At 43.3% G+C, this 288,358-nt stretch overlaps 14 protein-coding genes, 1 long non-coding RNA gene and 1 pseudogene across 29 annotated transcripts; 11 read left to right on the top strand and 5 right to left on the bottom strand.

The window, feature by feature from the left end:
* Positions 1–54,295: 54,295 nt before the first annotated feature.
* Positions 54,296–58,968, top strand: LOC311143889 (NADPH oxidase organizer 1-like). The gene is made up of 8 exons (XM_084179759.1): positions 54,296–54,409; positions 54,547–54,627; positions 54,745–54,817; positions 54,946–55,129; positions 55,286–55,473; positions 55,666–55,779; positions 56,044–56,161; positions 57,323–58,968. The coding sequence occupies exons 1-8, from the start codon at positions 54,344–54,346 to the stop codon at positions 58,080–58,082; spliced, it is 1,584 nt and encodes a 527-aa protein (XP_084035885.1). The 5' UTR covers positions 54,296–54,343; the 3' UTR covers positions 58,083–58,968.
* Positions 58,969–60,324: 1,356 nt separating this feature from the next.
* LOC311143878 (transducin beta-like protein 3) lies at positions 60,325–102,912 on the bottom strand. The gene is made up of 23 exons (XM_084179749.1): positions 102,714–102,912; positions 102,500–102,551; positions 102,259–102,354; positions 102,109–102,156; positions 101,350–101,491; positions 93,735–93,819; positions 93,171–93,341; positions 92,055–92,130; positions 91,843–91,939; positions 90,976–91,199; positions 90,600–90,741; positions 89,892–89,950; positions 88,163–88,269; positions 87,794–87,929; positions 84,861–85,103; positions 82,431–82,501; positions 79,369–79,525; positions 74,536–74,594; positions 67,989–68,092; positions 66,224–66,295; positions 65,587–65,745; positions 64,844–64,937; positions 60,325–61,999 (listed from the first exon to the last, which is right to left on the bottom strand). The coding sequence occupies exons 1-23, from the start codon at positions 102,743–102,745 to the stop codon at positions 61,591–61,593; spliced, it is 2,835 nt and encodes a 944-aa protein (XP_084035875.1). The 5' UTR covers positions 102,746–102,912; the 3' UTR covers positions 60,325–61,590.
* Positions 102,913–103,406: 494 nt separating this feature from the next.
* On the top strand, positions 103,407–107,184 carry LOC311139785 (RING finger protein 151-like; the record flags this gene model as incomplete). The annotated part of the gene is made up of 4 exons (XM_084174734.1): positions 103,407–103,450; positions 104,200–104,369; positions 104,677–104,779; positions 106,720–107,184. The coding sequence occupies exons 1-4, from the start codon at positions 103,448–103,450 to the stop codon at positions 107,182–107,184; spliced, it is 741 nt and encodes a 246-aa protein (XP_084030860.1). The 5' UTR covers positions 103,407–103,447.
* A 2,526-nt stretch (positions 107,185–109,710) lies between these two features.
* LOC311147942 (small ribosomal subunit protein uS5) lies at positions 109,711–112,396 on the top strand. Its single transcript, XM_084184790.1, has 5 exons — positions 109,711–110,346; positions 110,820–110,909; positions 111,063–111,504; positions 111,786–111,877; positions 112,273–112,396. Exons 1-5 carry the CDS (start codon positions 110,203–110,205, stop codon positions 112,351–112,353), a joined length of 849 nt encoding a protein of 282 aa, XP_084040916.1. The 5' UTR covers positions 109,711–110,202; the 3' UTR covers positions 112,354–112,396.
* A 1,970-nt stretch (positions 112,397–114,366) lies between these two features.
* On the bottom strand, positions 114,367–117,560 carry LOC311147950 (NADH dehydrogenase [ubiquinone] 1 beta subcomplex subunit 10-like). Its single transcript, XM_084184801.1, has 4 exons — positions 117,056–117,560; positions 116,272–116,410; positions 115,611–115,750; positions 114,367–115,120 (listed from the first exon to the last, which is right to left on the bottom strand). The coding sequence occupies exons 1-4, from the start codon at positions 117,201–117,203 to the stop codon at positions 115,035–115,037; spliced, it is 513 nt and encodes a 170-aa protein (XP_084040927.1). The 5' UTR covers positions 117,204–117,560; the 3' UTR covers positions 114,367–115,034.
* Positions 117,561–117,659: 99 nt separating this feature from the next.
* LOC311147958 (large ribosomal subunit protein uL3-like) lies at positions 117,660–128,979 on the top strand. Its single transcript, XM_084184818.1, has 11 exons — positions 117,660–117,739; positions 118,729–118,965; positions 120,740–120,932; positions 121,359–121,527; positions 121,736–121,871; positions 124,906–125,092; positions 125,580–125,740; positions 126,064–126,165; positions 126,525–126,620; positions 126,858–126,977; positions 128,421–128,979. The coding sequence occupies exons 2-11, from the start codon at positions 118,963–118,965 to the stop codon at positions 128,481–128,483; spliced, it is 1,230 nt and encodes a 409-aa protein (XP_084040944.1). The 5' UTR covers positions 117,660–117,739; positions 118,729–118,962; the 3' UTR covers positions 128,484–128,979.
* A 1,228-nt stretch (positions 128,980–130,207) lies between these two features.
* On the bottom strand, positions 130,208–142,417 carry LOC311142981 (testis-expressed protein 2-like; annotated as a pseudogene). The gene is made up of 12 exons: positions 142,313–142,417; positions 140,721–141,882; positions 135,234–135,434; positions 134,807–135,107; positions 134,313–134,491; positions 133,511–133,672; positions 132,837–132,936; positions 132,081–132,222; positions 131,573–131,722; positions 131,043–131,252; positions 130,700–130,820; positions 130,208–130,351 (listed from the first exon to the last, which is right to left on the bottom strand). The product of its transcript is annotated as a testis-expressed protein 2-like (transcript).
* A 12,899-nt stretch (positions 142,418–155,316) lies between these two features.
* LOC311145435 (mitochondrial thiamine pyrophosphate carrier-like) lies at positions 155,317–161,427 on the top strand. The gene is made up of 7 exons (XM_084181672.1): positions 155,317–155,411; positions 156,617–156,785; positions 157,495–157,650; positions 158,288–158,458; positions 158,871–159,051; positions 159,312–159,442; positions 159,582–161,427. Exons 2-7 carry the CDS (start codon positions 156,654–156,656, stop codon positions 159,759–159,761), a joined length of 951 nt encoding a protein of 316 aa, XP_084037798.1. The 5' UTR covers positions 155,317–155,411; positions 156,617–156,653; the 3' UTR covers positions 159,762–161,427.
* Positions 161,428–161,606: 179 nt separating this feature from the next.
* On the top strand, positions 161,607–164,921 carry LOC311102689 (MIF4G domain-containing protein B). 2 transcript variants are annotated; one of them, XM_084144061.1, is made up of 6 exons: positions 161,607–161,700; positions 162,569–162,662; positions 162,977–163,086; positions 163,517–163,672; positions 163,981–164,073; positions 164,370–164,780. In XM_084144061.1, the coding sequence occupies exons 2-6, from the start codon at positions 162,584–162,586 to the stop codon at positions 164,595–164,597; spliced, it is 666 nt and encodes a 221-aa protein (XP_084000187.1). In that variant the 5' UTR covers positions 161,607–161,700; positions 162,569–162,583; the 3' UTR covers positions 164,598–164,780. The 2 variants fall into 2 exon arrangements, with proteins under 2 accessions (XP_084000187.1, XP_084000186.1); XM_084144060.1 differs by having other exon boundaries at positions 161,627–161,700; positions 162,959–163,086; positions 164,370–164,921.
* A 5-nt stretch (positions 164,922–164,926) lies between these two features.
* On the bottom strand, positions 164,927–169,825 carry LOC311102681 (small ribosomal subunit protein uS7m-like). Its single transcript, XM_084144052.1, has 5 exons — positions 169,545–169,825; positions 168,805–168,996; positions 168,605–168,668; positions 168,339–168,506; positions 164,927–168,040 (listed from the first exon to the last, which is right to left on the bottom strand). Exons 1-5 carry the CDS (start codon positions 169,586–169,588, stop codon positions 167,819–167,821), a joined length of 690 nt encoding a protein of 229 aa, XP_084000178.1. The 5' UTR covers positions 169,589–169,825; the 3' UTR covers positions 164,927–167,818.
* Positions 169,805–179,379, top strand: LOC311102674 (ADP-ribosylation factor-binding protein GGA3-like; the record flags this gene model as incomplete). The annotated part of the gene is made up of 17 exons (XM_084144035.1): positions 169,805–169,871; positions 170,491–170,575; positions 170,697–170,772; positions 171,257–171,355; positions 171,463–171,586; positions 172,796–172,899; positions 173,212–173,292; positions 173,987–174,124; positions 175,257–175,338; positions 175,428–175,544; positions 175,716–175,982; positions 176,628–176,710; positions 176,871–177,028; positions 177,328–177,608; positions 177,778–177,947; positions 178,328–178,438; positions 178,835–179,379. The coding sequence occupies 17 exons, from the start codon at positions 169,805–169,807 to the stop codon at positions 178,943–178,945; spliced, it is 2,154 nt and encodes a 717-aa protein (XP_084000161.1). The 3' UTR covers positions 178,946–179,379.
* Positions 179,380–184,173: 4,794 nt separating this feature from the next.
* On the bottom strand, positions 184,174–199,505 carry LOC311103354 (nuclear pore complex protein Nup85-like). The gene is made up of 19 exons (XM_084144911.1): positions 199,334–199,505; positions 198,955–199,048; positions 198,686–198,842; positions 198,407–198,477; positions 198,270–198,313; positions 197,969–198,038; positions 196,538–196,659; positions 195,231–195,365; positions 194,953–195,075; positions 193,728–193,859; positions 192,629–192,735; positions 192,302–192,385; positions 191,913–191,978; positions 191,469–191,620; positions 191,089–191,206; positions 190,493–190,593; positions 189,286–189,437; positions 184,836–184,931; positions 184,174–184,370 (listed from the first exon to the last, which is right to left on the bottom strand). The coding sequence occupies exons 1-19, from the start codon at positions 199,364–199,366 to the stop codon at positions 184,272–184,274; spliced, it is 1,956 nt and encodes a 651-aa protein (XP_084001037.1). The 5' UTR covers positions 199,367–199,505; the 3' UTR covers positions 184,174–184,271.
* Positions 199,506–200,400: 895 nt separating this feature from the next.
* LOC311147106 (small ubiquitin-related modifier 2) lies at positions 200,401–207,341 on the top strand. Its single transcript, XM_084183730.1, has 4 exons — positions 200,401–200,495; positions 202,828–202,959; positions 206,335–206,406; positions 206,689–207,341. Exons 1-4 carry the CDS (start codon positions 200,475–200,477, stop codon positions 206,749–206,751), a joined length of 288 nt encoding a protein of 95 aa, XP_084039856.1. The 5' UTR covers positions 200,401–200,474; the 3' UTR covers positions 206,752–207,341.
* A 764-nt stretch (positions 207,342–208,105) lies between these two features.
* LOC311144958 (jupiter microtubule associated homolog 1-like) lies at positions 208,106–217,542 on the top strand. 2 transcript variants are annotated; one of them, XM_084181149.1, is made up of 5 exons: positions 208,106–208,293; positions 210,623–210,762; positions 214,215–214,342; positions 214,585–214,612; positions 216,991–217,542. In XM_084181149.1, exons 1-5 carry the CDS (start codon positions 208,238–208,240, stop codon positions 217,131–217,133), a joined length of 495 nt encoding a protein of 164 aa, XP_084037275.1. In that variant the 5' UTR covers positions 208,106–208,237; the 3' UTR covers positions 217,134–217,542. The 2 variants fall into 2 exon arrangements, with proteins under 2 accessions (XP_084037275.1, XP_084037276.1); XM_084181150.1 differs by having other exon boundaries at positions 208,107–208,293; positions 216,994–217,217.
* Positions 217,543–218,923: 1,381 nt separating this feature from the next.
* Positions 218,924–228,294, top strand: LOC311147964. 12 transcript variants are annotated; one of them, XR_014614839.1, is made up of 7 exons: positions 218,924–218,987; positions 219,604–220,767; positions 221,032–221,068; positions 221,266–222,142; positions 225,706–226,110; positions 226,231–226,875; positions 226,976–228,294. It is a non-coding gene; the product is annotated as an uncharacterized lncRNA (long non-coding RNA). The 12 variants fall into 12 exon arrangements; XR_014614832.1 differs by having other exon boundaries at positions 219,604–222,142; positions 226,231–226,583; positions 226,688–226,875; XR_014614833.1 differs by having other exon boundaries at positions 219,604–222,142; positions 226,231–226,583; positions 226,725–226,875.
* A 7,382-nt stretch (positions 228,295–235,676) lies between these two features.
* On the top strand, positions 235,677–242,036 carry LOC311137507 (uncharacterized protein). The gene is made up of 4 exons (XM_084172037.1): positions 235,677–236,063; positions 236,627–236,950; positions 239,120–239,244; positions 240,958–242,036. Exons 1-4 carry the CDS (start codon positions 235,997–235,999, stop codon positions 241,054–241,056), a joined length of 615 nt encoding a protein of 204 aa, XP_084028163.1. The 5' UTR covers positions 235,677–235,996; the 3' UTR covers positions 241,057–242,036.
* The last annotated feature ends 46,322 nt before the right edge of the window (positions 242,037–288,358 follow it).

A 288,358-nucleotide genomic window follows, 5' to 3' on the forward strand; every position in this document is an offset into this window, starting at 1 on the left:
CAGACAGGGGCATTCCTGTGCCGTTTCAGAAAGTTTTATGGAAATACGAATCACCTGATGCATTTTGTTCATGTCTTATGATTCACTTAGGCAAATGAATGCATTTTCTAACAAGTTGAATAGATTTAGTTGATTTCTTACTAAGTTCAATACATTTTTGAATATTGTTGAATTTCGGTTTAATGTCTGGATTCCGTCCGCAACGCCTATTTTAAAGGGCCCTAGTCCATGAAGTTGTCATAAGCCAACATAGGATATGGCCTCTTTCCCAACCCCCCCCCTACCACCCCATACATGACTCATAAACATAGCCTGGAAATGTAAGCACAAGTGGATATTTGTCCGTGTCCCTTTCAGAGTGAGTGACACATTGACTTTATATAGTGTACCAAGAATTGTTTCCTCGCTTACGGCCATACCAGCCTGAATACGCCCGATCTCGTCCGATCTCGGAAGCTAAGCAGGGTCGGGCCTGGTTAGTACTTGGATGGGAGACCGCCTGGGAATACCAGGTGCTGTAAGCATTTTGTTCCAGTAGGGTGTACTCTTGTGTCATGGAGCAATTGCCTTTTATTTATCACCCTAATCATATCATGTATTTCTATTGGACTAAATGCAGTTTGTATGTGCTGCACTGCCTGCCCTGCCCTGATCAAATTAAATAATGGACAGTGCGTTTCCCTCAAAATGTAGGCAGTACATTCAGCCTTTGTTTTTAGTCTAGGAGACTGTCAATGTCTGTAGTCCATTAGGGCACTATAAAATCCCTTGGATGTTTTGCCTCATTCCGTTTTTTCCCAAGATCCCTTTTCTTCTTTTAGATTTCCCTGTTGACCGTTTGTCCCTGTTTTTGCAGGTTTTCGCTCTCAAAAGTACACCTTTTTAATAGAAAAAACAGCACAGTTGGATGTTCTATGTCCACAACAATGTTTCAACTCTATCAGGAGACCATTTTTGAGGTCTTGGAAAAATTGAAGACATTTAGATTTTGGGGTGTAGTTACCTTTAAATGCAAGCGTGCACCAGGAAGAGACCTTTAATATGCGGAGGCAGTGAAGAAAGTAGAGGAAGAGGGGTCAAGGGGGGGAGTGGTGAGAGTAGGAGATATGTACCAGTACAGAGGGATAGGCAAAAAAGTGATATATGTTTCAGTAAGATTGGATTTTTAGCGTTTATAGCAATGGTTATTAATTATACTGCAGGGATGGAACCCAAGTCGAAGAAAAATTGAGGTTGTGGTGGCAGCTGCAGAGAGGTATTTGGGTGTGCGAGACTTGACATCAGAAGAGTTACAGGGAGTGTTAAGTGGCGATGTCCCATCATTTCAGGTTGAGGGCATGAGGTAATAGTAAATATATTTAAATAGTGGAGAAGGGTGGGGTTAATTATTAGTAATATTTCTGAATTCGTGAGTGTAGTGTTAGATGGTAGGTTATTTTATTTTTCAAGAAAAAGATAAGGGAGTTGTGCTCCAGTCTAGTAGGTGGCGGTAATGCAACACATTGGATGCCAACCTTAGTTAAACCTCATTGAAGAAGAAGAAGAAGAAGAAGATATTTTTGTTTGGTTAAGCGGTGTTGCTGTAGCGCTCATGTGATTGTAGAGTTTGTCAAACAAATAGCCACTGGATTGATGCAAATTATCACGGTATAATTCTGCCAGGCAGGCATAGGCTACTTTGAAGTTCACATTTACTTGAGAAGGTTTTGGGGAAAGCCATACCTTCCCTACCAGAAGAAGGTTATCATTAGCATCATCGCTAACGGCTACACAAAGTGTAGACATACGCGCGCACGGCACACAGACAGGGGCATTCCTGTGCCGTTTCAGAAAGTTTTATGGAAATACGAATCACCTGATGCATTTTGTTCATGTCTTATGATTCACTTAGGCAAATGAATGCATTTTCTAACAAGTTGAATAGATTTAGTTGATTTCTTACTAAGTTCAATACATTTTTGAATATTGTTGAATTTCGGTTTAATGTCTGGATTCCGTCCGCAACGCCTATTTTAAAGGGCCCTAGTCCATGAAGTTGTCATAAGTCAACATAGGATATGGCCTCTTTCCAAACCCCCCCCCTACCACCCCATACATGACTCATAAACATAGCCTGGAAATGTAAGCACAAGTGGATATTTGTCCGTGTCCCTTTCAGAGTGAGTGACACATTTACTTTATATAGTGTACCAAGAATTGTTTCCTCGCTTACGGCCATACCAGCCTGAATACGCCCGATCTCGTCCGATCTCGGAAGCTAAGCAGGGTCGGGCCTGGTTAGTACTTGGATGGGAGACCGCCTGGGAATACCAGGTGCTGTAAGCATTTTGTTCCAGTAGGGTGTACTCTTGTGTCATGGAGCAATTGCCTTTTATTTATCACCCTAATCATATCATGTATTTCTATTGGACTAAATGCAGTTTGTATGTGCTGCACTGCCTGCCCTGCCCTGATCAAATTAAATAATGGACAGTGCGTTTCCCTCAAAATGTAGGCAGTACATTCAGCCTTTGTTTTTAGTCTAGGAGACTGTCAATGTCTGTAGTCCATTAGGGCACTATAAAATCCCTTGGATGTTTTGCCTCATTCCGTTTTTTCCCAAGATCCCTTTTCTTCTTTTAGATTTCCCTGTTGACCGTTTGTCCCTGTTTTTGCAGGTTTTCGCTCTCAAAAGTACACCTTTTTAATAGAAAAAACAGCACAGTTGGATGTTCTATGTCCACAACAATGTTTCAACTCTATCAGGAGACCATTTTTGAGGTCTTGGAAAAATTGAAGACATTTAGATTTTGGGGTGTAGTTACCTTTAAATGCAAGCGTGCACCAGGAAGAGACCTTTAATATGCGGAGGCAGTGAAGAAAGTAGAGGAAGAGGGGTCAAGGGGGGGAGTGGTGAGAGTAGGAGATATGTACCAGTACAGAGGGATAGGCAAAAAAGTGATATATGTTTCAGTAAGATTGGATTTTTAGCGTTTATAGCAATGGTTATTAATTATACTGCAGGGATGGAACCCAAGTCGAAGAAAAATTGAGGTTGTGGTGGCAGCTGCAGAGAGGTATTTGGGTGTGCGAGACTTGACATCAGAAGAGTTACAGGGAGTGTTAAGTGGCGATGTCCCATCATTTCAGGTTGAGGGCATGAGGTAATAGTAAATATATTTAAATAGTGGAGAAGGGTGGGGTTAATTATTAGTAATATTTCTGAATTCGTGAGTGTAGTGTTAGATGGTAGGTTATTTTATTTTTCAAGAAAAAGATAAGGGAGTTGTGCTCCAGTCTAGTAGGTGGCGGTAATGCAACACATTGGATGCCAACCTTAGTTAAACCTCATTGAAGAAGAAGAAGAAGAAGAAGATATTTTTGTTTGGTTAAGCGGTGTTGCTGTAGCGCTCATGTGATTGTAGAGTTTGTCAAACAAATAGCCACTGGATTGATGCAAATTATCACGGTATAATTCTGCCAGGCAGGCATAGGCTACTTTGAAGTTCACATTTACTTGAGAAGGTTTTGGGGAAAGCCATACCTTCCCTACCAGAAGAAGGTTATCATTAGCATCATCGCTAACGGCTACACAAAGTGTAGACATACGCGCGCACGGCACACAGACAGGGGCATTCCTGTGCCGTTTCAGAAAGTTTTATGGAAATACGAATCACCTGATGCATTTTGTTCATGTCTTATGATTCACTTAGGCAAATGAATGCATTTTCTAACAAGTTGAATAGATTTAGTTGATTTCTTACTAAGTTCAATACATTTTTGAATATTGTTGAATTTCGGTTTAATGTCTGGATTCCGTCCGCAACGCCTATTTTAAAGGGCCCTAGTCCATGAAGTTGTCATAAGTCAACATAGGATATGGCCTCTTTCCAAACCCCCCCCCTACCACCCCATACATGACTCATAAACATAGCCTGGAAATGTAAGCACAAGTGGATATTTGTCCGTGTCCCTTTCAGAGTGAGTGACACATTTACTTTATATAGTGTACCAAGAATTGTTTCCTCGCTTACGGCCATACCAGCCTGAATACGCCCGATCTCGTCCGATCTCGGAAGCTAAGCAGGGTCGGGCCTGGTTAGTACTTGGATGGGAGACCGCCTGGGAATACCAGGTGCTGTAAGCATTTTGTTCCAGTAGGGTGTACTCTTGTGTCATGGAGCAATTGCCTTTTATTTATCACCCTAATCATATCATGTATTTCTATTGGACTAAATGCAGTTTGTATGTGCTGCACTGCCTGCCCTGCCCTGATCAAATTAAATAATGGACAGTGCGTTTCCCTCAAAATGTAGGCAGTACATTCAGCCTTTGTTTTTAGTCTAGGAGACTGTCAATGTCTGTAGTCCATTAGGGCACTATAAAATCCCTTGGATGTTTTGCCTCATTCCGTTTTTTCCCAAGATCCCTTTTCTTCTTTTAGATTTCCCTGTTGACCGTTTGTCCCTGTTTTTGCAGGTTTTCGCTCTCAAAAGTACACCTTTTTAATAGAAAAAACAGCACAGTTGGATGTTCTATGTCCACAACAATGTTTCAACTCTATCAGGAGACCATTTTTGAGGTCTTGGAAAAATTGAAGACATTTAGATTTTGGGGTGTAGTTACCTTTAAATGCAAGCGTGCACCAGGAAGAGACCTTTAATATGCGGAGGCAGTGAAGAAAGTAGAGGAAGAGGGGTCAAGGGGGGGAGTGGTGAGAGTAGGAGATATGTACCAGTACAGAGGGATAGGCAAAAAAGTGATATATGTTTCAGTAAGATTGGATTTTTAGCGTTTATAGCAATGGTTATTAATTATACTGCAGGGATGGAACCCAAGTCGAAGAAAAATTGAGGTTGTGGTGGCAGCTGCAGAGAGGTATTTGGGTGTGCGAGACTTGACATCAGAAGAGTTACAGGGAGTGTTAAGTGGCGATGTCCCATCATTTCAGGTTGAGGGCATGAGGTAATAGTAAATATATTTAAATAGTGGAGAAGGGTGGGGTTAATTATTAGTAATATTTCTGAATTCGTGAGTGTAGTGTTAGATGGTAGGTTATTTTATTTTTCAAGAAAAAGATAAGGGAGTTGTGCTCCAGTCTAGTAGGTGGCGGTAATGCAACACATTGGATGCCAACCTTAGTTAAACCTCATTGAAGAAGAAGAAGAAGAAGAAGATATTTTTGTTTGGTTAAGCGGTGTTGCTGTAGCGCTCATGTGATTGTAGAGTTTGTCAAACAAATAGCCACTGGATTGATGCAAATTATCACGGTATAATTCTGCCAGGCAGGCATAGGCTACTTTGAAGTTCACATTTACTTGAGAAGGTTTTGGGGAAAGCCATACCTTCCCTACCAGAAGAAGGTTATCATTAGCATCATCGCTAACGGCTACACAAAGTGTAGACATACGCGCGCACGGCACACAGACAGGGGCATTCCTGTGCCGTTTCAGAAAGTTTTATGGAAATACGAATCACCTGATGCATTTTGTTCATGTCTTATGATTCACTTAGGCAAATGAATGCATTTTCTAACAAGTTGAATAGATTTAGTTGATTTCTTACTAAGTTCAATACATTTTTGAATATTGTTGAATTTCGGTTTAATGTCTGGATTCCGTCCGCAACGCCTATTTTAAAGGGCCCTAGTCCATGAAGTTGTCATAAGCCAACATAGGATATGGCCTCTTTCCCAACCCCCCCCTACCACCCCATACATGACTCATAAACATAGCCTGGAAATGTAAGCACAAGTGGATATTTGTCCGTGTCCCTTTCAGAGTGAGTGACACATTGACTTTATATAGTGTACCAAGAATTGTTTCCTCGCTTACGGCCATACCAGCCTGAATACGCCCGATCTCGTCCGATCTCGGAAGCTAAGCAGGGTCGGGCCTGGTTAGTACTTGGATGGGAGACCGCCTGGGAATACCAGGTGCTGTAAGCATTTTGTTCCAGTAGGGTGTACTCTTGTGTCATGGAGCAATTGCCTTTTATTTATCACCCTAATCATATCATGTATTTCTATTGGACTAAATGCAGTTTGTATGTGCTGCACTGCCTGCCCTGCCCTGATCAAATTAAATAATGGACAGTGCGTTTCCCTCAAAATGTAGGCAGTACATTCAGCCTTTGTTTTTAGTCTAGGAGACTGTCAATGTCTGTAGTCCATTAGGGCACTATAAAATCCCTTGGATGTTTTGCCTCATTCCGTTTTTTCCCAAGATCCCTTTTCTTCTTTTAGATTTCCCTGTTGACCGTTTGTCCCTGTTTTTGCAGGTTTTCGCTCTCAAAAGTACACCTTTTTAATAGAAAAAACAGCACAGTTGGATGTTCTATGTCCACAACAATGTTTCAACTCTATCAGGAGACCATTTTTGAGGTCTTGGAAAAATTGAAGACATTTAGATTTTGGGGTGTAGTTACCTTTAAATGCAAGCGTGCACCAGGAAGAGACCTTTAATATGCGGAGGCAGTGAAGAAAGTAGAGGAAGAGGGGTCAAGGGGGGGAGTGGTGAGAGTAGGAGATATGTACCAGTACAGAGGGATAGGCAAAAAAGTGATATATGTTTCAGTAAGATTGGATTTTTAGCGTTTATAGCAATGGTTATTAATTATACTGCAGGGATGGAACCCAAGTCGAAGAAAAATTGAGGTTGTGGTGGCAGCTGCAGAGAGGTATTTGGGTGTGCGAGACTTGACATCAGAAGAGTTACAGGGAGTGTTAAGTGGCGATGTCCCATCATTTCAGGTTGAGGGCATGAGGTAATAGTAAATATATTTAAATAGTGGAGAAGGGTGGGGTTAATTATTAGTAATATTTCTGAATTCGTGAGTGTAGTGTTAGATGGTAGGTTATTTTATTTTTCAAGAAAAAGATAAGGGAGTTGTGCTCCAGTCTAGTAGGTGGCGGTAATGCAACACATTGGATGCCAACCTTAGTTAAACCTCATTGAAGAAGAAGAAGAAGAAGAAGATATTTTTGTTTGGTTAAGCGGTGTTGCTGTAGCGCTCATGTGATTGTAGAGTTTGTCAAACAAATAGCCACTGGATTGATGCAAATTATCACGGTATAATTCTGCCAGGCAGGCATAGGCTACTTTGAAGTTCACATTTACTTGAGAAGGTTTTGGGGAAAGCCATACCTTCCCTACCAGAAGAAGGTTATCATTAGCATCATCGCTAACGGCTACACAAAGTGTAGACATACGCGCGCACGGCACACAGACAGGGGCATTCCTGTGCCGTTTCAGAAAGTTTTATGGAAATACGAATCACCTGATGCATTTTGTTCATGTCTTATGATTCACTTAGGCAAATGAATGCATTTTCTAACAAGTTGAATAGATTTAGTTGATTTCTTACTAAGTTCAATACATTTTTGAATATTGTTGAATTTCGGTTTAATGTCTGGATTCCGTCCGCAACGCCTATTTTAAAGGGCCCTAGTCCATGAAGTTGTCATAAGCCAACATAGGATATGGCCTCTTTCCCAACCCCCCCCCTACCACCCCATACATGACTCATAAACATAGCCTGGAAATGTAAGCACAAGTGGATATTTGTCCGTGTCCCTTTCAGAGTGAGTGACACATTTACTTTATATAGTGTACCAAGAATTGTTTCCTCGCTTACGGCCATACCAGCCTGAATACGCCCGATCTCGTCCGATCTCGGAAGCTAAGCAGGGTCGGGCCTGGTTAGTACTTGGATGGGAGACCGCCTGGGAATACCAGGTGCTGTAAGCATTTTGTTCCAGTAGGGTGTACTCTTGTGTCATGGAGCAATTGCCTTTTATTTATCACCCTAATCATATCATGTATTTCTATTGGACTAAATGCAGTTTGTATGTGCTGCACTGCCTGCCCTGCCCTGATCAAATTAAATAATGGGCAGTGCGTTTCCCTCAAAATGTAGGCAGTACATTCAGCCTTTGTTTTTAGTCTAGGAGACTGTCAATGTCTGTAGTCCATTAGGGCACTATAAAATCCCTTGGATGTTTTGCCTCATTCCGTTTTTTCCCAAGATCCCTTTTCTTCTTTTATATTTCCCTGTTGACCGTTTGTCCCTGTTTTTGCAGGTTTTCGCTCTCAAAAGTACACCTTTTTAATAGAAAAAACAGCACAGTTGGATGTTCTATGTCCACAACAATGTTTCAACTCTATCAGGAGACCATTTTTGAGGTCTTGGAAAAATTGAAGACATTTAGATTTTGGGGTGTAGTTACCTTTAAATGCAAGCGTGCACCAGGAAGAGACCTTTAATATGCGGAGGCAGTGAAGAAAGTAGAGGAAGAGGGGTCAAGGGGGGGAGTGGTGAGAGTAGGAGATATGTACCAGTACAGAGGGATAGGCAAAAAAGTGATATATGTTTCAGTAAGATTGGATTTTTAGCGTTTATAGCAATGGTTATTAATTATACTGCAGGGATGGAACCCAAGTCGAAGAAAAATTGAGGTTGTGGTGGCAGCTGCAGAGAGGTATTTGGGTGTGCGAGACTTGACATCAGAAGAGTTACAGGGAGTGTTAAGTGGCGATGTCCCATCATTTCAGGTTGAGGGCATGAGGTAATAGTAAATATATTTAAATAGTGGAGAAGGGTGGGGTTAATTATTAGTAATATTTCTGAATTCGTGAGTGTAGTGTTAGATGGTAGGTTATTTTATTTTTCAAGAAAAAGATAAGGGAGTTGTGCTCCAGTCTAGTAGGTGGCGGTAATGCAACACATTGGATGCCAACCTTAGTTAAACCTCATTGAAGAAGAAGAAGAAGAAGAAGATATTTTTGTTTGGTTAAGCGGTGTTGCTGTAGCGCTCATGTGATTGTAGAGTTTGTCAAACAAATAGCCACTGGATTGATGCAAATTATCACGGTATAATTCTGCCAGGCAGGCATAGGCTACTTTGAAGTTCACATTTACTTGAGAAGGTTTTGGGGAAAGCCATACCTTCCCTACCAGAAGAAGGTTATCATTAGCATCATCGCTAACGGCTACACAAAGTGTAGACATACGCGCGCACGGCACACAGACAGGGGCATTCCTGTGCCGTTTCAGAAAGTTTTATGGAAATACGAATCACCTGATGCATTTTGTTCATGTCTTATGATTCACTTAGGCAAATGAATGCATTTTCTAACAAGTTGAATAGATTTAGTTGATTTCTTACTAAGTTCAATACATTTTTGAATATTGTTGAATTTCGGTTTAATGTCTGGATTCCGTCCGCAACGCCTATTTTAAAGGGCCCTAGTCCATGAAGTTGTCATAAGCCAACATAGGATATGGCCTCTTTCCCAACCCCCCCCCTACCACCCCATACATGACTCATAAACATAGCCTGGAAATGTAAGCACAAGTGGATATTTGTCCGTGTCCCTTTCAGAGTGAGTGACACATTGACTTTATATAGTGTACCAAGAATTGTTTCCTCGCTTACGGCCATACCAGCCTGAATACGCCCGATCTCGGAAGCTAAGCAGGGTCGGGCCTGGTTAGTACTTGGATGGGAGACCGCCTGGGAATACCAGGTGCTGTAAGCATTTTGTTCCAGTAGGGTGTACTCTTGTGTCATGGAGCAATTGCCTTTTATTTATCACCCTAATCATATCATGTATTTCTATTGGACTAAATGCAGTTTGTATGTGCTGCACTGCCTGCCCTGCCCTGATCAAATTAAATAATGGACAGTGCGTTTCCCTCAAAATGTAGGCAGTACATTCAGCCTTTGTTTTTAGTCTAGGAGACTGTCAATGTCTGTAGTCCATTAGGGCACTATAAAATCCCTTGGATGTTTTGCCTCGTTCCGTTTTTTCCCAAGATCCCTTTTCTTCTTTTAGATTTCCCTGTTGACCGTTTGTCCCTGTTTTTGCAGGTTTTCGCTCTCAAAAGTACACCTTTTTAATAGAAAAAACAGCACAGTTGGATGTTCTATGTCCACAACAATGTTTCAACTCTATCAGGAGACCATTTTTGAGGTCTTGGAAAAATTGAAGACATTTAGATTTTGGGGTGTAGTTACCTTTAAATGCAAGCGTGCACCAGGAAGAGACCTTTAATATGCGGAGGCAGTGAAGAAAGTAGAGGAAGAGGGGTCAAGGGGGGGAGTGGTGAGAGTAGGAGATATGTACCAGTACAGAGGGATAGGCAAAAAAGTGATATATGTTTCAGTAAGATTGGATTTTTAGCGTTTATAGCAATGGTTATTAATTATACTGCAGGGATGGAACCCAAGTCGAAGAAAAATTGAGGTTGTGGTGGCAGCTGCAGAGAGGTATTTGGGTGTGCGAGACTTGACATCAGAAGAGTTACAGGGAGTGTTAAGTGGCGATGTCCCATCATTTCAGGTTGAGGGCATGAGGTAATAGTAAATATATTTAAATAGTGGAGAAGGGTGGGGTTAATTATTAGTAATATTTCTGAATTCGTGAGTGTAGTGTTAGATGGTAGGTTATTTTATTTTTCAAGAAAAAGATAAGGGAGTTGTGCTCCAGTCTAGTAGGTGGCGGTAATGCAACACATTGGATGCCAACCTTAGTTAAACCTCATTGAAGAAGAAGAAGAAGAAGAAGATATTTTTGTTTGGTTAAGCGGTGTTGCTGTAGCGCTCATGTGATTGTAGAGTTTGTCAAACAAATAGCCACTGGATTGATGCAAATTATCACGGTATAATTCTGCCAGGCAGGCATAGGCTACTTTGAAGTTCACATTTACTTGAGAAGGTTTTGGGGAAAGCCATACCTTCCCTACCAGAAGAAGGTTATCATTAGCATCATCGCTAACGGCTACACAAAGTGTAGACATACGCGCGCACGGCACACAGACAGGGGCATTCCTGTGCCGTTTCAGAAAGTTTTATGGAAATACGAATCACCTGATGCATTTTGTTCATGTCTTATGATTCACTTAGGCAAATGAATGCATTTTCTAACAAGTTGAATAGATTTAGTTGATTTCTTACTAAGTTCAATACATTTTTGAATATTGTTGAATTTCGGTTTAATGTCTGGATTCCGTCCGCAACGCCTATTTTAAAGGGCCCTAGTCCATGAAGTTGTCATAAGCCAACATAGGATATGGCCTCTTTCCCAACCCCCCCCCTACCACCCCATACATGACTCATAAACATAGCCTGGAAATGTAAGCACAAGTGGATATTTGTCCGTGTCCCTTTCAGAGTGAGTGACACATTGACTTTATATAGTGTACCAAGAATTGTTTCCTCGCTTACGGCCATACCAGCCTGAATACGCCCGATCTCGTCCGATCTCGGAAGCTAAGCAGGGTCGGGCCTGGTTAGTACTTGGATGGGAGACCGCCTGGGAATACCAGGTGCTGTAAGCATTTTGTTCCAGTAGGGTGTACTCTTGTGTCATGGAGCAATTGCCTTTTATTTATCACCCTAATCATATCATGTATTTCTATTGGACTAAATGCAGTTTGTATGTGCTGCACTGCCTGCCCTGCCCTGATCAAATTAAATAATGGACAGTGCGTTTCCCTCAAAATGTAGGCAGTACATTCAGCCTTTGTTTTTAGTCTAGGAGACTGTCAATGTCTGTAGTCCATTAGGGCACTATAAAATCCCTTGGATGTTTTGCCTCATTCCGTTTTTTCCCAAGATCCCTTTTCTTCTTTTAGATTTCCCTGTTGACCGTTTGTCCCTGTTTTTGCAGGTTTTCGCTCTCAAAAGTACACCTTTTTAATAGAAAAAACAGCACAGTTGGATGTTCTATGTCCACAACAATGTTTCAACTCTATCAGGAGACCATTTTTGAGGTCTTGGAAAAATTGAAGACATTTAGATTTTGGGGTGTAGTTACCTTTAAATGCAAGCGTGCACCAGGAAGAGACCTTTAATATGCGGAGGCAGTGAAGAAAGTAGAGGAAGAGGGGTCAAGGGGGGGAGTGGTGAGAGTAGGAGATATGTACCAGTACAGAGGGATAGGCAAAAAAGTGATATATGTTTCAGTAAGATTGGATTTTTAGCGTTTATAGCAATGGTTATTAATTATACTGCAGGGATGGAACCCAAGTCGAAGAAAAATTGAGGTTGTGGTGGCAGCTGCAGAGAGGTATTTGGGTGTGCGAGACTTGACATCAGAAGAGTTACAGGGAGTGTTAAGTGGCGATGTCCCATCATTTCAGGTTGAGGGCATGAGGTAATAGTAAATATATTTAAATAGTGGAGAAGGGTGGGGTTAATTATTAGTAATATTTCTGAATTCGTGAGTGTAGTGTTAGATGGTAGGTTATTTTATTTTTCAAGAAAAAGATAAGGGAGTTGTGCTCCAGTCTAGTAGGTGGCGGTAATGCAACACATTGGATGCCAACCTTAGTTAAACCTCATTGAAGAAGAAGAAGAAGAAGAAGATATTTTTGTTTGGTTAAGCGGTGTTGCTGTAGCGCTCATGTGATTGTAGAGTTTGTCAAACAAATAGCCACTGGATTGATGCAAATTATCACGGTATAATTCTGCCAGGCAGGCATAGGCTACATTGAAGTTCACATTTACTTGAGAAGGTTTTGGGGAAAGCCATACCTTCCCTACCAGAAGAAGGTTATCATTAGCATCATCGCTAACGGCTACACAAAGTGTAGACATACGCGCGCACGGCACACAGACAGGGGCATTCCTGTGCCGTTTCAGAAAGTTTTATGGAAATACGAATCACCTGATGCATTTTGTTCATGTCTTATGATTCACTTAGGCAAATGAATGCATTTTCTAACAAGTTGAATAGATTTAGTTGATTTCTTACTAAGTTCAATACATTTTTGAATATTGTTGAATTTCGGTTTAATGTCTGGATTCCGTCCGCAACGCCTATTTTAAAGGGCCCTAGTCCATGAAGTTGTCATAAGTCAACATAGGATATGGCCTCTTTCCCAACCCCCCCCCTACCACCCCATACATGACTCATAAACATAGCCTGGAAATGTAAGCACAAGTGGATATTTGTCCGTGTCCCTTTCAGAGTGAGTGACACATTGACTTTATATAGTGTACCAAGAGTTGTTTCCTCGCTTACGGCCATACCAGCCTGAATACGCCCGATCTCGTCCGATCTTGGAAGCTAAGCAGGGTCGGGCCTGGTTAGTACTTGGATGGGAGACCGCCTGGGAATACCAGGTGCTGTAAGCATTTTGTTCCAGTAGGGTGTACTCTTGTGTCATGGAGCAATTGCCTTTTATTTATCACCCTAATCATATCATGTATTTCTATTGGACTAAATGCAGTTTGTATGTGCTGCACTGCCTGCCCTGCCCTGATCAAATTAAATAATGGACAGTGCGTTTCCCTCAAAATGTAGGCAGTACATTCAGCCTTTGTTTTTAGTCTAGGAGACTGTCAATGTCTGTAGTCCATTAGGGCACTATAAAATCCCTTGGATGTTTTGCCTCATTCCGTTTTTTCCCAAGATCCCTTTTCTTCTTTTAGATTTCCCTGTTGACCGTTTGTCCCTGTTTTTGCAGGTTTTCGCTCTCAAAAGTACACCTTTTTAATAGAAAAAACAGCACAGTTGGATGTTCTATGTCCACAACAATGTTTCAACTCTATCAGGAGACCATTTTTGAGGTCTTGGAAAAATTGAAGACATTTAGATTTTGGGGTGTAGTTACCTTTAAATGCAAGCGTGCACCAGGAAGAGACCTTTAATATGCGGAGGCAGTGAAGAAAGTAGAGGAAGAGGGGTCAAGGGGGGGAGTGGTGAGAGTAGGAGATATGTACCAGTACAGAGGGATAGGCAAAAAAGTGATATATGTTTCAGTAAGATTGGATTTTTAGCGTTTATAGCAATGGTTATTAATTATACTGCAGGGATGGAACCCAAGTCGAAGAAAAATTGAGGTTGTGGTGGCAGCTGCAGAGAGGTATTTGGGTGTGCGAGACTTGACATCAGAAGAGTTACAGGGAGTGTTAAGTGGCGATGTCCCATCATTTCAGGTTGAGGGCATGAGGTAATAGTAAATATATTTAAATAGTGGAGAAGGGTGGGGTTAATTATTAGTAATATTTCTGAATTCGTGAGTGTAGTGTTAGATGGTAGGTTATTTTATTTTTCAAGAAAAAGATAAGGGAGTTGTGCTCCAGTCTAGTAGGTGGCGGTAATGCAACACATTGGATGCCAACCTTAGTTAAACCTCATTGAAGAAGAAGAAGAAGAAGAAGATATTTTTGTTTGGTTAAGCGGTGTTGCTGTAGCGCTCATGTGATTGTAGAGTTTGTCAAACAAATAGCCACTGGATTGATGCAAATTATCACGGTATAATTCTGCCAGGCAGGCATAGGCTACTTTGAAGTTCACATTTACTTGAGAAGGTTTTGGGGAAAGCCATACCTTCCCTACCAGAAGAAGGTTATCATTAGCATCATCGCTAACGGCTACACAAAGTGTAGACATACGCGCGCACGGCACACAGACAGGGGCATTCCTGTGCCGTTTCAGAAAGTTTTATGGAAATACGAATCACCTGATGCATTTTGTTCATGTCTTATGATTCACTTAGGCAAATGAATGCATTTTCTAACAAGTTGAATAGATTTAGTTGATTTCTTACTAAGTTCAATACATTTTTGAATATTGTTGAATTTCGGTTTAATGTCTGGATTCCGTCCGCAACGCCTATTTTAAAGGGCCCTAGTCCATGAAGTTGTCATAAGCCAACATAGGATATGGCCTCTTTCCCAACCCCCCCCCTACCACCCCATACATGACTCATAAACATAGCCTGGAAATGTAAGCACAAGTGGATATTTGTCCGTGTCCCTTTCAGAGTGAGTGACACATTGACTTTATATAGTGTACCAAGAATTGTTTCCTCGCTTACGGCCATACCAGCCTGAATACGCCCGATCTCGTCCGATCTCGGAAGCTAAGCAGGGTCGGGCCTGGTTAGTACTTGGATGGGAGACCGCCTGGGAATACCAGGTGCTGTAAGCATTTTGTTCCAGTAGGGTGTACTCTTGTGTCATGGAGCAATTGCCTTTTATTTATCACCCTAATCATATCATGTATTTCTATTGGACTAAATGCAGTTTGTATGTGCTGCACTGCCTGCCCTGCCCTGATCAAATTAAATAATGGACAGTGCGTTTCCCTCAAAATGTAGGCAGTACATTCAGCCTTTGTTTTTAGTCTAGGAGACTGTCAATGTCTGTAGTCCATTAGGGCACTATAAAATCCCTTGGATGTTTTGCCTCATTCCGTTTTTTCCCAAGATCCCTTTTCTTCTTTTAGATTTCCCTGTTGACCGTTTGTCCCTGTTTTTGCAGGTTTTCGCTCTCAAAAGTACACCTTTTTAATAGAAAAAACAGCACAGTTGGATGTTCTATGTCCACAACAATGTTTCAACTCTATCAGGAGACCATTTTTGAGGTCTTGGAAAAATTGAAGACATTTAGATTTTGGGGTGTAGTTACCTTTAAATGCAAGCGTGCACCAGGAAGAGACCTTTAATATGCGGAGGCAGTGAAGAAAGTAGAGGAAGAGGGGTCAAGGGGGGGAGTGGTGAGAGTAGGAGATATGTACCAGTACAGAGGGATAGGCAAAAAAGTGATATATGTTTCAGTAAGATTGGATTTTTAGCGTTTATAGCAATGGTTATTAATTATACTGCAGGGATGGAACCCAAGTCGAAGAAAAATTGAGGTTGTGGTGGCAGCTGCAGAGAGGTATTTGGGTGTGCGAGACTTGACATCAGAAGAGTTACAGGGAGTGTTAAGTGGCGATGTCCCATCATTTCAGGTTGAGGGCATGAGGTAATAGTAAATATATTTAAATAGTGGAGAAGGGTGGGGTTAATTATTAGTAATATTTCTGAATTCGTGAGTGTAGTGTTAGATGGTAGGTTATTTTATTTTTCAAGAAAAAGATAAGGGAGTTGTGCTCCAGTCTAGTAGGTGGCGGTAATGCAACACATTGGATGCCAACCTTAGTTAAACCTCATAGAAGAAGAAGAAGAAGAAGAAGATATTTTTGTTTGGTTAAGCGGTGTTGCTGTAGCGCTCATGTGATTGTAGAGTTTGTCAAACAAATAGCCACTGGATTGATGCAAATTATCACGGTATAATTCTGCCAGGCAGGCATAGGCTACTTTGAAGTTCACATTTACTTGAGAAGGTTTTGGGGAAAGCCATACCTTCCCTACCAGAAGAAGGTTATCATTAGCATCATCGCTAACGGCTACACAAAGTGTAGACATACGCGCGCACGGCACACAGACAGGGGCATTCCTGTGCCGTTTCAGAAAGTTTTATGGAAATACGAATCACCTGATGCATTTTGTTCATGTCTTATGATTCACTTAGGCAAATGAATGCATTTTCTAACAAGTTGAATAGATTTAGTTGATTTCTTACTAAGTTCAATACATTTTTGAATATTGTTGAATTTCGGTTTAATGTCTGGATTCCGTCCGCAACGCCTATTTTAAAGGGCCCTAGTCCATGAAGTTGTCATAAGCCAACATAGGATATGGCCTCTTTCCCAACCCCCCCCCTACCACCCCATACATGACTCATAAACATAGCCTGGAAATGTAAGCACAAGTGGATATTTGTCCGTGTCCCTTTCAGAGTGAGTGACACATTGACTTTATATAGTGTACCAAGAATTGTTTCCTCGCTTACGGCCATACCAGCCTGAATACGCCCGATCTCGTCCGATCTCGGAAGCTAAGCAGGGTCGGGCCTGGTTAGTACTTGGATGGGAGACCGCCTGGGAATACCAGGTGCTGTAAGCATTTTGTTCCAGTAGGGTGTACTCTTGTGTCATGGAGCAATTGCCTTTTATTTATCACCCTAATCATATCATGTATTTCTATTGGACTAAATGCAGTTTGTATGTGCTGCACTGCCTGCCCTGCCCTGATCAAATTAAATAATGGACAGTGCGTTTCCCTCAAAATGTAGGCAGTACATTCAGCCTTTGTTTTTAGTCTAGGAGACTGTCAATGTCTGTAGTCCATTAGGGCACTATAAAATCCCTTGGATGTTTTGCCTCATTCCGTTTTTTCCCAAGATCCCTTTTCTTCTTTTAGATTTCCCTGTTGACCGTTTGTCCCTGTTTTTGCAGGTTTTCGCTCTCAAAAGTACACCTTTTTAATAGAAAAAACAGCACAGTTGGATGTTCTATGTCCACAACAATGTTTCAACTCTATCAGGAGACCATTTTTGAGGTCTTGGAAAAATTGAAGACATTTAGATTTTGGGGTGTAGTTACCTTTAAATGCAAGCGTGCACCAGGAAGAGACCTTTAATATGCGGAGGCAGTGAAGAAAGTAGAGGAAGAGGGGTCAAGGGGGGGAGTGGTGAGAGTAGGAGATATGTACCAGTACAGAGGGATAGGCAAAAAAGTGATATATGTTTCAGTAAGATTGGATTTTTAGCGTTTATAGCAATGGTTATTAATTATACTGCAGGGATGGAACCCAAGTCGAAGAAAAATTGAGGTTGTGGTGGCAGCTGCAGAGAGGTATTTGGGTGTGCGAGACTTGACATCAGAAGAGTTACAGGGAGTGTTAAGTGGCGATGTCCCATCATTTCAGGTTGAGGGCATGAGGTAATAGTAAATATATTTAAATAGTGGAGAAGGGTGGGGTTAATTATTAGTAATATTTCTGAATTCGTGAGTGTAGTGTTAGATGGTAGGTTATTTTATTTTTCAAGAAAAAGATAAGGGAGTTGTGCTCCAGTCTAGTAGGTGGCGGTAATGCAACACATTGGATGCCAACCTTAGTTAAACCTCATTGAAGAAGAAGAAGAAGAAGAAGATATTTTTGTTTGGTTAAGCGGTGTTGCTGTAGCGCTCATGTGATTGTAGAGTTTGTCAAACAAATAGCCACTGGATTGATGCAAATTATCACGGTATAATTCTGCCAGGCAGGCATAGGCTACTTTGAAGTTCACATTTACTTGAGAAGGTTTTGGGGAAAGCCATACCTTCCCTACCAGAAGAAGGTTATCATTAGCATCATCGCTAACGGCTACACAAAGTGTAGACATACGCGCGCACGGCACACAGACAGGGGCATTCCTGTGCCGTTTCAGAAAGTTTTATGGAAATACGAATCACCTGATGCATTTTGTTCATGTCTTATGATTCACTTAGGCAAATGAATGCATTTTCTAACAAGTTGAATAGATTTAGTTGATTTCTTACTAAGTTCAATACATTTTTGAATATTGTTGAATTTCGGTTTAATGTCTGGATTCCGTCCGCAACGCCTATTTTAAAGGGCCCTAGTCCATGAAGTTGTCATAAGTCAACATAGGATATGGCCTCTTTCCCAACCCCCCCCCCTACCACCCCATACATGACTCATAAACATAGCCTGGAAATGTAAGCACAAGTGGATATTTGTCCGTGTCCCTTTCAGAGTGAGTGACACATTGACTTTATATAGTGTACCAAGAATTGTTTCCTCGCTTACGGCCATACCAGCCTGAATACGCCCGATCTCGTCCGATCTCGGAAGCTAAGCAGGGTCGGGCCTGGTTAGTACTTGGATGGGATACCGCCTGGGAATACCAGGTGCTGTAAGCATTTTGTTCCAGTAGGGTGTACTCTTGTGTCATGGAGCAATTGCCTTTTATTTATCACCCTAATCATATCATGTATTTCTATTGGACTAAATGCAGTTTGTATGTGCTGCACTGCCTGCCCTGCCCTGATCAAATTAAATAATGGACAGTGCGTTTCCCTCAAAATGTAGGCAGTACATTCAGCCTTTGTTTTTAGTCTAGGAGACTGTCAATGTCTGTAGTCCATTAGGGCACTATAAAATCCCTTGGATGTTTTGCCTCATTCCGTTTTTTCCCAAGATCCCTTTTCTTCTTTTAGATTTCCCTGTTGACCGTTTGTCCCTGTTTTTGCAGGTTTTCGCTCTCAAAAGTACACCTTTTTAATAGAAAAAACAGCACAGTTGGATGTTCTATGTCCACAACAATGTTTCAACTCTATCAGGAGACCATTTTTGAGGTCTTGGAAAAATTGAAGACATTTAGATTTTGGGGTGTAGTTACCTTTAAATGCAAGCGTGCACCAGGAAGAGACCTTTAATATGCGGAGGCAGTGAAGAAAGTAGAGGAAGAGGGGTCAAGGGGGGGAGTGGTGAGAGTAGGAGATATGTACCAGTACAGAGGGATAGGCAAAAAAGTGATATATGTTTCAGTAAGATTGGATTTTTAGCGTTTATAGCAATGGTTATTAATTATACTGCAGGGATGGAACCCAAGTCGAAGAAAAATTGAGGTTGTGGTGGCAGCTGCAGAGAGGTATTTGGGTGTGCGAGACTTGACATCAGAAGAGTTACAGGGAGTGTTAAGTGGCGATGTCCCATCATTTCAGGTTGAGGGCATGAGGTAATAGTAAATATATTTAAATAGTGGAGAAGGGTGGGGTTAATTATTAGTAATATTTCTGAATTCGTGAGTGTAGTGTTAGATGGTAGGTTATTTTATTTTTCAAGAAAAAGATAAGGGAGTTGTGCTCCAGTCTAGTAGGTGGCGGTAATGCAACACATTGGATGCCAACCTTAGTTAAACCTCATAGAAGAAGAAGAAGAAGAAGAAGAAGATATTTTTGTTTGGTTAAGCGGTGTTGCTGTAGCGCTCATGTGATTGTAGAGTTTGTCAAACAAATAGCCACTGGATTGATGCAAATTATCACGGTATAATTCTGCCAGGCAGGCATAGGCTACTTTGAAGTTCACATTTACTTGAGAAGGTTTTGGGGAAAGCCATACCTTCCCTACCAGAAGAAGGTTATCATTAGCATCATCGCTAACGGCTACACAAAGTGTAGACATACGCGCGCACGGCACACAGACAGGGGCATTCCTGTGCCGTTTCAGAAAGTTTTATGGAAATACGAATCACCTGATGCATTTTGTTCATGTCTTATGATTCACTTAGGCAAATGAATGCATTTTCTAACAAGTTGAATAGATTTAGTTGATTTCTTACTAAGTTCAATACATTTTTGAATATTGTTGAATTTCGGTTTAATGTCTGGATTCCGTCCGCAACGCCTATTTTAAAGGGCCCTAGTCCATGAAGTTGTCATAAGTCAACATAGGATATGGCCTCTTTCCCAACCCCCCCCCTACCACCCCATACATGACTCATAAACATAGCCTGGAAATGTAAGCACAAGTGGATATTTGTCCGTGTCCCTTTCAGAGTGAGTGACACATTGACTTTATATAGTGTACCAAGAATTGTTTCCTCGCTTACGGCCATACCAGCCTGAATACGCCCGATCTCGTCCGATCTCGGAAGCTAAGCAGGGTCGGGCCTGGTTAGTACTTGGATGGGAGACCGCCTGGGAATACCAGGTGCTGTAAGCATTTTGTTCCAGTAGGGTGTACTCTTGTGTCATGGAGCAATTGCCTTTTATTTATCACCCTAATCATATCATGTATTTCTATTGGACTAAATGCAGTTTGTATGTGCTGCACTGCCTGCCCTGCCCTGATCAAATTAAATAATGGACAGTGCGTTTCCCTCAAAATGTAGGCAGTACATTCAGCCTTTGTTTTTAGTCTAGGAGACTGTCAATGTCTGTAGTCCATTAGGGCACTATAAAATCCCTTGGATGTTTTGCCTCATTCCGTTTTTTCCCAAGATCCCTTTTCTTCTTTTAGATTTCCCTGTTGACCGTTTGTCCCTGTTTTTGCAGGTTTTCGCTCTCAAAAGTACACCTTTTTAATAGAAAAAACAGCACAGTTGGATGTTCTATGTCCACAACAATGTTTCAACTCTATCAGGAGACCATTTTTGAGGTCTTGGAAAAATTGAAGACATTTAGATTTTGGGGTGTAGTTACCTTTAAATGCAAGCGTGCACCAGGAAGAGACCTTTAATATGCGGAGGCAGTGAAGAAAGTAGAGGAAGAGGGGTCAAGGGGGGGAGTGGTGAGAGTAGGAGATATGTACCAGTACAGAGGGATAGGCAAAAAAGTGATATATGTTTCAGTAAGATTGGATTTTTAGCGTTTATAGCAATGGTTATTAATTATACTGCAGGGATGGAACCCAAGTCGAAGAAAAATTGAGGTTGTGGTGGCAGCTGCAGAGAGGTATTTGGGTGTGCGAGACTTGACATCAGAAGAGTTACAGGGAGTGTTAAGTGGCGATGTCCCATCATTTCAGGTTGAGGGCATGAGGTAATAGTAAATATATTTAAATAGTGGAGAAGGGTGGGGTTAATTATTAGTAATATTTCTGAATTCGTGAGTGTAGTGTTAGATGGTAGGTTATTTTATTTTTCAAGAAAAAGATAAGGGAGTTGTGCTCCAGTCTAGTAGGTGGCGGTAATGCAACACATTGGATGCCAACCTTAGTTAAACCTCATTGAAGAAGAAGAAGAAGAAGAAGATATTTTTGTTTGGTTAAGCGGTGTTGCTGTAGCGCTCATGTGATTGTAGAGTTTGTCAAACAAATAGCCACTGGATTGATGCAAATTATCACGGTATAATTCTGCCAGGCAGGCATAGGCTACTTTGAAGTTCACATTTACTTGAGAAGGTTTTGGGGAAAGCCATACCTTCCCTACCAGAAGAAGGTTATCATTAGCATCATCGCTAACGGCTACACAAAGTGTAGACATACGCGCGCACGGCACACAGACAGGGGCATTCCTGTGCCGTTTCAGAAAGTTTTATGGAAATACGAATCACCTGATGCATTTTGTTCATGTCTTATGATTCACTTAGGCAAATGAATGCATTTTCTAACAAGTTGAATAGATTTAGTTGATTTCTTACTAAGTTCAATACATTTTTGAATATTGTTGAATTTCGGTTTAATGTCTGGATTCCGTCCGCAACGCCTATTTTAAAGGGCCCTAGTCCATGAAGTTGTCATAAGCCAACATAGGATATGGCCTCTTTCCCAACCCCCCCCCTACCACCCCATACATGACTCATAAACATAGCCTGGAAATGTAAGCACAAGTGGATATTTGTCCGTGTCCCTTTCAGAGTGAGTGACACATTGACTTTATATAGTGTACCAAGAATTGTTTCCTCGCTTACGGCCATACCAGCCTGAATACGCCCGATCTCGTCCGATCTCGGAAGCTAAGCAGGGTCGGGCCTGGTTAGTACTTGGATGGGAGACCGCCTGGGAATACCAGGTGCTGTAAGCATTTTGTTCCAGTAGGGTGTACTCTTGTGTCATGGAGCAATTGCCTTTTATTTATCACCCTAATCATATCATGTATTTCTATTGGACTAAATGCAGTTTGTATGTGCTGCACTGCCTGCCCTGCCCTGATCAAATTAAATAATGGACAGTGCGTTTCCCTCAAAATGTAGGCAGTACATTCAGCCTTTGTTTTTAGTCTAGGAGACTGTCAATGTCTGTAGTCCATTAGGGCACTATAAAATCCCTTGGATGTTTTGCCTCATTCCGTTTTTTCCCAAGATCCCTTTTCTTCTTTTAGATTTCCCTGTTGACCGTTTGTCCCTGTTTTTGCAGGTTTTCGCTCTCAAAAGTACACCTTTTTAATAGAAAAAACAGCACAGTTGGATGTTCTATGTCCACAACAATGTTTCAACTCTATCAGGAGACCATTTTTGAGGTCTTGGAAAAATTGAAGACATTTAGATTTTGGGGTGTAGTTACCTTTAAATGCAAGCGTGCACCAGGAAGAGACCTTTAATATGCGGAGGCAGTGAAGAAAGTAGAGGAAGAGGGGTCAAGGGGGGGAGTGGTGAGAGTAGGAGATATGTACCAGTACAGAGGGATAGGCAAAAAAGTGATATATGTTTCAGTAAGATTGGATTTTTAGCGTTTATAGCAATGGTTATTAATTATACTGCAGGGATGGAACCCAAGTCGAAGAAAAATTGAGGTTGTGGTGGCAGCTGCAGAGAGGTATTTGGGTGTGCGAGACTTGACATCAGAAGAGTTACAGGGAGTGTTAAGTGGCGATGTCCCATCATTTCAGGTTGAGGGCATGAGGTAATAGTAAATATATTTAAATAGTGGAGAAGGGTGGGGTTAATTATTAGTAATATTTCTGAATTCGTGAGTGTAGTGTTAGATGGTAGGTTATTTTATTTTTCAAGAAAAAGATAAGGGAGTTGTGCTCCAGTCTAGTAGGTGGCGGTAATGCAACACATTGGATGCCAACCTTAGTTAAACCTCATTGAAGAAGAAGAAGAAGAAGAAGATATTTTTGTTTGGTTAAGCGGTGTTGCTGTAGCGCTCATGTGATTGTAGAGTTTGTCAAACAAATAGCCACTGGATTGATGCAAATTATCACGGTATAATTCTGCCAGGCAGGCATAGGCTACTTTGAAGTTCACATTTACTTGAGAAGGTTTTGGGGAAAGCCATACCTTCCCTACCAGAAGAAGGTTATCATTAGCATCATCGCTAACGGCTACACAAAGTGTAGACATACGCGCGCACGGCACACAGACAGGGGCATTCCTGTGCCGTTTCAGAAAGTTTTATGGAAATACGAATCACCTGATGCATTTTGTTCATGTCTTATGATTCACTTAGGCAAATGAATGCATTTTCTAACAAGTTGAATAGATTTAGTTGATTTCTTACTAAGTTCAATACATTTTTGAATATTGTTGAATTTCGGTTTAATGTCTGGATTCCGTCCGCAACGCCTATTTTAAAGGGCCCTAGTCCATGAAGTTGTCATAAGCCAACATAGGATATGGCCTCTTTCCCAACCCCCCCCCCTACCACCCCATACATGACTCATAAACATAGCCTGGAAATGTAAGCACAAGTGGATATTTGTCCGTGTCCCTTTCAGAGTGAGTGACACATTGACTTTATATAGTGTACCAAGAATTGTTTCCTCGCTTACGGCCATACCAGCCTGAATACGCCCGATCTCGTCCGATCTCGGAAGCTAAGCAGGGTCGGGCCTGGTTAGTACTTGGATGGGAGACCGCCTGGGAATACCAGGTGCTGTAAGCATTTTGTTCCAGTAGGGTGTACTCTTGTGTCATGGAGCAATTGCCTTTTATTTATCACCCTAATCATATCATGTATTTCTATTGGACTAAATGCAGTTTGTATGTGCTGCACTGCCTGCCCTGCCCTGATCAAATTAAATAATGGACAGTGCGTTTCCCTCAAAATGTAGGCAGTACATTCAGCCTTTGTTTTTAGTCTAGGAGACTGTCAATGTCTGTAGTCCATTAGGGCACTATAAAATCCCTTGGATGTTTTGCCTCATTCCGTTTTTTCCCAAGATCCCTTTTCTTCTTTTAGATTTCCCTGTTGACCGTTTGTCCCTGTTTTTGCAGGTTTTCGCTCTCAAAAGTACACCTTTTTAATAGAAAAAACAGCACAGTTGGATGTTCTATGTCCACAACAATGTTTCAACTCTATCAGGAGACCATTTTTGAGGTCTTGGAAAAATTGAAGACATTTAGATTTTGGGGTGTAGTTACCTTTAAATGCAAGCGTGCACCAGGAAGAGACCTTTAATATGCGGAGGCAGTGAAGAAAGTAGAGGAAGAGGGGTCAAGGGGGGGAGTGGTGAGAGTAGGAGATATGTACCAGTACAGAGGGATAGGCAAAAAAGTGATATATGTTTCAGTAAGATTGGATTTTTAGCGTTTATAGCAATGGTTATTAATTATACTGCAGGGATGGAACCCAAGTCGAAGAAAAATTGAGGTTGTGGTGGCAGCTGCAGAGAGGTATTTGGGTGTGCGAGACTTGACATCAGAAGAGTTACAGGGAGTGTTAAGTGGCGATGTCCCATCATTTCAGGTTGAGGGCATGAGGTAATAGTAAATATATTTAAATAGTGGAGAAGGGTGGGGTTAATTATTAGTAATATTTCTGAATTCGTGAGTGTAGTGTTAGATGGTAGGTTATTTTATTTTTCAAGAAAAAGATAAGGGAGTTGTGCTCCAGTCTAGTAGGTGGCGGTAATGCAACACATTGGATGCCAACCTTAGTTAAACCTCATAGAAGAAGAAGAAGAAGAAGAAGAAGATATTTTTGTTTGGTTAAGCGGTGTTGCTGTAGCGCTCATGTGATTGTAGAGTTTGTCAAACAAATAGCCACTGGATTGATGCAAATTATCACGGTATAATTCTGCCAGGCAGGCATAGGCTACTTTGAAGTTCACATTTACTTGAGAAGGTTTTGGGGAAAGCCATACCTTCCCTACCAGAAGAAGGTTATCATTAGCATCATCGCTAACGGCTACACAAAGTGTAGACATACGCGCGCACGGCACACAGACAGGGGCATTCCTGTGCCGTTTCAGAAAGTTTTATGGAAATACGAATCACCTGATGCATTTTGTTCATGTCTTATGATTCACTTAGGCAAATGAATGCATTTTCTAACAAGTTGAATAGATTTAGTTGATTTCTTACTAAGTTCAATACATTTTTGAATATTGTTGAATTTCGGTTTAATGTCTGGATTCCGTCCGCAACGCCTATTTTAAAGGGCCCTAGTCCATGAAGTTGTCATAAGTCAACATAGGATATGGCCTCTTTCCCAACCCCCCCCCTACCACCCCATACATGACTCATAAACATAGCCTGGAAATGTAAGCACAAGTGGATATTTGTCCGTGTCCCTTTCAGAGTGAGTGACACATTGACTTTATATAGTGTACCAAGAATTGTTTCCTCGCTTACGGCCATACCAGCCTGAATACGCCCGATCTCGTCCGATCTCGGAAGCTAAGCAGGGTCGGGCCTGGTTAGTACTTGGATGGGAGACCGCCTGGGAATACCAGGTGCTGTAAGCATTTTGTTCCAGTAGGGTGTACTCTTGTGTCATGGAGCAATTGCCTTTTATTTATCACCCTAATCATATCATGTATTTCTATTGGACTAAATGCAGTTTGTATGTGCTGCACTGCCTGCCCTGCCCTGATCAAATTAAATAATGGACAGTGCGTTTCCCTCAAAATGTAGGCAGTACATTCAGCCTTTGTTTTTAGTCTAGGAGACTGTCAATGTCTGTAGTCCATTAGGGCACTATAAAATCCCTTGGATGTTTTGCCTCATTCCGTTTTTTCCCAAGATCCCTTTTCTTCTTTTAGATTTCCCTGTTGACCGTTTGTCCCTGTTTTTGCAGGTTTTCGCTCTCAAAAGTACACCTTTTTAATAGAAAAAACAGCACAGTTGGATGTTCTATGTCCACAACAATGTTTCAACTCTATCAGGAGACCATTTTTGAGGTCTTGGAAAAATTGAAGACATTTAGATTTTGGGGTGTAGTTACCTTTAAATGCAAGCGTGCACCAGGAAGAGACCTTTAATATGCGGAGGCAGTGAAGAAAGTAGAGGAAGAGGGGTCAAGGGGGGGAGTGGTGAGAGTAGGAGATATGTACCAGTACAGAGGGATAGGCAAAAAAGTGATATATGTTTCAGTAAGATTGGATTTTTAGCGTTTATAGCAATGGTTATTAATTATACTGCAGGGATGGAACCCAAGTCGAAGAAAAATTGAGGTTGTGGTGGCAGCTGCAGAGAGGTATTTGGGTGTGCGAGACTTGACATCAGAAGAGTTACAGGGAGTGTTAAGTGGCGATGTCCCATCATTTCAGGTTGAGGGCATGAGGTAATAGTAAATATATTTAAATAGTGGAGAAGGGTGGGGTTAATTATTAGTAATATTTCTGAATTCGTGAGTGTAGTGTTAGATGGTAGGTTATTTTATTTTTCAAGAAAAAGATAAGGGAGTTGTGCTCCAGTCTAGTAGGTGGCGGTAATGCAACACATTGGATGCCAACCTTAGTTAAACCTCATTGAAGAAGAAGAAGAAGAAGAAGATATTTTTGTTTGGTTAAGCGGTGTTGCTGTAGCGCTCATGTGATTGTAGAGTTTGTCAAACAAATAGCCACTGGATTGATGCAAATTATCACGGTATAATTCTGCCAGGCAGGCATAGGCTACTTTGAAGTTCACATTTACTTGAGAAGGTTTTGGGGAAAGCCATACCTTCCCTACCAGAAGAAGGTTATCATTAGCATCATCGCTAACGGCTACACAAAGTGTAGACATACGCGCGCACGGCACACAGACAGGGGCATTCCTGTGCCGTTTCAGAAAGTTTTATGGAAATACGAATCACCTGATGCATTTTGTTCATGTCTTATGATTCACTTAGGCAAATGAATGCATTTTCTAACAAGTTGAATAGATTTAGTTGATTTCTTACTAAGTTCAATACATTTTTGAATATTGTTGAATTTCGGTTTAATGTCTGGATTCCGTCCGCAACGCCTATTTTAAAGGGCCCTAGTCCATGAAGTTGTCATAAGCCAACATAGGATATGGCCTCTTTCCCAACCCCCCCCCTACCACCCCATACATGACTCATAAACATAGCCTGGAAATGTAAGCACAAGTGGATATTTGTCCGTGTCCCTTTCAGAGTGAGTGACACATTGACTTTATATAGTGTACCAAGAATTGTTTCCTCGCTTACGGCCATACCAGCCTGAATACGCCCGATCTCGTCCGATCTCGGAAGCTAAGCAGGGTCGGGCCTGGTTAGTACTTGGATGGGAGACCGCCTGGGAATACCAGGTGCTGTAAGCATTTTGTTCCAGTAGGGTGTACTCTTGTGTCATGGAGCAATTGCCTTTTATTTATCACCCTAATCATATCATGTATTTCTATTGGACTAAATGCAGTTTGTATGTGCTGCACTGCCTGCCCTGCCCTGATCAAATTAAATAATGGACAGTGCGTTTCCCTCAAAATGTAGGCAGTACATTCAGCCTTTGTTTTTAGTCTAGGAGACTGTCAATGTCTGTAGTCCATTAGGGCACTATAAAATCCCTTGGATGTTTTGCCTCATTCCGTTTTTTCCCAAGATCCCTTTTCTTCTTTTAGATTTCCCTGTTGACCGTTTGTCCCTGTTTTTGCAGGTTTTCGCTCTCAAAAGTACACCTTTTTAATAGAAAAAACAGCACAGTTGGATGTTCTATGTCCACAACAATGTTTCAACTCTATCAGGAGACCATTTTTGAGGTCTTGGAAAAATTGAAGACATTTAGATTTTGGGGTGTAGTTACCTTTAAATGCAAGCGTGCACCAGGAAGAGACCTTTAATATGCGGAGGCAGTGAAGAAAGTAGAGGAAGAGGGGTCAAGGGGGGGAGTGGTGAGAGTAGGAGATATGTACCAGTACAGAGGGATAGGCAAAAAAGTGATATATGTTTCAGTAAGATTGGATTTTTAGCGTTTATAGCAATGGTTATTAATTATACTGCAGGGATGGAACCCAAGTCGAAGAAAAATTGAGGTTGTGGTGGCAGCTGCAGAGAGGTATTTGGGTGTGCGAGACTTGACATCAGAAGAGTTACAGGGAGTGTTAAGTGGCGATGTCCCATCATTTCAGGTTGAGGGCATGAGGTAATAGTAAATATATTTAAATAGTGGAGAAGGGTGGGGTTAATTATTAGTAATATTTCTGAATTCGTGAGTGTAGTGTTAGATGGTAGGTTATTTTATTTTTCAAGAAAAAGATAAGGGAGTTGTGCTCCAGTCTAGTAGGTGGCGGTAATGCAACACATTGGATGCCAACCTTAGTTAAACCTCATTGAAGAAGAAGAAGAAGAAGAAGATATTTTTGTTTGGTTAAGCGGTGTTGCTGTAGCGCTCATGTGATTGTAGAGTTTGTCAAACAAATAGCCACTGGATTGATGCAAATTATCACGGTATAATTCTGCCAGGCAGGCATAGGCTACTTTGAAGTTCACATTTACTTGAGAAGGTTTTGGGGAAAGCCATACCTTCCCTACCAGAAGAAGGTTATCATTAGCATCATCGCTAACGGCTACACAAAGTGTAGACATACGCGCGCACGGCACACAGACAGGGGCATTCCTGTGCCGTTTCAGAAAGTTTTATGGAAATACGAATCACCTGATGCATTTTGTTCATGTCTTATGATTCACTTAGGCAAATGAATGCATTTTCTAACAAGTTGAATAGATTTAGTTGATTTCTTACTAAGTTCAATACATTTTTGAATATTGTTGAATTTCGGTTTAATGTCTGGATTCCGTCCGCAACGCCTATTTTAAAGGGCCCTAGTCCATGAAGTTGTCATAAGCCAACATAGGATATGGCCTCTTTCCCAACCCCCCCCCCTACCACCCCATACATGACTCATAAACATAGCCTGGAAATGTAAGCACAAGTGGATATTTGTCCGTGTCCCTTTCAGAGTGAGTGACACATTGACTTTATATAGTGTACCAAGAATTGTTTCCTCGCTTACGGCCATACCAGCCTGAATACGCCCGATCTCGTCCGATCTCGGAAGCTAAGCAGGGTCGGGCCTGGTTAGTACTTGGATGGGAGACCGCCTGGGAATACCAGGTGCTGTAAGCATTTTGTTCCAGTAGGGTGTACTCTTGTGTCATGGAGCAATTGCCTTTTATTTATCACCCTAATCATATCATGTATTTCTATTGGACTAAATGCAGTTTGTATGTGCTGCACTGCCTGCCCTGCCCTGATCAAATTAAATAATGGACAGTGCGTTTCCCTCAAAATGTAGGCAGTACATTCAGCCTTTGTTTTTAGTCTAGGAGACTGTCAATGTCTGTAGTCCATTAGGGCACTATAAAATCCCTTGGATGTTTTGCCTCATTCCGTTTTTTCCCAAGATCCCTTTTCTTCTTTTAGATTTCCCTGTTGACCGTTTGTCCCTGTTTTTGCAGGTTTTCGCTCTCAAAAGTACACCTTTTTAATAGAAAAAACAGCACAGTTGGATGTTCTATGTCCACAACAATGTTTCAACTCTATCAGGAGACCATTTTTGAGGTCTTGGAAAAATTGAAGACATTTAGATTTTGGGGTGTAGTTACCTTTAAATGCAAGCGTGCACCAGGAAGAGACCTTTAATATGCGGAGGCAGTGAAGAAAGTAGAGGAAGAGGGGTCAAGGGGGGGAGTGGTGAGAGTAGGAGATATGTACCAGTACAGAGGGATAGGCAAAAAAGTGATATATGTTTCAGTAAGATTGGATTTTTAGCGTTTATAGCAATGGTTATTAATTATACTGCAGGGATGGAACCCAAGTCGAAGAAAAATTGAGGTTGTGGTGGCAGCTGCAGAGAGGTATTTGGGTGTGCGAGACTTGACATCAGAAGAGTTACAGGGAGTGTTAAGTGGCGATGTCCCATCATTTCAGGTTGAGGGCATGAGGTAATAGTAAATATATTTAAATAGTGGAGAAGGGTGGGGTTAATTATTAGTAATATTTCTGAATTCGTGAGTGTAGTGTTAGATGGTAGGTTATTTTATTTTTCAAGAAAAAGATAAGGGAGTTGTGCTCCAGTCTAGTAGGTGGCGGTAATGCAACACATTGGATGCCAACCTTAGTTAAACCTCATTGAAGAAGAAGAAGAAGAAGAAGAAGATATTTTTGTTTGGTTAAGCGGTGTTGCTGTAGCGCTCATGTGATTGTAGAGTTTGTCAAACAAATAGCCACTGGATTGATGCAAATTATCACGGTATAATTCTGCCAGGCAGGCATAGCCTACTTTGAAGTTCACATTTACTTGAGAAGGTTTTGGGGAAAGCCATACCTTCCCTACCAGAAGAAGGTTATCATTAGCATCATCGCTAACGGCTACACAAAGTGTAGACATACGCGCGCACGGCACACAGACAGGGGCATTCCTGTGCCGTTTCAGAAAGTTTTATGGAAATACGAATCACCTGATGCATTTTGTTCATGTCTTATGATTCACTTAGGCAAATGAATGCATTTTCTAACAAGTTGAATAGATTTAGTTGATTTCTTACTAAGTTCAATACATTTTTGAATATTGTTGAATTTCGGTTTAATGTCTGGATTCCGTCCGCAACGCCTATTTTAAAGGGCCCTAGTCCATGAAGTTGTCATAAGTCAACATAGGATATGGCCTCTTTCCCAACCCCCCCCCCCTACCACCCCATACATGACTCATAAACATAGCCTGGAAATGTAAGCACAAGTGGATATTTGTCCGTGTCCCTTTCAGAGTGAGTGACACATTGACTTTATATAGTGTACCAAGAATTGTTTCCTCGCTTACGGCCATACCAGCCTGAATACGCCCGATCTCGTCCGATCTCGGAAGCTAAGCAGGGTCGGGCCTGGTTAGTACTTGGATGGGAGACCGCCTGGGAATACCAGGTGCTGTAAGCATTTTGTTCCAGTAGGGTGTACTCTTGTGTCATGGAGCAATTGCCTTTTATTTATCACCCTAATCATATCATGTATTTCTATTGGACTAAATGCAGTTTGTATGTGCTGCACTGCCTGCCCTGCCCTGATCAAATTAAATAATGGACAGTGCGTTTCCCTCAAAATGTAGGCAGTACATTCAGCCTTTGTTTTTAGTCTAGGAGACTGTCAATGTCTGTAGTCCATTAGGGCACTATAAAATCCCTTGGATGTTTTGCCTCATTCCGTTTTTTCCCAAGATCCCTTTTCTTCTTTTAGATTTCCCTGTTGACCGTTTGTCCCTGTTTTTGCAGGTTTTCGCTCTCAAAAGTACACCTTTTTAATAGAAAAAACAGCACAGTTGGATGTTCTATGTCCACAACAATGTTTCAACTCTATCAGGAGACCATTTTTGAGGTCTTGGAAAAATTGAAGACATTTAGATTTTGGGGTGTAGTTACCTTTAAATGCAAGCGTGCACCAGGAAGAGACCTTTAATATGCGGAGGCAGTGAAGAAAGTAGAGGAAGAGGGGTCAAGGGGGGGAGTGGTGAGAGTAGGAGATATGTACCAGTACAGAGGGATAGGCAAAAAAGTGATATATGTTTCAGTAAGATTGGATTTTTAGCGTTTATAGCAATGGTTATTAATTATACTGCAGGGATGGAACCCAAGTCGAAGAAAAATTGAGGTTGTGGTGGCAGCTGCAGAGAGGTATTTGGGTGTGCGAGACTTGACATCAGAAGAGTTACAGGGAGTGTTAAGTGGCGATGTCCCATCATTTCAGGTTGAGGGCATGAGGTAATAGTAAATATATTTAAATAGTGGAGAAGGGTGGGGTTAATTATTAGTAATATTTCTGAATTCGTGAGTGTAGTGTTAGATGGTAGGTTATTTTATTTTTCAAGAAAAAGATAAGGGAGTTGTGCTCCAGTCTAGTAGGTGGCGGTAATGCAACACATTGGATGCCAACCTTAGTTAAACCTCATTGAAGAAGAAGAAGAAGAAGAAGAAGATATTTTTGTTTGGTTAAGCGGTGTTGCTGTAGCGCTCATGTGATTGTAGAGTTTGTCAAACAAATAGCCACTGGATTGATGCAAATTATCACGGTATAATTCTGCCAGGCAGGCATAGCCTACTTTGAAGTTCACATTTACTTGAGAAGGTTTTGGGGAAAGCCATACCTTCCCTACCAGAAGAAGGTTATCATTAGCATCATCGCTAACGGCTACACAAAGTGTAGACATACGCGCGCACGGCACACAGACAGGGGCATTCCTGTGCCGTTTCAGAAAGTTTTATGGAAATACGAATCACCTGATGCATTTTGTTCATGTCTTATGATTCACTTAGGCAAATGAATGCATTTTCTAACAAGTTGAATAGATTTAGTTGATTTCTTACTAAGTTCAATACATTTTTGAATATTGTTGAATTTCGGTTTAATGTCTGGATTCCGTCCGCAACGCCTATTTTAAAGGGCCCTAGTCCATGAAGTTGTCATAAGTCAACATAGGATATGGCCTCTTTCCCAACCCCCCCCCCCTACCACCCCATACATGACTCATAAACATAGCCTGGAAATGTAAGCACAAGTGGATATTTGTCCGTGTCCCTTTCAGAGTGAGTGACACATTGACTTTATATAGTGTACCAAGAATTGTTTCCTCGCTTACGGCCATACCAGCCTGAATACGCCCGATCTCGTCCGATCTCGGAAGCTAAGCAGGGTCGGGCCTGGTTAGTACTTGGATGGGAGACCGCCTGGGAATACCAGGTGCTGTAAGCATTTTGTTCCAGTAGGGTGTACTCTTGTGTCATGGAGCAATTGCCTTTTATTTATCACCCTAATCATATCATGTATTTCTATTGGACTAAATGCAGTTTGTATGTGCTGCACTGCCTGCCCTGCCCTGATCAAATTAAATAATGGACAGTGCGTTTCCCTCAAAATGTAGGCAGTACATTCAGCCTTTGTTTTTAGTCTAGGAGACTGTCAATGTCTGTAGTCCATTAGGGCACTATAAAATCCCTTGGATGTTTTGCCTCATTCCGTTTTTTCCCAAGATCCCTTTTCTTCTTTTAGATTTCCCTGTTGACCGTTTGTCCCTGTTTTTGCAGGTTTTCGCTCTCAAAAGTACACCTTTTTAATAGAAAAAACAGCACAGTTGGATGTTCTATGTCCACAACAATGTTTCAACTCTATCAGGAGACCATTTTTGAGGTCTTGGAAAAATTGAAGACATTTAGATTTTGGGGTGTAGTTACCTTTAAATGCAAGCGTGCACCAGGAAGAGACCTTTAATATGCGGAGGCAGTGAAGAAAGTAGAGGAAGAGGGGTCAAGGGGGGGAGTGGTGAGAGTAGGAGATATGTACCAGTACAGAGGGATAGGCAAAAAAGTGATATATGTTTCAGTAAGATTGGATTTTTAGCGTTTATAGCAATGGTTATTAATTATACTGCAGGGATGGAACCCAAGTCGAAGAAAAATTGAGGTTGTGGTGGCAGCTGCAGAGAGGTATTTGGGTGTGCGAGACTTGACATCAGAAGAGTTACAGGGAGTGTTAAGTGGCGATGTCCCATCATTTCAGGTTGAGGGCATGAGGTAATAGTAAATATATTTAAATAGTGGAGAAGGGTGGGGTTAATTATTAGTAATATTTCTGAATTCGTGAGTGTAGTGTTAGATGGTAGGTTATTTTATTTTTCAAGAAAAAGATAAGGGAGTTGTGCTCCAGTCTAGTAGGTGGCGGTAATGCAACACATTGGATGCCAACCTTAGTTAAACCTCATTGAAGAAGAAGAAGAAGAAGAAGATATTTTTGTTTGGTTAAGCGGTGTTGCTGTAGCGCTCATGTGATTGTAGAGTTTGTCAAACAAATAGCCACTGGATTGATGCAAATTATCACGGTATAATTCTGCCAGGCAGGCATAGGCTACTTTGAAGTTCACATTTACTTGAGAAGGTTTTGGGGAAAGCCATACCTTCCCTACCAGAAGAAGGTTATCATTAGCATCATCGCTAACGGCTACACAAAGTGTAGACATACGCGCGCACGGCACACAGACAGGGGCATTCCTGTGCCGTTTCAGAAAGTTTTATGGAAATACGAATCACCTGATGCATTTTGTTCATGTCTTATGATTCACTTAGGCAAATGAATGCATTTTCTAACAAGTTGAATAGATTTAGTTGATTTCTTACTAAGTTCAATACATTTTTGAATATTGTTGAATTTCGGTTTAATGTCTGGATTCCGTCCGCAACGCCTATTTTAAAGGGCCCTAGTCCATGAAGTTGTCATAAGTCAACATAGGATATGGCCTCTTTCCCAACCCCCCCCCCTACCACCCCATACATGACTCATAAACATAGCCTGGAAATGTAAGCACAAGTGGATATTTGTCCGTGTCCCTTTCAGAGTGAGTGACACATTGACTTTATATAGTGTACCAAGAATTGTTTCCTCGCTTACGGCCATACCAGCCTGAATACGCCCGATCTCGTCCGATCTCGGAAGCTAAGCAGGGTCGGGCCTGGTTAGTACTTGGATGGGAGACCGCCTGGGAATACCAGGTGCTGTAAGCATTTTGTTCCAGTAGGGTGTACTCTTGTGTCATGGAGCAATTGCCTTTTATTTATCACCCTAATCATATCATGTATTTCTATTGGACTAAATGCAGTTTGTATGTGCTGCACTGCCTGCCCTGCCCTGATCAAATTAAATAATGGACAGTGCGTTTCCCTCAAAATGTAGGCAGTACATTCAGCCTTTGTTTTTAGTCTAGGAGACTGTCAATGTCTGTAGTCCATTAGGGCACTATAAAATCCCTTGGATGTTTTGCCTCATTCCGTTTTTTCCCAAGATCCCTTTTCTTCTTTTAGATTTCCCTGTTGACCGTTTGTCCCTGTTTTTGCAGGTTTTCGCTCTCAAAAGTACACCTTTTTAATAGAAAAAACAGCACAGTTGGATGTTCTATGTCCACAACAATGTTTCAACTCTATCAGGAGACCATTTTTGAGGTCTTGGAAAAATTGAAGACATTTAGATTTTGGGGTGTAGTTACCTTTAAATGCAAGCGTGCACCAGGAAGAGACCTTTAATATGCGGAGGCAGTGAAGAAAGTAGAGGAAGAGGGGTCAAGGGGGGGAGTGGTGAGAGTAGGAGATATGTACCAGTACAGAGGGATAGGCAAAAAAGTGATATATGTTTCAGTAAGATTGGATTTTTAGCGTTTATAGCAATGGTTATTAATTATACTGCAGGGATGGAACCCAAGTCGAAGAAAAATTGAGGTTGTGGTGGCAGCTGCAGAGAGGTATTTGGGTGTGCGAGACTTGACATCAGAAGAGTTACAGGGAGTGTTAAGTGGCGATGTCCCATCATTTCAGGTTGAGGGCATGAGGTAATAGTAAATATATTTAAATAGTGGAGAAGGGTGGGGTTAATTATTAGTAATATTTCTGAATTCGTGAGTGTAGTGTTAGATGGTAGGTTATTTTATTTTTCAAGAAAAAGATAAGGGAGTTGTGCTCCAGTCTAGTAGGTGGCGGTAATGCAACACATTGGATGCCAACCTTAGTTAAACCTCATTGAAGAAGAAGAAGAAGAAGAAGAAGATATTTTTGTTTGGTTAAGCGGTGTTGCTGTAGCGCTCATGTGATTGTAGAGTTTGTCAAACAAATAGCCACTGGATTGATGCAAATTATCACGGTATAATTCTGCCAGGCAGGCATAGGCTACTTTGAAGTTCACATTTACTTGAGAAGGTTTTGGGGAAAGCCATACCTTCCCTACCAGAAGAAGGTTATCATTAGCATCATCGCTAACGGCTACACAAAGTGTAGACATACGCGCGCACGGCACACAGACAGGGGCATTCCTGTGCCGTTTCAGAAAGTTTTATGGAAATACGAATCACCTGATGCATTTTGTTCATGTCTTATGATTCACTTAGGCAAATGAATGCATTTTCTAACAAGTTGAATAGATTTAGTTGATTTCTTACTAAGTTCAATACATTTTTGAATATTGTTGAATTTCGGTTTAATGTCTGGATTCCGTCCGCAACGCCTATTTTAAAGGGCCCTAGTCCATGAAGTTGTCATAAGTCAACATAGGATATGGCCTCTTTCCCAACCCCCCCCCCTACCACCCCATACATGACTCATAAACATAGCCTGGAAATGTAAGCACAAGTGGATATTTGTCCGTGTCCCTTTCAGAGTGAGTGACACATTGACTTTATATAGTGTACCAAGAATTGTTTCCTCGCTTACGGCCATACCAGCCTGAATACGCCCGATCTCGTCCGATCTCGGAAGCTAAGCAGGGTCGGGCCTGGTTAGTACTTGGATGGGAGACCGCCTGGGAATACCAGGTGCTGTAAGCATTTTGTTCCAGTAGGGTGTACTCTTGTGTCATGGAGCAATTGCCTTTTATTTATCACCCTAATCATATCATGTATTTCTATTGGACTAAATGCAGTTTGTATGTGCTGCACTGCCTGCCCTGCCCTGATCAAATTAAATAATGGACAGTGCGTTTCCCTCAAAATGTAGGCAGTACATTCAGCCTTTGTTTTTAGTCTAGGAGACTGTCAATGTCTGTAGTCCATTAGGGCACTATAAAATCCCTTGGATGTTTTGCCTCATTCCGTTTTTTCCCAAGATCCCTTTTCTTCTTTTAGATTTCCCTGTTGACCGTTTGTCCCTGTTTTTGCAGGTTTTCGCTCTCAAAAGTACACCTTTTTAATAGAAAAAACAGCACAGTTGGATGTTCTATGTCCACAACAATGTTTCAACTCTATCAGGAGACCATTTTTGAGGTCTTGGAAAAATTGAAGACATTTAGATTTTGGGGTGTAGTTACCTTTAAATGCAAGCGTGCACCAGGAAGAGACCTTTAATATGCGGAGGCAGTGAAGAAAGTAGAGGAAGAGGGGTCAAGGGGGGGAGTGGTGAGAGTAGGAGATATGTACCAGTACAGAGGGATAGGCAAAAAAGTGATATATGTTTCAGTAAGATTGGATTTTTAGCGTTTATAGCAATGGTTATTAATTATACTGCAGGGATGGAACCCAAGTCGAAGAAAAATTGAGGTTGTGGTGGCAGCTGCAGAGAGGTATTTGGGTGTGCGAGACTTGACATCAGAAGAGTTACAGGGAGTGTTAAGTGGCGATGTCCCATCATTTCAGGTTGAGGGCATGAGGTAATAGTAAATATATTTAAATAGTGGAGAAGGGTGGGGTTAATTATTAGTAATATTTCTGAATTCGTGAGTGTAGTGTTAGATGGTAGGTTATTTTATTTTTCAAGAAAAAGATAAGGGAGTTGTGCTCCAGTCTAGTAGGTGGCGGTAATGCAACACATTGGATGCCAACCTTAGTTAAACCTCATTGAAGAAGAAGAAGAAGAAGAAGAAGATATTTTTGTTTGGTTAAGCGGTGTTGCTGTAGCGCTCATGTGATTGTAGAGTTTGTCAAACAAATAGCCACTGGATTGATGCAAATTATCACGGTATAATTCTGCCAGGCAGGCATAGGCTACTTTGAAGTTCACATTTACTTGAGAAGGTTTTGGGGAAAGCCATACCTTCCCTACCAGAAGAAGGTTATCATTAGCATCATCGCTAACGGCTACACAAAGTGTAGACATACGCGCGCACGGCACACAGACAGGGGCATTCCTGTGCCGTTTCAGAAAGTTTTATGGAAATACGAATCACCTGATGCATTTTGTTCATGTCTTATGATTCACTTAGGCAAATGAATGCATTTTCTAACAAGTTGAATAGATTTAGTTGATTTCTTACTAAGTTCAATACATTTTTGAATATTGTTGAATTTCGGTTTAATGTCTGGATTCCGTCCGCAACGCCTATTTTAAAGGGCCCTAGTCCATGAAGTTGTCATAAGTCAACATAGGATATGGCCTCTTTCCCAACCCCCCCCCCTACCACCCCATACATGACTCATAAACATAGCCTGGAAATGTAAGCACAAGTGGATATTTGTCCGTGTCCCTTTCAGAGTGAGTGACACATTGACTTTATATAGTGTACCAAGAATTGTTTCCTCGCTTACGGCCATACCAGCCTGAATACGCCCGATCTCGTCCGATCTCGGAAGCTAAGCAGGGTCGGGCCTGGTTAGTACTTGGATGGGAGACCGCCTGGGAATACCAGGTGCTGTAAGCATTTTGTTCCAGTAGGGTGTACTCTTGTGTCATGGAGCAATTGCCTTTTATTTATCACCCTAATCATATCATGTATTTCTATTGGACTAAATGCAGTTTGTATGTGCTGCACTGCCTGCCCTGCCCTGATCAAATTAAATAATGGACAGTGCGTTTCCCTCAAAATGTAGGCAGTACATTCAGCCTTTGTTTTTAGTCTAGGAGACTGTCAATGTCTGTAGTCCATTAGGGCACTATAAAATCCCTTGGATGTTTTGCCTCATTCCGTTTTTTCCCAAGATCCCTTTTCTTCTTTTAGATTTCCCTGTTGACCGTTTGTCCCTGTTTTTGCAGGTTTTCGCTCTCAAAAGTACACCTTTTTAATAGAAAAAACAGCACAGTTGGATGTTCTATGTCCACAACAATGTTTCAACTCTATCAGGAGACCATTTTTGAGGTCTTGGAAAAATTGAAGACATTTAGATTTTGGGGTGTAGTTACCTTTAAATGCAAGCGTGCACCAGGAAGAGACCTTTAATATGCGGAGGCAGTGAAGAAAGTAGAGGAAGAGGGGTCAAGGGGGGGAGTGGTGAGAGTAGGAGATATGTACCAGTACAGAGGGATAGGCAAAAAAGTGATATATGTTTCAGTAAGATTGGATTTTTAGCGTTTATAGCAATGGTTATTAATTATACTGCAGGGATGGAACCCAAGTCGAAGAAAAATTGAGGTTGTGGTGGCAGCTGCAGAGAGGTATTTGGGTGTGCGAGACTTGACATCAGAAGAGTTACAGGGAGTGTTAAGTGGCGATGTCCCATCATTTCAGGTTGAGGGCATGAGGTAATAGTAAATATATTTAAATAGTGGAGAAGGGTGGGGTTAATTATTAGTAATATTTCTGAATTCGTGAGTGTAGTGTTAGATGGTAGGTTATTTTATTTTTCAAGAAAAAGATAAGGGAGTTGTGCTCCAGTCTAGTAGGTGGCGGTAATGCAACACATTGGATGCCAACCTTAGTTAAACCTCATTGAAGAAGAAGAAGAAGAAGAAGAAGATATTTTTGTTTGGTTAAGCGGTGTTGCTGTAGCGCTCATGTGATTGTAGAGTTTGTCAAACAAATAGCCACTGGATTGATGCAAATTATCACGGTATAATTCTGCCAGGCAGGCATAGGCTACTTTGAAGTTCACATTTACTTGAGAAGGTTTTGGGGAAAGCCATACCTTCCCTACCAGAAGAAGGTTATCATTAGCATCATCGCTAACGGCTACACAAAGTGTAGACATACGCGCGCACGGCACACAGACAGGGGCATTCCTGTGCCGTTTCAGAAAGTTTTATGGAAATACGAATCACCTGATGCATTTTGTTCATGTCTTATGATTCACTTAGGCAAATGAATGCATTTTCTAACAAGTTGAATAGATTTAGTTGATTTCTTACTAAGTTCAATACATTTTTGAATATTGTTGAATTTCGGTTTAATGTCTGGATTCCGTCCGCAACGCCTATTTTAAAGGGCCCTAGTCCATGAAGTTGTCATAAGTCAACATAGGATATGGCCTCTTTCCCAACCCCCCCCCCTACCACCCCATACATGACTCATAAACATAGCCTGGAAATGTAAGCACAAGTGGATATTTGTCCGTGTCCCTTTCAGAGTGAGTGACACATTGACTTTATATAGTGTACCAAGAATTGTTTCCTCGCTTACGGCCATACCAGCCTGAATACGCCCGATCTCGTCCGATCTCGGAAGCTAAGCAGGGTCGGGCCTGGTTAGTACTTGGATGGGAGACCGCCTGGGAATACCAGGTGCTGTAAGCATTTTGTTCCAGTAGGGTGTACTCTTGTGTCATGGAGCAATTGCCTTTTATTTATCACCCTAATCATATCATGTATTTCTATTGGACTAAATGCAGTTTGTATGTGCTGCACTGCCTGCCCTGCCCTGATCAAATTAAATAATGGACAGTGCGTTTCCCTCAAAATGTAGGCAGTACATTCAGCCTTTGTTTTTAGTCTAGGAGACTGTCAATGTCTGTAGTCCATTAGGGCACTATAAAATCCCTTGGATGTTTTGCCTCATTCCGTTTTTTCCCAAGATCCCTTTTCTTCTTTTAGATTTCCCTGTTGACCGTTTGTCCCTGTTTTTGCAGGTTTTCGCTCTCAAAAGTACACCTTTTTAATAGAAAAAACAGCACAGTTGGATGTTCTATGTCCACAACAATGTTTCAACTCTATCAGGAGACCATTTTTGAGGTCTTGGAAAAATTGAAGACATTTAGATTTTGGGGTGTAGTTACCTTTAAATGCAAGCGTGCACCAGGAAGAGACCTTTAATATGCGGAGGCAGTGAAGAAAGTAGAGGAAGAGGGGTCAAGGGGGGGAGTGGTGAGAGTAGGAGATATGTACCAGTACAGAGGGATAGGCAAAAAAGTGATATATGTTTCAGTAAGATTGGATTTTTAGCGTTTATAGCAATGGTTATTAATTATACTGCAGGGATGGAACCCAAGTCGAAGAAAAATTGAGGTTGTGGTGGCAGCTGCAGAGAGGTATTTGGGTGTGCGAGACTTGACATCAGAAGAGTTACAGGGAGTGTTAAGTGGCGATGTCCCATCATTTCAGGTTGAGGGCATGAGGTAATAGTAAATATATTTAAATAGTGGAGAAGGGTGGGGTTAATTATTAGTAATATTTCTGAATTCGTGAGTGTAGTGTTAGATGGTAGGTTATTTTATTTTTCAAGAAAAAGATAAGGGAGTTGTGCTCCAGTCTAGTAGGTGGCGGTAATGCAACACATTGGATGCCAACCTTAGTTAAACCTCATTGAAGAAGAAGAAGAAGAAGAAGAAGATATTTTTGTTTGGTTAAGCGGTGTTGCTGTAGCGCTCATGTGATTGTAGAGTTTGTCAAACAAATAGCCACTGGATTGATGCAAATTATCACGGTATAATTCTGCCAGGCAGGCATAGGCTACTTTGAAGTTCACATTTACTTGAGAAGGTTTTGGGGAAAGCCATACCTTCCCTACCAGAAGAAGGTTATCATTAGCATCATCGCTAACGGCTACACAAAGTGTAGACATACGCGCGCACGGCACACAGACAGGGGCATTCCTGTGCCGTTTCAGAAAGTTTTATGGAAATACGAATCACCTGATGCATTTTGTTCATGTCTTATGATTCACTTAGGCAAATGAATGCATTTTCTAACAAGTTGAATAGATTTAGTTGATTTCTTACTAAGTTCAATACATTTTTGAATATTGTTGAATTTCGGTTTAATGTCTGGATTCCGTCCGCAACGCCTATTTTAAAGGGCCCTAGTCCATGAAGTTGTCATAAGTCAACATAGGATATGGCCTCTTTCCCAAATCCCCCCCCCCCCCCACCACCCCATACAAGACTCATAAACATAGCCTGGAAATGTAAGCACAAGTGGATATTTGTCCGTGTCCCTTTCAGAGTGAGTGACACATTGACTTTATATAGTGTACCAAGAGTTGTTTCCTCGCTTACGGCCATACCAGCCTGAATACGCCCGATCTCGTCCGATCTCGGAAGCTAAGCAGAGTCGGGCCTGGTTAGTACTTGGATGGGAGACCGCCTGGGAATACCAGGTGCTGTAAGCATTTTGTTCCAGTAGGGTGTACTCTTGTGTCATGGAGCAATTGCCTTTTATTTATCACCCTAATAATATCATGTATTTCTATTGGACTAAATGCAGTTTGTATGTGCTGCACTGCCTGCCCTGCCCTGATCAAATTAAATAATGGACAGTGCGTTTCCCTCAAAATGTAGGCAGTACATTCAGCCTTTGTTTTTAGTCTAGGAGACTGTCAATGTCTGTAGTCCATTAGGGCACTATAAAATCCCTTGGATGTTTTGCCTCATTCCGTTTTTTCCCAAGATCCCTTTTCTTCTTTTAGATTTCCCTGTTGACCGTTTGTCCCTGTTTTTGCAGGTTTTCGCTCTCAAAAGTACACCTTTTTAATAGAAAAAACAGCACAGTTGGATGTTCTATGTCCACAACAATGTTTCAACTCTATCAGGAGACCATTTTTGAGGTCTTGGAAAAATTGAAGACATTTAGATTTTGGGGTGTAGTTACCTTTAAATGCAAGCGTTTACCAGGAAGAGACCTTTAATATGCGGAGGCAGTGAAGAAAGTAGAGGAAGAGGGGTCAAGGGGGGGAGTGGTGAGAGTAGGAGATATGTACCAGTACAGAGGGATAGGCAAAAAAGTGATATATGTTTCAGTAAGATTGGATTTTTAGCGTTTATAGCAATGGTTATTAATTATACTGCAGGGATGGAACCCAAGTCGAAGAAAAATTGAGGTTGTGGTGGCAGCTGCAGAGAGGTATTTGGGTGTGCGAGACTTGACATCAGAAGAGTTACAGGGAGTGTTAAGTGGCGATGTCCCATCATTTCAGGTTGAGGGCATGAGGTAATAGTAAATATATTTAAATAGTGGAGAAGGGTGGGGTTAATTATTAGTAATATTTCTGAATTCGTGAGTGTAGTGTTAGATGGTAGGTTATTTTATTTTTCAAGAAAAAGATAAGGGAGTTGTGCTCCAGTCTAGTAGGTGGCGGTAATGCAACACATTGGATGCCAACCTTAGTTAAACCTCATTGAAGAAGAAGAAGAAGAAGAAGATATTTTTGTTTGGTTAAGCGGTGTTGCTGTAGCGCTCATGTGATTGTAGAGTTTGTCAAACAAATAGCCACTGGATTGATGCAAATTATCACGGTATAATTCTGCCAGGCAGGCATAGGCTACTTTGAAGTTCACATTTACTTGAGAAGGTTTTGGGGAAAGCCATACCTTCCCTACCAGAAGAAGGTTATCATTAGCATCATCGCTAACGGCTACACAAAGTGTAGACATACGCGCGCACGGCACACAGACAGGGGCATTCCTGTGCCGTTTCAGAAAGTTTTATGGAAATACGAATCACCTGAATCATTTTGTTCATGTCTTATGATTCACTTAGGCAAATGAATGCATTTTCTAACAAGTTGAATAGATTTAGTTGATTTCTTACTAAGTTCAATACATTTTTGAATATTGTTGAATTTCGGTTTAATGTCTGGATTCCGTCCGCAACGCCTATTTTAAAGGGCCCTAGTCCATGAAGTTGTCATAAATCAACATAGGATATGGCCTCTTTCCCAACCCCCCCCCCCCCCCCCATACAAGACTCATAAACATAGCCTGGAAATGTAAGCACAAGTGGATATTTGTCCGTGTCCCTTTCAGAGTGAGTGACACATTGACTTTATATAGTGTACCAAGAGTTGTTTCCTCGCTTACGGCCATACCAGCCTGAATACGCCCCTTTTTTGGAATTTCAGGAAGTGGATGAGCGGCAGGTGTCTGAGTGCTTGAGAGAGGATATCGTTTTTTGGAGGTTTATTTGATTTATAAGTTTGAAAGTTTGTGTGTGATTGTAGTTGATTTTCTTTGAAACTTTTTTGTTATTATCCCCCATCGGCGTGAGCTGTTTGGGGGATATTTATTAAAATAACCGGATGGACAACATGGCGTCAACATCAAGAATACAAACGACGACGAGAAAGGACAACAGTGAAATCAGAATTTCAAATGAAGAACTGAAGAAAAGAAAGTATGAGAAGGAACTGACGGTGAACGTGGAAATAATTGGAGAAGGGAAAATAACAACGATGGAATTGCTGAGAGGAATAAGGGAAGTTTGTGGAACAATACTTGGATGTAGAATGAGAGACGGAAATAAGTATGAAATAACAATGTCTCATGTAAAGGGAAAAGAAAGACTAATGGACGGGCTAAAGATAAAGAACTGTCAAATCATGGCTAAAGAGCTAGGGAACGATGAGCTTGTGGTGTCCTTTTTGAACTTGCCTGCATACATTACAGATGGGGAGATAAATGAGAAACTAAGAGGCTGGAAAGTGAAGGCGACCACGCCAATCAAGAGGAGGATGTGGCCAGGAACAGACATTGTAGACGGGACGAGATTTTGCAAGGTGAAGTTCACAGACAATGTGCAATCCTTGCCATATTCTACCAAATTTAACACTGTCGAGGGATTTGAATATTTTCGTGTAATCCATGACAATCAAGTGAAGGTATGTAGACCATGTATTCAGCCGGGGCACATACTTAAGGAATGTCCGGAATTCACTTGCCATAAATGTAGTGAACAAGGGCATTATGCCAGAGAATGTTTGAACATAGGTAATGTGTGCGAAATGTGTGACAGATCGAAAGTTAGATGTAACTGTAAGAAGGGAAAAGATCACTTACTTTTGCAAACAATGGACCTCACTTCTGAGGAAGAGGAGGGGAGTGTGTCTATGGAGGGAGAAAAAGAGAGTGACATGGGGAGTGTGACTGCAGAGACAGTGGCAGATATGCCTTAAGAGCCTGTAATGTCTTCTGGCAAAACACGAGACGCAGTTTTGGTCTCTGCTGCTGACAAGGTGGAACAGCAGCACATGATGGGTGAAATACATACACAGGTAGAGATGGTGCAAGGTGCTTCTCAGGTGCCTGAGCCAGTTTCAAGCGTGTGTAAAAATTACACCAAAGAGCGAGCTGGGTCCACTGAAGTCACTGGCACTGTTAAAGCGCACTTTTCAAAAGGCTTCCCTGCCGCTCCAAATCAGGAGACGGAGGATGAAATAGATAGTGAGGATCATCAGTTGTTTGCAAAAAATAAGAGGTCATTGTCGAAAACTAGGGAGATGATGGGATTTGGAAAAAAGAAAAAGTAGGTTTTGAAAGGACTTGTTTTGCTCTGATTATACCTCTGCACACATTAATAATGATTACAGTCGCATCCCTAAATGGTAACAGTTTGAGAAACATGAGCAAATTTGAGCAGGTTTTAGTGTCTGTTAAGGCAGACATGTTGTGTTTTCAAGAGACCAATTGGACAGATTCCAAAATACAGGAGATTAAGAGTAAATGGTCTGATTTAATTTTTTGTAGTCATGGAAGTGATAAAACATGTGGTGTGGCTATTTTGATAAAAAACGATGTGGTTCAAAATGTAAAACAAATATATGCTGACAATGATGGCAGACTTATTGCAATTGAATTTGAAGTGCAAAATGTAGTTTTTCGTTTAATCAATGTTTATGCTTCAAACATTGAACCTGAAAGGAGAGAAATGTTTCACAACTTAAAAACACTGTGCTCAGAAAACTGTATACTGATAGGAGACTTTAATGTGAGGTGTAGTAGAATGGATGCCTCTAGCTGTGCTAGATTCAGATATGACTCTTCTAGAAATGCATTATGGAAACTTATGAATGAGGAGAATCTAGTAGATATATGGAGGGCTGAAAATCCAAACAGAAGAGTGTTTTCTAGAAGGCAGGTGGTGCTAAAGGAATTAAAACAAAGCAGAATTGATTTATGTCTAGCAAAACAAGAATTGGTGCAGCATGTTAAGAAGATGTCATATAACTTTACAGCATATAGTGATCACGCAGTAATGTCATTTCAAATGGGTTTTGGTGTGGAGAGGAGAGGGGGAGGTGTCTGGTGTTTAAATGCCAGTCTGTTAAAGGAGGAAGGATATAGAAATGAAATTGTTGAATGTATTAATGATGAAATGTCTAATGTACTGTTAAAAGAGAATGTGTGTTTATGGTGGGAGGAAGTGAAAGGAAAAGTAAAAAACAGGAGTATTAGGTATGCTAGAAATCACAACCGGTTAGATAAGCAGAAAGAAACAATGCTTAGAAATAGGATGTTGCATGAACTTGAAAAGGCTGATACTGATCCAGACTATGATGTTGTGAACTATTTGAAAATCCATGCAGAGCTGGGTCGTTATGAAAAAAAGAAATGTTTGGGTGCTATTGTTAGGAGTAGGGCACAGTACGCTTTGGAGGGAGAGAAATGTACATCCTTTTTTTTGGGGCTTGAAAAAAGAAAACAAACTAAGAGTTACATTGTAGAGTTGGAAGATGAAAAAGGTGTAAAGGTAAACGATTTTGTTGAGATCTTAGATACAGTTGAATCATTTTACAGAAATCTTTACAAAAAGAATGAGGTAGATAAAGTGTGTGTTGAAAAAGTGTTGGATACAATTAGTGCCAAAGTATCTCAGGTAGATAGAATGATGTGTGATGAAGAGATTTTGATTATGGAAATCAAGGAAGCAATTGTTAACACTCAAGGCAATAAAAGTCCGGGTTTGGATGGTTTAACAAATGAGTTCTATAAAGTCTTTGTAGATATTTTGGCACCCATTTTAGTGAAGGTGTTTCATTATATGGAAGAGAATAAGGAAATCCCTGAGTCTATGTCAACTGGTATGTTAACGATCTTATTCAAAAATAGGGGCAGTAGATTAAAGTTAGAAAATTATAGGCCTATTAGTTTTCTAAATTCGGATTATAAGATATTGACTAAAGTGTTAGCGAATAGGATGAAAAAGGTGATTGGGAGTATTATTGCATCAACACAAGCCTACGGTATACCTGGAAGAGATGTTGCAGATGTAATTTGTACAATTAGAGATGTTGTTAATCAAATGAAAAATGAAGGCGGTATAGTATTAAGTTTGGATTTTAACAAAGCTTTTGATAGAGTGGAGCATAGCTTCCTATTACAGACTATGGAGAGGTTTGGTTTTGGGCCAAAGTTTGTATCTTGGATCAACCTGTTGTATAGCGGGGCTAAAAGTTGTGTCAAATGTAACGGAGTGTTAACAGATACTTTTCCTGTAGAGAGGTCAGTAAGGCAGGGCTGTCCTTTGTCAGCTCTGTTGTACAGTGTTTCTACAGAACCGTTAGCTACATTAATAAATAGTAATAAAGAGGTAAGGGGTGTCGGAATCCCAGGTGGTGGTATCAGTGTTGTACATCAGTACGCTGATGACACTACTTGCACTGTGAAGGATATAGGAAGCATTGGAAGCATTATGAGAATCATAGATATATATGGTAAGGCATCGGGTGCTAAAGTTAATATAGAGAAGACTGAAATAATGTTTGTTGGGGATATCAATGCAAATAAGTGTGAGATTCCATTCAAGATAGCAAGGGATTTTATTAAAGTGCTGGGAGTAAACATTGGTGTAAAGGAGAAAGAGGCAAAAGATATAACTTGGACTGGGATCCTTAATAAAGTCAAGCTAACGTTGAATTTCTGGAAAAATAGAAAATTAAAGTTAAAAGGTAAAGTAATTGTTGCAAATGCTTTGGTATTATCTAAATTTGTGTATGTTTTGGGAGTCCTGGACATGCCTGAGTGGGTGCTAAATGAATTGAATAATGTGGTGTCTAATTTTATATGGGATGGTAAAGGAGTTAGAATATCTCAGAAAACATTGATAGCTGACTATGTGGATGGAGGTTTAAAACTTGTAGATTTAGATGTCAAAAGAAAAGCTATTAGGATAAAAACAGTAAAGAAATATTTGTATGACAGTGAAGATTATGGCTGGAAACACTTCTTTAAGGTCTACTTAGAGGAGAGTGGTGGATGTGGAGATAATGGTTTATTGATGGGGCTTAAAAGGAAAATGTTTGAAAAGGTACCAGATTTTTATAAAGAGGTGCTAAATGCATGGGCAGAGTTGTTGCCTAATGTATATTATGAATGTGGTCATATTGACCTGATTATGAATCAACCTATATTTCTGAATGAGAAAATCAAGAACAAAGAACAAGTTTTGTATAATAAAGTATTTAGGAGTGCAGGTCTACGACAAATAAAAGATTATACATATGAGGTAATTCCAGGGTTTTTACCTGAAGAAGCTATTTTTGATATTATCAAGGAATGGGATGAAGAGGTGGGAAGGGGAACAGTGAATAATATGTATGACAAGATAAAGAATAGTATACCAAGCGCATGGGTGGATTTAATAAATAGTGAAGTTGAAAGAGAAAATCTGTTTGTATTTCCTAATTTGTTCATTGGTAGCAGTAAGAAGAAAGTACATTTATCTACTATACCAGTGAAAAGATCGTATAGAATAATGGTAGGAAAATGTTATAGAAGGCCGGCTGCTGAAAAATTTTGGAAAACAGTTTTTCCGGAATTGGATGAAAAAAAGATATGGGAAAATTTTTAATGTAAAATATAACAGTAAGGAGTGTGAAAATAATGATTTTAAATTAAGACACAATAGAATATTTACAAAGGTGGTGTTACATCAAATTAATTGTGAAATAAAAAGGGAATGCGATATATGTGGATGTTTCCCAGAAACTCTTATGCATTTGTTTATAGAATGTGAGGAATTAAAATATATTTTTTGTAAAGTTAAGGAAATGTTAAGTAAAAACTGGGGGGGTGATTTCTTGAAAAAGTATGTGTGGGAGGAACTTGTGTTATTTGGAGTGTCTGGTAAATGTGATGGCGGTAATGTGTGCTTGTTGAATATTGTTTTGAGTTTTGTGAGGTATGCTATTTTTTGTAGGAGGAATTATGGTTTTTTTGACAGGAAGAGGGTGAAGGTGTGGGGTATTTTTATATCACTGTTTAGTAAACACATGGATATGTTGTTTAATTATGGGATGGAAGATTTTGATGAACATTTTGTTGAGGGGAGTGGGTTGATTGCAAAGGTGGATGGTGGAGGAATCACTTATAATTTTTGAAAGAATTATTTTGAATATTTTCTTTGTTTATTTTTATTTGATAGGGGGTTGCTTTTAATCTGCCTATTTTGTGGGTGGAATTTGTTATGTCTTAGCCATGTCTGTTTTTTTTTTGTATACTAGTTTTTTTTGTATTTTTATTTCTTTGGGTTCTTTGATTTGATAGGGGGTGAATTGTTCACCTGCCTATGTTAGGCTAGTGTCTTCTGTATTGTTCTTTGTAATATTGTACTGTAAATATTGTAAAAAATTGAATTTTTTGATAATAAAATAAAAAATAAAAAAAAATACGCCCGATCTCGTCCGATCTCGGAAGCTAAGCCTGGTTAGTACTTGGATGGGAGACTGCATTTTGTTCCAGTAGGGTGTACTCTTGTGTCATGGAGCAACTGTCTTTTATTTATCACCCTAATCATATCATGTATTTCTATTGGACTAAATGCAGTTTGTATGTGCTGCACTGCCTGCCCTGATCAAATTAAATAATGGACAGTGCGTTTCCCTCAAAATGTAGGCAGTACATTCAGCCTTTGTTTTTAGTCTAGGAGACTGTCAATGTCTGTAGTCCATTAGGGCACTATAAAATCCCTTGGATGTTTTGCCTCATTCCGTTTTTTCCCAAGATCCCTTTTCTTCTTTTAGATTTCCCTGTTGACCGTTTGTCCCTGTTTTTGCAGGTTTTCGCTCTCAAAAGTACACCTTTTGAATAGAAAAAACAGCACAATTGGATGTTCTATGTCCACAACAATGTTTCAACTCTATCAGAAGACCGTTTTTGAGGTCTTGAATAAATTGAAGACGTTTAGATTTTAGGGTGTAGTTACCTTTAAATGCAAGCGTGCATCAGGAAGAGACCTTTAATATGCGGAGGCAGTGAAGAAAGTAGAGGAAGAGGGGTCAAGGGGGGGAGTGGTGAGAGTAGGAGATATGTACCAGTACAGAGGGATAGGCAAAAAAGTGATATATGTTTCAGTAAGATTGGATTTTTAGCGTTTATAGCAATGGTTATTAATTATACTGCAGGGATGGAACCCAAGTCGAAGAAAAATTGAGGTTGTGGTGGCAGCTGCAGAGAGGTATTTGGGTGTGCGAGACTTGACATCAGAAGAGTTACAGGGAGTGTTAAGTGGCGATGTCCCATCATTTCAGGTTGAGGGCATGAGGTAATAGTAAATATATTTAAATAGTGGAGAAGGGTGGGGTTAATTATTAGTAATATTTCTGAATTCGTGAGTGTAGTGTTAGATGGTAGGTTATTTAATTTTTCAAGAAAAAGATAAGGGAGTTGTGCTCCAGTCTAGTAGGTGGCGGTAATGCAACACATTGGATGCCAACCGCAGTTAAACCTCAATGAAGAAGAAGAAGAAGAAGAAGATGTTTTTGTTTGGTTAAGCAGTGTTGCTGTAGCGTTCATGTGATTGTAGAGTTTGTCAAACAAATAGCCACTGGATTGATGCAAATTATCACGGTATAATTCTGCCAGGCAGGCATAGGCTACTTTGAAGTTCACATTTACTTGAGAAGGTTTTGGGGAAAGCCATACATTCCCTACCAGAAGAAGGTTATCATTAGCATCATCGCTAACGGCTACACAAAGTGTAGACATACGCGCGCACGGCACACAGACAGGGGCATTCCTGTGCCGTTTCAGAAAGTTTTATGGAAATACGAATCACCTGATGCATTTTGTTCATGTCTTATGATTCACTTAGGCAAATGAATGCATGTTCTAACAAGTTGAATAGATTTAGTTGATTTCTTGCTAAGTTCAATACATTTTTGAATATTGTTGAATTTCGGTTTAATGTCTGGATTCTGTCCGCAACGCCTATTTTAAAGGGCCCTAGTCCATGAAGTTGTCATAAGTCAACATAGGATATGGCCTCTCCCCCCCCCCCCCACAAGACTCAAAAACATAGCCTGGAAATGTAAGCACAAGTGGATATTTGTCCGTGTCCCTTTCAGAGTGAGTGACACATTGACTTTATATAGTGTACCAAGAGTTGTTTCCTCGCTTACGGCCATACCAGCCTGAATACGCCCGATCTCGGAAGCTAAGCAGGGTCGGGCCTGGGTAGTACTTGGATGGGAGGCCGCCTGGGAATACCAGGTGCTGTAAGCATTTTCTTCCAGTAGGGTGTACTCTTGTGTCATGGAGCAACTGCCTTTTATTTATCACCCTAATAATATCATGTATTTCTATTGGACTAAATGCAGTTTGTATGTGCTGCACTGCCTGCCCTGCCCTGATCAAATTAAATAATGGACAGTGTGTTTCCCTCAAAATGTAGGCAGTACATTCAGCCTTTGTTTTTAGTCTAGGAGACTGTCAATGTCTGTAGTCCATTAGGGCACTATAAAATCCCTTGTATGTTTTGCCTCATTCCGTTTTTTCCCAAGATCCCTTTTCTTCTTTTAGATTTCCCTGTTGACCGTTTGTCCCTGTTTTTGCAGGTTTTCGCTCTCAAAAGTACAAATTTTTAATAGAAAAAACAGCACAATTGGATGTTCTATGTCCACAACAATGTTTCAACTCTATCAGGAGACCATTTTTGAGGTCTTTGAAAAATTGAAGACATTTAGATTTTGGGGTGTAGTTACCTTTAAATGCAAGCGTGCACCAGGAAGAGACCTTTAATATGCGGAGGCAGTGAAGAAAGTAGAGGAAGAGGGGTCAAGGGGGGGAGTGGTGAGAGTAGGAGATATGTACCAGTACAGAGGGATAGGCAAACAAGTGATATATGTTTCAGTAAGATTGGATTTTTAGCGTTTATAGCAATGGTTATTAATTATACTGCAGGGATGGAACCCAAGTCGAAGAAAAATTGAAGTTGTGGTGGCAGCTGCAGAGAGGTATTTGGGTGTGCGAGACTTGACATCAGAAGAGTTACAGGGAGTGTTAAGTGGCGATGTCCCATCATTTCAGGTTGAGGGCATGAGGTAATAGTAAATATATTTAAATAGTGGAGAAGGGTGGGGTTAATTATTAGTAATATTTCTGAATTCGTGAGTGTAGTGTTAGATGGTAGGTTATTTTATTTTTCAAGAAAAAGATAAGGGAGTTGTGCTCCAGTCTAGTAGGTGGCGGTAATGCAACACATTGGATGCCAACCGCTTTTAAACCTCATTGAAGAAGGAGATGAAGAAGAAGAATACATTTTTGTTTGGTTAAGCGGTGTTACTGTAGCGCTCATGTGATTGTAGAGTTTGTCAAACAAAAAGGCACTGGATTGATGCAAATTATCACGGTATAATAATAAAGAATGTTTTATGGAAATACGAATCACTGATGCATTTTGTTCATGTCTTATGATTCACTTAGGCAAATGAATGCGTTTTATAACAAGTTGAATAGATTTAGTTGATTTCCTACTAAGTTCAATACATTTTTGAATATTTCGGTTTAATGTCTGGATTCCGTGATTCCGTCCGCAACGCCTATTTTATAGGGCCCTAGTCCATGAACTTGTCATAAGCCTACTACTGGTACCTAGTTGGAAGCCTACTACTGGTACCTAGTTGGAAGCCTGCTACTGGTACCCCCACAAGACTCAAATATATAGCCTGGAAATGTAAGCAAGGTTTAAGCTTCCTCAGTCTGTGTCACAAAGTGGATACTTGTCTGTTTCCCTTTCACAGTGAGTGACACATTGACTTAATATAGTGTACCAAGAGACTATGAGTCTGTCCAAAATGGGTGGGATGGGGTGTGGAGGAAGAGGATTAATCAGTCTCGTTAACTCGAATGTTATGATCTGAAAATAAGGAATTTCCAGTTTGATGCTCCTTGAATGCCTGCCAGTTCTCTATCGGGAAGAAGGCATGGGGCGTGGTGGAAGAGGATGAATCAGTCTCGTTTCCTTGAATTGAATGGTCTGAAAATACGTTTCCAGTGTGAAGCTACTTCCTTGAATGCCTACCGTAGCTTATTCAAACCTGTCTCAAAATACAACACTGCCCCTTTAAGACAAAAAAAAAAGCTCATTACCTGACTGGCTTTTCAAAGATGTCTAGAAATGTACATGTTTTGTGCTCTTGTAGGAACCAATCACTCCCCTATTGCTGACTACAAAGTATCTATAACTGGGCTATTAACTCACTAACTAGCAAAGGATATGAACAACATGTGCAGACGTGGCTACATGCAGCTCTTGCTTTGATCTCAAATCAAGCGCATCTACTCAAGACCACAGCTGTAAACACAGTCCTGTTCAAAGTAAATGGCACAGATACATATTTGGCCAGTGGTGGAAAAAGTACCCCAAATGTCATACTTGAGTAAAAGTAAAGATACCTTAATAGAAAATGACTCAAGTAAAAGTGAAAGTCACCCAATAAAAGTATCAAAAGTAAATTAAATTGCTAAAATATACTTAAATATCAAAAGTAAAAGTGTAAATAATTTCAAATTCCTTAAATTAAGTAAACCAGACAGCACCATGTTCTTGTTTTTTTTAATTTACAGATAGCCAGGGGCACGCTCCAACACTTAGACATCATTTACAAATGAAGCATGTGTTTAGTGAGTCGGGCAGTAGGGATGACCAGGAATGTTCTCTTGATAAGTACGTGAATTGGACCATTTTCCTGTTCTGCTAAGCATTCAAAATGTAAGAAGTACTTTTGGGTGTCACAAGAAACTGTATGGAGAAAAAAGTACATAATTTTCTTTAGGAATGTAGTGAAGTAAAAGTAGTCAAAAATATAAATAGTAAAGTACAGATACAAAAAAAAAAAAAACGTTAATAGTACTTTCAAGTATTTTTACTTAAGTACTTTACACCACTGTATATGGCAATGGTCTATTTGCATATAGGCCTACTGCAGCTCTGTGTAGAGTACTCAGTCGTGGGCAATATAATCCTACTTCAAAACACAGCATAATCTCTTGCATAGTTCGTTTTGTTTCAGTATGTTGCATTGAAAGTGGCTAATTGCATTGATTCGATCACAATTGCCACAGTAAAGGGAAACGTTGATAGTTAACTAACAGGGAAAACTCTAGAAAATTGAGTGAAACGCAATCTCCTGCTTCTCTCCGTGGGCTGATATTTCTTCTGCGCGCTGTGCGGCAATCCCAGGGGAGCTGCTTGGCAGTCTAGAGGCTACTGTGCGCCCGCGCACTGACGCAGTTTAGAGGGAAAATTAGTTGCAAACAATGATGATACATTAGTTGCAGTGTACTTCCCCCACTTGCTCCACTACAACCGCTGCTCATGTGACGCAAATATTGTCCTCCTATTTGTTTGCTTACGTGCCTCTACTTCCACACCTTCTTACTCGGAGAGATATATTAACCTGTTGACCATTTGAGCTCCAGTCAGTTAGTTAGGAACACACATCTCCATAGGACTTTACGCATCTAGGCTTTTTAATTACTATATCATGGAGGAGCAACGGTATCCTGTTAATGTCCGACTGATTGGAGTGATGCACAAGGAGAAAAGCAAAGTATGGATACTTGATGCATGTAATACTACTGCTGCTATTATGGGATATTTCTCCAGATTTCTGCATGAGATGAATTTGGCAGAAATGATTTATACCAAAGATTTAATAGATATTTATAACTTATTTCTAATTTTCAGATGTACATGACCTCGGTGCTTTGGTCAGATCAGAATGACATCATTGTTTACAGAACCTTCAAGGACTTCAAGACACTTAATGTAAGTTACATCTTCAACTGCAATTCAAATTGTCAGATCTTATGTAGGCTACAAAAATGCAAAATATAATATGTAGCCATGCTTTTCTTACTTATGCCAACTATTTATCCAAAACAGGAACAAATGAAGAAGAAATTCCCACCTGCGAATCCACTTAAAAAATCGGACAGGATTATTCCTAGATTTCGAGGTAGGCCAACATTTTACTTTTAATATCATGTTGCCGATTGATGTCAGTTTGATATCAGTTGTATACTTTATGAACTAATAACTTATTAATAATTCATAATTAGTCATCATCATCTATTCCTTCATTAGACTGGAAGATGAAGATAAACGTAAATAATAAAGGTCTCAGCAAGTCGGTGGTCCAGCTCAAGTTTTTGGAGAAATATTGCAGTGAGCTCCTCAGCTGCGACCCGCGCGTCTCACGGTGTCCTGAACTCATCCGGTTCTTCCACCCCAAGGACCAAGAACTACAGCCAGAGTTTGCCAAAAATAGGTAGATTATAGTGAGAATTACGCACTGTATCCTGAGCATTACCCACAGCATTACGCACAATTGGAACGACTTCAAATCCAGTGTCCCGTTATGTTTTAGTGATTTAATTTAGTACAAGAAATAGTAATACATTTACAATGTGACTTCCGTCCTCAGTATCGTGATCATGCCTTCAGAGGACTCCGCTGGACATGACAAGAGTGTCAACGTTGGCAACGTGACGCAGCCGTTCGTAACGGAGGCATACCGGTGCATGGCACCCTACGAGACCAAAGACACCAAAAACCGGCCTTTCAAAGTGGCCGTGGACGAAAACGTGGACGTGCTCATCAAAGACAAAGCAGGTGAGAGAAATTCTGCTGTGCTTTGCCTTGCGCAAAGTATTATGTGCAAGTATTTTACTCTGTAATAAACATGTAAAATTGCATCACTTTTAAACTCTGCACCAATTGATCGATTCTGTGACATGTAATGGGCTTGAAAGAGCTGATCATAAATGTCCATCACCTGTCTAACCCCTCTCCCTCTGCTCCCAGGCTGGTGGCTAGTGGAGAATGAGGACAAGCGTATGGCCTGGTTCCCTGCTCCATACCTGGAGAAGGTGGAGGGGGAGGAGGAGGATGATGATAGGGACAGGTCCTATGGAGAAAGTAAGAGACCATCTCTTATCCCTTACACATATGCATTTATGTTTTCTAAGGCCTGGGAGGGGATCATCAGGGGTACTGTCTGCAAAAATGTTCACATCAACAAATATATAAAACGTTCACATATAGCTGATGCACCAGCGTCAAGACATATGCACTGCAAATACTGTACTGTGCATGTACTGCAAGGTGTGGACTACCACTGACAGTATATTGCCATAAATTGATGTTGCACCTATCCTAACATTCTGCATCACCCACCCATAGGTGTGCTGTACAGTGCTGTCAGAAGCTACAAAGCCACGAATGGAGACGAGGTGTCTGTGGACATTGGCTCAGTGGTGGAAGTCCTGCAGAAGTCTGACAACGGCTGGTGGCTGATCAGGTATGTTACTGAACAACACCTGTCTGACTAAACAGGGAGAATACAGTAGCTATAACTGTAAAAGAGAATCATGACTTCCAGACTGTCGGAACCATGGAATCATAATGATTAGAACTCATACTAATTATATGGTCAGATGACAGCAAATGCATTGAGAGAATGGGAAGTGAATGGGAATTGAAAGTCATGGTGCAGACAGGCATGCAGAGTATCATCGCCCATCCATCATATACCATGCAGAAACAACAACGCTGTAATTATCTCACTACATCACAAGTCATCTTTAGTTGATTCTGAAGAACCAATTACCAGAGATAGCTGAGCCATTGTCTGCTCAATGCTCTTTTGAGACAACCTCTCAGCGTGTTCGACTCCTATCATTAGAAAATAGTTGGTATGCTGATATTTCGAGAGCTTGGGACTATAAGGTTCTATCTGCAAAAATATTATTATTTGATAATTGGCTTTAAAGTTCCGAACCGTCATTGGTTTGAATAGTATCAGCGATTTTTATCTTGTATTCTTTTGAACTTAACAACATGAATTGGGGTATTTAGAGAACATTGAACAGAACAAGGATATGTCAATAACTCAATTTTGAAAAAAATGCAGATAGAACCTTCCAGACGTCAGTTCAACGTCTAGTTTTGATTTACATTTGGTTGAGTTGTCAACTAATGTGAGTGAAACTAATGTGGGGGAAAAAAAGACAAAATTCCCTTACGTTGACTTTTTTCAAATCCAACCAGTTTTCCTTGTTGATTCAACGTCATCACATGGAATATTTTGTTTGAAATTATGTGGAAATAACGTTGATTCAATCAGTTTTTGCCCAGTGGGTTATAATCTCAAGTTCTCAATTTGTTTCTTACTGCATACCTTTTTACTAAACAGTACGTTCAAAATAGTATGTAGTAAGATTAGTACACAGTATTCTGTTTAAGTAAGAAGTAGCCAAGCCAGATTTCGGACACGACCATTGACTTGTCCATTTAAGTGAAAGCTAGACAGACAAATGTGTACAAAGGCCACAGACTTGTCAACTATCATTACCTAGGAGAACATATTGTACCAAGGCTTTGACAACATTGGGATTTCTGATATGAAATCCGAACTCATGTCAGTTTTCAATTTCTCACTTCTTCTTTCTCCTCTTGATAGATACAACGGCAAGACCGGCTATGTACCTGCCATGTACCTGCAGCCCTACAACAACCCCCGTGTCCGCCTGGCGGCTCTCAACCTGGCCCAGCTGCAGCTCCCCGGCTCCAGCTCTGACCACAAGCTGGCCGGACACTCCCACGAGCTCAGCCGTTCCCAAGGCAACCTCCTGCAGCTGCCCGGCTCCCGACCTTCCACACCAAATCAGCTCAAGCCTACCGACAAGCTCAAGTCACGTTCTTTTAATGTTCTATCTGAGCCTCGGCCTAGCCCTTCACCTGTGATGTTCACCACCCCCACCCCGGCATACCCTAGCAAGGGCACTCCAACACCTACTGTCATGGTGGAGGTGGACCGGGAGGTGGATAGACGTGAGTACAGCCTGACCGGCAGCAAGGGCAGCATGGGGAGTGAGGGCAGCATGGGAAGCGAGGGCAGCGACTTCAGCGACGACCTCAGTTCGTCGTCCTGCAGCTCGTCGCTCAACCTGAGCCGGGCCGACATGGACGAGCGTCTCCGGCGCGCCCGCACACCACCGCCCATGGTGGCCGACCACCTCAACCCCGACAGCGGCGTGTCGGAGGGGAGGATGGTCCATGGAAGATCCGACCCAAACCTGTTCAAGATGGCCCCCACCACCCCCAAGGTGCCCCCCAGGCCCAGGGCGCAGGAGATCCTGACACGCTGCACCACCGTCACGCGCAAGAACGCCTCCAAAGCCAGGCTGTCGCCAGTGCCTGCTGAGATACTGAGCCGATAAATTGGAGCAGTGTTGACCCAAAATGGTGGTGATTCGTTGGTAGCCAGTCCCTCCTTAGCCTTATAAAACCGAAGTTGAAGACAGAGTTGTGGCCAGGAAATGTGGTGTGATCTCTTTATGGGTTACAGGAAGAATCCAAAGGCTTTAGCACAGAAAGTCACCGTACTAGAAGCCCAGAAGACGGACTGTGGGACTTTTATGAAGTTACCTGAACATGATTACACTGTGACATGATTTACAAGTGTTTAACTGTGCCTTGGGGCTGGTCATGTAACCATGAGTTGTGATATGGGAGGAAGAATCATATGTTACTGTAATACTCAGTCACATATTGAGTCTTCATTTTTTTGATGTGGAAGTTTACTTCTTGCACTGTTAGTCAGGCCTACTTCCATGCACCTGCACAGATGGATACTGACACTGAAACTCATTCACTGATAGTAACTGCATTGTAGACATTATTTTAATGCGGTCTGTTCATTCAAGATTTATTTTGTGGATGAACAAATATTGGTTGGGGGTTTACTGTCATTTATTTACAATCCTCTGTTTTAATTAATACTTTTTCTTCACTTCAAAATGTGAGAAGTCTGAAGTCATATACTGGTCTAATGAAAATATACACTTTAGTGAATGAACATTCAGTAGCAATTTAGATAGTCTTAATTGAAAAATAACATTTTCTGTGATTGTCATGAATTGCTGTCTTCTGTTAAATCAAACCATTTGATTTCATAGTTTCTACTGTATGGCCTTGAATCTAGGGATCTTTATTTTCCATACTGGAAAACTACTATTGTGCCTTATATGCATCTTATTAGCAATTATAGTTGATTCCACATCATGATTCCCTCATATTGCAATAGATTCTAATACATTATCATACTAAAATAACTTGTCCGCCTCTCTTTGAATGGAGAACATATGCTGATTTCAACTTAACAGGGTGTTGTGTTGTGTGTGGCCTACACCGAGTGCTCTACAGATGACACTGGTTCCATCTCTTTTCATCCATAGCAAAGCACCCAATTTCTCCGTCTCAGAGTTACCATTCCTATCCACCGCTACCTTACTATTAATCATATTCTGGGTCACAAACTGTTAGGCATCTTCCCGAGTCCACTGACTTATACTGTTAGGCATCTCCCCGAGTCCACTGACTTATACTGTTAGGCATCTCCCAGAGTCCACTGACTTATACTGTTAGGCATCTCCCCGAGTCCACTGACTTATACTGTTAGGCATCTCCCAGAGTCCACTGACTTATACTGTTAGAGCTCTCCCCGAGTCCACTGACTTATACTGTTAGAGCTCTCCCCGAGTCCACTGACTTATACTGTTAGAGCTCTCCCTGAGTCCACTGACTTATACTGTTAGAGCGCTCCCTGAGTCCACTGACTTATACTGTTAGAGCTCTCCCTGAGTCCACTGACTTATGTTAGAGCTCTCCCCGAGTCCACTGACTTATACTGTTAGAGCTCTCCCTGAGTCCACTGACTTATACTGTTAGAGCTCTCCCTGAGTCCACTGACTTATACTGTTAGAGCTCTCCCTGAGTCCACTGACTTATACTGTTAGAGCTCACCCTGAGTCCACTGACTTATACTGTTAGAGCTCTCCCTGAGTCCACTGACTTATGTTAGAGCTCTCCCTGAGTCCACTGACTTATACTGTTAGAGCTCTCCCTGAGTCCACTGACTTATACTGTTAGAGCTCTCCCTGAGTCCACTGACATACTGTTAGAGCTCTCCCTGAGTCCACTGACTTATACTGTTAGAGCTCACCCCGAGTCCACTGACATACTGTTAGAGCTCTCCCTGAGTCCACTGACTTATACTGTTAGAGCTCTCCCCGAGTCCACTGACATACTGTTAGAGCTCTCCCTGAGTCCACTGACATACTGTTAGAGCTCTCCCTGAGTCCACTGACTTATACCAGAGACCCCAGACCACACCTGCGCCACCCTGAGATAGGGACAGACCATTGACTTAAATAAAATGTGACAGACAGACACACAGGGTGACAACATGCTTAACAAGCTGGACCAGTCTAATGTGGTAAAGGAATACAGGCTTGACCTTATTCACCTGTTCCTGTGTCTCATGGTTTATGCCCCAAATGTCCTATGGGACTTTTTTGTCAAATCATTTAATAAGTTAAGCCTTCAAACATACTCTTTTACATGAACATAATGGTTGATGTTTCAAATGAATATGAACTTGTAAAAAAAACAGCACAATAATTATTTCCACAAGGCACACATTTTAATCCAGATGCATTTGTAATCATCATGACAAACAAAATATATTTTTACTTAAAGGAGGCTTTTGTTGTTGTTTATGTGGAAGAGCAGGACTGCACAACAATGTACAAATATCAAAATTCACGAGCGCTGGTTTCTGTTGAGAAGAGTGGGGAGGAAGTCACGGGTAGAGCCTCGACAATTTCTGACCACTAGTAGTAGGCTTCCACTAGGTACCAGTAGCAGGCTTCCACTAGGTACCAGTAGTAGGCTTCCACTAGGTACCAGTAGTAGGCTTCAACTAGGTACCAGTAGTAGGCTTCAACTAGGTACCAGTAGTAGGCTTCAACTAGGTACCAGTAGTAGGCTTCAACTAGGTACCAGTAGCAGGCTTCAACTAGGTACCAGTAGCAGGCTTCCAACTAGGTACCAGTAGCAGGCTTCCACTAGGTACCAGTAGCAGGCTTCCAACTAGGTACCAGTAGCAGGCTTCCAACTAGGTACCAGTAGTAGGCTTCCACTAGGTACCATTAGTAGGCTTCCACTAGGTACCAGAGTAGTAGGCTTCAACTAGGTACCAGTAGTAGGCTTCAACTAGGTACCAGTAGTAGGCTTCAACTAGGTACCAGTAGTAGGCTTCAACTAGGTACCAGTAGTAGGCTTCAACTAGGTACCAGTAGTAGGCTTCAACTATGTACCAGTAGTAGGCTTCAACTAGGTACCAGTAGCAGGCTTCAACTAGGTACCAGTAGCAGGCTTCCAACTAGGTACCAGTAGCAGGCTTCCAACTAGGTACCAGTAGTAGGCTTCCAACTAGGTACCAGTAGTAGGCTTCAACTAGGTACCAGTAGCAGGCTTCCACTAAGTACCAGTAGTAGGCTTCCACTAGGTACCAATAGCAGGCTTCCACTAAGTACCAGTAGTAGGCTTCAACTAGGTACCAGTAGCAGGCTTCAACTAGGTACCAGTAGCAGGCTTCAACTAGCGCCCAGAGTTTTTCCTGGTCAGAAAAACTCATGGCACTATCTATGAGAAATGACACTGTTTTCCAAAATGGCTGCCGAGAAAGGGGCCTATGCTGACAGCCAGGCATATCAACCTCAAAACCAGTTCATTTTAAAGGTCGTTCAGGACCTGCTTCTCTGTCTGTCAGTGTCTATAAAGCCACACAACCAGTTGCTCCAGGCAGTGGTCCATGCTAAAAGGGGACTCCTGTGGGTTCACACCCAGGCATCGTTGGTGGGCTTGGTGTGAGACAGTCTCCCATCAGCTGGTGATTGCTTGGAGGGGTGGAGGGGATGCTGCAGACAGGATGATCTGACACTTGGCCATCTTAGCCTCTGTTTGGTTTCCCTGGTCCTCCTCATCTCCTGAGCTCTCCTCACTGCCAGAGGGATGGCTGCCATTTTCTTTTCCGTTCTGTCCATTTTCCACCCTTTGTCTGCTGACTGAGGCTTTCCTGGTGATACTGACTTCATCATCATCCTCCATGTTGGCTGGGCAGTTTGTATCTTCCTCGAGACCACCATCCTCCTCCACCGCTCCCTCATTCCATCTCTCCTCACCATCCCCCTGTTCCCTACTCCCATCCCCACCTGATCGCTTGTCGATCATGAATAGGGGGTGTGGCACCTGAAGAGAGGCAGTGTCCATCTCCTCATCCTGCGAGTCCATACTGTAAAAGGATATGACATCACACATTAGCAACCAACAACAAAGGAGGTAAAATACCCATATAAATCACGTGCCGCACAGACCCATGTTTGCTCTGTCGTATTTCCTGAAGCTGGACTCTAGCTGGATTCTTATTGGCTCTTAAGACCATGTTGAAGAATTAGGCTCCGCTGCATGCTTCCTATCACATCATAATTTATATTAGGTTACTGCATAAGACATTATCTTTATGCTTGACCCATGACAATGACTTTCTAGATAAAATAATCATTCTTCAAACCTGTCCTACAGCACCATTCTTCCAGAAGTTTCAGTGTAGATTTACCAGATTGTAGTTTAGGTTCCATGGTACAGTATGTGATTTTATAGTATCTGATTAATCTCCAGCTGATCCCAGGACCTGGTTATCGTTGTTACCGTTCCACATTCAGTTTCTTATTCATCATCACAGTTCTTTCATTTGTAGGCAAAGCTTATAAACTGCATCCCAAATGCCACCCTATTCTCTATGTAGTGCACTACTTTAGACCAGAGCCCTAGTGAAAAGCAGTGCACTTGTATATAGGCAATAGGGTGCAATTTGGGATGCACCCATAGAGAGGGAATGTGGTTGTGTGTCTGGTTTCAGAATGAGGTCTACTTCAGTACATACAGTAAACACATCAGTTTGGTTACACAGGTATTGGTCTCAAACCACAGATACAGTGGGGGGAAAAAAGTATTTAGTCAGCCACCAATTGTGCAAGTTCTCCCACTTAAAAATATGAGAGAGGCCTGTAATTTTCATCATAGGTACACATCAACTATGACAGACAAATCGAGAATTTTATTCTCTCCAGAAAATCACATTGTAGGATTTTTAATGAATTTATTTGCAAATTATGGTGGAAAATAAGTATTTGGTCACTTACAAACAAGCAAGATTTCTGGCTCTCACAGACCTGTAACTTCTTCTTTAAGAGGCTCCTCTGTCCTCCACTCGTTACCTGTATTAATGGCACCTGTTTGAACTTGTTATCAGTATAAAAGACACCTGTCCACAACCTCAAACAGTCACACTCCAAACTCCACTATGGCCAAGACCAAAGAGCTGTCAAAGGACACCAGAAACAAAATTGTAGACCTGCACCAGGCTGGGAAGACTGAATCTGCAATAGGTAAGCAGCTTGGTTTGAAGAAATCAACTGTGGGAGCAATTATTAGGAAATGGAAGACATACAAGACCACTGATAATCTCCCTCGATCTGGGGCTCCACGCAAGATCTCACCCCGTGGGGTCAAAATGATCACAAGAACGGTGAGCAAAAATCCCAGAACCACACGGGGGGACCTAGTGAATGACCTGCAGAGAGCTGGGACCAAAGTAACAAAGCCTACCATCAGTAACACACTACGCCGCCAGGGACTCAAATCCTGCAGTGCCAGACGTGTCCCCCTGCTTAAGCCAGTACATGTCCAGGCCCGTCTGAAGTTTGCTAGAGTGCATTTGGATGATCCAGAAGAGGATTGGGAGAATGTCATATGGTCAGATGAAACCAAAATAGAACTTTTTGGTAAAAACTCAACTCGTCGTGTTTGAAGGACAAAGAATGCTGTGTTGCATCCAAAAAACACCATACCTACTGTGAAGCATGGGGGTGGAAACATCATGCTTTGGGGCTGTTTTTCTGCAAAGGGACCAGGACGACTGATCCGTGTAAAGGAAAGAATGAAAGGGGCCTTGTATCGTGAGATTTTGAGTGAAAACCTCCTTCCATCAGCAAGGGCATTGAAGATGAAACGTGGCTGGGTCTTTCAGCATGACAATGATCCCAAACACACCGCCCGGGCAACGAAGGAGTGGCTTCGTAAGAAGCATTTCAAGGTCCTGGAGTGGCCTAGCCAGTCTCCAGATCTCAACCCCATAGAAAATCTTTGGAGGGAGTTGAAAGTCCGTGTTGCCCAGCGACAGCCCCAAAACATCACTGCTCTAGAGGAGATCTGCATGGAGGAATGGGCCAAAATACCAGCAACAGTGTGTGAAAACCTTGTGAAGACTTACAGAAAACATTTGACCTGTGTCATTGCCAACAAAGGGTATATAACAAAGTATTGAGAAACTTTTGTTATTGACCAAATACTTATTTTCCACCATAATTTGCAAATAAATTCATTAAAAATCCTACAATGTGATTTTCTGGAGAAAAAATTTCTCATTTTGTCTATCATAGTTGACGTGTACCTATGATGAAAATTACAGGCCTCTCATCTTTTTAAGTGGGAGAACTTGCACAATTGGTGGCTGACTAAATACTTTTTTCCCCCACTGTATGTGAAAGTGAAATCTCTTGCCTAGATTGATTCCTATGAACAACAACAGCCATTGTTCTAGACTCAGATTAGATCTATCGCAACCTTCATAAGGCATACTGTCAACACTGATGGGTCGGAAGACTGTTTCCTGCTACGAAGTTAATTCGAAGGCTACAAGGAAACATGAAATCAAACAATTGAACAGGTCTTTTACTTCAGAGAAGTTATGGAGTCGAATCCTAAATTCTGCATAAGTTGAATTTTCACTTCAATCAATGCATTGATATTGATGGGAGGGTAAGTGAAAATTTGACTTAAGTGTATGTTAGGAGTTGCCCCTAAGACAGATATTATCTGTCATCACTATCAATCCCTATTAAAAGAAACTCAAAACAATGCAATTGATGTGCTTTTTATTCTGAATCTTTTTCTGAAAGCAATGCATTTGAAAACACATTTGAAAGTCATTGGGCAAGGCTGTATAGCGTTAGTATAAGCCCTGGATTGTGACTGGTGGGTGTTGTGTTTAAGTCCCTCCCCTGGTCCCCCTCACCTGGCTGGAGCTCCTGTCACTCTCATCTTCTGCCACATGTAGTCCAGGAACATGGAGGCCTGCAGGAGACGGCCTATCCTCTGCATGTGTCTCTCTGGGGGGCACAAACAGGGTCAAATCAAACAAGGGAACTGAATCAACAAACACTCCCCACCCCACCCCCACACACATACACACTCACCCAAACACTCCCCACCCCACCCCCACTCTCACCCAAACACTCCCCACCCCACCCCCACACACACTCACCCAAACACTCCCCACCCCACACACGCTCTCACCCAAACACCTCCCACCCCACCCCCACACACACTCACCCAAACACTCCCCACCCCACACATACACACTCACCCAAACACTCCCCACCCCACACATACACACTCACCCAAACACTCCCCACCCCACACATACACACTCACCCAAACACTCCCCACCCCACACATACACACTCACCCAAACACTCCCCACCCCACACATACACTCCCCACCCCACACATACACACTCACCCAAACACTCCCCACCCCACACATACACACTCACCCAAACACTCCCCACCCCACACATACACACTCACCCAAACACTCCCCACCCCACACATACACACTCACCCAAACACTCCCCACCCCACACATACACACTCACCCAAACACTCCCCACCCCACACACACCCAAACACTCCCCACCCCGCCTCTCACCCAAACACTCCCCACCCCACCCCCAAACACACTCTTCCCCACCTCACCAGTGTAAGGTATGAGTCCCTCCAGATGTGCGCGTGCTCCTTGGTACAGGAGCAGCTCTTCAGGGGAGAGGTGTGTGAGCATCACCTGGATCACAGCCTGGGCGTCCAGACAGCTCCGGGCGTTGGTGTTCCACACAGCACAGAAGCGCAGCATAGACTCTGGAGGGGAGGGGGTAGAGGATTATACAGAACATTACCATACACGGACCATTATCACGGACCACTACCATACACGGACCATTATCACGGACCACTACCATACACGGACCATTATCACGGACCACTACCATACACGGACCATTATCACGGACCACTACCATACACGGACCATTATCACGGACCACTACCATACACGGACCATTATCACGGACCACTACCATACACGGACCATTATCACGGACCACTACCATACACGGACCATTATCACGGACCACTACCATACAAGGACCTTTATCATGGACCATTCCCACGGACTATTAACATACACAGACCATTTTCACTGACCATTATAAAGGTGCCGTCATCACCATATTGAATACACAGCAAGCACAAAACGTTTTCAGAATGCTCTGCAACGTAGTAAAAACATAGTGATTTTTTTGGCCAGCTGAGTATACCTCATCCTTTCTGACCTCACCTTTCTGGTCCCGGCGCAGCTTCAGCACAGTCTTCTCCAGCTGCTTAGCACCATCCTCCCCCTGGCGGATCGCTAGGGGCAACACAGGACAGTCATGAGGTCACAGACAGTACACACAGAGTAACCCACATCAGATATAGAAGCCTTTGATCCTGGCATACATAGCCAGTGTCATGGCATAAAATACATAAGCCAGTCTATTAAGACTTTCGTAACTTTTTTCATAACTGTAACTTTCCCTACATAGTGCATTACTTTTGACCAGAGCTCTATGGGGATCAAAAGTAGTGCATTAGATAGGGAATAGGGTGCCATTTGGGATGCAGCCTAAGTATTGCAGCATTTGGGATGCCTCCCGAGTGGCGCAGTGGTCTAAGGCACTGCATCGCAGTGCTAGCTGTGCCACTAGAGATCCTGGTTCGAATCCAGGCTCTGTCGTAGCCGGCCGCGACCAGGAGACCCATGGGGCGGCGCACAATTGGCCCAGCGTCATCCAGGGTAGGGGAGGGAATGGCCGGCAGGGATGTTGGTAGATTGTTGTGGGTTCGATTCCCACGGGGGGCCAGTATAAAAAATATATATAATGTATGCACTCACTAACTGTAAGTCACTCTGGATAAGAGCGTCTGCTAAATGACTAAAATGTAAATGTAAATAGGCATCATCATGACCTAAGTGATCCATTCAGTCAACAACCACATATAAGATCCTCTAGTGTCGGTATGACGGTCCATTGTTATGCCAATACAATGAACTCTGACCAATCCTTGACGGTCAAACATGTAACCCTAGTCTCTCACATCCAGTTATTTTAATGGATTTTAACACTAGAAGTGCCAAGGCTGTCATTTTAACTACATATGAATTGAAAATGTAAATCTCTGTCATTTTTAAAGCCATTACCCCTCAGTCCTTGACTTTTCCTAAATAAGTCTATTTAACATACGTATGTTATATGTTGTTCAACATGCCTAAACACTGAGTACATGTACACTCCTGTGTTTATAAACTGTACGTTTATTTAGCTCAGAACCTGATCTCTCTCAGGCTATGTTCAATAGGCACGAGACAGAAGAAAGCGGTCCGAAACAGGGAGGTACTATCGGAACTTGTAAAATAAGAAATCATATAATTCTCGTTGTGCAACATTTTGCCCTAATGAACACCACCCAGTCTACCTCATCCATGATCGATACACGCAATGTCTAAAACAAGATGTTCCACTCTTCTTTGTTTCGATAAACAAACACTAAAGTGCACCTGTGCACAACGATCTATGTTTTGGCTCAGAAGAATGTCCTGGAATTTGGGTAGTGATTTGGTCCATTTAGTCTATTTGCCTCTAAGGCTTTGACAGACTGTCAGTGGACCTGTTGGTATGCAGGTCACGTCAACCATTAACATAATGACAGAGAGGTTTAGAGAGTCTGAACTGGTTACTGAGTAATGTTTTTGCTTGTAGTAATGAATGCTCTATGTACAGTCCTCTTTATGTACAGTTCCCACAGTTCTAGCCTACACTAGCGCCTGGAGAACTGAGGGAGTGCTAAAGAGACACACACAGGTGAGTGACAAAATGAGCCATGTGGAATCCAGCAGCTATTTCTGGAGATGTGAGGAAGAATCAGGATGATCAACATGCTGTATGTACAGTGTGGAGAAAAGATGTGAGAGACTAGAGACATTTACCTTTGATGATGTCGAGCACGGAGCTGAGTGTGTGTGTAGAAGGATATAGAAGAAAAGCGAGAGGATAGAAGTATACCTTTGATGACTTTGAGCACAGTGTGTGGCTGGTCCAGGGAGATGGCCAGGCCCAGAGCCTTCAGGTACTTCTTCTCATGGAGCAGGTTAGACAGCTCCTGTTTCCTGCACAACACAACAACACACCACTACATCAGAAAGTAGAAACCGGGGCTGCGTTCATTACGCACAAAACAGGACTGAGACAGGGAGGGACCACCTGGATTTGTCCAATAAGAAACGCACATTTTTGTTTCCTGTTGCAAAATGTTTTAAAACATGCCCTAATTAACACGACCCAGGAAAGACGCACAAACACGTGCATGCTGTGATGGACATTTTTGTTAAACCTTTATCATGCTTGTGTACTAGAAGCTTTTTCTTTAAGCGTAATTGCTTCTGCCTTCATTCTGAGATGATTGATATAACTAGATCATATGAGATGGGATTGTGCATGCATGGGTATGAGCCTGTTTATAACTGTTCTGTAGATGTGTAGCATAGGAACCTAGTTTTAGGAAAGTATGGACATGATGTCTCGGTGCACAGCCAAGAGCTAACAGGTGAGACCTATGGTTTCCTGCTAGTCAGAAAGGAAAGAACCGGTTCCTTCTCTATCTACTTCTACCAGAGCAAAGCGTTAAATCCTGTGCACTAATGACAAAGCTGTTGTCCTGGCTAAGGCCTGTTGCTGGGCAAAAGGTTCAAACTTGGTGTGTGTACAGTGCTATGAAAAAGTATTTGCCCCCTTTCTAATTTTCTCTACTTTTGCATATTTGTGATACTGAATGTTATCAGATCTTCAACCAAAACCTAATATTAGATAAAGGGAACATAAGTGAACAAATAACACAACAATTACATATTTATTTCATAAACAAAGTTATGCAACACCCAATTCCCCTGTGTGGAAAAGTAATTGCCCCCTTACACTCAATAACTGGTTGTGCCACATTTAGCTGCAATGACTCCAACCGAATGCTTCCTGTAGTTGTTGATCAGTCTCTCACGTCGCTGTGGAGGAATTTTGGCCCACTCTTCCATGCAGAACTGCTTTAACTCAGTGACGTGAGGGTTTTCAAGCATGAACTGCTCGTTTCAAGTCCTGCCACAACATCTCAATTGGGATTAGGTCTGGACTTTGACTAGGCCATTCCAAAACTTCAAATTTGTTGCTTTTTAGCAATTTTCATGTAGACTTGATTGTGTGTTTTGGATCACTTCAGCTTCAGCTCACAGACGGATGGTCTGACATTCTCCTGTAGAATTATCTGATACGGAGCAGAATTCATGGTTCCTTCTATTAAGGCAAGTCGTCCAGGTCCTGAGGCAGCAAAGCATCCCCAAACCATTACACCACCACCACCACCACCATGCTTGACCTTTGGTATGATGTTCTTACTGTGGAATGCAGAGTTTGGTTTTCGCCAGGCATTTATGGTACCATGTCGTCCAAAAAGTTATACTTTTGAATCATCTGTCCATAGAACGTTCTTCCAAGAGTCTTGATGATCATCCAGGTGCTTTTTGGCAAACTTGAGTCAACTTTTTGGATGAGATGGGTCCCATTATGCCTGGCGAAAACCAAACTCTGCATTCCACAGTAAGAACATCATACCGAAGGTCAAGCATGGTGGTGGTGGTGTGATGGTTTGGGGTTGCTTTGCTGCCTCAGGACCTGGACGACTTGCCTTAATAGAAGGAACCATGAATTTTGCTCAGTATCAGAGTATTCTACAGAATGTCAGACCATCCGTCTGTGAGCTGAAGCTGAAGTGCAGCAAGACAATGATCCAAAACACACAATCAAATCTACATGAAAATTGCTAAAAAGCAACAAATTGGAATTTTTGGAATGGCCTAGTCAAAGTCCAGACCTAATCCCAATTGAGATGTTGTGGCAGGACTTGAAACGAGCAGTTCATGCTTGAAAACCCACACGTCACTGAGTTAAAGCAGTTCTGCATGGAAGAGTGGGCCAAAATTCCTCCACAGCGACGTGAGAGACTGATCAACAACTACAGGAAGCATTTGGTTGGAGTCATTGCAGCTAAAGGTGGCACAACCAGTTATTGAGTGTAAGGGGGCAATTACTTTTTCACACAGGGGAATTGGGTGTTTGTTGTGTTATTTGTTCACTTATGTTCCCTTTATCTAATATTAGGTTTTGGTTGAAGATCTGATAACATTCAGTATCACAAATATGCAAAAGTGGAGAAAATTAGAAAGGGGGCAAATACTTTTTCATAGCACTGTAGGTGTATGGGTGTTAAGCCACACATCATCTAGGCAGACAGCAAAAGACGCTACTTGAGGAACTATGTCTGGGGAGATTTCCTGTTGTTTTAAACACCTATTGTCCTCAGAATGAGACAACCTTTTTCAAAGTTAGTCTGCACCCTGTATCCCAGTTTCGTCTCATTGTCCAGCCCATACACACACCAAGATCACGAGTTTTGTACATGCTTGCATAAGATGACTTGCCTATATAAGGTTTCTGTACTCCTCGTGTCATTCGAGCTCTCTGGCGTACACCTTAGAAGTGCATGTCTGACCAGCTCCATTATTGCAATAATTAATTGATAAATAAAGCATAATTGTTTGAAGAAATAAAGTCTCTCCTTATTGGGTAGAACTTCCACGACAATGCACAACTCATATGGTCATGTTTTTTTTCTCTCTCTGGCATCAGTGGATTGATTCCATCACTATTATTCAGAAATTAAAGCATCAATCATCATCTGCACAGAGGTCAGACCATAGGAGTTTCTGTCCTCTCCTAAACTTCAAGGAATCAGATGAAGTGGCGGCGACATTCAGAAGCACATGATAGAATACACGCTCATTTCCACACATCAGCTTTTAATTTAGCCGGGGGCTGTTTCCTTAAGACAGAGGTACAATTTCTGTAGAATTACTGCAGCAATGTGTGTGTGTGTGTGTGTGTGTGTGTGTGTGTGTGTGTGTGTGTGTGTGTGTGTGTGTGTGTGTAAACAGAAGCAAGTAAATATAAAATGTTATCCATCGTGACTTCTTTCCAACATGACCTCTAGTCTGGTTAGGCAGTGGGCAAACTTTGGTCTAACAAACCCTTCATCTGTAGATATTTATCAGCTGTTGCAAGAGCAGAGTCTACAAAGTGGGTCATGGTGGCTCAACTCAGAAGATTCTAACCCCTCACCAACCACGACCCTAAACTAAACTAGCTTAACCACTGACCCTAAACTGACCCACTGACCCTACAGTGGTGTGAAAAAGTGTTTGTCCCCTTCCTGATTTCTTATTTGTTTGCATGTTTGTCACACTTAAATGTTTCAGATCATCAAACAAATTTAAATATTAGTCAAAGATATCACAAGTAAACACAAAATGCAGTTTTGAAATGAAGGTTGTTATTATTAAGGGAAAACAAAATCCAAACCCACATGGCCCTGTGTGAAAAAGTGATTGCCCCCTTCAACCTAATAACTGGTTGGGCAACCCTTAGCAGCAACAACTGCAATCAAGCGTTTGCGATAACTTGCAATGAGTCTTTTACAGCGCTGTGGAGGAATTTTGGCCCACTCATCTTTGCAGAATTGTTGTAATTCAGCCACATTGGAGGGTTTGAGCATGAACTGCCTTTTTAAGGTCATGCCACAGCATCTCAATAGGATTCAGGTCAGGACTTTGACTAGGCCACTCCAAAGTCTTAATTTTGTTTTTCTTCAGCCATTCAGAGGTGGACTTGCTGGTGTGTTTTGGATCATTGTCCTGCTGCAGAACCCAAGGTCGCTTCATCTTGAGGTCACGAACAGATGACTGGACATTCTCCTTCAGGATTTTTTGGTAGACAGCCGAATTCATTGTTCCATTTATCACAGCAAGTCTTCCAGGGCCTGAAACAGCAAAACAGGCCCAGACCATCACACTACCACCACCATATTTTACTGTTGGTATGATGTTCTTTTCCTGAAATGCGGTGTTACTTTTACGACAGATGTAATGAGACACACACCTTCCAAAAAGTTCAACTTTTGTCTCGTCAGTCCACAGAGTATTTCCCCAAAGGCCTTGGGGATCATCAAGATGTTTTCTGGCAAAAATGTTTTCGTCTTGGAACTCTGCCATGCAGGCCATTTTTGCCCAGTCTCTTTCTTATGGTGGAGTCATGAACACTGACCTTAACTGAGGCAAGTGAGGCCTGCAGCTCTTTGGATGTTGTTGTGGGGTCTTTTGTGACCTCTTGGATGAGTCGTCGCTGCGCTCTTGGGGTAATTTTGGTCGGCCGGCCACTCCTGGGAAGGTTCACCACTGTTCCATGTTTTCGCCATTTGTGGATAATGGCTCTCACTGTGGTTCGCTGGAGTCCCAAAGCTTTAGAAATGGCTTTATAACCTTTTCCAGACTGATGGATCTCAATTACTTTCTTTCTCATTTGTTCCTGAATTTTTTTGGATCTCGGCATGATGTCTAGCGTTTGAGGATATTTTGGTCTACTTCACTTTGTCAGGCAGGTCCTATTTAAGTGATTCCTTGATTGAGAACAGGTGTGGCAGTAATCAGGCCTGGGTGTGGCTAGAGGAATTGAACTCAGGTGTGATAAACCACAGTTGAGTTGTGTTATAACAGGTGGGGCAAACACTTTTTCACACAGGGCCATGTACAGTGGGGGAAAAAAGTATTTAGTCAGCCACCAATTGTGCAAGTTCTCCCACTTAAAAAGATGAGAGAGGCCTGTAATTTTCATCATAGGTACACGTCAACTATGACAGACAAATTGAGAAAAACAATCCAGAAAATCACATTGTAGGATTTTTAATGAATTTATTTGCAAATTATGGTGGAAAATAAGTATTTGGTCACCTACAAACAAGCAAGATTTCCGGCTCTCACAGACCTGTAACTTCTTCTTTAAGAGGCTCCTCTGTCCTCCACTCGTTACCTGTATTAATGGCACCTGTTTGAACTTGTTATCAGTATAAAAGACACCTGTCCACAACCTCAAACAGTCACACTCCAAACTCCACTATGGCCAAGACCAAAGAGCTGTCAAAGGACACCAGAAACAAAATTGTAGACCTGCACCAGGCTGGGAAGACTGAATCTGCAATAGGTAAGCAGCTTGGTTTGAAGAAATCAACTGTGGGAGCAATTATTAGGAAATGGAAGACATACAAGACCACTGATAATCTCCCTCGATCTGGGGCTCCACGCAAGATCTCACCCCGTGGGGTCAAAATGATCACAAGAACGGTGAGCAAAAATCCCAGAACCACACGGGGGGACCTAGTGAATGACCTGCAGAGAGCTGGGACCAAAGTAACAAAGCCTACCATCAGTAACACACTATGCCGCCAGGGACTCAAATCCTGCAGTGCCAGACGTGTCCCCCTGCTTAAGCCAGTACATGTCCAGGCCCGTCTGAAGTTTGCTAGAGTGCATTTGGATGATCCAGAAGAGGATTGGGAGAATGTCATATGGTCAGATGAAACCAAAATAGAACTTTTTGGTAAAAACTCAACTCGTCGTGTTTGGAGGACAAAGAATGCTGAGTTGCATCCAAAGAACACCATACCTACTGTGAAGCATGGGGGTGGAAACATCATGCTTTGGGGCTGTTTTTCTGCAAAGGGACCAGGACGACTGATCCGTGTAAAGGAAAGAATGAATGGGGCCATGTATCGTGAGATTTTGAGTGAAAACCTCCTTCCATCAGCAAGGGCATTGAAGATGAAACGTGGCTGGGTCTTTCAGCATGACAATGATCCGAAACACACCGCCCGGGCAACTAAGGAGTGGCTTCGTAAGACACATTTCAAGGTCCTGGAGTGGCCTAGCCAGTCTCCAGATCTCAACCCCATAGAAAATCTTTGGAGGGAGTTGAAAGTCCGTGTTGCCCAGCGACAGCCCCAAAACATCACTGCTCTAGAGGAGATCTGCATGGAGGAATGGGACAAAATTTGACGTTTGACCTGTGTCATTGCCAACAAAGGGTATATAACAAAGTATTGAGAAACTTTTGTTATTGACCAAATACTTATTTTCCCCACTGTAGGTTTGGATTTAGTTTTCCCTTAATAATAACAACCTTCATTTCAAAACTGCATTTTGTGTTTACTTGTGTTCTTTGACTAATATTTAAATTTGTTTGATGATCTGAAACATTTAAGTGTGACAAACATGCAAAGAAATAACAAATCAGGAAGGGGGCAAACACTTTTTCACACCACTGTATGTTAACCACTGAAAGTAAACCAAATTCCAGTTCTAATTCCAAATTGTCCTCATTGAAAAACATTGAAGAATTGGAATTTCAATGTATTTCCTGAACCACCTACATTTAAAAACTATATATGCAGGCTGTATGTCCCAAGCAAAAATCTAACCCACAGCCTTTGTGTTTGTCAGCACAATGCTCCAACCAACTGAACCATCTGAAGGCGAAGGATGTTTTAATGCCCAGTTGATATCTATATTGAAGGTGAAGGATGTTTTAATGCCCAGTTGATATCTGTATTGAAGGTGAAGGATGTTTTAATGCCCAGTTGATATCTGTATTGGTGTGGACTGCACTAAGATGAACTCACTTGAGTATCTGGTCTTCCTGCTTAGCCTGCTCCTCTGCCTGCTCCACCTCTGTCACGTCCTACAGGAGGAAGGCACACAGAATACATTTATCATTTAATTAATTATATTTATACAACAACATTATAACTGTCTGGTTAACAGTTCTAGATTTGCCATACAAATATACCCCCAGTTTTAAGACATATAGCATCTAGTTTAAACTTCACAACCTGAATCGCTAGACTATCTAGGATGGGTGTGACAATAGTTGGAACCAGATTAGAGTACCAAGACACTCCCTAAGTTAATTCACATTAAGTAACTCAGTATTCACACCTTGCATTAATCCTTTTCATAAAGATCTGAAACACAATGGACATCACGACCATACAGCACATGACACAGTACACAAATCATTGCCACACCAGCTTTTAATTTGATGTTTCCTTAACGTACAATTTCTGCAGGATAACCGTAGCCATGAGGTCAGCTGGGTGGCAACGCTTCCAAATCATCATCATGAAACCAGTCACCAATGACTAGGGGAGTTATACCTGGAAATTACACGGTACTCACTGTGAGGTTAACAGGAAGTAGCGCAGTAGTAATGCAATGGTATGAGCTCTTTTATTGACCTAGACTGAACAGGTGAATCCAGGTGAAAGCTATGATCCCTTATTGATGTCACTTGTTAAATCCACTTCAAATCAGTGTAGATGAAGGGGAGGAGACAGGTTAAAGAAGGATTTTTAAGCCTTGAGACATGGATTGTGTATGTGTTCAATTCAGAGGGTGACTGGGCAAGACAAAAGATTTAAGTGCCTTTGAACCGGGTATGGTAGTAGGTGCCAGTCGAACCGGTTTGTGTGTGTCAAGAACTGCAACGCTGCTGGGTTTTTCATGCTCAACAGTTTCCCATGTGTATCAAGAATGGTCCACCAACCAAAGGACATCCAGCAAACTTGACACAACTGTGGGAAACATTGGAGTCAACATAAGCCAGCATCTTTGTGGAATACTTTTGACACCTTGTAGAGTCCATGCCCCGACGAATTGAGGCTGTTCTGAGGGCAAAATGGGGTGCAACTCAATATTAATTAGGTGTTCCTAATGTTTTGTACACTCAGTGTAGTCACTACTTATAATATAATAATATAATAATATGCCATTTAGCAGACGCTTTTATCCAAAGCGACTTACAGTCATGCGTGCATACATTATTATTTTTTTGTGTATGAGTGGTCCCGGGGTTCGAACCCACTACCTTGGCGTTACAAGCGCCGTGCTCTACCAGCTGAGCTACAGAGGACCACGCCAAAGACTTGGAGTCCTTACTTGGAGTCCTAGCCAAAAGTAATGCACTAAAATAGGGAATAGGGGGACATTTGGGACACAGACAATATTATGCAAGCTGCCGTGTCAACGTTTTTTGGACCAGGGTTCGTACAGACAAGTCAAATTCAAAGACTTTAGTACTTTTTCAAGCACTAATATTTATTTTCAATTACCACCAATTTCTAATAGTCTGGGTAGCCATTTGATTAGATGTTCAGGAGTCTTATGGTTTGGGGGTAGAAGCTGTTTAAAAGCCTCTTGGACCTAGACTTGGCGCTCCGGTACCACTTGCCGTGCGGTAGCAGAGAGAACAGTCTATGACTAGGGTGGCTGGAGTCTTTGACAATTTTTAGGGCCTTCCTCTGACACCGCCTGGTATAGAGGTCCTGGATGGCAGGTAGCTTGGCCCCAGTGATGTACTGGGCCTTACGCACTACCCTCTGTAGTGCCTTGCGGTCGGAGGCCGAGCAGTTGCCATACCAGGCAGTGGTGCAACCAGTCAGGATGCTCTCGATGCCTGGCCATGCAGTCATGAGTGAACAGGGAGTACAGGAGGGGACTGAGCACGCACCCCTGAGGGGCCCCCGTGTTGAGGATCATCGTGGCGGATGTGTTGTTACCTACCCTTACCACCTGGGGGCGGCCCGTCAGGAAGTCCAGGATCTAGTTGAAGAGGGAGGTGTTTAGTCCTAGGGTCCTTAGCTTAGTGATGAGCTTTGAGGGCACTACGGTGATGAACGCTGAGCTGTCGTCAATGAATAACATTCTCACGTAGGTGTTCCTTTTGTCCAGGTGGGAAAGGGCAGTGTGGAGTGCAATAGAGATTGCATCATCTGTGGATCTGTTGGGGCGGTAGGCAAATTGGAGTGGGTCTAGGGTTTTTGGGATAATGGTGTTTATGTGAGCCATGACCAGCCTTTCAAAGCACTTCATGGCTACAGACGTGAGTGCTACGGGTCGGTAGTCATTTTAGGCAGGTTACCTTAGTGTTCTTGGGCACAGGGACTATGGTGGTCTGCTTGAAACATGTTGGTATTACAGACTCAGACAGGGAGATTTTGAAAATGTCAGTGAAGACACTTGCCAGTTGGTCAGCGCATGCTCGGAGTACACGTCCTGGTAATTCGTCTGGCCCTGTGGCCTTGTGAATGTTGACCTGTTTAAAAGGTCTTACTCACATCAGCTACAGAGAACGTGATCACACAGTCGTCCGGAACAGCTGATGCTCTCATGCATGTTTCAGTGTTACTTGCCTCGAAGCAAGCATAGGAAGTAATTTAGCTCATCTGGAAGGCTTGTGTCACTGGGCAGCTCGCAGCTGTGCTTCCCTTTGTAGTTCAACTCAATAATACGTGTTTCACTACTTATTTACTACATACATGAGTGGTAAGTCAGGACTGATGATATTTACTGATTTCATTATATGAACTAACTCATTCAAATCTTCGACATTTTTGCATGTTGCGTTTATCTTTTTGTTCAGTGTACATAATATTAAATTGTCTTTATATTTAAATGGTCTTTAAATTTCACTAAATCTTAGGTCCCACAGGCTGTCCCAACACAATGACATGAAAGTGAAATCTGACAGTGTAAAAGGCCCTTAGTTGACTGATAAATGCTGTATTCTATACCCATTTGAAGAGAAAGATATTAATGTGTTTGACAAGATTAAAGACTCTCTCAGGGGACCCTATTTACATTTTAGAGGACCCCACATGGGTCTCGGACCCCAAATTTGGGAACCACTGTACTCCCTGCTTGCTTCAATGCTTCCTCACTCTGTGTATCTCCTTTGCCTCCTTCATTGCAGCCTGACTCACCACTGTCTGTCTTACAACTCTCTATAAAGAACATGTATTTTGTTATGAGAACTTATAGTAGCCCATCTTTTGATTATAGCTAGCATAATTTCAGTCAACTGCTCCTGCTGAGGTCAGGCTCCGTTCAACGTTAACTTCTTACTTCATCCTTCTAGCCAGCTAGTTAGCTACCTACCTGGCTAATAGCCAGAGCCCTTGAGCTACCTAGCTAGCTAGACATCTGACTGAAATAGCAGCGACTATTTACCAGTTGTACACTCATTCTCCGAGAGACACAGCAGGAGTCAAGGGATGTTAAAATAATTCCCACTGTCAGCGGAGTCTCTCTGCTACTTGCCACTGTTGGTCTGGGCAGAGGTTGTTAGTTTCACCTCTCGGCCTATGTCGTGGGCGGAGATTCCCGTTGGACAGAGTGGTGAATGAATACACTGCTAAAAAGGCAAATCCGGGGGAGCAGGCGAACATAACGAGCATACATGAATCATTCATGATTCCACTTGTTCTCATGATAATTAACTAAATAAAAAGGTGAGTAAATGCTATTTCATAAATAAAAAGGTGCATAAAGGGCGTTTACCCTCCACTACATCCCTGGTTGGGTCTGGCAAAACCCATTCATAAACATCAATATCCTGCCCGGCGGGATTGAACCTACATTTGCCCGGCATTTTAACTATTGATGTGACATTTGGCGGCGCCTAATCAGTCAGTTCTTTACCTGCCTGGCTAAGTGGCAGTGTGGGTGGAATGAGAGAGCTCGCCTGGCAACCAGAGCACGAAACACGTGAGGAAATAAAACTCGGTAGTCTGCCTGGAAATTCATTAGCAAGACCATCATATTAACATATTTTATCATTTTAATTCAAGTACTTATGAAGTACCAACTTCAGAAAATGTCTGATAATTCAAGGTATTCCAGTACTTGAATTTCAGAGTGCCAAATTCAAGTACTTTAAGCACATCAAGCACCTTGTGCGAACCCTGTTGGACACCGGAAAGGGAGCTGGCAATGCTCCTATCTCAAGTTTTTGTAGGGGCGATTACAGCTGGTTATCTACTAATTTACAGGTAGGAGTCTGACTAATAGCATTCCTAGCCTCCTGAGTGGCGCAGTGGTCTAAGGCACTGCATCGCAGTGCTAACTGTGCCACTAGAGATCCTGGTTCGAATCCAGGCTCTGTCGCAGCCGGCCGCGACCGGGAGACTCATGGGCGGCGCACAATTGGCCCAGCGTCGTCCAGGGTAGGGGAGGGAATGGCCGGCAGGGATGTAGCTCAGTTGATAGAGCATGGCGTTTGCAACGCCAGGGTTGTGGGTTCGATTCCCACGGGGGGCTAATATAAAAAATAATAAAATGTATTCACTAACTGTAAGTCGCTCTGGATAAGAGTGTCTGCTAAATGACTAAAATGTAAATGTAAATGTAGTAATTATATTTCTATGGTTGGTGAGAGATGTCAAAACTTTGAAGCACTTTTTGACAACAGCTGATGAAAAAAGGGCTTTTTAAATAGATTCGATTGATTGATTGGTTGGTTGGTAGATTAATTAACTTACAGTATATGTACTATATTAACCAGGTCATAACGTGGTTTCCAACTGGACCAGCTTTATATGCATTTCTAATGATCCGAAATCAGTCAATCAATCAAACAACCAATCAGTGAGCGTTGGTTGGTTAGGGCCAGTACTGACCGTCCACACAGTGATGTTGGAGTCGGCCGAGGCGGTGACCACGCGGTCATCTTTCCTGGTGGCGTGGAGACCCCACACCTTGTCCTGGTGGGCATCCAGCGTCTTCACACACTCGTTGGTCTTGATGGTCCACAGCTTGACCAGCCCATCTGATCCACTGGAGAGAGACAGAGAGACAGAGGAGGGAAGACAGAGAGACGGGCGGAGAGAAAGAGAGAAAAAGAGGGAACGAGAGCGAGGCAAGCGGAGAGAGAGCGAGAGAAAGAGGGACTCAAAGATTGAGAGGGAGGGAGAGAGAAAGATGTGGTTTAAGGAAAATAAACGGAGTATAACCAACGCACGGGATGTGATATTGGCATGCTACCTTAAGAAATACGGAAGGATAAAAAAAAAAGGCTACTTTTACAGTACCAGTCAAAAGTTTGGACACCTACTCATTCAAGGATTTTCTTAATTTTTTACTATTTTCTACATTGTAGAATAATAGTGGACATCAAAACTATGAAATAACACATATGGAATCATGTAGTAACCAAAAAAATGTGTTAATGAAATCCAAATACAGTGGGGAGAACAAGTATTTGATACACTGCCGTCATGGATTAATATCCTGCAGCGCACGCAAGGTCCCCCTGCTCAAGCCAGCGCATGTCCAGGCCCGTCTGAAGTTTGCCAATGACCAGAGGAATTGGAGAAGGTCATGTGGTCTGATGAGACAAAAATAGAGCTTTTTGGTCTAAACTCCACTCGCCGTGTTTGGAGGAAGAAGAAGGATGAGTACAACCCCAAGAACACCATTCCAACCGTGAAGCATGGAGGTGGAAACATCATTCTTTGGGGATGCTTTCCTGCAAAGGGGACAGGACGACTGCACCGTATTGAGGGGAGGATGGATGGGGCCTCCTTCCCTCAGTAAGAGCATTGAAGATGGGTCATGGCTGGGTCTTCCAGCATGACAACGACCTGAAACACACAGCCAGGGCAACTAAGGAGTGGCTCCATAAGAAGCATCTCAAGGTCCTGGAGTGGCCTAGCCAGTCTCCAGACCTGAACCCAATAGAAAATCTTTGGAGGGAGCTGAAAGTCTGTATTGCCCAGCAACAGCCCCGAAACCTGAAGGATCTGGAGAAGGTCTGTATGGAGGAGTGGGCCAAAATCCCTGCTGCAGTGTGTGCAAACCTGGTCAAGACCTACAGGAAACGTATGATCTCTGTAATTGCAAACAAAGGTTTCTGTAACAAATATTAAGTTCTGCTTTTCTGATGTATCAAATACTTATGTCATGCAATAAAATGCAAATTAATTACTTAAAAATCATACAATGTGATTTTCTGGATTTTTAGATTCCGTCTCTCACAGTTGAAGTGTACCTATGATAAAAATTACAGACCTCTACATGCTTTGTAAGTAGGAAAACCTGCAAATTCGGCAGTGTATCAAATACTTGTTCTCCCCACTGTATATTTTATATTTGAGATTCTTCAAATAGCCACCCTTTGCCTTGATGACAGCTTTGCACACTCTTGGCATTCTCTCAACCAGCTTCACCTGGAATGCTTTTCCAACAGTCTTGAAGGAGTTCCCACATATGCTTAGCACTTGTTGGCTGCTTTTCCTTCACTCTGCCATCCGACTCATCCCAAACCATCTCAATTGGGTTAAGGTGGGGGACTGTGGAGGCCAGGTCATCTGATGCAGCACTCCATCACTCTCCTTCTTGGTCAAATAGCCCTTACACAGCCTGGAGGTGTGTTGGGTCATTGTCCTGTTGAAAAACAAATGATTGTCCCACTAAGCCCAAACAAGATGGGATGGCGTATCGCTGCAGAATGCTGTGGTAGCCATGCTGGTTAAGTGTGCCTTGAATTCTAAATAAATCACAGGCAGTGTCAACAGCAAAGCACCCCCACACCATAACACCTTCTTCCTCCATGCTTTACGGTGGGAACTACTCATGTGGAGATCATCCGTTCACCCACACCGTGTCTCACAAAGACACGGCGGTTGGAACCAAAAACTAAAGGAGACATTTCCACCAGTCTAATGTCCATTGCTCGTGTTTCTTGGCCCAAGCAGGTCTTTTCTTCTTATTGGTGTCCTTTAGTAGTGGTTTCTTGGCAGCAATTCGACCATGAAGGCCTGATTCACACAGTCCCTTCTGAACAGTTGATGTTGAGATGTGTCTGTTACTTGAACTCGGTGAAGCATTTATTTGGGCTGCAATGCATGAGGCTGGTACCTCTAATGAACTTATCCCCTGCAGCAAAGGTAACACTGGGTCTTCCATTCCTGTGGTGGTCCTCATGAGAGCCAGTTTCATCATAGCGCTTGATGGTTTTTGTGAATGCACTTGAAGAAACTTTCAAAGTTCTTGAAATTTTCCGTATTGACTGACCTTCATGTCTTAAAGTAAGGATGGACTGTCGTTTCTCTTTGCTTATTTGAAGTGTTCTTGCCATAATATGGACTTGGTCTTTTACCAAATAGGGCTATCTTCTGTCACAACACAACAGATTGGCTCAAACGCATTAAGAAGGAAAGAAATTCCCCAAATAAGAAATTCCCCAAATTAACTTTTAACAAGGCACACCTGTTAAATGAAATGCATTCCAGGTGACTACCTCATGAAGCTGGTTGAGAGAATGCCAAGAGTGTGCAAAGGTGTCATCTGTGGTCCTCTGTAGCTCAACTGGTAGAGCACGGCGCTTGTAACGCCAAGGTAGTGGGTTCGATCCCCGGGACCACCCATACACAAAAATGTATGCACGCATGACTGTAAGTCGCTTTGGATAAAAGCGTCTGCTAAATGGCATATTATATTATTATTATAATTATTATAAGGCAAAGGGTGGCTATTTGAAGAATCTCAAATATAAAATATATTTGGATTTCTTTAACACTTTTTTGGTTACTACATGATTCCATATGTGTTATTTCATAGTTTTGATGTCTTCACTATTATTCTACAAGTAAATATTTTTTTACAAATAAATAGAAATCCTTGAATGAGTAGGTGTCCAAACTTTTGACTGGTAATGTACACAAAATAGTGTGTGTCGTACCTTGTGAGTAGCTGAGTCCCTCTGCTCACAAAGATGAGCTTCAGCACAGAGGCATCATGGCCTTCAAACGTCTACAAGACACAACATGGCACACCAGTTTCACTGCCAGAGAACGCACAGATACAACTTAATCTGCTTACACCAGGGCACATATTCAAAAAGCGTCAGTGAGTAGGAGTGCTGATCTAAGATCAGGTCCTCACTGTCCATATCTTATTCATTACAATCTAAAAGGCATACCTGATCCTAGATCAGCACCATGGATACGGGCCCACGCCACACGTATGTAAAAAGACTAACGGATGTTTTAGATAACATTTGAAGATAGTGTACATAACTAACCAAGGCAAGCCATTTCATCAGGTTCTGTTGTTCCTGTATTCCAGAACAGTTCCATACAGGAGAGCATGACTATTCAAAGAATGCGCCACTCACAAAGAGCAGAAAGGATATCGTGAGAGGGAGCCACAAGTTTAATCAACCTCACTCTATAAGCTATTATATTAGTGCATAAAGCTATTAGCCTAACAATGGTCATGATGACTCACAACTACCATTCAATACATGGTACATTTGGTTTTAATTGGTTTGACGAGTGTTTGGAAGAGCCAAGGTAATAGAGGAATTAAAATGGGGTTGATTATCTCACACCTACTGTACGTGGGAAATTAGCAATTGATGAGCAACGTAAAACATGTAAATTGTTGAAAATGTAAATTCTTATGTTTGTACATATACAGTGGACATATACAGTGGAGAAAAAAAGTATTTAGTCAGCCACCAATTGTGCAAGTTCTCCCACTTAAAAAGATGAGAGAGGCCTGTAATTTTCATCATAGGTACACGTCAACTATGACAGACAAATTGAGAAAAAGAAATCCAGAAAATCACATTGTAGGATTTTTTATGAATTTATTTGCAAATTATGGTGGAAAATAAGTATTTGGTCACCTACAAACAAGCAAGATTTCCGGCTCTCACAGACCTGTAACTTCTTCTTTAAGAGGCTCCTCTGTCCTCCACTCGTTACCTGTATTAATAGCACCTGTTTGAACTTGTTAGCAGTATAAAAGACACCTGTCCACAACCTCAAACAGTCACACTCCAAACTCCACTATGGCCAAGACCAAAGAGCTGTCAAAGGACACCAGAAACAAAATTGTAGACCTGCACCAGGCTGGGAAGACTGATTCTGCAATAGGTAAGCAGCTTGGTTTGAAGAAATCAACTGTGGGAGCAATTATTAGGAAATGGAAGACATACAAGACCACTGATAATCTCCCTCGATCTGGGGCTCCACGCAAGATCTCACCCCGTGGGGTCAAAATGATCACAAGAACGGTGAGCAAAAATCCCAGAACCACACGGGGGGACCTAGTGAATGACCTGCAGAGAGCTGGGACCAAAGTAACAAAGCCTACCATCAGTAACACACTACGCCGCCAGGGACTCAAATCCTGCAGTGCCAGACGTGTCCCCCTGCTTAAGCCAGTACATGTCCAGGCCCATCTGAAGTTTGCTAGAGTGCATTTGGATGATCCAGAAGAGGATTGGGAGAATGTCATATGGTCAGATGAAACCAAAATAAAACTTTTTGGTAAAAACTCAACTCGTCGTGTTTGGAGGACAAAGAATGCTGAGTTGCATCCAAAGAACACCATACCTACTGTGAAGCATGGGGGTGGAAACATCATGCTTTGGGGCTGTTTTTCTGCAAAGGGACCAGGACGACTGATCCGTGTAAAGGAAAGAATGAATGGGGCCTTGTATCGTGAGATTTTGAGTGAAAACCTCCTTCCATCAGCAAGGGCATTGAAGATGAAACGTGGCTGGGTCTTTCAGCATGACCCCAAACACACCGCCCGGGCAACGAAGGAGTGGCTTCGTAAGAAGCATTTCAAGGTCCTGGAGTGGCCTAGCCAGTCTCCAGATCTCAACCCCATAGAAAATCTTTGGAGGGAGTTGAAAGTCCGTGTTGCCCAGCGACAGCCCCAAAACATCACTGCTCTAGAGGAGATCTGCATGGAGGAATGGGCCAAAATACCAGCAACAGTGTGTGAAAACCTTGTGAAGACTTACAGAAAACATTTGACCTGTGTCATTGCCAACAAAGGGTATATAACAAAGTATTGAGAAACTTTTGTTATTGACCAAATACTTATTTTCCACCATAATTTGCAAATAAATTCATTAAAAATCCCACAATGTGATTTTCTGGAGAAAAAAAATCTCACTTTGTCTGTCATAGTTGACGTGTACCTATGATGAAAATTACAGGCCTCTCTCATCTTTTTAAGTGGGAGAACTTGCACAATTGGTGGCTGACTAAATACTTTTTCCCCCACTGTAATCACATAAACACACACACGCAAACTAGCAATCATACACGCACCCACCTACCCCCACCCCCCTCAACCCCCCCTCACCCACCTTAAGGCAGCTGAAGTCCTGGAGGCTCCAGAGCTTGACGGAGCCGTCGGCTGAGGAGGATGCCAGCACCTGGTCCATGGGGGAGAACTGGACGCACCAGACCCCCCGGCGGTGGCCCCGGAACACCCCCAGCAGGGCCAGGTCGGCCCCGGGGGCCCCCAGGGACCACAGCTTGGCTAGGCGGTCCTGGGAACCAGACGCCAAGAGCTTGTCGTTGGGGGACACTGCCACGCTGTTCACATCCTGGGGAGGGAGGGGGAGAGACGGGGAGAGACAGGGAGAGGGACAGAATGAGATGAAAGGTCAGGGTATGGGGTCAGTGTGACAAAGCGCAGGGGTGAACACAAAGGGGAAATTAGAAAGTGAGAGATGAGAAGTCGACAAAGAGAAAATTGGGGGTGCGAGGGTAAAAGATAAGTAGAGAGGGGTTGGAGAGGAAGAGGGTGGACAGGAGGAGTGGATGGGGAATATGAGGGTGAGAGACAGGGACGAACAAGGGACAGGGAGATTTAATTCAGAAATTTGGCAAAAATACCTACCAAACACAAACACATAGTCCTTCCTTCCCTCTCAAGTATACATTTCACAGAACAGGCACCCACGTTGCGCATAGAAACCTCATACCATCTGTGTACTGTGTGCATTTGTATGATAACAATAGTTAATGCAGACAAAGGAGCCCACAATAGGAAATTATCAGCTGGGACTTTTACTTCCTTATGAGGAAAGACATACATTTTCCAATCACAGTGAGCAAATCAAGCACCCGAGTCACCAGACAATCACTACAGCGTATCGGTCGGTCGGTCTATCTGTCTGTCTGTCTGTCTGACTACCAGTGTGGTGCACCTGTGAACGTGCTTCTAGGCATGTGTTAGTGTGTCTCTGCAGTGTACATGCTTGTGTGTAAGTGTGTCCTTGTGTTTGTGCTTTTGTGTGAGTGGGTGTGGGTGTGTGTCTGTGCAGTTATACGTCCTTGTGTACATGCTTGAATGTATGTATGTACAGTTGAAGTCGGAAGTTTACATCTTAACCAAATACATTTCAACTCAGTTTTTCACAATTCCTGACATTTAATCCTAGTAAAAATGCCCTGTTTTAGGTCAGTTAGGATCATCACTTTGTTTTAAGAATGTGAAATGTCAGAATAATAGTAGAGAGAATTATTTATTTCAGCTTTTATTTCTTTCATCACATTCCCAGTGGTTCAGAAGTTTAGATACACTCAATTAGTATTTGGTAGCATTGCCTTTAAATTGTTTAACTTGGGTCAAACGTTTCGGGTAGCCTTCCACAAGCTTCCCACAATAAGTTGGGTGAATTTTGGCCCATTCCTCCTGACAGAGTCAGGTTTGTAGGCCTCCTTGCTCGCATATGCTTTTTCAGTTCCGCCCAAATATTTTCTATAGGATTGAGGTCAGGGCTTTGTGATGGCCACTCCAATACCTTTACTTTGTTGTCCTTAAGCCATTTTGCCACAACTTTGGAAGTATGCTTGGGGTCATTGTCCATTTGGAAGACCCATTTGCGACCAAGCTTTAACTTCCTGACTGATGTCTTGAGATGTTGCTTCAATATATCCACCTAATTTTCCTTCCTCATGATGCAATGTATTTTGTGAAGTGCACCAGTCCCTCCTGCAGCAAAGCACCCCCACAGCATGATGCTGCCACCCCCGTTGCTCACGGTTGGGATTGTGTTCCCTCGGCTTGCAAGCGCCCCCTTTTTCATTATGGCCAAACAGTTATATTTTTGTTTCATCAGACCAGAGGACATTTCTCCAAAAAGTACGATCTTTGTCCCCATGTGCAGCTGCAAACCATAGTCTGGCTTTTTTAAATGGCGGTTTTGGAGCAGTGGCTTCTTCCTTGCTGAGCGGCCTTTCAGGTTATGTCGATATAGGACTTGTTTTACTGTAGATACTTTTGTACCTGTTTCCTCCAGCATCTTCACAAGGTCCTTTGCTGTTGTTCTGTGATTGATTTGCACTTTTCGCACCAAAGTACGTTCATCTCTAGGAGACAGAACGCGTCTCCTTCCTGAGCGGTATGACGGCTGCGTGGTCCCATGGTGTTTATACTTGCGTACTATTGTTTGTACAGATGAACGTGGTACCTTCAGGCGTTTGGAAATTGCTCCCAAGGATGAACCAGACTTGGCTGATTTCTTTTGATTTTCCCATGATGTCAAGCAAAGAGGCACTGAGTTTGAAGGTAGGCCTTGAAATACATCCACAGGTACACCTCCAATTGACTCAAATTATGTAAATTAGCCCATCAGAAGCTTCTAAAGCCATGACATCATTTTCTGGAATTTTCCAAGCTGTTTAAAGGCACAGTCAACTTAGTGTATGTAAACTTCTGACCCACTGGAATTGTGATACAGTGAATTATAAGTGAAATAATATGTCTGTAAACAATTGTTGGAACAATTACTTGGGTCATGCACAAAGTAGATGTCCTAACCGACTTGCCAAAACTATAGTTTGTTAACAAGAAATTGGTGGAGTGGTTGAAAAACAAGTTTTAATGACGCCAACCTAAGTGTATGTAAACTTCCGACTTCAACTGTATGTATGATGCTTGAATGTATTGTTGGGTTCTAGTCTGAAATACTTGCTATACTAGAAGTTAATGGGTACATGTATGAGGAATGTATATGGTGGGGTCAATGGAGGTTGGATAAGAGCCAGGGGCTTGGAGAGTTAATAAGTAAGGGAAAAGTCAATCACTTGGTTGTGGTCACTGATAAGGGTGGATAGCTGTGGATTAGTGAGGAATGTGGGCCGAGGTCAGGAGAAGGAACAGTTTTATTACACACATCACTTAAGTTCCTGCCTAGCAATAGAGATGTATTGGCTATCTAGATGTGCAAGGAGTTGACTCCACACAGTAGAGGGTATAAATATATGTACTTGTGGAAACGTGTCATACTTTGTCGTGTGCCTTCTCTGTGACCTGGGCGGTCAGCAGGAACACATCACTGTCTGTTTCCAGGATGGTATCTGGGAGATCCCACACCTTGATGGTGCAGTCCTGACTACCAGACACCACAAACGACTCCTTCATCCTGAAAGAGAGAGAGAGACAGAGACAGAGAGACAGAGACACATAGAGAGAGAGAGAAAGAGAGAGAGACAGACGTAGGATAAGAGGGAAGGATTAGAAAGTGCACAAGCAAGAGAGTATGGATGATTAACACAACCTTCATTGGATATTGGCATTCCCAATACTGGAGAAATTTGCATCCACAGTGGGCCTCCAGGGCCAGAACTGAGGAGACCCTGGTGTGTAGTGGTTTACCTGGAGCAGGTGATGGAGCCCACAGCGTTAGCATGGCTGGAGCCCTGGGCCACACAACACACCTGACCACTGTCTGGATCCTGTCTCCACACACGCACTGACTTATCCTGGGGGGGAAAGAAAGAAAGAACGAAATAAAGAAAGAGAGCGAGCGAGCGAGAGGACACTGACTTATCCTGTACAGAGAGAGAGAGGACACTGACTTATCCTGTACAGAGAGCGAGAGGACACTGACTTATCCTGTACAGAGAGAGAGAGGGGACCCTGGTTAGAGGGAGGGAGTGTGTGTATTAGATGTGTGTGTGTGCTGTCTTGCCAACTGGCATCAGTGGTTTGCTTCCATCACTATTATACAGAAATTAAAACATCATACATCATCTGCACAGAGGTCATTGTCACGTTTGGCATAACGATGACCATAGGAGTTGGCAAAACAGCACAAACAGATCTGGGACCAGGCTAGGGTTCAATAGTAATGATTAGATGATACTGGTTAGTAGGGAGTGTGTGTGTGTGTGTGTGTGTATGCATGTGCGTGCATGTGTTTGTGTACGTGTGGATTTCATCCTACCCTGTGGTTAACTAATGTTGAGGAAAGGTTTCCATCCATCCTACTCTGTGGTTAACTAATGTTGAGGAAAGGTTTCCATCCATCCTACCCTGTGGTTAACTAATGTTGAGGAAAGGTTTCCATCCATCCTACTCTGTGGTTAACTAATGTTGAGGAAAGGTTTCCATCCATCCTACTCTGTGGTTAACTAATGTTGAGGAAAGGTTTCCATCCATCCTACCCTGTGGTTAACTAATGTTGAGGAAAGGTTTCCATCCATCCTACTCTGTGGTTAACTAATGTTGAGGAAAGGTTTCCATCCATCCTACCCTGTGGTTAACTAATGTTGAGGAAAGGTTTCCATCCATCCTACCCTGTGGTTAACTAATGTTGAGGAAAGGTTTCCATCCATCCTACTCTGTGGTTAACTAATGTTGAGGAAAGGTTTCCATCCATCCTACTCTGTGGTTAACTAATGTTGAGGAAAGGTTTCCATCCATCCTACTCTGTGGTTAACTAATGTTGAGGAAAGGTTTCCATCCATCCTACTCTGTGGTTAACTAATGTTGAGGAAAGGTTTCCATCCATCCTACTCTGTGGTTAACTAATGTTGAGGAAAGGTTTCCATCCATCCTACTCTGTGGTTAACTAATGTTGAGGAAAGGTTTCCATCCATCCTACTCTGTGGTTAACTAATGTTGAGGAAAGGTTTCCATCCATCCTACTCTGTGGTTAACTAATGTTGAGGAAAGGTTTCCATCCATCCTACCCTGTGGTTAACTAATGTTGAGGAAAGGTTTCCATCCATCCTACTCTGTGGTTAACTAATGTTGAGGAAAGGTTTCCATCCATCCTACTCTGTGGTTAACTAATGTTGAGGAAAGGTTTCCATCCATCCTACCCTGTGGTTAACTAATGTTGAGGAAAGGTTTCCATCCATCCTACTCTGTGGTTAACTAATGTTGAGGAAAGGTTTCCATCCATCCTACTCTGTGGTTAACTAATGTTGAGGAAAGGTTTCCATCCATCCTACCCTGTGGTTAACTAATGTTGAGGAAAGGTTTCCATCCATCCTACTCTGTGGTTAACTAATGTTAACAAAAGGTTGAGGAGAGGTTTCCATTCGTAAATGGTGAACACTCCTGATGAAACAAGGAAACAGTCAGTCTGTAGCCTCACCTTCGCACAGCTCACAAACAGGGAACCTTTCTTGAACACGTCGAGTGACAGGACGGTATCTGTGGAGGAGAAAGGAAAGATCAGTAGAATTCAAAAGGTCAACCCTTTTGAAAGTTCGAGCCAGGTGAGAAAAGAGCAACACTCAATGTCAGTCAAACCGTCAAACCTGACCAACCAGTTACCAAGCTATCATTGTCTCTAATCCTGAATGACAGTAACTCTGTCTGATTGATTGCTCAGTTTACAGTTCATCAGGCTTCTTTTAAGTGCCTACACAGCTATAATTGAACTATAATCCCTCCAATCGCCATGGTTTAAAAAGGCTTCCATGGCTTCCATACTGTATATGTTACATCCTTTCAGGGTGGAGATATTCTACAGATGCATTGGAGGGTGCAGTTTGGAGATTCAGTGTTTCACACAGCAACTCTGCCTCCTGCTGGTCAATCTTCATAACTGACCAGAAACTGCACAGATCTTATCACTCCTATTCAGTGATGTAGGAGATAATTTGGGTGAAATATTAACTATATGTTGTTGTTGGCACTAATGTTAGAACTGGGCTGAAGGGAGCTGCCATATTCAAAAGAAAAGATTCAGATACTTATTGTGAGAACTCTCTTATTCTGAGTTTCAATCTCCCTACCTAGTGACCACCCCATATAGACAAGCAGAGAGGTGCTGCTCCCTGTTGGTCAGAGGACTCACCTGTGTGTCCGTAGAGGATCTGACAGCTGCTGGTGGCCAGCTCAAACACCTTGAGCTGGGAGCTGTTGGTCGCCACGACAATGTGAGTGTCCCCCTTGCCCAGAAACTTCACATCCAGAACCTCATCATTGTAGCCAACAAACTGGGGGTGGAGAGAGAGAACGAACACCAGCAACATAAAAGCAAGCCTCTTGATCAAAATAAACCATTAGCATGGGTGAAACCATTCAGACAAACAGAAGACCTACCATCTGAACTAAAGGATTCTGAATAATAAAAACAATCCTAGTGTCCCTTTCTACCCCCCCTCCTCCTCCTCCCGTTGTTGTGTGGTGGTGGAGAGCAGCTGGTAGAGACCTTGTTATCAGTTACCCACCTGTTGCTGTGTGGTGAAGGAGGGCAGCTGGTAGAGCAGGATGTTATGTTCTGCTGTGACCGTGGCCAGCCTGAGGGAGGAGGGCAGCGGGAGGCAGTAGGTGAGGCTCCGGGGGTCTCCGTACTCCTCTCCCACTTCCTCTGAGCCCTCCGAGGAGGAGGCGGAGGGGAGCGTCTGGGCGAACACACAGCGGGCCGAGCTGGCATCCCACACCCTCAGCACACCTGGAGAGAGAGAATCAGAGTGTTTCAAGTTACTCCCTTAAGTGGAGGTCTTTGATTGGGCTTGCTCCCTGTGTTGTTTTGGGTATAATAGGTAAGTACTAGGTATAGCCTGGTACCAGATCGGTTTGTGCAGTCTTGCCAACTGGCATCAGTGGTTTCCTTCATCATTATTATTCAGAAATTAAAACAATATATAATAATATACATCATCTGCACATAGGACTTGCTAAGACAGCACAAACAGATCTGAGACCAGGCTAAGGTTCAATAGTATGGAGTAGAAGATGATATTCAAGATAGTCCAGTAGGATTAAACTGTTGGCCTACTACAACATGTGTATGTGACCAATACAATTTGATACTGAACTATAAAATGATGATCATCTCTGATTGGCGGCTAAAACTATACACTAGTCTCATCCAGTATTATCTAGCTATATTGGTGGGCAGTGGGCAGACTCCTCCACATTCATCCACCATGTAGCCTGGGGATTGTTGGAGTAAGGAGAAGTGGCCCTTAGACACTGATCTTGAGTCGGCTTTGCATTTTCCCCCACTAATGGTTAAGTTAGGATTGGGGAAGATGATCCTAGATCTGTACCTAGTGGGAACTTCACCCAGGAGCGGGACTGTAAGCACATACCTTTGCTGCCTGCCGTGATGAAGTGTATCTCTTTAGTTTTCACCCCGATCTCAGAGAAATCTTCCTCCTCAGGGAGCAGCACAACACTCTCCACAGCCTGGCGAGGGAAGCAACACATTTCATGCAATTAGGCTGATGATACACCAATCAACTTTTAGTTACAAAAGCCAGTCTAAAACAACTCTGGAAGAAAGTAGAGTATGAGAGTTTACCTCATAGACGGGCACTGTCCTCTTGGCGGTCCTGCTCTTCAGATCCCACACTGTGCAGATCTTGTCCCTGCCAGAGCTGCAATCAAATAATCATCAAACATTCAGCTAGCTCGCAATGAATTGATCAGGTATGATGGGGTCTAAAGCTATGGTTTTCAACCTGTGGTCCACGGGGGTACTGCAGGTGAGCCGCAAAATAAATAAATATAACAGTTGGGAGAATTAATGGGATTATAAGCAATTTTACATGACTTTTCACAATGCATTTTATTTTATAATAGGTCTTTGATGTGTTACATTTGTGATCAAATTGGCTAAATTTGACCGGCAAGATTGAACAGCTTGGACAACACTGCACCAATAGCATAAAATATGATTTGTTGAGTCTTTGAGGTCGCTCACTGTGTTGTTTTGGCTATGATAGGTATAGCCTGGTACCAGATCTGTAAGTGCCGTTTTGCCAACTGGCATCAGCGGTTTCTTTCAGCACAATTTTTCAGAAATTAAAACAATATACATCATCTGCACAGAGGTCCATAGGAGTTGGGGCAACACAACACAAACAGATCTGAGACCAGGCAAGGGTATGATAGGTGTCAGAAGGCAGGTTTCCATCGACCCAGGTTTATTCAACAAAAGCAATGTCAAATATTTTCTTTTTTATTGCGACATGTATAATGGAAACGGCAGATATAAGATACATTTTCTTAAGATTGACAAAAAAATATCAGTTTGACAGGGATGGATTTTTCTTTATTGCAACAAATGATGATGGAAACTGTGTTTTTCAAATAAATGATTGCCGAATAATTCTGATGGTACTTTTTTGGTTTGACGTCATTACGTCCAGTTGTATTTAATCGACACAAGATAGTTCATTGGAAACGCACCCTAGCAGGCAAATGTCGCATCTATTTTCTATGCAAACTTTCTAAATGTCAGCAACAACAAAATAATCACTGGACAAGTTAATGGAAACCTAGCCAGAGACTGGTAGGTGGAGCCCAGTCAGCTCAGCTGTCCTACAGTACAGGAGGTTTAGATATAGGTCTACTCTACTGTAAAGCTCTTTGTGACAACTGTTGATGCAAAAAGATTGATTGATTGTTACAGTACCTGACCATGGAGACTCCATCGGGGGTGAAGGCCAGGGAGGTGACAGGGCTGTAGTGGCTCTGCAGCACGCACACACACTGGCTGGAGCGCAGGTCCCACAACCTGATGCCACAGTCTGACGCCGAGGAGAAGAGCTGCAGTAGACTTATGTCTGGGTGGAACTCCACCAGGCTGCAGGGCAGGAGGAAGACGACAATGGGAGTGTTTGAGATCATTGCAGTCAGTGCGCTTAATCACTGATCTACAAACCACATTGCATCCATAATAACTACTCATTATGTAATTAAGATTAACAATTCTGCGGCTCGCCTTGCTTAAACTGATCCCCTCAAACATGCTGAATCACAATATAAAATATTCATTTCCACACGTCAAACTGGCAACTAGATTCAAGTCATGTCTTGTTGTCAATGTATCAACTTATCGAAGGCAGCTACATCTACAAGGGTTTTATTCATAAAGTGTCTCAGAGTAGGAGTGCTGATCTTAAATCATGATCTGAAAGGCTAAACTGATCCTAGATCAGCAGTTCAGATCAGAGTAAAGAGGTGGTCAGTAACTTACTGTACGACCCCAGAGGATCCCTTCAGGTTGTGTGTACAGTACTGCTTCACCACGTCCCACAGCTTTATGGTGCCATCACAGCCTCCTACACACCAACAGGAGGACAGACTCATATTACAGACAGGAAGTACAAGGTGAAATCTCAGAGTACCCATTTATAGTGGGAGCATTTGATTGAGCTCACTCACTGTGTTTTTTGGGGTATAACAGGTAGGTACTAGGCTGTGTTAACTTCGTCAACAAAAATAGTGACTACAATATTCGTCAAACACCTATTTTACAGTGGCAATTGGTGAGACTATAACTAACTAAATAGACCCAGAAAAAAATAACTAAACAAAAATGATTTTTTATTTGAGTTGACTAAAAACGAGACAAAATGATCTCTGTGACTAAAATCGGACTAGACAAGAGTTTTTGGAGAGATTGAGAGCTTTTCAGTGATGAGCACAATACATTTTAGCAGCACAGATGCGCAGTTCTGTTCAGCAATGGGAAGGACGCGCCACACCCGGCACACACAGCCTACATCAGCTGGTGAGCTGCGGGGGAGCAAGCGATGAGTGTGGGCAGACTCCGGCTCGGAATTACACACATCGCGCAGGCAACTCTCTTGCTTCCAAGTAGCTAACCAGTCACCACCAGCCTTCTAGTCAGCTAGCCTTTGCCTGGTTAAGAAACACAAGCTGCCGTACAACATTTAAACAATAGCAGCATTGAGTTTAATAGTAAAATGACATTCTAGCTATGTTTTTTCATCCCTTGAGTATAGAAAAGTAGGCAGTCTTTTAATTTGTAGTCTCGCTCACCACTGCATTTCATAGCCAGGTTCTGTAGCCAGCGTAGCCAAGTCTCCCCCTTTTCCTCAGAGAAAATGGTTTGGTTCTAGCCCTTACCGTTCAAAATAAAAATACATATTTTTATTGTGCATTGTAGGGACGCATTTTACATTCATGAAGCATATCGCGGGCTGTTCTAAAACTAGGCTACTTGAGGACCGGACCGTTAACCATTTGTTTAGACATTTTACATTACATTTACATTTTAGTCATTTAGCAGACGCTCTTATCCAGAGCGACTTACATGAGCAATTAGGGTTAAGTGCCTTGCTTAAGGGCACATCGACAGATTTTTCACCTAGTCGGCTCGGGGATTAGAACCAGAGACCTTTCGGTTACTGGCACAACGCTCTTACCCACTAAGCTACCTAGACTACACCTTGTTCAGTCATGTTACCTCATTAGCTAGCTAGGGGAGTTGAGACTCTGTAGCTCAGCTGGTAGAGCACGGCGCTTGTAACGCCAAGGTAGTGGGTTCGATCCCCGGGACCACCCATACACAAAAAAATGTATGCACGCATGACTGTAAGTCGCTTTGGATAAAAGCGTCTGCTAAATGGCATATTATATTATATTAAAGTGACTCGACTCTCTCCCTCTCTGCGCTTCTGTGTTTGATTGGTTTGTATGTAATGTGCAATATCTACAGTGAGGGAAAAAAGTATTTGATCCCCTGCTGATTTTGTACGTTTTCCCACTGACAAAGAAATGATCAGTCTATAATTTTAATGGTAGGTTTATTTGAACAGTGAGAGACAGAATAACAACAAAAAGATCCAGAAAAATGCATGTCAAAAATGTCATAAATTGATTTGCATTTTAATGAGGGAAATAAGTATTTGACCCCCTCTCAATCAGAAAGATGTCTGGCTCCCAGGTGTCTTTTATACAGGTAATGAGCTGAGATTAGGAGCACACTCTTAAAGGGTGTGCTCCTAATCTCAGCTTGTTACCTGTATAAAAGACACCTGTCCACAGAAGCAATCAATCAATCAGATTCCAAACTCTCCACCATGGCCAAGACCAAAGAGCTCTCCAAGGATGTCAGGGACAAGATTGTAGACCTACACAAGGCTGGAATGGGCTACAAGACCATCGCCAAGCAGCTTGGTGAGAAGGTGACAACAGTTGGTGCGATTATTCGCAAATGGAAGGAACACAAATGAACTGTCAATCTCCCTCGGCCTGGGGCTCCATGCAAGATCTCACCTCGTGGAGTTGCAATGATCATGAGAACGGTGAGGAATCAGCCCAGAACTACATGGGAGGATCTTGTCAATGATCTCAAGGCAGCTGGGACCATAGTCACCAAGAAAACAATTGGTAACACACTACGCCGTGAAGGACTGAAATCCTGCAGTGCCCGCAAGGTCCCCCTGCTCAAGAAACCACATATACAGGCCCGTCTGAAGTTTGCCAATGAACATCTGAATGATTCAGAGGAGAACTGGGTGAAAGTGTTGTGGTCAGATGAGACCAAAATCGAGCTATTTGGCATCAACTCAACTCGCCGTGTTTGGAGGAGGAGGAATGCTGCCTATGACCCCAAGAACACCATCCCCACCATCAAACATGGAAACATTATGATTTGGGGGTGTTTTTCTGCTAAGGGGACAGGACAACTTCACCGCATCAAAGGGACGATGGACGGGGCCATGTACCGTCAAATCTTGAGTGAGAACCTCCTTCCCTCAGCCAGGGCATTGAATATGGGTCGTGGATGGGTATTCCAGCATGACAATGACCCAAAACACATGGCCAAGGCAACAAAGGAGTGGCTCAAGAAGAAGCACATTAAGGTCCTGGAGTGGCCTAGCCAGTCTCCAGACCTTAATCCCATAGAAAATCTGTGGAGGGAGCTGAAGGTTTGAGTTGCCAAACATCAGCCTCGAAACCTTAATGACTTGGAGAAGATCTGCAAAGAGGAGTGGGACAAAATCCCTCCTGAGATGTGTGCAAACCTGGTGGCCAACTACAAGAAACGTCTGACCTCTGTGATTGCCAACAAGGGTTTTGCCACCAAGTACTAAGTCATGTTTTGCAGAGGGGTCAAATACTTATTTCCCTCATTAAAATGCAAATCAATTTATAACATTTTTGACATGCGTTTTTCTCGATTTTTTTGTTGTTTGCCCACTGATCATGTCTTTGTCAGTGGGCAAACGTACAAAATCAGCAGGGGATCAAATACTTTTTTCCCCCTCGCTGTATTTCGGCTAAATTAGGAATTTACATGGCCATATAATTATTGTACAGCGCATTCGAAAAGTATTACATTTACATTTTAGTCATTTAGCAGACGCTCTTATCCAAAGCGACTTACAGTTAGTGAGTGCATACATTTTTCATACTGGCCCCCCGTGGGAATCAAACCCACAACCCTGGCGTTGCAAGCGCCATGCTCTACCATCTGAGCTACAGGAGGCCGGTTCGGACCACATTTTGTTACGTTATAGCCTTATTCTAAAATAGATTAAATAAAACATTTTCTTCATCAATCTATACACAATACCCCATAATGACGAAGCAAAAAAAGGTTTCGAAATGTTTGCTATTTTATTACAAATAAAAAAACTAATACCTTATTTACATACACTACCGGTCAAAAGTTTTAGAACACCTACTCATTCAAGTGTTTTTCTTTATTTTTACTATTTACTACATTGTAGAATAATAGTGAAGACATCAGAACTATGAAATAACATATGGAATCATGTAGTAACCACAAAAAAGAACTTTGAAAGTTTATTTGAGTGCAGTTGCAAAAACCATCAAGCCCTATGATGAAACTGGCTCTCATGATGACCGCCACAGGAATGGAAGACCCAAAGTTACCTCTGCTGCAGAGGATAAGTTCATTAGAGTTACCAGCCTCAGAAATTACAGCCCAAATAAATGCTTCACAGAATTCAAGTCACAGACACATCTCAACATCATCTGTTCAGAGGAGACTGTGTGAATCAGGCCTTCATGGTCAAATTGCTGCAAAGAAACCACTACTAAAGGACACCAATAATAATAATAATAATAAGAAGAGACTTGCTTGGGCCAAGAAACACGAACAACGGACATTAGCCCGGTGGAAATGTGTCCTTTGGTCTGGAGTCCAAATTTGAGATTTTTGGTTCGAACTGCCGCGTGATGTGGATGAACGGATAATCTCTGCATGTGTATTTCCCACCGTAAAGCATGGAAGAGGTGGTGTTATAGTGTGGGGGTGTTTTGCTGTTGACACTGTCTATGATTTATTTAGAATTCAAGGCGCACTTAACCAGCATGGCTACCACAGCATTCTGCAGCGATATGCCATCCCATCTGGTTTGGGCTTAGTGGGACTATCATTTGTTTTTCAACAGGACAATGACCCAACACACCTCCAGGCTGTGTAAGGGCTATTTGACCAAGAAGGAGAGTGATGGAGTGCTGCATCAGATGACCTGGCCTCCACAATCCCCCGACCTCAACCCAATTGAGATGGTTTGGGATGAGTCGGACTGCAGAGTGAAGGAAAAGCAGCCAACAAGTGCTCAGCATATGTGGGAACTCCTTCGAGACTTGGAAAAGCATTCCAGGTGAAGCTGGTTGAGAGTGTGCAAAGCTGTCATCAAGGCAAACGGTGGCTATTTGAAGAATCTCAAATATAAATATATTTTGATTTGTTTACCACTTTTCGGGTAGTAATGTGTTATTTCATAGTTTTGATGTCTTCACTATTATTCTACAATGTAGAAAATAGTATAAATAAAGAAAAACCCTTGAATGAGTAGGTGTTCTAAAACTTTTGACCGGTAGTGTAAGTATTTAGACCCTTTGCTATGAGACTCGAAATTGCACTCAGGTGCATCCTGTTTCCATTGATCATCCTTGAGATGTTTCTACACCTTGATTGGAGTCCACCTGTGGTAAATTCAATTGATTTGGAAAGGCACACAACTGTCTATATAAGGTCCCACAGTTGACAGTGCATGTCAGAGCAAACACCAAGCCATGAGGTCGAAGTAATGGTCCGTAGCGCTCCAAGACAGGATTGTGTCGAGGCACAGATATGGGGAAGGGTACCAAAACATTTGTGCAGCATTGAAGGTCCCCAAGAACACAGTGGCCTCCATCATTCTTAAATGGAAGAAGTTTGGAACCACCAAGACTCTTCCTAGAGCTGGCTGCCCGGCCAAACTGAGCAATCGGGGGAGAAGGGCCTTGTTCAGGGAGGTGACCAAGAACCCGATGGTCACTCTGACAGAGCTCCAGAGTTCCTCTGTGGAGATCAGAGAACCTTCCAGAAGGACAACCATCTCTGCAGCACTCCACCAATCAGGCCTTTATGGTAGAGTGGCCAGACGGAAGCCACTCCTCAGTAAAAGGCACAACAGCCCGTATAGAGTTTGCCAAAAGGCACCTAAAGGACACTCCGACCTTGATGAAACAAGATTCTCTGGTCTGATGAACCCATGATTGAACTCTTTGGCCTGAATGCCAAGCGTCACATCTGGAGGAAACCTGGCACCATCTCTACGGTGAAGCATGGTGGTGGCAGCATCATGCTGTGTGGATTTCTTTCAGTGGCAGGGACTGGGAGCCTAGTCAGGATCAAGGGAAAGATGAACGAAGCAAAGTACAGAGAGATCCTTGATGAAAACCTGCTCCAGACTGGGGCGAAGGTTCACCTTCCAACAGGACAACGACCCTAAGCACACAGCCAAGACAATGCAGGAGTGGCTTCGGGACAAGTCCCTGAATGTCCTTGAGTGGCCCTGCCAGAGCCCGGACTTGAACCCGATCGAACATCTCTGGAGAAAATAGCTGTGCAGTAACACTCCCCATTCAACCTGACAGAGCTTGAGAGGATCTGCAGAGAAGAATGGGAGAAACTCCTCAAATCCAAGCTTGTAGCTTCATACCCCAAAAGACTCAAAGCTGTAATCGCTGCCAAAGGTGCTTCAACAAAATGCAGAGTAAAGGGTCTGAATACTTATGTAAGTGTGATATTTAAGTTTATTATTTTTAATACATTTGCAAAAATTTCTAAAAACCTGTTTTTGCTTTGTCATTATGTGGTATTGTGTGTAGATTGATGAGCAATAAAAACAATTTAATCCATTGTGGTCCTCTGTAGCTCAATTGGTAGAGCATGGCGCTTGTAACGCCAGGGTAGTGGGTTCGATCCCCGGGACCACCCATCCGTAAAAATGTATGCACGCATGACTGTAAGACGCTTTGGATAAAAGCATCTGCTAAATGGCATATTATTATTATTTTAGAATAAGGCTGTAACTGTGGAAAAAGTGAAGGGGTCTGAATACTTTCCGAAGGCGCTGTACATTCTTATATGTTTGTCATTTTTCTGCTGTTGGGAAGAAAATGATGTTATGCAGAAAGATATGTTGGTAGGACAAGGATATGTATGTTTGTGCACATGGAAGTCAGTGATTTATGTTTACTATAGGTTTATGAGGCAATACAAATGTGATGTGACAAAATGTGACTAAAATGAAAGGGCATTTAGTGGTCTAAAATGTACATTTTAATCATTTAGCAGACACACTTATCCAGAGCGACTTACAGTAGTGAGTGCATACATTTTTCATACTGGCTCCCCGTGGGAATCAAACCCACAACCCTGCCGGTGCAAGCGCCATGCTCTACCAACTGAGCTACAGGAGTGATAAAGAAATGTGTGAGTAAGATATGACTAAAATGTCACACCCTCAGTTAAACTAATAATGTATAACTAATTAGTAGACTAGAGCTTAGAGAGTTAATCAAATGTGTTTATATCCCAGCAACAGAGTACGATTGAAACCAATAACAGGAGACTGGTTCAAAAAACACACAGGGAAAGGAGAGTATGAAAAGGTTTCAGAATATTCTGAGGACGGCGATATCTAAGGAATGCAGCCTGCCCGAGCAGGGAGTAGATTATGATAAGAACGTATGTGTGTGTGACCTGATGGTCAGGAGAGCAGAGGAAAACATGAGCTAGACCCAGGTGTGAACTTACAAGACATGTACAGTGGAAAAATACAGCCCGCCTACAGCGGGGTGGGATTTTTTCCTCTAACGTGTGCGTATAAAAATATTGTATGACCATTTTGTTGCAGAGCGCTCTCATGAATAAATATGCTGACCATTGCAGGATTGAGTCTTTGTTTAATTTATTCAAACTAAGAGATTTACAACCTTTTGGGAATCATTCAAAGACTTAAGAAGTAGTTGGCTTCAACCATAGAGATAACAAAATTCTCGTGACAAGGAGGCCCACTGTTTTACTCCTTTGGACAATAATTAGACTAAATCATTATTCAAAATGACAAAAATTTGACTAAGACTTAATTATATTTTTGTCAAAATGACTAAGACTAAAATACTCTAAAAGATTGCCAAAATTAACACTGTTACTAGGTATAGCCTGGTACCAGATCTGTAAGTGCTTTCTTGCCAGCTGGCATCAGTGGTTTCTTTCAGCACAATTATTCAGAAATTAAAACAATATACATCATCTGCACAGAGGCCATTGTCACGGCACAAACAGTTCTGGGACCAGGCTAGGGTATGATGGGTGTGGGACAGATCTGGGACCAGGCTAGGGTATGATGGGTGTGGGACAGATCTGGGAGCAGGCTAGGGTGTGGGACAGATCTGGGACCAGGCTAGGGTATGATGGGTGTGGGACAGATCTGGGACCATGTTAGGGTATGATGGGTGTGGGACAGATCTGGGACCAGGTTAGGGTATGATGGGTGTGGGAAGTTATCCTATGAGGAGGTCGATCCGCTCACCTGTGGCCAGGAGCGTGGAGGTGGGGTCAAAGGTCATGCTGGCGATGGGCACGTTGTGGATGGCCCTCCAGGAGCGTGTGCACTGGGCCTGCTTCCAGTCCCATTGCTTCAGCAGCAGAGCCTTGCTGGCTGTTACCAGGATCTGAGGAGGGAAGGAGGAATGGATGGAGAGAAAGGGTGAGGGATGGAGAGTGAGAGGGGGGTAAGGGAAGAAGAGGGAGGAGAAAAGGGGAAGTAAGGGATGAAGGGAAGAGAGGGGATTAAAGGTGTCCACATGCTTCCCAGCTGCAACAGTTCGGTCAAGTTTGTGCATATATTATGACAACATTTTGTAACGTTTTAGTTCATTTTGCACTTTGGTGAGGTTTTTTTGGGCTGTTCGGGCACACACACAAATTCTGGAGGCAAGCCGAAGTTCGGAGCCAAAATCTACAACCCTTCGTCGGTGATTGGTCAACAGTAGGGATTCTTCAAGAAAGTATTGTCATTCAAGGAGTGACGACTTGTTTTCATGCAAAAGGCGCCAGCCTAACTGAAGCATACTGATGCCTTTAGTTAGTCAAACTAAATACTGAGTATGAAACTAAGGCTGCTTTTACACAGGCAGCACAATTCTGATATTTGTGTGACTAAATTGGTTTCTCAACCAATCTGATCAGATCTTTTGCGACCAATTGGGCAAAAGAACACAACTGTGCTGCCTGTGTAAATGCAGCCTTAGTTATGGAACAGCACATCATATTATGTCAAATGTTTTACCTCATCATCAAGGCTGAGGGCGAATGATGTAATGTCCTCCTGATCATCCTGCAATCACAACAGTGATGGAAATGAGAATCTGTGCAGACATGAAATTAATGTCTAATCTAGCTACACACGAGTGTTTAGAGAGAGAGAGGACAGTCTCACCTGTTCAATACTGTGAACAATCTTCCCTGTGACGATTTGCAAGACGTTGACACGTGTGCCACACGTACAAAATATGTATTTCTCATCTTTACTGATCTGTAACGTAGGAAAACATTGAAATACCATAAAATATATGTCAACGGTATAACTTAGCTAGCTAATTATATCTACAGTAACGTTGGATAGTTAGCTAGCTAACTATTTTACAGAGGGAGGTAACTATCAGTGATAAACAACTTACCTGTACTTTTCCTCCCTTGTAGAATGGTTCGATAGTGCTGGAAACAGCATAGCTACATGCAGAAGAAAACAACGGTAATTTAGCAATAATTTGTAAGTCGCTCTGGATAAGAGCGTCTGCTAAATGATGTAAATTTAAAGATAGCTAGGATTTGCCCGGCGTTAGCTAGCTCAGTTAGCTAGCTAGCTATCCACGTGAAGTGCGTTCGACTTACTTGGTCTTGAACTGGAGACTGCTGTTTGCCATCTTGCTTTGGAAGACGTGGGTAAAACCCCACGATTTTACAGTTTAAAGACAGATGAACTGATTTCGATCACTTGTTGTTAGAATTCATTAGCTCCGATCAACAAAATCCCACATGTGTCGTTCAAGAGGTGGCTTTCGGTCGCTCACATTGTACGTCATACGACAGCGAGCGTGGATAAAAGCGCACGACAAGGTGATTGGCTAGAATGCAAACGTTTTGGGTTTCTTTGCAATAAGAAAAGCCAGGAGGAAAAAACTCGATAAATGTTCAAATTTTATATGCAGAAAGCTAAAAGGATCCTGAATATAAATGTATACATATGGTGCATTTAATTGATTTAATACAAATAAAATGATGAAAAAATAGCCACATTTCCCACACCTGTAACCGGTGACAATACAATCGAGAAGAGATGATACTAGACTAAAAACCTATTCAAAACGACAAAAAGTTCTCATTCACAGCTAGGGGATTGACGACTGGTGCTAGAACATAAGGGAAACGACACGGCTTACTACAATTTACATCAGTTTCGTGCTTTATATATGAATAAATATGAATATGTCAGTGCGCATGGTCACTCCTTCATGTTACGACAGGAATGTTCATCTGCGTGTATGTTCTCTGAGTTGCCTACATCAGTGTGTATGATACGTTATTAGACAACAGGAATGGAAACTAGCTGAACAGGGGTGATTACTATGGTGAGTAAATAACTTAATAACTATATTTGTAACTTGAGTAATCAAAGTTGAGTATGCTATTGACAATAGGTGTAAATTGATTATCTAATATTTTCTGTTATAATAAATATTTTGTATTATTTCATGGCTTTATTGTTTTACTATTCTTTTTGATTTTAATACTCTTTACAAATATTGAACGGCATTTGTCATATTGTGATGTTTGCGGGCAGACATTCACTTTTCCTTATATTTAAAAACAGAGGCACTACCAAAATATACTTGTGCTCTGAAAGCCACTACAGAAAAGATTGCAAGGGGTGGGGGTTAAAAACACACTTTTTAAAATCAATTATGACAAGCTGAACATTTAAAACGTTCTTAGTTATTTCATGTTATTCCTAGTTAGGAGAATAAACGGAACTATTTTGTTTAGTCACATGGTCTATCTCATATTATGACGTTCCAGAACAAGTCTATTGTGACTGCTCATGGGTGACACACTGAATTGTTGACATTATTATGGGCTGGCAGTGGCCCTTCTTTAGGCTAAATATTCATCATTACAAACCAGAATTATAGACTTTCTCAGATTGTAACATCTTTATTCTGCTCTTGTCTCAGTGCACTTTGGTACTCTGGATAAAATAATCTGTGAAATGCATGTGTAAAAAAAAAAAGAAAAAGAAACGAAGAAGAAGAAGAAGAACTTATCAATATAAAGTATAAATAAAGTAAAGACACTGTAACTGTTTTATTGTTGTGTTCAGGCCGACCCAGACATGTCTTCGCAGAGTGGGGGTTATGATGTGGAGCTGTTCGTAGAGACCCCAGACTATGACCTGATCTGCACCATTTGCCAGGGGGTCCTCAGGTGCCCAGTAAGAGCTGCATGCCACCACATCTTCTGCAAGAAATGCATTTTACAATGGCTGAAGAGGTACTGCCCGTGACTCATCACAAGCAAACATAATTGCGTCCATAGATCATGGTTGGATGAAGAGACAGTTTCCCAGACAGTTTCTCCATTGAAATAGCTTCATAGTCCAATACTATAGGTTTAATCTGTGTCTGGGAAACTGTCATCATCATTGGTTTAATTTAGGCTACAGCAGAATAATAACCTATTTATTACTGTAGTAACGAATATACTAATAACTATTACTACAGGCCTATACTACTACAATGTAAATATGAGACATTTTGGGAGAGTTTGTAAGTGATGAATATTCATAATTTTTCTTCAGGTGCAGACAGCAGACCTGCCCCTGCTGCAGAAAGCCTGTCAACCAGAGCTTGATATTTGCAATGTTCAAGCTAAGCAAGGCAATCGGTCGCCTAAAGATCAAGGTAAGTCAATGTAAATGTTTTGTTAGAGAAAAAACACACACTTGGAGCAACCTAATCTCTTGTAGCAAACATCTGCTTACTTGCCCCTTGGGTGTGTTCATGCTTAATCTCATAGAGCCAGACAAGTGTGCCTCTGAATAGTGCATATACTCCGACAGTCTGGCACGCGAGATTAGCACATGCTAACTTTGCTTACAATAAGTATTAATGGACAATCAGATACTCTTGTTAAAAGCTGGCATTAAATATGTAACAAACGTTTTGTTATATAAAAAGGTACTGAAAAGTCACCAGATGTGGGTCTTATAATTACACTTTGACCTCTGGGTCTTATAATAAACATATACTGTACTTACAGTGCATTCTGAAAGTATTCAGACCCCTTGACTTTTTCCACATTTTGTTACGTTACAGCCTTATTCTAAAATTGATTAAATAAATAAAAAATCTTCATCAATCTACACACAATACCTCATAATGACAAAGCGAAAACAGGTTTTTAGAAATTTGTGCAAATTTATAAAACATACAAAACAGAAATACCTTATTTACATAAGTATTCAGACACTTTGCTATGAGACTCGAAATTGAGCTCAGGTGCATCCTGTTTCCATTGATCATCCTTGAGATATTTCCACAACTTCATGGGAGTCCACCTGTGGTAAATTCAATTGATTGGACATTATTTGGAAAGGCACACACCTGTCTATATAAGGTCCCACAGTTGACAGTGCATGTCAGAGCAAAAACCAAGCCATGAGGTCGAAGGAATTGTCTGTAGAGCTCCGAGACAGGATTGTGTCGAGGCACAGATCTGGGGAAGGGCACCAAAAACATTCTGCAGTATTGAAGGTCCCCAAGAACACAGTGGCCTCCATCATTCTTAAACAGAAGAAGTTTGGAACTACATAGACTCTTCCTAGAGCTGGCTGCCTGGCCAAACTGAGCAATCGGGGGAGAAGGGCCTTGTTCAGGGAGGTGACTAAGAACCTGATGGTCACTCTGACAGAGCTCCAGAGTTCCTCTGTGGAGATGGGAGAACCTTCCAGAAGGACAACCATTTCTGCAGCACTCCACCAATCAGGTATTTATGGTAGTGGCCAGACGGAAGCCACTCCTCAGTAAAAGGCACATAACAGCCCACTTGGAGTTTGCCAAAAGGCACCTAAAGGACTCTCAGACTATGAGAAACAAGATTCTCTGGTCTGATGAAACCAAGATTGAACTCTTTGGCCTGAAAGTCAAACTTCACATCTGGAGGAAACCTGTCACCATCCCTACGGTGAAGCATGGTGGTGGCAACATCATGCTGTGGGGATATTTTTCAGCGGCAGGGACTGGGAGACTAGTCAGGAAAGATGAACGGAGCAAAGTACAGAGATACTTGATGAAAACCTGCTCCAGAGCACTCAGGACCTCAGACTGGGGCGAAGGTTCACCTTCCAACAGGACAATGACCCTAAGCACACATCCAAGACAACGCAGGAGTGGCTTTGGGACAAGTCTCTGAATGTCCTTGAGTGGCCCATCCAGAGCCCAGACTTGAACCCGATCGAACATCTCTAGAGAGACCTGAAAATAGCTGTGTTGCGACGCTCCCCATCCAACCTGACAGAGCTTGAGAGGATCTGCAGAGAAGAATGGGAGAAACTCCCCAAATACAGGTGTGCCAAGCTTGTAGCGTCCTACCCAAGAAGACTTGAGGCTGTAATCACTGCCAAAGGTTCTTCATCAAAGTACTGAGTGAAGGGTCTTTGTCATTATGGGGTATTGTGTGTAGCTTGATGAGGGGGAAAAAAACAATTTTATCAATTTTAGAATAAGGCTGTAATGTAACAAAATGTGGAAGATGTCAAAAGAGGTCTGAATACTTTCCGAATGCACTGTACTCCTTACCATTTCACCTCTGCCCTTCTCCTGTCCCCCATCTTTTCCCCCAGTGTAAAAACGAGATCCGTGGCTGCCCGGATACCTTAGCCCTGTCGGAGCAGTACTGCCACAGCATGAGCTGCCTGTTCGAGCTCATTCCCTGCCCCTACCAGGGCTGCCGTGCCCAGCTCCTCCGCAGGGACCTGGATGCCCACGCCAGGCACTGTGAGCACTGGAGCCAACCCTGCCACATGGGCTGTGGCACCGTGCTGTCCCACCGCACCCAGGCCCAGCACAACTGCTACAGGCAGCTGAGGCATGAGTACGAGGCCAGGCAGAGGAACCACCGGGCCATCGCAGCGGCCCTCCAGAGGAAGATGAGGAGGATGCAGAGCACCATGGCCCACATGAAGAGGCAGATCGGCCTGATCTGTGAGAGCCTAGAGGTCATGGACGAACTGGAGGAGGAAGAGGAGGAGGACCTGGGTGAAACCAGCGGTAGTGGGAGTTTCAGTAGCAGTAACAGCAGTCCCTGAGTCCTGATGCAATGTATTTACATTTATAAAAATGACTCACACACACAATTATCTCTGCACTGGAACTGTTTAGGACTATGCAGATTTTATTCCTAGCACCACAAGTATGAAAGACCTGTGGAAATGGAATGTTCAGAGATGGACTGCCTCAAATAGCACATTTAGTCATAATTGCTTTGAGGGTGTGTTGATAATGAAACTTAAAACAATTTTGTACTGTGGCCTTTTACAATTTGATTCGTAAAGGATTATATATTTTATAAATAAAGTCAGCAACCTTTAACCAGTGTGATATCATTATACATATGTACAGTGGGATGAACAAGTATTTGATAACCTGAAAAATCGGCAGTGTTTCCTACTTACAAAGCATGTAGAGTTCTGTCATTTTTGTCATAGGTACACATCAACTGTGAGAGACTAAATGTAAAACCAAAATCCAGAAAATCACATTGTATGATTTTTAAGTAATTCATTTGCATTTTATTGCATGACATAAGTATTTGATACATCAGAAAAGCAGAACTTAATATTTGGTACAGAAACCTTTGTTTGCAATTACAGAGATCATACGTTTCCTGTAGGTCTTGATCAGGTTTGCACACACTGCAGCAGGGATTTTGGCCCACTCCTCCATGCAGACCTTCTCCAGATCCTTCAGGTTTTGGGGCTGTCGCTGGGCAATACAGACTTTCAGCTCCCTCCAAAGATTTTCTATTGGGTTCAGGTCTGGAGACTGGCTAGGCCACTCCAGGACCTTGAGATGCCTCTTACGGAGCCACTCCTTAGTTGCCCTGGCTGTGTGTTTCGGGTCGTTGTCATGCTGGAAGACCCAGCCATGACCCATCTTCAATGCTCTTACTGAGGGAAGGAGGTTGTTGGCCAAGATCTCGCGATACATGGCCCCATCCATCCTCCCCTCAATACGGTGCAGTCGTCCTGTCCCATTTGCAGGAAAGCATCCCCAAAGAATGATGTTTCCACCTCCATGCTTCACGGTTGGGATGGTGTTCTTGGTGTTGTACTCATCCTTCTTCTTCCTCCAAACAAGGCGAGTGGAATTTAGACCAAAAAGCTCTATTTTTGTCTCATCAGACCACATGACCTTCTCCCATTCCTTCTCTGGATCATCCAGATGGTCATTGGCAAACTTCAGACATGCGCTGGCTTGAGCAGGGGGACCTTGCGTGCGCTGCAGGATTTTAATCCATGACGGCGTAGTGTGTTACTAATGGTTTTCTTTGAGACTGTGGTCCCAGCTCTCTTCAGGTCATTGACCAGGTCCTGCCGTGTAGTTCTGGGCTGATCCCTCACCTTCCTCATGTTCATTGATGCCCCACGAGGTGAGATCTTGCATGGAGCCCCAGACCGAGGATGATTGACCGTCATCTTGAACTTCTTCCATTTTCTAATAATTGCGCCAACAGTTGTTGCCTTCTCACCAAGCTGCTTGCCTATTGTCCTGTAGCCCATCCCAGCCTTGTGCAGGTCTACAATTTTATCCTTGATGTCCTTACACAGCTCTCTGGTCTTGGCCATTGTGGAGAGGTTGGAGTCTGTTTGATTGAGTGTGTGGACAGGTGTCTTTTATACAGGTAACGAGTTCAAACAGGTGCAGTTAATACAGGTAATGAGTGGAGAACAGGAGGGCTTCTTAAAGAAAAACGAACAGGTCTGTGAGAGACGGAATTCTTACTGGTAGGTAGGTGATCAAATACTTATGTCATGCAATAAAATGCAAATTATTACTTAAAAATCGTACAATGTGATTTTCTGGATTTTTGTTTTAGATTCCGTCTCTCACAGTTGAAGTGTACCAATGATAAAATTACAGACCTCTACATGCTTTGTAAGTAGGAAAACCTGCAAAATAGGCAGTGTATCAAATACTTGTTCTCCCCACTGTATATGCACATTCTACATGTGACAATAAAAACACATTTTTGTATCTGTTTGCATGAAACGTTACTTCCAGGAGGTCCCATGTTGGCCCTTACTGGCTTTAATAAACCACTGCAACTATATATATGTTCCACATGGAACAGCGCTCACCAACCACAGGAACATGCAATTCCATAATAAGATATTGTCTTTATTGTGTTATTATTATAATACAACTCCCATATTTGTATGCATGGAAGTCAATATATTTAAGCAATAAGTCACGAGGGGTGTGGTATATGGCCAATATACCAAGGCTAAGGGCTGTTCTTAAGCACGACGCAACGCGGAGTGCCTGGATACATCCCTTAGTCCTGGTATATTGGCCATACACCACGAACCCCCGAGGTGCCTTATTGCTATTATAAACTGGTTACCAACGTAATTAGAGCAGTAAAAATAAATGTTTTGTCATATCCCTGATGTGCCACGGTTGTCAGCCAATCAGAATTCAAGGCTCGAACCACCCAGATTATAATAAAAAATATTTCATAGAATCCAGAAGTTTTATCATACAGATTACAGGGCGTAGAAAATATCGCGAGGTTTGCCCTCATATAAATTCAAACCGAACAAGACTGGGGCCTTCTTCCTGTTATACAGAACACGTAAGTGAAATGGCGAGCAATTCCTCATGCAACAAAATCTAGAAATATCTCTGTGATCTCTGGACAGACTGCACTATTTGATGGTAGAAATCCCTACCTGTACTGTTAACAGTTAATTTAGAATTAAATGGAAAAATATGTGCTTAGGCAATTAATGATATTTGTGACTGAAGGCTATACCGGTTCCTAGTTAGCGCACATAGCAACAATACACTATCGATGTGGTACTCGTGTTTCTTTATGGTGTTTACTGTACAATATGTAAATGTATCTTTCAGAAAACCTAACTATGTGACGCCAACATTTATTACATCCGTGTTTCTTGTCCTTCAGTGTTTCATTCGCTAGCCAGTGCGCTAAGCAATTCCACGTGCCATGATGTTGATTGGGCCTTGTAAACGCGAATTTAGGTAGCTCATCGTTACTTATTCTGACACCTGACGTTTGATCGTTTCTTTCTCAACAGCAAATGGCGGACAACGCCGGTGGAGAACGTGGAGGTTTCCGTGGAGGTTTTGGCAGTGGCGACCGGGGTCGTGGTCGTGGACGCGGCAGAGGCCGTGGTCGCGGTCGTGGACGCGGTGCCAGGGGTGGCAAGTCCGAGGACAAGGAAGTGAGTTGACAACCTTGAGCCCTTGTTTTTCTTGCTGTTAACAATTATGGCAGAGCCTCTGATCACGAATGGAGTCTACACTGGCACGAGTGACATTGCATGTGCAATATGTGGGGTTGATGTTTTTAATTAATAATTCAAGTGATGCTTAGTCAGCAATTTTGAAAACCTACACAAGGTGTTGAATCTGCAGACCGTTGTCAGCGAGGCTTGGCCTGGAGTGGCTCTGTTCTTTCCTGTAGTGTCTGCTAGAGAGAACTGAGATGGTTTGAGGCCCTGCCATGTCTCCTCCATGGCAAGGTTATAGGTAATTCTCTGACAACTAATAGTTGGTGGTCCTGTGGCTCAGTTGGTAGGCCATGGTGCTTGCAACGTCGGGGTCGTGGGTTCGATTCCCACTCATATGAAAATGTTGCACTACTGTAAGTCGCTTTGTATAAGTGTCTGCTAAATTTAAACGCTTGTTCTTCCAGTGGGTGCCAGTGACCAAGCTGGGCCGCCTTGTCAAGGACATGAAGATCAAGTCTCTGGAGGAGATTTATCTCTACTCCCTGCCCATCAAGGTAAATGACAACTTAGCGGATTCCATAGTTGTTCATGCTCTTTTGAAACCGAAAGCACTATGGGTAGCTCACTCCCACGACATGTTTATAAAAGTAGTGTTTCCGTCACTGCATCCTGCATTTGCTGAAAGCGTTTTTACCCCCTTGGTACAGGAGTCTGAGATCATTGACTTCTTCCTGGGGTCCTCGCTGAAGGATGAGGTGCTGAAGATTATGCCTGTCCAGAAGCAGACCAGGGCTGGCCAGCGCACCAGGTTCAAGGCCTTTGTTGCTATCGGCGACTACAACGGCCATGTGGGCCTGGGGGTGAAGTGCTCCAAGGAGGTGGCCACCGCCATTCGAGGTGCCATCATCCTGGCTAAGCTGTCAATTGTGCCTGTGAGGAGAGGATACTGGGGGAACAAGATCGGCAAGCCCCACACCGTGCCCTGCAAGGTGACCGGTCGTTGCGGCTCTGTCCTGGTGCGTCTGATCCCTGCGCCTCGTGGTACTGGCATTGTGTCTGCCCCCGTGCCCAAGAAGCTGCTCACGATGGCTGGCATCGACGATTGCTACACCTCCGCCAGGGGCTGCACTGCCACTCTAGGCAACTTCGGTAAGAAACCTACACTGAGTTTGACTTATTTTCAATGTTGTTTTAATGGGTATTATCAGTGCAGCCGCATCCCCCCTCCTAGCTCTGCTCAGCTTCACCCATCAGTGGTGTAGTTGTCGTTAATCGGGAGGCAAACTAACGAGTATGGTAATGCACGGCAGAAAGACTTCCTAATAGTCTCTTCTGTTCCCCTTTTCTGTGCTCAACAACCAGCCCCAGTCACTGCAGCATCATAGTCAGGTAAATGTTAGTTAATTGATGCTAACTGTTTGTCTTTACAGCCAAGGCTACCTTTGACGCCATCTCCAAGACCTACAGCTACCTGACCCCTGATCTTTGGAAGGAGACAGTCTTCACCAAGTCTCCCTACCAGGTCAGTTCAAAAGCCTTGATGCCCTCAATATTCATGGTAATGGTTTGGGTTTATAAAGCCCTTTTACACGTTTTAAATGTTGCCTTTGTATTGCCCGTTCATTGTCTCAAAAGTGAATGGGTTACTGAAGGAGGCATACAGTAATGCTTGTGGTTGTCTTTGAGGGGTGCCCACCGAATCCTTTCAATACGATCAACTGCAAGCACACACAACTGAAGCTAGAAATGATAGATCTAATGTACAAATGGGGGGGTCTAGAGCTGTGTTGCTGTGAAGTGGAATGTGATATATTGTTGAACACTAATGGACATGGTTCTTCACAAATCAAAACTGGGTGACGTTTATTGACAGTAAGGAACTTGGATGTGTGAAACTGTCTATTTTGTGTCCTGCAGGAGTTCACCGATCACCTGGCCAAGACCCACACCAGGGTGTCTGTGCAGAGGACAGCCGCAGCTGTCCCGGCATCCTCCTAAACACTTTTGTACAGTGGATTAAATAAAGGGTATAACACCAATACTATCTTCTCAAACTGATGTGCTGTATGTGGTTATAATATTGAATGATGAATCAAGATGTAAGGTTTTAAAGCTGAGGGCTAGCTAGTTCATGTGTGAAAAGTGATAATGGCAAGATTTAAACTCTATTTTGGGCCTTTTGACCCCATGGTGAATTATTACTTCAAAGTAATGACTTCAATGGCTTAGTGCCCTCCTTCAAATCTGGACATCAACGCCACTATTCGTCCCAATAAATCGGACTGATTTAGACCTTGGAAACCAGGTGGGTGCAATTAATTGACCTCAGGTTAAGATTTGAATACCTCTGGCTTAGTTGCTGGTTCCCAAATTCTTCGTACATACTGGGTGCAATAAATTGTAGGTTTACATTTTAGTCATTCAGATGCTCTTATCCAGAGCGACTTACAGTTAGTGAGCGCATACATTTTCATAATGGTCCCCCGTGGGAAACGAACCCACAACCCTGGCTTTGCAAGCGCCATGCTCTACCAACTGAGCTACGGGGACCTACTCTTACACCTGCGGTCCTTAGTCTGAATGAGACTACTGTAGCATACTTACATTGGCCAGTACTATCAGTGAGTGCTAACGTTGAAAATAATTGGTACCTGGCATTTATACAAAACACAGTGCCTTCAGAAAGTGTTCACACCCCTTGATGACAATTTGTTACGACCTGAATATTACATTGATTTTCACTGGCCTATAATACTCCATATCGAAATGGAATTGTTATACATTTTTTAAATTAAAAAACTGAAACATCTTCAAGTACTCAACCCCTTATGCCAAGCCATAAGTTCAGAAGTAAAAATGTACCAAAGTTTCATGGACTTGTGTGAAGTAAGTGTACCATGATTATTTCTTTTTTTACCGACTACCTTATCGCTGTACCCCACACATACAGATGTCCCTCAGTTGAGCAGTGGATTTCAACCAAAGACCAGGGAGGTTCGCCAATACTTCGCAAAGGGCACTTGTTCAGTGGGTTGAAATAAAAAAGTAGACATTGAATATCCCTGTGAGCGTGAATTAAGTTACTAGTTACACTTTGGTTGGTGTATCAATACACCCAGTCAATACAAAGATACAGGCGTCCCTCCTAACTTAGCGGTTTCCTTCCACTCAAACAACTGAGGGATTTCACCATGAGGCAAATGGTGCCTTTAAAACAGTTAAGGCTGAGAACTGTGGATGGATCAACATTGTAACTCCACAATACTAACCTAATTGACAGTGAAATGGATGCGTGTAAGAATACAAATATTCCAAAACATGCACCCTGTTTGCAGTAAGGCACTAAAGTAAAACTGCAAAAAAGACTTTACAATGGCTGTCTAGCATTATCAACAACCAACTTGACAGAGCTTGAAGATTTAAAAAGAATGTGCAAAGCTCTTAAAGACTTACCCAGAAAGACAGCTGTAATCACTGCCAAAGGTGATTCTAACATGTATTGACTCAGGGGTGTGAATACTTATGTAAATGAGATTTCTGTATTTAATTTTAAATACTTGTGCAAAAATGTCAAGACATGTTTTCACTTAGTCATTATGGGGTATTGTGTGTAGTTGGGTGAGAAACATTTAATCCATATTAAATTCAGGCTATAACATAATGTGGAATAAGTCAAGAGGTATGAATACTTTCTGAAGCCATTGTTTGATGCAGCCACAGTGCCATTTATCCATTTACGTTTTGAGGTTGGACTTGTCAGCATGTGTTACACCTGTGCTGGTTGCCATCTTATTAATGAGGTGTTTCACCTGTGCTGGCCCAGGTGCTATTTAAGAGTGGTTGGCCCAGTGCGCCAGTGGTCTTGATACATGCAAAAAATCTATTGAAACTGTTTTGAATTCACAGACTATAGACAAACCAGCTTTCTTTTAGAACCAGATAATGAAAATTTGACTGCTTTAAAAATGACTTGCGTGTTCTGTGGGGTAAAACCTCCTGTTCCGATAGATGTGCCATCATGTAGATTTAATCATGACTGCTCAATGAGAGATCTACATTTCACAACGTTGCACCTCTTGATTGTGACCAAGGTGAATCCCATTTGCTTCCGATTCTTTGTGTTCTGTGTCACCTTGAAATGAGAATATTCAATGCTTCTATAATAATAATATGCCATTTAGCAGACGCTTTTATCCAAAGCGACTTACAGTCATGTGCATACATTTTTACGTATGGGTGGTCCCGGGGATCGAACCCACTACCCTACAAGCGTCATGCTCTACCAATTGAGCTACTGAGGACCACTTGATGTCTGAGCTTCTCTGCTCAGACATCAATGCGTTTTGATCAAGTGAGGTGCAGGGACGAGCAATCAAGTTAAATACATGAAATACATGAAGATTCAGCACTACTTGTGGCAGTCTACTTGCACCATGCAGCCCAATTTTGTGGGACCAGACCACAATAGTTCCCATTTGAGAATGGTTTGAGTTCTGGAGAAAGCAAAAAAAAAAAAAAAAACTGCTGGAGTCGAGGGTAAATGCAGCACATTCAAATAGTTGTCTGTTACTACAGCTAAACAATGCAATGAGGACCATTTTTTCTCTCCAATAAACATATTTACTCTACATTTCATACATAGGCGAGAGACTTGGAACAGTGATTAGGGGTTGCATTGTCTAAGCTTCCGCCTCGGCCGCCATCATCCTGTCTTTCTGCTTCATCAGACATTTCCTTGAGCTGGCATAGGCTCCCAGATCCCCATCTACAACAGAGGAAGAACAACAGTTTGACAATGCAATGGAACAGTTGCCTCACAGCCTTACCGTTTCTGCATTCCACAAGACTGCAGAAAATTCTGACGGGGAGGGGTCATATTAAATTATTCGTATTGGAGAAATTCAGGAAGCAGCACCTCAGTTTCTAAATGTTTTCTCCCATTGGTGCCTACTGAACACAACCCAATTATTGACACCTGGAGTTTTCCAGGTTTGGGTCTGTTGATCTTTTCTCTCTGGCATCAGTGTGTTTTTTCATCAGTATTATTCAGAAATTAAAACATCATACATCATCTGCACAGATTCAACAACAGGTGCCGTCACTGGTTGCATGTGAAAAGTTGGAGGTTCGAGCGAAGCATAGGCCTAGCTGTCATTCTTACCCTGTAGATGCTAGGGATGTGCTATCAACAGTGTTACTGCCATATTGGCAACACTGAATGGTAGTTGAGGCATGACTGAGTGAGTGGTACTTACAGCGTGACTGGTAGGCCTTGGCCACGTCGGCAAACTGCTGCAGCTCCTTGGAACAGTTCTGGTGGTAGCTGGTACCCTCCCTCTGCTGGCAGGCCCTCAGACGCTCCTGGACCACCTTCACTATCTCCTGGTCCACCTTACTGAGGGGGGAAACACAACATAAGCTGTTAGGAACAAGGGTGGTTGTGAATACGCCAAACTGGACAAAACAGGACGTGCCGATGAATGGTTAAAAGCAGCGTGTAATACATTAATCTCTTGGGGTCGGACTAGGTAAGGTCAACTCCACAGTAACCGATTGATGCCGACTCAGATTTTTCATAAAACAAATGACTTACTATGACTGATATGTGGTTGCCCCACCTAGCGATCTTAAGATTAATGCACTAACTAAGTCGCTCTGGATAAGATGGCCGACCTTTCGTTACAGTATGTCTTGTCCTTTAATCCAGTCAATGGGTTTTTCCTCATAATGAGAGTTGGTGTAGAGGGGTGTCAAACTTCTGAAGAACCACAGTGTTTGCTGGTTTTCACTCTTTCTTTTAATGTTTCAGACTGGAAAACCGTGACTTTGGACTTCCAAGGTAATCAATTACCTTAATTGGGAGGAAAGTAAAGCCAGAGGCACTGCAGCCCTTGAGCTTGAAAGAGGAATACTTACTGATCTCTCCTCCACTGCATCTCAGCCTCATAGTAACAGGTGTAGTCTCCCTCTGTGCACTCGGTCAGCTCGGGGACACGGCGGAACTTCTGATGGTAGTAGTTGTACTTGTTGCCTGAGTGGATACCCTCCACAAGTTCTGTTGAGAGATGAGGGGAGCATGTCAACACTGACCTCTTGTTGATCATGTGGTACAAAGTACTTAAGGAGTCCTATTGCTCACTGATCTCACAAGACAGGATTGGTGAAAGCTATGTGGAACATTGGCTTTATGTTAGATCAGTGATATCACTGGAAAAAGGTGAAGGATGCATTTCTAGACCATGAATTACAGTAATAGGACATTTAAGTAGTATCTAGCGAGTGTCAATTGCATTGCGCTGCAAACATTATGCATTACACCTGAATAAACCGTAACTAAAACTGCAACACACATAGCTACCTAGCTAGGTAAATAGCATAACAGCAACACTTGCTAGTTTAGCTAGCTTGTTAGGTAGCATTAGCTAAAATAATACATTTCTCTGCAGTGCACATTCATCTAACATTTGAAATGCTGAATTATGATTATAAATATGTTTTGTCCATGGTCGGTCTCCAAATAGTCTTGCCACGCGAGACTAGTCTCCTCCACGTATCACGCTAGATAGCCAACATTAGCTAACTGAATCAATTTATCTGCAGTGCACATTCATCTGACATTTGAAAGTGTTAGCAACACCACCGATGGCTTAGTTATGAAAATCATTGGCAACACGTTAGCCTAGCTAGCTAGCTAGCTCACCTCTGAATGTGGTGACAGGGAGGTCCACGGAATAATAGAAGAGTTTAGTCAAAATCAGGGCTGGGTTGGGAAGGGTCGTCTGCTTGTCCACGACGGGAGTCTGGCGGGGAGGCTCCGGGTACGCATCTTTATCATAGTCCGACGGCATTTTGCTGTCTTCTGTTAGAGAAAAACAAGAAATCTCTTCAATTCGACCTCGTCTACGCACCTGCGCATGCGTGGGAGGAACAACATGGCGTTGGAGGTCAGTTAGAAATAAATATAAAATGTAATATGGTGAACTTAAATTACCAAAAAAAAATGATTTATATGTTTTGTATGCACCCTTTATCTCGAATATTGCGTTTACATTTCTTTCATTTTTCAAGCAGAGGTCGAAGGTAAAAGTTCAGCATCGAGAAAATGTGTGGTCAGAGAGGAAAAGGCGACCCTGACCCCAAATCTGTCCAAAATAAGACCAATGCGTTTCTGTGGGTTTATTTTGGACCTAAGCTTGGCGCCTGCCTTCCCGCCTTTGGGATCTCGTCATTATATACTGATCTCTGGTGTGTTGTAATTTAATGAACTTCCAGTCCACAAGGTGGCATAAAACATAAAAATACCAAAAAAACGTTCAGACAGAAAGTCGTCAGTGTTGCGCAAATCAAGTTGAAGGTGGTGAGCAGAAGGTCATGAGTTGTTACAGTAAGTTGTATTAATGAAACTATTAATGATAAGCGTTATGATGATCAAATTGAGGTATTTCCTTCAACTAGATCAGGTTGTTAGTTAGCTATCTATCTAAAACAATGGAAATGCCACGCATGTGGCCCCCCCCACCCACGTGGGCCTGATAATGTTAGCTAGATCCAGAATCTCCTCATTGTCGCCAATCAAAATTAGACTACATTTAGGCTGTTTATATGTGTATTTGTTGGGGTAAAAATCGGAGTAATACTTGTATGGATGTCAACTTCAATGCATGTTCATATCATGGTCCCAATCACACTATTTCTATATGGCTAGCTATGCTACCAGTTTATAAGAACTGGAGTTAGCATTTAGCCTTATTATTTTCTAAGCCAGAGAAGGACAACTTCTAAATATTATGCAACGAAAACAGTCAATTATATCCAACCCGGATTTTAGTAACCGCCTTGTGGTCCTGTTGGAAAACACAAATTATGACGGATTTGACCAATATCCACTTGTTGGATCAGATTTTGAATTGGCGCCAATGAATGCGTCCTTTGTTCTATCCCCACAGTTTGCGTTCCACTGATATTTTTACTGCATGTAGCTAGCTCGTTCGTTAGCTATGTTGTATTGTACTGTCCGTGACAGAAAGTTCAATCTCAAAATTGGTCAATAGTTGTCAGTAAAACAATTGCATTATGAAGTCATTTAGCGGTTTGAATAGCTATTATATTATCCTTAGTTGTGTGTGTGTATATATATATATATATATATGCTCTTTTGAAATGTTTTTAAATCCTGTGTTTTGTAGCGGGGAAACATGTCATGTTTATTAGCTCGTGAAAGTGACTAATACATACCCTTGAACCTTGTCATGCATTCAATCTTCATAAGAAGAGCCTTTGATAAGCCTACATATAATAAGTAGTCCACCCAAACATGTTATGAATAGGTACAGTAACAGTAGATAAACAGTAGATGTCTCTCTCTCCCCGCAGCCCCACAGATGTCTGCAGCCAGTTGTCTGGGCACCCCACCACATGACCCACCACCAGAGGCCCACCATGGGCCAGTGCTGGCAGCCCTGGTCTTGTTTGAAAATGAATACGGCTCCTTAACTGGGCCAGCCACCAAATTAGAGCCCTTGCATAGAGTATCATCTTGAGTATGACCCTGACATCAGCACTTGTTCCTGTCTCTTTCTGTCCCTTGCCTGGAAGGCACACACAGACATGGTCAGTGCTCCTGCTGTCTTTTCCTATATTTCTAACCTGAAGGGCACCTTGGGGTCTACTAACTTTGGTCAGGGGCTCTGTTTGTGTGTGTGTATGGTTTGATTTTAAGTTTATCTGGTGTGCTTTGTTAGGTATTAAGACAACTTGTTGAACACGTTGCCTGGTCACTGTTCTTTCTCAGTATGCCATGTGCAAGAGGGCAATGGCGGTGTGCTTTTTGCATGTGGTCTCAACATCTGTAATATCATAATTTCTTTGGACTTGGGCTGTTGATTCTCGGCTACCTCAGAATCCTTTGCCGTCACAATTACTTTTTAGAGACGTTTTCTTTATTTGAGTTTCTCAAATATTAATTTGTAATTAATACTATATAGGAAATATTTCCCATTAGTTGTGCTACTAACTTGGTTTGAATAATAATGGATTTTTTGCATGTGGACAGAAATTAATCTGACTTGACCTCGATGCAACACCTTTCCCCAGGTTTTCTTCTGTTATGTCTTTCATATCTCTGAAGTGCACAGAAATCTACAGTGCTTGCATTATTGGTCCATGCAATAATATTTTGTTTTTGTTTTGCTGATACAGAAATGCAGTAGTCAGCTTATAAAGGGAGACTTATACTGTGGATATACTGATCCCTGTAAACAGAATTTTCCACTGTTACTCTACATGTGTTCTGATGGCTTATGAATCTCGATTGTCGTTCAATTTCTCAAGACCGTCTCTTTGCCTGTATTACATGCCTGTATTAGTCGTTAGTGTATAGGCTGTTCAGCACACGGACACTCGTCTTTAGAAACCCGTTACTTAAGCCCAGAGGCCGACAGGGCACACAACATGGCCATTCATTATCAGAATACAGCCGCTGGGCCTCTTCCTGACACCTGTTCTGTGATAGACTGGACAAGACATCTGTCATAAACATGTAGGATGTGTGTGTTACTGACTGTATGAATGGGGAGGAGGGGGTTTGGGGATTCTTCAGGGGTATACCCCCACTGGGAGGTTCTGGATTTACAACTTGGTCTCGGAGCATTTCGAATTATTCTGTACTTAAATTTGAGTCACTCCATTTAGTATGATCTTTTACATTTCATATGGTATGTATTACTTTGTTGATGTTCATCACCCATTTTGTATGATATGTTACAAATTAGTATTATATGTTACGTATTTGCAAAATGTATAATATGTTACGAATTCTAGCTAGGTGGCTAGCTGGCTAACATTAGCTAGGGGTTAGGGTTACTTTCAGGAGTTCGGTTAAAGGGTTAGCTAACATGCCAAGTAGTTGAACATTTGCTAAAATTGAAAAGTTGTTCATGATGCGATTCGAACTCACAACCTTTGGTTTGCTAGACGTTCGCGTTGTACACCCAACCCGACCAACCACCCTACTTTCGTTTTTGCCTTAAGTAACCATCTCTTATTTAACATATCATATTAATATGGGTGTCCTGGATTGACATTTACTATGTTACGTCTAGTCTGAGACCAGGCTGGGCTTTATGTTTTCCATGGTGTTGATAACAACTGTTATTAGTTCATATTGTACTTGTTTTCACTGATCATAGTTCTGTTTAGAGCCAACATCTAGTAACCCATGTTTGATACTTCAGAGAAGGATGATATGAATTCAACTGAAATGTAAAAAATAGACAGCAAAATAAACTTTAACAAGAATAAAGCACAGTAATAACATGGGGTTTTAGAGCCCTTGAAGCATTATCAGAAGTTTATTGATGTGTGCATCTGTTTCTCTCCCTCCCAGTCTCACCGTAAATTCCACGCGCCCCGCCATGGGCACTTGGGCTTTCTGCCCTGCAAGCGCAGCAAGAAGCACCGGGGGAAGCCCCGCAGCTGGCCCCAGGACGATCCCAGCCAGCCCGTCCACCTCACCGCCTTCATGGGCTACAAGGCCGGCATGACACACATCCTGCGCGAGGTGCATCGCACTGGCCTGAGTATGTACAGCCTGCCTTACAGCATGTCATGGTTGGATGATAGTATAAGTGATAGAAATGATTTAAGATTAGGATAGAGCTATATGTGAATCAGGAGTAAGAGCCATGTGAGTATTAGACCTGGTCCCAGATCTGTTTGTGCTGTCTTGACAACTCTTGACAATGATCTCTGTGCAGATGATGTATGATGTTTTAATTTCTGAATAATGGTGATGGAATCAAACCGCTGATGCCAGAGAGAGAAAATGTGACGATGACCATAGAGCCCAGCTCTGTTTTCTATCCTAGTCATCTTCCTCTGTTCTGTTCCGACATTGATATTATACTCTACCCTTTGTCGTTCCTCCTGTAGGCTACACACAGGCCATTTGCCTTTATAGTTTCTGTGGCAACTGACCCCATCTCTGCTCCTCTCCCTCCCAACAGAGCAAGCCAAACGTGAGTCGGTGGAGGCAGTCACTATCATCGAGACTCCGCCTGTGATGGTGGTGGGGGTTGTCGGATACATAAACACAGTCCGTGGCTTGAGGTCCTTCAAGACCATCTTCGCCGAGCACCTCAGTGACGACTGCAAGCGCAGATTCTACAAAAGCTGGTGTGTGGCAATGAGCGTCTGGTGTGTGTGTCTTATTGAAGTATAGAGATGTGACTATGACCTCTGCAGATGATGTTTGATGTTTTAATTTCAGAATAATAGTGTTGAAATCAAACCGCTGATGCCGGAGAAGGGGGGGGGGGGTAAAATAACACTCATGATCAAGAGATTGGTTTTCAATCTCCACCCTGTATGTAAACTCTTCCAGGTATAAGAGCAAGAAGAAGGCATTCACCAAGTATGCCAAGAAGTGGACAGACGAGAGTGGCAAGAAGCAGCTGGAGAAGGACTTTAATAACATGAAGAAATACTGCACATCCATCCGAGTCCTCATCCACTCTCAGGTACATAGAACGCTCTTATCAATCATGTGATCCAACGGAAATCCTCCACTCCTATCCTCATTGAGTTTCTATTGGCTTGTGGTGAATGAGTAACAGCTGGTGGTATCCCTGGGGTTCACCCGTCTCCACCTCAAGGACCTCTCTTCAGAACGGGCACGGCTGTCTGAGTTATAGCCTACCCAGATCCTACCAGAACACATGGCAACTGAAAGAAAGAAAAACTCCCTAATCGCAAGGCCCCCGTTGTGAACAAATGTCTTCTCTCTCTCGCACGTACACACGCATGCATGCAGTACTAGAGTATGGAGTTTCAAATTACAGTTTAAAAATACTCCTGTGAGGAGCAGAACCTTGACTGCACTTACAAACTTCCCTCGAGGGAAGCGTTGTGTTGGTACCAAACACTACTCAGTGTTACTGGTAGAATTCAGGGTATTATGGTGTCTGTTTGTCGAAGCATTTACATTTTAGTCATTTAGCAGACGCTCTTATCCAGAGCGACTTAGTGAGTGCTTACATAAAAAAAATTTTTAATCCCCTTTCATACAGTGGTATGATGACTGTAAGATGGGGATAGAGCAATGTGTATGTTAATAATGTCTCCAGTGAGAGAATTAGCCTGGTACCAGATCTGTTCTAGCTGTCTTGACTATTCCTATGGTCAATGTCACGTTTGGCAGATGTTTTTTCTCTTTCTGCAGATGATATATGTTTTAATTTCTGAATAATAGTGTTGGAATCAAACCACTGATGCGAGAGGAAAAAAACATGATCGTAGGCGTCAAGACCGCACAAACAGATGTGGGACTTGGCTATGAGAGAACAGAGACCTGACTGAGTCACAGGGTTATGATGAATCACAGGGCTGTAGGATGAAGTTGCCCCTAGACCGTGTGGTTAAAATATATATATATATATATCTACACTACCGTTCAAAAGTTTGGGGTCACATAGAAATGTCCTTGTTTTCTATGAAAATATACATAAAATGAGTTTGAATAGGAAATAAAGCAAAATTAATAGCAAATGTAGTCATTGACAAGTTTAGAAATAATAATTGTGTCCTTCAAACTTTGCTTTTGTCAAAGAATCCTCCATTTGCAGCAATTACAGCCTTGCAGACCTTTGGCATTATAGTTGTCAATTTGTTGAGGTAATCTGAAAAGATTTCACCCCATGCTTCCTGAAGCACCTCCCACAAGTTGTATTGGCTTGATGGGCACCTCTTACATACCATACGGTCAAGCTGCTCCCACAACAGCTCAATAGGGTTGAGATCCAGTGACTGTGCTGGCCACTCCATTATAGACGGAATACCAGCTGACTGCTTCTTCCCTAAATAGTTATTGCGTAGTTTGAAGCTGTGCTTTGGGTCATTGTCCTGTTGTAGGAGGAAATTGGCTCCAATCAAGCGCCGTCCACAGGGTATGGCATAGCGTTGCAAAATGGAGCAATAGCCTTCCTTCTTCAAGATCCCTTTTACCCTGTACAAATCTCCCACTTTACCACCACCAAAGCACCCCCAGACCATCACATTGCCTCCACCATGCTTGACAGTTGGCATCAAGCACTCCTCCAGCATCTTTTCATTTCACTTCTCACAAATGTTCTTCTTTGTGATCCGAACACCTCAAACTTCGATTCGTCTGTCCATAACTTTTTCCAATCTTCCTCTGTCCAGTGTCTGTGTTATTTTGCCCATCTTAATCTTTTGTTTTTATTGGCCAGTCTGAGATATGGCTTTTTCTTTGCAACTCTGCCTAGAAGGTCAGCATCCCGGAGTCACCTCTTCACTGTTGACATTGAGACTGGTGTTTTGCGGGTACTATTTAATGAAGCTGCCAGTTGAGGACCTGTGAGGCGTCTGTTTCTAAAACTAGACACTCTAATGTATTTGTCCTCTTGCTCAGTTGTGTACCGGGGCCTCCCACTCCTCTTTCTATTCTGGTTAGAGCCAGTTTACGCTGTTCTGTGAAGGGAGTAGTACACAGCGTTGTACGAGATCTTCAGTTTCTTGGCAATTTCTCGCATGGAATAGCCTTCATTTCTCAGAACAAGAATAGACTGACGCGTTTCAGAAGAAAGTTATTTGTTTTTGCCCATTTTGAGCCTGTAATCGAACCCACAATTGCTGATGCTCCAGATACTCAACTAGTCTCAAGAAGGCCAGTTTTATTGCTTCTTTAATCAGCACAACAGTTTTCAGCTGTGCTAACATAATTGCAAAAGGGTTTTCTAATGATCAATTAGGCTTTTAAAATGATGATAAACTTGGATTAGCAAATACAACGTGCCACTGGAACACAGGACTGATGGTTGCTGATAATGGGCCTCTGTACGCCTATGTAGATATTCCATTAAAAATCAGCAGTTTCCAGCTACAATAGCCATTTACAACATTAACAATGTCTACACTGTATTTCTGATCAATTTGATGTTATTTTAATGGACAAAGAAATGGCTTTTCTTTCAAAAACAAGGACATTTCTAAGTTACCCCAAACTTTTGAACGGTGGTGTGTATGTAAAATATATATATATATAATTTTAGATTTTTGTGTGTAGGAAACAAACTTGATATACTTTAAAATGAGTGAAACCAAATCAAAACTGTAGAAATAATGGACCTACATTCATACAGTTTTTTTTTAATTGTCCAGCTTGTTTATAATCACCGAAATTAAAGCTAGACAGAGGGAGCATCAAAAATGTAAAAAATGATGGATAGAGGATACGTTTTTGAAAATTGACAGCAAGGAAATATTTTATACAATTCAATGCGGCCTTCCGGACCTCGTTGTAGACCGAATGCGGCTCCCAGGGAAAAATGAGTAAGACAAACCTGCCCTAGACGCTGATCTTCAGATTTCCCGCACTAATGGTTAGGATTGGGGAAAGGGAAGCTGATCCTAGATCAGAGATTGAATCCTAGAATAAATAATACTAATTATTCAGTGTGAAAGGGAAGGGAGCGGAGGCATTAAAGTTGTGTGTGAATCGTCCTGGCTTCTGTACCTTCATAATTGTCTCTCTAGATTCGCCTGCTGCCCCTCAAAGCTAAGAAGGCCCACATCATGGAGGTGCAGCTAAACGGCGGCACCATCTCCGAGAAGGTGGACTGGGTCAAAGAGAAGCTGGAGCAGCCCGTCCCTGTGTCCTCAGTCTTCTATCAGGATGAGATGATAGACGTCATCGGGGTCACCAAAGGTCACGGGATGAAAGGTAGGAGGTTTTGAGGTACAGGGTCGTCGGGGTCACGGTAGATGATGTTCCTAGGTACAGATCTAGGATCAGCTTCTCCCACTCATCCGTTTGACAATGACCTCTGTGCAGATGATGTATGATGTTTTAATTTCTGAATAATAGTGAAGGAATCAAACCACTGATGCCAGAGATCTTTTGTTGTTGACAATGACCATAGGAGTCGGCACTCACCCCGGGGATGAGTGGGAGAAATCTATATGGACATTAATAACATGGCAATACCATTGGTTATAATATCTCCATAGACATGTCTCTAGGTCAAACAGAATGGCTCAGAAAGACCCAGAATTTTTCTTCTTGCTAATAATAATCATTAGTAAAAGATGCATGTCAATGTCTACAGGCCGACGGTATAGTACCATTCAGCTATTATGTTATATTGGCTGGTCCTGTGGCATAACTAATTTCCTATTGGTTTTCTACTGATTTTCCTATTGGTTGTCAGGTGTGACCAGTCGTTGGGGAGTGAAGAAGCTGCCCAGGAAGACTCACAAGGGCCTGCGTAAGGTGGCCTGCATCGGAGCCTGGCACCCTTCCCGTGTGGGCTACACCATCGCCCGGGCCGGCCAGAAGGGCTACCACCACCGCACAGAGCTCAACAAGAAGGTCAGCAGCACCAGGGTTCTAGTTGAGATAGGCGTATGAAATTCATCATTTGACCAGATATTGTGATTTGACCAGATATTGTGATTTGACCAGGTGTTCCTTGAAAAATTGGTGTTTTGACCTCAAAGGGGCTACATTGTAAAATCGTTTTCTTCATACTTTGTTAATGAACGATCTGTGTGAATGTTTGAGTTGCGTGTACATAACTGGAACTAGTTAGGGTTCTGTTGTAGTTGTAATTACGTAGAGGTTGATACTGTACTGGTTAGACTAAGGGTGATTCACCACCATCATGCTGTTTCAGTGTTTTACTCTGTCGACAGATCTACCGTATTGGCAAAGGGGTCCATGTCCAGGATGGCAAAGTGATCAAGAACAACGCCTCCACTAACTACGACACCACCCAGAAGACCATCACCCCCATGGTAATATAATAACACCACCCCCATGGTAATATAATAACCTCACTATAACGTCCTAATAATGTTATTGACATGAGCCTGGAAACGATGTGATATAACATGGTAACCAATCTAATTCTTACTTTTGGTTAATGACGTGATGCATCCTCTGCTTTCGATCACCAGCTTCTTCTGGTGATGCCACCCTGTAAAGGAAAGCCTAGAGCCCTGACATGCAAGATGGGTATATGGCTGATATTAGACTGCAATTACTGGCTATGTATTGCAGGTTGTGGCCATTAATGCGGTGTGCTACTCCCGTTTCATCTGTATGAATATTATTCACCCATCCTCTCCCTCTGTCTCCTGTTGTCTGTCTGTAGGGAGGGTTCCCCCACTATGGTGATGTGAAAAATGACTTCTTGATGCTGAAGGGCTGTGTGATCGGCTGCAAGAAACGTGTCCTCACCCTGAGAAAGGTACAGTGCCTATGTGTTTAGAGGAGTGAAACGCATAATTTTGATGCCAAACGTGACAACTACCTCTGTGCAGATGATGTATGATGTTTTAATTTTTGAATAATAGTGAAAGAATCAAACCGCTGATGCCAGAGAGAGAAAAACATGACCATATGAGTTGGGGATGCTAAAGCATGAGACATTTGACCGTGTGTTGAACTCTAACCACTTGTGTGTGCGCGTGCTTCTCTCTCACAGTCCATGCTGGTGCACACATCACGCAAGTCCAAGGAGACCATCGACCTCAAGTTCATTGACACCACTTCCAAGTTTGGCTACGGCCACTTCCAGACCGCCCAGGAGAAGAGGGCCTTCATGGTGGGTACCGGCCTGGCTGTGGATGGTGGGAGTGAGCATAATCATTGTAGGGGGGAGTGGGACTGATAGACATTGTTAATGATATAGTGGGACTGATGGAGGAGTGGGACTGATGGAGGATGTTAGTGATGGAGGAGTGGGACTGATGGAGGATGTTAGTGACGGAGGAGTGGGACTGATAGAGGATGTTAGTGACGGAGGAGTGGGACTGATAGAGGATGTTAGTGATGGAGGAGTGGGACTGATGGAGGATGTTAGTGATGGAGGAGTGGGACTGATGGAGGATGTTAGTGATGGAGGAGTGGGACTGATGGAGGATGTTAGTGATGGAGGAGTGGGACTGATGGAGGATGTTAGTGATGGAGGAGTGGGACTGATGGAGGATGTTAGTGATGGAGGATGTTAGTGATGGAGGAGTGGGACTGATGGAGGATGTTAGTGATGGAGGAGTGGGACTGATGGAGGATGTTAGTGATGGAGGAGTGGGACTGATGGAGGATGTTAGTGATGGAGGAGTGGGACTGATGGAGGATGTTAGTGATGGAGGATGTTAGTGACGGAGGAGTGGGACTGATGGAGGATGTTAGTGATGGAGGAGTGGGACTGATGGAGGATGTTAGTGATGGAGGAGTGGGACTGATGGAGGATGTTAGTGATGGAGGAGTGGGACTGATGGAGGATGTTAGTGATGGAGGAGTGGGACTGATGGAGGATGTTAGTGACGGAGGAGTGGGACTGATGGAGGATGTTAGTGACGGAGGAGTGGGACTGATGGAGGATGTTAGTGATGGAGGAGTGGGACTGATGGAGGATGTTAGTGATGGAGGAGTGTAGGTAAGTGAAGGGAAAGGCTAGGATTATGTAGGGACAGAGTAGGTTGGGGTGGAGGCACTGAAGCGTTTGTGTAAAGGGGGACACCCTGTATCGAAAGTGACTATGGCATGACTGTTGTCCTAGTCATTGATAGTACAGGAATAGTGATGAAAGATTTTCCCGTGTTTGTTGGAATACCTGTTCCTGTCAAACCCTGTATCTTTCAAACATCTTCCACATCTACAACAATCAATAATTTTAATGTGTAAAACATTGTGCTCATATTAGACTCGTTTTCACTCATCTAGCAAAAAATGCTTTTGCTTGAGCCGATGGTTTGATCTAATGCTGTGACAAATTGGATGTGTATTAGCTGGATTCTGGAATGTGCTCTCAGAAGAAAAAGGTACAGGGAATTGAGATGTGGAATTAAAGGGATGTGGACTGGATCTCCCTTCGACGTCCCAACTGGCACCCATTGGGCTCTGGTCAAAAGTAGTGCACTATATAGGGAATGGGATGCCATTTGGGACGCAACCCTCTATCTCAGCTGACATGACCCATGTCTGGGTGAACCTGTTGCTTTAATACTGGACTTCTGTTGACCCTGCTGTGACCTCTGACCTACAGGGCCCACTGAAGAAGGACGTGCAGAAGAAACTGCCCGCCGAACCATTGCCAGAGGAGGCTTAGAAGTGATGGTGGTCCACCGTTCAAACCAGCTCAACAGAAAAACAAATTCTTATAGTAACAGTCTTCTAATAAAACAGTCTTATTTATCCAGGTGGTGTTTGGCTGTTCTGTTCAAATAAGTTTCCGCTTTAGTTTAGACTTGGCCCATGTCCCAAATGTCACCCATATCCCCATATAGTCAACTACTTTTGACCAGGGCCCAAATGGCATCCTATTTTCTATATAGAATGGGGTGCCATTTGGGACATCAATTTGGGTAAGTGACTAATGGTGGCACAGTGATGTGGGTAAACTGGTCGCAGGGAAAAAGTAACTCTCCCTATACTTTCAATGCATTTCCCCCCCAAAAAATATGGGTAAACTGAGTTTACTTGTGGCTACCCTCCATTACACCAGTGGTGGCACACAATCATTTGTGTGGGACATGGTTAAAAGCGGAAGTCAAATTTCGGTTGGACCTTGTATGCAATTGACCAATAAAGATATCTTAATCATGTATTATCTAGTACATTTGTACTGTTCTACTACTGTATTGTGCTTTTATGAATAGTTTCTATATTTTCCCACCAGTCCGTCACAATATCTTGATAGTTTGTACATTTATACATTATTGTTTAGTTGATCAATGAAGAGGGTACGCTGTCCAAAAATCCATGCAGAAAGTCATTTGCTGCCTTAGTCTAACACAACAAGCAAAGATGACAAGAACGTTTTAGAGAACCAATAATCTCCAAGGAATCTTCTCTGGGCTACAATCACTTTCAAATAGTTGTCCAAGGAGTCCATTTTGTCAGGCCAATAATACACCAATGTTCTGGCCAGCCCACCGGACAACATGAGTACAACGCTCACCTTCAGGAGTTGAGGACCAACTTATTCGGTTCCAATTCAGTGTATCAGCATAGTCATTATACAGTAACAATTCATACCAGAGTAATGCCCATATTCACTTTCCTTCAAGTGGACAAATATGTACCTATTGCAGTTTCATTCAAAATGGCACCCTATTCCCTGTTAATGACTGGAGCGGAATTGTATCAAACGCACAGTTTCCAGGTGTTTGATGCCATTCCATTAGTGCCGTTCCGGACATTATTATGCGCCGTTCTCCCCTCAGCCTCCTGTGAGAGATATATATGGTTTAGGGTGCCAATTGGGACGCAATCACTGTCTTTATTATGCAGGTTAGCTTTTTCCGTCATGAATCTTGTTCTGGAGGCAGCTATGCAGAGTGGCCACTAGCTGGCACTGCCACAAAGTCATAAAATCTGATTTTAACCCTAAACTTACATTTTTGTTTATTAATTTTTACAATACAGCCAATTTTGAATTTGCTGTACCATCTAGTGGAAATCGCTCAGTTCTGCCTCACGGACAAGACTCATCCTAATAAACGTCAACCTGGTTCATTACAGGGCTATCGCAGGTCACTTCCCTATTGCAGAGTGCTATCTAAGTTAAGTCTTCTAGATCAGTAGAGCCGGGCGCTATACCAGGTCCCTCTTGCTGCTCAGAGCATAGCCATGTCACTATCTCCTGCATGCCACTCTCCAGTCGTCGTTGTACGTGCCCGCCACAGGCTTTGCTATGACCATGCCTCACAAGCTAGGACTGAACCAAGCGCCATCTGCTCAGAATCCACTGTGGACCCATGCCCACTGGTTTTCCATTAGCAATATGGTTTTCCATGTATTTTTCTCTCCATCCACCGCCACAGTGAGGCGCTATTCAGACACATAGTATTGGGAGTCGTTGGAGGAGCGGCGTGAGGAGTGGGCTGGAGAATGCTGGGATGCTGGAGGGTAGTCTAGCACGGAGGACATGAGAGGAAGATAGAGGTCGTCCATGTTGGGCATCACAAACTCCTTCTGCAGTCGAAAGAACAACAAGCATGGCTGAGACAACTATACATAGATAACAATACAGAAGATGAAGTCCTATCAACTTGCAGGATCAACATAACACTGTATGGTGCACCTTAACACTGGTATGGTATCAGATGGCTGGGATCGGACTTATAGTATTATAAATAATTTGTGACAACTTTATTAGTCTGTACAGATATGAAAATAGCTGATGCAAACACTTTGGCCCCTTACCTATGAGTACAGTAAGTCCAGACAGGAATCAAACAACCATTCTGTTGCTACAGTATCATCATGCTTGGGCCTATGCTAACCCTGACCACAGCACTATATCATGACATTCAGACTGACCTGAAACTCTCGACTCAGCTTCTTCTCGATCCACTCTGTGACGTGTGTGAAGGTGACCTCCCTCTCCCCTAGCATGGGACGCACACGCAGGTCCAGCCTGGGAGGCACGCGGAAACTGTACCTGTGGGGGGAGACAGAAAGAGAGAGGGAGATTCGGGGAGAGAGAAAGAGAGTCAGGGAGACAGAAAGAGAGAGAGGGAGAGAGAGAAAGACCTGTTTGAGACTTAAACAAAAACAAGAGCCAATGTACCTTTCAGTTCAGTGTATCTATACAATGATATGATAAAACCACAGAACTAGAATGATTCTATTCCTATGGTTAAAACTAGCAGGTTTGCAGTACCATATCCTGTCAGTAGGGGGAGGTGGAATGTTGACAGCTAGAGTCCCCGAGAGTTCTAGAACTTCCACGGTGAGCATCAGTGGCATGTTGGAGACCTCAGCAATCTTCTTCTTGATGTACTCGTTCTCCGTGGCCTTCTGGAAGTACTTAGACGAGGCGATCTTGTCCACGAACCTCAGGAACCGTCTGCCGGTGCTGCCACCACTCCCACTGAGAGGAGACATGAAACGCAGCTCAATAAAAACACTAATTTAAAAACACTTACAAACTTTAAAAAACGCTAATTTAACAACAGTTTTTTCTCCCACTTAAAAATAATCACCTGGTTCAACCGTGGAGCTCACTTTAAAGTGAGACCAACAGTCTCTCATCCAGTGAACAAAACAGTACAAGGGCTAACAACTTGTCATTAAAGAATTAATGTAATTATGACCTGCGTCCCAAATGGCAAGTTATTCCTTATATAGTGCACTACTTTTGACCAGGCCCATAGGGAATAGGGTGCCGTTTGGGACACAATATCAATTTACCCATCAGTCGCTGGTGGTGGTGGCGTGCCTGTGCTCTTATCTCCCAGAGTTCCCTGGGGTTCGGTGGGCGGCACCTCCTCCTCATCAGACGAGCCGGCACTGGAGGACTCCTCATCACTGTCAGCTAATACACACAGCCTGGGCCTGGAGCTGAGACACACACACACACGCGCATACTATAAATACTGCATTTGGATCCAAATGATTGTGTCATCATGAGTCATGGCACAACTTCTATCGTCGTTGTAATCAGGGTTACAAAACTGTTTCCTTTATACAGACAACACACACACACACAGCATGAGCCAAAACAGTGTATCTGAGACGCAGGCTGTTCGGTGATGTACGAGGACATTGGGATCAGGTCTAACCCATAGAGATGTACTAGAGAGCTCATCTTCTGTCTCTGCAATGGACAACTTTTAAATGGTGAAAGCCCTCAATGGCATTGCCCATGCTAAAACAGGCTTTGGTCCAATTTATCCTCTATCCAACTCTATGGTCTTACCCTACTTGGCTGGTCTCTGGGATGTCTCCGTCAGCCTCCACCCCAATTGACTTCTCCTTCCCCAGTTTACACAGGTTCAACTTAGTCTCCAGGGTCATCTGTAGGCAGCCTGTATACACCACCTCCATCTCCAACCACAGGCCTGAGAGAGAGGGATGGGGGGAGGGGGTTAGAGAGAGAGGTCTTTATTAAGGTGATATAGAAGCCAGCGAGAGATTTGCGCACGCAGTCAGGCACACACACATTTTGGATCGAATCATGATTTTAATTGATTTCCTATTCGAGACAACCATTATTGTTGTCATGTTATCATAAAAGGAAAGGGAGGGGGCAGATGTAGTATTGTCATTCTGTGCCGTATGGCAAGTTGAGACTAGTGACGATTGTAGCCTAATGGGATGTAGCGTTAGCATGTTATTGTGTGTGTAGGAAGATCAATGTTAAGCAGATTGCTAATCCCTGCGGAGGAAGACAATAGGAAGGAGCTTTAGGCTGCGTTCCAAATGGCATCATATTCCCTTTATAGTGACAGACCTGGTCAAAGGTAGTGAACTATAAAGGGAATAGGGTGCCATTTGGGACGTAGCCCTAGAGTTGTGACGCTCCATTTGGACACAAATGGGATCAAGTCAGCACTGGACCTGGTCTGAGAATGTAATGTGTGTGTGTATGTGTGTGCGCAGGATGTCAATCTGAGCAGGGGAAAGATACAGATGCACCACACACACACACACACACACACACACACCCTCTCACCTCTGTGGTCCAGTGAGGGTTTGGAGATGCTGAGTGCCTGAGGTATGCAGGTACCCATGTCCAGATCTGCCAGCTTCAGTTCATTCACAAAGTACGGCAACTACAGGAGAACAAACAATAATGGTGTTCAGAAAATGTATGTCTCGTGTGTGCGTGCATGGTGGGAAGTGTGAGTATGTGTGTGATGGGGAGTGTGTGTGAGTGTGTGTGAGTGTGATGGAGAGTGATGGGGAGCTGCAGCACATGACAGCCCATAATAGAGGGAGCTGACAAGGCATTAACCCTCCTCCTCCTTTCCACTCTCCAATGTTGATGGCCTGCTGCCCTTGTCTGACCTCGTGCTCAACAGTATGACTGATGTATAAGTAACAAGCACAGAGCAGTACCCCAGTGCCCCAGTACCTTAGTACCCCAGTACCTTAATACCCCAGTGCTCCACTACCCCAGTACCCCAGTGAGAGGATCATGTCCTGTAGTTGGATTCTATAGGACTTACCATGTAGTGACAGAGATATGGAGGATATCGATATTATTTTCTTTACATACAGACATTTCCTCCACCCACCCACTGACCCACAAACCCATCCATCCATCTACCAACACTCCCACCCACCTACTCATCCATTCATCCACCCACCCACCCACCCCCTTCCCCAACCCACCCCCAGACTCACCCTGATCTTACTCAGCTTCTTCTGGATCTTGTGGGCCACCAGGTCCACCCAGTACTTCTCCTGGAGGAAGTCCCAGAAGATCCTCCCCACCAGGGCATTGACCCAGGCCGGCTGGCCCTCTGCTGGGCAGCCCCCCTCTGCTGATGCCTCCTCACTAGGGAACTGGATAGAGGAGAGAACAGAACAGAGACGGATTACAAAAAACGTTTCACAGTAGGCGTGCTGATCTAGGATCAGGCCCCATCTCACTACTACCTTACTCCACAACAGATGCTCACCACACAGGACATCAGAACAGAACACACAGCCAAACCTGGGTCATATTCCTTAGTGCACACCGTAGCAAACAAGCCACAACGTGAAACAGAAACAAACATTTCCTATCGGTCAAATTCAGGTAGGTCCCTCCCCGTTTTGGTTGTTTGCTTCCGTTTGGTGCCCAATGAATACAACACAGCCAGGTACACTGCTCCTATTAATATCCCATCCAGGTGATATCTGATCCATTTAGTCCACTCAGCATGTATACAGCATCTAGCTGAGTCAGTCAGTATCTATTCTCCTCTCTCCAAGGCCAAAGACTGACTGGATTGTAACTGTGGCTATATTTATGTATTCTAATCAATGTGAGTTATGTTAAGGATTCGAACGATAGTAAAGGTTCAGAGGTTAAGTACCCAAAATGGTGATCTGATTGGCAGATACTGTAGTACTTTTGACCAGAGCCATATGGGGAAGAATAAACTTATTTGTATGAAACACCATTGAACCACCAGGTTAATAGTCCCATCTTGTAGCGTACCCTCTTCCTAGCTGTGGGGCTTCCCTGGTCGCTGTGGCAGGAGCTGGGGTTGGGACTGCTACCCTCTAAGCCAATGAGGCGGCTCATGTAAGAGCCGTATTCCACCAGGTCACGCAGGCCAACCAGAGGGGGCAGGTGCTCTGTACTGCCCATACTGGAGCCCCCACTGCATAACACCTCTGGGGAAGAGAGAGAGAAGGAAGGAAGTGGGGAGATATGGAGGAGGATAGAGAGAGGGAGAGAGTCAGGAAGACAGGTGGACAGGGCAAGAGGGGGTAAGGAACACGGGAGGGAGGTGGTTAAAATAAAATTACACTCAATTCAATCCTTATTATATATGAAAAATGACAAACCACTGATTCCTGTCCAGGGTGTTTCCCAAATGGCACCCTATTCCCTATGTAGTGAACTACTTTTGACCAGGGCCCACAGGGAATAGGGTGCCATTTGGGATGTAACCTACCATGTCAGTAGGGGGCAGCACGGTTTCTTACCAGACTTGGGCACGTCTCTGATTGGGCTGCTCTTGACCTCTGACCTTGAGGCTAACAGGAAGTGCTGGAACCAATCCTCCTTCTCTCTTCCTGTACGACCAAAGAGGTAGAGAGTGTCGGGTAGGCCCTGTGTCTGTGTGTCTGGGAGTGTCTGCTTGTCTGTCCTCTCCTCCTCCTCTTGCCCGTCTTCCACTTTCTCCTCCTCCTCTCTCCCCACCTCTCCCTCGGCCAGTATGATACAGATGGGGTACTTCTTGTTCCAAACTCTCTTCCGTGCCAAGGCAGCAGGCAACAGGGAGACCTGGTTTGAAATAAGAAACAATAAATAATGAACATCTTACCGTAACAAAGCCTTCATAAACCCTTTATAAAGACTAGATGCTTCAGAAATCCTTAAGCAAATGTCATGCTATTTGGACACACTGACCTTGCAGTTGGCCAGCTGGTAGCAGCGTGAGCGCAGGAACACGGCTTCATGGGGCAGTTCGTCGAAGGCTGCCCGTCGGGGGATGTTGGTGCGGGGGTAGGCCAGGCGCAGGCGGCTGCCCTCCAGGGTGGCATACACAGAGTGGGTGAGGGACGGGTGGTAGGTCTCCGGGTCGTACACAGGCATCTCGTTCATCCAGCCCTAGAATGCATGGAGGATGTATAGTACAGGTTTGGGTTGTGTCTAGAATGGCACCCTATTCCCTATATAGTGCACTCCTTTTGAACAGGGCCCATAGGGGCTTACGCTGACCAACAGCATTTCACCCAACACGTTCCCTAAGAGGAAAAATGGGGGTTCCGTGCTCCAACAGCAGGAGAAGAGGTGGAAACCGTAAGTGTCACGTTCGTTTAATGACGGGTCAGACCAAGGCGCAGCGTGATATACGTACATGTTTATTTAACTTAATAAACACAACGACAAAACAATAAATGAAACGAAACGTGAAGTCCTAAGGTAGAATACACAACTAACCTTAACCGGAACAAGATCCCACAACCCACTAGTGCCAATAGGCTGCCTAAGTATGATCCCCAATCAGAGACAACGAGCGACAGCTGCCTCTGATTGGGAACCACACCGGCCAACATAGAACTACACATACTAGAATACAAACATAGAAAACGCACAACAAAGAATATACACACCCTGATTCAACATTTAAGCGTCCCCTGAGTCAGGGCATGACAGTACACCCCCCCCCAAAGGTGCGGACTCCGACCGCACAACATAAACATAACAGGGTAGGGGCCGGGTGGGCATTCCGCCTCGGAGGCGGATCCGGCTCGGGGCGTGACGACCTCTCACTCTCCGTCTCCCTGTTGCGCCCCTGGTCTGGTCTGGACCCCGGCGCGCTGCTTCCCCTCTCCTTCCTCCCACGATACGCCAGGCCCTGTCTGGACCCTGGTGTGGGAGACCCCGAACCTGGAGAGGGGCTGCCGTCATGGTCTGGACTGGAGCCGCTGACCGGAGCTGGACTGGGCACCGGTGGAGCGGACTGCTCTGGCTCCGGAGTGGAGCCGCTGACCGGAGCTGAATCAGGCACCGGTGGAGCGGACTGCTCAGGCTCCGGAGTGGAGCCGCTGACCGGAGCTGGACTGGACCCCGGTGGAGCGGACTGCTCTGGCTCCTGAGTGGCGCAGCTGACCGGAGCTGGATCAGGCACCGGTGGAGCGGACTGCTCTGGCTCCGGAGTGGAGCCGCTGACCGGAGCTGAATCAGGCACCGGTGGAGCGGACTGCTCAGGCTCCGGAGTGGAGCCGCTGACCGGAGCTGGACTGGACCCCGGTGGAGCGGACTGCTCTGGCTCCTGAGTGGCGCAGCTGACCGGAGCTGGATCAGGCACCGGTGGAACGGACTGCTCTGGCTCCGGAGTGGAGCAGCTGACCGGTGCCGGCCCAGGCACCGGTGGAACGGGCACGGGCCGTGCCGGACTGGAGATGCGCACCACTGTCTTGGTGCGAGGAGCAGGAACAGGCCAGGCCGGGCTGGCGACGCGCACCACTGGCTTGGTGCGAGGAGCAGGAACAGGCTGGGCCGGACTGGCGACGCGCACCACTGGCTTGGTGCGAGGAGCAGGCCGGGCTGGCGACACGCACCACTGGCTTGGTGCAAGGAGCAGGAACAGGCCGGGCCGGGCTGGCGACGCGCACCACTAGCTTGGTGCGAGGAGCAGGGACAGGCCAGGCCGGGCTGGCGACGTGCACCACTGGCTTGGTGCGAGGAGCAGGAACAGGCCGGGCTGGCGACGCGCACCACTGGCTTGGTGCGAGGAGCAGGAACAGGCCGGGCCGGACTGTGGAGGCGGACTGGAGGTCTAGAGCGGAGAGCTGGCACAACCAGTCCTGGCTGGCTGCCCACTTTCACACTACACGTGCGGGATGCTGGCACAGGATGCAGCACTGGCGATACAGTTCATAGAACTGGCGCAGGATATGCGGGACCGAGGAGGCGTCCTGGAGACCAGGAGCGTTGAGCCGGCACACCCCGTCCTGGCTGGATGCCCATCTTCGCACGGCACGTGCGTGGTGCAAGCACAGGACTTACAGGACTGTGCCGGCGCACTGGCGACACAGTACGTAGCTCCGCATAACACGGAGCCTGCCCAGTCATACGCTTCCTCGCGTGAGTACGGGGAGTTGGCTCTGCTCTGACACTAGGCTCCGCCAACCACCCCCTGTGCCCCCCCAAAATGTTTTATTGGGGCTGCTTCTCGGGCTTCCTCCTCGACCGGCCTCCTCTGTGTTGCCGTTGCTCCTCTCCTGCCTGGGCATTTACCTTAGCCCATGGTCCTCTCCCCGCAAATATCTCTTCCCATGACCACAAATTGCCCACCTGTGACATGGCTACTCTCTCCGCCTGGGCATGCTGCTTGGTCCTCGTTTGGTGGGATCTTGTGTCACGTTCGTTTAATGACGGGTCAGACCAAGACGCAGCGTTATATACGTACATGTTTATTTAACTTAATAAACACAACGACAAAACAATAAATGAAACGAAACGTGAAGTCCTAAGGTAGAATACACAACTAAGATAAAGGCGAAAGAAAACGCACACCTATTTAGGCGAGGTGCTGGCTGACGGCGTAAAACACTTCAAAATGAAAAGGAAAGCCGCACACTCTAGGAGCTCAGATGCAATAATTTAATATCTTAATAACCAACGTTTCGACAGACAAGCTGTCTTCATCAGGGTATAATGACAAACACTGCGGGTCACTGGTTTATATAGTGTGAAAGGACACACGCAGGTGTCTGTAATCATGGCCGGGTGTGGCCTAATAGCATTGGCCAATTCACAGATAAAAACAACATACAAAAAACATGGATAGCATATGATCATAGATACTTAGCTACATAGGCCCACAACATTTACAATGAATAGCAAAATCACAAGAATGGCTTCAAATCAAAGTCTACGTTGAGACCGAAGGGAGCAAGGGTCTCTGATTGGCGAGCGACAGCTGCCTCTGATTGGGAACCACACCGGCCAACATAGAACTACACATACTAGAATACAAACATAGAAAACGCACAACAAAGAATATACACACCCTGACTCAACATTTAAGCGTCCCCTGAGTCAGGGCGTGACAATAAGAGGTAGAGACACTCTTTATTTTATTGAATCCTTATGTAAATAAGGTATTTCTGTTTGTTTTTTTACACATTTGCAAACATTTATAAAAACCTGGTTTCTCTTTGTCATTATGGGGTATTGTGTGTAGATTGATGAGGAAAACAATTAATTTAATCCATTTTAGAATAAGGCGGTAACGTAACAAAATGTGGAAAAAGTCAAGGGGTCTGAATACTTTCCGAATGCACTGTATCTATCACAGGCTCTATACATGTCACATCTCTCACAGGAGACTGGCTCTATACATGTTACATCTCTCACAGGAGACTGGCTCTATACATGTCTTATCTATCACAGGAGACTGGCTCTATACATGTCTTATCTATCACAGGAGACTGCCTCTATACATGTCTTATCTATCACAGGAGACTGGTTCTATACATGTCTCATCTATCACAGGAGACTGGTTCTAGCACTGTGGGGTATCGCCTGGTGAGCTTTGTTTGTTTGTTAGTGTTTTTCTCTCACTCTAATAAACTCAATTTTTTTTCACTTTCTTACATTGTGTTCACTTGGGCAGTCACAGCTTTTCACTGATGTTTACTGTTGCTGTTGTTGTTTACAGAGTGTTTACCAGGAATTATCTCTCAAAAGTAATATGTACATAACTCACAGTCAGCAAATCTGTCTCAAATCTGTCTTCCTTCCTGCTGTATTTGTTCTAGTATAACCCTTCCTAGTTTTGCCTGAATACTCATTGGATATTGAGCGCTGTGATTTACCTGTAGTCAAATCTGTGGCAGTGAAACCAGAGCTAGGTGCAGCTCTCTATTACTCCTTTACACTACTGAGCAAAGTGGAGCTGCGCTGGACTGGCATGGTTATACCTCCATCATAGTTGCTGCAACCACGCAGGAAAGGACAATATGAAAATAAAATATGCAAGCCAGACCAGTACGGATTGGGTCGGCCCTACAGTGTGAATCAGGTATGTTTCTGTTCCTCCGAGGCAGAACTCAGGCTTAGGGCTTAGGTAAGGTAGTCATGCTGTGACATCAATCTGCTTGTCTGGCACATCTGATTGGTCACCTACTGGACTTGCAAGAAACACAGATACTTGCATCTTATGTACTAAGCTGTATACATGCCTACTGTAAACTGAAATACAACACTGAACGCAACATGCAACATTGCATTGGCTTATAGCCTTAAAAGTTTCAACCTAATTTGACTGTTTTGCAGTGTTCTACTGAGCTTAATATGTGTTTCTTATGTCTTGGGTTCAGCTTAGAGCCAACTGAATTAATCAAGACAGAAATATCACAGCTGCTGCAGCTAACGGACTGGTAGATGAGACCCGCACACACACACACACACACACACACACACACACACACACACACACACACACACACACACTTAGACACACAATTAGACACAATTAGACACACAGCAGCAATTGTCTATCCTTTCAGTAGGGGTGATTGGAGAAACAATTATGAATAACGATGCAAATCACAGTGACATCACAGGTGGAAGTCTTCCGCGCAGATAGACATTAAACCACAACCAATCCATCAGACTAGCAAATCAACTGGCCTAGACACAGAGGGTTTTAAACTGGGCTCTGGTGATTATTAGCACTGTGTAGCTCCAGCTCTAAGAGGCCAAGGGCCAGAAGGTGCACAGGGACTCCCTTGGCTACAGTAGACTAAGATGGGCTGTGCGGTATCTGGACCGGGCTATAAGCCCCTCATTCCTCACTAATCAAAGGCCAAGGGGCAGAGGATGTACAGGGACTACATGGGCAACAACTGAGAGAGATGGTATGCATCCCAAATGGCATCCTATTCCCTATGTAGTGCACAACTCTTTACCAGGGCCCTGGTCAAAAGTAGTGCACCACAAAGGGAATAGGCTGCCATTGCAGAAGCAGCCGTATGGTCTGTAATGCTGTATCTGTACTAGGCTGTAAGCCCCTCAGTCCTCACTATCCTCTCTAATCAGCACCTGGCCTCATTCATGCTCTGCTTCACAGAAACAAAGGTCTCTACTCCTCCATTCTATAGAGACACAGTAGTAATGATTGTTACCATAGATACAGCATGTTGCTTTCGCTTTGGTTCATGAGACAGAAATGTATCAACTATTAAAATAATATATATAAAAAAAGATGAAAGCCTGTTCTCTTTGTATTTTTAAGGGCTGACCGTCTGCCTGCCTGCCGGCCTGTCTGTCTGTGACAATCTGTCTGTCCGTCCGTCTGTGTTTACCTACTGTAACTCTATCAATCTTTGTTACTTGTGTGTGTGTATGTGTGTGTGACCACTTCCATATCCTCAAACTCACCTCCAGGACTTCTGCATCTGTGCGCGGCCCACCAACAGGGTCAGAGGGCAGCAGGCTGTTGTCTTGGGACCACCGGGCCCCTGTAGTGCCCCAGGGTGGCAAAGCTCTGGAGCGCCGACGGGGCGTGAACACCAGGACCACCACCAACCCTAACAGGAACCCACAAGCTAGCCCCAGGGACAGCCCAGTCACATAGGAGGGCAGAGGGAGCACAAAGAACCCATAGGCCAGTACACCCACAAACAATAGCCAGCGGACAGGCACTGAGGCCACAGGAACCCCAGGAATCCTGCCTTGAGCCTGGGGACGGGTTCCTCGATGCTGGCATCTGGTACCAGCTCCCCTGGTTCCGCCCCCCTGGACCTCCACCACCTGGATGAGGTCTCCGTTGGTGCAGATCTCGTAGAGGCTATCCCCCAGCTGGCTGTGGTGCTCTGGGGAGAGTGAGGGCTTCAGAGGGCCCCTCCTGGGTCTCTTCAGTGGGGTTTCACACACACCCAGTTCGCTGTCTGTTCCACGTCTGTATCTTAATTGTGTCTCTGTGCTCCCGTCTTCAATGTTCACTGGGGTCCCACTCCCACCACCTCCACAGCTACCAAGGGAGGCAGGTGAGTCCCCGACCCCCCCAGACACCTTCTGTTTGGGGCTCCCCGAGCTCGACTCGTCCCCCATCATCTTACCCCACATGCTCATGGGGTCCTGCATGGCCTCCGAGAACTTCCTCCGCGTGTCCTCAAACTCGGTCATCAGGGAACTTCCTTTGGGCTCCGTGGGGGAGACGGGGGATGGGGGTGCCGTCAAGCTATCATTCCCAGAACCAGCCTCCTGGAGCTTGGGTTGGGTCTGGGTGAACTGCTTCCAGGGGTGCATGTGGAGCTTGGAGTCCGACTTGGAGAGGTAGACCTCAGGCTCGAGGCGGGAGATCTCAGTGGAGAGGGACTTGACCAGGCTGAGGAGGGGTTTGGAGCTTCTCAAGGAACTAGTCTCTTTGGTCTGCAGCTCTGTGGAGGAGGACTTCACCAGGCCGGGGGGTGTCGAGGCCATGGCCAGGTCAGCCAGGGAGCCCGGGGAGGAGGGGGAGAGGGGGACGTGGAAGCCTGAGGAGTGGCGTCCCTGGCCTGGCTCCAGCCCCAACCCTTGCCCCAGGCCTGAGTCGGGCCTACTGTCCCTGGCCTCCATGACTCCAGGCTTGTCTTTGGAGAAGACCACGGTAGGGCCCTCCTTGACTCCAGGCTTGTCTTTGGAGAAGACCACGGTAGGGCCCTCCCTGACTCCAGGCTTGTCTTTGGAGAAGACCACGGTAGGGCCCTCCCTGACTCCAGGCTTGTCTTTGGAGAAGACCACGGTAGGGCCCTCCCTGACTCCTGGCTTGTCTTTCGAGAAAGCAACAGTAGGGCCCTCATCATGGCGCTCCAGAAAGATGAGCTCACTGTCCTCCATGCTGTTCTTCTCTCTGCCTCTGACAGTTTGTAAGTCTGTGTTTGTTACTCAATATCCACAGTACTCACATTCAATCTGAGATATGGTTCCATCCCCTTCTCAGTTTTCATGTATTAAAGATGTGTATATTTTGATGCTGTAGCTATGGAGACGTGGTCCCCCAAACACAGTGGCTGGCTCTAGGGTAGTAAGACATGGTGCTGGGGATCACTGGGTGCTGCACGGTGAGTAGCATTCTCTTCCCCAGTCTGAGTCATAACTCAACCACAGGACCCTGGAGACATGGGGAAGAAGGAAAGGCGACATTGAGTGATATTTTCCTATTGCAAGTCTATCATCAAACATCAATCAAAAATGTTATATTTTATAACATAAGAATACACTCATAATAGTAACATCCCCCTGATTGAAGATGATGGATGTCAATCTTACACACATGCACACACACACACACACACACACACACACACACACACACACATATGTTTATCCCTGAAGGAGGACAGTAGACATTGTGTCCCAAGTGGTACCATATGCCCTATAGGGTGCCATTTGGGACATAGCATCAGTGTCTGGGACATAGCGCCCTGCAGGTTTCTTCATCCTGTGTATCTGACAGACTGTTCCTACCCATACCATCCAGCATTAGACAGACTGTTCCCACCCACACCATCCAGCATTAGACAGACTGTTCCTACCCATACCATCCAGCATTAGACAGACTGTTCCCACCCACACCATCCAGCATTAGACAGACTGTTCCCACCCACACCATCCAGCATTAGACAGACTGTTCCCACCCACACCATCCAGCATTAGACAGACTGTTCCCACCCACACCATCCAGCATTAGACAGACTGTTCCCACCCACACCATCCAGCATTAGAGTACCCTGTCCCTGACTAATGGCTTTAGGTTCAGCCCTCTCCTCTCCTCTCCTCTCCTCTCCTCTCCTCTCCTCTCCTCTCCTCTCCTCTCCTCTCCTCTCCTCTACCCTTTCCTTTCCTCCTTCCCTCTAGGCGAAGAGGGGAACTGCTCTGGTCTGTCAGGCAGCATCAGGCCTGACTGTGGATGTAAATATAAATAGAATAGGGGTGGGCGGGAGGCTGCATGGTGGGCTGTTCCCTTCTGAAGCAAACTATTTAGTGTCTGTTTCTCTCTCTCTCTGTGTGTGTGTGTGTGCGTGTGCATGTTTGCATGTGTGTGTGTGTGTGCATGTGTGAATGCGTGTGTGTGTCTTATAGAGAGAGGAAGAGAAAAGATTCCAACACTGGTGAGTTCCTTCACTTTCTGGATTCATCTGAGAAGTAAGACAGTGAACAAACTCAGGGTTTAATCCCACTGTTGGCCAAGGGCAGACACACCTAATCTCTCATTATGGACCATTACCCCAGTCAGATTACAGGTTTACACAAGGGTTGTGTGTGTGTGTTGTGTGTGTTGTGTGTGTGTTGTGTGTGTGTGTGTGTGTGTGTGTATGTGTGTGTCTTAGAGAGAGAGAGAGGAAAATCTACATTCCAAACACTGTGGAGGATGACGAGTGCCTCTAGACACACACTGACAGCACCATGTTTATTGAAAGCGCACACACACACACGCACACACATCAAACAGTTTGTTACACTGCTGACACATTGTAGCAGAGGAAAGAGCAGACCATTTTCCCTTACTCAGACTAGTACATTTAGCCATAATGAGTCAAAGATGAATTGAACCAGTCAGCTATGGTCATGCAAATTCTAGAGAGGGGCGGGTGGTGGTCATTAAACAGGGCTGGTTTCCTTCCAGAATGCTGAGTGCTGCTGTGTGTCCTAAATAGTACCCTATTCCCTATAGAGTGCACTACTTTTGACCATGGCCTATAGGGCTCTGGTGAAAGGTTGTGCACTGTATAAGGAAAAGGGTGCCATTTGACACACCCCTGGTGTACTGCTGACATTAGGCCTAATTAACTCAATGGACTCTCCCTAGGGAAATCAGGGAGTCCTGTCGGGGTGGAGAATCCGTAAGAGTGAAACAAGCTTTGACCTACTTGTCTCCATGTTTCCATCATTGGCTTATAGGGAGATTAGAAATAGCAGGTGATGGTATTTCTATGCTAATTCAAGAGCTGAACCTCATCTGAGTCCCAAATGGTGCCCCATTCCCAACCTAGTGCACGACTTATGACCAGGGCTCATAGGGCTCTGGTAAAAAATTAAGCACTATGTAGGAAATAGGGTGCGATTAGGGACACAATTACCATCATCACCATGAGTCAGATGCCAACGCGACAGACTGGATTATCTTTAAGCCTCCATATTAAAAGGGCTGTATGACACTTAGGATGTGAATCACAGGGAATACACACAGCCAGACACACACATAGCCAGACAGACACACATACACATTGCATGCTTACACACACACATAGGCTTACACAGTGAGGCTGTACACACACACATAAAGTACACTGTCATAGCACACCATGGCACAGTTGTGACAGTTGACTGCGTGCGTTCCAATGAGTCACCGTGCTGAGAGAGGGCTCAGAACATAATAACTGACAAATGAATATCAGGCAAAGCTCTACTTAGCTGGCATAATCCAGAGCCAGGGTATTGACTTTGGAAGAATCATTCCCATTTCTATTTCTGTTAAGCATGTCAAGTCTGGGTCAGGGACACTCCTGAGTACAGGGACAGTGATCCCCTCATTTAAATCTGAAACCCTGACTGTTCTACCATAGAGATAGGACAACTGTTTTATGTCTATGGTTCTAACCATATAATTAGAATGAGTAGAACGGTTTACCAGTCAAATTGCCAAGGTCCAACCACCCTTTTCACTGCTTGTCAGACTACATCAGATAAATCCAAACAAATGTCTCAAATTCAAAGCTGAATGGAAACCAATTATAGTGCCATAATACATCTCAAAGTGGTTATTAATGTGCTCTATATATTGTAGCTATATCAGATGTCCTCAGTCCTAGACCAGAGTTCCTGCTGGGAACTGTTGGGCTCATTTGGGTTCTGTCTCCTTTCCTTTTGATCTTGGCAGTGGGTGAGTCTCAATTCTATTGATTTGTTTCCTCGCGTCCCTCTCCTTGCCTCATTTGCAAAACCCATAGGAGGAGAAGATATGAGGAGAGGAACCTAATTAATAATAATAAATAATACACAGTGCATTCGGAAGGTATTCAGACCCCTGAACTTTTTCCACATTTTGTTACGTTACAGCCTTTTCTAAAATGGATTAAATTGTTATTTTTTACACTATTTACACACAATACCCCATAATGACAAAGCAAAAACAGGTTTTTGGAAATGTTTACAAAAAAATAAATAACTATAAAAATAAATAACTTAAATAAATAACTTAAATATTACATTTACATAAGTATTCAGACCCTTTACTCAATACTTTGTTTACATTTACATTTTCGTCATTTAGCAGACACTCTTATCCAGAGCGACTTACAAATTGGTGCATTCACCTTATGATAGCCAAAGGTCATTGTTGAATGACCTCGATTCTTCTTGGGTATGACGCTACAAGCTTGGCACACCTATATTTGGGGAGTTTGTCCCATTCTTCTCTGCAGATCCTCTCAAGCTCTGTCAGGTTGAATGGGGAGTGTCGCTGCACAGCTATTTTCAGGTCTCTCCAGACATGTTAGATCGGGTTCAAGTCTGGGCTCTGGCTGGGCCACTCAAGGACATTCAGAGACTTGTCCCGAAGCCACTCCTGCGTTGTCTTGGCTGTGTGCTTAGGGTCGTTGTCCTGTTGGAAGGTGAACCTTCGCCCTAGTCTGAGGTCCTGAGCGCTCTGGAGCAGGTTTTCATCAAGGATCTCTCTGTACTTTGCTCCGTTCAGCTTTCCTTCGATCCTGACTAGTCTCCCAGTCCCTGCCGCTGAAAAACATCCCCACAGCATGATGCTGACCCCACCATGCTTCACCGTAGGGATGGTGCCAGGTTTCCTCCAGACGTGACACTTGGCATTCAGGCCAAAGAGTTCAATCTTGGTTTCGTCAGACCAGAGAATCTTATTTCTCATGGTCTGAGAGTCCTTTAGGTGCCTTTTGGCAAACTCCAAGTGGTCTGTCATGTGCATTTTACTGAGGAGTGGCTTCTGTCTGGCCACTCTACCATAAAGGCCTGATTGGTGGAGTGCTGCAGAGATGGTTGTCCTTCTGGAAGGTTCTCCCATCTCCACAGAGGAACTCTTGAGCACTGTCAGAGTGACCACTGGGTTCTTGGTCAACTCCTTGACAAAGGCCCTTCTCCCCCGATTGTTCAGTTTGGCTGGGCGGCCAGCTCTAGGAAGAGTCTTGGTAGTTCCAAAATTCTTCCACTGTGCTCTTGGGGAACTTCAATGCTGCAGAAATTTTTTGGTACCCTTCCCCAGATCTGTGCCTCGACATAATCCTGTCTCTGAGCTCTACGGACAATTCCTTCGACCTCATGGCTTGGTTTTTGCTCTGACATGCACTGTCAACTGTGGGACCTTATATAGACAGGTGTGTGCCTTTCCAAATAATGTCCAATCAATTGAATTTACCACAGGTGGACTCCAATCAAGCTGTAGAAACATCTCAAGGATGATCAATGGAAACAGGATACACCTGAGCTCAATTTCGAGTCTCATAGCAAAGTGTCTGAATACTTATGTAAATAAGGTATTTCTGTTTTTTTATTTTTAATACATTTGCAAAAATTAATAAAAACCTATTTTAGCTTAGTCATTATTGGGTATTGTGTGTAGATTGAAGAGGGGAAAAAAATATTTTTATTCATTTTAGAATAAGGCTGTAACGTAACAAAATGTGGAAAAAGGGAAGGAATCTGAATACTTTCCGAATGCACTCTCTATATATTTATTTTAAAAGGGGATTGGAAATGATCAATGTAATGTTATTTGATAGTCTCCAATTCTATCTGCTAATTTCATAGCTGATCTACCCCCCCCCCCCCCAAAAAAAAAATCTACTATATTCTGCTCTAATGTGCTTTGAGAAGGAGACTAGGAGGGAGGACATGAGGAATCAAGGGAGTTCCAATTGAGATTGACCCAGTATTATTACTTACTAGCATATATGGGCTTCCCATAGCCTGCCATACTGAACCACTGCATACAATCAGACTGAAGTGAGAGCCTAGACATGGGTCTAATCTATTACAGATACCCATGGCATTATCCTAATCAATTTAGACTTCACAGTCAATCCAGATCAGTCCACAGCGACAGCGATAGTAAAAACTATCTTCCTTCGAAAGCCTTGAGTCAGCAAACGTTTGGCAGCATTTCAGACACGCTCCTTGGTGGAGTTTTAGCAGAATGTCACGCGACGTGTATGCGGTCAGCGAAGTCAAACGCAGGACACAGAGCGGCTGGCAACGTACTTTTACTGAACACAGTAAATATAGTGCAAAAACAACAAACCTCCAAACAGGGAGGAAAACACAATAACCCGTACACCAAAGCAACTGCCGGAATGACAAAGAACAATCACACACAATAACCAATGAGAGACAGGGGGTAATATAGGGAATATAATCGAACATAATGGGAAACAGGTGTAAACAATAAAGACCAAACAAGACAAACACCGACACATCGATCGGCAGTAGCTAGTACTCCGGGGACGACGAACGCCGAAGCCTGCCCGAGCAAGGAGGAGGAGCAGCCTCGGATGAATCCGTGACATAGAAACTGAAACTGCAGCCACAGGCACTGATATGACTCCATAGTGTTTCACAGGATCAATGAAGCTGACGTCTTTTGAAGGTCCTTTTTCCATGGCCCAGTTGAGACAGTTGTTGAATTCTGTGGGTAGTGAGTTAGCCATACTGACTAAAAAGAATGCATGCTTCAATTCTTTATTCATCATTATAAGAAGATACATAATTAATACACAATGAAAACATGTACTCTTTTTAGTCGGTATGACTAGTATTAAGTTTGTGCACCGGCTGGATCTATAGGCCTACTGCAACTCTCTGGCAGCCATCGTCTGTCACCACCTGTCACGGTTGTCTGCAATTCTCACCTACTCCTCCCAGTTGGTTAGCCACGGTCAATGTGTAACAGCACTGTTTCTGCAGTATCGTGTGAGAAAATTGTCATATGGATGAGAATGATACGCATACTGTAGCGATGTGGTGTGTTGAACGAAGACATTGGGTGCACCAGGGTGCCATTTGAGACACAGCTATTGTTTGGGATCAGAGTATTAGGGTCAATTAGCCTGAACTTAAACTTCTAGTACCTGACAACGACAAACAACTCTCCACATCTTTCCAGGGACCGCCTTCACATAACCACCTCGCAGGGACTTTGTTAGGGAGAGAAAAAGTGATACCTGGAAAGTAGGTTGCCGGTTCAAATCCCAGGCTGTGTGTGTGTGTGGAGGTTGGCAGAATAATATTTTTTTGCTGTCACAGTAATAAAAAAGTGACATCATATTTATATTATGAGTGTCATAGCCGACATGATACACTCGTTACCCCTGCTAACGAAGACTAAAGTTCTTAGTGGCTGTCTGCTGTCCTCTATGGGGGACTATCCATGGGAAGAGATAGGAGACCAGGGTGAATAGTTCATTTCAGGTGTGGTAATGTAAGAGGACTGACTTCGATGAGCTTACAGAGACCAAAGCAGCTAGGCCACCTCTGGCATACTTACAGGGCAGCTTGCTCCCTTCCCCTCCTCTCCTCCCCTCAACCCTGTGTCCAGGCGTTTCAGATTAAACCTATTCCAAAATCTTGCTGAGGCCCACCCCTCCTCCTGTTACTACTGGGTCAAACACATTGCTCATCTCATCTTGGAACATCATTGTGCAAAGCTTTCATAAAGGCAAAGGGTGGCTATTTGAAGAATCTCAAACATAAAATATATTTTGATTAGTTTAACACTTTTTTGGTTAATATGTGATTCCATATGTGTTATTTCATAGTTTTGATGTCTTCACTATTATTCTACAATGTAGAAAATAGTAAAAATAAAGAAAAACCCTTGAATGAGTAGGTGTGTCCAATGTATTTTATTTAATGTCCTTGTCTATAACTGTTCTGTACTTTGTCATGTACAGTGCCTTCAGAAAGTATTCACACCCCTTGACTTTATCCACATGTTGTTGTGTTACAGCCTGAATTCAAAATGGATTAAATTGAGATTTTGTGTCACTGGCATACACACAATACCCCATAATGTCAAAATGGAATTATGTTTTTATAAATGTTTACAAATTAATAAAAAATGAAAATCTGAAATGTCTTGAGTCAATAAGTATTCAAGCCTTTTGTTATGGTAAGCCTAAATAAATGTAGGAGTAAAAATGTGCTTAACAAGTCACATAATAACTTGCATAGACTCACTCTGTGTTCAATAATAGTGTTTAACGTGATTTTTGAATGACTACCTCATCTCTGTACCCCACACATAAATAATCTGTAAGGTCCCTCAGTCGAGCAGCGAATTTCAAACACAGATTCAACCACAAAGACTAGGCAGGTTTTCCAATGCCTAGCAAAGAAGGGCACCTATTGGTAGATGGGTAAAAAAAAAAAGAAGCAGACATTGAATATCCCTTTGAGCATGGCCGAAGTTATTAATTACACTTTGGATGGTTTACTACTACACCCAGTCTCTACAAAGACACAGCGTCTTTCCGAACTCAGTTGCCGGAGAGGAAGAAAACCGCTCAGGGATTTCACCATGAGGCCACTGGTGACTTTAAAACCATTACAGAGTTTAATGGTTGTGATAGGAGAAAACTGAGGATGGATCAACAACATTGTAGTTACTCCACAATACTAACCTAAATGACAGAGTGAAAAGAAAGAAGCCTGTACAGAATAAAAATATTACAAAGCATGCATCCTGTTTGCAATAATGCTCCAAAGTAAAACTGCAAAGAAATATGGCAAAGATATTAAATTTATGTCCTGAATACAAAGCGTTATGTTTGGCCAAAATCCAACACAACACATCACGGAGTCCCACTCTTATATTTTCAAGCATGGGGATGGCTGCATCATGTTATGGGTATGCTTGTCATCGGCAAGGACTAGGCAATTATTTGGGATTAAAAACAACCGGAATAGAGCTAAGCACAGGCAAAATCTTAGAGGTTCAGTCTGCTTTCCAACAGACACTGGGAGACAAATTCACCTTTCAGCAGGACAATAACCTAAAACACAAGGCCAAATATACACTGGAGTTGCTTACCAAAACGACATTGAATGTTCCTGAGTGGCCTAGTTACAGTTTTGACCTTAAATCAGCTTGAAAATCTATGGCTGTCTAGTAATGATCAACAACCAATTTAACAGAGCTTGAAGAATAATGTGCACAAATATTGTACAATCCTGGTGTGCAAAGCTCTTAGAGACTTACCCAGAACGACTTACAGCTGTAATCACTGCCAAATGTGTTTCTAACATGTATTGACTCAGGGGTGTGAATACTTATTTAAATGAGATACAGTATTTCTGTATTTCATTATCAATAAATTTGCCCAAAAAATGTAAAACATGTTTTTATTTTGTCATTATTGGGTAGTGTGGGTAGATGGGTGAGAGAGAAAAAATCTATTTAATTCATTTTGAATTCAGGCTGTAACACAACAAAATGGGTATGAATACTTTCTGAAGGCACTGTATTTATATGTTTTATGTGGACCCCAGAAAGAGTAGCTGCTGCATGTGCAGTAGCTAATGGGGATCCTAATAAACTAAACTAAACACCACTGTCCTTACCTGACCTGCACAGGCCTGTGTAGGCATATTCATGTGGGGCCCTGTCAGGAGGGCAGGCAGGCAGAGAGATCTAACTCATCTGGATTAGACAAATTATGTCTAATTGATAGCCATCCTATTCTTACATCAGACAAATAATCTGATGGGATTATCCTGGAGAACAATAAAACTGCCCTGGCATTAGGGCATAAGGCTACACACACAAGTGGTTGAAGAGTGTTTATCCACCGGTTGCATCAGACTTACTGTGTTTTTGTTTTTGTTTTTATTTCCATGACGTGCATAGGTCCAAATGTGATTTTTACAGGCCTAAAATGCCAAATGTAAACATGATCAAACTTCAATATAGGCTAATTCAAGTCAAATTTCAGGGCTAAGCCATCTAGGCTAAATGACTGCTAAACATAAGCCTATATTTTGTTGATTCAAAATATATTTAGTTCAATATTTTTGGCGATGACAAAACATAGCCTACCCACTCGAATTTAGGGCTACTCACCTGAACACCATCAAAACGACAATGAAGGACCCATAATGTAGGCTATAGCGGATACCGTTATCCCCGTTGATTGACAGGTATGGAATAAAACCCAAGTCACTCTAGTTAAATTCAGTCGTCTTTCGATTTCTCTCTCAAAACTGTCAAAGCCGCAGTCTGACTGCAGACCAGAGCGCAGCACTCTGTATGTCCGAATACTGCACAGGGATGCACTGCAGTGGACTGACTAGAATTTAAACCCTGTTAAAATAACTTTGACTAGAATTTAAACCCTGTTAAAATAACTTTGCTCACGCTTTGCACGCGTTCGCTTTGCCTTGCACGGTGTAGGAAACAACTCCCAATAGATGTAATAGCACGGATAGTCTCTCGTAGCCTCACTTCAGACGTGCAGATCTCCTGAACCAGCATGAACCAGCATGAACAGTAACAATATGCGCCGAGACACTACCATATAACCGAGGAGCCCTTGCTTCGCGTCTCCCTCCTCTCCTCCCTCTTGAAGAAGCGCCAAGCAAACGCTGAACAATCTGATTATTAGAGTCCTGGCAAGGGAGAAAAACACTAATCCAGATGAAAAGAGTCACACAGCAGCACCTATGTTGTCCTCGTCTCAGTATGAAAACACTACGTTGTCCTCGGCTCAGTATGAAAACACTGTCACACTTGTCTATAGGATTGGATAGGATCTTCACTCTCGCACGTCTCTCATCACTTCTAAAAACGCATCCAGGTTGTAGCATATAGGCTATCCTCCCCCCCCCCCCCCCCCCCCCATATAGGCTATCCCCCCCCCCCCCTCACACAGCAGCACCTATGTTGTCCTCGGCTCAGTATGAAAACACTATGTTGTCCTCGGCTCAGTATGAAAACACTGTCACACAAACGCATCCAGGTTGTAGCATATAGGCTATCCTCCTCCCCCCCCCCCCCCCCCCCCCCATATAGGCCCCCCCCCCCCCCCTCACACAGCAGCACCTATGTTGTCCTCGGCTCAGTATGAAAACACTATGTTGTCCTCGGCTCAGTATGAAAACACTGTCACACTTGTCTATAGGATTGGATAGGATCTTCACTCTCGCAACACTATGTTGTCCTCGGCTCAGTATGAAAACACTGTCACACTTGTCTATAGGATTGGATAGGATCTTCACTCTCGCACGTCTCTCATCACTTCTAAAAACGCATCCAGGTTGTAGCATATAGGCTATCCCCCCCCCCCCCCCCCCCCATATAGGCTATCCTCCCCCCCCCCCCCCCCCCTCACACAGCAGCACCTATGTTGTCCTCGGCTCAGTATGAAAACACTATGTTGTCCTCGGCTCAGTATGAAAACACGTCACACAAACGCATCCAGGTTGTAGCATATAGGCTATCCTCCTCCCCCCCCCCCCCCCCCCCATATAGGCCCCCCCCCCCCCTCACACAGCAGCACCTATGTTGTCCTCGGCTCAGTATGAAAACACTATGTTGTCCTCGGCTCAGTATGAAAACACTGTCACACTTGTCTATAGGATTGGATAGGATTTTCACTCTCGCACGTCTCTCATCACTTCTAAAAACGCATCCAGGTTGTAGCATATAGGCTATCCCCCCCCCCCCCTCTCTCTCTCTCTCTCTTCTTTCTAGCAGTGCAATGAAGTAGAGTTTTGTAAATGCATGGAATAAACTGAAGGTAAAACCAATGTAGAATAACATTTTAACCCCTCTGTGAATACTGTCCACCACATCAAAATAAATCCAATATCACCATGGGATATTTTCCTTTCAGACTGATACTTGTTGAAAGTCTCCATCAGCAATACTGATTTATCCAACTGATGGACCAAATATGGTAGTTTTCCTTGGACAGGTGAAGTTGAACGCTAAACCACAACCAATGCATTCTCCATTAAAGGAGCAATCTGGAATTGGTACATACTTTTTTAAAACTTTTAAATTAATAATATATAGCCATTGTTTCTAGTAAAATATAACTTGACCACTATTTCTCAACAGTCAGATGCTTAATTCATCCCTCTGTTTTTTATCCGTCTACATCCAGTGGGCGTTATGTTCATCTGCCTCCCCATCCATCATGCCACGTAGAGGGTGTGTGTGAGAGCACAGCTGAGTCCTGGCCCTGGCAGGACATGTTTTTTAATCCTTTATTTAACTAGGCAAGTTAGTTAAGAACAAATTCTTATTTACAATGACTGCCAACCCCGGCCAAACCTGGATGACGCTGGGACAATGTGCGCCGGCTTATGGGACTCCCAATCACGGCCGGATTGTGATACAGCCTGGAATCGAACCAGGTGGTCTGTAGTGAAGCCTCAAGCACTGAGATGTAGTGCCTTAGGTCACTGGGCCACTCGGGAGCCAAATGTGCGTACATGTGTTTCAAATGTGTGTATATATGTTTGTTTGTGTGCGTTTGCGTTTGTGTGTACATACCTGCTTGCTTGTGTGTGTGTGTGTGTGTGTGTGTGTGTGTGTGCAGCCAGGTCGCTCAAGATCCACTTTGAAATCCGACATCCATCCAGGTACCAGAAAACGGCCATTAGGGGCAACAGTGAGCGCTATTACCATCAAGTAGGCTTGGACGTTGTGGACCGGGGTGGCAGATGGGCGTAAACTGCCAGCTCCAGCTCTGAAGGTTGCATGTTCAATCCCAGTGATAGACACTTGTTTTATTTTAACCCTATCCCAAACCTTAACCCTTAACCATTCGGAATTAAGGCCGACATTTAACCGTGGAGTTGTTTTTGTTTTAACCCTATCCCAAACCTTAACCCTTAACTTAACCATTCTAAATGAATGCCTAAACTTGTGACAGCAGGGGTGCAACCTGGGGTGTCCAGAACACCTCGAAATGTGACGTTTGGAGCAACTTCAACATTTGACATTTGGAGAAATGTGGACAAACGCCGGAATCTGAAGTCAAATTGGTCAAACTGTGAGATCTTGTGTGAGTGTGTGTGTGTGTGGGGGGGGGGGGGGGGGGGGGTGAGCACAGCTGGGGCCTGGCTGGACATGAACTTTGGGACATAACGGATTACACGAGTTCCTGCTTATCTCGTTTGGACACTGCAGGGGGCAAGGAGAACAGACCAAACACTGGCACAGACACAATACACTGACCTTCAGCATTTAACAGGACTATACATTATCATCAACATGGTATTATTTTCATATAGTCTATATATAGTATTGCCAATTAGAGGTGTTTTTCATGTCTATATGATCCTGGACTTGCACATGTGTGTGAGCGACCATGTATTGAATCAGGTTAATCTGCATGGCTCAATACCACCTTAGCCCACTCACTGAGCTAAAGGCACTCTGGTAGCTAACGTAACTCTTCAGGTTTCAATGTTACTATGCGCATTGACCACCTCCTTCCACACTACATTGAAACAGAGCCAACAAACTAGACTAATTGTTCTCTCTCACCAGCGTTGTCTCTAAAATGATTATAATAAATGTCACATGATCTATATGACCTTGGGATTTAAACAGACTTTGAGGTCGGATTTTATTGAGCTGCTGTACCTTAATATAAACATGATTGTTACTATATAATGAGTCTTGGTCACAGATGTGTTTTTTTTCCTTTCACAGTCAATAAAACGGAAAATTGTGCAGTAAATCAATGTTATTGGACTTTTAACAACCGTTTTTTTGAGCATCAACCTGTGGACTGTTTTGTTTTGATTTATTTGATTACTTGTACAATATGCTTTACCTGAAACTATGCAGACATTGTGATACAGTACTGAATGTTGAAACTGGTTCCCAAACAACAGCGACATCTTGTGTCATAAAGTGGAACACATGTAATGCAACTGGGACTGCATGGTCACGTGATCCATCCCTCCATGCGGATTGGTTCGATTTCCACCATTCTCCTGTCCCCAGGTTGGTTTGAGTAAGCTACATTGTATGAAGAGAAGAAGAACATGTAGTTTACCTGTCCTTCACCATCTATTCTTTCACACATTTTCATGGAGGAGCAGCACATAAAAGTGAGTCGACAGTTTTACGCATTTTAGCTATAGCGAGCTAGCTTGAAGTAAACCAGGACGACTGAGTGGTTAAGATAGTGTCGTATCGAGTGAGTGGTGGCAATTATTGCTGATAAACAAAGGAGTCCGCTCATACTGAATCCTTGATCATAAGTTTATTCAGATCCCAAGCTTCAGCATAAGTGACAGGTGACATGACACCCGGAGAGCGACGCCTCAGAATGGCCGCTCTGCCCTTTCTGTAGTCTAGCCCCTATTTATAAACAATGCAAAAACAATGCAAAAAGATGCTCCCTCTTCTGGCCAATCACCAGTCTCCCCTGTCTACAACACACTTCCTGTCTGTTGTATGTGGCGTTACACTAAAACATTCCCTCTTGATACTAAAATCAACATTCTTTCAGTTCCACTTAAAAAACATTTAACACCATGATAATCTCAATACACTACAATAGCTATCCTCAAAGTTATGTCAAGGTCCTGTCCTCTATGATATTTTCTGAATAATAGCTACTGTATTTACTATGAATTATTACTGCAACTAATGTACCGAAGAGAAGGACGTGATCATCAATGGCAGTCAACGTGTGCGATCTCCACATGTGTCTGATAGGAGGGAGGATTGATCAATAACTTTGTAGCTAGTTAGCTAACAAGTTAGGCTAATCAACAACAGTAAATTACAGTAGCTGTCAGCTAGATGCAGCTGTTATGTCAGTATCTGTAAAGTCAACTTCCGGTTAGACAGAGAAAAGGAAATGTACCAATGAATAAATTCATAACACATGATTGATCAGTGGAAGGTGCCTGATGACTCTTTCATACAGCTACTAACTGTATCTCTAGTGGCAGTGATGCACAAATAAGTAAGTGATACGGAATTGGCTTCCAATAAAAATACCAACATACTCAATCATTCCTTGTGAATCACGATAGACTGTCCATATTTACAGTGACTGTCTCTCAGAGAAACTACTAGTCACCCTGTATACAGTGGAGGCTGCTGAGGGGAGGACGGCTCAAAATAATGTCTGGAACGGAGCAAATGGAATGGCATCAAACCTCTGGAACGGCGCAAATGGAATGGCATCAAACCATGTGTTTGATGTATTGAATACCATTCCACTTACTTCGCTCCAGCCTGTCCTCCCCAATTAAGGTGCCACCAACCTCCTGTGCTGTATAACATGTTTTCTCTCCCCCAGACCTGAGGTCCTCTGGTGAGGCTGCTGTGGAGTCATCATGGTGGGCTATGACCCAGGGTCTCAGGGTGCTACTCTAGCCCCAGAAGATGCAGCCCTGGCTGGGTCGGCCGCAGGCATGGTGACCCGAGCCCTGATCAGCCCCCTGGATGTCATCAAGATAAGATTCCAGGTACAGTAAGCATCATCAGATGGATATTATTGTGGTGCAACTTTTAGTTACATGGCCACTTTGGGCACTAACTAACTACACAATTAAATGCAACATAATGTAGGCCTAAACATTGACAGACATTTTAAACTATATGTGGCCTAACCCTAGTGGTTCTGGTAAACATACAACTCTGTTATTTGTGCATGCTAATCTCTGCCCAGGCTTTTATGACTCAAACCAAAAAGCTCAGTGTTGTGTGCGACTCAGTTACATCAAGTCCTGAATAAGTTTTGTTTAATTGCTACTGAACATTGTTTGGTTGAACTGCATTCTTTTCATGTGAGTCACAGCACCACTGGGCATGCCCAGTTCCTCACAACACACTGGTGGCCATGGCAACACACACTGATGATGTGCTCAGCATTTGCTGGGGAATTGCTTACAACTGTGTGCGTTTGTCTGTATGCATGCATATGTGTATTTCGTTCTACACAATAATGTCTAAAGCAGAATGTCCTCTTTCCCTGTCTGACACTACACATCCCTCCTTACATTTTTTACATTTTGCAGACGCTCTTATCCAGAGCAATTAGGGTTAAGTGCCTTGCTCAAGGGCACATCGACAGAGTTTTCACCTAATCGGCTCTGGGATTCGAACAAGCGACCTTTCGATTACTGGCCCAATGCTCTTAACCACTAAGCTACCTGCCGCCCCTTGCATCCACAGTTGCAGATAGAGCGTGTGTCGTCCCAGCACCCCGAAGGAAAGTACTGGGGCCTGTTCCAGGCATCACACTGTATCCTGGCAGAGGAGGGGCTGCCTGCCTTCTGGAAAGGACATGTCCCTGCCCAGCTCCTCTCTGTCTGCTTCGGGGCAGTACAGGTATGGAACATACACTGGGGCATTTTTCCTATCAGAATACCCTGTTGTATGTCACACAGTGTCGTAGTTGAATGAAGTGATGTCTGAGAGTTGTTTTCTGACTCAACTTGTCCCTAGCTAGCCTTTGCCCTGTAACGCCTCAAAAGCATCTCTCACATGGTAGTGCGTTGATAGATTATTATATAGTCATGTGCCTCACTTTTTTATTTCTATTTTTTTTATCACTGTGGTCTCCATTGGGCTCCCGAGTGGCGCAGCGGTCTAAGGCACTGCATCTCAGTGCTTGAGGCGTCACTACAGACCCCCTGGTTCGATTCCAGGCTGTATCACAACCGGCCGTGATTGGGAGTCCCATAGGGCGGTGCACAATTGGCCCAGCATTGTCCCGGTTTGGCCAGTGTAGGCCGTCATTGTAAATAAGAATTTGTTCTTAACTGACTTGCCTAGTTAAATAAAGGTAAAATAAAAATAAATAAAATAAATAAATTCATAGCTGTGGTGTAGAACTAGGCACTGTTGTGTCTGGACTTTGTTTTTGAGGCTGTGTTTTTGTCTGTGTTTTGAAACTGTTTTCATCTGTGCTTTAAGGCTGTGTTTTCAGGCTGTGTTTTGAGACTATGTATTCGTCCCTCCATAGTTTGCCAGCTTTGAGTTCCTGACTGAGATGACCCACAAGAGCACCGCATATGACAGCCAGACAGCAGGGGTGCACTTTGTGTGTGGTGGTCTGGCCGCCTGCTCTGCCACTGTAGCCTGCCAGCCACTAGACACACTGCGAACACGCTTTGCAGCTCAGGGAGAGTCCAAGGTGAGAGAGAAAGAAAAACCTACAGTATGAATCTATTGAAAAGCTTTAGCTTCATTGTACCGTTATCAACAGCAGTAATAGTCCATTAACTGTGCAACCCATATTTTGGCAAGCACCAAAACGACAACCACACAATTTCAACCAGTAAGTAATTATTTATAAACTAAATATACATTTATAATAAACTATATATAATCATTAACTGTCAATAAACTACTTATAACCCCTTAAAAGGATAGTTTAGCGAAATTACATATCTTTATTTAGATATTTGTTTCCTTACCTTGAAGGCAGTCTATGGACAAGGAGTGACTGCAATCCACACTTTGGTTTTGTTAAAGCGTTATCATCGAATCTTTGGCTTGTGCTACTGATAGCTGTTAGCTAACCACAGGCATAATCTGTAACATAGGTGTATCGGAGCCTGAGACATGCTGTGTCCACCATGTACCGCACTGAGGGGACCCTGGGGTTCTACCGTGGCCTGGCTCCCACACTGGTGGCAGTGTTCCCTTACGCAGGCCTGCAGTTCTTCTTCTATAAGGTCCTCAAGAACCTCATGGGACCACCGCCCAAGGACAGCAACGTCGGAGGTCAGTGGCCAGTGTAGGGATGGTCATGTTTTAAATACGCAACACTGTACACATACCAATGACTGTTAAGGGTATAGGACCTAGAAACTAGAATATAACCTAGGCTTGGGTAGTGTCCTAGCAAACAGGAAACTAACTTTGAAACTAGGGCCTGGATAGTGCCCAGTACCACTGACTGAACACATAAACATGACTGAAGGATAGGGGCCTAGAAACTACCTGAACATTACTGCTTTTTTCCCTTTTCCTTTCTATTGTAGGAAACCTCAGAAGCTTGGTATGTGGAAGCTGTGCTGGAGTCATCAGCAAGACAATGACCTACCCCTTTGACCTCATCAAAAAGAGACTGCAGGTGGGAGGGTTTGAAGAAGCCAGAGCCCAGTTTGGACAGGTACAGTAGGCATCTCATTACATTGTCTCATTCAGTCATGTGCCTGACAGCAGGTCTTATATTAGAGCCAAGATGCCTGTCATACGGGGCTACCATCTACTTGACATTGAAGTGTGTTGTCTCTGCTTACTGTGTGCAGGTGCGGAAGTATGGTGGCTTTGTAGACTGTGTGTCCCAGATCGCCAGAGAAGAGGGTCTCCGGGGCTTTCTCAAAGGCCTATCTCCCAGCCTAGTGAAAGCAGCTGTCTCCACGGGCTTCACCTTCTTCTGGTATGAGTTCTTCCTTAATGCAATACAGAATTTGAAGGGCAGCCAGTGAGTAGAGGAGCTCTGGGTAGAAGTTGCTTTTAGGCACAGATCTAGGATCAGCTCAACCGCCCCAAATTCTAACCTTCCCAAACTCGGTCCTCTGGACCCCAAGGGGTACACGTTTTGTTTTTTCCCCTAGCACTACACAGCTGATTCAAATGATCAAAGCTTGATGATGAGTTGGTTATTTGAATCAGCTGTGTAGTGCTAGGGAAAAAACTAAAACGTGCACCCGGGGGGCCCAGGACCGAGTTTAGGAAACCCTGGCCTAGGGGCAACTGAAGAAGCAGAGGTACTCAAAGCACTGGAAAAGAAAGGAGGGTATGGCAGAATCACACACATCTACATCGTACATGCCATATCCCCATCCCACTGGTGATAGGAGTCAACATTGCTGGGAAGAAAAAAGTCTCTCCTCACTGCTGTTTACCTATGGTGTATCCTACAATTTGGGAATGTCAAGGTGTGGTGTTGCTCTGGACCTTACACATAATAAGGAATGATGTCACCTTGCCATGTGTTTGGTGTCAGTGTTCAAACACCTTGCCCAGGTATATGTAAGTATGTCTATCATGTAACTCTTTGCTGTTGTTTTTATACTATACTCATGGTTTGTGTTGCACAGTCTATACTGAGGACTGGATGCCTGTTACTTTTAAAGACCTTTGTCATCCACCAAAAATTACCATATTTGTAACAACAATGTATTCTGTTTTTAAACTACCTGCAGAATTGCCTAATATTTGACGGGCAGCATAAGGAGGATAATACCATTGTCTTAGATCATGTACTGAGAATATACCTCTGCAAGTGTTCTTCTGTGTTTTGACAGCTGCAGAATGAGAGGAAAAGCACTTAAAATTCTCCTTTCAATGTTTTGTGTGTTAAATTGATAAGCCCAGATGGTTGCACGTGAAACAGAAAGATACCATGAAGCGAAGGGAAAGAGATGCTTGATCTAGGCTTAAAGAAACGGAGTCCGAGCCAGGCCAAAGTTGATCCTATCATGGAATGCGTTTTAATATGGACGATTCGATAAATTTCAGCTAAAAGTTGTGGTGTTAACTAATATGTTAGCATAGACTCAAAATTATCATACATTCTATCATGAGGGGCAAGGTTTTGTTTCTTTCTGTGTGGAATGTGTTGCAATATTTATATATGGTTGGTAAGGCTTATTAATAACAAAAGTAAATTACCATCTATGCTGTTTTCTGTTTCCTTTCTTTGATGTACTGTACTTTCATTTCATGTAACCTGTTGTAACAGCTTTTATGTGTGTCAGCATTGGAATTCTGAGCAAAATTCTTAAACTGGCAACTGTTGACTTGCTCAGTGCTAAAATATGACTAAAGAAGCATGACAGTGTATGTTAGTTTTAAATATATGACCAACTGGATAAGAGTGTCTGCTAAATGACTAAAATGTAAATGTCTATACACAGCATATCTAACACTGTATTTAAAATTGAATATTTATTCTGTGTATGTTTTAACGTTGGAAAGATTGCACTTGGTGGAACAATTTCTTGTACTATGTGTACCATTTGTGTCGGTACTGATGCACTGTACAAAGTAGTGGCAGGTGTGTCAGTCTATTTAGGTTTTTATTTCAAACACATTGTATGTACTTATGTTTTGTTATTTTGAACTATTTTTGAATAAAGAATATGCATGAAAATTAACCTTTCATTGGAATGATATAGTCAGAATAGAACAGACTTTTAAAAAATTTACATTGATAATGTGGGTTTATTCTATGGGCAAACGGTTTATTTAACTTCACTGGACATTTCTCTCTAGGCGTCAGTGCTAGCGCATTTGGTCCTTTATCCTTGGAACACAGTAACGCGTGCGCAGAAAGCACTCAGGAAGTGGGGAGCAAACAGCACAGCACAGTGGAGGGTGTGTGTACAATGTAATCACTGCTTCAAACTGAACTTTGGGAAAGTAAGTAACTCTTGACTTAAGTTTATATTCAGAAACCTGAACGAAAGTAATTTGTGCTCTTGTAAACCTTGTAAATCAGACTCAGCAAGTCAGTTAACTTAGCTAGCTAGCCACCCAACCACAAAACGCTGTTTCAAACATATTCGCTAGGTAGCTAACGTTATCTGTGTAACAAGTCGTTAACTAGTTAGCTATTTGTTTCGTTTCTAATTTTAGCAGCTAGTATAGTTAGCTCGCTAGCTACATTGTACGGACTTTTTGCATTAGTTGCGTGCATGTTTAGTAGCAGCCAATTTAGCTAGCTCGATCCAATCTCTAATGATGAAATATTTATGCCTCTACCGGTATTTATTGCTGGGTTGGCATGTAGTGCAGTTTGATGCAACGGGACAGGCTGCTGCTAGTGTCGTGCACCAGTATTGCTGCTTTGTCATATATCCTGGGAACGAGGTTGGGCTGCTGCATAGGGTTTCGTTGGTCTGAAAATGCAACTCCTGACCCAGTAGAAGTCATGCAAGTTCATTGTGACTTTTTACAATGGATGGGTGGGAAATACATCCTCTAACATACAAAATACCACCACAAATGGCAATTAACTATTGAGATTTGAAATATGATAAATCTAACTAACTGTTTCTTCATTGCTTGAATGCAAACCCATATCTTTTTGGGGGGCAATATTAGAGGAGCTGCTTATGTTGGCTTAATCCCCCATATCCCCCTATGAAAGAGGCCTGGAGGGCAGCCAGATTGATGACAACACAGCTTTAGACAGCTTTGTGCTGAGACAAATAGTTCTGTCTAATGAATTTAGCTCGAAATGGTGTTTGAAAGCACAGTCTGTCAGTATCCACTGTCTGTATTTCAGTATCACTTATAAAATATGGAAAATTCTAAAGAGGACTACAAGATTCAGTCTTTCGACTTGGAGACCCAGAAGCTGCTGAAAACGGCCCTGAAAGGTCAGTGTCTCATGTAGTGATTCTGTGAAGATATATATAATAGTCTGTGTGGAAAAATCAATGCGGTCAGATTGATTATGTTTTGTTTTTACAATTGAGTACATAGTACAGTGTCATGTTCATTAGGGCAAACCGTAGCAATAGATTTCAAACATTTTGCAACAGAAAACGAAAACAGGCATTTCTTATTGGACAAGCTCAGATAGAACTGCCCCGTTTCAGAGCGTTTATGTTCAGTTTCGTGCCTTTTGAACATGACCCAGTAGCAAGTGTAAGTGTGGCTGTCTTTGGATTAGCCATCTCTATGCCCTCAGAGCCCAGCACGGTGGACCTGGAGAAGGTGTCGAATGTCATCGTGGACCAGTCTCTGAAGGACCAGGTCTTCAGCAAAGAGGCAGGACGCATTTGCTACACTATCGTTCAGGTATGGTAATAATCACCTTAGCTACTGGCCTTTCTGGCTGATAATAATGGTGGTAACAACAGTAAGGTGAATTGTTGTCTTTGATTCTCTTGTTTGACTAGGGCTTCACACCTAGGCCTAGAACATGGTGTGAACTAAAGATGGAGTTTGACTGTAAACGAAGTCGAATTAGCTCCTTTCTAGAAGCTCAGAGATCTAAGATCAGCTTACCGTCTCCAAATCCTAACCATTTGGCGGGTGGGCAGCTTGGGGGGGGGGGGGGGATCAAGGGGGTTATCATTGTCAAGGGGCAACTCAATCGTACTCAAACCAATCCTACTATTTTGCTCCCCAGGATCAGTGCTTTAACTTCATAGTCGTATATATCCATAGACTGGAACCATACAGATGCTTATGGCTGTGTGACCTTGTTCTCTACCACCCCTTGCAGGCCGAGGCCAAGCACAACAACGGCAATGTGTTCCGGCGGAACCTGCTCAACCGACTGCAGCTGGAGTTTGTAGCCCGGGAGGAGACGCGGCTTCGCTCGCTGCAGGAGTGGGTCTGCTTCGTCACCTTCATCTGCAATGTCTTCGACTACCTCAAGGTACGAGCCAAAACATTCCAGAATCCCAATTCATATTCTGACTGGAGGTATCTAACAACCTATTCACACGACTGAGCTGAGCCGAGCTGTACTGGGCTGGCCTGGTTACGCATCCACCATAATTTCTGGAAAGAACATTGTGAAAGGACAATATCCAAAACCAGCGCAGTACGTTTCATCCCTATAGTGTGAATCAGGCATAATACTGTCCAGTTTTATTTGAGCTGTTTCGTCATGGATTGTATACGCATAGAAGCCTTTCTTATCAATGAAATGCTAATAGCGCCTTGGGTTTTTCCCCTCCCCAGGTGAACAACATGCCTATGGTGGCTCTGGTGCATCCTGTGTTTGACTGCCTGTTAAGGCTGGCTCAGCCCGACTCACTGAACAATGAGGAAGAGGTGGGTCAAAGATAGCACAGCACCCAATTTAGTATTTCAACTGTGGACATATTTCAATTGTCTATCTCACTTCTTAAAGCGCAATATGTTGGTTACTTACCAAGCGTCAATTTCAGATTAAAGGGAGACCCAAAGAGAAAATGTCTGCATACCCTTGACAAAATCTCCAGGCTAAAATGTTTGGCTTTATATACTGGCTAGTGGCTGCTAATGTTTGAAATATAGCCTACATAGATCTCTGAATGGGGGGTTCCCCTTTGTTTAATATTGGTGCTCCTTTCCTTCCCTTCCCCCAGGTAGACTGCCTGGTGCTGCAGCTGCACCGCATCGGGGACCAGCTGGAGAAGATGAACGGCCAGAAGATGGACGAGCTCTTCTACCTGCTGCGGGACGGCTTCCTATTGCAGGAGGGCCTGAGCTCCATGGCCCGTCTGCTGCTACTGGAGATCCTGGAGTTCAGAGCCGGGGGCTGGATGCTCAGCGACACGGCCCAGAAATACTACTACAGCGAAGTCAGCGACTAGACGGAGGCTAGGCCAGGCTACAGTAGGTGGGTGGGTGGTGTTCAGTAGGCACAAAATGGGATTGGACGAGCTGAGGTTGGAATCTTCCGTTTCATGTCTACTGAATGTGACCCTGGGTGATAGTATTGGGAGAGGGGCTGCATAGTGGATGATTACAGAAAGGACACTGTTTTTGCTGTGCTTTGCCATGGGGTAGCGACTAGCCAGTGTGGTTAGCAGCAGGGATATTTCCACTATAGCCAGTTAGTCAGTTCGAAATGTGCAATTGTAAATGGTTGTAAAAAGGTTTTTGTTGGTGAGAGGTTTATATACAGAAGTGTATTTGAATTGGGTTGGTTTGAAGCAAGTTTGACTGAATTTCAGGATATTTTGTGGGTTTCGATTAGCAATTTTTACTCCAATCAAATTATTTATTGTTTATCCCTTTGCTTTCTGACATTCCAATGTTATGAGACATTTCACTATTGTACAAAAGTAGTTCAGACACACATTCCAGTCACTTGGGCTTGACCATGATTTGAGTTCTTATAGATCTTCTGCCAGTCGTCACTGATACTGTTTTTAAGGGTGATCTTTGTTACTTTTTTCTACAAAGAATCTTGAGGTGTGCAGAAAATGTGGAGAGCTTAGACAATCATTAGGCCCAAGGGAATGTATGGATCAAATGATGATCTCACAATCAATGCTTTACAAAAAGGCTGCTTTCACACAGACAGCCCAATTCTGATAATTTTTTTGTTTTACCACTAATTGGTCTTTTTACCAATCAGATTAGCTCTTTTGCCAATAATTGGGCAAAATATCAGAATTGGGCTGCCTGTGTAAATGCAGCCATAGGGTCCAAATCAATTGTACAATATACTTTCCAGTCAACTTTTGTTTTAAAAGCCCCTATTGTTTGAGTGGTAGATTAAAATGACTGAAAAGCATTTTGGATTGATTTGAGGGATTTTTGACAAAATCAATCACACAAAAGATTAAGACAACGCATGTAACACTACAACGTGGGTCCACCCTGCTGCCAATAACTCTTAAGCCTCTTTGTTTCCACTAAGGTCAAAAAACACATGACGAGAGAGAGACAATTTGTTATAATTGGGATTTGGGACCAAGAGATTTGTCAAAAGTAATTTGTAATATTTCCTTTCTGAAAATATCAATACATTTACTTTTTTAGGTGTGAATCCTAGTTTCTGAATTGTCATAATCACAAGTTTCTGAAAAATAGTTTTGTAGAACATGTGGTGCCAATATGGACAGCAATATTGTCAAAGCTGGAAGTTAGTCAGCTTTTGCTGATTCTAATAAGAACAAATAGTTTTGCTGATGTTTTTGTATTTTGAAGTCTATTAGAGGTACCTCTTTAAAGGACATAGTCCACACTTTGGTGCTACAAAATGGATGCTGGCTTTTTTTTGCTTTCTGCTTGGGTAAACTGTACACCACAATGCAGACATTTATGCAGTTTGGAAGCTGATAATATTACTGCATTATAGCAACTTTATAAGTTCTCTCTTGCTGTTCACTACTCGTTGCTGTTAGATTTTCAAAACAGTAGTAAATCTGAAGATTACTCTATTATTTGAGATTCATTCCACCAGCACTAAGGTTTTAACAGGTTAACTTTATTGAAGAAGTCCACATCTAGTAGTTTGTGTAGTTCAGAATATGTATGTTCATAATGTTTACACTGTGTGCTGATCGAGTACTTTAATAGGCTCACAAAACCAAACACAGTGTCTTGGAAAAACCACTGCACACAAACAGGATGAGTCGAGACAAGCAGCAGACTATTTCTAGGTCCTGTTCCAATATCTTTAACATTCATCTATCCTTCCTTCCTCATAGTAATCACTGATCTAACGTGATCCATTGCAGAGCTTTTTCCTACCCTAGTTATGTCAGATCAGTGATTACTGCAAGAAAGTGAGGGAGGCATGGAGGAATTGTTAAGTATTCAAACAGGACCATTGACTGAATGAAACTCTTTGAAGAGGGAAGAACCATGGAATTCGAATTTTAAAAAATTCTCGAAGATATGATCACACATATTGTGTTTATTAGTAGGCTATTTTAGCAACCTCTGTTGGCCCTAGTGGACAGTTGTAGAATAGATTGAAAGGTTTATTTGGTAATAGTAGTTGTGGAATCTGAAAAGTAACACTTGGGTGACTTGACAGCTTTTCTATTGTTTGAAATTTAGTTCACTAGATCAGTGCTTCTCAACCGTTTTCATTCAAAGGACTAACAAGCTGTGGTTCTCCTCAGTTTTGGAGTACAGCTAACATATTTTGGAGTACAGCTTAGATAAAACGAGGCTTGTTAGAAACACTGCACTAAAATAAACTTGCTGTTGGTCACCCACTAGTTTGAGCATATTTGATAGGGCCATGATGTTGAAAGTAGATTATTTTAAAGTAAATGTGTATATGCTATAGGGCCTATTTATTGCTACATAAATACCAAGTATTCAAAGTAAAGTAATTCAGTAGAAACCTAAATTGGACAGGAAGTGCAGCACCCAGTTTGCCACATACCTTTTGTTTTACACCGAATTACCAAATAAGTTTGAGCATTTTGTACATTTAACTACTCTAGTAGATGTACAGAAAGTTTGAATTTACTGTGTTATGACAGAGCTCAGTGTATTATATTTTCCTATAAATATTTCCATTACTATAATTGGGTATCTGACAATCTGTTCAAATGTCAGAAGTACAAACATTGGTCAACTCCTTTTTTGCTACTGTTGTACATTGACTGCAGATGAAGAAAAATCACATGTTCAAATAAAGTTGACCTGGATTTAACAAAGCTTTGCATTTATTTTAAGATTACACTGTTGATGAATGCACCTATATTCTAAATACAGTATGTGATCATGTCATTTGTAATGTTTTCACAATCATTCTTTATTGAACCATAATAAAATGTTAGTAAAAGAAGCCACATTTACAGTAATTGTATTCATGGTCAGTATACTTGGATACACACCATTCCAAATATTTCACAATGGAGTCCAAGAGCTTTATATTTACAATGCCTGTCATTGCCCTACATTGAAGACAATCTCCCATGATGTGTTGCACAAATGTCCATGATGTTTTTATTTTCCAACAAGGAAATCCAATCCATTGTCCCTTTGGTCAAACTTGAGGTGAATTCCTTCCAGTCCAGAAGGTCCCATTTTGAATGCTGCTCCCAGGCTTCAAAGTCGACAACTACCACCAGCGATAGTGGGCGTAGGCTCTGTTGGATTCGGCCATCTTGTGCAGTTCGTGTTTCCGTTTGACCACGTTGCCCTCCTTGGAGAAGGCAGCCAGCAGTTCCTGGGATAGTTTTTCGTACATCAGCGTGCGTCTGTGCTTGTTATCCCGGCACTCTGTGATCATCCACTTCATGGCCAGGAAGCGCCGCCTGTTGCCTGTCAGAGGGATGGGCACCTGCAGAGTGGACAGGGACAATACAGGATGTCATTACACACTGAATGCATTACTGTATGAGACTAAAGATATTCAATAAATTTTATGTAATGTCTGTATAGTGGAGAATAAAGAGTTGACGTACACTTTTCTACTAAATATATCACCAAGGTTGTGCTCATTAGGCACCAAAGAGAAGAAAAGAGAAACAGGGAGGGACTACCTGAACGCTTGTTTTCGTTACGTTGCAGAACGTTTTGCTACGTTGTGCACTAATGAATAAGACCCTGGTGACTGTAGAACTGGTGAGAGCACTGACCTGATAGAACTTGCCCCCTTTCTGAATGCTAGCCAGGCCAATGACAGGTTTGCAGTTCTCCAGAGCCTGGTGGAAGATGGCGTATGGATTACACTCGACCTCTGCCTTCTTTCCCTTGGGGGCTTTGTGGTACTTCTCCATCTGTTTTCTCTTCATGTCCTCCAATGTCTGGGAAGAGATAAGGATGGGCATTAGTGTATATTTACATTACTTGGCAAACTATATCAATCATTCCATCAAACAGTCCCATAGAATCCCACTTCTACCTGTGTGATGATACCTTTGGCTATAATCTTGTCACCATCTTTCATCATCATGTTGACAAACTTGCTGTGAAGAGAAAGAATAGTGATTAACTGTAATTCACACTGCATAAACATACAACCACATGACCTAGCTACATGTATTTCAGTGTGTGTGTGTGTGTGTGTATGCTTATGCATGAGTGTGTGTTGGGGTTAGGTACCTCAACACAGGGTCGTTGAAAACAGAGCTGGTGACAGAGCTGGTGGCTGCCTTTATGGGCCTGACAGATTTCAGCTCCCTCTCCTCTTTCTGCTCAGGTGTGAGCTCAGTCTCTGGGATGTGGTACACCTCTTTCCGAGGCTCGGGCTCCAGGTAGTAAGGGTTGTACCTGCTCCATCTCACCAGAAATACCCTAGAGAAGCATGAGCAACAGAAGGTTATGACACTTCATGTTTAATAGTCAAATACAATGCAATGGTTATAGTCTATCATGGAACATATCTTTATATGATCGTTTAACCATCTAATGTTGCTTGCAGAAACATAAGGGGTAACAAGTGTTTCTTAGATCTGGTCCTGTCCCCTCGCGCCCTGGATCTGAGCTAGAATGTTTCTATGCTTGCTTTGCTTGTTAAATCTATATGAACAGATCGTGGCCAGCCACACTCACACGGATTCACAAACATGTTCTTACAGCACTGGTGATTTTGTATTTTGCTACAATGAATACACTGGGTGGCATGTCTCTAAATAAAAAACGAACAAGGTAGAATTTAAATGTCACTGACTGTAGGTAGCTGAATTAACGTTAGCTAGCTAGTTATATAATCACGTCTGCATGGGTGCAAGACAGCTTGTGCAATGATAAGTGTCATACTAGTGCAGTATCACAGTGTTAAGATACACATCCACTACATCTCATCGATGTTTGCAATCGTTAATCAGCAAAATTATAATTACCTTGTTGTCCAAGGTTTTAGTAAACCTGTGATGGAGGCAGCCATCTTGGAAAATGTGGTGCCTCGAAGACCCCTGGGTAAGCTCTCTCGTAGATGCCACAAAGCAAAACTAATTTTTATGATTTATTTTCGCAAATAAATCATTATTCAGCTAAGTGTTCGAATTTCAAAATGTTATACCAAGCAATAAAATCATATTTTTCTAGGATTTATTGACAACGCAGACTGCGTGATTCTCGCGCATAGTTGCACACATTGGTGATGTCATTACGCGATGTTTCCAATGCTATGGCGTACCAGGAAGGGGAGACGCTAGAATCCTGGCTCAGTGAGTGAATTAACCTATGTATCCAATCAATTCACTGACATTATTAGCTTATTGCATTGCATTGCATTGAATGAATGGAGTGAATGAATGAAGAGTGCGATCTGTTGAACTGTCTGCAATCCTCCAGGGCTACTGCCTTCGAGGCATCCCGATTCTAGGATCTGTGTTAGCGTTCTCGTTCTAAGCAGCCGTTTCAGGAAAGCTGTGCACTGAATCTGGATCAGTTGTGGGAGGCAAACATTCAAGCATAAACCCAGGGGATGTGGCCGCTGAACCTCAGCTGAGCTCCCTTTTGATTTCGAGAGTTAAGATAGCTGAATTGATGATTATGATTTTAGTATCAAGCGCCTATCTTGTGTTGGTTGACAGATATAATTGATAGCCTTTCGAGGAACTGGGGGCTAACGTTACAGTGGTGGCTACACTGCATGTATACTCGTTGTGGCATTGATGCTAGTAGCCAGTGCAATGTGGAGGATGACAGAGGATGGATGACACAATCGAATTCTTGACTGTCAGTGTCAGGTTGCTCACGTGTTGTCCTTTCAACAAGTCTGTCAGCTCTCAACTGTAAAGGCATGTGTTAAACACATTGTCTTCTTATTTGATCTCACTATAGATAAAGCCACCCATCCAACAAACAGACAGGAGGATTGGGAGTACATCATCGGTTTCTGTGACCAGATCAATAAGGAATTGGAAGGGTATGTTACTTCCTGATTCACCTAATACCATCGTGTAAATTCAGTATGTATTAGCTATCTTTGACTCATTGCTAGAGTATGTATAGGAAATGTGCCAATGTAACCCAATCTCTTTGTGCAGTCCCCAGATAGCTGTCAGGTTGCTGGCTCACAAAATCCAATCGCCGCAAGAATGGGAGGCGCTTCAGGCTTTAACAGTGAGTATTGTTTGTTTGTAGTATTTCATTCCGTCCAATATTGTGTTCTAGCCCTGAGGCATAGCTGTATGTACTCATATGGTGTATACAGTCTTGTCTCAGGGCTATATAGGCCACAGGAGGTTGGTGGCACCTTAATTGGGGAGGATGGGCTCATGGTAATGGCTGGAGCTGATTATTTTTGTTGTTGTTGTTGTTTTTTTGTCATTTAGCAGACACTCTTATCCAGAGCGACTTACAGTTAGTGAGTGCATACATTTTTCATACTGTCCCCCCGTGGGAATCGAACCCACAACCCTGCCGTTGCAAGCGCCATGCTCTACCAACTGAGCTACAGGAGGCCACATCAGTGGAATGGTATCAAACACATGGTTTCTTTGTGTTTGATGCCATTCCATTAAGTTTGTTCCAGACATTATTATGAGCCATACTCCCCTCAGCAGCCTCCACTGACAAAATAAAAAAAAAAATGTAATTCTCCCAGGTATTAGAGGCATGTATGAAGAACTGCGGGAGAAGGTTTCATAATGAAATCGGGAAATATCGGTTTCTGAACGAGCTGATCAAAGTTGTTTCTCCCAAGGTGAGTGGACTTGGTATCCTGAATGCGTTATTCTATTCTTCTTCTATTTTCCTTGTGTGCTGTGTGTGAATACATCACTGACAAATATCTGGTACACTTATATCTAGTACATGGGAGACAGAGTGCCAGAGAAGGTGAAGACTAAGATCATTGAAATGCTGTACAGCTGGACAGTGGCTTTCCCCAATGAGGCCAAAATCAACGAAGCATACCAGACACTAAGGAGACAGGGTAAGACCTGGTTTCCACTAGTTACCACAGCCACTATGGCTGGGAATTGTCAGGGACCTCACGATACGATATTATCACGATACTTGGGTGCCGATACGATATGCATTGCGATTCTCACGATTCTATTTGTATTGCGATTCGATACTGTGATTTTATTGCGATTCGATGTTCCAAACATATTGCTCACCATATGTCTGCTGCAGAGGGAAAAGAGAGAGTCATGAGAAAACAAGTTTTGATCAGTCATTGCAAATAAAATTGCTGAAAACAAATTGGCTCCTTATTTAAAAAGAAGATGGAGAACAAGCTATGAAGGAAAAATACTGGAGTTTTGGTTTTAGATACAGCAAACTTGCGCAAAAATAATATTGCGATATTATCAATATGATACGATATATCGTCAAATTATATTCTGATATGTAACTGTATCGATTTCCCTCCTATCACAATCAGCCACAAAGTCTAAATTGGCTATATCGTAAAAATTAATGAAAATTAAAATGTGCTTTTTGGTCTTAATTTAAAGTTAGGGTTAGGCATAAGGTTAGCAGTGTGGTTAAGGTTAGGTTTAAAATCACATTTTAAGAAAATACATTGTAGAAATAGGTGGTGTTTATGACTTTGTGGCTGTGGTAACTAGTGATAACCGAAAGACCTTTGTCCTCCAATCAGGAAGTACCCTCTGCTATTTCTTTGTGTGTGATTGGGCTCGGGCTCAATACAATTTCAATTCAGGAAGTAAAAGGATATTCTTCCTCAATTTTCCTCATTGCTTTGAAATGGAACACTGTTTCCAATCAGGAAATAATAATAACTAGGTGGGTGATTATATTTGTCCTGTTTCACACATGTACAAGTGTGTATTATGCTCGTTTTTTTTCATATCCCAACTCCCGGAGAGTGTGTTCACAGCCAGGGTCTGCAATTATCAACGGCGACCCTTGAACAATTAGGCTTAAGTGCCTTGCTCAAGGGCACATCGACCAATTTTTCACCGTGTCGGCTTTCGGTTGCTTGCCCAACGCTCTAACCGCTAGGCTACCTGCTTAATACCATTTCAATTCAGGAAGTAAACTGATATTCTTCATAAATTTTCCTCATTGCTTTGAAATAGAACTCTGTTTGTGATGAATAGTCCCATAGAGTTATTTTAGGTTATTTTTTAAATCTTATCTGTAAACTAAATCAGACACACCTTCCCCTCTTCAGGCCTTGTAACTACGGACCCTGAGCTCCCAGTGGACAAGACTCTGATTCCTTCACCCCCCACACGTCCCAAGAACCCTGTGTTTGACAATGAGGACATGGGCAAGGTGAGACACTGGCTCCAGACTGAGTGTATCCACAGTACTGGTCTTTAACCCTGGTCCTGGACCCTGGTCCTAGAGAACTATGTGTGGTGTGCAGACTTTTGTTTCAGCCCAGCATTAACACACCTACTTACAGCAAAACACTGAAACCTTGATTTGCTGAAACAGGGGTTATCGTGCTGGGCTGGAACAAAAGCCTGCATTCCTTCTAGCTCTCTAGGACCAGCATTGCTGACCACTGATGTACAGATAGGGTCAAACAAGCAGATGTCAATGTCACCATGGTGACAGGGACATGCCTTTATGTGTGTTTAGCTGCTAGCAGAGCTTCTGAGGAGCAAAAACCCAGAGGACCTGCAGGAAGCCAACAGGCTCATCAAGAACATGGTGAAGGAGGTGAGAGACAACGACCTGCCCTTTAAGTGTTTATAAAGGCTGTTGTAAGGAGCCGTAAGCTGTTATGAATGCTCATACTCAGCCTGTGACATACCACCTGTGTGTTCATAGTCATAATGGGTTCATAAGACTGTTTTAACTAGCTTTTAGCGGTAATAAATGCTTATAGAAAGGCTTTTATTAACTGGGTGGTTCGAGCCCTGAATGCTTATTGATATATGAGACCGTATACCACGGGTATGACAAAACATTTATTTTTACTGTTCTAATTATGTTTGTAACCAGTTTATAATTGCAATAAGGCACCTCGGGGGTTTGTGGTATATGGCCAATATACCACAGCTAAGGGCTGTATCCAGGCACTCCGTGTTGCGTCATGCTTAAGAACAGCCCTTAGCTGTGGTATATTAGCCATATACCACACCTCCTCGGGCCTTATTGCTTTAATAATTCACCATGGTATAATAAATACACTATAGAATACATTACACACAGATGGTTCTTAGAAAATGTTATCATAGCCGATCATGCATCCATGTAAGTAGTTCTCTATCACACTTGTATCGTTCTGTTTTCCCAGGACGGCTGAATGTATTTACCATATAACTGTTGCGCATGCATATAAGGCTGTTATAGCAATGTATAACAATGTTATAACAAGTCTTGAACATCTTATTAACCCTTATTCTCCCAGGACGATGTCAGGGTTCAGAAAGTGACCAAACGCATCCACACTCTGGAGGAGGTGGGCATCAATGTCAAGCTGCTGAGTGAGATGCTGTCCCACTACGACAAGGACAGGTCCTCCCAGTCAGACAGAGAGATCATCAAGGTGTGTGTTCCGTTCAGACTCCACACACATCACACTTAGCCCTAGTTCAAACACCGCTCTATCGCCGCACCGAACAAAATAATATGTGACTTTCTCTTTGGAAGAGCGGGGATAGAGTGCCGTCTGAAACCATAGTGCGCCTCGTCTGACTTTCGACAATAGTTTGTCAGTCTCTGCCGCTCTTTCGGCGCAGTGAGGGTGAAGCATGCCTCTGTTTCATGCAGTGTGCCAGAGCAGTTCTTCTACTGTCGGGAGAAATGGTAATGAATATTAATATACACTGCTCAAAAAAATAAAGGGAACACTAAAATAACACATCCTAGATCTGAATGAATGAAATAATCTTATTAAATACTTTTTTCTTTACATAGTTGAATGTGCTGACAACAAAATCACACAATAATTGTCAATGGAAATCAAATGTATCAACCCATGGAGGTCTGGATTTGGAGTCACCCTCAAAATTAAAGTGGAAAACCACACAACAGGCTGATCCAACTTTGATGTAATGTCCTTAAAACAAGTCAAAATGAGGCTCAGTAGTGTGTGTGTGGCCTCCACGTGCCTGTATGACCTCCCTACAACGCCTGGGCATGCTCCTGATGAGGTGGCGGATGGTCTCCTGAGGGATCTCCTCCCAGACCTGGACTAAAGCATCCGCCAACTCCTGGACAGTCTGTGGTGCAACGTGGCGTTGGTGGATGGAGCGAGACATGATGTCCCAGATGTGCTCAATTGGATTCAGGTCTGGGGAACGGGCGGGCCAGTCCATAGCATCAATGCCTTCCTCTTGCAGGAACTGCTGACACACTCCAGCCACATGAGGTCTAGCATTGTCTTGCCACTTCCCCTGGGCCCTAACCTTTCGATGTTTGCAGATCTGAAGGGTCTAGATAGGTATAAGCAGTTTAGTGGTGGAGTATTGCTTACTCCTTACATATCTGCAAACACCAAAGTGTTATGTCCAAGAGGAAGTGGTAGGGCCAAGGGGAAGGGGTAGGGAGCGAATTAGGAATGGCTGCTAGAATGATATGAGTGTGGTAGACTTTGATGTTATGTGAAATTAATTTGAATTGTAAACCGTGTCAGTGGCTGATTGAAGCATGTCGTCGTACATTTCCTTTAATAACAGGAACTATATGACCGCTGCGACAAGTTGAGACGCGCTGCTTTCAAAATGGCCACCGAGACTGAAGATAACGACACAAGTTTAGGTGAGGAAATACAGTTATTTTAATGTTTTTCTACCTCTTACATTGTTATTTGTTGTTCCATCTCTTAACCTCTGACCTTTGCCCTCCAGGTGAGATCCTGCAGGCCAGCGATGACCTCTCACGGGTCATCAACTCCTACAAGAAGATTGTCAAGGGACAGACGGTGAATGGAGACAGCGAGGATCCTAGATCTGCAGCTGGTGAAGGTGAGTGATGGCATGCACACTTTCAGCTCTTTTCATAGCACTTTCAGAGCAAACTGTTTCCTTTCTGCCATTTTGTATCTCTCTCTTTCTACCTCATTCGATTTCAATTCATCTCTCTGCTTCCTTCTACCTCTCTCCACCTCTCCCTCTTTCCCTCTCTCTATTATACAGAGACCACAGGGAACAGTGACAACACAGAGACCTTGATTGACCTGGCTGGCATTGACATTCCAAACTCCACCCCTCCTCCGCCTGCCCCTCTCCCATTGGTCTCCGATCCCACAGCTAATCACCTGGGGTTCCCAATCCCTGTCTTGCCTCCTCCTCCAAAAAGGTTGGCCGGGTCGCATGCCAGTCAGAACAACAGCCCCAGCCTCCCAGCCACCGACAAGGCCCTCAATGCTCTCTCTCTCCTTGACGATGAGCTGCTATCCTTAGGTACCTCACTGACCTTGCATTTTATGGAAGTTATGTGTAAACGCATTTTTATTAAATGTAGGCCATATTTCCTATTTGATTTTTATTCAAAATATATTCATGAGGACTGTGTTCACCAATGTTCAGACAATACCCCATGGTACTTAATTTCATTATGCCAGCAGCATACCACCTTGCATCCCACTGCTGAATTGTCTCTGAAGCTCAGCAGATTAGGTCCTGGTAGGTCCTTGGATGGGAGACCAGATGCTGCTGGAAATGGTGTTGGAGGGCCAGTAGGGGGCACTCTTCCCTCTGGTCTAAGGGGATACCAATGCCCAGGGCAGTGAAGGGGACATTGCCCTGCATAGGGTGCCGTCTATCGGATGGGACGTTAAACGGGTGTCCTGACACTCTGTGGTTACTAAAGATCCCATGGCACTTATCATAAGAGTAGGGGTGTTAACCCTGGTGTCCTGGCAACATTCCCAATACCATCATGGCCACCTAATCATCCCCAGCTTCCAATTGGCTCATTCATCCCCTCTCCTCCCCCCTGTAACTATTCTCCAGGTCGTTGCTGTAAAAGAGAATATGTTCTCAGTCAATTTACCTGGTAAAATAAGGGTCAATAATAATAATAATTTCCCTTCTGTCTTTTTTCAGGCCTGAACAATCCAGTTCCTTCTCTGAGCAGCCAATCAAAACCAAAGCTGGATGAAATAGCCAATCCGTGGACCTCCTTACAGGTAGTTCTTCTTGATGATGACCACAATGGTCAGAGCATTAAAAAGCATTACTTGTTTTCTCCTGTCATTTTCTGTGTCTCTACCAGTGAGGTAGTTTGCACAACTCTTGTGATACATTGGGTAGATTTGTAAGTGTCTCTTCCCCTCTATCCATCTCCAGGCTCCTGATCCTGGCCTGGACTTGTTTGGCGCTATAGCGGGACCAGGCCCAGTATTTCCCCCAGTCCAGCCAGCGCCAGCCCCCGCCACGGCCCCCGCCACCCACAGCCTCCAGGACCTCCAAGACCTGGCCATGCTGGACTTTGGAGAGCCAAAGAGGTGCTCAATTAACCTTACTCGCTTTACTTCGCTGGTAATATTGTAGATCAATTCAAGGTATTATATTACCCACATTGAATTAGATCAGGTGCTTCAGTGCATGGCTGAAGTGAAGCAACATTTCTGAGGTAATCCGAAGGCTCAGGGTTGTCATTAATAGTGCATCCCATCATTACATTACTAGATGCTACTCAACATTATCCTGAATATGGTACAAATCAACATGCTCTTGATTGCACACTTGCTTGTTTGATTTAGTTATGTCTCCACAGAGAGCTCATGTTTTCTGTCGTTTCCAGTTTGCGCGTTGGTGGCCGATTCGGGATGGCACCCTCCTTGGGGGCCATCGTCCCCCCGGTCCCCCTCTCCTCGACCTCCCTCCTCCCAGGCCCCATGCCCGGCTCCCCAGCGGTGTCCCACACCAAAGCCCAGACGCTGAGCTCCGCCCCGGGCAGCCCCCTGTTCAGCTCCCTCTCCCCCTTCCATCACTCCTCCTTCCAGGGGGGCAGTCCAGCCAGGGGGCTAGGACCGGAGGCCTCCCTGGGCAACGTGCACGTCCCCCTGGAGGCCATCAGACCCAGTGAGTCCTGCAGATAGGGGAGGGAGGTAGAAAGGGGAACAGGAAATGCCTCTTATATCCTCCTGTGAAATTGAACGTTGTTCGTCTTTTTTAACCATTTGATGTCCACAGTACACTGTCTGGATAACATTGATATAGCCTCTCATTGCCTCTGTCCTATCCCCTCCAGGTAAAGTGCTCCCTGTAACGGCCTATGATAAGGACGGGGTGCGTGTGCTGTTGAACTTTGCCTCAGACTGTCCCCCTTGCAGACCAGACGTACTGGTGTTAGTGGTGTCCATGCAGAACACTGCACCACTGCCCATTCAGAACGTGGTCCTACAGGCCGCCGTGCCAAAGGTAACACCCAGGCGCAATACACACATGGTACACGCACACGCTTTGTGTACACTTGCTGTGTCTAGACGCCATAGGAGTCTACAGCCATGTCTCAGGGCAATGTGTACACATGCACTCATATAACACTTACAGGTCTGTCCACTCCTGTAAACGTACTCACTCAAACATTGTATCATTTCATCCAAACAAAAGGTGATGGGTCCGCACTCAAAAATGTTGCATAAAGCTTACTTCATTTTTAAAATAGATGTTTTATTATTTTCACTGCATCAGGGATAGCGAACACAGACGTTTCGGCTTTGCAGCCATCTTCAGTGTGTAATTTCACCCACAAACCCACTTTCACACACTCCTTAACCCCTCCTCTCCTTGTCCTCCAGTCCATGAAGGTGAAGCTGCAGCCTCCGTCAGGAACAGAGCTGGCTCCCTTTAACCCCATCCTTCCCCCGGCCTCCGTCACACAGGTCATGCTGCTGGCCAATCCCCTGAAGGTAAGAGCAGGGCCAGGAGTATTTCCTGGTAAGGTCACATGGTCAGGGAAAAGTCATATGACCTACCTAGGGCCCAGGTCACGTGGTTAGGGAGCAGCCCACTTCTCTAATACACAGGCCAGAGTCATTGTAGGACAAGGGCTCGATCTCAATTCATCTTTCCATGTTTCCTTGCATCCTATCTCATCTTTTCAACTGTATTGGAGGTTCATGGTCCCTCCTCTCTGACTCTTCTCCAATGTGTTTTGGGGAGACGAGGAGAGAGAGGATGTGAGGAATCAAGGAAAGATTAATTGAGATAGAGCCTAGGTCTTTTTGGACCTGATGGGCTTCCTTACACTTTATAGTCTTTGTGAAACCCCTTGCTGACCCTCTTCAAACATTTGCCTCTTGCAGGAGAAGGTGCGTCTGCGCTACAAGCTGGCGTTCACTCTCGGAAACAGGCAGTGCTCAGAGGTGGGCGAGGTGGACCAGTTCCCCCCGCCAGACAGATGGGGTCACCTATAGCCACCCCCATACACCACAGAGCCGAGGTGGTCCAAACCAACACTCCATGATGGGGGTGTTAACCACACATACCCCAGAGAGAGAGAGAAGCCAAGGAGAGAATAGGGTGGGAGAAATGTGCTGCAATGTTACAGTACCAACATAGTGCTACCTACCAGCCAACCCTTCCGTTTCTTTTAGATTGTTTTGATGTTTTCTTTGTAATTGCCCAGTTGCTATTGAGGCACCTGTAACTTTGTAAGCGTAATATAGCATACATGGCATACCGTTTAAGCCAGTTTTGCAATAGCTTGCAGAGCTTAACAGAGTTTGTATTGCATATTATTCCAGGACTGCATCTCAACTAAAGGGACACAAGAGCAGAGAAACAAATATGCTTTTTCCATGTTTCATAGACTAGCTGGAAAAGGAAATATAACTAAACTAATTATTATGACCAGACACATTTATTTATATATATATATATATATATATATATATATATACACACATACACATACACATACAGTACCAGTCAAAAGTTTGGACACACCTACTCATTCAAGGGTTTTTCTTTATTTTTACTATTTTCTACATTGTAGAATAATAGTGAAGACATCAAAACTACGAAATAACACATATGGAATCATGTAGTAACCAAAAAAGTGTTAAACATATCAAAATATATTTGAGATTCTTCAAATAGTCACCCTTTGCCTTGATGACAGCTTTGCACACTCTTGGCATTCTCTCAACCAGCTTCACCTGGAATGCTTTTCCAACAGTCTTGAAGGAGTTCCCACATATGCTGAGCACTTGTTGGCTGCTTTTCCTTCACTCTGCGGTCCAACTCATCCCAAACCATCTCAATTTGGTTGAGGTCGGGGGATTGTGGAGGCCAGGTCATCTGATGCAGTACTCCTTCACTCTCCTTGGTCAAATAACCCTTACACTGCCTGGAGGTGTGTTTTGGGTCATTGTCCTGTTGAAAAACAAATGATAGTCCCACTAAGCACAAACCAGATGGGATGGTGTATCGCTGTGGTAGCCATGCTGGTTAAGTGTGCCTTGAATTCTAAATAAATCACGACAGTGTCACCAGCAAAGCACCACCCCACACCATCACACCTCCTCCTCCATGCTTCACGGTGGGAACCACACATGCGGAGATCATCCGTTCACCTACTCTGCGTCTCACAAAGACATGGCGGTTGGAACCAAAAATCTCAAATTTGGACTCCTCAGACCAAAGGACAGATTTCCACCGGTCTAATGTCCATTGCTCGTGTTTTTTGGCCCAAGCAAGTCTCTTCTTATTATTGGTGTCCTTTAGTAGTGGTTTCTTTGCAGCAATTTGACCATGAAGGCCTGATTCACACAGTCTCCTCTGAACAGTTGATGTTGAGATGTGTCTGTTACTTGAACTCTGTGAAGCATTTATTTATGCTGCAATCTGAGGTGCAGTTAACTCTAATGAACTTATCCTCTGCAGCAGAGCTAACTCTGGGTCTTCCTTTCCTGTGGTGGTCCTCATGAGAGCCAGTTTCATCATAGCGCTTGATGGTTTTTGCGACTGCACTTGAAGAAACTTTCAAAGTTCTTGAAATGTTCCGTATTGACTGACCTTCGTGTCTTAAAGTAATGATGGACTGTCGTTTCTCTTTGCTTATTTGAGCTGTTCTTGCCATAATATGGACTTGGTCTTTTACCAAATAGGGCTATGTTCTGTTAAGCACCCCTACCTTGTCACAACAACTGATTGGCTCAAACGCATTAAGGAGGAAAGAAATTCCACAAATTAACATAACAAGGCACACCTGTTAATTGAAATGCATTCCAGGTGACTACCTCATGAAGCTGGTTGAGAGAATGCCAAGAGTGTGCAAAGTTGTCATCAAGTCAAAGTGTGGCTGCTTTGAAGAATCTCAAATATAAAATATTTTGATTTGTTTACATGATTTCATGTGTTATTTCATAGTTTTGATGTCTTCACTATTGTTCTACAATGTAGAAAATAGTAAAAATAAAGAAAAGTCCTTGAATGAGTAGGTGTGTCCAAACTTTTGACTGCTACTGTATGTATGTATATGTATACAGTGGGGAGAACAAGTATTTGATAAACTGCCGATTTTGCAGGTTTTCCTACTTACAAAGCATAGGTACACTTCAACTGTGAGAGACGGAATCTAAAACAAAAATCCAGAAAATCACATTGTATGATTTTTAAGTAATTAATTTGCATTTTATTGCATGACATAAGTATTTGATCACCTACCAACCAGTAAGAATTCCAGCTCTCACAGACCTGTTAGTTTTTCTTTAAGAAGCCGTCCTGTTCTCCACTCATTACCTGTATTAACTGCACCTGTTTGAACTTGTTACCTGTATAAAAAGACACCTGTCCACACACTCAACCAAACAGACTCCAATCTCTCCACAATGGCCAAGACCAGAGAGCTGTGTAAGGACATCAGGGATAAAATTGTAGACCTGCACAAGGCTGGGATGGGTTACAGGACAATAGGCAAGCAGCTTGGTGAGAAGGCAACAACTGTTGGCGCAATTATTAGAAAATGGAAGAAGTTCAAGATGACGGTCAATCATCCTCGGTCTGGGGCTCCATGCAAGATCTCACCTCGTGGGGCATCAATGATCATGAGGAAGGTGAGGGATCAGCCCAGAACTACACGGCAGGACCTGGTCAATGACCTGAAGAGAGCTGGGACCACAGTCTCAAAGAAAACCATTAGTAACACACTACGCCGTCATGGATTAAAATCCTGCAGCGCACGCAAGGTCCCCCTGCTCAAGCCAGCGCATGTCCAGGCCCGTCTGAAGTTTGCCAATGACCATCTGGATGATCCAGAGGAGGAATGGGAGAAGGTCATATGGTCTGATGAGACAAAAATAGAGCTTTTTGGTCTAAACTCCACTCGCCGTGTTTGGAGGAAGAAGAAGGATGAGTACAACCCCAAGAACACCATCCCAACCGTGAAGCATGGAGGTGGAAACATCATTCTTTGGGGATGCTTTTCTGCAAAGGGGACAGGACGACTGTACCGTATTGAGGGGAGGATGGATGGGGCCATGTATCGCGAGATCTTGGCCAACAACCTCCTTCCCTCAGTAAGAGCATTGAAGATGGGTCGTGGCTGGGTCTTCCAGCATGACAACGACCCGAAACACACAGCCAGGGCAACTAAGGAGTGGCTCCTTAAGAAGCATCTCAAGGTCCTGGAGTGGCCTAGCCAGTCTCCAGACCTGAACCCAATAGAAAATCTTTGGAGGGAGCTGAAAATCCGTATTGCCTAGCGACAGCCCCGAAACCTGAAGGATCTGGAGAAGGTCTGTATGGAGGAGTGGGCCAAAATCCCTGCTGCAGTGTGTGCAAACCTGGTCAAGATCTACAGGAAACGTATGATCTCTGTAATTGCAAACAAAGGTTTCTGTACCAAATATTAAGTTCTGCTTTTCTGATGTATCAAATACTTATGTCATGCAATAAAATGCAAATTAATAACTTAAAAATCATACAATGTGATTTTTCTGGATTTTTGTCTCTCACAGTTGAAGTGTACCTATGATAAAAATTACAGACCTCTACATGCTTTGTAAGTAGGAAAACCTGCAAAATCGGCAGTGTATCAAATACTTGTTCTCCCCACTGTGTGTATATATATATTTCTGATGGGCTAGAAGGGCATTCTAGAATGGACAGTATTATTCAGAGCTTATAACTAGGAAAAATGATTGATTAGTCCTATAACTGGAATAGAACTTGGTGAAATCTGGGAATCTTATCCGGAGGACTTGCTAGCCAGTATGTTAGCTCAGACTTAAAATTTGAGTCAAGATACAGGAAGTTATGTTGATTAGATGTGGGTGCTAGCTAGCTGTTGACAAATGCCTCGAACATGATTCCATCAGGTGTTTCAATATTTCTTCAGTGCATATCCAGTGATCATGCTTATTAGACATAATTGTGGCGATTATTATGACATTGTTTTTAAGTGAGGTATATTGTATTTCTCAATGATATTAGTTATTTAATGGGTTTGCTGGACCATCTTTAGGTCTTACCACAGACGAATATACAGCTACTGTTTTGATGACTGGGTTTCCTAGCAACACTGTAATCAATATTGTGGTTACTCCTGGCATGTTTCTGTAAGTTGTGATCATAAATGCAAACCTTAGCTGGTTTTATGTACGGGTGTAATGTACGGGTTCTTCTTATACTCCCTCTGATGCTTGCCATGGTGTTTTGGAGTTTTCGAAGTTGTCTGTCAGAGTTAAGATATCCGTTAGTCCTGAGTTTTAGGATGTGTAATATTATTTTCTCCATTGTCAGTATTGGAATTATGTATTGTTTTATTTATTTCAGTTTTAGTATTTCAGTGCATCACTGAATTGACCAAGCTTAACACTGACTGAAAGCGTAATCTCACACAAATTGGAACTAACATGGAGGAAGGTGAAACCAAGGAGTCAAAATCATTTCCAGTAATATTGAGCCCACAATAGGGCACTGATTTCATACTTCATCTATGGTGAAAGGTTGATTCGCTAACCTTCATCCTAACGGATTCAAAAGGAATGGAAGGATGTGAGAATATGATGGAAACGCCTAACCCATGCTTGCACTAATACATTGCTTTTAAATCCACAAGGATGAGTGAGCAAGTGCACACTTCAGGGAGGTTAGGGAATTGGAAAGCAGCCAGTTTGCCCCCGTCCTCCCCATGTCCTCTCTCTGGTTGTCCCTGGCTTGTAGCATTGCACAATAGCTCTGTACATAGGTGTACTTATCGTCTGTCAGAACGTCTCTAGTCAGAAGATGTGTAGAGGTCAATGTGATGTGTAAAGGTCTTGAAGGATGTTTTACGATTGTACATACTGTATTACATGTGCTATTTGTTTGTTGCATGGCAAATTAAAGTATTTCTTTAAGGATATTTTTGATCTGGTGTAATTTAAATGATTGTAATCTTTTGTCTTTGTCGTTCTAACAAGTTGTTAAGGCATTGCTTTTCTATTCATACCTTAGGGTAGGAATCAACTGTATGAACTAAAAAAGGCTGGGATTCAATCGAAGGCACATTGTCGACAAGTTGACTTAAAGGTTTACTGTGAATGCGATCTCAGCCAATGTCAGGGAAATTGCCTTTAAAAAAGGCACATTGTTGACAGTGCAGTGTGTTTGAATTTGAATCCCAGCCACAGTGTTCATGTCAAGCATTTCCACAGAATCAAATAATGAAAAAATTTATTTATCAAATAGCACATTTTGATCAGATTTGGTTTATGTATGAAATGAAAAAGATAAGCGCTCGTCTTTAAGTGTTGGTCAAACTTCCACTGTCCCCTCCTTCACTATGGCCATGGCCAGGTTACGGGCTAGCGCTAGCCGCAGGAGCTCAATCTTGGTCGTCTCGATGTCCTCATCCTGAAAAAGCACAGGGAAACACATTTAATGGATCATCCTCAATGTTTTTAGTGATTCCATATTCAATAATGATGATGTAATAGTGCAGGTGGGCCTTCGTGCTTCAGCAAACAAAGGAAAGGAGGGCTGCTCAACAACGATAACAAAAACCATGACACAGGCTGACCAAGAATCTCCCAAAAGGACAAATTCAAGGTAGAAAGGAGTTGTAAAAAAATAAAAGCTTTTTTTCGTTGCGTGCTCGAACTATTCCTTTCTGCCTCTAATTTGTCCTTTTGTCAAATTTGATTTGTAAGACCTTCTCATAATTATATCATTCTTGATGTTAATGAAACCAACGGTCACTTTTCTGGCCCTGGGCTAAACAACTGTAGAAATGAGAGCATATTATAAAAAAGGGTGTTAGGAGATTGAAAGAGAAACGGACATTAGATAGAGGGTAAGGGGGTGTGTGTAACCCATTACCTGCATGGGTCTGTCTGGGTTGGGAACACTCTTCCATGAGGTCAGCTCCTCTAGACAGAACATCAGCTCATGAGTTTGATCAGCAGAGAAAATCACCTGCAAGAGGACAACACCAGAGTTTAGCCTTCTGACAGCTTCAAAAGTATGAAAAATGTATGCACTCACTAACTGTAAATCGCTCTGGATAAGAGCGTCTGCTAAATTACTAAAATGTAAATGTAAAAGGCTATTAGCCTGAAGAGGCATCATCTACAAAACCACCTGCCAAAGGTAAGAGCATATATTCAGAGATACAGATCTGATGGGAATCAATAAGGTAAGGAGATCTCTTCACTTAAATCTTTTGATTATATACACACACATACAGTGGGGAAAAAAAGTATTTAGTCAGCCACCAATTGTGCAAGTTCTCCCACTTAAAAAGATGAGAGAGGCCTGTAATTTTCATCATAGGTACACGTCAACTATGACAGACAAATTGAGGGGAAAAAATCCTGAAAATCACATTGTAGGATTTTTAATGAATTTATTTGCAAATTATGGTGGAAAATAAGTATTTGGTCACCTACAAACAAGCAAGATTTCTGGCTCTCACAGACCTGTAACTTCTTCTTTAAGAGGCTCCTCTGTCCTCCACTCGTTACCTGTATTAATGGCACCCGTTTCAACTTGTTATCAGTATAAAAGACACCTGTCCACAACCTCAAACAGTCACACTCCAAACTACACTATGGCCAAGACCAAAGAGCTGTCAAAGGACACCAGAAACAAAATTGTAGACCTGCACCAGGCTGGGAAGACTGAATCTGCAATAGGTAAGCAGCTTGGTTTGAAGAAATCAACTGTGGGAGCAATTATTAGGAAATGGAAGACATACAAGACCACTGATAATCTCCCTCGATCTGGGGCTCCACGCAAGATCTCACCCCGTGGGGTCAAAATGATCACAAGAACGGTGAGCAAAAATCCCAGAACCACACGGGGGGGACCTAGTGAATGACCTGCAGAGAGCTGGGACCAAAGTAACAAAGTCTACCATCAGTAACACACTACGCCGCCAGGGACTCAAATCCTGCAGTGCCAGACGTGTCCCCCTGCTTAAGCCAGTACATGTCCAGGCCCATCTGAAGTTTGCTAGAGTGCATTTGGATGATCCAGAAGAGGATTGGGAGAATGTCATATGGTCAGATGAAACCAAAATAGAACTTTTTGGTAAAAACTCAACTCGTCGTGTTTGGAGGACAAAGAATGCTGAGTTGCATCCAAAGAACACCATACCTACTGTGAAGCATGGGGGTGGAAACATCATGCTTTGGGGCTGTTTTTCTGCAAAGGGACCAGGACGACTGATCCGTGTAAAGGAAAGAATGAATGGGGCCATGTATCGTGAGATTTTGAGTGAAAACCTCCTTCCATCAGCAAGGGCATTGAAGATGAAACGTGGCTGGGTCTTTCAGCATGACAATGATCCCAAACACACCGCCCGGGCAACGAAGGAGTGGCTTCGTAAGAAGCATTTCAAGGTCCTGGAGTGGCCTAGCCAGTCTCCAGATCTCAACCCCATAGAAAATCTTTGGAGGGAGTTGAAAGTCTGTGTTGCCCAGCGACAGCCCCAAAACATCACTGCTCTAGAGGAGATCTGCATGGAGGAATGGGCCAAAATACCAGCAACAGTGTGTGAAAACCTTGTGAAGACTTACAGAAAACGTTTGACCTGTGTCATTGCCAACAAAGGGTATATAACAAAGTATTGAGAAACTTTTGTTATTGACCAAATACTTATTTTCCACCATAATTTGTAAATAAATTCATTAAAAATCCTACAATGTGATTTCCTGGATTTTTTTTCCTGATTTTGTCTGTCATAGTTGACGTGTATCTATGATGAAAATTACAGGCCTCTCTCATCTTTTTAAGTTGGAGAACTTGCACAATTGGTGGCTGACTAAATACTTTTTTTCCCCACTGTGTGTGTGTATATATATATATATATATATGTATATGTATGTGTGTGTGTGTGTGTGTATAAGTATACACACACACACACACACACATGTATATACAGTACCAGTCAGAAGTTTGGACACACCTACTCATTCAAGGGTTTTACTTTATTTTTACTATTTTCTACATTGTAGAATAATAGTGAAACAAACTATGAAATAACACATATGGAATCATGTAGTAACCAAAAAAAAGTGTTCAACAAATCAAAATATATTTTAGATTTGAGATTCTTTAAAGTAGCCACCCTTTGCTTGATGACAGCTTTGCACACTCTTGGCATTCTCTCAACCAGCTTCACCTGGAATGCTTTTCCAACAGTCTTGAAGGAGTTCCCACATATGCTGAGCACTTGTTGGCTGCTTTTCCTTCACTCTGCGGTCCAACTCATCCCAAACCATCTCAATTTGGTTGAGGTCGGGGGATTGTGGAGGCCAGGTCATCTGATGCAGTACTCCTTAACTCTCCTTGGTCAAATAGCCCTTACACTGCCTGGAGGTGTGTTTTGGGTCATTGTCCTGTTGAAAAACAAATGATAGTCCCACTAAGCACAAACCAGATGGGATGGTGTATCGCTGTGGTAGCCATGCTGGTTAAGTGTGCCTTGAATTCTAAATAAATCACGACAGTGTCACCAGCAAAGCACCACCCCACACCATCACACCTCCTCCTCCATGCTTCACGGTGGGAACCACACATGCGGAGATCATCCGTTCACCTACTCTGCGTCTCACAAAGACATGGCGGTTGGAACCAAAAATCTCAAATTTGGACTCCTCAGACCAAAGGACAGATTTCCACCGGTCTAATGTCCATTGCTCGTGTTTTTTGGCCCAAGCAAGTTATATTTGAGATTGTTCAAAGTAGCCACCCTTTGCCTTGATGACAGCTTTGCACACTCTCTTGGCATTCTCTCAACCAGCTTCATGAGGTAGTCACTTGGAATGCATTTCAATTAACGGGTGTGCCTTGTTAAAAGTTAATTTGTGGAATTTCTTTCCTTCTTAATGCGTTTGAGCCAATCAGTTGTGTTGTGACAAGGTAGGGGAGGTATACAGAAGATAGCCCTATTTGGTAAAAGACCAAGCCCATATTATGGCAAGAACAGCTCAAATAAGCAAAGAGAAACGACAGTCCATCCTTACTTTAAGACATGAAGGTCAGTCAATACGGAACATTTCAAGAACTTTGAAAGTTTCTTCAAGTGCAGTCGCAAAAACCATCAAGCGCTATGATGAAACTGGCTCTCATGAGGACCACCACCGGAAAGGAAGACCCAGAGTTAGCTCTGCTGCAGAGGATAAGTTCATTAGAGTTAACTGCACCTCAGATTGCAGCATAAATAAATGCTTCACAGAGTTCAAGTAACAGACACATCTCAACATCAACTGTTCAGAGGAGACTGTGTGAATCAGGCCTTCATGGTCGAATTGCTGCAAAGAAACACCTACTACAATCACCAATTAGAAGAAGAGACTTGCTTGGGCCAAAAAACACGAGCAACGGACATTAGACCGGTGGAAATCTGTCCTTTGGTCTGATGAGCCCAAATGTGAGATTTTTGGTTCCAACCGCCGTGTCTTTGTGAGACGCAGAGTAGGTGAACGGATGATCTCCACATGTGGTTCCCACCGTGAAGCATGGAGGAGGTGGTGTTATGGTGTGGGGGTGCTTTGCTGGTGACACTGTCTGTGATATATTTAGTATTCAAGGCACACTTAACCAGCATGGCTACCACAGCATTCTGCAGCGATACGCCATCCCATCTGGTTTGGGCTTACTGGGACTATCATTTGTTTTTCAACAGGACAATGACCCAACACACCTCCAGTCTGTGTAAGGGTTATTTTACCAAGAAGGAGAGTGATGGAGTGCTGCATCAGATGACCTGGCCTCCACAATCCCCCGACCTCAACCAAATTGAGATGGTTTGGGATGAGTTGGACCACAGAGTGAAGGAAAAGCAGCCAACAAGTGCTCAGCATATGTGGGAACTCCTTCAAGACTGTTGGAAAAGCATTCCAGGTGAAGTTGGTTGAGAGAATGCCAAGAGTGTGCAAAGCTGTCATCAAGGCAAAGGGTGGCTATTTGAAGAATCTCAAATATAAAATATATTTTGATTTGTTTAACACTTTTTTAGTTACTACATGATTCCATGTGTTACTTCATAGTTTTGATGTCTTCACTATTATTCTACAGTGTAGAAAATAGTAAAAATAAAGAAAAATGAGTAGGTGTTCTATAACTTTTGACCGGTAGTGTATATATAAATAATATGCCATTAATTTGCTTTAAGATTGCAAAGATGTCTTGCCGTTCATATTTAGTTAGTAAACCAAAAAAAGGGAAATTCAATCTATGGAATATGCTATACACTAGGTAAATACAAAAAAGTTAATTTCAACGTTAAGTCAAGGGTCGAAGTTAATGCTGTGGGCCAGCTGACCTCTTTCTGCTCCAGCAGGGGCAGGGCGTCGGTCAGCAGAGTCATCCAGAAGGAGCGGGGGGCGATCTTGGCCGTCATCAGAGAGAGGAGGAGCTTGGCGGCTTCCGAGAAACGCTTCTCGCCGTACAGCCGGTGGAACTCACGGTACTTCCCTGCAGACAACAGCATCACATTCATCAGGACAAAGCAAAAATAAATAAATAGCTACGGAAAGTGGTAAAGAGCGTTTCTTATTGGACATATTCAGGTAGTCACCTGTTTTCTTCCGTAAATGGTGGCTAATGAATATTAGCCAGGACAGGAAGGGAACAGACTGAACAAACAGATACAATCACATGATGCTCTCTCATTGGTATCATTGGTTACACAGACATAGTATGGCATAAAATTAATATGCCACGGTTTCAAGTATTTAACACTGAGAAATGCACCGAAATCCGAGAAATGATGTGAGAACCATCAATCAATCAAACATGATGCCAGATGGAACACCCAATATGGTCACTGTAGAATTGTTTAGAAAGATAATTCTCATTCTACTCGCTACAGCACTGGTATAACTTGTTTTGGCCTAAATGTAAATACACTGTGGTTCCACTTGAATGTTTAAGAACGAGATAACATTACATACATCATAGTCGATGAACAGTTAGTTCTGCCTTCATGAGTGACTAATTGTAAAGTGAGACATTACACTCACATGTTACATTTTCCCCAGCTGTAGGTTATCGTCAGCTGTTACAGCAGCGTTAAGTCACAGACTGCAGCCTTATATGGACCACATTTCTCCTATGTGAGAGTAAATAATTTACTAGAAAGGCGAAAATAAATTATGGGTCTGATCCAGTGTGTGTGTGTGGGCATGTGAGTGATGTGGCTGACTGAATCTCAAGTTAACAAGCAACACCAAGAAGGGATCTACAGTGCAACCATTTTACTCACATATGTGCCTAAATATTTAGCTGTGCAACCTGGAATTTTAATTTAGGAGCACCAGTGTGCCTAGAACAATGTACGATTCTAGCTTTATTACCTCAAATATTTTGATTTGTGCTCCTACATTTCTTTGTGTGCGCCTATATCTTTCAACTTAGGCGCAAACGTGCTCCTTGTAAAAAAGGTCCGCGTAGAGCCCTGCCAAGGACTGTTTGGTTGTGTGTGTTTACAGTGCTTCATGTCTGTGTATGTACACGTTTGCACCCCATACCTAGAAAAGTAAGCCTGTCACTGAGCAGCATGGCTGGGCCCAGGTTGTCAATCAGGTCCAGATCAGAGAAGGTCCCTTTGGCGCAGTATTCCTGGAGATACCTGAGATACAGACCATAGAGATATACCTAATTCTAGACCACAGAGATATATCTATAGACCACAGAGATATATCTATAGACCACAGAGATATATCTATAGACCACAGAGATATATCTATAGACCACAGAGATACTGTATACCTATATATAGGATACAGACACAGACTGGGTTAAACCCAAAGAGAGAGGGAGAGAGACTACAGAATGGTCTGGTAGCTACTACTAGTGCTGTGGATGTCATGGGAGGACATCTTTCCTGCCCTTCTTGAAGTCATGACAGATCTAACACAGTGACTCCACTATGTAGCTTTCATCAACCCACTCAGATCAGTGGTTACATCAAGGAAAGGAGGAAGGAAGAAGGCTTTTTCAAAGTTCTAAAGAACGGGCCGACGACTGTCCAGGAAAAAAACACAGCCTTCAATTAGGGCCCAGAGTTTTTCCTGAACAGGTCACATGGTCAGGATCAGTAAAAACTCCTGTAGACATACAGTACCTCTCTGATATGAGGGTGGCGAAGGCGGCATCTTTGGCTCTGATGCTCCAGGAGAGAGCTGAGCCCAATCTGTTGTTCCTCAGGGCCTTCTTGGCCATGATCTTACAGATGCTCCTCACTGCAACACAGAGAGAGACATTATACCAAAGAGTTAGGGGGTGTTATCCACAACAGGCATGACAGAAATCAGGGGATTTTGTATTTATTTTCCATGTGCATTTTAGTAATTGTGCATGTTGAGACTAAGGGAGGGAGGCTGAATGTGAGTCTCAGTGAGAGCTTCATGCATGAGAGTAAGATGGACAACTGTTTTGGAAAAGAGTGTTTGTGCGTGTGAGTATGTGTGCGTACGTACATGTATACATATGCATCATATCTACCTTGTTCAGGCATCTGCCTCTGCTCACAGATCCTGATCACCTTCAGGGCCTTGCGCTCCGTGTCCAGAGGAACACGCTCTATCTGTAGCTCCAGGTACACACGGCCAAACTCTGGACAGTGGTCAAAGTAGTCCACAGCCAGCTGCCACAGGCTGAGGACCAGAGAGACAGGACATAGCTTGTTAATCATGCACAGCTTAACCAATCATCCAATAGGAACAGCACTGGAGGAGGTCAAATAGGGGAAGAGACCTATATGTCTAGCCGACAACACTTCTCTTTCTATGAAAGATAACCGCTGGACACAGTGTACATCTGCATGTGTAGTTTTGCAGACGTGATAGTGTATGTGGGAGTTATCTATTAGAAAAACAGAGACATGTTGGCACTGGGAGTTATGCATATAGTCAAATCTATACTAACCAGAAGAGTGGTCTGTCTCACCTGTGATGGGTGAACAGTCCTGAGGCGTACTCCAGCAGTAGAAACTCCCTCAGGTTGGAGCCAAAACTAATCAACACAAACAGAGAACACATGTTATTATGATCAACGCTGACGAAGTCTGCCACCGAAACGCCTCAGTTTGCTCTGACCTCAGCTGCTAAAAAAATACATTAAAATATTTCAGTGAGTACGGGTTCTTCCTTTATTCAAGTGTATGCCTTTTGAATCCGGCACCCAAATACTTTTTGTTATTACAAACATTTGAGCTGAGCACGCCAATTTCTCTTTCTATGATTATGATCAATGTTACTATTAGAACAATATTGAAAGCTTGTATCATTTGGCAGTTAATGTTAACCCTTGGTGGGACAGTGGTGTGCTTAGCTTACTGTAGGTTGTGAGACTGGAGCAGTTTACAGTGGTCCAGCAGGTCAGTCAGATGCCCTACAAACCACCAGTTGTTGAGAGCAATGCTGGAAAGCACAAATAACATGTCATAAATATCACAACATATGAAACTGAACAGTAGTTTACATGAGGAGAGACAGAGGGAAAATCACATTGTGTGTCTAGCCCCCACATTTATTTCCTCTTATCCCCATTAGCAGTTACTGTTACCTTAGCAACAACACAGCTACTCTTCCTGGGTTCTATACTGTAGAAATAGCATCACTATGGTTTCTGTATTTCTATGGTCTACAGACGCTCCTCCTCACCTGCAGTCCTTGATGACCTGGTGGATGTCAAACTCAAAGGCTGCCAGCAGGATGCTGTCCAGGGGCTCTGGGACACTCCTCGTGTCCAGGAACATGTGCATGCTCGACTGGAACACACACATAGGACTGGACACTTACTCATAGTGTTGTGGTAAGTCCCAGGGCATACTAGTGCAACTCTGTATCATGTATAGTATAGTACTAAGTACTGTGTAGTAGTAAGTACCAGTGTGTAGTAGTAAGTGTATAGTGTAGTAGTAAGTACCAGTGCGTAGTAGAAAGTACCAGTGCGTAGTAGAAAGTACCAGTGCGTAGTAGTAAGTTGACCAGTGTGTAGTAGTAAGTTGACCAGTGTGTAGTAGTAAGCGTATAGTGTAGTAGTAAGTACCAGTGCGTAGTAGTAAGTACCTGTGCGTAGTAGTAAGTACCAGTGTGTAGTAGTAAGTGTATAGTGTAGTAGTAAGTACCAGTGTGTAGTAGTAAGTGTATAGTGTAGTAGTAAGTACCAGTGCATTGTAGAAAGTACCAGTGCGTAGTAGAAAGTACCAGTGCGTAGTAGAAAGTACCAGTGCGTAGTAGTAAGTTGACCAGTGTGTAGTAGTAAGTTGACCAGTGTGTAGTAGTAAGTGTATAGTGTAGTAGTATGTACCAGTGCGTTGTAGTAAGTACCTGTGCGTAGTAGTAAGTACCAGTGTGTAGTAGTAAGTGTATAGTGTAGTAGTAAGTACCAGTGTGTAGTAGTAAGTGTATAGTGTAGTAGTAAGTACCAGTGCGTAGTAGAAAGTACCAGTGCGTAGTAGAAAGTTGACCAGTGTGTAGTAGTAAGTTGACCAGTGTGTAGTAGTAAGTTGACCAGTGCGTAGTAGTAAGTTGACCAGTGCGTAGTAGTAAGTACCAGTGCGTAGTAGAATATATATATATAGTTTTTTTTTGTTTAATTTTTTTATTTTTGTGGGGGTGGGTGGGTAGAAGGGTTACTTTTATACTATCCCAGGTATTCCTTAAAGAGGTAGGTAGTACCAGTGTGTAGTAGTAAGTGTATAGTGTAGTAGTAAGTACCAGTGTGTAGTAGTAAGTACCAGTGCGTAGTAGTAAGTACCTGTGCGTAGTAGTGCAGCTCTGTGGACTTGACAGTGGGGTGGGAGAACAGCAGTCTGGTGACCAGGAAGTGATACCAGGTACTCAGCAGCTCCTTGTGCTCCAGGAGAACATCCTCATCACCAACCAGGATCTACATGGATAATTAGGAGGGTATGGATAAACCATGGATGGATAATTAGGAGGGTATGGACAAACCATGGATGGATAATAAGGAGGGCATGGATAAACCATGGATGGATAATTAGGAGGGTATGGACAAACCATGGATGGATAATTAGGAGGGTATGGATAAACCATGGATGGATAATTAGGAGGGTATGGATAAACCATGGATGGATAACTAGGAGGGTATGGATAAACAATGGATGGATAACTAGGAGGGTATGGATAAACCATGGATGGATAACTAGGAGGGCATGGATAAACCATGGATGGATAATTAGGAGGGTATGGATAAACCATGAATGGATGAATGAATGGATCAACAGGTGGAACATATGGATAGCAGATGGAAGAGACAGATAGCACCAACAAAACAGATCATTTTGGCTCCTTTACAGTTCACGCTCACACAGATGCAGGTACAGAGCCAAAGCATGGACTCTAAATGTACTACAGGTACCTACACTGAGTGTACAAAACATTAGGCTCTTTCCATGACATAGACTGACCAGGTGAAAGCTATGATCCCTTATTGATGTCACCTGGTAAATCCACTTCAGTCAGTGTAGATGAAGGGGAGGAAACAGGTTAAAGAAGGATTTTTAAGCCTTGAGACAATTGAGACATGGATTGTGTATGTGTGCCATTCAGAGGGTGAATGGGCAAGACAAAAGATTTAAGTGCCTTTGAACGGGGTATGGTAGTAGGTGCCAGGCGCACCGGTTTGAGTGTGTCAAGAACTGCAACGCTGCTGGGTTTTTCACACTCAACAGTTTCCCGTGTGTATCAAGAATGGTCGACCACCCAAAGGACATCCAACCAACTTGACACAACTGTGGGAAGCATTGGAGTCAACATGGGCCAGCATCCCTGTGGAATGCTTTGGACACCTTGTAGAGTCCATGCCCAGACGAATTGAGACTGTTCTGAGGGCAAAAGTGGGTGCAACTCAATATTCCTAATGTTTTGTACATTCAGTGTATACCTGTTACCTAGCTCTACTGATTACCACCAGATGCAGGTATAGTGTGCCAGGGCAGGTATTGGGCAGTGCCACTGACCTTACAGATAATCTCCAGGTGGGGGTTGCTGGCGAAGGACTGGTCCTGGAGACAGCGGTCTACCTCCTCGCGCCAGTGTCTCCACTTTACATCAAACTCTGTCAGGGTCTGAGTCTCACCAGGCTACAGTAGGATGTCATAGAGGAGAGAGGTAGAGTTACAACCATAGAAATACATATAATATGTTCTATATAATACACGTGTTCTACTTGATTCTGTGGTTAAAACTTGGTGCTGTTCAGGAGGTTGAAACGTTCAGATAGAAATGCATTATGTACATTGAAGATGGGCATCTTCTTGAGCAGGTTGTCCAGCAGTTTGAACATGGCCCTGGCTGCAGGCTGCAGAGCTGCCTGTTTCACCAGGACCTGCCTGGCCTCGTCCATCCGGCCCTGCAGCACGTAGCTGATCACCTGGAGACACACAGAGGGGACAGTGTGGTTCAATAGGGGAGAAAGAATATCTGCATAGACTAGTACACAAATAAACATATCTTTTACATTTACATTTTAGTCATTTAACAGACACTCTTATCCAGAGCGACTTACAGTTAGAGAGTGCATACATTTTCATACTGGCCCCCCGAGGGAATCGAACCCATAACCCTGGCGTTGCAAGCACCATGCTCTACCAACTGAGCTACCAACATTGTACACATAAATAGCAGTTATTATACAATAGACATAAGTTATAGGAGTTAAACTGGGCAAAGAAAGTCTGCACAGATAAAATACATAGTATATCAATGGCAGTTTATTTCAACCACATTGGAAGCAATCATGGAGATCCAAGTCCATCCATTTGAAGGCAATTTCACCTCAAAATTCCACTGGAGATCTTGAGGATCCACTAAAGACGTTTTGATCAAACAGGGCTCTACGCTGACATTGTTTTACAAGGAGCACATGTGTTCGTAAGTAGAAAAATGTAGGAGCACACAAAGAAATTAAGGAGCACAATGAAAGTATTTGAGGAAGTGTTTTTATGATAAGAAATTAATCAAAGTTAAAGAATAAAACGTTTTTTGGAGTGTTCCATGCTCAATCAATTACAATGTACCCACAAATATTTGAGTCATTTAGGAGAGACAACAATGTTCAGCTGCCCCTTTGAGATTCTCTGACGTGTCTCTTTGCTAGCAGTTGAGCAAGCTCAAACTAACATTGAAAAACCACATAGCGTGTGAACAAAACTATGTAAATAGCCACTTTAGTAGACTTTCAAGTGAAATCAACGAACTTCTACGCTGTGCGCTTCAAAATATGTATCTTTCAGCACTTCACTCACAGTGCGCCCCAGGCACTGTTGCTGCTCGAGGTGGGAAAGCTATATGGGATTCGTAGTTCTTTGTGCGATTAGCTACCAGCTATGAAACAAAAACGGCAGCTATTTGTTCACTATAAATCACATGCACATACATTACTTTTGCAGTTCGCACACATCTATTTTTAGGCGCATTTGTGAGTAAAATGGTCGCACTGTAGAGCCCGGTCAAAGACAAAATCGGTGTGACGTATGTGCGCACTGTGCCAATAAAAGTTTTAAAAGGCAGACAGAGACAGGAGAGGGGTGTATGTGTACGTACCACATCCCAGTAGGCATGGTGCTCTGCGGGGCTCTCACTCGCAAGCACCTCCCTGGCCTTCTCATCCACGTCAGCCTTGTGCAGCCTCACCCAGTCGAGCAGGTGGAGCAGCAGGGAGCCAGCTGGAGGGTCACATACAAAAAACAGGGTGCAGAAAATATTATGTTCTGTTCACACCACAGAGATTGATGACTCATCATGGATATAACCCCTTTTAGCATGGACATTGCCATTGAGGGCTTCCACCATTTTAAAGTAGTCAACTGGGTGGGGATTCATACGAGTTGGGACAGGGGTCGCGTTAGCTTTCAGAAATCTGCATTTTCATTTTCATTCATATTGAAAGTCAACAGTGTTTTTTGGCTTCAATGGAGTGACCAGGGGCTTGCAAGTGTAGTTTTTCTTTACACAAAATACATTAGTGCAACACATTCACCAGAAAAACATTTTCATCAGATGACAACAGAAGTGCAACGCTATTTGGCTAGCAGCCAGAAATAAGTAAATTAGCTTACAATGAAAAAGCAAGGTATTTTTTGCTAAAACTATGCATGGCCATCATATTTTACATTTACATTACATTTTAGTCATTTAGCAGACGCTCTTATCCAGAGCGACTTACAGTTAGTGAATACATTTTTATTTATTTATTTATCTTTTTATACTGGCCCCCTGTGGGAAACGAACCCACAACCCTGGCGTTGCAAACGCCATGCTCTATCAACTGAGCTACATCCCTGCCGGCCATTCCCTCCCCTACCCTGGACGACGCTGGGCCAATTGTGCGCCGCCCATTAGTCTCCCGGTCGCGGCCGGCTGCGACAGAGCCTGGATTCGAACCAGGATCTCTAGTTGCACAGTTAGCACTGCAATGCAGTGCCTTAGACCACTGCGCCACTCAGGAGCAGTGGTCCTGAGTTTGCATTTTAACTTGCTACTGGAGAAAAACTACACTGGAGGAAAGTACCGGAGAAAAGTAGCCTACACATCAGTCTGAGCGCCGATGATCCAATAACGAGAGCAAATATGTTTCATCCGAGTGGAGAAGTGGAACTGAAGCACCTTTTACAATCATGATTTGGAGCAAACCCTGACTGATGCCTAGCAGAATTTACAATAAGAAGCATTTTAGATCTGCGTTTACAAAACGCAGCACAATTTTTTCCCTGCGTTTTATATTTCCCCTTCTGTGTGAAAAATGCAGAATCCTGCGTTAACGCGACCCCTGTGGGAGCAATCAGCCAATGAAAAAGAAGATAATTGACTACTTTAAAATTTAGTTCACCTCAATGGCGCTGACCCTGCTGTCACAGACGCTGTAATGGCACAGATACAAAGATGAGTCTTCTATCTAGCTCTATGGTTCACACCTAGAGGATGCTTCTGTGTCCAAAGCAACGTCACAGTTGACACACAAAATATAGACGCTACCTGGAGCTGCATCGATGAACAACACTTCACAAAGGTTCCAGATCAGCTCTACTGCCAGCAGGATGGACACCTGTCATGAAAAACAGGAGAGAAGAGTCGTGCCAAGGAAATCACTATGATATATTATTATACACTAAGACAGTCTATGAGTTGTATAACATTACAAAAGTGTTCAACATCTTCGATTCAGGATACTTTTCTCACGTTTGCTGATTAAATGTTATATTACTTCGGTTATGTTCTCTTGACATGAGAGTAAGTGGTTAGTCTGGATCTGAATAGGCGCAGACAAGTACTCTACCTGATTTCCATACTGTGTAGCCAACGCTGCATCTTGTGTAGAAACTGCAAAGTGAGGGGAAATAGCATGCTACTTAAGTCCGTCTATGAACTGCATTGTTAAACATTTGATTGTTGAAATGTTGCCATATACTATACCTGCGACTTGCTGGAGTTCCTCCATGCATGCTCGAATCACAGACCTGTAGTTCTTGCTAATACTGACGAACCTGAATAAATACGTGAAATTGATAAATGCTTAGCAATTTGAGTGTACCTATTACAATGCAAAACCTTTTGATTACTATGAGATCAAGTCACACACATCACCACTGTTTGGTAATATTTAGAACCAGGAGTTTTTCCTGACCACATGACAAAGGAAAACTAAGAACCCTAGTTTGAATTAAAAGAGAAAGTAGCCTATCCCAGCCTTACTGGGGTTTCTTGTTCTTGCTGGGCAGATCCTCTCTGATCCTCTGCAGACCAACAAAGATGTGATGGGACTCATTGAAGAGTTTACGCAAAATAGGGGAATAGATGTCCTCATCTTTCCTGACCTCATGGACGAAGGGACAACCCCCTGCAGATCCACCTGAAGAGATGCACAGGGAGAGTGAGTTAGTTAGAGAGGAGGATGCTTTGTACTTTGACATGATTTGAGTCATGGCTTTACTGCCAAGTTATATGTTCAACTCTCATTCTACCTGATACTTTGTAAATGGTCTCATAAACCAGGATATCTCCAGGACCCCACACAAATCCCAAGTGTTTTTGGTTGCTGTCGATCCCAGGGATAGGCTGAAAGCGAGAAAGTCTCGTTAGTTTATGTTGACCTAACTAGGTAGTTAACCGTCTAGAGATTATTCTGCCTTGCTGCCAGTATCTTTCAACCCACTGAAACCAGTCATCGCAAATGACAATTCAACATTGTGCAGTACTGCCAGTATTATTGTGGACACTTGAGCTCAGAGACATTTGAATGAATTGTTAGCGAACTAACGTTAGCTAGCTAACTAACTGCATACTATAGCCTGCCCTGGACACATTTTGATTCCACAACAACAGAGCACGAGCGGTACTTACAGTAGTTGTCGGCTCCACATCTACCTCCTCCATTACCACCCACTTTAATCAAATCAATAAGGCGAATCAATAAATATAACTTAGTGCACTAGCGATACAAATACTGACATTTCAAATAATATAATACAGAAATTAGGCGCCTCAACCATTCAGCTGAAGGACCCCAAAGCGTGCGCATGTCTGACGTCATAGGGAAATTCTGTGTCGTGCCTGACTAGAAATGTGAATGCGTCTTCTCTATCAAAGCTTGCACCAAAGGGGACACAATTAGTCAGTTGTCAATTTGACAAGTAATGTCAACATGAGAATATATTATTCCAATGAATAAAATCAACCAGTACGAATATCTATTAATCGTAATGTTTTGGTACTAATTTTCTCAAAGTGGTAAGAACTAATGGGCACTATATGCAAACAGTTATTTATTTAACCCAGATTTAGTTAATAATTAAAACATCTATTGTCTAATGACATTTTCCTTATAACATGTAGGCTGTTTCCAATGGCATAATAGGCAAATATGGGATTTTTACAATGTTGCACCATTCTGGACTTCATCAACATCCATCCAATACTGTGTGGGCAACATTAGTTGCTTGCTGGATCATCTCTGTAATGGTACAAGTACTGTACAACCAAAGATTTCATTGTTCTATCTGTGTTTCAACTGTGCATAATTTGTTGCCTGAATGTTATGGTCTATAAAAACAAGATGGCTACTGAGGATCAGTCCTTTCTTCCATGACAAAATTCCAGAATGCTTTAAATTCCCAAACATTGACCCTTCAGTACACTTTCCCAAATAAACCGATTTTTATTGAGCAAATGTAAAGCAATGGGACTGTTAACATCAAAGCATTAGGACATTTTCGGTGAATATTTTCATAAAACAAAACAAAAGGGAACGTGTTATAAATGCGCGTGCACGTGTTACAGAAACGCGCATTACGACATTCCCGCCCTCTGCCAGCGCTCAACATGTTACCTTGTGACCCACGTTGGCCAATGAATGTGAAGTACAGGGCACGAGCATGTGTTTGTGATCGCGCACGCAAGGCCGGTAATTTAAACGGGAGCGGGTACGTGCGCGTACACGTCTATTCGTTGTGTGGCGGCGTAGAGAAGCGCAAATAGAGTAACCATGGCTGACGAGAAACCCAAGGTGAGTTGCTTGAAAATATGCTTACATCTCATCACATTTCTTCACATACATAACTCAAATAGAACTAAGGAAAAATGTACATGGAATATTTCCTTACTTAAGATCTTAGTAGACTCAAGTTTAAAAAATGCAAGTACTCCATTGGAGACACCGGAAGACCTGTGCACGCGCCTGCATGAGCGCGTAGCTTGCTGCTTGATTCCCAGCCAACTAGCGTTTGCTAGCTGAACATGACAGTCAGCTATGCATGCATACTCTCTTCAGTTCTTAATCTTTTGTATTTGCAAATGTAATCTGACAAACTCAGTTCATATCCAAGTGGTTGTATCAATCAAATGCATTCATCACTTTGTCAAAACTTCTCAGGTTTCAAACTTGTAACATTCAATCATGGCTACAACAAGGGTCCCCTATGTTTATGGAGCCAGCTATCACAGCATGTTACAAATGAGTGAAATGATGTGACTGAGACAGTGTTAAAAACCATGTTTTACTCCTATGTGTTTCCTGTGTAAAAGTATTGTCAATATTTTCAATGCATCAATCCTGTGTGTGTGTTGACCAATGATCAGATGTTTGACATATACATGTTTAATATGTGTCTTCATTCGGATGAATTCTAGAATGTGAAAAGCACCTATCCTGTAGTCAGCATGATAAATTCCACTCTGGGGTTAGGGGTAGACTAAACATTGTCCAAAAACACATATTGTTTCATTACATTGCCACAGCACCATGACTTTTAGAACAAGTAAGCTCAATAATAGTTAAGACAGATTCACTTGTGTATGTCACTGCTGAACTATCCATGGCCTTTGTAAGTGTTCCATAAAACGTTAAATATTTGGTCTATATTCACTGTTCAGAAACCGCTTATATTCAAACAGTGCACTGCTGACAAAAACACTATGTGTACATTTTTCCACTTGCCTAAAATCAATGATGGTCATATCAAGGTTAACATTTGCCTGGGACCCGACTGATAATTTGCTTTGTATCAACTATCAGCCAAGCAACATTTGTTTTACATTGACATTTTTAGCAGACGCTCTTATCAAGAGCGACTTACAGGAGCAATTAGGGTTAAGTGCCTTGCTTAAGGGCACATCGACAGATTTTTCACCTAGTTGGCTCGGGGATTAGAACCAGCGACCTTTCGGTTACTGGCACAACGCTCTTACCCACTAAGCTACCTGCATCTGGTCCTCCCAGGCAAGGTTATCATTAGCTGCTTTTAGCAACACTAGTATTTACACACTACTAGGAATTGGCTTGCAAAAAAACGAAATAGTCCGCCAGAAGTTAAATAAAATTCAATTTCAACTTACTCTGCCGATTGTCCATACTGCTGGTCCTTATGCGGAGGGGAAATTGAGAAGAACAACTAATAGAACATTCAGAATTTCCAAACGTGGGTCTGTTGTAGACCCAATTCCTCTCCACTTACCTCATGTCAAAATAAAAGTCCTGCACGTGCGCCATACCAGCACAAAAAAAGCAAGAACTTGTGGGGTACTTTTATTTTGACATGAGGTAAGCCGAGAGGAACTGCATGGGTCTACAATAGACCCACGTTTGGAAAGTCTGTTTAATTATAACTTCCATTAGATGTTTGTTTTTTCTCAAATTCCCCCCTGCATAAGGACCAAGCCTACAGACAATCGTCAGAGTTTAAATTGTATTTAACTTCTGGCTTTCGGCAGACTATTCTGTTTTTTGCAAGCTAATTCCCAGCAACGCTGGTGTGTAAATACTAGCGTTGCTAAAAGCGGCTAGGTTACCATATATTGTATTCAGTGTTTGCCTATATGAACTAGCAATGTTTAAAGCTGCAATATGTAACTTTTTGGGCGAGCCGACAAAATTCACATATAAATATAGAGCTGTCATTCTCATTGAAAGCAAGTCTAAGAAGCGGTAGATATGTTCTATGTGCGCTATTTCTATGCTTACCATTCTTCAGTTTTGTTTTTGCATCTTTTACTTTCGGTTTTGTACACCATCTTCAAACACCTGAAAATACAATATTTTTGGTTATGGAAAATATATTTCACAGCGGTTTAGATGGTACAATAATTCTCTACACTATACCTGCTCTTTTTCTCACATAAACTGAAATAAGCGGACTATTCTAATTTTAGCAACAATGAAATGGCGGAGCGATTTCTGCATAGTGCACCTGTAAAGAGAAGCTGAAATGTATGGTGTAGAACAGACATGATTGTCTGTCACATGTAATAGTGGGTATCATGTTAAATCTTGACATTACATTTATACTGTATCTGCGTTTCATCTCACTGAATACACCCCCAATGTTTGTTGTGTACATCAGGAGGGAGTGAAAACAGAAAACAACGACCACATAAACCTGAAGGTGGCGGGACAGGATGGCTCGGTGGTGCAGTTCAAGATCAAGAGACACACGCCGCTCAGCAAACTCATGAAGGCGTACTGCGAGAGACAGGTGAGTCTGACATGGCAGCCATGATGATGCCACTGACTGCACAACATCAGCAGCGGCATCAGAGGGCAAGGTTGAGCTACTACCATATTGGTTATACCTATCAAGTCCTTTTCAATCTGCATAAAGTGCTGAGGGGGTAGAGGTGGTTTATTGACAGGGGCCAAGTCATAAGCAGCCAGCAGCTCCTTTAACCTATACTTAGGGCCAGGGCCAGTATTCATAAAGGATCTCAGAGTGGGAGTGCTGATCAAGGATCAGGTCCCCCTCTGTCGATTTATTCATTATGATCTAAAGGGGCCAAGGCAAAACTGGTCCAACGTCATCATTCCTCCTCCCTGGCACATTTGTAAATATCCTACTTTAATTTGTTTGAGTGCCTCCTTGTATTATATGTTAGCAACATTTTTATCCTAGTACTTATTCATTGAGCTTTTATTTGTTTGTTCTTTTTTATTTACTTAATTACTTTCCTATTGTCGAGAGGTGAACCTGTAAATAAGCATTTCTTTGCACTGTGTACTCCACGTACACTACCATTTAAAAGTTTGGGGTCACTTAGAAATGTCCTTGTTTTCGAAAGAAAAGCAATTTTTTTGTCCATTTAAATAACATCAAATTAATCAGAAATACAGTGTAGACATTGTTAATGTTGTAAATGGCTATTGTAGCTGGAAACGGCTGATTTTTTATGGAATATCAACATAGGTGTACAGAGGCCCATTTTCAGCAACCATCAGTCCTGTATTCCAATGGCACGTTGTGTTTGCTAATCCAAGTTGATCATTTTAAAAGGCTAATTGATCATTAGAAAACCCTTTTGCAATTATGTTAGCACAGCTGAAAACTGTTGTGCTGATTAAAGAAGCAATAAAACTGGCCTTCTTGAGACAAGTTGAGTATCTGGAGTATCAGCAATTGTGGGTTCGATTACAGGCTCAAAATGGGCAGAAACAAATAACTTTCTTCTGAAACTCGTCAGTCTATTCTTGTTCTGAGAAATGAAGGCTATTCCATGTGAGAAATTGCCAAGAAACGGAAGATCTCGTACAACGCTGTGTACTACTGCCAATCTAAATATTTTCTTTTTATTGGCCAGTCTGAGATATGGCTTTTTCTTTGCAACTCTGCCTAGAAGGTCAGCATCCCGGAGTCGCCTCTTCACTGTTGACGTTGAGACTGGTGTTTTGCGGGTACTATTTAATGAAGCTGCCAGTTGAGGACCTGTGCGGCGTCTGTTTCTCAAACTAGACACTAATGTATTTGTCCTCTTGCTCTATTTGTACCGGGGCCTCCCACTCCTCTTTCTATTCTGGTTAAAGCCAGTTTGCGCTGTTCTGTGAAGGGAGTAGTACACAGCGTTGTACGAGATCTTCAGTTTCTTGGCAATTTCTCGCATGCAATAGCCTTCATTTCTCAGAACAAGAATAGACTGACGAGTTTCAGAAGAAAGTTATTTGTTTCTGCCCAGTTTGATCCTGTAATCGAACCCACAATTGCTGATGCTCCAGATACTCAACTAGTCTCAAGAAGGCCAGTTTTATTGCTTCTTTAATCAGCACAACAGTTTTCAGCTGTGCTAACATTGCAAAAGGGTTTTCTAATGATCAATTAGCCTTTTAAAATGATAAACTTAGATTAGCAAACACAACGTGCCATTGGAACACAGGACTGATGGTTGCTGATAATGGGCCTCTGTACGCCTATGTAGATATTCCATAAAAAAATCAGCCATTTCCAGCTACAATAGCCAATTACAACATTAACAATGTCTACACTGTATTTCTGATCAATTTGATGTTATTTTAATGGACAAAAAAATTGCTTTTCTTTCAAAAACAAGGACATTTCAAAGTGACCCCAAACTTTTGAACGGTAGTGTATGTCATGTGTACAGGTATATGACTAATAAACAAACTTGAACTCTGAGACGCTTTATGAATATGGGCCCAGGAACTTTTTCCTAATGACCTGACCTGGGAAAAGTCCTGACCCTAACTATGGGAATACAGGGGTTGATGAAAGATGATATTATCCATTGAGGACAAGGAAACTCATTGAAGAGAGGACGCGATACATGCACCTTTTTATACACTTGTAACTCTTTGATCTGTTCACTGTCAGATGTAGCCTCTATTGTCTGTGACAGGAGACGAGTGCTTTGAGCTGTGTTGTCTTCATCATATTATCAGCTTCCTTTTCATCGTCCTCATTATTCCAGTGTCACAGCTCTATGTGTGGCATATAGCCTAGTGGTTAAGAGCGTTGGGCCAGTAACCAAAAGGTCGCTGGTTCGAATCCCGAGCCGACTAGGCGGAAAATATTTGTGGTGCCTTTGAGCAAGGCACTTAACCCTAATTGCTCCTGTAAGTCGCTCTGGATAAAGGCGTCTGCTGAATGACTAAAATGTAATGTAGTAATGATTCTGTACTGTCCACTCTTCTGATTCACTTTTTATTTGGTAAAATACCCTTTATTATTATATGCACCAAATGTACTTGTCATATTCAATGCAATTTGTATTTATCAAGGCTTAAGCTTAACTTGCCTTTCTCTCTCTGGCTGTAGGCTGATTAGTAAATACTAAGCCTTACTGCTGGATCATCATATGGCAAATCTGATCTGTGCTATTTATGATCTTATAGGCTAATTGAGGGGATTTACACTGCATTACCTAGTAAGTACTTTTAAAATAGGGTTCTTGGCATTGGATTCTCCCAACATATCAAAGGTATTTTTGTTCTCTTCCCTAGTGCACTTGGAGCTGTTCTGTTCTACATGTATTTTTGAATGATTGTGTTCATGCTGCTTGCACTGGCAAGTACAGAGATATAGAGACTGAGTCAGAGATGTAGAGATGTAGAAACTGAGGCAGAGATGTAGAAACGGAGTCTTTGCTCTCTAGTGCTAGGCCTGTCTTATCCAGGCTTGCCCAGGCCTAATCTCAATGTTGTGTGTCCCTGCCTGCCTGCCCGCCCATAATGGATCTTGTGTGTCTCTTTAGACCTATGAAGTCATGGAAGTAGGCCATGCTCTACTGGCTTTGTTGAGTAGAAGCCACTTCCCTCCTTATCCTGTTGTTTTTCTTCCTTTATCTGATCAAAATGATTTCGGCCAACGTGGATATGGAGTGGTAATATAGTAACGCCCTTCCCTATCTCCTCATCCCTTCCTTTCTGCAGTGTTTTCATTCACATATTAGAGAAGTGACAGGAGTTTTTTAAGGATTGGCTAACCTTGCTTCCTTAGTGCGTACACTATTAATGGATTGCTTGGCAGGGGTTAGGAAAATATTGTTTTCTTAGGACATTTTACTTGGAGATTGTTTTGTGTCAGACAGTTTAATGGAATTTATTATCTGTGTGTCTGTGTCTGTAGGGGTTGACGATTAGGCAAATCCGGTTCCGGTTCGATGGACAGCCAATAAACGAGACAGACACACCTGCACAGGTAAGCCTGGAGTCTCATGGGAGGAACTGATTTATTACGTCAATTCACTCTATTTTGCTTGAACAACACCATTCCAGCAATAACACATTATACATTCCTCCCTGTTTGAGAATACCAATTAACATTTGTGCATGCTGAAAGAATGTTAAATGCAAAATGTCTTCTAACGAAAGCTCTCCATTCACAGCTAATTTATGTACATTTTTGTCATGAATGCCATGTCATCTAATGAAATCGGGTTTTATATCAAATTGACTTAATTTCCTCCCTTTTTCCTGACAGTTGGAAATGGAGGATGAAGATACGATCGATGTTTTCCAGCAACAGACAGGAGGCCTCTACTAGCATGTCAAGTACTCCCCCACAACTTCTCCCTCCCTTCCATCCCCTCCAGACTGCTCCTTTGCAGCTTGTCCCATTTTCCACCACAGAATCAATACCATGGAAGAAGTCCTGCTCACAGTTATACATAACTGCTGTTGTATAGTGTTTTCATTCTTGCCTTTGTTTCTTCCTGTTTTGTACATAAACAACCTCCGCTAAGAGAACTCAGATTTTAGTTCCATTCATACAAGGTGTGCTGCGAACGAACGCTGCAAGATCCAACTCTTAAAAAGTCCATTGTTTTGGGGACTGGTTGGTTATCACTTACTCAGAGATCAAGAAAAAATATTTTCCACCCCGTTCACTGTTTGAGAATAAGACTGGTTTGTTATTCAACTTAATTTTCTGTTGTCTGCTTCAGAAAATGGGTTTTATATCTTTTTTATATATTAGTGGTTGTGTAAAATGAAACATGTCTTGAACATAGTTTGACTAGGCCATGCTTGTAATAAGGAAACCCTGAAGAGATGTTTTAGTCCAGGTAAACATCAGTATTGTCTCATAAATGTCTTGTTAAAATAAAGTTATTCTCTCTTTTTAACCAAACTCAATTTATTTTGTCTCTGTTTAGTGTGTGACTGGGTCATTAAAACTGGTGCAAATATTTGTAATCATTCATTGTCAGAGCGCGTCCTTGTGCTGGATATTTTATCAGTGAAAAACCACCATGGTGATTGAACTGTAAAGCTTGATGTTGGCACTGTCAGTGTAAAGATGAACTCAAAACGGCGAAAGAGGATGTTAGGACAGTGGGACTATTGTATGAAGACAAGCCAAACAAATATAGTAACTCTTGAGTAACAACATTTATGTCCTTGCTCATCACCATTAGATAACATCTTGATACTGTACTGACAGCATTTTTATCAATATCTAATATAAGATACAGAATGGGAATGGGAATGAAACTGGCAGTAAATAGCACTTAATCTGATTTATTTTTCTAAAATAAGGTTACTTTTTGAGACAATTGTTGAAAAGAAAGAAGTTATAGTCCCCTGTAGCTCAGTTGGTAGAGCATGGCGCTTGCAACGCCAAGGTTGTGGGTTCGTTTCCCACGGGGGGCCAGTATGAAAAATGTATGCACTCACTAACTAAATCGCTCTGGATAAGAGCGTCTGCTAAATGACTTAAATCGGGAATATTTGTTTCATGCTTCGCACAGGGGTGGAGAACGTTGCCTTTCAAAGAAAATGGATTGACGTCGAATGTCGGTATGTGCCACCAACCAGAATGACGGTCGGTGAGGTTCCGTCCAACCACAGCGAGTGGAACTCAAGTGGGCTGGGATAACTTGTCGCTGTGCTCTTCCTTCTGGTCTCTCGTGCGCTCAGTCGGGTGGAGTCCGTATTTCAGTTTCTGTCCTGCGGAGGATTTAGAAAATCTTATTTTTGTAGTTTATAGAGTTACATATCGAAATACGAAAGTAGTAAATTAGACAGTCGAAATGACGACGACAAAAACCTTTCAAGGGATGGATCCCGCCGCGAAAAGCAGTTCCAGGTAAAAAATGAATCCGAAAAATCTTCATGGACAAACAAAAGAAAATGGGATCCACTTACCATCGCTTGCCAGCCAGTATTGGAAGCTAACCGGCCAGTTGTCGGGTGGTGGATTTTTCCTGATTTAGCTAAATTGTATTAATGGCACACGTTGTCTTACTAATTAGCTGATATGATGGTGTGAAGAGGGCATTTGGGCTAGCCGCATCATCAGCGACCTGGTTACTGCTAGCGATGCTAACTACCACACCAGGCAGAGGCCCGCGCGGTGTTAATAGTGGAAGTTGGGATTTAACTTTGAAAATTAGATGTTCAGTGCAAAGGACTCAGCATCAGGACACATTTAAATAGAATGGACAATTTTAGCTATGTAATTAGCTAGTTGTCTGTCTGGACAGCAACTTTTTTTTGTTAAGTTAGCTGTCTGGCTAGCAGCAAGCTCAGCTGTCGCGTGAAACTTTTATTTGCAGAAACAAGCACTCACACGTCGTTTGCAAGCTCCAAACCTCAGTGTCTTTCGGCCTCTGATGCCCCAAAACTGGATAGTTTGTTGGTTAGTTAGCTAGCTAGATTAGCCTACATGCCAAATTGGGTTACCAGACATGCCAAATTGAGTTCCTTTTATGGATGTTTCTAAGAATACGGTTGACCCAATCAGTTTATTAGGAGTTAATTCAAGCCTTTTAAAATCTGAATTGTCTACGTTTTGAGGATTTATTTGAGGCAAAGGGTCTGCACGCAATCACCTTTTTTTCACTGCCAGAAAATGATGCACCGCATGCATCCATCCTATAGTCTGGGAACTCCTGCCTTTGCGGCGGCTGGATGACATGCGGAAGAAAAAATAACGTAGTAACTTTCTTTATCAACCTTTGATGCGCTTCGGGCAGGCCGGACAATTAGCTATTTCGTTAACCAAAAATGTGATCTGTAACAGTTTTCGGCTGGATAGTTTTGCTACAAGTAAGTTAGTCCAAAACCGTGAAATCAGGACCAGTCTTTAAGACATTCCGCATTCCAGCTAGCTACGTTGTCAACTAATTGGTGGCTAATGCGGGTTTTACTTGGGTGAGGGGGCTTAGCTAAGCCTGCAAATCTTTGTTCAGTTCATCTTTGCTTTAGCCATCTTGGTCGGCCCTGCTGCTGACCAATCTAGAAATGCAGGCTTTCCCGACAGCACCAATCCAACTTTGGCAGCCTTTAGTAATTGCAGATAAGGTCATCAAAGGCCTTCAATGTATGTGACAGCATCAGGCTCGCGCTTGCTATCTTTTTAATCAATCTGCTGTTGAACAACTGTCGAGTTGTCCCACTTTTCTAACCGCAGTGCCTCTCCTTTCACAGGAAATATTTGCCGTTTCATTGTTGGGTGGGGTCTCAAATAGCCTTTTCTCTTCGCAGCCGGGTGGAAAGCATGTGCTCATCTTAGTAATCACACAAGGGTTAACAAGTCTGCTGTAGGCATTATGATTAACTACGCGTGGCATACAGTACCAGCAACACCCAAATCCCGTTTTTTTCATCTCGCCACTGTCTTCAGTGGGTTTTTGTGGGGTCCCCCCCACACGGTGGGAGGGAAGTTGATTTTTGTATCACGTCTGCCTTTGGACAGCTGCCTAGTGTCAGCTGGTGGATTCAGCGGTCTGTGTGTGGAGCTGAATAGAGGGGAGGAGGGGTCGGGGAATGGCTCTGCAAACACATCAATTTCTGTCCTCTACCCGACTGTCCTTAGTGAAGGGGAAAAAAGGCTTTCCTTCTCATTATAGTGACCCTTCTGTTTACTAGGAGGAAAGAATGTCGGTTTGGAAGTGTGCTTTGTGAGCTGTGGTTATCCTCTTGCCTTTTTGATATTCAGATCACATATTAAGGCTATCTGATGTTTGTTTTTACCTTGATGTAGCCTAGCCTGGATTTGTCCAATCAAATGTTGGAACGGCTATGCTGTCTGGAATGAAAGCCATCCCCTGTGTGTAACTGCTGCGGAATTTCTGCCTGGCTCAAATCGGCGGCAGTGGCTGGCTAGCCTGGCAGATTGCAGGCGCATGGAGTCAGCTGTAGCCAGGGGAGGGGAGAGATTGGGAGTATCCCTCAGCCTGACAGCCGGGGCTTAGGGAGTGGAGACCCTACCGTGGATGGAGAGAGAGAGAGCGGGGGCTGCATCAGAGCAATATGTTTGTATTTGTCATGTATTGATTTCAGCAGTGCTGCTGCTGATCACTATTGTGACATGCTCTTTGTGTATTTAGCATGTCCTGGGAGTGGGGGTGTCTGTTCAATAGTGTGTGGCAGTCAGTTAAATGAGTCCTGACCCTCCCTTTGTTGTCCTGCAGGGTGCTGCGGCCGCCGGGCGGGGCCTCCAACATATCGTTCGGCACAGACGAAGCCCCCCCTGTACGCAAGAACAAAATGGCCTCCAACATTTTCCTAGAGCCCGACGACCCCCACGCCCATCGGAGGAGCAACCCACCTGGTATTTCCTAGCTACTCACATTGGTTCAAAACTAGTGTACGCACACATCCAACAAACGTCCACTGGGGCAGGGTACAAAAATGTGGCATGGCAAAAGAAGAATACCTGCACACATTGAGTGCTCGAACAATGGGGCCCAAAATGGGCATCAAGCTGACAAAGACCCTTTGGGGTAAAACTATGTGGGCGTTCATTCAATCAGTGTCCAGACTCCAGTCATTCACATTGGATAATGTGCATAGTGTACAGTTTTTCCACCTGACCTACATAGACTGACTTGTAGTACAGCAGGGCCTTGCTGGGGGAGCCACCTCTGTCTGTCAGGCTGGATCTGGCTGTCCCTCCCTGGCTGTAGTAGTGTACACCTCGCTGTTGATCACAGAACAGTGGTCCTTATTGCAGGCCCTGATAGACATCCAAATGGCAGAATGTTATGGTATATAGGCTGCTGTACATGGTGCCCATCCATACTGCTAAGTATAGTGAGGATTTTTATTGTTGGAGAAAGCAGGCAATGGCGATCAGACATTTCTAGTTGTGTACAGGCTAAACACATTCCTAGACAATGTCGGTTCAATCAACATCAAGTTGAAGCGATAGTTTATTAAGTAGACCTAGGCCTACAACTAGAGCATAGCAAGGGACGTTCACAGTATACATGTAAAATAAGGGTGTGGTGGGAACTGATCTCACATGGCACAGGATCACGTTTTCACAATCGCATCACCCCTTTATGTAGTAATCCATTTACTGGTGTAGCGGCGTATCCGTGCCCACGCATGAAGTGTGGAGAATGTGGTGTGCATGTGTGTGTTCACTGTAACCTCTGACCTCCGGAGCCGACAGCTGCATGCAGTGTTCACACTCTGCTATTCCACATTGTCTTAAGCTAGGTTCAAGTTCAGTTCAGACAAAAGAACAGTGTCATGGTATGCACATTTCAACGGATACACCTGAATTATTTGGTTATGTTGGCTTCGGTGCCGTCTCGTCTGGAAGTTGAGCACTTGGCTAGGCAATTTTTTATTAATATTACATTAGTCTTGATATATTTCGATGGATCCACCTGGATTATTTGGCTGTGTTTGTCTGGATATTCATGGTTTGCATGTACTGTTTTCTCTGTTAGTAGGCTATAGGATGTTGTTGATTTAGGCTACTGTTTACCTAATGACATCACAATCTGGATATGAACTGGAAATGTAGCCAAACAGATTTGTCTCTTGGCTCTGTGAATTTAGAAGCTGGCCAACAATGTATTGTTGTTTGTATGGCCTTCCACTTGAACTTTTTTTATTGAACAAAGTCAGTCACGGGAGGTCATTAACCTTGAGGTTAGAAGGCATGACCATGCATGAATATATACTTAAAGGAGTAGTTCAATTTTTTTACAACTTTGTTAGATGATTCCTCACCCTGAAAGTAGTCTGGGCCAAGAAAAAAACATTAATCCATGGTTCAGTTTTCTTTAAACAGCCACAACAAACTTAAGCTGACCTTAGCCACTACAAAATGTCAAAATCACCTGAAATCAAATCAACTCCATATTTTGTTTGATGTTACTTAAAAAGTGATTTGGCCATGAAAAATAAATAATTAATACAAATTAAAAAACATACTCACATGCCCCCATCACTTCCATTGATTGTGGCTGTTGAAAGAACTGAACCATGGATTCGTTTCTCCTGGCCCATAGACTATTTTCAGGGTGAGGAACAATCTAACATCAAGTTGTAAAATGGTGAACAGTCCTTAACCATATATGATCATACTTACTCTACACAACCATAATTACATTTTGTTGTAAAGTTTCACCCACATGGTGTAGTAGAATATATGCTGCGATGTAGCATTGTGGTATTTAAATTCAGACATTGGCCTCTGCTTACATTACTATGGTCCTGAGACATTAGCATAGCTTTTGCCGTAGCCTTTTTTGGTGATGCCCTGTGAAACTCACTATGGCCTTGAGATGATCCTTAGTGGGTTTATTCAAGGGCCCAATCCCAGCCACACAAGGGACATTCTGCAATCAGAGCAGTACTGAGCTTCTTAACAACCCACTGAACCGGTGTGACTGTTTATCTCTCAGCCTCAGAAATGGGAACTGTGATGCACATATTGGAACGACACTCCATAAAAGATAGAGGTGAAGATTTGGTCAACAAGTACCTCCTACATAATAGCCAAAAATCCAGTTTCATCACAACATCGAACACTTTGTCAAATCAATTATATAGACCTACATCATGATCTTGCAGTACTATCTGAATGTGTCATTTAAATGTAATGGCACCATAGTCAATTAAAGCATCACGTATTGGCCATGTCCACGGTTCATGTCCCATTGCCAAAGCTAATGTAAAAGCAGTAATTCAGCAGGGCCTTGAAAACAGATGCAGAGCCATTATAAAGGAAACCTTGTTGAGTCACTGTGCCATTACTTCACAATGCTGACTCCTCTCACTTCATTAACAAGCAGTGATATATTGACCAAGAATCATCCCTTTGTCTGGCTTTGTTCCTCCTAGTCATAGATGGCAGGTAGACCAACCAATCTGTTGACTTCCCATTGGTTCTGCTGTACAGTTGTTGTTCAATGGGAGTTTGTATGGGACTGTAGCCTAGCTTAAATGTCGGCCATAATGCCCTTTCGCTGAGTGGAGTGTGTTGGTTAGCCTATGAGTTTTGGCTCTGCATTTGTCTGGATTAGCCTACATCCACTGGCTGCTTTGCTGCTGGGTCTGTGTCGGTATCTGTCTGAGACTGATAGGTAGGCAATCGGATTTGTTCGAAAAAGTGGTTTTCCGTCATTTTGGCAAATTGTGCCTAGCAACATTGCGCTCAGTGAAGATCTGAGAGGGTAGAATTCCGAAGAGAACACTGCCATACTGTATGTTAGTCACTCACATCCACTAAAACAGGAATGCACCACAAATCAAGACTGTAAAGCACACTGTTTACAGCCTTCCACACCAGTCTTTAATCGATTTAGACCCATTCAACCAAATCGTAAAATCTGCACGGCCAGTGAATTAATTTGTTTTGATCAATGAAATGTGAAGTGGAAACAAACCTTAAGGAAATTCATGTTCTTATTAGCACTTCTAGCATCGACACTCTATTAACTAGCATTAGGCCTAACACTAGTCCCTATCACTGACCTAAACCCTTCTCCCAGAGAGCTACTGTGTATGCAGGCTATTACTCCAACCCAGTTGTGTAAGTCACCCGAGTCAGTTAATCAAGGTGCTAGCAAGCAGCTAATTAGTAGAATCAGGTGTGCTGGAAAGCCTACAGGAGGAGGCAGGTCTCCAGGAGGAGGCAGGTCTCCAGGAGGAGGAGGGTTTTCTGCTTTACAGAACTCTAGTAGTAAGGTCATCTCCTCTGACTCATTTGTGATGTGAAGTCTGAGTCATCACTTATTAACTGGTTGTTGTTTCTCTCCGTAGGCGGGACGGCCAAGGGTACTCTGTGCGGAGAACCGTCCGCCCCCCTTAGACGGTGCCAGCAGCCGCTCCTCTTCCCCAAAAACAATGAGACAGACGAGGTCATCACCTCCATCAACGTTCCTTTAGGGGTAAGGCTGAGGGGTCACTGACATGTCGGCCATTGGTTTATTCATAGATGTAATGTGTGTGTGCTTTCCACTGGTAAATGCTTGCCTTGGTTTCTACAGGTCTGCTGTCATGGATGATTTTCTGTGATTCTCAGTCCTGTATTGTTGAACTGACTTAAGTCATTGATGTAGTAAAATGAGTCAGCCAAAATAAAGTAAAATGCCAGGGTTATGTGTGATTGACTTATCATTCTCCCTGGCAGGTTGAGGAGTGCGAACAGGCAAACAATGGTAAGTATCTCTAGTAGCATTTTGTCAGTATTTTAATATATGGTATTTATGTAGGTTAGATAAAATCATTTTGTTTCCAGTGATGAATCTCATTGAAGAGTCTTTTGAGGAGACGCCACTTAAAAGAAGTCCCTAACAGACTGGAAGGAAAGATTCCACATTCCCCCTCTCCCTCGTTCTCTCAGAGCTATCTGTAAACAGCAGTGCATGACTCCCATTAGATACGAATGGCCACAATGAATGGCCTCATGGTCGACTGTGACAGCTCCGATAATTCTGCCATTTTTAAACGGGGTGATGTCACCACTTTGTCTCTCCCTTTGTTTTCAACCATGACATTTGTCATACCTGGGAAGTCTGTCCTGACCATGTTGATCTGACCAGGAGAAACTCTGGTGTCCTAGTTATAAAACACATGACTCATAGAAGGCTTTTATATAGGGTTTTCATTTTTAGGGCACACCTTTGAGTCATAACTCACAATGTGATTCTCTTTGATCCAGTTGTGCCCTTTCATAATGTCTCTGTGGTCAGCCATCTGTTTTGTAATGAGAATGCTGTTCCCATGAAGAGCTAGGCTATTTATTAACTCCCAGGTGCTGCAAACGTTAGTAATAGTGTGTTCTTGGGATAATGGAGGGTTAAGGCATCACACATCTCGGTGCATTTAAAAATCAATGCTACATCCGTTCCGCTGTTATGGTCTTGTGTAAGCACTGTAGACGGGGGCTTGAAACGGTCTCTGGACTGGCAGCGGACCCTGGGATGATCTTGTCTAGCCCTTCCAAATGGTTCACTGACTGACACATATGTAGTGCAATTTTCAGGTGTAAAATGTAATCCAAGCCAGTGTTCTAATGAGGGAAAAAACACAGCTTTATGGTCCTTGATACCATAAGTGTCTTAGAAACTGGCTTAAAACACACGTTTGCCTAGGTGCTGCTGTAAGCCCCTACCTACACCATACTGTAATGGCTCTCATGAAATCTAGATTTTGAGATTCTACTTCACTAATGGGCAATGACAGCCTTCCCCTCCAGTAGTGTGATTTCACTAAGGATGAGATTTGCCTCGGTGGAGTGATTGCTTTGATTTGAGTTATACTAGCACACTTGTATTTTACTGAAAGCATCACATTTTGCGGCACTTGCGTGTTGGTAATCTGTTGATCTGTCATTTGGGAAGTAGGTAGCAGGACCTATCTGGTTGGCCTTGCTACAACCAAAGTGCTACTATTGTCAGATACATCAGATATTCTATCAATTCAAGGTTTGGATGAGATTTACACTGAACAAAAATATAAACGTGACATGTAAAGTGTTGGTCCCATGTTTCATGAGCTGAAATAAAAGATCCAAGAAATGTTCCATACGCACAAAAATATTTTCTCTAAAATGTTGTGCACACATTTGTTTACATCCCTGTTAGTGAGCATTTCTCCATTGCCAAAATAATAAATCCACCTGACAGGTGTGGCATATCAAGAAGCTAATTAAACAGCATGATCATTACACAGGTGCACCTTGTGCTGGGGACAATAAAAGGTCACTCTAAAATGTCCCGTTTTGTCACACCACAAATGTCTCAAGTTGAGGGAGCTTGCAATTGGCATGCTGACTGCAGGAATCTCCACCAGAGCTGTTGCCTGAGAATTGAATGGTAATTTCTCTACCATAAGCATCCTCCAACGTTGTTTTAGAGAACTTAGCAGTATGTCCAACCGGCCTCACAACCGCTGAGCACGTGTATGGTGTCGTGTGGGCGAGCAGTTTGCTGATGTCAACGTTGTGAATAGAGTGCCCCATTTGTGGCGGCGAGGTTATGCTATGGGCAGACATAAGCTAAGGACAACGAACACAATTGCATTTTATCTATGGTAATTTGAAAGCTTAGAAATACCGTGACGAGATCCCAAGGCCTATTTATTTTAAAGTATCTGTGACCAACCGATGCATATCTGTATTCCCAGTCGTAAGATCCATGGATTAGGGCCTAATTTATTTATTTCAATTGGCTGATTCGGGTCATATGAACTGTAAATCAGTAAATTCTTTGAAATGTAGCATGTAGCATTTATATGTTTGTTCAGTGTATATAATAGTGTTTGTAGTTAGTAAGTGCTGTGCCTCTCTCCGTTCTAGCATGGCTAGATCATAGGCTGTGTTTACACAGGCAGCACAATACTGATTTTTATTCTTTTTTTTTTAACCACTAAATGGTATTTTGAGCAATCAGATCAGCTCTTTTGCCAATAATTGGGCCAAAGATCAGTTTGGCTGCCTGTGTAAACGCATCCTCAGTCGTGTATCATATGGATCTGATCAGTGGGCCAGGTAGTGAAGACCCTGACATTGTCTCCTCTGTGTTGTGTGGTAAAGTAGACTGCCCTGAGGAACCTGAAGAGAAGGAGCAGAAGGAGGAGGCACCACAGCCCTCCGCCCCCTCGGGAGCCGCCAACGCAGCCGCCCCCTCCGGCCGAAGAAACCCTCCAGGGGGCAAGTCCAGCCTCATCCTGGGTTGAAGTCGGCTTTCGTTGGAACTTTTTATTTTTAAAAGAATTGCCCCCATTTTCCCCTTCCCCACCACAGTCCCACTGTTCACCCCCTCTCTGTCGGACACGGTCCACCACGTCCCCTCTGAGCCATGGAATTTGCCCCCCGTCCTGTCCCCCCCCCCCCACCTTTTTGTTTTGACCCTTTTTTTTCTATTAAAAGAGAACCGTTGACAGAAGCACTTTATGTATCTCTTTTCCCCTCCCCCCCCATGTAAGTCCATCCTGTAGTGTGCCTACTTTGCTCCTGCTGGAAAAGGCATGACGTTTTAGCTTGTCTCATTCTCCATCTGTTGTAAATGGTAAAAAAAAAAAAAAAAGTATTCTAAAAGATTTGATGCGTGAATTTCTAAATACAATAAAGATTGATATGAATTTGTTTTCATTTTGCTCCTGGTTTCTTTTTATCGGAGGAAAGCTGTATTTTGTGAGGATCTCACTAATGTTTTTAGTTATGCATGGCATACCACAAGGATCATCTACTGTAAGCCAACTATTTGAAACCAAAAGTGAAACATCTTGAGTAAGGATTTGGTCAGCCTGTTTTTTACAGTTAGAACATCCCATTTGACTTTCAAAAGTGTCCACAAAGCGAATGTATTTTTCAAGACAGAACACAAGCTTTGGTTGGGCGAAGGAGATGGGACTGTATGGAAGGGAGTTTAGTCCATCGGTAGTTATTCCTGTAAATCCACCATGGCTACTCCTGCCTCCAGTAGTTGATCTAGAAGTGTTGGAAAGACTACACAAAGATAGGGAGGGTGTTGATCCATCTGATTTGTTTGAGACGTCTGGAAACTGTTTCAGGATTTTGTGGCCATTTACTCAGATGGTTCCAAAGATCCAAGGACAGGACGTACTGGGTCAGCATTTGTAGTGCAGGAATGTGGGGTGGAAGTCAGGAAACGTATTACAGATCATCTGGCTGTATATACGGTGGAGCTGATGGCCATACTGTTGACCTTGCAGTGGGTGGAGGAAGTCAAACAAGACAGTAGTTATTTGCTCTGATTCATTTGTGGTGTTAATGAGTCTCCAGTCCTTTAGCTCACGTAGCAGACGACCTGCTTTATGAGGTGCTACAAACCCATGGCAGGATTAAACAGATGGGTATACAGATAAGATTTACTTGCGTCCCAGCCCATGTGGGGGTGGAGGGGAACGAGGCAGTAGATGCACAGGCTAAACAAGCACTTAGTAGTAGGGATGTTGAAGTTTTAATGAGCAAGGCAGAGGCAAAAATACTGATATATACTGTGATGGTGCAGAGATGGCAGGAGCTGTGGAATAGAGATAAGGGAAGGCATTTATTTCAAGTACAGAGGAAAGTCGGAGAGGACGGCAGGAAGGGACAGAAGAGAGGAGGCTATTTTTACAAGATAAAGGGTGGGCCAGCCAGTTGAATAAGACCATTAAACGTGATAGGAAAGCATCCAACAGGAAAGTGATTATTGTCAGGAAACAGAGACCGTGGAGCATGTATTGCTACAGTGTGGGCAGTATCAGAGGGAAAGAGAGAGGATGAGATCTAGTATGAGGGAGAAGGGGATACAGGAAATTAGTTTAAAGAGTATATTGAGTAGAACGTCATTAGATATAGTTTCAAATATTTTATCTTTTTTAAGAGCAACGGGGCTGGCAGGTAGGATTTAGTTTCTCCCTGTCTCTGGCCCACACCCCAGTACGGTGGGTGGCGGTAATGCACCATAACGTTGGATGCCAACCGCCGATAAACCCCACTGAGGAAGAAGAAGAAGAAAGTATTTTCGTAGCTCATGAGATTTGTTCTTGAGGACTGGGCTATAGGGAGTTCGGAATCTAATTGTAAGTATTATGTTGTTGATTTATGCAGCTGTAACTTTTGTTCGTGACTTTGAACATAGTCTAGTAAAACGCATGACACACCCACAAATGTTTGTAGAGTTGCTGACTAACAGAGTCAACTATGAAAAGGAAAGTCGCACACTATATGCTCCCAACAATTTAATGGGTAAACCTAATAACAATCGTTTCGGCAATGCAGTGGTGTTTTTGTTTTTACACTAGTATCACTTTTATTGCGTGTTTTAATTTTCTATTTCTCATTTCTTACTCTGCATTGTTGAAGTGCCCATAAGTAAGCGTTTAACTGTTATTCGACGTATTATTTCACGAATAAAAATAGATTTTTGCCAAAACGTTGGTTATTAGGTTTCCTATTTAAATTGTTGCGAGCGTATATAGAGTGCGACTTTATTTGTATACATTGACCTTGCTCTCTTAGTAAGCAAGAAGAGCGTGTTCATTGAGTCAACGCTTTTATTAGTCAATGCATATTATTCAGGCTATCCACTGTCTCGCTCTGATTAATTTGGCTCAACCACTGATTGTTGTCAGGTGTAAACCTTTTCCTGTGGAGAGACCACTGTTTCTCAGAAGCCTTGTTTGTTTTTCTACTAAGGAGAAAAGCCCTAACATGGCATTGGTCGTCAGATTGTCCACACTCATGTTTGTCCTCACCACAGGGACTGAGACATCCAAGTAAGGCATTCTGCAGGCACAATTTTTAATACTTTTGCCAACACTACAACTTCCAAAATGCTCACACCAATTGGTCTAGGAGTTTTTTTTTTAACCCAAACTACACTTGTCAGTCGTAACATTTTCTATACTACAGTCCTAGAGTGCTGTTGAATTTTGTTTGTCTATCTATTGCTTAAACAGGTCTAAGTCAGGGCCCAGAGTTAAAGTTAAAGCAGGTCATCCAGGTGGAATCTGGGGAGGATGCAGTCCTACAGTGCTCTGTGAAGTTTGGTGAGAAATCCCCTGGTAATGTAGAGATAGTGGGTCGTGTTGTGGAAGCTGGACCAGAATGGTGATCACGAAGATAACCTGTGTTCCAATCCAACATAATCAATAAACAATCCTCTGATACCAGGATGCCGCCGAGCAGTAATCCTCTTACAAAGAACACGTGGACAGCTCAACGGGGCTGGGAGGGGGGGGGGGGGGGTCATTCCTTGTGAAGGGATGATTACAGTTAGACTGGCCTACTAGTGTAAAATCTTGTCAGCATTTACTGTATGTCTATGGCAAGGATTTTCTCAGTGCTTGTACTCATTGGACAGAATGTAGAGTGACAGCTGTGGCACCAGTGTGGCGGTCACACAGTGCATTGCATCATATCTCCTCACAGTGTAACAATATAGTATTCTCCTTTTTACGTCATGATTTCCACTGTGCAGAGGATTCTTCAAGAATTCTTGCTTTTCTGACATTACCGTCTATTAGTGTCCATATATTATATAAATTGACTTAGCTACCTTTAAACCAATACCCTACAAACATGACTTAATTGATCGCATCCCTGAATGAGACATGATTTTCATTTCACTTCTGATTTTGTATGTGTTACAGAAACAGCTCTTGAGAATCCTGAAAATCCTGGGAATCAAAAGGAAATTCCAAAGAACAGTTACATGGGTGTGGCTGCTGTATTTGTGGTAGTAGGCTCGCTTGCCATTGGACTGCTGCTTCTCAAGCTGTTTCAAGCCATAAGACTCAGACAACGTGCCTAGTGAACACGACCCTGCTTTCGAAAGTCTCCGCAGAGAGGAATGCAGAGGTCTGGGAAGATTAGTAGAGTACTTCCTGTGCTGGCTAAATGCCAGGATGTTGCTATATAATGTGGAATGGAGAACTAACTCCTCAGACAAGAGGACTGAGCTTAGTTTGAATTGTGTTTTAGTTTCTCTATTCCTCTCCTCCTCCTTTCCAGAAAGGAATTCAGGATTTGTTATTGTATTGTCAGTGCGTGATAAATCACAAACCATGGTAGAGGACACAGTATCAACCCCTGTAAAAGGCTGCTTCTGGTTTCTCTTTCCAGATGAACCATTGACACAGGAGGACTGTTGTGGCAGAAGGTATGTTTGTGTTTATTATTTTCGTCTACCTAATGGAAGAGGGATTCCTGTCAAAACTATCAAATGTATAGTAAAATGCAAGGGATAAAATGTGTACAGTAAACTGTAGGGCCAACAGTAAAATGCTATGTATAAAATGTGTACAGTAAAATAGTGTATAACAGTGTTGGTATTCCTATTGTCCCCTATGGAACCAGAGCCTGAGGATACAGCAGTCCCAGCAGAGCACAACCTCAGCACCATGACAGGACTGTTTCCATAGCGACAGATGTATTATCAGGAGTGCTATGGGCTCTCTTCCCTGTCGGTGTCATGTCCACTCTGTCTTAAACGTCACCCAGCTAACTGAATGTGACTGCTTTGCCTGGAAAAGGGAAAAATCTGGCGCAACACTCTATTCTGTTCCCCCTCTGCAGGAGAAAGAGTCCATTCATTGTCCTGCTAACAGTATTAACAGCATTGTCTGTAGTTGTTAACCACACCAGATTATTCTTTCATAAAAAATATTATCTATTGTGAATAAAACCTGAAATGAGAGTATATAGGACTATCTGTAGAAGGACACACACATTTGCACATATTAAGTGGACATTGATTTGACAGTGAAGACACTAGTGTGACACAGTAGCACTGTGTGAAATTGATCTTGACCAAACACATATTTTGTGCATCACAATTTGAGTAAGTAATTTATTCAGAAGCCAATATTGGGTAGTGGATTTGAGAGTTGCTTTAGTTGACATGCCTCAGTGTTCCATTATGCCCAGTGTTTTCCTGTGTCATGGTTCTGGAACTGGACATGAGCACTGTAGGTATGATAAGTATTCAACCCCCTTAGATTTCTTCACATTTTATTGTTACAAAGTGGGATTCAAATTGATTTAATTGTCATGTCATGTTGGTCTTCTGTCATATAGATTATGTTTGATTTTGTGTGTGAGTGAGGTTTTTACCCGCCAGGCAGCAGCGGGCATCGCAACCCTGAAGAGCACGATTAACGGATAATTGGAGGAGCATGACAGTCGGGAGTCCACAACACTGTCTGTGTTCTGGTTGTCTGTGGAGGATGTGCAGGTGACTAGCATGACACTACTTAATAATAATACACTGCTAAAAAAAATAAAGGGAACACTTAAACAACACAATGTAACTCCAAGTCAATCACACTTCTGTGAAATCAAACTGTCCACTTAGGAAGCAACACTGATTGACAATACATTTCACATGCTGTTGTTCAAATGGAATAGACAACAGGTGGAAATTATAGGCAATTAGCAATAAAGAAGTGGTTCTGCAGGTGGTGACCACAGACCACTTCTCAGTTCCTATGCTTCCTCGCTGATGTTTTGGTCACTTTTGAATGCTGGCGGTGCTTTCACTCTAGTGGTAGCATGAGACAGAGTCTACAACCCACACAAACGGCTCAGGTAGTGCAGCTCATCCAGGATGGCACATCAATGAGAGCTGTGGCAAGAAGGTTTTCTGTGTCTGTCAGCGTAGTGTCCAGAGCATGGAGGCGCTACCAGGAGACAGGCCAGTACATCAGGAGACGTGGAGGAGGCCGTAGGAGGGCAAAAACCCAGCAGCAGGACCGCTACCTCCGCCTTTGTGCAAGGAGGAGCACTGCCAGAGCCCTGCAAAATGACCTCCAGCAGGCCACAAATGTGCATGTGTCTGCTCAAACGGTCAGAAACAGACTCCATGAGGGTGATATGAGGGCCCGATGTCCACAGGTGGGGGTTGTGCTTACAGCCCAACACTGTGCAGGACGTTTGGCATTTGCCAGAGAACACCAAGATTGGCAAATTCGCCACTGGCGCCCTGTGCTCTTCACAGATGAAAGCAGGTTCACACTGAGCACGTGACAGACGTGACAGACGAGTCTGGAGACGCGGTGGAGAACGTTCTGCTGCCTGCAACATCCTCTAGCATGACCGGTTTGGCGGTGGGTCAGTCATGGTGTGGGGTGGCATTTCTTTGGGGGGCCGCACAGCCCTCCATGTGCTCGCCAGAGGTAGCCTGACTGCCATTAGGTACCGAGATGAGATCCTCAGACCCCTTGTGAGACCATATGCTGGTGCGGTTGGCCCTGGGTTCCTCCTAATGCAAGACAATGCTAGACCTCATTTGGCTGGAGTGTGTCAGCAGTTCCTGCAAGAGGAAGGCTAACTAATTTACTTGGCGGGGGTGAACAGTCTTAAAATGCTTGACAATAAAATAGTGAAGTTATACCTAATAAGATAAGGGAATTGTTAACAGAATGACTGCGACAGAAGAAACATATTTGTGGAGAGAGAAGCTTGTGGAGAAGATCAAACAAGTAGGCTAGTTGCAGTAGCTAGCGTTAGCAATTCAATTTAACATCAATAAGCTAGGACTGACGTTAGCAGCTGTAGCTTTTTGCTAGTAACAAGCCTGGATTAGGGTGTCATTCAGACCACAAAATGGCTAGTGAACACTTCACACTTCTGTCCTAATATTATATGACATTGCTAGATAGAGTAGTAGACTTACTGTTAACATTTTGATTATTTGAGAAGTCACTGTAGCCTCTTTAAATGGGACAATATTAGTAGCTTTAGGAAGAGCTAGCCAAGTTAGCTTAAGCCAGTCCTTCTCAAATTTTGGGGCGCTTTTGGGGCGCTTGGCTTCACTGCGACTACGGTGGGAGACGAGGAAAGACCGGTATGTTTACTGTGTCTAAAAATGTTGGCAGCGGACAGCATGAAGCCAAATAAATTAAGGCGTCACTTAAAGACATTACACCCCAATCACGCTGATACACCCCAATCACCAGACCACTAAAAACAAGAGTCTTCTCTGCTATCTGTGAGGAGATGGGAGCTGAACATGAAGCTGTGCTGTTTCACAGTGAAGCAAGGTGGCTGTCACGAGGAAAAGTCTTGTCCCGAGTTTTTGAGCTCAGAGAGCAGATAATAATTTTTCGGAGCAGGAGCACAAGTATGACCTCGCAGAAAAATTTAGTGATGAGAACTTCCTGGCAAAACTGGCCTACCCGAGTGACATATTTGGAAAGCTAAATTAACTAAATCTACAGCTTCAAGGGAAAGATAAACACCTCAGGTCACAGACAAGATCAGCTCTTTCACTCGAACGCTTGCAATGTGGGACAGGCGACTTGATGAAGGAAATACTGATTCATTCGAGAACCTGCATGAATTTGTTGACACTACTGACTATGATGCCACCTCAGTGATTCCATATATTAAGGAGCATATTTCATCACTGATGGGATTCTTTAAAAAGTACTTCCCTGAAAACAGTTCCCAATATGACTGGGTGAGAGATCCTTTCAATGCACCAGCTCCAACTGGTTTCAGCTCTGCAGAGGAGGACCAGTTCATTGATATGACGTCTGACTCCACATTGAGACTGAGGTTCACATCACAGACACTGAGTGAATTCTGGCTGAGTGTAGAGAGGCAGTATCCACTCTTAGGGCAGAGGGCCATGGGCATTCTTCTTCCTTTTGCAACATCTTATCTTTGTGAGACTGGCTTCTCTGCTGTTGCTGCACTGAAGACCAAGTACAGGTCCCAGCTAAACATTGAGCAGGAGCTGAGAGTTGCAGTATCATGCTTGGCCCCGTGTAGCTCAGTTGGTAGAGCATGGCGCTTGCAACGCCAGGGTTGTGGGTTCGTTTCCCATGGGGGGCCAGTATGAAAATGTATGCACCCACTAACTGTAAGTCGCTCTGGATAAGAGCGTCTGCTAAATGACTAAAATGTAAATGTAAAATGAAGGCATTGATGCTATGGACCGCCCATTCCCCAGACCTGAATCCAATTGAGCACATCTGGGACATCATGTCTCGCTCCATCCACCAACGCCACGTTGCACCACAGACTGTCCAGGAGTTGGCGGATGCTTTAGTCCAGGTCTGGGAGGAGATCCCTCGGGAGACCATCCGCCACCTCATCAGGAGCATGCCCAGGCGTTGTAGGGAGGTCATACAGGCACGTGGAGGCCACACACACTACTGAGCCTCATTTTGACTTGTTTTAAGGACATTACATCAAAGTTGGATCAGCCTGTAGTGTGGTTTTCCACTTTAATTTTGAGTGTGACTCCAAATCCAGACCTCCATGGGTTGATACATTTTGTGTGATTTTGTTGTCAGCACATTCAACTATGTAAAGAAAAAAGTATTTAATAAGATTATTTCATTCATTCAGATCTAGGATGTGTTTAAGTGTTTGTGCAGTGTATATTTGATGTTTGTATAGGACTACAGTTGAACTACTTGATAATTATAACCTTTGTGTGTGGTTGTTTCTGTCCATTTACAGGCAATCCTATCGCCTCATCTCTCACCTGCCCCCTCTCAACACCTCTCACCTGTGCACTCTTCTCACCTCTCACCTGTCCCCTCTCCTCAACTCTCGTCAGCCTCTTCTCCACTCACCTCCTTCATCACCAAACTTTCCTTCTTATCACCCCTCACCCTTTACGTCCTCACTCTTTTCTTCTTATCACCCCTCACCTTCTAAGTCACTTTCTCCTTCTCCCTCAGCTTCACCTCCCTCATCGGATCCAGAGACAGTTTTTAAAAAAAGAGCATTTGTTTATAAACAAAATGTAGTATTTAACTTCAATGTCAGAGTATTTTCCCTTAGGATCAATCCTTATTCGATTTGTCATACATTTTCGAGGGTCCGGAAGGAGTGAAACGGATGTCCTTTGATGTCCATGGTAAGCCTTCCTTTGTTTTTACCTGTATTAACGTCTGACTTTCATGTCAAATACAACATTTAAGACAAAACAATTAGTGAAAAGGCTTTTTCAGATGCTTTGTCCAGGGCGATATATCATAGGGATAATAAAGCTGGCACACATTTTTAGCATCACATGAGGGCCTGTATGGAATCATTGGGAAAATGGTCAGTGTGTGTGTGGTCCATTGAGGGGTTGGGCCACACTTCTTCTCTGAGCGACTCTTCGCAGCAGTGTGTGGGAAGCCTGCTCCTCCACTCAGACTGGAGGAGGTGGACCACACTACTCTGAGAGCACATTTGGAAAATGTACGTTTTATGTCCTCCCTAACAGCAAAAGGAAATAATATATCATCCTTTTTACATGTATGATTTATTTTGCTGTGTTTAAAATTCTCGATTGCCTGTCATACATTTTTTAAATTCTAGATCAAAAAAGCAGTGGACCTATCAGAGGTAAAGAACAAATGGGAGGACTGGCTGAGCCTACTGAGGCTGAAAAGGAACGTTGTCATGGCGCTTGCAACGCCAGGGTTGTGGGTTCGATTCCCACGGGGGACCAGTATGAAAAATGTATCCACTCACTAACTGTAAGTCGCTCTGGATAAGAGCATCTGCTAAATGACTAAAATGTAAATGTAAAGACAATGGAGGACAGGGATGGTGTGGTTGAATTGGTGGCTCAACAATTTGTTGAAGGGAGCATGCAGGTGGCCTTGGAGCAGTACGTCAACGCTGTTATAAATCTGTGAAGTACTTGTCATTACCTCCTCTAACATACAGTAAGTGTATTTAATCGGTCCACCCCCCTAAATCAATACACATCACTATATTGTCCTTAACACTTATTTCTTTAAATATACATACTGTCTCTAAACCATAACAGGTTCAAATATGTTCTCAACTCTCTTGGGCTGCTTGAGGCATTGGGGAACCACCCGGACAGCTTCCGAGCACTTTTTGTGGACTCCATAAAGCCTCCCACTGCCAGGGACCTGTTTAAAGTAACCTATTCCATACGGCAACCGGCGGTGGTTGAGGAACGACACCATCTGCCGCTGGCCAAGGTGCAAGGTAAGATAGTAGTTAAATTGTTAACGTTTATCGGTAACTGCATATTATTCCATTTGTGAATTAAATGTGTATTTTAAAAGTTTTACTGTGTACTCCTCAGATGGAGAATGTCCTCCTCTAACAGTGGCAATGGTGTTGGAGTTTTCTACTGGGGCAACGGTGGTGCCACCCCTGGGGTTTGAGGACACCCTGACCATCGAATTCCTCCACACAGCGCGAGGGAGTCTCGCTGGGCAGCAGAAGAAAACGTACCCAGAGGCAAACGCGTTTACTGTGACACTAAGGCTCCCTCTTCATAGCACCTACAATGCCTTTAGGGTATTGTGAATTCCCTGCATTTCAGTGTTGCATAAACACACCTTAGTGGAGAGTGACAGATAATAGGTAGAACATTGGAGGGTGAAGTCTGTGGGACTTGTTCTGCCTTCCCTCTCCCACTGTTTCATATATGTACTAGCTATGTGCTGAAGACTTGTACATTTCCGACCCTGTTCTTTTGAATGTCTTAATGTACCTATTTTCTGCTATGATAAAAATAGTTATTTTTATCATACAGAATGTGTAGAATTGTATCTAGTAGCACTAAACTACAGTAGCAATTAAGTGTTTGAAAATGTAACTGCACATCAAACATTTAAGCATTTATCTACTTACCGTCTGTGTTGTTAGTACAGTGCATTCGGAAAGTATTCAGACCCCTAGACTTTTTCCACATTTTAGTACGTTACAACCTTATTCTAAAATTGATTAAATTACTTTTTTCCCCTCATCAATCTACACACAATACCCCATAATGACAAAGCAAAAACTGGTTTAGACATTTTTGCAAATATATAAAAAATAAACTGAAATATCACATTTACATAAGTATTCAGACCCTTTACTCAGTACTTTGTTGAAGCACCTTTGGTAGCGATTACAGCCTCAAGCCTTCTTGGGTATGACGCTACATCTTTATTTCTTTAATCCATTTTAGACTCTTAAACTCTGGTCAAGGTCCGCTCCAGTTCAGCTACAGCACAAGTTGTCTAGTTACCTCAACGGTGTCGGGACCACTGCGTACTGGCAACTCCAGCAGTACCTAAACACATCCTAAACACAGATCTATCTCTGAACCCACCGAGGGGCCATACACCTTGACACTCTTTGTTAAGGGTTGAACATGTCTGTAGTACATTTCTAGAGACCAAATCATACAGTGTGTGAAAGAGGGGGAGTGTGCCATAACCCTCTGTAGAATGTCAACTCCCAGGCTGCCTCTGGGGCCTTCCAATGGATTTATTGTCCGCAACAGTTCCATCTGTGTGTTGCTGATGGGGAACTGGATTTGTGGGACAATCACCCCTTCCGAACAATAAAGAGCTGCGGCACCAGTGGTTGGAGGAGCTGAGGTAGTGGTGGTTGGAGGAGCTGAGGTGGTGTTGCTGGTGGTGGTTGGAGGAGCTGAGCTGGTGGTGGTGGTTGGAGGAGCTGAGCTGGTGGTGGTGGTTGGAGGAGCTGAGGTGGTGGTGGTGGTTGGAGGAGCTGAGGTGGTGGTGGTGGTGGTTGGAGGAGCTGAGGTGGTGGTGGTGGTGGTTGGAGGAGCTGAGGTGGTGGTTGGAGGAGCTGAGGAGGTGGTGGTGGTTGGAGGAGCTGAGGTGGTGTTGGAGGTGGTGGTGGTGGTTGGAGGAGCTGAGATGGTGCTGGTAGTGGTTGGAGGAGCTGAGATGGTGGTGGTTGGAGGAGCTGAGGAGGTGGTGGTGGTTGGAGGAGTTGAGGAGGTGGTGGTGGTGGTTGGAAGAGCTGAGATGGTGCTGGTGGTGGTTGGAGGAGCTGAGATGGTGGTGGTTGGAGGAGCTGAGATGGTGGTGGTTGGAGGAGCTGAGGAGGTGGTGGTGGTTGGAGGAGTTGAGGAGGTGGTGGTGGTGGTTGGAGGAGCTGAGATGGTGCTGGTGGTGGTTGGAGGAGCTGAGGTGCTGCTGGTGGTGGTTGGAGGAGCTGAGGTGGTGGTGCTGGTGGTGGTTGGAGGAGCTGAGGTGGTGGCTTGAGAGGTGATGGTGGTTGAAGCTGGGGCGAACAAATCCCTTACTGCTGTCAGATTGGCCCTCTGCATTGCTAGGGCACCTGAGACGAAGAACTGCAGAGGTGACTGTCGTTGTTCAGTCCTCAGCCCATGGTGGTTCCACTGACTGGGAAATAAAGCAAGATCTCTGTTCACCCGTGACAGGAACACAAAGTGCAGTGCCCACAGGTGAACCTCATTGTTGATGTTGATGATCTGCTCTGTCTCCAAGAAGGTGATCAGGTCATGGTAAACGACTCCATGCCAGACATCCCCCCACAGCCGCTCTATCTTCCGGTTGTGAGTGCTCCTTCCCCTGAGGGCACTTCCCCTCTCACCACCCCTGAACTGCTCCATGAAGGCACACATACGGTTGTTTTCACCACCCTGGTCACATCTCACCCGGGATGGTATTCCGTAGCAGGTGTTGGCTGCTTCGATTGACTCCATGACTGTGGCACTCCTGTTGTTGTCAGAGGCCTTCAGAAACACAACAAGCCTGCTGTAACCATCCACAGCACCATGGATAACAATCCTCCACCTAAAAAACAAGATACATTTGTTTTACAAAAAGGCGATGCAGTTTTAACTAGCTACAAATGAGCTAAAACAAAAAGGTTCTTCATACAGATATCGCTAGCTAGCTACTGTACTCTTAGACTCTTTATTTGATTGCAAAATTCTGGTAACTTTACCAAAATCCCCAGCTTTTACAGGAATCACAATATGGATCACAATATGGCCAATGGAAAATGATGGCTCCCCTGTGAACAACCACCAATGGAGCAAGGTTCGACTTCATTAGTACATTTCAATAGTCATGGGGTGCTGAATGTTTCATTGCTGAATCATAGAGCTCTAATCTGGCTCACTTTCCATTATCAGTGACCAAGACATTCCATCAGAGCTCACAGGTGCAGGGACACATCCCGTCAGAGCTCACAGGAGCAGGGACACATCCCATCAGAGCTCACTGGTAAGGTTTGTCTAAATACACTATTATTCTGCTGAGATCGGGGCATTCCTAATGAAATTGGAGTTGGGTGACAAAGAATCCTTAAGATGGTCCAATGGGCATGGTGTGAAGCCTATCTCTTTGTGTCAGTCTGCTAAACCTCCTGATGTCCTCTAGGGTGAGATTCAGGTCCTGCTGAACAACTTGCAGCAGGAGATTAATATTTAATTAATTAATTAATATGCCATTTAGCAGACACTTTTATCCAAAGCGACTTACAGTCATGCGTGCATACATTTTTGTGTATGGGTGGTCCCGGGGATCGAACCCACTACCCTGGCGTTACAAGCGCCGTGTTCTACCAGCTGAGCAGGGGCAGCTCAATACCAATACCAAGCTCAATACCAAGATATCATCCCTGCGAAGAGGGAGGGCATCCCCCCAACCCTCCCAACAGCCAGCATCCCTGCGAGCAATGGAATGCTCCAACACCATCTCCAATCACCCCCATGGTGGGACCAACGTGGAATGGTGGAGTAAATACTACACATGGAGATTTCTACTTCAGGAGAAAGGGTAATTTAAGCTTTATTTTATGAGTAATGAAATTACTATTCTGAGTGTGTCAGTTAGTGATTGTTCTGTAGGTGACATGAGCGGAGTGGACTGACGTCTCCCACTTGTTACAGATATCCAGAGTAGATGTTGTGGATCCTTCCATAATGACCATCACCAAGCCAGACTAACCCGAGGCCAACCCTCAGAGCCAGACTGGCAGCCGGCCGGGGGCTGAGCCTGAGACCCCTGCTGTAGCGGTTCAGAACAGTGGAGGATGACTCAGCTGGATCTTCTGGAGATGAAAGGAGGTTCATCTATCTGAGACAAAGACAAATCTGTAAGGAACCTGTTTAAATATTCTATATAGACACAAAACTGAGCCCAAGGCCGAGGTATTCACTTTAAATCATGTCAGTTAAAAATAGTGGATGATCGTTGTATTTTAACTGTGAGAATGGTACTAACCATTTGGAGAATTTGTTGATGTGTTTTACAGAACAAGCCTATACCGCCTCCTCCCCCGATGGGAAGGTATCTGGGGAACTCTTCCCAAATGAGTGAATCCTTACTTCAGGAAAGCAGGTGAATAATGTTTAATTCAAATACTGTGCCAGCCAACCATCGCTTTCTCTGGTGATCAACTGCCTGCTAACATCTTTCCCACTAACAGCAGGTCTATGGGAAAAATATCCCAGGATGCTCTACTCTGATGGGACCACCTCAACACCACCAAGCCAGCTCCCTTGACAGTTCCCTGCCCAACACTCCACCCCCATGGCACAGATGACAGAACCTTGCCCCTGGGACTCTACCCTACTGAGGTATGAATCCTTCCAAAGTTAATCGATTTCATAAACTGAGCTTTTTACAGTTACAGTGAGGGGAAAAAAGTATTTGATCCCCTGCTGATTTTGTACATTTGCCCACTGACAAAGAAATGATCAGTCTATAATTTTAATGGTAGGTTTATTTGAACAGTGAGAGACAGAATAACAACAACAACAATCCAGAAAAACGCATGTCAAAAATGTTATAAATTGATTTGCATTTTAATGAGGGAAATAAGTATTTTACCCCCTCTCATTCAGAAAGATTTCTGGCTCCCAGGTGTCTTTTATACAGGTAACGAGCTGAGATTAGGAGCACACTCTTAAAGGGAGTGCTCCTAATCTCAGCTTGTTACCTGTATAAAAGACACCTGTCCACAGAAGCAATCAATCAATCAGCTTCCAAACTCTCCACCATGGCCAAAACCAAAGAGCTCTCCAAGGATGTCAGAGACAAGATTGTAGACCTACACAAGGCTGGAATGGGCTACAAAACCATCGCCAAGCAGCTAGGTGAGAAGGTGACAACAGTTGGTGCGATTATTCGCAAATGGAAGAAACACAAAATAACTGTCAATCTCCCTCGGCCTGGGGCTCCATGCAAGATCTCACCTCGTGGATTTGCAATGATCATGAGAACGGTGAGGAATCAGCCCAGAACTACACGGGAGGATCTTGTCAAAAATCTCAAGGCAGCTGGGACCATAGTCACCAAGAAAACAATTGGTAACACACTATGCCGTGAAGGACTGAAATCCTGCAGCGCCCGCAAGGTTCCCCTGCTCAAGAAAGCACATATACAGGCCCATCTGAAGTTTGCCAATGAACATCTGAATGATTCAGAGGAGAACTGGGTGAAAGTGTGGTGGTCAGATGAGACCAAAATCGAGCTCTTTGGCATCAACTCAACTCGCCGTGTTTGGAGGAGGAGGAATGCTGCCTATGACCCCAAGAACACCATCCCCACCGTCAAAAATGGAGGTGGAAACATTATGCTTTGGGGGTGTTTTTCTGCTAAGGGGACAGGACAACTTCACTGCATCAAAGGGACAATGGACGGGGCCTTGTACCGTCAAATCTTGGGTGAGAACCTCCTTCCCTCAGCCAGGGCATTGAAAATGGGTCGTGGATGGGTATTCCAGCATGACAATGACCCAAAACGTACGGCCAAGGCAACAAAGGAGTGGCTCAAGAAGAAGCACATTAAGATCCTGGAGTGGCCTAGCCAGTCTCCAGACCTTAATCCCATAGAAAATATGTGGAGGGAGCTGAAGGTTCGAGTTGCCAAACGTCAGCCTCAATATCTTAATGACTTGGAGAAGATCTGCAAAGAGGAGTGAGACAAAATCCCTCCTGAGATGTGGCAAACCTGGTGGCCAACTACAAGAAACGTCTGACTTCTGTGATTGCCAACAAGGGTTTTGCCACCAAGTACTAAGTCATGTTTTGCGGAGGGGTCAAATACTTATTTCCCTCATTAAAATGCAAATCAATTTATAACATTTTTGACATGCGTTTTTCTGGATTTTTTTGTTGTTTTTCTGTCTCTCACGGTTCAAATAAACCTACCATTAAAATTATAGACTGATCATGTCTTTGTCAGTGGGCAAACGTACAAAATCAGCAGGGGATCAAATACTTTTTTTGCCCAGAGGGACCATATCCACAAATGAATATTTCAGACTTCAGCATAGAAAAATTATTGAGACTTTTAAAAAACATTATCCCTTTCTACTTCATGTCTTGATTTTACATTTACATTTTAGTCATTTAGCAGACGCTCTTATCCAGAGCGACTTACATTTAGATCACATTCATTTGATATACTGTATGTTCAATCATCATTTACAATTGCCATATGTTACATACTGTACAGATGTACAATATGTAAATCAATATTTTATTTATATATTTCATGAACATACATTACAAAATATATTGAAATGCATTTTGAATTTACCACCATATACATTATTTCAATATACAACTTTTCTGTATGGGTACCTCACTTGAGATCAGTGATGAACTCAAGTGAAGGGGGAAGAAAAGAGGATGCATTTCAAATGTTTTCTAACAGGGTATTTTCCGTATCAGGCTTCGCTCCAGTGTTTGGCCCAGAAATGTTTCCTTTTGTGTTTCCACATCTCTGAGGCCTGGCCCCCTAAAAGCCCCAAATTGTTGGCTTTATGCAGACACCTCTCCCCCCACTAGAGAGCGATGTTCTCACACCCTGACTTGAGGTTTACGTAGGTGCTGTGTGCACTGGCTTTAGTTCCAGACCCACTTTAACCTGATTTACTAAGCAGCTGACCAGACCCACTCTAACCTGATTCACTAAGCAGCTGACCAGACCCACTCTAACCTGATTCACTAAGCAGCTGACCAGACCCACTCTAACCTGATTCACTAAGCAGCTGACCATGGTCTTCAATTTAGACCACAATTATTGAATCAGGTGTGTATACACACTTCCTCCACAGTGTGGCTTTCTAAGGGCGTTGTAATGTTATATAATATGCTGTAAAATATGTTGTGGTGAGTATATGTTATGTAGTGAACCATTCACCTCTCATGTCTGGGAGTAGAGGATATGTTATGTAGTGAACCATTCTGGGAGTAGGGAGTCTAGTGTTACACATATCACCTGATCCCAGGTTGCACGTAGAAAGCATCAATAGAGTTAGAAGTCATTGGTATCACACACTCTGATTCGTTATATCTACCTGCCTATAGTCTCAATAATAAAAGGTCACAACATTGTGCACTAACTTGGAAAAGTTCATGGCGTGTGTCCATTGGAAATGGTTGTTGTAGCGTACTATTCCAGTTGTACTTGAAGTCACTGTCTTTGAATGACAAACCCACAAATTAATACTCAGCAAATAATTGTGTTTTGTTGTTTAACCTCATTTATCCCTAACCTATGACTCTGTCACACACTGACACCCACAATTGCAATTTAAATAAGTTCAGGTCTTGATTCTCTGTATGTTATGTCGTCATTTCTTGATATACAGTGGGGGAAAAAAGTATTTAGTCAGCCACCAATTGTGCAAGTTCTCCCACTTAAAAAGATGAGAGAGGCCTGTAATTTTCATCATAGGTACACGTCAACTATGACAAACAAATTGAGAATTTTTTTTCCAGAAAATCACATTGTAGGATTTTTAATGAATTTATTTGCAAATTATGGTGGAAAATAAGTATTTGGTCACCTACAAACAAGCAAGATTTCTGGCTCTCACAGACCTGTAACTTCTTCTTTAAGAGGCTCCTCTGTCCTCCACTCGTTACCTGTATTAATAGCACCTGTTTGAACTTGTTATCAGTATAAAAGACACCTGTCCACAACCTCAAACAGTCACACTCCAAATTCCACTATGGCAAAGACCAAAGAGCTGTCAAAGGACACCAGAAACAAAATTGTAGGCCTGCACCAGGCTGGGAAGACTGGATCTGCAATAGGTAAGCAGCTTGGTTTGAAGAAATCAACTGTGGGAGCAATTATTAGGAAATGGAAGACATACAAGACCACTGATAATCTCCCTCGATCTGGGGCTCCACGCAAGATCTCACCCCGTGGGGTCAAAATGATCACAAGAACAGTGAGCAAAAATCCCAGAACCACATGGGGGGACCTAGTGAATGACCTGCAGAGAGCTGGGACCAAAGTCTACCATCAGTAACACACTACGCCGCCAGGGACTCAAATCCTGCAGTGCCAGACGTGTCCCCCTGCTTAAGCCAGTACATGTCCAGGCCCGTCTGAAGTTTGCTAGAGTGCATTTGGATGATCCAGAAGAGGATTGGGAGAATGTCATATGGTCAGATGAAACCAAAATAGAACTTTTTGGTAAAAACTCAACTCGTCGTGTTTGGAGGACAAAGAATGCTGAGTTGCATCCAAAGAACACCATACCTACTGTGAAGCATGTGGGTGGAAACATCACGCTTTGGGGCTGTTTTTCTGCAAAGGGACCAGGACGACTGATCCGTGTAAAGGAAAGAATGAATGGGGCCATGTATCGTGAGATTTTGAGTGAAAACCTCCTTCCATCAGCAAGGGCATTGAAGATGAAACGTGGCTGGGTATTTCAGCATGACAATGATCCCAAACACACCGCCCGGGCAACGAAGGAGTGGCTTCATAAGAAGCATTTCAAGGTCCTGGAGTGGCCTAGCCAGTCTCCAGATCTCAACCCCATAGAAAATCTTTGGAGGGAGTTGAAAGTCCGTGTTGCCCAGCGACAGCCCCAAAACATCACTGCTCTAGAGGAGATCTGCATGGAGGAATGGGCCAAAATACCAGCAACAGTGTGTGAAAACCTTGTGAAGACTTACAGAAAACGTTTGACCTGTGTCATTGCCAACAAAGGGTATATAACAAAGTATTGAGAAACTTTTGTTATTGACCAAATACTTATTTTCCACCATAATTTGCAAATAAATTCATTAAAAATCCTACAATGTGATTTTCTGGATTTTTTTTTCTGATTTTGTCTGTCATAGTTGACGTGTACCTATGATGAAAATTACAGGCCTCTCTCATCTTTTTAAGTGGGAGAACTTGCACAATTGGTGGCTGACTAAATACTTTTTTCCCCCACTGTAGTAGGCATACCTCATGTTCCTATTGGTGGAGAGGTTCAAGGGCAGACACCACTGTGGTATAGACATATATTTCCTGTTATTTGAAGGCTCAGTTTAGTTTTGATGTGAAGCTCATGTTGTTTTAGCACAATGTCTGCTTTCTGTCTGTGTTGTGCAATCTTCCTCTGTCTCCTTTGCAGCACCCTGGCTGGGAAAGGTGAGTGGTGTTTATTTTAGTTTTCTATTGGGAGGTGGACATCTTTTTGAGTTCATGGAAAGGGGTGGTTTTTTATTTAACATTTCATCTAGTCAGTTTTACATTTAAAATATATTATGTACAGTCGACTCCTGATAAGTGCACTTTGATTAAGTTTGAATTCTTTAAGTACAATACAGTTTTCCAGTCTCATTTCAATTACATGATTGTTAATAGCTTGCTCCTGATGCTCTGGCACGACAGTCCCAAGCTATTGCCTTTTTCAGGAGTCCACTGTAATCTAGAGTCCACTGTAATCTAGAGTTGCAATATCATAGAGGTACAATACAACAGGCTGTTTTCAAGTCATTTACTTTTCAAGTGCAATATTCAAATGAGAGTAGTAGATGGCTCCTTGTAATCATAATACGTTTCCAAAAATAGACCCAGACTTCTGTGAAACTAGTTTAGGGTAGTGAAAATCTCCTTAACTGACTGATTGGTATTGGTTTATCCTTAAAGAACAAAACATGTGACACATATGGTGTGTGTGTTTCTTCCATTCTCCCATCTGCTCATAAAAGGGAACAATGGACTACTGGTCCGAAAGCAGAAGGGAGACACCATGACCATCCACTGCAGCACCACTCTACAAGACCAAAACAACCTGAGTGTGTTTATGCGCCTGACAAAAAATATACTAGTCTTCTACTATTACCAGGAAACAGGAAAAATCACCATCCATGAAAGGTTCCAACTCAGATTGACGACTAACGGAGGACTCAACAAAATGGACATCACCATCACAAACCTGACCATAGAAGACTCTGGGGCCTACTGGTGTTTGTACGGTGTTTCTAAGAAACCCAAAACTGAGGGGGAAGGAGCTGTTTTGCTGGTGGTGAATGGTGAGTGTCTCAGCCAGTCCTGATTCGCTCCCTAACCCTCCATTTGGCACTTACTATACCCTTCAATGTTCAAATTCAATTTTTGGGTCACATGCACAAGTACAGTGAAATGCTTAACCTGCAAGCCCTACCCTACAGTGCAGTATTCAATATCAAAATATTATAACTAATAAGACAATAAATAAAAAACAACACAATAAATAACATAGGAAGCTTATATACAGGGTCAGTGCCAATACCAGATGTACAATGTGCAGGGATACTGGAGTATTGTGGTAGATACAGTGTGGGAAAAAAGTATTTAGTCAGCCACCAATTGTGCAAGTTCTCCCACTTAAAAAGATGAGAGAGGCCTGTAATTTTCATCATAGGTACACGTCAACTATGACAGACAAATTGAGGAAAAAAAATCCAGAAAATCACATTGTAGGATTTTTAATGAATTTATTTGCAAATTATGGTGGAAAATAAGTATTTGGTCACCTACAAACAAGCAAGATTTCTGGCTCTCACAGACCTGTAACTTCTTCTTTAAGAGGCTCCTCTGTCCTCCACTCGTTACCTGTATTAATGGCACCTGTTTGAACTTGTTATCAGTATAAAAGACACCTGTCCACAACCTCAAAACAGTCACACTCCAAACTCCACTATGGCCAAGACCAAAGAGCTGTCAAAGGACACCAGAAACAAAATTGTAGACCTGCACCAGGCTGGGAAGACTGAATCTGCAATGGGTAAGCAGCATGGTTTGAAGAAATCAACTGTGGGAGCAATTATTAGGAAATGGAAGACATACAAGACCACTGATAATCTCCCTCGATCTGGGGCTCCACGCAAGATCTCACCCCGTGGGGTCAAAATGATCACAAGAACGGTGAGCAAAAATCCCAGAACCACACGGGGGGACCTAGTGAATGACCTGCAGAGAGCTGGGACCAAAGTAACAAAGCCTACCATCAGTAACACACTACGCCGCCAGGGACTCAAATCCTGCAGTGCCAGACGTGTCCCCCTGCTTAAGCCAGTACATGTCCAGGCCCATCTGAAGTTTGCTAGAGTGCATTTGGATGATCCAGAAGAGGATTGGGAGAATGTCATATGGTCAGATGAAACCAAAATAGAACTTTTTGGTAAAAACTCAACTCGTCGTGTTTGGAGGACAAAGAATGCTGAGTTGCATCCAAAGAACACCATACCTACTGTGAAGCATGGGGGGTGGAAACATCATGCTTTGGGGCTGTTTTTCTGCAAAGGGACCAGGACGACTGATCCGTGTAAAGGAAAGAATGAATGGGGCCATGTATCGTGAGATTTTGAGTGAAAACCTCCTTCCATCAGCAAGGGCATTGAAGATGAAACGTGGCTGGGTCTTTCAGCATGACAATGATCCCAAACACACCGCCCGGGCAACGAAGGAGTGGCTTTGTAAGAAGCATTTCAAGGTCCTGGAGTGGCCTAGCCAGTCTCCAGATCTCAACCCCATAGAAAATATTTGGAGGGAGTTGAAAGTCCGTGTTGCCCAGCGACAGCCCCAAAACATCACTGCTCTAGAGGAGATCTGCATGGAGGAATGGGCCAAAATACCAGCAACAGTGTGTGTGAACCTTGTGAAGACTTACAGAAAACGTTTGACCTGTGTCATTGCCAACAAAGGGTATATAATAAAGTATTGAGAAACTTTTGTTATTGACCAAATACTTATTTTCCACCATAATTTGCAAATAAATTCATAAAAAATCCTACAATGTGATTTTCTGGATTTTTTTTCCTCAATTTGTCTGTCATAGTTGACGTGTACCTATGATGAAAATTACAGGCCTCTCATCTTTTTAAGTGGAAGAACTTGCACAATTGGTGGCTGACTAAATACTTTTTTCCCCACTGTAAGTGGTGGGTGCAGATATTGAAGGGTTAGGGTCAAGAGGAGGGTTAGGGAACGATTCAGGACCATTGTCTTAATGTGAGCTCTGAGTGGCGCAGTCTCATAGGAACAAATCCTAACTTGAGGCTGTAACTTCTAAACAAGTTTAGATTGGTCAATTTGTTGAGTTGTATGGTATTCTTCAACATCTCTGTTATAACATGAATTGCCCCTGGGGATATTTTAAATAATATGTACTGAACTGAATTAAAAAATGTGTTCTACTCTGGTGTGTTGCTGTACCACAGATGACCAGAATGGTGCGTCCTCAGGGCTAGGCATTCCCAGGTATCTGGTGCTGGTCTCAGCTGTCACTGCTGGCTCTGTGCTTCTCCTGAGTCTGGTTATCCTCTTCATCTGGGTCATCCCCAGGGTAAGTACTACAGTAAAGTGTGTGTGTGTGTGTGCCCACATGAAAACATACTACAGTTTACTATAGAATACTACAGTACTTACTATAGAATTCTGTAGTAAACTGTAATATACTGTACAATACTATACACTGTAGTATCCCTCGATCATGTATAGTACTTACTATATAATGTTGTAGTAGACTGTAGAATACTGTAGTAAATACTACAGTATTGTCTGCAAAAACATTACATCTGCAAAAACGCTAGACTTTAACGATAGTAAATACTACAGTATTTCATTTGCATATACCCTGCCCATTCCCCTCCCCCGTATCCCAATTTGTGCCAGGTTATAGAAAAGAACAGAAGCTCTGAACTATCTGTTCAGACCCCAGTCCTACCTACCTACCTACAGGTTATGGAACATTTTCTCTTTTAGTATTTCTCCAGTAGGTTTCCTCAAGGAAAAAGCCTCCACTTCTATGTCAAAGATAATACAACTAAAACACTATAGTAAATACTACAGTAATGTCCTCAAAAACACTACAGTAAATACTACAGTATACAATCTGCAAAAACACTGCAGTAAATACTACAGTATACTACAGTGTATACTACAGTAAATACTACAGTAAACAAACCGGAAAAAACTACATTAAATACTATAGTAAATAATACAGTTAATTTATTACAGTATTTATACTATAGTTAACTGTAAATACTACAGTATACTACAGTAAATACTACTTTAGTACGCAGAAACACTACTATAAATACTACAGTATATTACAGTCCGCAAAAACACTACAGTAAATACAATAGGATATAATTCAGTTATTTTACTACTGTATTTATACTATAGTTAACTGTGTATACTACTTTAGTCCACAAAAACACTACAGTGAATTCTACAGTATTTATATCATAGTATACTATAGTATTTTTTCATGTGTGTGTGTCGGGTGGCAAGATTGCCACATCAGCACTGTCTCTACTGACTGTCTTTGGTAGGGAAATGCACCGTTTTTAACTTCAGCCTTTTGCTTTGACTCATATATGTAGACCTGATGGAATCTATTGGGGAAGTTCTATTATCAGTACTGCAACAACATATTTGACAGGAAATAGCTCCTTGCACTAGACATGTTCAGTGGTAGTGTTTGATTTGATCTACATTGATCGTATTTCATGAGTTGTGTTATAACTCATGAAATACGATCAATGTAGATCAAATCAAACACTACCACTGAACGAACTGCTTCTGGGGTCTTGCGTAAATTCTGCCCCCGCATATTCCATCTCATCTTACTCAAGTGTGTGTGTGTGTGTGTGTGTGTGTGTGTGTGTGTGTGTGTGTATGTATGTATATGTATATTTTTGACATTTGCAATGTGTTAATGTAAGTTCAATTAATTTCAATTCAATACAAAATATATTTACTGAAACACGAGCACTTCTGATCCGTCCCCCTTCTAAAGACACTGGCGGCAGGTAGCCTAGCGGTTAAGAGCATTGGGCTAGTAACTGAAAGTTCGCTGGTTCGAATCCCTGAGCCGACTAGGTGAAAAATGTGTTGCTGTGCCCTTGAGCAAGGCACTTAACCCTAATTGCTCCTGTAAGTTGCTCTGGATAAGAGTGTCAGGTAAATGTTGGAAAAAAAAAAATAATTGTTGTTGTTAATAATATAGCCTACTAATAGTACCATATCTGACCATTATCTCTTGTCTTCCCAGTTAAAGGCATGGCGTTCAACGATGAGACCAACACAGGTCAGGACTAGCGACGTCTATGAAGACATGCGCACCACCATCAGACGTGCGCACCACCCTTAGATGGGTTGTTACTGATGTTGCACGGCAGCCATCTTTACTTTGGGTCCAAACGGAGGCCCATGTCAGCTGACTAGGAGACAATGATGTCAACATACTGTAATACATGATATCAACAAAGGACCTTGAAATATATCTTCTCAGGTAGTGTTTAGTAGCAAGGGCTTGCATCATTGATGTACACTTATGTCAGTCATTCAACCTCAAGGCAAGCTACCTATATACTGTAGCTACTTAAGTATACACAGCATTGTATGTGACTGACATCACACACTGTAAATGGTTGTTCATACAGAGGCTAGGAGAATGCTTTTTATGGTCCTTGACCCTGATGCAGCAGGTAGAACTTGAGTCTTGTAATTACCACCACAATTTAACTTGTGCATGGAATTTCAACATCTTTAGCCGTACATTCTATTTTGCTGTATAGATTGACAATATATTTTTTTACCACTTTTAAATGTTGAATTGATTCTCAATTGTATATTTTTGTTTACATATTTGATGGCATTGGGCCTACGCCTATTTTCCAGGCGTCAGCCAACTTTTACTACTATTTAATTTTAATACTTTTGCATGCTTTAGTTCCTGTACTGATCATGTTGTTCCTGTAATGATAGTCTACATAAGACTAACAGTTCTGTTTCTGTGGTCACTGTGGCATCTCATGTTTTTCACAACAGTTTTGTGATGTTTGCATTTTAAGAACGCCCATCAGCAGGGCTCATCTCTCTACAGGAAAACAAGTCTGTTTTTTTATATTTACTGGACAGGCTGGGGTTGGTCTGTCCGGTAATGCTGTCGCCTTCCAGAACTTACTGTATGGCCCACTAGCTAGCTGGGATCTAATCACAGGTCTACCTCTTTACTCAATACTGTTTTTCCCTTCCATTCACTCCTGTCTCTCTCATTAAATCACAAAAAATACGAAAAGGAGTGGAAACCCACTCTCCTTAAAAAAATAAAACTGTATTCTGAAAGCCTGACTTACTATCAGTCAATAAGTCCACCTACTGACTCATTAACACAAGTGTTACACTGCATTACGATTATACTAATGTGTGTTAATGCAGAATAATTTTCCGGTGGAGTGTCATTCTACAACAACCTAATAGCGGAGTTGGTCCCTCAGATGGTTGGCTGACAGATTTAGTTTGACCTAGTTTGTGTTAATCAAAACATCCTTGGAGGAGGATGGGGAGGGGGAGAGGAGCCATTGCTTGCTCGGTCTGTGAGACAAAAAGGTTAAGGATCGTTACATCTGGAGACTCAGGTCTACATCCTTGCAAGGCAGTCTTTCCATGAGTCAAAAGGCAAGGGCCTAAATGTCACACTGTTTGTCACTAAAGCATGCACAACACCAGACCGCAGTGGAGGTGCATGTTGTTTTCATTGTACACGTCATGAACGTGTGGTGAAAGTTTGGTTAAAGCTGTGACTTTCTTCTCCCGCTGTGGACCCGAGTGTTATTATGTAATGCAGCAAGTGTACCGTGTGGATACAGAGATGTGAGTATGGTGTATGTAGTGGTGTGTGTGTGTGTGTTATTTTTCTGGTGGTGGTGTGTGTGTGCATGGAGATGGTATTGAGACGAGACTAAGACACTTCCTGTCTTTGTGCACGTGTGTTGGTGCAGCGGGTGGTCGAAACTGCAAGCAGAGAGGAAGTCAAGACCCCTGTTTACAGGAATACAACATGGGTTACGCTAACTTACCGACATGACCGTGATGTTGACTAACTTGATTAAAGGTCAATACTCAAAACCTTCACCACAAACTGGCCAAGTAACTTTTTCACTCAGTCCCTGCTGACTTTTACAGTGAATTCAATCCATCATATTTCTCAGCACATTTTCACATACTTCAATTTCTGAAAAAACAAACATGCTTTATATTATGTGTCATAGCCAGTCATTTCCTGTTTAGCTGTAACATTGCTGATTCTGAAGTATAGGCCTGTATGTCAATTCAAATGAAGGGTCATTCCATATTATATTATATTATTATTTCAATCACTTTCTGACTGCACTCCTTTAATTTGAACGAAACTTTCCATACATGTTTGGCCATAGTGTAAGGGCTCAGAAGGTGACTTTTTGGACCTGAATGCCAAAACATTCCAAGTTTACCCATTTTGCATACCCCCACCCTACCATGAGACATCCATGTCTTCATCGCTTTGAAAGCTAACAAACAGGGTTGTCAAACTGTAAAACATGGGTCAACTTTGAGCACCCTATCTCCTGAATGTTTTGGCATTCAGGTCCAAAAAGTCACTTTCTGACCACTTCCACCATGGGCAAACATGTATGAAACGTTTTGTTCAACTCAAAAGGGGTGCAGTCAGAAAGTGAACGAAATCATATGTAACGACCCAGAAGACATTCTCACGAGGAAAAAAACAAGGGGTGCAAGATACTGTGAGAGAAAAATGTATGTACTGCAAAAGTGCAGTCTCGAGAGATTTTGTGACAGCTCATCGTGTAAACGTTGTTTCAACGAGGCTGCAGCACCAACAACAGTACACCTACTTTCTTGTGATGTCTCATAGAACCTCAACCCTGGACTGACAGAAGGGAAGTCCTCAAAATTCCTCGATGTAAAGTACTTCTCAATGTAAAGTACTCCTCAATGTAAAGTACTTTACATTATTATTACACTGTAGTTGTACTCCAATGAGTCAAGATGACCTTCAATGATTCATTCAGATATCTGGTCTATCTCCTTGCCCTGTCAATTGGCTCTCTTAGGGTCCACATTGAACTGGCACGTACAGAATGAATAGCTTGGCTGACAACACTAGTCAGTTGATGTCTCTGTCTAACACTGAAAGGGTGAAAGCTGAGCTGAGCTACAGTATACTGAACAAAAATATAAACGCAACATTTAAAGTGTTGGTCCCGTGTTTCATGAGCTGAAATAAAAAATGAGTATTTCTGTCTGTAGTAAAGCCCTTTTGTGGGGAAAAACTCATTCTGATTGGCTGGGCCTGGCTCCCCAGTGGGTGGGCTGCACCCCTGTCCAGTCATGTAAAATCCATAGATTTATTTCAATTGACTGATTTCCTTATATGAACTGTAACTCAGTAAAATCTTTGAAATTATTGCATGTTGCATATTTTGGATCAGTATACATGGGGCTGCATCTGACTGATAGGATGTGGTTACAACAGCTTACATTACTATCTCTGGTGAGGTCATACCAGTTTCGTACTAGATGCAGTAAGCTACATACATCAACTTCAAAACATAGATAAGAAAGAATTGATAGGATCATCACTCATTTCAAAAGGCTGAATCAGCTCAAGTTTGCATTACATAAAGAATACACACCAAAAACATGATTTTAATTGATACATTTACAGTTGGCTAATGAACCAAAATGACCCAACATGCCCAAATGAAAAGTACATGTTATATTTTGTTTGAGAACCACAGTCATTGAACAGCAGGTTGTTAAAGAGCATCTGTGGTTTTATTTGACCAAGGTACTTCCCTTCTATCGAGAAGGGGGTAGCTGCAGCCCAATATCCGGAGTATGGGCGAGTGGGTGTGTCGAAAGGAAAGTAGTGGGTGTGTGGAAAGGAGTGGGTGTGTCGAAAGGAAAGGAGTAACCACACAACTACCGCAACTACCGTAGGCCTACCGTGAGAGTTTGGACTTCCGTTTTGAAGCCAGAGGATGAGTCAGTCATATTTCACTGTTAGGTTTACACAAATAATTGTACATTTTCAGTTATAAAGCTGATTTTTTAATTTTTTTATTAAAAGTACTGATCATGGGTGAGCAGGCAGGTCACCTGTGATACAAGTAAGTATTCGAAGTCCATCCATGTCTGAGGACTTCGGGAGCAGAGTATGTGAGTGGAGCGGAGCTGGAGTAGAGTGAGGAGCTGAGCTTGCCCTATTTGACTGGAGCGTGGAGCAAATTTCCCAAAAGCTGGAGCATAGGCCTTCTCGCTGCTCCAATTTCACTCCAGTAACGCTCCAGTAGCGCTCACTTCACACGCTCAGGGCATGCCCGGCCCAGCATGCATTTGTAGTCTGCTTGTGTGCTGCTATAGCCCCTTGCTTTAGCTACTGTCATCTACTATGCTAAATATTTTCATAAAGAAACTGATAAAACACAGGTGAAAAATCAAGGTGACTTATAAAGATGAGGACCAAGAGCAAGAGAGGGAGTGTGGTGATGTAGTGTCCACTAAAGAATCATTGTGGAATCTGAAAAGACAGGTATACCAAAAGCATGATGGTGTACTTAGTTTGTGCACATGCTAACAGAAAGGAACGAGGTGGGTAGCTAGCTAAGTGTGTCATTGTAGCAAAGTATTTACAAACAAAAAAATCAGAACTCTTAAAGGTTCTGTCCATTTTTTCTACATTTTACATTTTAGTCATTTAGCAGACGCTCTTATCCAGAGCGACTTACAGTTAGTTATATTATCTATACAACAGGCCATCATTGATTTTGGCCCAATAGGCCTGGCATATTACCTCTTTCAAGGAGCTTTCTGTTTTGATAGGGTTATTTTTACCTCAAATCCTTTAGGCCTACCTACAGAAAAATAAAAAAACAACCACACATCCCTTCCCAGCCTGGCAAAAGTGGCCCGAAAGGTGTTTAGCATCCCCAGTGGCTCTGCAAGCACTGAGAGGGTATTCTCCGCTGCTGGCCTGCTCTCCAGGCACCATCGTATGAGCCTGAAGCCACAGACTGGCAAAACTCATGTTTCTAAAAATGAATTCAAAGGCACTGTAGATGGAGCCTAATAAGGCATTTTTTGTTTATTTTGTATTTGATTCTAAGTAAGTCACAGCCTATATGTGCAATTTATAGACTATAATAATTGAATACAAAGAAATGTTGTTTAAATGCTGAGTGCTTAATGTCCCTGCCAGCCTAATGTGTAGCACTAGCAAATGATTCACAATGTATTTATTTGTAGGCTATAGCCTTGAAATATTTGAAATAATATAGCCTAAATAATTCATTTTCGTTCCCTTACATGCTGACTAGACCGTGCGTCCGCGTGCGCCATCGCGCGCATGTTGATCGTGTCCACCCACACCAGATGTGATCAGGACACGCAGGTTGAAATATCAAAACGAACTCTGAACCAACTATATTTGGGGACAGGTCGAAAAGCATGAAACATTTATGGCAATTTAGCTAGCTTACTGTTGCTAGCTCATTTGTCCTGGGATATAAACATTGGGTTGTTATTTTACCTGAAATGCACAAGGTCCTCTACTCCGACAATTAATCCACAGATAAAAGGGTAAACCGAGCTTGTTTCTGGTAATCTCTCCTCCTTCAGGCTTCTTCTTCTTCTTTGGACTTTATATGGCGGTTGGCAACCAACTTTATGGTGCATTACCACAACCATCTGGACTGGAGCGTAGACCTCAGTTCATCTTTCAATCCCCCACATGGGTACATGCTCCTAAAAACCAATGAGGAGATGGGAGAGGCAGGACTTGCAGCAACAAATAGAACCGAGTTCTATTTTAGCGCCTGGCTACGCAGACGCTAGTTGACGCGCACGAGCAGTGTGGGCGCAATGATTTAATAACATGTATGTGTACATTTATTTTGCATGTTAGGCTGCCTATCTGGATCCTGACCTATTTAGTGTTGACTGTATATGCTGTTAATACGACATGAAGCCTATTTGAAATGATGAGCGCTTCTTACACTCACGTTTTATTGTTGTTTATTAAAATACTTTTCATTAAAATCTTATGGTTTGGTTTCAATAATAAAAAACCAAATGGTAGGTCCAGGTAGTCACAAAAATAGATGGGTGGTTGTGATTTTAATGAATGGAACGAATTGGAGCGGTAGTTTTTTTTTCTTTAAACGAGGAGTGTTTTTTAGTGGAGCAGTTGTAAAGGACACTGAGCAATGAGCGGGACTTCAAACAGCTCAACTCTGCTCACATACTCTAGTCGGGAGATGACGTGGAAGCCAGCCACTAGGGGCAATTGTGAGCGCTGTTACCTTCAAGTAGGTATTGGTTTTGCTGGGGTGTTGTGGATGCATCTGCCTCTAGTTCTAAAGGTTGCATGTTGAATCCAGCGATAGAAAGTTGTTTTTGATATTTTGGTTTTAAGCCTATCCCAAACCTTAACCCTTACCTTAACCATTCAGAGTTAATGCCTAAACTTAACCCTAACTTAAAAAATGTGGAGCTCATGTCTAAACTTTTATTGTATTCTTTTTAATTGTTTTTTGGGGGGTAGATCAGCTTTAATATTGTGGATAGGTTGTGGCTTCCATCAACGTAATTGTCTGCATCATTTCCAATCCCCAAAATATATTTTTTGAATATTTACAGTACCAGTCAAAAGTTTGGACACACCTACTCAGTCTGTCATGTTGTATAATTATTTGAAGACGGATGCAGGAATACGTATTAGGGGTTTTATTTACTCCACCCAACACAAGGTACGTCATGAAAAACGACGGGAACGAAGCCCAAAACAAACACGTATATATATATATATATATATATATATATATATATATATATATATATATATAACACTGGGATGTAACCCAAACAAAAGAGCGAGGTGTAAACCTCCAAACAAATACACGGGACGAGACCAGTCGATGAGGGACTGGAGACGCCCCGCCTCCTCTGGACATCGAGGGAGGTCCGGCGTACTCGGTCCGTGAAGTCCTGGGTTCGAGGCGTCGGGTGGGGTGTCTCCAGTACCTCATCCACTGCGAGGGGTACGGCCCAGAGGAACGGTGCTGGGTTCCTGCGGTGGACATCCTGGATGCTTCGCTGACCAGGGATTTTCACAGTCGGCGCCATGACCGACCCACACCGCGTTCCTGTGGTCCAGCCTCAGCGAGGGGAACAGGCACCACTGGTCTGAGGTTTAATGCGGTAATAAGCAGGGAGTTGCAAACGGTACGTTACCTCATTAACCCTTCTCAGGACTTTAAACGGCCCCACAAACCGCAGGCTCAGCTTCCGGCAGGGCAAGCGGAGGGGCAGGTTCCGGGTGGAGAGCCAGACCCAGTCGCCTGGAGAGAAAACAGGGGCCTCACTGCGGTCGAGGTCGGCCTGTTCCTTGTGCCGATGCATGGCCCACTGGAGACGAGTGTGCGCAGCTTTCCAGATCTCCTCAGCGCGCCGAAACCACTCGTCCACCGCAGGGGCCTCGGTCTGGCTCGGATGCCAAGTGCCAGGCCCGGCTGATATCCCAACACACACTGGAAAGGAGTGAGGTTAGTGGAGGAGTGGTGGAGGGAATTCTACGCGTACACAGCCCAAGGTAGAAAATCTGCCCACTCCCTCCTCCGGGATCCCGTAGTACTGGAAGACGTGCGTAAAAAGAGCCTCCACGGTTTGCATGGCCGACGGGAGCCCAGGCAGAGGAAGCTTTGGAAAACCGGTCCACAACAACGAGAACGGTGGTGTTCCCCTGGGAGGGGGGAAGGTCAGTGACAAAGTCCACCAAGAGGTGAGACCATGATCGTTGTGGAACCGGCAGGGGAAGGAGCATTCCATAAGGGAGGTGTCTGGGTGTCTTAGACTGGGCATAGATGGAGCAGGAAGAGACGTAAACCCAGACGTCCTTAGCCAAGGTGGGCCACCAGTACTTCTCAGTCAGGCAAGCGATGGCACGGCCTATCCCAGGATGACCCAACACAGGTGCCGTGTGCGCCCAGGAAAGGAGGCAGTCCCGCACACCCATGGCCACGTAGGCGCGGTTCTCCGGGCACTGTGCAGGTGCGGGTTACGTACGCAGGGCCTGCCGTATGTCGGCATCACGTTCCACACCACTGGCGTGATGATACCGAATGGAGGGATGATGGGGGTCTCCTCTCCCTGCCTCTCCTCTGCGTCATAGAAGCGAGACAGGGCGTCCGCTTCATGTTCCTCAAGCCTGGCCTATAGGAAATCGTGAATTGGAACCTGGTGAATAATAGAGCCCACCTGGCCTGTCTCGGGTTTAGCCTCATCGCTGACCTGATGTACACCCTTTTTCCGTCCACACCAGGAAAGGGTGTTTTGACCCCTCCAGCCAGTGCCTCCACGCCTTCAGATCCTTCTTGACCGCCAAGAGTTCCCGGTCCCCTATGTCGTAGTTCCTCTGGGCGGGGCTCAGCTGCTTGAAGTAGAAGGCGCAGGGCCGCAGTTTTGGAGGGGTTCCGGTGCGCTGGGACAGCACTGCCCCGACTCCTACTTCAGAGGCATCCACCTCGACGATGAAGCGGAGTGAGGGGTCGGGATGTGCCAGCACTGGAGAAGTGGTGAAGCGTGCCTTCAGCGTCTCGAACGCCCTCTCGGCCTCCGCCGTCCAACGAAGCCGCTGGGGACCTCCTCTCAACAGGGAGGTAAGAGGCGCGACCACTGTGCTGAAGTCCTGGATGAACCTCCGGAAATAGTTGGCGAACCCCAGGAATCGATGGACTGTTTTCACGGAGTTGGGGATGGGCCATGACCTGAATGCGCTGACGCATTGCTCCTCCATCTCCACTCCCTCCGTGGATATGAGTTAGCCCAAGAAGGACACGGACCACTTGAAAAACAAACACTTTTCTTGTTTAACATAGAGATTATGCTCCAACTATCTTCCCAGTACAGACCTGACTAATGAGACATGCTGGACTCGGTCAGCAGAATAGACCAAAATGTTGTCTAAATAAACCACTACACACCGTCCCAGCATGTCCCGAAACACTTCGTTAATAAAGGCCTGGAAGACTGAAGGGGCATTAGACAGGCCAAAGGGCATTACGAGTATGTAATGCCCGTAGTCGTGGAAAAGGCAGTTTTCCATTCGTCGCCTGCAATAATGCGCACCAGATTGTAGACGCTCCTCAAGTCCAGTTTCGTGAAATACTGCGCCCCTTTCATTTGTTCAATGATGGTTGGGATGAAGGATAGCTGAACTTAACGGTGGCTTTGTTCACTGTTCGATAATCAATGCAGGGGCACAGTCCTGTACGTAGGACTCCATGGCCTCGGTCTCCGTGTAGGAGAGGGGATAGACGTGTCCTCTCGGGAGGGCTGCGTCAGACAGCAGGTCAATGGCACAGTCCCATGGGCGATGAGGAGGCAGGCATGTAGCCTGGGTCTTAGAAAAAACCCAGTGCAGATCCTGTATTCCTCCGGTAAATCCACTTGAGTGGTGTGGTCTGGACTTTCCACCGTAGTGGTGTTGACAGACACCGTGAGACACCTCCCCTGACACTCCTGTGACCAACCCAGCAGTCTCCTCTCAGACCAGGAAATAACAGGGTTATGCCAACTCAACCAGGGGAGACCTAAAACAATGGGGTGCGTGGGGGTGTCTATAATCAAAAAGGTGATCTGTTCTAAATGAGTGTAATGGGTCAGCAGAGAAACGGGAACAGTGAGGTGATGTACGAGCCCTGTCCCTATTGGACAATTATCCAGGGCTCGAACAGGAATGGGTGACTGTAGGGGAACGAAAGGAATGCGTAATGCAGTGGCCAGTGCGCTATCTAAAAGATTCCCGGCAGCTCCGGAATCAATCAGAGCTAACGGCAGTGAGGGGCTAGGGTATTCAGGGAATTTAATGGGAAAACACACTGGTTGAGTTGACAGAAAAGGAGAGGAGATCTTGCATCTTACCTTGGTTGGAGCAGGGGAATTCCCTGGCTTGTCACCTCCTCGCCTATTAGCGGATAGAGGGCAGGTCGGGGAGAAATGACCCCTTTCTCCACAATAGGAGCAGAGGTCCAGATTCCTCCTTTTCCTACACTCTGCCTCGGGCAAACGCGCAGAGCCCACCTCCATCGGCTCTGGCCACGGAGCAGGTGTGGCCATGGGCTCTGGATTCCGCACAGGTCTTCGTCGGGACCGCAGGAGGTTGTCCAACCGGATCGCCATGCTGATGAGCTGGTCGAGTGAAAGGTTGTCATCACGGCAGGCTAACTCCCTCTATACCTCCTCCTGCGGAAAACGGTGACCAGAGCCGACTCGTTCCATCCAGTGGAGGCCGCGATGGTCCGGAACTCCGGGGCAAACTCTGAGGTGGTCCTAGATCCCTGGCGTAGTCTGAGTAGACGCTCACCCCCCTCTCGGCCCTCCACAGGATGATCAAACACCGAGCGGAAGAGGAGGGTGAAGCACTCGTAGGACTCGACCTCGGGTCCGCCCATTTCCCAGACCGCGGCACACCAGTCCAGGGCCCTTCCAGTCAGTGCCGAGATGACTGTGGAAACCCTGTCTCTCCTGGAGACAGCCTCGGCGTAGTGAGCGAGGTACACGTCGCATTGCAGAAGGAATCCCTTGCATCTCGCTGGCGCGCCATCGATGCGCTCTGGGAGAGACAGGGGTATTCTGCGGATCGGCTCAGATGGGATGGAGTTAGGTAGTGGTGGTGTGGGGGCTGGTGCCAGAACCGGTGCTGGAGACTGGAGGGACTGCACATTCCTCTCCAAACGCAGGACGGTTGCCAGTATTAGGGTTTTTATTTACTCCACCCAACACAAGGTACATCATGAAAAACGACGGGGACGAAGCCCAAAACAAACACGTATACAGTGGGTTTTGCAGGTTTTCCTACTTACAAAGCATGTAGAGGTCTGTAATTTTTATCATAGGTACACTTCAACTGTGAGAGACAGAATCTAAAACAAAAATCCAGAAAATCACATTGTATGATTTTTAAGTAATTAATTTAAATTTTATTGCATGACATAAGTATTTGATCACCTACCAACCAGTAAGAATTCCGGCTCTCACAGACCTGTTCGTTTTTCTTTAAGAAGCCCTCCTGTTCTCCACTCATTACCTGTATTAACTGCACCTGTTTGAACTCGTTACCTGTATAAAAGACACCTGTCCACACACTCAATCAAACAGACTCCAACCTCTCCACAATGGCCAAGACCAGAGAGCTGTGTAAGGACATCAGGGATAAAATTGTAGACCTCCACAAGGCTGGGATGGGCTACAGGACAATAGGCAAGCAGCTTGGTGAGAAGGCAACAACTGTTGGCGCAATTATTAGAAAATGGAAGAAGTTCAAGATGACGGTCAATCACCCTTGGTCTGGGGCTCCATGCAAGATCTCACCTCGTGGGGCATCAATGAGCATGAGGAAGGTGAGGGATCAGCCCAGAACTACACGACAGGACCTGGTCAATGACCTGAAGAGAGCTGGGACCACAGTCTCAAAGAAAACCATTAGTAACACACTACGCCGTCATGGATTAAAATCCTGCAGCGCACGCAAGGTCCCCCTGCTCAAGCCAGCGCATGTCCAGGCCCATCTGAAGTTTGCCAATGACCATCTGGATGATCCAGAGGAGGAATGGGAGAAGGTCATGTGGTCTGATGAGACAAAAATAGAGCTTTTTGGTCTAAACTCCACTCGCCGTGTTTGGAGGAAGAAGAAGGATGAGTACAACCCCAAGAACACCATCCCAACCGTGAAGCATGGAGGTGGAAACAGCATTCTTTGGGGATGCTTTTCTGCAAAGGGGACAGGACGACTGCACCGTATTGAGGGGAGGATGGATGGGGTCATGTATCGCGAGATCTTGGCCAACAACCTCCATCCCTCAGTAAGAGCATTGAAGATGGGTCGTGGCTGGGTCTTCCAGCATGTCAACGACCCGAAACACACAGCCAGGGCAACTAAGGAGTGGCTCCGTAAGAAGCATCTCAAGGTCCTGGAGTGGCCTAGCCAGTCTCCAGACCTGAACCCAATAGAAAATCTTTGGAGGGAGCTGAAAGTCCGTATTGCCCAGCGACAGCCCCGAAACCTGAAGGATCTGGAGAAGGTCTGTATGGAGGAGTGGGCCAAAATCCTGCTGCAGTGTGTGCAAACCTGGTCAAGACCTACAGGAAACGTATGATCTCTGTAATTGCAAACAAAGGTTTCTGTACCAAATATTAAGTTCTGCTTTTCTGATGTATCAAATACTTATGTCATTCAATAAAATGCAAATTAATTACTTAAAAATCATACAATGTGATTTTCTGGATTTTTGTTTTAGATTCCGTCTCTCACAGTTGAAGTGTACCTATGATAAAAATTACAGACCTCTACATGCTTTGTAAGTAGGAAAACCTACAAAATTGGCAGTGTATCAAATACTTGTTCTCCCCACTGTATATATAACACTGGGATGTAACCCAAACAAAAGATTGAGGTGTAAACCTCCAAACAAATACACGGGACGAGACCCGTAATAAACAAGAGCACAATACACGGTACTCAAGAGACCAACGGACGTGGGATAATAATCGACAAGGACAATGGGGAACAGAGGGCACATATATACACATACTAATCAGGGGGAATGTGAACCAGGTGTGCGTAATGAGACAAGACAGTCCGGGGTTGGTGGTAATGAACCAGGTCAGTGACGCCTAGAAGGCCAGTGACGTAGATCTCTGCAGCTGGAGAACAGACTGAGCAGCAGTACCGGGGGGATCCGTGACACATTCCAGCGTTTTTCTTTCTTTTTACTATTTTCTACATTGTAGAATAATAGTGAAGACATCCAAACTATGAAATAACACATGGAATCATGTATTAACCAAACAAGTGTTAAACAAATAAAAATATATTTGAGATTTGAGATTCTTCAAAGTAGCCTTTGCCTTGATCAATCAATTTTATTTTATATAGCCCTTCTTACATCAGCTAATATCTCGAAGTGCTGTACAGAAACCCAGCCTAAAACCCCAAACAGCTAGTAATGCAGGTGTAGAAGCACGGTGGCTAGGAAAAACTCCCTAGAAAGGCGAAAACCTAGGAAGAAACCTAGAGAGGAACCAGGCTATGAGGGGTGGCCAGTCCTCTTCTGGCTGTGCCGGGTGATGACAGCTTTGCACACTCTTGGCAATCAGAATAGCAGAAAACTTTGTATGAGGTCAAGGATAATCATTTTTATCAAGTCTTATTTGCATGTTTGAATGGCACCAACAGTTGTACACTTTGATATGATTGACATAGCAGAATTCCCACAGTTGAATAAGCTACTGGCTGTATCCTTCATTAATCAATTGTTAATTGGGTATTTTCACTCATCTGTGTAGCATCAGCACTGAGAGAGAGAGGCAGAGAGAGAGTGCATTCAGATGAAGACACACACACACACAGGCTCTGTATTTGTGTCCCCATGCCCTGCCTGTACTCAGTGACCTCCCACACTGAGGTCCTGCTGCACAGCTCAGGCTGGGGATTAGATGGGATGGAATGATGCAGATGGGATGGTACATGGGTGAGAGGCAGGCACAGTAAGGGAAGTTCCAAGTTTCCTTGATAAATAAAGCAGAAAAAAAGAAAAAGAAACACACCCACCATCCATTCACATACAGTATCTCAACATACATTTCCCAACACAAAAGTTATGGCTGCCTGGTGTTAGAGTTTTGACTTCAGCAAAACGTCTTTGCCAAAGGCTTTTCATGCTAAAGTTATACTGTACATGAAAAGGGTATTACAACTTTAGCCTATTTAGAATCAAACACTGTGTGTGAGTCCAATGTGGATTCTTATCTTGATTAAAGAAAGTAATGATCCACCCTGCTTCCATAAGCAATTGTTTGTTGATATGCTGTGATTTCTAAATGTATATTTTCTCAAGGGGTTAGCCTACAGCGTCATCACCGTGAACTTTGACATAACTTCCTCTGATTAACGTGTACAGTATATTGCTCGATGTTCCGCCTTCAGATTGGGCGTGCGTTGGGAGCACAGGTGTGATTGTACCCATTCTACTTATCTAGAGATAACCTGGCCCTGAGGTTAACTCCCTGTTGTCCGAGTTCGATCGTGGTAAATTAAATTCACAAACGTACTTCAAGTCCACGAAGTAGCGGTTTTCCCCGCAGCTAGGTGTGTTTGGAAATCTTAACGTTCCAGGATTAGGAGGAATAGGGAGAAAAGCGCTCACCGAGATACCTGTGAAACTACGGTTGTAAATGAGGATCTGATTGCCACGGACAACATCGAACAAGTCTGAGACATTGCCTGGGTATAATAACAACTCATATCGAGGCATAAAGAGAGTCATTTCTGTACGAAGGACCATCATGAAGAAATCAGGATATTCAGGTAGGTGTGCGGTTTGATGGAATATTTATTATGGATACTCGTATTGTTATTACTTTGCTGTAATGTTATTATAACACTTTACATTGTTATTTTACAGTTGTCCATCTAAATGTGCACAGTATCAGATTCAATTATGTAACTTTAGGTTACTTGTACATATGCAACTTTAGGTTATGTGTACACGCGCGTGCGCGTAGGTTAGCTGTGTTGAGAGAAAGTGAAAGTGCCCCAGAGAGACAGTCAGAATAAATGTACATGGGCATGGGATAATGATTTATTTTCCTGTACTCTAAAGGTCAGTTATGATTGCCACCATGATTCCTGACGGAGTCACTAAGCTCCAACCACTACACAGGAGCCCGCCATCCCACCTTAATCGTCTAACTGTTGAGTGATATACTGTTTCAACACATCATGCTGTTCTGTTGATTGTGATGAGTTATTAGATATTATACTCTGGGTGGTTCGAGCCCTGAATGCTGATTGTCTGATAGCCGTGGTATATCAGACCGTATACCACGGGTATGACAAAACATTTATTTTTACTGCTCTAATTACGTTGGTTACTAGTTTATAATAGCAATAAGGCACCTCTGGGGTTTGTGGTTTATGGCCAATATACCACGGCTATCCAGGCACTCCGCGTTGTGTCGTGCTTAAGAACAGCCCTTAGCCATGGTATATTGGCCATATACCACACCCCCTCGTCCTTATTGCTTAAAGATACTTGATCATCAAGTTATCCTTGTTGTGAATTTACCCTCTCAAAGAGCCACGCATGGAGCCAGGCGTGACAATTTCTGTTAGTCTTTGGCTAAACAATGTCTGACTATTGACAATAGTTAAGCCTGACTGTATTCTTACTGCCAAATAATTCACATGACATTTGAAAAAACTTTGTCTGGAATGGCAAAGTACTAACAAGAGCCATTAAATCAAATCAAATCAAATCAAATTTTATTGGCCACATGCGCCGAATACAACAGGTGCAGACATTACAGTGAAATGCTTACTTACAGCCCTTAACCAACAGTGCATTTATTTTTAACAAAAAAGTAAAAATAAAACAACAACAAAAAAAGTGTTGAGAAAAAAAGAGCAGAAGTAAAATAAAATAACAGTAGGGAGGCTATATATACAGGGGGGTACCGGTGCAGAGTCAATGTGCGGGGGCACCGGCTAGTTGAGGTATTTGAAGTAATATGTACATGTGGGCAGAGTTAAAGTGACTATGCATAAATAATTAACAGAGTAGCAGCAGCGTAAAAGGATGGGGTGGGGGGGGGGGCAGTGCAAATAGTCCGGGTAGCCATGATTAGCTGTTCAGGAGTCTTATGGCTTGGGGGTAGAAGCTGTTGAGAAGTCTTTTGGACCTAGACTTGGCACTCCGGTACCGCTTGCCGTGCGGTAGCAGAGAGAACAGTCTATGACTAGGGTGGCTGGAGTCTTTGACAATTTTGAGGGCTTTCCTCTGACACTGCCTGGTATAGAGGTCCTGGATGGCAGGAAGCTTGGCCCCAGTGATGTACTGGGCCGTACGCACTACCCTCTGTAGTGCCTTGCGGTCGGAGGCCAAGCAGTTGCCATACCAGGCGGTGATGCAACCAGTCAGGATGCTCTCAATGGTGCAGCTGTAGAATTTTTTGAGGATCTGAGGACCCATGCCAAATCTTTTCAGTCTCCTGAGGGGGAATAGGCTTTGTCGTGCCCTCTTCACGACTGTCTTGGTGTGTTTGGACCATGATAGTTTGTTGGTGATGTGGACACCAAGGAACTTGAAGCTCTCAACCTGTTCCACTACAGCCCCGTCGATGAGAATGGGGGCATGCTCAGTCCTCTTTTTTTTCCTGTAGTCCACAATCATCTCCTTTGTCTTGGTCACGTTGAGGGAGAGGTTGCTGTCCTGGCACCACACGGCCAGGTCTCTGACCTCCTCCCTATAGGCTGTCTCATCGTTGTCGGTGATCAGGCCTACCACTGTTGTGTCGTCGGCAAACTTAATGATGGTGTTGGAGTCGTGCCTGGCCATGCAGTCATGGGTGAACAGGGAGTACAGGAGGGGACTGAGCACGCACCCCTGAGGGGCCCCCGTGTTGAGGATCAGTGTGGCAGATGTGTTGTTACCTACCCTTACCACTTGGGGGCGGCCCATCAGGAAGTCCAGGATCCAGTTGCAGAGGGAGGTGTTTAGTCCCAGGATCCTTAGCTTAGTGATGAGCTTTGAGGGCACTATGGTGTTGAATGCTGAGCTGTAGTCAATGAATAGCATTCTCACGTAGGTGTTCCTCTTGTCCAGGTGGGAAAGGGCAGTGTGGAGTGCAATAGAGATTGCATCATCTGTGGATCTGTTGGGGCGGTATGCAAATTGGAGTGGGTCTAGGGTTTCTGGGATAATGCTGTTGATGTGAGCCATGACCAGCCTTTCAAAGCACTTCATGGCTACAGACGTCAGTGCTACGGGTCGGTAGTCATTTAGGCAGGTTATCTTAGAGTCCTTGGGCACGGGGACTATGGTGGTCTGCTTGAAACATGTTGGTATTACAGACTCAGTCAGGGACATGTTGAAAATGTCAGTGAAGACACTTGCCAGTTGGTCAGCACATGCTCGGAGTACACGTCCTGGTAATCCGTCTGGCCCTGCGGCCTTGTGAATGTTGACCTGCTTAAAAGTCTTACTCACATCGGCTACGGAGAGCGTGATCACATAGTCATCCGGAACAGCTGGTGTTCTCATGCATGCTTCCGTGTTGCTTGCCTCGAAGCGAGCATAGAAGTGGTTTAGTTCGTCTGGAAGTCTTGTGTCACTGGGCAGCTCGCGGCTGTGCTTCCCTTTGTAGTCTGTAATAGTTTTCAAGCCCTGCCACATCCGACGAGCGTCAGAGCCAGTGTAGTACGATTCAATCTTAGTCCTGTATTGACTCTTTGCCTGTTTGATGGTTCGTCGGAGGGCATAGCGGGATTTCTTATAAGCGTCCGGGTTAGTTTCCCGCTCCTTGAAAGCGGCAGCTCTACCCTTTAGCTCAGTGCGGATGTTTCCTGGCTTCCATGGCTTCTGGTTGGGGTATGTACGTACGGTCACTGTGGGGACGACATCATCAATGCACTTATTGATGAAGCCAGTGACTGATGTGGTGTACTCCTCAATGCTATCTGAAGAATCCCGGAACATGTTCCAGTCTGTGCTAGCAAAACAGTCCTGTAGCTTAGCATCTGTGTCATCTGACCACTTTTTTATTAACCGAGTCACTGGTGCTTCCTGCTTTAGTTTTTGCTTATAAGCAGGATCAGGAGGATAGAGTTATGGTCAGATTTGCCAAATGGACGGCGAGGGAGAGCTTTGTATGTGTCTCTGTGTGTGGAGTAAAGGTGGTCTAGAGTTTTTTTTCCTCTGGTTGCACATTTAACATGCTGGTAGAAATTAGGTAGAACGGATTTAAGTTTCCCTGCATTAAAGTCCCCGGCCACTAGGAGCGCTGCATCTGGATGAGCGTTTTCCTGTTGATTTATGGCCATTAGTGAATTTACCTGGCCTCTAATCTGTTGGCATAATGAGGGGTGCTTTTCAATGTCTGGAGGTCACACAATTGCCAAAGATACTTAATTAAAACCTCAAGAAGAATATGATGTTTACTTACAGTATGGTCTCTATGTATCATTGTATGTAGAATAGAGATTAATAATACATTGTTGTGGTAGAGTATGTTTCCAATCGAGATAGTGTTGTCTCTTGACAGTTTGGTTGCAAATACAGTTGATTGACAGGTTGATGGTCCTCTCACCACTGCTTCCCCTCCACTGCCCTGCAGCAAGACAAGGTTTATGTCCTACAACACTGTCTATTTGTTTCATCAATGGACGGATGTGTACATGTCATCTTCTCAATGTACTTACTATGAATGTGATATGTGCTTGTCCCACCTAGCTATCTTGAGATTAACGCACTAACTGTAAGTCGCTCTGGATAAGAGCGTCTGCTAAATGAATCAAATGTAAAATGTAAATGTAATGTGGTTTACAATATACAGCCCTCATCAGATTACTTCATATCTGGTCTATAGGTGATGATGATTGGCTAACAGATCATCTTCTCTGGTCCTAAATGTCTGCCGTCAGAATGTGTGCCAGTGAGGTGCCATACATGGGTGGTGATTTAGGAAAGTTACTCTCGAAGAGCCTTGGAGACAAGGTGTTATATCCATCCATCCATCCATGATACTCAGCATGGAGACAAGGTGCTATATTAATTCTTCCATCCATCTATGATACTCAGCATGGAGGAAAGTTGTTAATTCATTCCTTCCATCCATGATACTCAGCATGGAGACAAGGTGCTATATTCATTCATTCATTCATTCATCCATCCATCCATCCATCATACTCAGCATGGAGACAAGGTGTTATATTCATCCATCCCTCCATCCATGATACTCAGCATGGAGACAAGTTGCTATATTCATCCATCCATCCATGATAATCAGCATGGAGCCAAGGTGTTATATTAATCCATCCATCCATTCATCCATCCATCCATGATACTCAGCATGGAGAAAAGGTGATATATTCATCCATCCATCCATCCATGATACTCAGCATGGCTGGTCATTGTCACTGTGCTGTCTCTCTCCCCTCCTGACTATGTTTCACCTCCATGTGTGAACAACTGCTGTAGCCTTTATCTGTATGTAGCCTGTATCCAGCATCACGTTTCACCCTTAATGGTGGTTCACTCACTCACCCACTCTTTCACTCTTAATGGTGTCCCACTCACTCACCCACTCCTAGAACCCAATCTATTTGCTTTAACCTACAGCTTCCTTTCTCTGAGGCTGTGTCCCAAATGGCACCCTATTCCCTATATAGTGCACTACTTTTGACCGGGGCCCATAGAGCTATGCCATTTAGGGCGCAGTCTGAGTCTCCACAGTCTCTAACCCTAAGCCCTTGTCTCTGTGCTGCTCTGTTCAGTGTACACAACCCATTGAATGTCTCCTTTCCCAACAACTCCCTTCCCACAGTTTCCATCAGAGCAGGGTGTGCATGTCTGGTCATGCCGTCGTCATCTGTCCTGTTTGTCTACCGCCGGAACGTGTGCGGAGCTGCTGTCACATTCTGGGCATAGTTGTCAGAGTTCAGCTCTGGAGACAGGATATTGACTAATAACAAAGACCGTCGTGGTGGTGGGGGTGTTTGGAGAAGGCCGTCTTCATGATCAGTGTGGGGGTGTTTGGAGAAGGCCGTCTTCATGATCAGTGTGGGGGTGTTTGGAGAAGGCCGTCTTCATGATCAGTGTGGGGGTGTTTGGAGAAGGCCGTCTTCATGATCAGTGTGGGGGTGTTTGGAGAAGACCGTCTTCATGATCAGTGTGGGGGTGTTTGGAGAAGGCCGTCTTCATGATCAGTGTGGGGGTGTTTGGAGAAGGCCGTCTTCATGATCAGTGTGGGGGTGTTTGGAGAAGGCCGTCTTCATGATCAGTGTGAGGGTGTTTGGAGTGGACTACCATCAGACATGTGGGGGTTTGACATTGAGAAGGGTGGAGGGTGGGCCACGGCCTCAGAGCTGAAACTGTGTGTGGAGATACTGTACAGGGATTTGCGTCTGTGTGGGGATGGGATATGGATGGTGTGTGTGTGTGTGTATATATACACACACTCAGAGCTGTATGTTTCTCTCAGTATTATTATACAGTATTACATAATGTGTGTGTGTGTGTGTGTGTGAGAGAGAGAGAGAGTGCAATGTGCATGTTTGTCTGACTGTATTCATCATAGACTGTAAATTAGGGTGTTCACTTCACATGCTAGTGGCAGTGTGTGAGTGTCTGACCCTGGTAGCTGAACCCTGTGTGTGGAGCTGCTCTCTGCCTTGTACGCCTCTCCCTCAGCCTGGTGGATCAATCAGTAACCTGCAGATGAATAACAACCACACAAAGGAGAGGCTAGGACACACACACACACACGCACAAACACACACACACACACACACACAGGCTCATTATTTACAGAGCCCACAGCACTGATTTACTCATAACAGGGTATCGGTGGGTCTGGTATGCGCTTTCAAGTCCAACCCCAAACACACTTCTACTACCTCTCTGACTTATTGCAAGCACCGCTCTGCATTATGGCTTTTAAAATTGTTTATATATACGCAGACAGGCTTTGATTTGCTGTGTGTAAAGGTAGTGTTAGATGGAACTTGAAAGTCAACCTATAAACTCTGTTGAGACACACTATTTTCCCTGTCATCTTGTCAAGTATGCCTAGGATGTCCAAACCATCAATTTGTGTGTGAGAGAGGCCTGTGCTTTAATGGATTATAGGTACTGTATGTAACAGGGAGAGGGATGAGCTCACGTGTTATGCATGTGTCTTTGGTGCTCTTCTGTCTGTGCGGCGTCCTTTATCCTATAACTCCCACGCGCACACACGCAGTCACGCGCACACACACACACACACACATGCGTGCATGCACGCACGCACGCACACACACACACACACACACAGACAGACACACACATACACACACACCCACCTCATCGTCTCCTTTGCCAGTGTCCTTAATCCTTAAGAGTTGGGGGGGATTTTAGGACTCCTTTAGGTATAACAAAAATATATATATATACAGTATATATACAGTACCAGTCAAAAGTTTTAGAACACCTACTCATTCAAGGGTTTTTCTTTATTTTTACTATTTTCTACATTGTAGAATAATAGTGAAGACATCAAAACTATTAAATAACACATTTGGATTAATGTAGTAACCAAAAAAGTGTTAAACAAATATTTGAGATTCTTCAAAAAGCCACCCTTTGCCTTGATGACAGCTTTGCACACTCTTGGCATTCTCTCAACCAGCTTCACCTGGAATGCTTTTCCAACAGTCTTGAAGGAGTTCCCACATATGCTGAGCACTTGTTGGCTGCTTTTCCTTCACTCTGCGGTCCAACTCATCCCAAACCAACTCAATTTGGTTGAGGTCGGGGGATTGTGGAGGCCAGATCATCTGATGCAGCACTCCATCATTCTCCTTCTTGGTAAAATAGCCATTACACTGCCTGGAGGTGTGTTGGGTCATTGTCCTGTTGAAAAACAAATGATAGTCCCACTAATCCCAAACCAGATGGGATGACGTATCACTGCAGAATGCTGTGGTAGCCATGCTGGTTAAGTGTGCCTTGAATACTAAATAAATCACAGACAGTGTCACCAGCAAAGCACCCCCACACCATAACACCTCCTCCTCCATGCTTTACGGTGGGAAATACACAAGCGGAGATCATCCATTCACCCACACCACGTCTCACAAAGACACTGCGGTTGGAACCAAAAATCTCAAATTTGGACTCCAGACCAAAGGACAAATCTCCACCGGTCTAATGTCCATTGCTTGTGTGTCTTGGCCCAAGCAGGTATCTTCTTATTATTGGTGTCCTTTAGTAATGGTTTCTTTGCAGCAATTAGACCATGAAGACCTGATTCACACAGTCCCCTCTGAACAGTTGCTGTTGAGATGTGTCTGTGACTTGAACTCTGTGAAGCATTTATTTGGGCTGCAATTTCTGAGTCTGGTAACTCTAATTAACTTATTCTCTGCAGCAGAGGTAACTCTGGGTCTTCCATTCCTGTGGCGGTCCTCATGAGAGCCAGTTTCATCATAGCGCTTGATGGTTTTTGCAACTGCACTTGAAGAAACTTTCAAAGTTCTTGAAATCTTCCTTGACTGACCTTCATGTCGTAATGTAATGATTGACTCTCGTTTCTCTTTCATTATTTGAGCTGTTCTTGCCATAATATGGACTTGGTCTTTTAACAAATAGGGCTATTTTCTGTATACCCCCCCCCCCCTCCCCCTACCTTGTCACAACACAACTGATTGGCTCAAACACATTAAGAAGGAAATAAATTCCACAAATGAACTTTTAAGAAGGCACACCTGTTAATTGAAATGCATTCCAGGTGACTACCTCATGAAGTTGGTTGAGAGAATGCCAAGAGTGTGGGTGGCTAGTTGAAGAATTTCAAATATAAAATATATTTGGATTTGTTTAACACTTTTTTGGTTACTACATGATTCCATATGTGTTATTTCATTTATTCTACAAATGTAAAAAATAGTAAAAATAAAGAAAACCCCTTGAATTAGTAGGTGTTTCCAAACATTTGACTGGTGGACATGTAGTTTACCAATAAAATGGTCTGATGGTGATGTGGATATACTCGGAATACATATCCCAAAGGAAATAAATGATCTCACTCCAATACATTTTAATAGAAAGTTAGCAAAAATAGATAAGATCTTGCTACCATGGAAAGGTAAATACCTGTCAATTTGTGGAAAAATCACCCTGATTAACTCTTTAGTATTATCCCAGTTTACCTATTTGCTTATGGTCTTGCCTACGCCTAGCGAACAGTTTTTTAAATTATATGAGAAAAAAATATTTCATTTTATTTGGAACGGCAAGCCAGACAAATTTAAACGGGCCTATTTATATAATGAATATTAATTCGGAGGACAGAAATTATTAAATATTAAAGCATTAGACCTATCACTAAAAGCTTCAGTCATACAAAAGTTATATTTAAATCCGAACTGGTTCATAAGCAAATTAGTAAGATTGTCTCACCCAATGTTCAAGAATGGCCTTTTTCCCTTTATTCAGATTACAACCTCTCACTTTCAGATATTTGAAAAGGAAATCATCTCCCAAATATCACTATTTCTAAAACAAGCCATAGAAAGTTGGTTGCAATTTCAATTTAATCCTCCAGAAACTACAGAACAAATAATGCAACAAATATTGTGGTTAAACTCAAATATACTAATTGACAAAACCCCTTTTTTTTGACAAATTTTTTAAAAAAAGGTATAATCTTCGTAAATGATATCATCGGTAGGACTGGTGGAGTTATGTCGCACATGCAGCTAACAAAAACATATGGAAATGTCTGCTCTACCCAAAATTACAACCAAATAATTGCAGCCTTACCGCAAAAATGGAAGAGGAAAGTGGATGGGGGAGAAAGTAAGGAACTTGTCTGTCGGCCTTGCATTAAAGAACATCATTAGTTAAAGAAAACTGTGATAAATAGAAAAGTATACCAGTTTCATTTAAGGACCAAAGGATTGACAGCCGTCCCATATAGATTGCACAATAGTTGGGAAGAGATCCCATGGCATAGTGTTTATGAACTGATACGCAAAACGACACCGCATTCAAAACTTAGAATCTTTCAATTTAAATTATTATATACAATTATTGCTACCAATATAATGATATTTATATGGGGGATACAATCTTCCCAGCTCTGCAGATTTTGCTGCGAAGAGACAGAATCATTAGATCATTGCAAAAATCTCTGAAGCTGGAGACTCTTATCTCCCTCACTAACTTTAAGCATCAGTTGTCAGAGCACCTTGCCGATCACTGCACCTGTACACAGCCCATCTGAAATTAGCCCACCCAACTACCTCATCCCTATATTGTTATTTATTTTGCTCTTTTGCACCCCAGTATCTCTATTTGCACATAATCTCTTGCACATCTAGCATTCCAGTGTTAATACTATTGTAATTATTTTGCACTATAGCCTATTTATTGCCTTACCTCCATAACTTGCTACATTTGCACACACTGTATATATATTTTCTGTTGTATTTTTGACTTTATGTTTTTTTACCCCATATGTAACTCTGTGTTGTTGTTTTTATCGCACTGCTTTGCTTTATCTTGGCCAGGTCGCAGTTGTAAATGAGAACTTGTTCTCAACTGGCTTACCTGGTTAAATAAAGGTGAAATAAAAATAAATTGTTTTGGTACTGTCCATTTGTAGCTTGTTTTTGGACACAGGTCCAGGAATGGCTAAAGGATTGCAATATTTACCTGGAGCTAACCTTGCAGATAGCATTACTGGGTGATCTGAAAAGTCATAGTCAATCGATCAATAATATAATAATACTTTTAGCAAAAATATTTATTTTCAATTTACAATCTGTAGAAACAATGAGAATAGAAAGGTTCAGAACTTTTGTAAAACATCACAGTACAGTTGAAAAATATATGGCAAATAGAAATCCTATATGGAGGGTGTTAAGAGATAGATGGGTGGTGTTGAATGGAGTTGAAGGATGGGACTAATTACAACTAACAACAACTAATAACAAGATAACTAATAATGTAAGCATACTGTGTCCGTAATAAGTATATAGGTTGTAGGTCGGGAGCTTTTGTGAAAGAGCACAGTTAGAAATATATGGCATATAGAAGCAAACCGGATGGACATCATGAAAATGATCGGAGAGGTTGAGAGTAGAAGAAGTTCAGGAGAAAAAACAAACAAAATATAATTATTGTAAAATTGACTGTCCATAAAATGTATATAGTAAGTATAAGCTGGAAGTAGAGGCCTAAGCATTGTTGTTCACTAGTTTACTCCAATTAGGGAAAGGGTGGTGGGGTTGGAAAGTAATAAAGGGGAATATATATATTTTTAAAGGATGTGTATGTATGTATGTGTATATATGTATATATGTATATATTTATATGTATATGTGTGTGTGTATATATATATATATATATATATATATATATATATATAAACATGGGGGATTGGAAGTGATGCAGACAATTACATTGATGGAAGTTACAATCTATCTGCAATATTAAGCTGATCTACCCCTAAAAAAAAAAAAAAAATGTAAAACCTTTCACTGGTGGTGTATATAAAAAAATTATTTGATGAAACATTGAATTTGGCCTTACTGCTATTAGCCCATAGAAACACATTGAGTAACAGAATCATACATGGAAAACAGATAGTCAAAAAATAAATCGAAAGGATGCTTGTTTTAAAGTGTCTGCCCTATATATGAGAGATATAAGATGGATCAGGAAATTATTCATTTATATCTTTTACCCATATTTAACTAAACAAAACTGTCCACCAAAACACTTCCACATACAGTGTATTCGGAAAGTATTCAGGCCCCTTGACTTTTTCCACATTTTGTTACGTTACAGCCTTATTCTAAAATTGATTAAATTGATTTTTTCTCATCAATATACACACAATACCCCATAATGACAAAGAAAAAACATTTTTTTTATTTTTTTTACAAGTTTATAAAAAATAAAAACTGTAATATCACATTTACATAAGTTTTCAGACCCTTTGCTATGAGACTCGAAATTGAGCTCAGGTGCATCCTGTTTCCATTGATCATCCACGAGATGTTTCTACAACTTGATTGGAGTCCACCTGTGGTACATTCAATTGATTGGACATGATTTGGAAAGGCACACACCTGTCTATAAGGTCCCACAGTTGACAGTGCATGTCAGAGCAAAAACCAAGCCATGAGGTCGAAGGAATTGTTCGTAGAGCGCCGAGACAGGATTGTGTTGAGGCACAGATCTGGGGAAACATTTCTGCAGCATTGAAGGTCCCCAAGAACACAGTGGCCTCCATCATTCTTAAATCGAAGAAGTTTGGATCCACCAAGACTCTTCCTAGAGCTGGCCACCCGGCCAAACTGAGCAATCGGGGGAGAAGGGCCTTGGTCAGGGAGTTGACCAAGAACCTGATGGTCACTCTGACAGAGATGGGAGAAACTTCCAGAAGGACAACCATCTCTGCAGCACTCCACCAATCAGGCCTTTATGGTAGAGTGGCCAGACAGAAGCCACTCCTCAGAATTAGGCACAAGACAGCACGCTTGGAGTTTGCGAAAAGGCACCAAAATACTCTCAGACCATGAGAAACAAGATTTTCTGGTCTGATGAAACCAAGATTGAACTCTTTGGCCTGAATGCCAAGCGTCACGTCTGGAGGAAACCTGGCACCATCCCTACGGTGAAGCATGGTGGTGGCAGCATCATGCTGTGGGGATGTTTTTCAGTGGCAGGGACTGGGAGATTAATCAGGACAGAGGGAAAGATGAACGGAGCAAAGTATAGAGAGATCCTTGATGAAAACCTGCTCCAGAGCACTCAGGACCTCAGACTGAGGTGAAGGTTCACCTTCCAACAGGACAACGACCCTAAGCACACAGCCAAGACAATGCAGGAGTGGCTTCGGGACAAGTCTCTGAATGTCCTTGAGTGGCCCAGCCAGAGCCCGGACTTGAACCCGATCTAACATCTCTGGAGAGACCTGAAAATAGCTGTGCAGCGACGCTCCCCATCCAACCTGACAGAGCTTGAGAGGATCTGCAGAGAAGAATGGCAGAAACTCCCCAAATACAGGTGTGCCAAGCTTGTAGCGTCATAACCAAGAAGACTCGAAGCTGAGTAAAAGGTCTGAATACGTATGTAGATGTGATACTTCAGTTTTTTCTTTTTTTATAAACTTGCAAAAATGTCTAAAAACCTGTTTTTGCTTTGTCATTATGGGGTATTGTGTGTAGATTAATGAGGGGGGAAAAAACAATTTAATCCATTTTATAATAAGGCTGTAACGTAACAAAATGTGGAAAAAGTCAAGGGTTTTGAATACTTTCCGAATGCACCTTATACTTCCATACATATGTTTAACTGGTACCCGGCTACTTTCAGACCTGAGGCTTGTGGGCGTCCTAGAGCAAAACAACCAACATGTACGTGTTCATGAGAAACTCACCTTTCCATAGAGGGGTCATATTAGCCCAAACTGTTTGGACGCTACAGACAGAACATGGCAGACCGGCGGTACCGACTTCAGATGAGATGGGATTATTTTATTATGCTAATTAGATGTATGCGGGGGCCCAGACATCGACAGGGTTTAATGACATGTTTTATCATTACCTCAGAATGCCTGGTCAGTTTTAAGACAAATAAAATAACTTTGTTTTCCCAGTTCCTGGATGTTGAGTCTTGTATGGAGAAGAATAGATGACAGCTGAGCTACATTCTGTTTCATTCTCCCACTCTGAGAGACAGAGGGAATCTATTGTAGACTATAGCCAGGATTCAGTCCGAGTCGTGTTGTAGAGTACTTGACATTTACAGGTCATTTCCGATTGGGCCGACATCTTCAGCATTTACCGTAAATGTGGGAACATTTCCTTTAAAAGATGCATTGTCAACAACTACCTATACTGTATATAGTGTCCCCCCTTTCCCCTTGGTCCTGTGGTCTACTCATGACACAGTACAGGGCCTAGTCCCCATTTCCTACCATATCCTGTGCTCTGTACAGTATGGAGCCAGGTCTGAAGTGTCCACTCTGTGTTTATTTGGGACTCCAGACAGGAATGCAGCACTGTGATGATAGCTGTCTGTCAGGGGTGTGAGATGATACCAGGGGAGGGGCTGACTGAGGAAGAGCTGTAACAGATGATGCTAGTGTCTTCTATACTACATAGTGACAGATACTGTATGAGGCCAAAGAGCTTTGTCCGTCTGTCTGTCTTTTTTTCATTTTGTCTCTGTGTCTCACATATCTCACTTGGTGTCACACACACACACACACACAGACACACACACAGACACACACACACACACACACACACACACACACACACACACACACACACACACACACACACACACACACACACACACACACACACACGCACTTTAGGTTTTCAAGACCAGGATTGGAATTATTTGTTTAGTGGTCCCAATTCTATGTTTGAATTACGGAAAACCCCCAAGCCAACACAAACAAACACAGACAAACCCTAGATGACCCTGTAGTTTACATACTATAGCTTTCCCTCTCTCTCTCTTTCTCTCTCTCTCTCTCCCTCTCTCCTTCCCTCCCTCCCTCTGCTGGATTCCCCTAGTAGCCTACACTCTTAGAAAAAAGGGTTCCAAAAGGGTTCTTCAGCTGTCCCCATATGAGAACCCTTTTTAGTTCCAGGTAGAACCCTTTTTGGTTCCGGGTAGAACTCTTTTGGGTTCCCTCTGGGAAAAGGGTTCTACATGGAACCCAATAGGGTTATACCTAGAAAAAAAAAGGGTTCTCATATGGAGACAGCTGAAGAACCCTTTTGGAACCCTTTTTTCTAAAATAACTCTTCAAAGGGCTCTCAATTCTGGTGAAACAGAGCATATCAGTACGGATTACAGGCTAGGAACCTAGTGTTCCAGAGGGAATTTCAAACCCAGAAAATTCAATGGACTGAGGTTGTGTCCCAAATGGCACCCTATTCCCTATAATTGTGCACTACTTTTGACCAGAGCCCTATGGCCCTGGTCAAAAGTAGTGTACTACATAGGGAATACGATGCAGTTAGGGACACTGTCTGAGTTAATTTTAGTTACTGATCTCTACTCTACCTGCCAGGATGGAAGGCCGATCCATATCTGTTACACTACAGACCATTGTTTTATTCACTGCTATTACTTCAGGACTGTTTCACTATTGAGCTCATAAAAACTGGCTTTAAAAAGCTGTTTCCATCATGCTGCTTCACTGATATGATATTTACTGTTTTTGGTGTGATTGGTGTGATTGTGATAGTTTATTGTGACTAAACACACCTGTGTCAGTAGTGGTGATAAAATCCTGAGTGAGTTTTGATGAGTGAGAGAAAGGCTTGTGTTAAAAGTTTTCAGTTTTCATAAAACCGGTTTTCAAGTTTAAAGGGGCATTATACTCAGAATACAATTAAAAGTTTGTCAGATGTTTTCTAATGTCCAGATGCGTCCACATCCCATGCCATCGGCTGTGTAGATCCAACTACTGTATATGCCTCAACACCAAATGAATGGAAAATATGAGCACCGCAAATCTACAGAACAGAAAGCCCTGGCTGTGAACTAATCCCGACAGAAGATCACTTTTGGGTTATGAAAACATATTTTGTAGTGTAATGTCCCTTTACCAACATGAACATTATCAGTGCTCACAAGTCTTATTGCCATTTAGCAATTTATCTGAGCCTGGTGCGGTTCAGGGTCATGGTCAGTACTATTCACAGCAGTATTCATGGTCTACTCACGGTCAGCACCATTATACAGTGGGGGAAAAAAGTATTTAGTCAGCCACCAATTGTGCAAGTTCTCCCACTTAAAAAGATGAGAGAGGCCTGTAATTTTCATCATAGGTACATGTCAACTATGACAGACAAAATGAGGAAAAAAATCCAGAAAATCACATTGTAGGATTTTTTATGAATTTATTTGCAAATTATGGTGGAAAATAAGTATTTGGTCAATAACAAAAGTTTCTCTAAACTTTGTTATATACCCTTTGTTGGCAATGACACAGGTCAAACGTTTTCTGTAAGTCTTCACAAGGTTTTCACACACTGTTGCTGGTATTTTGGCCCATTCCTCCATGCAGATCTCCTCTAGAGCAGTGATGTTTTGGGGCTGTCGCTGGGCAACACAGACTTTCAACTCCCTCCAAAGATTTTCTATGGGGTTGAGATCTGGAGACTGGCTAAGCCACTCCAGGACCTTGAAATGCTTCTTACGAAGCCACTCCTTCGTTGCCCGGGCGGTGTGTTTGGGATCATTGTCATGCTGAAAGACCCAGCCACGTTTCATCTTCAATGCCCTTGCTGATGAAAGGAGGTTTTCACTCAAAATCTCACGATACATGGCCCCATTCATTCTTTCCTTTACATGGATCAGTCGTCCTGGTCCCTTTGCAGAAAAACAGCCCCAAAGCATGATGTTTCCACCCCCATGCTTCACAGTAGGTATGGTGTTCTTTGGATGCAACTCAGCATTCTTTGTCCTCCAAACACGACGAGTTGAGTTTTTACCAAAAAGTTCTATTTTGGTTTCATCTGACCATATGACATTCTCCCAATCCTCTTCTGGATCATCCAAATGCACTCTAGCAAACTTCAGACGGGCCTGGACATGTACTGGCTTAAGCAGGGGGACACGTCTGGCACTGCAGGATTTGAGTCCCTGGCGGCGTAGTGTGTTACTGATGGTAGGCTTTGTTACTTTGGTCCCAGCTCTCTGCAGGTCATTCACTAGGTCCCCCCGTGTTGTTCTGGGATTTTTGCTCACCGTTCTTGTGATCATTTTGACCCCACGGGGTGAGATCTTGCGTGGAGCCCCAGATCGAGGGAGATTATCAGTGGTCTTATATGTCTTCCATTTCCTAATAATTGCTCCCACAGTTGATTTCTTCAAACCAAGCTGCTTACCTATTGCAGAGTCAGTCTTCCCAGCCTGGTGCAGGTCTACAATTTTGTTTCTGGTGTCCTTTGACAGCTCTTTGGTCTTGGCCATAGTGGAGTTTGGAGTGTGACTGTTTGAGGTTGTGGACAGGTGTCTTTTATACTGATAACAAGTTCAAACAGGTGCCATTAATACAGGTAACGAGTGGAGGACAGAGGAGCCTCTTAAAGAAGAAGTTACAGGTCTGTGAGAGCCAGAAATCTTGCTTGTTTGTAGGTGACCAAATACTTATTTTCCACCATAATTTGCAAATAAATTCATTAAAAATCCTACAATGTGATTTTCTGGAGAAAAAAAATCTCATTTTGTCTGTCATAGTTGACGTGTACCTATGATGAAAATTACAGGCCTCTCTCATCTTTTTAAGTGGGAGAACTTGCACAATTGGTGGCTGACTAAATACTTTTTTTCCCCCACTGTATCTGTGTGGTTATTACACAAGGTAGGAGACTTCCAGGTAAAGACCTTATCTGGGCTGTGTGGGCTGTGAAAACACATAAAAAATTACAGTCTCTCCAGTCAGTTCCCCCCTTGTTGTCCATTCCCAGCCTCTCTTTCACAGGCCAGTTGTGAAACGGTGTAAACTCTGTGTGGTGTTTGCAGCATACTCTAAACATGTGTAATGAGGGCCATGAAAACACAATGGGATGAGTTGGGGGGAGGAAGGAGGGAGGGATGGATGGGGGGAGAAGGGAGGGATGGGGCTGGGGGTGGGGGAGGAAGGAGGGGGGATGGGGAAGGAGGGAGGATGGAGGGGAGATGGGGGGGAAGGAGGGATGGATCGTGCTCAACTCTGCCCTCCTGCTCAAACAGTGACTAGCCTCCTTTACAAATATAGTCAAGAAGGATCAAGGGCCATTGAGGTGTGTGTGTGTGTGTGTGTGTGTGCGTGTGTTTGTATGTGTGTGTGTTTGTGTGTGTGTGCTTGTGTGCACATGCACTATTGTGTGTGTGTACCACAGGGCCACAGGGTTTAAAGTGCAGGAGACGGGCCCTCTACACCCAATCCTCTTGTTTTCTCTTCCAAGTCATCTGGAACCAATAACTCATCATTTCACATGTTTGACGAGGCCCGCACTTGACCGGTCAGATCACTCAATCACACTACATGACACACTGATTGTTATGAAACACGGCTATTCAGACACTTCAGTTCACTAATAACAAAGGACTAGGGAAGTACCAAAGGAAGCTTTATTGTTCATATGAAAACATGAAAATGCTTCACTTGTACCTGCATAACCGTTGGGGGAAAAAATGTGGTTAAGCTGTTGTGAAACAGTGTGTGGTGTTTGTGTGTTCAACTTTACCACCTAGCCCTGCTACATGGCTGTTGAATCCTATGTGACGTCTAAGAGGGAGTCAACAGCCATGTAGCAGGGCTATTTACCACCATGAAACCTACATAACACTGTCATAAACCTGACATAAGTGATTTGTAACAGTCCCTCAGCGTTAAGAGGGCCATTCTAGCTTTGTGTGAGGAGATTCACATGACACCTGTATGAGGCCACACCTACTCTGAGTAGAGTTGTGGAGAAGGCCACACCTGTCTCTGAGTAGAGTTGTGGAGAAGGCCACACCTGTCTCTGAGTAGAGTTGTGGAGAAGGCCACACCTGTCTCTGAGTAGAGTTATGGAGAAGGCCACACCTGTCTCTGACTAGAGTTTTAGAAAAGGCCACACCTGTCTCTGAGTAGAGTTGTGGAGAAGGCCACACCTGTCTCTGAGTAGAGTTTTAGAAAAGGCCACACCTACTCTGAGTAGAGTTGTGGAGAAGGCCACACCTACTCTGAGTAGAGTTTTGGAGAAGGCCACACCTGTCTCTGAGTAGAGTTGTGGAGAAGGCCACACCTACTCTGAGTAGAGTTTTGGAGAAGGCCACACCTACTCTGAGTAGAGTTTTGGAGAAGGCCACACCTACTCTGAGTAGAGTTGTGGAGAAGGCCACCCCTACTCTGAGTAGAGTTGTGGAGAAGGCCACACCTGTCTCTGAGTAGTTGTGTAGAAGGCCACACCTGTCTCTGTGTGGTTGTGTTGTGGGTGGAGCTGTAGAGGGCCCTGTAGCGCTGCACTCACCTGTTCAGTCTTGTCCAGGGCTTTTCAACAACACACACTCTCTCTCACACACATCTCCTTTGTTCCAACAACACTGTGGGTTCCGCTCTGGGGTTGCTCACACTTTTATTTTCCATTCATGCTTTACAGGAGTTGTTGATTGACTCAAACACTGTTGTACTCTGCCAGTGTACCTATGATCAGACTGTCCACTCCTTAAACTCAGTGTGACTCCTACAGCTACTGGCAGCATTGAATCATATTTTCTAAATGCCAAATTATGCCGTATCGTTTTGGTTGTTACATGTTTTTTGCTGTTTAACATATTCTGAATGTCAAATTGATGCCTTATATAGTTGGTTGTTTTGTAGTCCTTATGCCTACATGTATTACACTGTCTCACAAAGTTTGGATGCAATATTTATCTATTTTATAGTTTTTATAGTGCATACATGTTTTATTAATGTATTATCTATTTGGTTGTTGTTGTAGTACATGTTTAGCTGTCTGTAGTTATCTTTATTAGTTAGCGTTCGTTAGTTTCCCATTGAGATTCTGCTGTAGTGTTTATGTAGCGTCTCCCCTGCCTTTATGTTGTTGTGCTAGACTCTAGAGTGATGTCACCATTCACCTTTCACAAGCTGTAGCTCTATGTGGCTCTCCGGCATTAGTCATAGAATAAGGGAAAGCACAGACTTGCTTCTCTGCCTTGCTCCCATTCATAACTGTAAATACATACGCTGCCTGTCCCAGGTCAGGTCAGGTGTATGTACTTTACTGACATGTCAACATCCTTCATTGACTCACAGCTGTTCAGTTCAATGTCCTTATTCTCAGGTTGTTTGAACATTGTTTTATAGCAACCATAGCCTCTCCAGGACTCAACATCATGTTGATTCAAAGCCGTAGTCTAAAGCTCTCTGCCAAGCCACAGTTTAGATAACAATTATGAATTCCCAATTTAAATCATTCATCGCCATTACTTACAGTAACAGTGAATGGTGAGTCAATCTATGCTACGTCCCAAAAGGCACCCATATTCCCTTTTTAGTGCACTACTTTTGACCAGGGACCATATGGCTATATAGGGAAAGGGTGCTATTTGGGAAGCACCCTCAGTCTATCTGAGGGATTCTGCTGTTGAGGAGTACAGTAAATAAATAAGTAGCTGTCTAAGCAAGCAGAGGTGTGTGTGTGTGCCACATAGTTTCATCCTCCTGTTACAACACTACCACCTCCCTGAAAAAAACAGACCTGTTGCTACTGGGCCATTTGTGGTGTAGAGCAGCAGGGAGAGGCCTGTTTGGTGAGTGGCAGGGGAGAGTAGTTGCTCTGTCGAGCTCTCATCCAACCCTGCTTCAGTAAATGTTTACCGGGCTCTGTTTAGCTGGTCTGGTCTGGTACTGGTAGCTTCACTGGGTCTCTGAATGTTAGTTGTATTTATGTCTGGTCTGGGAGCCTCTCTCTGGCCTGTCTGTTGGTTGGTCAGTAGGAGGAGGAATTAGAGCATGGCTGGCTGTGCTGCTGCTGTTTCTCTGAAGTTACTGGACTGTTGGTTTCTCTCTGATGTCGGTCAGTCTGGGAGAGCCAGGCGTTGCTTTCTGTGGGCACAGAGACAAATTCCAGAGCATAAAACAGTCTGTGGGATCCAGTGGATGTTAGTCTTCTCCCTCATTTTTCTTCGCTCTCTCACACATAGACATTGAGATAGACTTAACAGACAGACTCTCTCTTTTCTTCTGTCTTAAAACCAAAGACACACATGCGCGTCATCTTGTCAAGTATGCCTAGGATGTCCAAACCATCAATTTGTGTGTGAGAGAGGCCTGTGCTTTAATGGATTATAGGTACTGTATTTAACAGGGAAAGGGATGAGCTCACGTGTTATGCATGTGTCTTTGATGCTCTTCTGTCTGTGCGGCGACCTTGTGGGGACTAACAAAATGTCCCCAGTTGGTCAAATTTTGAAGAGTTAAACACGTAAACACACACACACACACTACCCCTCACCCCTTCCTTTCTCTCTAACTCTCTCTGCTGGTCACATCCACTTGTGACTCACGCCTCACAGGCTCCTTCTCCCACCGTATTCAGTAACATACAGTCAGAACCCCTTTAGACTTCCTCCTACCGTATACAGTAACATACAGTCAGAACCCCTTTAGACTTCCTCCTACCGTATACAGTAACATACAGTCAGAACCCCTTTAGACTTCCTTCCTGTCCCTCAGCTGTCTATGTCTCTCTAAAGACAATGGTGACTCTTCAGAGAGGAATCCACATCTCTTGGTAATGGTGGTGAATGATGTCATACAGGACAGAACTGAGAAAGGAAGTGTCTAAATAAAAGGAGGAGCCAGAACAGGATGGGTCAGTTGACTCAGTGACCACAGGTTGGAGTCATTTCATCTGAATAGTACTGACTGGGTTAAATCCCTGATCTGTTATGATGGTTGCCCCTGTGGCATGTGTGACTCCTCTGAATCACCAATCTATAAACCATGGTTCCATGGCCATCATCACATCATCATCAGCTCTTTAGAAATAGATACTTACTGTTGCCTAGGGTGGTCTAGCAGTCTAAGCTGCTGCCCCTGGAAGACATACAGTATACCGCTCTTGCATGGGTTCGAATCCATCCCACTGCAATTTCAGCACCCTCTCCCTCTCTTCTCCTGTCACTCCTCTCCTCTACCACATCAAATAAACACTAAATATGTGAGGAGAGAGACTGCCAAATTCATAAAGAAAAAAAAGAACAAAAAGTGACTGTACTCTCAACATCTACCCTCAGCATGTAGTTCATCATAACTGTGGTGATTCTAGAGGGGGTGCCCATCTTACTCTTACTAGCTGGGTAGAATTTCAGCTGCAGCCATGTAGGCCAACTTTCTATGTATCAGTAACTCAACTAGTCATCTTCCCACTAAGCCTATCTACCATATACCCTTCCTCTGCTGGTATGACCTGTACTGGCATGGGTGATGGTTGACCAAGTTGACCTTTGAACTCTGTGACCTCCGACAACCTCTCATTCTACAGAGACCAATAGTCTACACAGGGTCTACACTACAGTCCACACACACACACACACACACACACACACACACACACACACACACACACACACACACACACACACACACACTCCAACACCTCAACTCTCCTGGCCTGGAATAAGGAATGATCAGTACAGAACACAAGAGAACACAACACAACAGAACAGAACACCCTGTATCGATCTGGAATGGAATAGGTCGCTCCCAGTCAACATTCCATGGAAAGCCGCAGTGGAACGCCAGGAGGCATTCCAGTGATTCCAGAGCTGCTCAGTGTCATCTAGGATCTGTGATGGCTGTCACTGGGTTCTCTGTTTTCAGGTTATCAGGATCATAGGGGTTTAGTGTTGTTAACTTGCAGGCATATGTAGTGTTTTGTTATAATGGTATTATACAACATAGAATTGATTACCTTTATTGACCACAACCCCCCCCCATCAATCCATCCTCTCTCTTTATATTTCTCTGTGTGACAGGTATTGCCAGGTCCACCAGTGGGAGACTGAGGAGGACAGACAGAGAAGGTTCTTCTTCCATCACAAGTCCCAGTAAGTCATACTGTTTCTATCTGAGGCATCCACAATGCACAAGCATTATTACTTACATACATCTGTTGGCCTCAACACAATAACTTTGATTAATGCTACTGAGTTCATGTTATAGGTTGAGCAAAATGCACAGCTGAATTGGTGAAGTGGGGGTTGACGAGGCACTGTAGACTGCCCTTCACACTTTTCACTGGATTTAGTGATAGTAACAAACTATATTTTATCAGGGTTTCTGAGAAGTGAGCCACTAAACAGGTACTGTAGCACATATGAACTGATATGTTACAGTAAGCAGGTAGGAATTAATCACAAATATTCCCCTTGAGAGAAGAGAGAGGGATGATGAAGACATACACAGTGAGGGTGAGATGGAGAGAGATTTTGATATTTGGTATTTTATTAGGATCCCCATTAGCTGTTGCAAAAGCAGCAGCTACTCTTCCTGCGGTCCACACAAAACATGAAACATGACATAATACAGAACATTATTAGGCAAGAACAGCTCAAGGACAGAACTACATAAAAAAATGCCTACATATCAATACATACACACAAACTATCCAGGTCAAATGGGGAGAGGCGTTGTTCCGTGAGGTGTTGTTTTATCTGTTTTTTTAAACCAGGTTTGCTGTTCATTTGAGCAATATGAGATTGAATGGAATTCAATGCAATAATGGCTCTATATAATACTGTACGCTTTCTTGAATTTGTTCTGGATTTTGGGACTGTGAAAAGACCCCTGGTGGCATGTCTGGTGGGGTAAGTGTGTGTGTCAGAGCTGTGTGCAAATTGACTATGCAAACAATTTGGGATTTTCAACACATTCATGTTTCTTATAAAAAGAAGAAGTGAAGCAGGCAGTCTCTCCTCAACTCTTAGCCAAGAGAAACTGACAAGCGTAGTATTTATTTCAGCCTTCTGATTACCATGAAGATCAAGACGTGCCGCTCTGTTTTGGGCCAGCTGCAGCTTAACTAGGTCTTTCCTTGCAGCACTCGACCACACGACTGGACAATAATCAAGATAAGACAAAACTAGAGCCTGCAGGACTTGCTTTTTGGAGTGTGGTGTCAAAAAAGCAGAGCATCTCTTTATTACAGACATACCTCTCCCCATCTTTACAACCATTGAATCTATATGTTTTGACCATGACAGTTTACAATCTAAGTTAACGTCAAGTAATTTAGTCTCCTCATCTTGTTCATTACCAGATTCAGCTGAGGTCTAGAACTTAGGGAATGATTTGTACCAAATACAATGCTCTTAGTTTTAGAGATGTTCAGGACCAGTTTATTACTGGCCACCCATTCCAAAACAGACTGCAATTCTTTGTTAAGAGTTTCAGTGACTTCATTAGCTGTGGTTGCTGATGAGTATATGGTTGAATCATCAGCATACATGGACACACATGCTTTGTTTAATGCCAGTGGCAGGTCGTTGGTAAAAATAGAAAAGAGTAGAGGGCTTAGAGAGCTGCCCTGCGGTACACCACACTTTACATGTTTGACATTAGAGAAGCTGCCATTAAAGAAAACCCTTTGAGTTCTATTAGATAGATAGCTCTGAATCCACGATATGGCAGAGGTTGAAAAGCCATAAGATATACACTACCGTTCAAAAGTTTGGGTTCACTTAGACATTTCCTTGTTTTCCATGAAAACATACAGTGGGGAAAAAAAGTATTTAGTCAGCCACCAATTGTGCAAGTTCTCCCACTTAAAAAGATGAGAGAGGCCTGTAATTTTCCAGAAAATCACATTGTAAGATTTTAAATGAATTTGCAAATTAAGGTGGAAAATAAGTATTTGGTCACCTACAAACAAGCAAGATTTCTGGCTCTCACAGACCTGTAACTTCTTCTTTAAGAGGCTCCTCTGTCCTCCACTCGTTACCTGTATTAATGGCACCTGTTTGAACTTGATATCAGTATAAAAGACACCTGTCCACAACCTCAAACAGTCACACTCCAAACTCCACTATGGCCAAGACCAAAGAGCTGTCAAAGGACACCAGAAACAAAATTGTAGACCTGCACCAGGCTGGGAAGACTGAATCTGCAATAGGTAAGCAGCTTGGTTTGAAGAAATCAACTGTGGGAGCAATTATTAGGAAATGGAAGACATACAAGACCACTGATAATCTCCCTCGATCTGGGGCTCCACGCAAGATCTCACCCCGTGGGGTCAAAATGATCACAAGAACAGTGAGCAAAAATCCCAGAACCACACAGGGGGACCTAGTGAATGACCTTCAGAGAGCTGGGACCAAAGTAACAAAGCCTACCATCAGTAACACACTATGCCGCCAGGGACTCAAATCCTGCAGTGCCAGACATGTCCCCCTGCTTAAGCCAGTACATGTCCAGGCCCATCTGAAGTTTGCTAGAGTGCATATGGATGATCCAGAAGAGGATTGGGAGAATGTCATATGGTCAGATGAAACCAAAATAGAACTTTTTGGTAAAAACTCAACTCGTCGTGTTTGGAGGACAAAGAATGCTGAGTTGCATCCAAAGAACACCATACCTACTGTGAAGCATGGGGGTGGAAACATCATGCTTTGGGGCTGTTTTTCTGCAAAGGGACCAGGACGACTGATCCGTGTAAAGGAAAGAATGAATGGGGCCATGTATCGTGAGATTTTGAGTGAAAACCTCCTTCCATCAGCAAGGGCATTGAAGATGAAATGTGGCTGGGTCTTTCAGCATGACAATGATCCCAAACACACCGCCCGGGCATTTCAAGGTCCTGGAGTGGCCTAGCCAGTCTCCAGATCTCAACCCCATAGAAAATCTTTGGAGGGAGTTGAAAGTCTGTGTTGCCCAGCGACAGCCCCAAAACATCACTGCTCTAGAGGAGATCTGCATGGAGGAATGGGCCAAAATACCAGCAACAGTGTGTGAAAACCTTGTGAAGACTTACAGAAAACGTTTGACCTGTGTCATTGCCAACAAAGGGTATATAACAAAGTATTGAGAAACTTTTGTTATTGACCAAATACTTATTTTCCACCATAATATGCAAATAAATTCATTAAAAATCCTACAATGTGATTTTCTGAAGAAAAAAAATCTAATTTTGTCTGTCATAGTTGACGTGTACCTATGATGAAAATTACAGGCCTCTCTCATCTTTTTAAGTGGGAGAACTTGCACAATTTGTGGCTGACTAAATACTTTTTTCCCCCACTGTACATGAAATGAGTTTGAATAGGAAATATAGCAAAATGCTTAGGAAATGTAGTCATTGACAAGGTTAGAAATAATTATTTTTAATATAAATAATAATTGTGTCCTTCAAACTTTGCTTTCGTCAAATAATCCTCCATTTGCAGCAATTACAGCCTTGCAGACCTTTGGCATTCTAGTTGTCAATTTGTTGAGGTAATCTGAAAAGATTTCACCCCATGCTTCCTGAAGCACCTCCCACAAGTTGTATTGGCTTGATGGGCACCTCTTACATACCATACGGTCAAGCTGCTCCCACAACAGCTCAATAGGGTTGAGATCCGGTGACTGTGCTGGCCACTCCATTATAGATAGAATACCAGCTGACTGCTTCTTCCCTAAATAGTTCTTGCATAGTTTGGAGCTGTGCTTTGGATCATTGTCCTGTTGTAGGAGGAAATTGGCTCCAATCAAGCGCTGTCCACAGGGTATGGCATGGCGTTGCAAAATGGAGTGATAGCCTTCCTTCTTCAAGATCCCTTTTACCCTGTACAAATCTCCCACTCTACCACCAGCAAAGCACCCCCAGACCATCACATTGCCTCCACCATGCTTGACAAATGGCATCAAGCACTCCTCCAGCATCTTTTCATTTGGTCTGCGTCTCACAAATGTTCTTCTTTGTGATCCAAACACCTCAAACTTCGATTCGTCTGTCCATAACACTTTTTCCCAATCTTCCTCTGTCCAGTGTCTGTGTTCTTTTGCCCATCTTAATCTTTTATTTTTTTTGGCCAGTCTGAGATATGGCTTTTTCTTTGCATCTCTGCCTAGAAGTTCAGCATCCCGGAGTCGCGTCTTCACTGTTGACGTTGAGAGTGGTGTTTTGCGGGTACTATTTAATGAAGCTGCCAGTTGAGGACCTGTGAGGCGTCTGTTTCTAAAACTAGACACTCTAATGTATTTGTCCTCTTGCTCAGTTGTGCACCGGGGCCTCCCACTCCTCTTTCTATTCTGGTTAGAGACAGTTTACGCTGTTCTGTGAAGGGAGTAGTACACAGCGTTGTACGAGATCTTCAGTTTCTTGGCAATTTCTCGCATGGAATAGCCTTCATTTCTCAGAACAAGAATAGACTGACGAGTTTCAGAAGAAAGTTATTTGTTTCTGCCCATTTTGAGCCTGTAATCGAACCCACAATTGCTGATGCTCCAGATACTCAACTAGTCAAAAGAAGGCCAGTTTTATTGCTTCTTTAATCAGCACAACAGTTTTCAGCTGTGCTAACATAATTGCAAAAGGGTTTTCTAATGATCAATTATCCTTTTAAAATGATAAACTTGGATTAGTGTCACGATCGCCAATGAAGTATGACCAAAGCGCAGCGTTGGGAGTGAACATGATGATTTTAATTTTGAAACACACGACAAAACAAAACACGATCCGTGAAGTCCTCAGTGACAACTACTGAACAATGAACAAAAACCCACAACCACAAGGTGAACACAGACATTTAAATATGGCTCCCAATCAGAGATAACGAGCCGACAGCTGACACTCGTTACCTCCGATTGGGAGTCACTGACCAAACATAGAACGCGAACACCTAGACACTACCCACAGTACACAACACACGGAAATCTACACACCCTGACTAAACACAAAAAGTCCTAGAACCAGAGTGTGACAGTACCCCCCCCCAAAGGCGCGGACTGCGACCGCGCCTAACTACAAGCAAACAGGGGAGGGCTGGGTGGGCATTCCTCCTCGGCGGCGGCTCCGGCTCCGGGCTTCCTCCCCACTTCCTCTCCAACCCCCCAAAGTACCCCTGGTCCTGCCTAGCCCCGCTGGCCGGAACCGGACTGACGACACGCGCCCCTGGCTTGGTGTGTGGATCCTGGCTGGACGGCTCTGGCGGATCCCGGCTGGACGGCTCTGGCGGATCCCGGCTGGACGGCTCTGGCGGATCCCGGCTGGACGGCTCTGGCGGATCCTGGCTGGACGGCTCTGGCGGATCCTGGCTGGACGGCTCTGGCGGATCCTGGCTGGAAGGCTCTGGCGGATCCCGGCTGGAAGGCTCTGGCGGATCCCGGCTGGACGGCTCTGGCGGATCCTGGCTGGACGGCTCTGGCGGATCCTGGCTGGACGGCTCTGGCGGATCCTGGCTGGACGGCTCTGGCGGATCCTGGCTGGACGGCTCATGGCTGGCTGACGGATCTGGCTGCTCATGGCTGGCTGACGGATCTGGCTGCTCATGGATGGCTGACGGATCTGGCTGCTCATGGCTGGCTGACGGATCTGGCTGCTCATGGCTGGCGGAAGGATCTGGCTGCTCATGGCTGGCGGAAGGCTCTGGCTGATCCTGTCTGGCGGAAGGCTCTGGCTGATCCTGTCTGGCGGACGGCTCTGGCTGGACAGGGCTGACGACGCACCCCGTAGGCTCGGTGCGTTGAGCAGGGACAGGCCGGGCTGGGCTGGCGAAACGCACCACAGACTTGGTGCGGGGCGCAGGAACAGGCCGAGCTGGGCTGGCGACGCACCCCGTAGGCTTGGTGCGTTGAGCAGGGACAGACAGAACCGCACTGGGGACACACACCCCTGGCCCTACACGGGGATCAGGAACGGGCCGGACCGGACTGGAAACACCCCCCAGTACCTCTCGCCGTGCCTCCACACTTTCCATCCCCTTCGTAACCAGTGGCCCCCTTAAACTGGCGGCCATATCTGCCAACCTCTTGCACTCCTCCGGGCCGTACACCTTCTGCCCCGACGTCGTGAGCCCCCCCCTAAAAATTTTCTGGGGGTCTCTCCTCTCGGTGGACCAGGCCTCCATAGTCCTCTCCCAACCTTCGCTCTTCTGGCTCCACCACTCGTTATCCAACTGCTGCTTGGTCTCGTTGTGGTGGGTTTTTCTGTCACGATCGCCAATGAAGTATGACCAAAGCGCAGCGTTGGGAGTGAACATGATGATTTTAATTTTGAAACACACGACAAAACAAAACACGATCCGTGAAGTCCTCAGTGACAACTACTGAACAATGAACAAAAACCCACAACCACAAGGTGAACACAGACATTTAAATATGGCTCCCAATCAGAGATAACGAGCCGACAGCTGACACTCGTTACCTCCGATTGGGAGTCACTGACCAAACATAGAACGCGAACACCTAGACACTACCCACAGTACACAACACACGGAAATCTACACACCCTGACTAAACACAAAAAGTCCTAGAACCAGAGTGTGACAATTAGCAAACACAACGTGCCATTGGAACACAGGACTGATGGTTGCTGATAATGGGCCTCTGTACGCCTATGTAGATATTCCATAAAAAATCTGCAGTTTCCAGCTACAATAGCCATTTACAACATTAACAATGTCTACACTGTATTTCTGATCAATTTGATGTTATTTTAATGGACAAAGAAATGGCTTTTCTTTCGAAAACAAGGACATTTCTCAGTGACCTCAAATGTTTTGAACGGTAGTGTATGTTTTTTCAACAACAGGTTATGGTCAATAATATCAAAGGCAGCACTGAAATCTAACAGTACAGCTCCCACAATCTTCTTATTATCAATTTCCTTCAACCAATCGTCAGTAATTTGTGTCAGTGCAGTACATGTTAAGTGCCCTTCCCTATAAGCATGCAGAAAGTCTGTTGTTCATTTGTTTACAGAGAAATAGCATTGGATTTGGTCAAACACCATTTTTTCCAACAGATTGCTAAGAGCTGACAGCAAGTTGATAGGTCTGCTGTTAGAACCAGTAAAGGCCACTTTACCATTCTTGGGTAGGTGAATTACTTTGGCTTCCCTCAAGGCCTGTGGACAAAGACTTTTCTCTAGGCTCAGATTAAAGATATGACAGATAGGAGTGGCTATAGAGTCAGCTACCGTCCTCAGTAGCTTTCCATCTAAGTTGTCAATGCCAGGAGGTTTGTCATTATTGATCAATAACAGTACTTTTTCCACCTCTCCCACACTAACTTTACAAAATTCAAACTTGCAATGCTTTTCTTTCATTATTTGTTTATTTATGCATGAATACGATGGCTCACTGTTCGTTGTTGGCATTTCCTGCCTAAGTTTGCCCACTTTGCCAATGAAGTAATCATTAAAATATTTGGCAACATCAAATGGTTTTGTGATGAATAAGCCATCTGATTGGATGAAAGATGGAGTTCAATTTGTCTTTCTGCCCATAATTTCATTTAAAGTATTCAAACTTTTTTTTCCATCATTCTTTATATCATTGATCTTGGCTTCATAATACAGTTTCTTCTTCTTTTTGTTGATTTTAGTCACATAATTTCTCAATTTGCAGTAAGTCAGCCAGTCAGATGTGCAGCCAGACTTATTAGCCACTCCTTTTGCCCCATCTCTTTCAACCATACAGTTTTTCAATTCCTCATCAATCCATGGAGCCTTAACAGTTCTAACAGTCAGTTTCCTAACAGGTGCATGTTTATCAATAATTGGAAGAAGCAATTTATTGAATTCATCAAGTGCAGTGTCTGGATGCACCTTATTAATCACTTCAGACCAACAAATATTTTTAACATCATTCTCATAAGAGTCACAGCAAATATTTTTGTATGATCTCTTATATACTATTTCAGGCCCAGCTTTTGGAACTTTGGCTTTCCTGGATAGGATCACTGCATCCAATGGGTACGGATACAGCTTTAGAACAAAGTGCTGCGGTATTAGTAAAAATGTGATCGATACATGTGGATGATCTTGTTCCTGTAGTGTTTGTAAACACCCTGGTTAATAACCTGAACTAGATTGCAGGCACTGGTTACAGTGAGAAGCTTCCTCTTGAGTGGACAGCTTGATGAAAACCAGTAAATATTCAGGTCCCCAAGAAAGTAGACCTCTCTGTTTACATCACATACACTATCAAGCATTTCACACATATTATTTAGATAGTGACTGTGAGCACTGGCTTTCAGTGAGAAAGCTTGAAAGAGCACGGCTACGACAGTGAGACAGATTGAGATAATGATGGAAAACTTTATGAGCACTAACTATTTACTACTACTGTGTGTGTGTGTGCGTGTGCGTGTGTTCGTGCGTGTGTGCGTTTGTAACTGCCGAGCGCTGGCATGAGGTTGCAGGCTGTGGCTGTGGCTGTAGCTGTGGCTGTGGCTCACCACTGAGGCCTCCTCCTCTCTGCAGCATCAGCACTTCAGAGAGAGGGGGAGGGAAGGAGTACCGCCTGGAGCACCAGTTGGGGAGAGGGACACACACTATGTGTATGCGCACATGTCCTTGCACACTCAAGCCACAGGAATCTGACAGGCGATGAGGCAGCCAGATACTGTAATATGCAGGCTAACAGACAGGCTAGGATACCCACACTGACGGACAGGGTATATGGATTTACACAGGATTCTTTCTCATTAGCATGTGTGTGTGTATGTGTGTATGTGTGTGTGTGTGTGTGTGTGTGTATGTGTGTGTGTGCTTGCGTGTACGTGGAAGCGTGTGTTTGTGTTCTCAGGTGTGTGTATGTAACAGGCGGAGTGACAGACAGGCAGGGCTAACAGGTAGACAGGCAGGGCTAACAGGTAGAGAGGCAGGGCTAACAGGTAGACAGGCAGGGCTAACAGGTAGAGAGGCAGGGCTAACAGGTAGACAGGCAGGGCTAACAGGTAGAGAGGCAGGGCTAACAGGTAGAGAGGCAGGGCTAACAGGTAGACAGGCAGGGCTAACAGGTAGAGAGGCAGGGCTAACAGGTAGACAGGCAGGGCTAACAGGTAGAGAGGCAGGGCTAACAGGTAGACAGGCAGGGCTAACAGGTAGAGAGGCAGGGCTAACAGGTAGAGAGGCAGGGCTAACAGATAGAGAGGCAGGGCTAACAGGTAGACAGGCAGGGCTAACAGGTAGACAGGCAGGGCTAACAGGTAGACAGGCAGGGCTAACAGGTAGAGAGGCAGGGCTAACAGGTAGACAGGCAGGGCTAACAGGATGTGAATGAGACCCATCCTGTCAGCAGACCCCCCTGATGCTGTCTCTGCGGGGCATGTGTGTCAGAGCAGGGGAGCAGGGTCGGGTGGGGGGGGACTATGGAGGCTGGCATGGGGTGTGTGCCTGTGCACGGGGGTGAGGGTGGGTGGGTTGGGAAGTAGAGGGAGATGCCCCACACAGAGCCTCTCCTGGTGGGGCTGAGTTATGAGCAGACAGGAGGTAGATGGGCCTTAGGAAGAGAGTGCTGTTTTACGGTAACCTTAAAAATACACACATGTGCAGGCACACACACACACACACACACACACACACACACACACACACACACACACACACACACACACACACACACACACACACAGACAGACACACACAGGATTGGTAGAAGTTCATCTGTAGTCTTTGAATAGTGTCTCTAACAGTGGCTGTATTGTCCATGGCCATGCCCTCTGGATGATTGTGTTCAGTTAGTAGTCAGGAGACTGATGTCTATGGGGAGAAAGCAGTCACACTGTGTTACTAGCATGGCTCACTCCATTGTGTTCTCTGTGGTTGTGTCTCAAATGGCACCATTTTCCCTATGGGCCCTGGTGAAAAGTAGGGCACTAGTACATAAAAAATTAGGTGCTATTTGGGACAGCCTGTGATCTAGATCCTGTAGTTCAGTTACTATATCAGCCATTCATTGTGAAGCTGCTAGTTGATCTGTGATTCAGATTACTATTGTGTTTTGATAGGCACTTAGGCCCAAACTCTGGTCCACTGTCCCCGCCTGTTGCGCAATGCTTTAGACAGCCCTGGCTTAAGTGACCCTGACTGCACACACACACACACACACACTCCTAGCTGCATTTAGGAAGGTGAGGGTTGCATTTTTTTTTACGACTGGGTGTGTTTGATCTCTCACTCTCAACACACACACTCTGCCACTCGCCAAATGACCTCCAGGCAAGTGTGAGGGACGTGCCAAAGGTTAGGGTTCACCTATGTTTCCTGAACAAAGAGGTGGATGGATGTCAAGCACCTTTTACAGAGCGAGAGAGAGAGAGAGAGAGAGAAGAGAGAGAGAGAGAGAGAGAGAGAGAGAGAGAGAGAGAGAGAGAGAGAGAGAGAGAGAGAGAGAGAGAGAGAGAGAGAGAGAGAGAGAGAGAGAGAGAGAGAGGGAGAGAGAGAGAGAGAGAGAGAGAGAGACTTCCCCCCCCCGCTTCTGTTTTATATAGTTTTCCATTGACGGTAGTGATACAGTATACTTAAGCAATAAGGCCCGAGGGGGTGTGGTATATGGCCAATATACCATGGCTAAGGGCTGTTCTTAGGCCCCACGCAGCGCGGAGTGCCTGGATACAGACCTTAGCCGTGGTATTTTGGCCATATACCACAAACCCCTGTGGTGCCTTATTGCTATTATAAACTGGTTACCAACGTAATTAGAGCAGTAAAAATTAATGTTTTGTCATACCCGTGGTATACGGTCTAATATACCATGGCTGTCAGCCAATCAGCATTCAGGGCTCAACCACCCAGTTTATAAAACCCAATATCCTATCTCTACATAGATAGACATGCCAAGACTCTATGGTCTCTGTTGCTGTACAAATGGGTCGATCAGACAGTGGGTTATTGGGGCCATGGAGAGGAGAGGGTTATTTTAGGCTAACTCTAAGGAGCTCATATCACATGGTCCTTCAGGGTTTCTGCTTCCAAGATACAATGCTGCTACAGTCTTATGGCAAGGCAGAGAAAGAAGGAAACAGAGAAAGAGAGTGAGAGAGAGAGAGAGTGAGGGAGAGAGAGGGAGAGAGAGAGAGAGAGAGAGAGAGAGAGAGAGAGAGAGAGAGAGAGAGAGGAGAGAGAGAGAGAGAGAGAGAGAGAGAGAGAGAGAGGGGAAAGACAGACAGGCAGGGGAGGGAGGGAGGGAGGGAGGGAGGGAGGGAGGGAGAGACTGGGGGAGAGGAAAAGAGAGGAAGGGAGGGAGCGAGCGAGCGAGCGGGAGGGGGGAGAGAAAGGGGAAGTCCAAAAAAAGGAGAGAGAAAAAAGCAGAAGCTTCATGAGGCAGTGGAGGGAGTGATCTGGATATGGAGGGGGACAAATTCTCAGGTAAGACACAGGAACTCAGCCAAACTGGACTCTCCTCACAGGGGAATAGTACTTTTCAGCTCTTCAGCGAACTATCTACTGAAACACCCAGAGTTTGGGGTTTTTCCTCTCTGTATTTTCTGGTTTTAAGGCTTTAGCTTAGTTGCAGTTTGCAGATACAGTGTAGAGGGTTTGAGGATCTGTCCTTTGCCATTGTCTGTCTGTC

The sequence above is a fragment of the Coregonus lavaretus genome (assembly GCF_964263955.1).
Source record: "Coregonus lavaretus genome assembly, chromosome: 2".
In the NCBI taxonomy this organism is placed as follows: domain Eukaryota; kingdom Metazoa; phylum Chordata; class Actinopteri; order Salmoniformes; family Salmonidae; genus Coregonus; species Coregonus lavaretus.

Excerpts from the sequence above, each read along its gene's own strand:
- LOC311147942 (XM_084184790.1), top strand. The coding sequence starts at position 110,203 with ATGGCGGACAACGCCGGTGGAGAACGTGGAGGTTTCCGTGGAGGTTTT. Across the intron at positions 111,505-111,785 it reads TGCCACTCTAGGCAACTTCG|CCAAGGCTACCTTTGACGCC; the intron begins GTAAGAAACCTA and ends TTGTCTTTACAG. Across the intron at positions 111,878-112,272 it reads TCACCAAGTCTCCCTACCAG|GAGTTCACCGATCACCTGGC; the intron begins GTCAGTTCAAAA and ends TGTGTCCTGCAG.
- LOC311143889 (XM_084179759.1), top strand. The coding sequence starts at position 54,344 with ATGGAGGAGCAACGGTATCCTGTTAATGTCCGACTGATTGGAGTGATG. Across the intron at positions 54,410-54,546 it reads TGCACAAGGAGAAAAGCAAA|ATGTACATGACCTCGGTGCT; the intron begins GTATGGATACTT and ends TCTAATTTTCAG. Across the intron at positions 54,628-54,744 it reads AGGACTTCAAGACACTTAAT|GAACAAATGAAGAAGAAATT; the intron begins GTAAGTTACATC and ends TATCCAAAACAG.
- LOC311143878 (XM_084179749.1), bottom strand. The coding sequence starts at position 102,745 with ATGGCAAACAGCAGTCTCCAGTTCAAGACCAA. Across the intron at positions 85,104-87,793 it reads CAGAGAAGGCACACGACAAA|GATGTGAACAGCGTGGCAGT; the intron begins GTATGACACGTT and ends CTCCCTCCCCAG. Across the intron at positions 79,526-82,430 it reads GGGACTCAGCTACTCACAAG|TGGATCAGATGGGCTGGTCA; the intron begins GTACGACACACA and ends GTCTCTCTCCAG.
- LOC311145435 (XM_084181672.1), top strand. The coding sequence starts at position 156,654 with ATGGTGGGCTATGACCCAGGGTCTCAGGGTGCTACTCTAGCCCCAGAA. Across the intron at positions 159,052-159,311 it reads CAAGGACAGCAACGTCGGAG|GAAACCTCAGAAGCTTGGTA; the intron begins GTCAGTGGCCAG and ends TTTCTATTGTAG. Across the intron at positions 159,443-159,581 it reads CCAGAGCCCAGTTTGGACAG|GTGCGGAAGTATGGTGGCTT; the intron begins GTACAGTAGGCA and ends TACTGTGTGCAG.
- LOC311137507 (XM_084172037.1), top strand. The coding sequence starts at position 235,997 with ATGTCTGCTTTCTGTCTGTGTTGTGCAATCTTCCTCTGTCTCCTTTGC. Across the intron at positions 236,951-239,119 it reads TGTTTTGCTGGTGGTGAATG|ATGACCAGAATGGTGCGTCC; the intron begins GTGAGTGTCTCA and ends GCTGTACCACAG. Across the intron at positions 239,245-240,957 it reads TCATCTGGGTCATCCCCAGG|TTAAAGGCATGGCGTTCAAC; the intron begins GTAAGTACTACA and ends TTGTCTTCCCAG.
- LOC311144958 (XM_084181149.1), top strand. The coding sequence starts at position 208,238 with ATGACGACGACAAAAACCTTTCAAGGGATGGATCCCGCCGCGAAAAGC. Across the intron at positions 210,763-214,214 it reads TCGGAGGAGCAACCCACCTG|GCGGGACGGCCAAGGGTACT; the intron begins GTATTTCCTAGC and ends TTCTCTCCGTAG. Across the intron at positions 214,613-216,990 it reads GTGCGAACAGGCAAACAATG|TAGACTGCCCTGAGGAACCT; the intron begins GTAAGTATCTCT and ends TGTGTGGTAAAG.
- LOC311103354 (XM_084144911.1), bottom strand. The coding sequence starts at position 199,366 with ATGGAGGAGGTAGATGTGGAGCCGACAACTACT. Across the intron at positions 198,843-198,954 it reads GACCATTTACAAAGTATCAG|GTGGATCTGCAGGGGGTTGT; the intron begins GTAGAATGAGAG and ends GCATCTCTTCAG. Across the intron at positions 192,386-192,628 it reads CAGGTCATCAAGGACTGCAG|CATTGCTCTCAACAACTGGT; the intron begins GTGAGGAGGAGC and ends TGTGCTTTCCAG.
- LOC311147106 (XM_084183730.1), top strand. The coding sequence starts at position 200,475 with ATGGCTGACGAGAAACCCAAG. Across the intron at positions 200,496-202,827 it reads TGGCTGACGAGAAACCCAAG|GAGGGAGTGAAAACAGAAAA; the intron begins GTGAGTTGCTTG and ends TGTGTACATCAG. Across the intron at positions 202,960-206,334 it reads AGGCGTACTGCGAGAGACAG|GGGTTGACGATTAGGCAAAT; the intron begins GTGAGTCTGACA and ends CTGTGTCTGTAG.
- LOC311102681 (XM_084144052.1), bottom strand. The coding sequence starts at position 169,588 with ATGGCTGCCTCCATCACAGGTTTACTAAAACCTTGGACAACAAG. Across the intron at positions 168,669-168,804 it reads TTCAACGACCCTGTGTTGAG|CAAGTTTGTCAACATGATGA; the intron begins GTACCTAACCCC and ends TTCTCTTCACAG. Across the intron at positions 168,507-168,604 it reads CCAAAGGTATCATCACACAG|ACATTGGAGGACATGAAGAG; the intron begins GTAGAAGTGGGA and ends ATCTCTTCCCAG.
- LOC311147958 (XM_084184818.1), top strand. Across the intron at positions 120,933-121,358 it reads GGTGCATCGCACTGGCCTGA|AGCAAGCCAAACGTGAGTCG; the intron begins GTATGTACAGCC and ends CCCTCCCAACAG. Across the intron at positions 126,978-128,420 it reads AGGAGAAGAGGGCCTTCATG|GGCCCACTGAAGAAGGACGT; the intron begins GTGGGTACCGGC and ends TCTGACCTACAG.
- LOC311147950 (XM_084184801.1), bottom strand. The coding sequence starts at position 117,203 with ATGCCGTCGGACTATGATAAAGATGCGTACCCGGAGCCTCCCCGCCAG. Across the intron at positions 116,411-117,055 it reads CCCTGTCACCACATTCAGAG|AACTTGTGGAGGGTATCCAC; the intron begins GTGAGCTAGCTA and ends ATCTCTCAACAG. Across the intron at positions 115,121-115,610 it reads CAAGGCCTACCAGTCACGCT|ATGGGGATCTGGGAGCCTAT; the intron begins GTAAGTACCACT and ends CCTCTGTTGTAG.
- LOC311102689 (XM_084144060.1), top strand. The coding sequence starts at position 162,584 with ATGGAAAATTCTAAAGAGGACTACAAGATTCAGTCTTTCGACTTGGAG. Across the intron at positions 162,663-162,958 it reads GCTGAAAACGGCCCTGAAAG|CCATCTCTATGCCCTCAGAG; the intron begins GTCAGTGTCTCA and ends TCTTTGGATTAG. Across the intron at positions 164,074-164,369 it reads CACTGAACAATGAGGAAGAG|GTAGACTGCCTGGTGCTGCA; the intron begins GTGGGTCAAAGA and ends CCCTTCCCCCAG.